General features: G+C 45.7%; 1 protein-coding gene across 2 annotated transcripts; it reads right to left on the bottom strand.

The window, feature by feature from the left end:
- Window positions 1–68195: 68195 nt before the first annotated feature.
- On the bottom strand, window positions 68196–253957 carry PARN (poly(A)-specific ribonuclease). 2 transcript variants are annotated; one of them, XM_073542882.1, is made up of 24 exons: window positions 253803–253957; window positions 233440–233517; window positions 232191–232270; window positions 230198–230265; window positions 229996–230077; window positions 228221–228281; window positions 227964–228141; window positions 225130–225195; window positions 223856–223894; window positions 222723–222765; window positions 211282–211362; window positions 211138–211194; window positions 209649–209726; window positions 208519–208562; window positions 208161–208203; window positions 175053–175128; window positions 173712–173822; window positions 173544–173613; window positions 142022–142077; window positions 128534–128620; window positions 117693–117767; window positions 79836–80022; window positions 71006–71145; window positions 68196–68742 (listed from the first exon to the last, which is right to left on the bottom strand). In XM_073542882.1, the coding sequence occupies exons 1-24, from the start codon at window positions 253819–253821 to the stop codon at window positions 68690–68692; spliced, it is 1872 nt and encodes a 623-aa protein (XP_073398983.1). In that variant the 5' UTR covers window positions 253822–253957; the 3' UTR covers window positions 68196–68689. The 2 variants fall into 2 exon arrangements, with proteins under 2 accessions (XP_073398983.1, XP_073398984.1); XM_073542883.1 differs by having other exon boundaries at window positions 79872–80022.
- Between the last annotated feature and the right edge of the window lie 34401 nt (window positions 253958–288358).

Genomic DNA, 288358 nt, shown 5'->3' with positions numbered 1-288358 from the left:
TACAGAATAACAATAATCACATAAATCAACAGAAATCAAGAGGAGTGAGGGCCCTGCTCGCAAGCTTACAGTCTATGATTAAACAGAGGAGACACAAAAGGTGGATGGTAACAATTGTTTTCATTGTACCGTCTAGCCATCAATGTAATAAATCGGGTGTTCACGTAATGCTGCATGAACCTGTAACTAACCAGTATGTGTAAAAGTGCAGACACAGAGGGCTATTAAATGCATAAAATGTGTGAGAACATGATATAAGGGTCCTGGTTTTAAAAAAAATTTTGTATGAGCAAAACAGGGATCGTTGGGTAAGTATGTTGAAGTGATAGGCCAGTCTAAAGAAATGTGTTTTTAGGGCACGTTTGAAACTGTGGGTATTGGGGACTTGTCCTGGGTAATACATTTCAAAGAATTGGCGCAGCACGCAAGAAGTCTTGAAGACAGGAGCGTGAGTTTCAGATTATTGGGGATGTTAATATTAGGTCATTGGCAGAATGGAGGCCATACGTAAGGTGGTAAACTAGGAAGAGAGCAGAGATGTAGGGTGGTACTGAAGCCTGGAGCACTTCGTGAGTGAGAGTGATGAGTTTATATTGAACTCTGTAGCATATGGGCAACCAGTGCAATAACTGGCACAGGGTAGAGGCATCGGTGTAATGGTTGGTGAAGAATATCATCCTGGCTGCTGCATTCAGGATGAATTAGAGTGGGGAATAGAGTTGAGCGATACCAGCCGATACTTGAAAATATCGGATCGGAATGGATCGGCCGATCTTAAAAAAAAGTATCGGTATCGCCGATTCCGATACCGGGAACCAATGCAAGTCAATGGGGCCAAAATATCGGAATTAAAAAAAACCCTTTCTTTCCTTGTAGGTTAATTCTACATGAAGAAAAACAACTAAGAATAATGTAGAATGTATTGTGGGAGGTGGAGGAGACATTAAAGCCATAGAGGTTTAGCCCAATCAAATGGAATAGCAGGAATTAAACTTTTTTTTTTTAAAGATGTTAGGAGTTACAAAGATATTGACTATGTTAGCCTCATTTATATTTTGCCAGACATGTATGTCTTCTTCTTCTACTTCCTTTTTTTACATTCTTCTTCTTCTTCTTCTACTTCCTTTTTTTACATTCTTCTTCTTCTTCTACTACTTCCTTTTTTTACATTCTTCTTCTTATTCCTTTTTTTACATTCTTCTTCTTCTACTTCCTTATTTTACATTCTTCTTCTTCTTCTTCTTCTTCTTCTTCTTCTTCTTCTTCCTTTTCTTACATTCTTCATATTCTTCTTATTCAACAATTATTATTCTACATATTCAGCTTCTTCATCTTCTTCCTATTCTTCTTCATCATATTCTTGTTTGTGTCAGGCATTCCTGTAGTTGTTATCTAGAAAAGTTAGAAGTTTACACCTTCCGTTCTGCCTGTCACAAAAGATTTACAACAGGATTTGTCCGCGTTCAGTTTGGCCTGCAGAAGCAGGCCTTTTCCAGGGGCACCACGAGGAGGAACGGACTCACCCCCATACACTGCTTAGTCTTCTTCTGCTTATAAATAAGATAATATCATTTGCTCAGAGTATTAGTCTTATGCTTAATGTTCTTCTGCTTTGTTTTTTTTATGCTTCTTTGTCTTCTCTCTCTTGTTGTTCTGCATCTTGGTGGTTGTCTTCCTGTTCTTTGTCCTCTTGAACCAGCTGACGGTACTGGCACCCGGAGGGGCAGCAGAAGGAACAAGAGCCAATGGCACTACCGAGGACCAGCTGACGGTGCTGGAACCCGGTTACTAAGCAGGAGGTACCTGTGCTACAAAGCACTACCAAGGACCAGCAGACGTTGCCGGAACTCGGATACCGAGATGGAGGCACCTAGGCCAAAGGCTCTGACGAGAACCAGCTGACGGTGCTGGAACCCGGAGGGGTAGCATAAGCTGCAAGAGCAAATGGAAATAGCGAGGACCAGCTGACAGTGCTGGCACCCGGAGGGGCAGCAGAAGGAATAAGAGCCAATGGCACAACCGAGGACCAGCTGACGGTGCTGGAACCCGGTTACTAAGCAGGAGGTACCTGTGCTACAAAGCACTACCAAGGACCAGCAGACGTTGCCGGAACTCGGATACCGAGATGGAGGCACCTAGGCCAAAGGCTCTGACGAGAACCAGCTGACGGTGCTGGAACCCGGAGGGGTAGCATAAGCTGCAAGAGCAAATGGAAATAGCGAGGACCAGCTGACAGTGCTGGCACCCGGAGGGGCAGCAGAAGGAATAAGAGCCAATGGCACAACCGAGGACCAGCTGACGGTGCTGGAACCCGGTTACTAAGCAGGAGGTACCTGTGCTACAAAGCACTACCAAGGACCAGCAGACGTTGCCGGAACTCGGATACCGAGATGGAGGCACCTAGGCCAAAGGCTCTGACGAGAACCAGCTGACGGTGCTGGAACCCGGAGGGGTAGCATAAGCTGCAAGAGCAAATGGAAATAGCGAGGACCAGCTGACAGTGCTGGCACCCGGAGGGGCAGCAGAAGGAATAAGAGCCAATGGCACAACCGAGGACCAGCTGACGGTGCTGGAACCCGGTTACTAAGCAGGAGGTACCTGTGCTACAAAGCACTACCAAGGACCAGCAGACGTTGCCGGAACTCGGATACCGAGATGGAGGCACCTAGGCCAAAGGCTCTGACGAGAACCAGCTGACGGTGCTGGAACCCGGAGGGGTAGCATAAGCTGCAAGAGCAAATGGAAATAGCGAGGACCAGCTGACAGTGCTGGCACCCGGAGGGGCAGCAGAAGGAATAAGAGCCAATGGCACAACCGAGGACCAGCTGACGGTGCTGGAACCCGGTTACTAAGCAGGAGGTACCTGTGCTACAAAGCACTACCAAGGACCAGCAGACGTTGCCGGAACTCGGATACCGAGATGGAGGCACCTAGGCCAAAGGCTCTGACGAGAACCAGCTGACGGTGCTGGAACCCGGAGGGGTAGCATAAGCTGCAAGAGCAAATGGAAATAGCGAGGACCAGCTGACAGTGCTGGCACCCGGAGGGGCAGCAGAAGGAATAAGAGCCAATGGCACAACCGAGGACCAGCTGACGGTGCTGGAACCCGGTTACTAAGCAGGAGGTACCTGTGCTACAAAGCACTACCAAGGACCAGCAGACGTTGCCGGAACTCGGATACCGAGATGGAGGCACCTAGGCCAAAGGCTCTGACGAGAACCAGCTGACGGTGCTGGAACCCGGAGGGGTAGCATAAGCTGCAAGAGCAAATGGAAATAGCGAGGACCAGCTGACAGTGCTGGCACCCGGAGGGGCAGCAGAAGGAATAAGAGCCAATGGCACAACCGAGGACCAGCTGACGGTGCTGGAACCCGGTTACTAAGCAGGAGGTACCTGTGCTACAAAGCACTACCAAGGACCAGCAGACGTTGCTGGAACTCGGATACCGAGATGGAGGCACCTAGGCCAAAGGCTCTGATGAGAACCAGCTGACGGTGCTGGAACCCGGAGGGGTATCAGAAGTTACCCCTGAAAAGCAAAGTTGGCATGCCGCAAGCTGGCCGCAGTTACCGAATCACACAGTCCTACAGGGGGTGCTTGTCCTACTGGCACTATGGAACAAACCTTTCTTACCAGAACCCGCAGTCCACATAGGAAGCACCTAAACTGCTGGCACCCTAGCCTCGGCTAACCCAACCGCAACACGACATGGCAACTTGGGGTGGCAAACTGACATTGACACTTCCCGGAAACAGCAGGCAGGGCTGGAACCAAGCTGGGCAGGAGGGAGTACCCGTGCCAAAGTCAGTTATGAGCAGCAACTGGCGATGTTGGAGCCCAGGACAAGCACTTAGCAGGCTGAGGCCTGATGTGCTGTCAATTGGGAGGCAGCAGGACAGATTGCCATCAAAACAGCAGGGGAACAGCTGACGTTACTGAACCCCACAAACACAGGAGCTAGTGTTTTACTCTGTGAAGACGGCACTTCCGAGCAACAACTGGCTGTGTTGAAGCCCAGGGACAAGCACGGAGCAGGCTTAGGCTGCATTGAAGAAATTTTAAGATCGGTTGTAGACTACTAATTTGAACCAAGCTCCACTTAGGCCTGTGGATTCACTGATTTTCGTATTTCTCCTGTCCTCCAACCCCGCCAGTTACAGCTCCGAAGTGGCGTCTGCACAATCCACACTTGTTCCTGTGTTACAGGTGTTCAGTCCGGTCAGTTAATCCCCTGATGTGTGTCCGGCAATGTCGCCTGCTCTGTCCACATTCCGATAATGGGAATGTGGACAGAGCAGGCGACATTGCCGGACACACATCAGGGGATTAACTGATCGGACTGAACACCTGTAACACAGGAACAAGTGTGGATTGTGCAGACGCCACTTCGGAGCTGTAACTGGCAGGGTTGGAGGACAGGGGAAATACGAGAGACAGTGGAGCCACAGGCCTAATTGGAGCACGGTTAAAAATCAGTAGTGGTACGACTGTGTAGGCAGCAGGAGACTTTGCCATCCACACAGCAGGGGATCAGCTGACATTACTGAACCCCACTGAGACACGGGAGCAAGTATCTCTTTCCGTGTGGACGGCACTTCCGAACTACAACTGGCTGTGTTGAAGCCCAGGAAATAGGAGGGTGTAGGCAGAGGCCTACTGAATTTTGAATGAGGTGACAGCAGGAGAGACTGCCATCCACACAGCAGGGGATCAGCTGACGTTACTGAACCCCACTGAGACACGGGAGCAAGTATCTCTTTCCGTGTGGACGGCACTTCCGAACTACAACTGGCTGTGTTGAAGCCCAGGAAATAGGAGGGTGTAGGCAGAGGCCTACTGTATTTTGAATGAGTTTACAGCAGGAGAGACTGCCATCCACACAGCAGGGGATCAGCTGACGTTACTGAACCCCACTGAGACACGGGAGCAAGTGTCTCTTTCCGTGTGGACGGCACTTCCGAACTACAACTGGCTGTGTTGAAGCCCAGGAAATAGGAGGGTGTAGGCAGAGGCCTACTGTATTTTGAATGAGTTTACAGCAGGAGAGACTGCCATCCACACAGCAGGGGATCAGCTGACGTTACTGAACCCCACTGAGACACGGGAGCAAGTGTCTCTTTCCGTGTGGACGGCACTTCCGAACTACAACTGGCTGTGTTGAAGCCCAGGAAATAGGAGGGTGTAGGCAGAGGCCTACTGTATTTTGAATGAGTTTACAGCAGGAGAGACTGCCATCCACACAGCAGGGGATCAGCTGACGTTACTGAACCCCACTGAGACACGGGAGCAAGTATCTCTTTCCGTGTGGACGGCACTTCCGAACTACAACTGGCTGTGTTGAAGCCCAGGAAATAGGAGGGTGTAGGCAGAGGCCTACTGAATTTTGAATGAGGTGACAGCAGGAGAGACTGCCATCCACACAGCAGGGGATCAGCTGACGTTACTGAACCCCACTGAGACACGGGAGCAAGTATCTCTTTCCGTGTGGACGGCACTTCCGAACTACAACTGGCTGTGTTGAAGCCCAGGAAATAGGAGGGTGTAGGCAGAGGCCTACTGTATTTTGAATGAGTTTACAGCAGGAGAGACTGCCATCCACACAGCAGGGGATCAGCTGACGTTACTGAACCCCACTGAGACACGGGAGCAAGTATCTCTTTCCGTGTGGACGGCACTTCCGAACTACAACTGGCTGTGTTGAAGCCCAGGAAATAGGAGGGTGTAGGCAGAGGCCTACTGTATTTTGAATGAGTTTACAGCAGGAGAGACTGCCATCCACACAGCAGGGGATCAGCTGACGTTACTGAACCCCACTGAGACACGGGAGCAAGTATCTCTTTCCGTGTGGACGGCACTTCCGAACTACAACTGGCTGTGTTGAAGCCCAGGAAATAGGAGGGTGTAGGCAGAGGCCTACTGTATTTTGAATGAGTTTACAGCAGGAGAGACTGCCATCCACACAGCAGGGGATCAGCTGACGTTACTGAACCCCACTGAGACACGGGAGCAAGTGTCTCTTTCCGTGTGGACGGCACTTCCGAACTACAACTGGCTGTGTTGAAGCCCAGGAAATAGGAGGGTGTAGGCAGAGGCCTACTGTATTTTGAATGAGTTTACAGCAGGAGAGACTGCCATCCACACAGCAGGGGATCAGCTGACGTTACTGAACCCCACTGAGACACGGGAGCAAGTATCTCTTTCCGTGTGGACGGCACTTCCGAACTACAACTGGCTGTGTTGAAGCCCAGGAAATAGGAGGGTGTAGGCAGAGGCCTACTGTATTTTGAATGAGTTTACAGCAGGAGAGACTGCCATCCACACAGCAGGGGATCAGCTGACGTTACTGAACCCCACTGAGACACGGGAGCAAGTATCTCTTTCCGTGTGGACGGCACTTCCGAACTACAACTGGCTGTGTTGAAGCCCAGGAAATAGGAGGGTGTAGGCAGAGGCCTACTGTATTTTGAATGAGTTTACAGCAGGAGAGACTGCCATCCACACAGCAGGGGATCAGCTGACGTTACTGAACCCCACTGAGACACGGGAGCAAGTGTCTCTTTCCGTGTGGACGGCACTTCCGAACTACAACTGGCTGTGTTGAAGCCCAGGAAATAGGAGGGTGTAGGCAGAGGCCTACTGTATTTTGAATGAGTTTACAGCAGGAGAGACTGCCATCCACACAGCAGGGGATCAGCTGACGTTACTGAACCCCACTGAGACACGGGAGCAAGTATCTCTTTCCGTGTGGACGGCACTTCCGAACTACAACTGGCTGTGTTGAAGCCCAGGAAATAGGAGGGTGTAGGCAGAGGCCTACTGTATTTTGAATGAGTTTACAGCAGGAGAGACTGCCATCCACACAGCAGGGGATCAGCTGACGTTACTGAACCCCACTGAGACACGGGAGCAAGTGTCTCTTTCCGTGTGGACGGCACTTCCGAACTACAACTGGCTGTGTTGAAGCCCAGGAAATAGGAGGGTGTAGGCAGAGGCCTACTGTATTTTGAATGAGTTTACAGCAGGAGAGACTGCCATCCACACAGCAGGGGATCAGCTGACGTTACTGAACCCCACTGAGACACGGGAGCAAGTATCTCTTTCCGTGTGGACGGCACTTCCGAACTACAACTGGCTGTGTTGAAGCCCAGGAAATAGGAGGGTGTAGGCAGAGGCCTACTGTCTTTGTAATGCGGAGACAGCAGGAAAGACTGCCATCTCCACAGCAGGGGAACAGCTGGCAGTGCTGAACCCCACTAACACTTGAACGAATGTGTTTGGCTCTGTGGAGACGACACTTCTGAACACCAACTGACGCTGTTGGAGCCCAGGATTAGGCGAGGAGCAGGCTGGGGCCTACTGGATTTTGGCAGGTGAATGCAGCAGGAGACTTGCCATCTCCACAGCAGGGGAACAGCTGGCAGTGCTGAACCCCACTAACACTTGAACGAATGTGTTTGGTTCTGTGGAGACGACACTTCTGAACACCAACTGACGCTGTTGGAGCCCAGGATTAGGCGAGGAGCAGGCTGGGGCCTACTGGATTTTGGCAGGTGAATGCAGCAGGAGACTTGCCATCTCCACAGCAGGGGAACAGCTGGCAGTGCTGAACCCCACTAACACTTGAACGAATGTGTTTGGCTCTGTGGAGACGACACTTCTGAACACCAACTGACGCTGTTGGAGCCCAGGATTAGGCGAGGAGCAGGCTGGGGCCTACTGGATTTTGGCAGGTGAAGGCAGCAGGAGACTTGCCATCTCCACAGCAGGGGAACAGCTGGCAGTGCTGAACCCCACTAACACTTGAACGAATGTGTTTGGCTCTGTGGAGACGACACTTCTGAACACCAACTGACGCTGTTGGAGCCCAGGATTAGGCGAGGAGCAGGCTGGGGCCTACTGGATTTTGGCAGGTGAAGGCAGCAGGAGACTTGCCATCTCCACAGCAGGGGAACAGCTGGCAGTGCTGAACCCCACTAACACTTGAACGAATGTGTTTGGCTCTGTGGAGACGACACTTCTGAACACCAACTGACGCTGTTGGAGCCCAGGATTAGGCGAGGAGCAGGCTGGGGCCTACTGGATTTTGGCAGTTGAAGGCAGCAGGAGACTTGCCATCTCCACAGCAGGGGAACAGCTGGCAGTGCTGAACCCCACTAACACTTGAACGAATGTGTTTGGCTCTGTGGAGACGACACTTCTGAACACCAACTGACGCTGTTGGTGCCCAGGATTACGCATGCCGCATGCAGAGGCCAATGGGCAGCGGTTTTTATGGAGGTTGTGGACTACTACTGATTCTAACCATGCTCCACTTAGGCCTCTGGCTCCACTGTCTCTACTATTTACCCTGGCCTCCAACCCCGCCAGCTACATCTCTGAAGTGGCGTCAGCACAATCTACACTTGTTCCTGTGTTACTGGTGCTCAGTCCCATCAGTTGATCCCCTGATGTTTGTCCGGCAAGTTCGCCAGCTCTGTCCTCATTCCCACTACTGGTTATGGGAATGTGGACAGAGCAGGAGACCTTGCCGGACACACATCAGGGGATAAACTGATGGGACTGAGCCACAGGAACACAGGAACAAGTGTAGATTGTGCTGACGCCACTTCAGAGATGTAGATGGCGGGGTTGGAGGTCAGGGGAAATAGTAGAGACAGTGGAGCCAGAGACCTAAGTTGGGCACGGTTAAAAATCAGTAGTGGTTTGAATGTTGATGGAGCTGGTGACTCTGCCGTCCACACAGCAGGGGATCAGCTGGCATTACTGAACCCCAGTAACACAGGAGCTAGTGTGTTTCTCTGTGCAGACGACACATCTGAGCGACAACAGGCTGTGTTGAAGCACAGGGATTATAGTTCAGGTGGTAGAAAAATGAACACACCAGCAGACCTGGATACAGTTGCCAACCACTAATTTAGTCTGTAAGAGGAATGGCAAAGTCTTTGGAGATCCAGGCCTTGTTCATTTTCAGAAAAGTCAGCCGGTCAACATTATCGGAAGATAGTCGCGTGCGACGGTCTGTTAGTACACCACCTGCGGCACTAAAGACACGTTCCGATAATACACTGGCAGCAGGGCAAGCCAGCACCTCCAATGCATACTGGCTAAGCTCTGGCCATGTATCCAGCTTAGAGACCCAAAACTTGAAGGGGGAAGAGCCATCTGGGAGTACAGCGACAGGGCAAGACATGTAGTCTGACACCATCTGACGGAAGCGTTGCCTCCTGCTGACTCGAGGCGTCGCTGATGGTGTAGACAATTGTGGTGGACACACAAAACTTTGCCACATTTGGGCCATAGTGGTCTTGCCTTGTGCTGCGGCACTGCCTCTGCTCCCTCTTTGTGCAGAGTTTCCTCCACTGCCTCGACGCACAGAGCTGCTTTGTAAAGCACTTGCAACAATGCTGTCGGGTGGAATGGAAAACATTATGGACTGCACCAGTGACTCTTCGTACTCCCGCATTTTACGCTCCCGGTTCAACGTTGGTATGAGCCTTTGTACGCTGTCCCGGTAGCGAGGATCTAGGAGGGTGTACACCCAATAATCAGCCGAGACGAGAATGTGGGCGATGCGGCGGTCGTTTCTCAGGCACTGCAGCATGAAATCAACCATGTGCTGCAGACTCCCAACTGCCAAAGAACCGCTGTCCCCTGTTTGAGGCGTGACCTCGACCTGCTCTGCATCACCCCACCCTCGCTGTACATACTGAGTAGAGGTTTGTGTACCTCCCTCCTCTGGAGAGATGTCTTCCTCCTCCATCGACTCCTCCTCATCCTCCTCACAAAGTGTCCCCTGCCTAGGCCTTTGTGAGGAAACACGTAGCGCAGACTGTCCAGAAGCAGATGGCATTTGGGACTCCTCATCCTCCACCTCTTCTGAAACCTCATCCCTTAGTGCTTGCAGTGTTTGTTGAAGCAGGCAGATAAGGGGGACAGTCATGCTGACTAGTGCATCATCTGCACTCGCCATCCGCGTGGATTCATCGAAGGCACGCAAAACGAGGCAGATGTCCTTCATAGAGGCCCACTCAATGGTGCTGAAGTGTGAACGGCGCACAGTGCGACTTGTTTGCGCCTGATGCAGCTGGTACTCCATGACTGCTGCCTGCTGCTCACACAACCGCTCCAACATATGTAACGTTGAATTCCACCGGGTGGGTAGGTCACATATGATGCGATGTTCTGGAAGGCCAAATCGTCGCTGCAGAGCAGCGAGGCGCGATCTTGCCGTGCTGGAACGTCGCAAGTGAGCGCACTCTATGCGGACCTTGTGCAACAGTGCATCAAGATCCGGATAGTCCCTCAGAAAGCTCTGCACGACCAAGTTAAGAACATGTGCCAGACATGGGATGTGTGTGAGGTTGCCTAGGCCAAGAGCTGCCACCAGATTTCGGCCATTGTCACACACTACCAAGCCCGGCTGGAGATTCGCTGGCCCAAACCACACATCGCTCTCCAGCTTGATAGCATTCCAGAGCTCCTGCGCTGTGTGGCTTCGATTCCCCAAAGAAATTAATTTGAGTACAGCCTGTTGACGTTTGGCCACGGCTGTGCTCATATCGGTCGTAACAGGCTCCTGCTCTGCTGTTTCTGAGGAACTTGAGTAGGAGGAGGAGTCTATGTGTACAGACTGGAGTCCTGCAATCCGTGGCGTTGGAAGAACACGTACAGCGCCACTCTCCAGATCCGTACCCGGCTCCACAACATTGACCCAGTGGGCAGTGAGGGAAAGGTATCGTCCCTGTCCATGGTTACTGGTCCACGCATTGGTGGTCAGGTGGACCTTGCTACTAACGGCGTTTAGTAGCGCATGTTTTATTTTGCCCTCAACATGTTTCTGCAGGGCAGGGACGGCTCGCCTGCTGAAATAAAAGCGGCTGGGCACGTTGTATTGGGGGACTGCCAATGCCATTAAGTCCCGGAAGGTGTCAGTGTCCACCAGCCTGAATGACAGCATTTCAACTGCCAGAAGTTTGGCAATGCCAGCATTCAGAGACTGTGCTCGGGGATGGTTTGCCGAGTAAGGGCGCCTTTTATCCCATGCCTGTGCTACCGATGGCTGTGATGGATGGGAACGTGCTGTTATGGGTGGAATCTGACAGGGTCTCCGGACAACAGTGGCAGAGGTTCTTCCTTGGCGATCCTGTGAGGAAGCCGAACCAGCAGTGTGTGAGCTGGAGGAAGAGGGCCCAACACGAACTGAAGAGGTGGTAGGTGGTGCTGTACGTTGGCCTACGTCTTGAGGGTGTCTCTGCAACTCCAACTCGTGCTTGGTGCGCACATGTTTCCACATATTTGTGGTATTGAGGTTGCTGACATTTCTCCCTCTTTTGACTCTCTGATGACACAGCTTGCATTTGACAAAGCAAATGTCATCTGCAACTGTGTCAAAAAAGGACCACGCACTGCAACTCTTGTGAGCGCCCGGTTTGCCTTTGGAAGGAGGAATGCTCCTAACGGGTGCCGAAGTGGAGGGTACAGGCAACCAAGTCTTCCCCCTCCCTCTGCCTCCTGTTTTGGCCGGTAGGGGAATCTCTTCCTCCGAGCTGCTCCCACCACCTTCCTGTTGCTCACGCCATGATGGGTCAAGGACCTCATCATCTTCCCTCCCCTCTTCAAACAGCTGCTTCTCCGGGGTTGTCTCGCCAGCACCGTACGCACCAGAAAGTGGCAACTGAGTCTCGTCATCATCTGATGCGTACTGAGGTGTGCTGACCATAGGCACTGGCCCACTCGCCTCTTCAGATTCAGAGGGACAAAGAAGTTGCGCATCACTGCATACTCCCTCTTCTTCACATTCAGGAATGCTGCTTGGCTGGCCCCCTCTTTCCAAGCCAACAGATTCCGAGAACAGAAGTAGAGATTGTGATGGCTCCTGTCCATGTCTCTCTGACTGCCTGGGCACTTTGGCAGGTGGTGAAGAGACAGATGGTTGCTCTTCGGTGCTCTGACCCTGAGAGGATGCGGAAGTAATTGAAGTCGATGCGTTAGCTGCCATCCATCCGACAACGGCTTCAATTTGTTCCTCCCGCAGCAGTGGGGTACGTTGAGGTCCTACAAAGCTGCGCATAAAGGACTGTTGCCTGCTAAAACTGGGGGATGCTGATCCACTGGTGCCCGCAGCAGGCCCAGAATCCCCACGTCCTCTACCTGTAGAATCCCCACGTCCTCTCCCTGCAGAATCCCCACGTCCTCTCCCTGCTGAAACTCCACGCCCACGCCCACGCCCCCGCGCCTTACTCCCTGCCTTCTTCATCTTGCAAGACTGCTTAAGATAGGCAAAAAAGGACAAAGGGGGGCCTTAGTGTGCTTATTCCTGAACAGCTGGTTACAGGTACAAGAAACACTAATTTTATGAAGTGTGTGTGTGTGGACTAGACTTTAATAGGAGCTGATGTGGCCTACACAAGTTCAAAATGTAGTGTTTGGTGAACTTTTTATGTGGTTTCTTTGTTTGAAACAAACTCAAAGTATGAGAACAAAGAATTGAAACTGATAGTATCACCAACTTTTTGGAGCTATTACAATGCAGGCAGGTAACCTACAATGCAAAAGATGAGGCTCCAAAAAAATTGGGTAATACTAATCTGGCTGCGCCGGCAGGGCACAAGCCAGAAAAAAAGGCTCCTCTATCTACTCCTATATAGTGTTTGCAACCAACCAATGTTGATGGATACGGATGGATGCACACTAATAGGAGAAGAAAAAATGAGCTGCACTCAGAGACAAATATGTGTGAGGCAGTGACGCACGTTGAGCGTCCTACAACCAGACGTAGCTGCAGGACACTCTACTCAGCGTGAGCTGCACTCACACACAGTCAGAGACCTCTCAGACAGCCGTCAACAGTGCAGCTAAGTGGGCACTGGCACTGACAGGCTGCAGAAAGGCTCCGCTGTGTACTCCTATATAGTGTTTGCAACCACCGTAGATGGAGACGGATGGATGCACACTAATAGAAGAAAAAATGAGCTGCACTCAAATAAAAATATGTGTGAGGCAGTGACGCACGCTGAGCGTCCTACAGCCAGACGTAGCTGCAGGACACACTACTCAGCGTGAGCTGCACTCACACACAGTCAGAGACCTCTCAGACAGCCGTGAACAGTGCAGCAAAGTGGACACTAGCACTGAAAGGCTGCAGAAAGGCTCCGCTGTCTACTACTAGTGTTTGCAACCAACGTATATGGATACGGATGGAAGCACACTAGATTGAAATTATTTAAAAAATGCAGCTCAAAAAATAAAAGATGTATGAGGCAGCAGTGATCACACTGGGTGGCCTACAGCCTGACGTGGCTGCAGGACCCACTCCACAGCGTGAGCTGCACTCACACAGCCCTTGCAGACAGCTGTGAAAACAGCGCTGCTAGGGAAAAGCAAGCTACAGTGGTGGTTTATGTAGCCTGGATAAAGCACAATATTGTTTTTAGAATCGCTATTTCTAACTGTCCCTCACAGTCTTCTACAGCAGCCTGTCCCTAACTGAATTCACAGCAGAGTGACCAGAAATGGCGGCTGCGGTGGCTTTTATAGTGCATCATGACATCATTTCGGCAGCCAATCACAGCCATGCCAATAGTTAACATGCCTACATGCCTAACAGGATGTGCCCACACTTCGGAGGATTCCCATTGGCTTAATCAAAGCAAGCAGGCTCATAGCATGATGGGAACTTCCTATTCCGATTCCGATCCCGGAATCCGATATGAAAAAAGTATCGGAATTAAGTATCGGAATTCCGATACCGCTAATATCGGCCGATACCCGATACTTGCGGTATCGGAATGCTCAACACTAGTGGGGAATGTTTAGTAAGATGGAGACCGATTAGTAGAGCGTTGCAATAGTACAGACAAGAATGAATAAAAGCAACAGTAACAGTTTTTGCAGTGTCGAAAGTAAGATAAGGTCGGATTCTAAAGATGTTTTTGAGGTATAGATGACCTGAGGGGGTGAGTGATCGGATGTGGTGAGTGAAAAAATGATCTGAATCAAGTATGACCCCAAGACAGCTGGCATGTTGCTTGGGTAGTCATGGTAGAACGACACATGGAAATAGCAATATCAGGCATAAGTAGGTTAGTGGAGGGAGGAAACACAAGGCATTCAGTTTTTGAAAGGTTCGGTTTCAGATAGAGGGAGGCTATGATGTTAGAGACAGCAGTAAGACAATCACTGGTGTTTTGTATTAATGCAAGCGTGATGTCAGGAGTAGAGGTGTATAATTGGGTGTCATCAGCATAGAGATAGTACTGGAAACCAAATCTACTGATTGTTTGCCCAGTAGGGGCCGTATACAAGTAGAAGAGGAGCGGGCCTAGGACTGATCCTTGAAGAACCCAGAACAGTAAGGGGCAAAGGAGAGGAAGAGGAGCCAGCAAAAGATACAGTAAAAGAGTAGTCAGAGTGGTAGGAAGATAATCACGATAGAACGGTGTCCTTGAGGCCGATAGAGTGGAGCATAATGAGGAGGAGCTGGTGATCCACAGTGTCGAATTCTGCAGAGAGATCCAGGAGAATAAGGGCCCCGTCACACACAGTGATGCACCAGTGATCCCGACAACGATATGACCTTGTCAGGATCGCTGGTGTGTCGCTACATGATAGCTGGTGAGCTGCCAAACAGGCAGCTTCACCAGCAATCAACACCAGCGACACGCACGTCGCTTAGTTACCCACTGTGTACCTTAGTTACCAGCGCGCTGGTGCAGGGAGCTGGTAACCAAGGTACACATCGGGTTTCTAAGCGGCGCGTGGCACTTAGAAACCCGATGTGTACCTTGGTTACCAGCTCCCTGCACCAGCGCGCTGGTAACTAAGGTACACATTGGGTTTCTAAGCGCTGCGCGCCACTTAGAAACCCAATGTTTGCCTTAGTTACCAGCTGCAGCTCGCTGCTCACTGGTCTCCCGCCTGTCACACGCAGCGATGCGTACTGGCCAGCGGGAGACCAGCGATCAAAAAAATGTCCTGGACATTCCAGGACGATCAGCAATACCTGGCAGGGGGGCCGGTCACTGAGAAGTGTCACACACAGCGATCTCGCTGTTGCGTCACAAAACTTGTAACTCAGCAGCGATCTAGCTAGCGAGATCGCTATGTGTGACCGGGGCGTTAGCATGGAGTAGTGACCATTAGATTTAGCTGCAAGTAGATCAGTAGAGACTTTAGTGAGGTCAGTTTCAGCACAACGTAAAGAACAGAAACAGGATTGTAGAGGGAAGAAGAAAGTTATCTGAGAGATAGCAGCAAGATGGGTGTGGACCAAGCATTCGAGGAGTTTAGAGATGAAGGGATGATTAGAGACAGGTCTATAGTTTGCAGCATAGTTTTGGTTGAGGGATGGTTTTATAAGTAGCAGATGTATGCCGGCATGTTTAAATGAGGAGGGAAAGATACCGGATGCGAAAGATAGGTTGAATATTTTTGTTAGGTGAGTGCTGACAGCCGGGGAAAGGGACTGGTGCAGATGTGAGGGAATAGGGTCACTGGTGCAAGTAGTAGTGCAAGAAGGTGCAAGAAACCTGATCACTTCATTTTCCATTATTGGTTCAAAGACACAGAGAAAGCTAGATGCAGTGGGGTAGAGTGCATGGTATGTCGTATATGGTCAATTTTTTCTTTGAAATACGGTAACTGGCCAGATCTTCAGCGCTGAGGTTGGTGGTTGGGGCCTGTACTCTTGGATTAATTAGGGAATGAAAAGTGTAAAAGTGTTGTTAAGGAGATAGTGAGGTCATGAGGGAGTTGAAGTATGTTTGTTTGGAGAGGTGAAGGGCAGAGTTGTATGTTTTTTTTTTTTTCTTTTAAACATCTTTTTTATTGGATTTTTGACAAATACAGCATATTGACCAATGTATACAGTGCCATAGGATAAAGGACACCTTATACAATCTAAGCGTACATATAAGATTAGGTCAATCAAAAACAATATTGCTCAAACAACAATAACTTAACCCCATATGTCCACAAATCTACTCGCTCAAAGCGGCTATACTCTGACCAGCCAATTTCTGTATCTATCCTTTCTGATATATTTACTAAATGACACATTTAAGTTTACCCAAATTACCACTTAAATCTTCTAACATGTACCAATCTGAGTTAATAAAAGACACCATTATCTCCTGTATTTCTCCAGTAGACAGAAACGATTCCATGAACACTCTCCACTTTTTGAAAAACTTTTCCGTCATTTTATCTTTCTGTCTTTCTGTCTCTTTTTTTCCAAATACAAGACAGGAAGCAGCCCTGCCCCTATCTCCTTCATCCCTGGAAGTGTTTTGGCAAGCCAATTTTGCAAAATTAAACGTTTTGTTACTAGTGTCACGGTGTGAAACAAATCATGCAATTTTCCATCTCTTGTTTTGCCTGTCGTATAGTGGAACAACCAGTTCAGTGGGTCGATGTCCACCCAAATCCCACACATTTTAAAATACATGTCTTGAGTCTATACCCAGAGTTCTTGTGTTTTAGGGCACGACCATATTCCATGTCTGTTTTAGGTGTGCTACATTTAGGGCAACTCGTTTGCCTGCCAGGTTTTTGTGGAGTTGGCTGTATATTAAATCTGCATATTATTTTGTGCATTATCCTGAATTGGCTGTCCCTCCACTGTTCACTGATGATATGCTTCCTTACCAGTTCCCAACCTTGCAGTATTTTATGATCAAGATCTCCATCTTGTATGTGTTTTTCCCATTTGTGAAAAACTCTGTCTGTTCCTGATGGACGCAGTGTGTCCCTCAGTTCCCCATATATTGAGGAGATTGATACATCCCCGATGTCCCTGGCAACCATGTCGCCCCATACCTCAGAGTTGATCTCCCCCCTCACGTCCTGTAGAATATCTAATACATAGTGCTTTAATTGACTATAGAGCATCAGATGGAATCTGATACTTCTCTAACACCTCTGGTTCCGTCAACCGACAGTCCTGAACGTGTATTAAGTCATCTTATGTCTGTATACCTTTTTGTATCCATGCCGTATATAATTTATTTTCTCTACCTAATTTAAAAGCTGGGAACACCCAGGGATTAAGATGTTTTGATACCTTCCATGACATTTTCAGTTTTTTTCCTTACTGCCTTCCATGTGGCAATAGTGTCCTTACAGATTACCGAGTGTTAAATATCTGGCGGAATATGTGATAATGGTGTGTGAAGCAATGCAGTCAGGTCCCATGGACTACAAAATTCCGATTCTAGCGTATAATCGGTATAACGCCCCGTCTTTTTAACCCAATCAATTACATTTCTCATTAAGCATGAGAGATTATAGCCTCTAATGTTTGGAAATCCTACCCCCCCTCCCTCTTTTGAACGCCTTAAAGTTCTCAAAGCAAGTCTCGCCCTTCTCCCTCTCCATATGAACTTAGACAAGGCCTTATTCAGTCTTAGAACATCCACGTGCCGAATCAGGATTGGAATAGTCTGCAATGGGTACAATAGTCTTGCAAAACTTGTCATTTTGATTAGGTGGCATCGTCCTAGTAGTGAGAGGGGTAAACTCCACCATCTTTCTAGTTCTTTCTCTATTTTATCGATAATTGGTTTATAATTTAGATCATATATCTGTTTCGGCGATTTTCCCAAATTTATTCCCAAGTATTTTATAGATGTTGTCGCTTTCGGGATACCCATTATGCTATTTCCCTGGCTTCATTTCTCAGCATTTCTCATAAACAAAATTTCACATTTACTCTTATTTAACCGGAAGCCTGAGAATTCTCCAAATTTTTCCATCTCTGATAGTAATTTAGGGAGATCTTCTTCTGGGTTTCTCATAAATAAAATTATGTCATCTGCAAATAGTGCAGTTTTAACCATCTGTCCCCCCACTGCCACACCCTTGTATACATTATGATCATTTAGATACCTTGACAAAGGCTCTATTGCCAGGTTAAACAATAGAGGGGACAGAGGGCACCCCTGCCTCGTTCCTTTTTTCAGCTCGAAGGTTTCTGACAGAAATCCCGGCGTCCTTGCTCTTGGGTTATGATATAGAGCCGCAAAAAAATGCCTAAATGGGCCCACCAGATTTATTCTAATACTTGACCCAGCCATGGCCACCTCACGTTATCAAACGCTTTTTCTGCGTCTAGTGTGACCATGGCTGGGTCTTCCCCCCTTTCCAGGCGTTTATTTCTAGTCGCGTCTAGTAACAACATAGCTTTCCTGATATTGGGAGCGGCTGACCTACCCTTTACAAAGCCTGTTTGATGTTTCGAGATTAACCTTGGTAGTATTTTAGCCAGTCTATCGGCCATTATTTTTGATAGAAGTTTGACGTCTTGGTTTATTAATGATATTGGCCTATATCCCGAGGGGTCTTCTAAGCCTTTCCCTCCCTTTGGGAGAAGTTTTATGTAAGCCGTATTCATAACTTCTGACATGGCTTCCCCTTGCAGAATACGGTTAAACAAATCTTTAAGTATGGGAGTTATTTGTCCATTTAATGCTTTAGAGAAGGAACCATTAAACCCATCGGGTCCAGGAGCTTTATTGGACCCCAACCCCTTTATTGCCATACTTATTTCTTCCTCTGTGATGTAACCATGTAAGTCTTGTAACTCCTCGTCCGTAAGTTTTGGGATATTAATTTTGTCAAGCCATGTGCCTCCTGTTGCGTCCTGTCTTCCTTCCTCTCTATACAGGTCAGTATAAAATTTCCCTAGCTCCCGATTTATGTCTTTGGGATCTGTCAGTCATTGTCCTCTCTTATTTCTGATTGCCATTATAGATGTATGTGCATACCTTCCCTTGGCCAAATTGGCCATTATTTTCCCTGCTTTATCGCCATACCTAGTTCTATGTCCAGGTAACTCATATAGTTGTTCCCTTTTTTCTGCCCATTCTTCGAAATCTTTTTTAGCTCGCATCCAATTGTGTTTATCTGTGTCTAAAATAGAGTTTTTATATTTTATATATGTTGTCCTGACTTCGCCGCTTGCCCTTATAAATTGGTCTTTTATTTGCTTCCTTAATCTCTGCGTGTGTGCTATGATGTTTCCCCTTAATACCGCTTTCGCAGTTTCCCAGTATAGTCTAGGGTTGGATTTGTGTCCTTCATTATGGGATGCAAATTCTGTCCACCATTCTCCCATCCTTTTTACAAAATCATAGTCCTTTGTCATAAATCCCGGGAAACGTATAATCTGTCCCTTTCTGGTGTATATCAGCCAAGTCCAGAGTTACAGGACTATGATCTGAGATCACCATGTCTTCAATATTGACGGCTAGCGTTCTAAGCAGTAACTTATCTGAAATAATGTACATGTCTAACCTCGACCATGTCTTATGCGCGTGAGAGTAATGTGTGAATTCCCGGTCCATAGGGTGCGTTGATCTCCACGCATCTCTCAGTTGCCAATTCAATATCATGTCCTTTAAAAACCCTTTTTTCCCTGTGCGTCTTTTCTCCTCCCCTATGCTCAGTCCCGTTAACCTCCCTTTTCTATCCTCATCCTCTCTAAGTACTTCGTTATAGTCTCCCCCTATAATTATGTTATCATCCTTATCCGTAAATAATGTATTCTGTAAAGATGCAAAGAATTTCTTTTGGTTTATGTTTGGGGCGTATATGTTATATAAACTAATAATATCGTTATGTATTTGTAATGTCAAATGTATTACCCTGCCCTCTTGGTCTGTCTATACAGATGTCACTTTATGTGCCAACGATTTATGTATAAGTATTAGGACCCCTGCTTTCCTATCTAGCGCGCTAGAGCCATAAACTCCTCCAACCCAGAGTTTCTTCATCCTAAAAAAATCTCCCTTGGCTAGATGCGTCTCCTGAAGCAAGGCTATATCTACCTTTAGTCGTTTTAAATGACGGAGTATCATCAGTCTTATGTTTGGTGAGCGTAATCCCTTTACATTCCAAGTTATTAACCTAACCATTTTTTAGTATAAGATATTTCCTTCTGCGGGTATAAGTGAGATATAACTTTATCTTATTCGTGTGCGGTATGTCATTAAGTATCTTCTTAGTCATTAATAAATTCATTAGCATATAACAAGTAGAATCATGGACAATCTTTTCCCTCCCTCCCCCTCATTTTCCCCATCCCTCAGCCCTCCCACCCCATGTAGAAACCACGTCTTTGACTTCTCTTTTTTTCCACCACTATCCAGACTGAATTATCTCCCGTCCTCCTTATTTCTCACATCTAACCTTACCCGTCGATGTTATATATAATTTGGCCCTGAGCCCTGAACCTCTTGTGATCCAACTTCAAGTCTTTAGAACTTAAAAGTCCCCCATCTTTCTATATAGCTACAACAGTTCTTAATTCCTAAATTGTTCCAACATTACAAAAACCCCTTTCATCACCTCATCCATGATGTCAGAGGAGCACAAAGTTTGTTCCCCCCCACCCCCCAAGAGAACCCCCACAATATAATTTCAACAGTTGCAGTGCAATATTACCCGGAAAAAGTTCCCAACTCAGAACAAAACCATGTAATTAGTGTTGTCCTTGTCCATCTTCCCAATATACTGATCATCCCCAGCTGTCATTGTTAGGAGTTGGCATAAAGTTCTCCTCTGTGAAGACCTCTCAGTACCTTAGTACCCTTAGAGCAAGAGGACACAAAACCCACCAGCTGAGAAAGAAGAAAGAAAAAAAAAAAACACAAGAAAAAGGGAATCCATGGGGTGTGGTAGTTTATGAAATCTGTAGGGGAAAGAGCGACTCCCCACGAACATCTGAGAGTCCCTCCTCCTAGGTCCCAGACGAGTGAACATATAAGTAGATAATGCATCTTTGTACATCTTTTAGATGTTGCTGATGTGCAGCTACTTTTTCTCAGAGAGTTGCTGATAGTAAACAGTCCTTTCTAAGCTTATATTTATCTAGCTTAGTCTTCATCACCATCTCTAAAGTGACTCTTGTATGGCTTAGCCTTAACTGGACGCCCTTACCAATCACGAGGTGTATTTTATGTCAGACTCTCCATCCTTAATTCATTTTGCATCTTGTCTTATTTGGCTTTTTTGGGTCGACCTTGTCACTGGGGGTCTCTGTTCTTTTGCCATTGAGACTCTCTCATTGTCCCCCTCTGTATGCGCCTCCGATCTTAGTCTATAAGTATGGGATTGAGTCGTCCCCCTCTCCTCCTCTATGTTCCTTTCCTCCACCTCTCTTGATAGGCTGGTATTTGCTGTTGTTTGATGTCCGTAAGAGGGCATCTGTTGTTTTAAACATTCCATGGCTTCTTTAGGATCCACGAACGACCTTATCATACCTTCTCTGGTTCTGAACCGTAAAGTTGCTGGATAATTCAGTTGGAATCTTACATTGCGTTTGAATAGTAGAGTACATATTTCACTGAATGCCCTCCTTCTTTGTGTCACTTCAGCCGAAAAATCTCCAAACAGAAGGACTCTGTGTCCCTGTATTATCAGTGGTCGCCGCCTCCCCTTATAGGCTCTAAGTATTTCTTCTTTATCTTTAAAATTCAGGTATTTTGCCATGGATTGACGCGGTCTTTGTGCTGTCTTGATGTTTTGTCTAACCCTGCTTTTATCTGATTCTGAGGGCTCCCTAGGAGGACCTATTCTATGGGCACGTTCCACTCTGCATTTGTACGACAGACCCAACTCCTTTGGCAGTTCTGTCTCAAATAGATCATTTAACTGTTGTGCATTTATTGACTCTGGGAGACCTATCAGCTTCAAGTTATTTCTGCGGGACCTGTTTTCCAAATCTTCCAGTTTGTCCATAGTGTAGGAGGACTGTTTATTTAAATCATTAACCTGTGCCTCTAGCTGGCAGATTCTGTCCTAAGCCTCTGAGATCCTGTGTTGCGCCTCCTGTAGCTGCCCCTCGTGCTGAGTCACCCTGCACTGAAACTCTTTGGTGATGGCTTGTATCATGTCAGCTACAGCCTTCTTGAGATCTTCAGCCAGGTAAACTGCCATTTCTTTTGCTAGTAACTTGAAATTCATTTGGCCCTGCATATATAGCTGTTTTTCCAGCGTGCCTCCTGAATCTGCTGCACTTTGCTGGCTGTGTTCCCCTTCTGTCACGGGGGCCTCCTTCCCCTTCTCCTGCTCCGTTCCTCTCATCCCCTGGTCTGTCTGGCTCTCCTGTCCCGCTTGTGACTCCGGCGCCATCATTGTACCTCCACCTTGTAGGACGCCTCCACTCTCCTCCTCCTCCCGTTCTCTCCCTGCTCCTCTTATAACATACCGATCCATGCCGTGGCCGCTCTCAGATGACACCGCTGCACTCCCGGTGTCAGTTTTAGCTCAGGGCTCTGTGTATTGGCAGGCTTTTTGCGGCGGTCAGCGGAGCTCCTTCACTCACGTCCGCACATGGTGGCGCCGGAATCGGAAGTCAAGAGTTGTATGTTTTAAGCATAATCTTACAACGGATGAAATCTTCAGCCAGACTGGATTTTCTCCACAGATGTTCGGCGCACCTGAAGCACCTCTGTAGCTAGTTGTTCTATGTGTAGGGGGTGCAGCTTCATCCAGGACACTTTGCAGTGTTTCAGTAATGTTTCAGTGCAGAGTCAGGACATGAAAGGGAGGGAGGAGATTAAGGCCAATTATGACTGCAAATTCTTCATAAGTTTCTGGGTGTTAATGGCAAGTGTATTTCTATAAGTGTGGAAAGTAGGGGTATCCTGAGCGGGATAACAATGTATTTGACAGAATGAAAGAAGGTTGTGGTCAGAGAGAGGGAGAAGTGAGTTGGTAAAATCATGCACTGAGCAGAGCCGGGAGAAGATCAGGTCCAGAGTATATCCGTCTTGATGTGAGGGAGAGTTAGTAAGTTGTGAAAGGCCAAAGGAGGAGGTTACAGATAAAAGGTAAGTAAAATAAAACACGGATGGCAAATTTAACCACTAACCACTTACGAATAGACCCAGAATGCTACATAAATTGAAAACAATCTATACCTAACTCCTAGGCAGATCCAATCTATACCTAACTCCCACTCCACCACTCTGAGCCATGTTCCCCACCAGTCTCCTGACACAAGTAATATCATGTGACCGCTGCACCCAATGAGCGGCCTCTCGACTGCAGCCATCACAATTATGTCCTGGCCAAAGAACAGCATTTATTCTGCACAGATATAATTGTGAAGACTGCAGCGGACCAGAAGTCGAGAGACTAGTGGGGCCATGTTGGAGGAACGCATAGATTAAAAAAACAATGTAAGAAGAACACAGGTGCTATTAATAAGGAGTTGTCATGATGAGTAAATCAATTTCCAGAGTGTTCGTCTAGCAGCCATCAGTGGTCAGCATGATGCACACATGACGTCACACCATGCCGCCTAATCAAAAGAGGAGCCAGGGATGCCGACAGGTAGGAGGCAGTTTACAAGGCTGCCATCTGGCATCCATGGAATAAAGATGTGGCTGTTAAGTCAGGATCCTGTGAATTTATTTATTCATGTTTATCCAATAGCTGAAAACCCCTTTAAAGGGGTTGTCCACGACTTATCCACTTCTTATACTCACCTCCCGTGTTGGTGCCGTTCCAGTGGTGTCAGCACTCATTTTACCGGGGCTCATGTGAGGTTATGTCACACTAGACCTGCGCCCAATCATTGCCAGTGTCACGGTCCCCGTCTTCTGATGTACTGAACATCAACAGGAAGCCAGTGCTATTGCTGCGCTCTGACTTCCTCTTAATGTTCGATTTGCCCGAAGGCTGGGACAGTGACGCCAGATCTGATTGGGCGCAGAGTTCATGTGACGTAACAACCTCCCGTGAACCCTGGGAATGAGAGTGCCGACACAGATGGCATGGGGCTAGCATGGGAAGTGAGTATAAGTGATTTTATTTTAATGGGGCCAAACATGAGGAATGAGAAGGGGTCGTCGAAGCAGTACAAGCCACACATCACTTCAAGCATAAGAGGGCACAGAGACAACATACATTTCGTCTTTAACTCGGCATCGTCGGTTTTATTTAGAAACATTCATTTTATAGTAATGAATCTGTGTGCAGACTTTTCTCATAGTGCATGTATAAATGTGATTGAATGAATATAACCATGGTTACAAAGAAATAATAATGTAACCGAATAAAAGAACCTATTACCTTACCAGTACAAAGCAGTGGGGCCAAGTCTGGACTATTGTGCTATTTCACATTGTCCTCTGTAAGAGCAGGATTTACTCTTGTTTGTTTGAGTCCAGCATGAGATGATTATGTAACTAAAATCATGCCAACGGGTAAAAACAAACCATGAAATACTAGATGCTACATGATGCCAAGTGGCAGTCAACCAGACATCACTGCATTGCTGTATTGATTTTGCTCACTTTTACAAGCTCAGATCTCCAATATATCAGATAAGATAAAAGAAATGCATTGTTCATTTCATACAGCTTTTCATAAGTTGCTTTTGATGTGGAAACAGATTGATCATGGACCCCATAAACACAGAGCATTTTCATTGTCATTACAGTATAAATTTACCTTGACGTGGCTGCATTGATTTTTTCATTTGTAGTTGCATTTTTTTTAGCATAATTTTGGATCTACAAGTGGCATGCAATATTACAGCATCATAAAAGCTTCTCGGTGAAGACATTTTCTCAATATCACCCAAAATAAAAATGCAATGTTTGTCCTCCTGCTCTTCGCCATTGCTATGGTCTCTGTATTTTGGCTGCATCATGACTTCATAAATAGAAGCCCTGTCCTAACCATCTTTGCTCGCGTGGAGGCAATGGGCTTGATGGTTGCAGAGTCTTACATAAGGCAACAATCTTGATAGTTTCATCTGACTCGCAAGTTGACACAGGTTGACTTGAACAGAGGTTAATAATTACAACAATGAGTTGACACTCGCTCCCTACTCTTTAACATGCAAGATACATGTACAGGAGCTGAATCTGCACCATTCCCAGCAGATGTGGCAGAGTTATACAGCCAAGCTCTAATTGCAACTGTTAACCCCTTAAACGCTGATGATAATCTCTGACAGCAGCATTTACTGTGTGTGGCTTTGAGGGCCCACTATTCCAGACACTCATCGCCCCACCTGTGATGTGATTACAAGGTGCCATTGGCATGCCATGGTAATCAGGACATGTTGAAGGCCACCAAGTCTGCCATATTGGTGCACCACTGAAGCCCAGATACAGACTAGGTTTCATATAAGACTTTCATTTTAGCTATATACTGCAATAGAATGTCGCTGCACTAAATAAAACAAGCAATCAGATGATTGTATGTTCAAGTCCCTTAAACTCAGTAAAAATGTAAAAAAAAACCCTAAAATTATGGATTTTATGACGTTTTGATGTCCCAAATGAAAAGAATTGTATACGACTTTTTTCCTGGATTTCCTTTTGAACTAATGAGATCTATATTACTAGTTGGATCCCAAGATCTTTAGTCATCATGACCACAGCCATGCCAATGTACCAGACACCGCGCCACCCCCAGATTTCCTAACCAAACATGACTCAAGTATTTTCTGAACTTCAAATTCCAAAATTCCTCTGATCATTACTAGAGGAAGTGGAACATCGACAGGGTGAAAAGGAAAAAAAATTTAGCAGGGATATATGAAACACATATGGATCCCTACAAGTGGTAGGAAGCTGTAAATTGAAAGTTGTGAAAGCTTCAGTGATTTTAAAGGGACTAATATAGTTGGGTCGTAACATAGTTAATGATAATTTTAGTTTGAATTGTTGACAAGTCCACTTTGCCATCAGGTTGGAAAAAAGGCTCTAAAGGCCATTTCTCATCTGCATAGGTCCGTAGTCTACCCTTAGCAGATCTTAAGCCGACTAGTTCGATAAACCCATAAATGCTTTGCAAGTACAAAGACAGGAGTTTTCTGGAGAACTGTAGAGTACAAATAGGTTTCACTGGAAATGTGGAGATGGATTTCCAATGGGCACCTATTTTTTTCAATCAAGCCAGTCAACTTAACAGTAGCAATTAACCAAGAAAACACTGTAAATGAAGCCCAAAAGCAAAAATGATGTTTTGCCCAAAATATTTAAGTAAAAAAAAATGATCCCCCTAGAATCTAGTTCCCAGCACTTGATTTTTCTGATGACAGGACTCGATCACCATAGTTTGCATTGATTTTGCATAAGTGGAAGAGATGCTCTTACAGATAACAGTTCTCTGCGTTCTTGCATAGATGGTCCCAGACAAATAGCCAAAAGACAAAGTTAAAGGTGAAGTGAAAATAAAAGTAATATCTTTACAGTGAATTTGTCACCAGATTTCTCAAAACAAATTGCATACACCATTTAATAGATTTAATACCTGATGAGGCTGGTCTAATTACTTTGAAAATCCACATCAGAATCCTTGAAAGTTTTTCCTTGTGTTATAAAAAACGAGCGCATTCTAAGTCCTGCTAGAGATGAACTTATAAAATGCTAATTTAAAAAGTAACTAAATTATTTTTTCATTTTACTGCTGGATAGGTAATTTGCAAAAAGATGGTAATAAGAATATTTACTTTATTTTGAAAACCGCTGGCGCAATGGAATGCCGGTTACTCCATATTCGTGAAATGTCACTGCAGGGGGTGACCCAGCTTTGTCCGAAGATGTCAGAAGGGTGAGAATTTTCCTACCACTTCTCATAATGTACCAATCCCCCCTCTCATCCACCCATGCTGTGTCACACTCCTTCTCTCAGCTTAAGAGTTTTATAGGAGCTCTTTTGGGGATGATTATCTAAACTCTTAATTTTCCTGGGCCTCTCTCCCCCCATTGGGAATTCTATTTTACTTCCCTTCTTGTTGCTGTGATCTCCTTAGGACAACTTTCGAGCCAATTTTAGAGTTTTTTTTTCCCCACTGTTTGGGTCCCTCTGGATCCCCCTGGCCCTTTTTGTCAGTTCCCAGACTTGGCTTCCTTTCAGGCATCCCACACCAACATTCCTGCTGTGTTAGCAGGTGGTCTGTGGCTTCACTCAAGGTTATACCCACAACCTGGCTAGCCTTGTCCTCCTTCCATGGGCTTTCAACTTCTGAACTTTCATGGGTATCGTTAGGTACCATTCTGGGCCCAGGCAGCCTCCATCACATTGGTCACCTATTTCATTTGTTCTCACAGTGTGCTCTGTCTTCTTTTTAGCAGTAACAGTGAGAGTGCTGTGCAGACGTCACTCCTGCACTTTACTAGCTGGGCTGCTAGGAGGCAGTTCGCACACTGGGCTCCCCTATACTCAAAGTTGGTGGATCTGTACTTCAGTTATGGTGTATGGATGGGTCTAAGCCATGGGTAAGGAACATTTTACCATCCTTAGGGGGCCGTACAAACCGTGTGCTAACTCCGCCCACAAAGTTCGTCCTGATGCTTTCACTGTGTTCAGTAGTGAACGCTGAGTGCATGGTGCTCATGGAACAAGAAGGAATTAAAGGGCTTGTGGCAGTCAAAACACAGCTGCCGGCCAGAGCACTGCAGGCGCTCCCCAGCAATCTGCATGGGGGTTGAAGAAAATGGCCTGAGGTTCCCCACCCCTGATCTAAGCAGGACAATTCAGTATGTTTTCTGCTGAAAGTTAGCAAAGTGAGGTCATTACCCATACCTTGCAATTTCTGAATAACTGGAAGAGGGACACAACATGTGGCACGTCATGCTGCTGAATTTCAGGCCACACTAGCTCCCCATGCCCCCAGGCCATACAATTTCATTCTTCCTGGCCATATAAAGAAAATGCTAGACAGTGAATGACAACCCTTTTAAGGCTGTGTTCACAATACTGCTAAACCCTTCCATTGACCTCTTCCATTACGGGAGTAGAGCAACTGAAAGCAGCTGGGAACTAATTTATCATTAGATACACACCAGCCGACACTGACCATCCCCATTGACTATAATGAGCTCTGTCAACTTTCTGTCCAGGTGCCCAAGATATTTCCAACCTAAGCTCTTGGTTTTTTCAGTCCATTTTCGGGCCATCTTCTCAGAGCTCCTCTCTAATTTCACACCAAGGCATGTGGCAATTCTGAAGGTCACAATATGACCTGGACCAAGGACATAGAGGAGCAACTTATCAGGGGCTATCAACACTCCTAACCCCTTAAAAGTGATTTTCAACTTTCAAATTTCTGCTCACTATCAGCACGTCTATGTTAAAAAAATATTAAAATCGGTATTATCACTTTCCCCTGTTCTAACACTGGCTCTCCGCCGCGGTTTCTGTTGCTTGTTTACAGGTTGCGAGGGTGATGCCATGATTACAGCTACTGCTGTAGCCATTCATTAGGCTTAGTGGTAATGGCGCAGGCAACACAAGCCCAATGATTGGCTGCAGCTGTCATGTGTGTAGTTGTGACATCACTACTGCAACCTGTAAACAATCACTGGCAGCAACAGAGAGACAGCTCTGGAGTCGGGGAGGGTGAGTCTAACCGGTTTTTACATTTTTTTTAATACGGGCAAGCTGAAAGAGGAAAAAAAACCTTTCAATGTTTGCGTTTTTCCTTCACTGCATTGCAACAGCCATTTCTTTTTCACTGATGTTGCTGTGTGACACTTTGAGACATTGCATTATTTTTTGCACACTTTTGGGGTACAAAGAAATTGCTGTATCTTTACGATCATCTTTAATGTCCTGCAAGTATAGAAAACAATGATTTTTTTTTCTAGTGTATGCTTCAAACTGAATAACCTGTAGAATAAATTCTGAACGTTATTAGTTATTAGACATTTTGCTGTGTATATCTAGAGGTTGTCCAGTACTGGACAGCCCCAGCTTAATAAGTTCAGAGCCTCAATTAAAAGAAAAAGAGTATATACCGTCATGAATTTGGAGCGTCTGACGAGTGTTGTGCGCCTCCAGGAACTGGAATGTGATTTCTGGCATAGAAAATGCTACAGCTCATCATGAATTAGACAAGATGTGTCTACCTTCCTCTGCTGTGCCCCATTTTGCACCAGCACCACCAATTTTGACGGAACAAGGAGGAACTGGCGTAAAGACTCCAAAAGTGGCAAAGTTTAGGCGCAACTCAAATCTTTGATGATACAGACCTTTCCCCTTTGGGTCTCCAGGTATGCTTTCAGAAGACAGTAATGCCCTGAGCTAAAATGTAAAGTATTGTATTTATGTGACTCTCATGACAGCTGATTTTCTTGGTTTGTTTTCTCATTTTGACATTCATAGTTCTGGTCTAGCTATGATGTCAATTACAGGCCTCTCTCATCTTTTTAAGTGGGAGAACTTGCACAATTGGTGGCTGTCTAAATATTTCTTTTCCCCACTGTATATCATATGATTGGGGCGGACGTGCAATCTCTGAGGACACATGCACAAGATTTATGCCCAGGTATTCTGCACCAATAGCATAATTGCATATCGTGTACTACTGCATCGGTACATAATGACAATTTTCCTCTATATACAGCGGGTACGGAAAATATTCAGACCCCTTTACATTTTTCACTCTTTGTTTCATTGCAGTCATTTGGTAAATTCAAAAAAAGTTCATTTTTTTCTCATTAATGTACACTCTGCACCCCATCTTGACTGAAAAAAAAAAAAACAGAAATGTAGAAATTTTTGCAAATTTAGTAAAAAAGAAAAAAACTGAAATATCACATGGTCATAAATATTCAGACCCTTTGCTCAGTATTGAGTAGAAGCACCCTTTTGAGCTAGTGCAGCCATGAGTCTTCTTGGGAATGATGCCACAAGTTTTTCCCACCTGGATTTGGGGATCCTCTGCCATTCTTCAGCCAAGTCTGAGGTCCAGAGCACTCTGGAAGAGGTTTTCATCCAGGATATCTCTGTATTAGGCCACATTCATGTTTCCTTCAATGGCAACCAGTCGTCCTGTCCCTGCAGCTGAAAATCACCCCCATAGCATGAGGCTGCCACCATCATTTTTCACTGTTGGGATTATATTGGGCGGGTGATGAGCAGTTCCTGGTTTTCTCCACACATTCCCCTTAGAATGATCACCAAAAAGTTCTATCTTCATCTCATCAGACCAGAGAATCTTATTTTTCATAGTCTGGGAGTCCTTCACGTGTTTTTTTTAGCAAACTCTATGAGGGCTTTCATATGTCTTGCACTGAGGAGAGGCTTCTGTCGGGCCACTCTACCATAAAGGCCGACTGGTGGAGGGCTGCAGTGATAGTTGACTTTGTGGAACTTTCTCCCATCTCCCTACTGTATCTCTGGAGCTCAGTCACAGTGATCTTGGGGTTCTTCTTTACCTCTCTCACCAAAACTCTTCTCCCACGATTGCTCAATTTGGCTGGATGGCCAAGTCTAGGAAGACTTCTGATGGTTCCAAACTTCTTCCATTTTTAAGGATTATGGAGGCCACTGTGCTCTTAGGAACCTTGAGTACAGCAGAAATTATTTTGTAACCTTGGCCAGATGTGTGGCTTGCCACAATTCTGTCTCTGAGCTCCTTGGCCAGTTCCTTTGAACTCATGATTCTCATTTGGTCTGACATGCAGTGTGAGCTGTGAGGTCTTATATAGACAGGTGTGTGCCTTTACAAATCAAGTCCTATCAGTTTAATTAAACACAGCTGGACTCCAATGAAGGAGTAGAACCATCTCAATTAGGATCACAAAGAAATGGACAGCATGTGACTTAAATATGAGTGTCTGAGAAATGGGTCTGAAAATGTATGACCATGTGATATTTTGTTTTTTCTTCTTTAATAAATTTGCAAAAATTTCTATATTTCGTTTTTTTCAGCCCAGATGGAGTGCAGAGTGTAGATTAATGAGAAAAAAATGTTTTGTTTTTTTTTAAATTTACCAAATGGCTGCAATGAAACAAAGAGTGAAAAATAGTATAATAGTTTCATGGAAAATAACCCCATTTACATATTTTAGACAGTTATATAACTATAAAATACCATCAAAAATGGGTACATGAATGGACATAATAGGACTATCGCAGAGATATATCAAATATATAAAAGGAGAAAAGCGAAAAAAAGTCCAATACGAAGGATTTATACAAAAATACAAAGATAACTTTATTAACATAGATCCAAGGTATAGAAAGCAGTGAAATAAGAGTCAATAATGACCATAAAAAACACATGGGCAAAAATGGGGCACGCACAGGTATATGAACACAGGGATAATAGTGATTACAGCAATAAACAGTACAAAATTTAAGAATCCTACATCATCCCTTAGTAATACAAACAACCAGTCATAATATATATTGAGGCACATAGGTATCATTACCCCACGTGGTGGAACCTGCCACCACACATACTATACACTGAGCATGTAAGCATACAGAAAAAGATTTTTACTACATAATATTACCTCAGACTGGTCGATGGTAACGTTCCTACCTGAGTGTACCCCCCCAACGCACGTTTCGGCCGAATGGCCTTTATCAAGGGGTGAAAAACATAGGAAGTAGTGAGTATTTAAAATATGGAGCCACCAATGAAATTGTGAGAACTACACACCTGACCTGATAAACCAATAGTATGGTATATCAGATCACCCTCCCAGGAAATGACATATGTTACCATGGAAATGGAATGTGACTAGCTCCTTATGTACAAAGGAATGAATCCAACACTCATAATCACTAATGTTTCCTATTACTAAGAATAATACTCAAAGAATACCCCCACACATTATGTAATCAATGGCGCTGCCTAACCGCTCCTATACACCTCAAATAAGACTGCATCCTCAGGCAAAACATTCAAAGGTCCGCCCCTAGGGACCATTCGGCCGAAACGTGCGTTGGGGGGTACACTCAGGTAGGAACGTTACCATCGACCAGTCTGAGGTAATATTATGTAGTAAAAATCTTTTTCTGTATGCTTACATGCTCAGTGTATAGTATGTGTGGTGGCAGGTTCCACCACGTGGGGTAATGATACCTATGTGCCTCAATATATATTATGACTGGTTGTTTGTATTACTAAGGGATGATGTAGGATTCTTAAATTTTGTACTGTTTATTGCTGTAATCACTATTATCCCTGTGTTCATATACCTGTGCATGCCCCATTTTTGCCCATGTGCTTTTTATGGTCATTATTGACTCTTATTTCACTGCTTTCTATACCTTGGATCTATGTTAATAAAGTTATCTTTGTATTTTTGTATAAATCCTTCGTATTGGACTTTTTTTCGCTTTTCTCCTTTTATATAAAAGAGTGAAAAATGTAAAGGGGTTTGAATAATTTCCGTACCCACTGTATATACAGCTCTGGCAAAAATTAAGAGACCACGGCAGTTTTATAAAAATCAGTTTCTCTACATGTCTGACAGCCATTCCATTCCAGTGTCAGTTGAATTCCAACCAGAGTACACCTCATTCTACTTAATGTGCTTCTGGTTAGGTGATCACTTGAACCAAATCTTATTTAACAAAGGAAAGTATAAAGACCCTGCAGTGGTGTGCAAAATCGTCTTGCAATAGGACAAGCTGGATGGCAAAACAAGTGCCAGTAACATCCCAAAAGTAATAGGAATGAAAAAATAACTTTTAATCATGCCAAAGGAGTTGAAAAGAAAAGTCTTGAGTGAGGAAAATAAGGGCTCAATTCTGGCTTTACTAGCAGAGGGATACAGTGAGCGTCATGTTGCCTCCATCCTTAAAATTTCTAAGACAGCAGTTCATTACAACAAGGTCAAGCAGCAGACATTGGGGACAACAAAGCTACAGACCGGCAGAGGGCGAAAACGACTCTCCACTAATCGGAATGACCATAATCTTATTCGAATGTAACTCAGCAAACCGCAGGATGACATCAAGTGACCTTCAAAAGGAATGGTAAATGGCAGCTGGGGTGAAGTGCACAGCAAGAAGAGTTCGTAACAGGCTCCTATAGGCAGGGCTCAAGTCATGTAAAGGTAGCAAAAAGCCTTTCACCAATGAGAAGCAAAGGAGAGCCAGGCTGACGTTTGCCAAAGACCATAAGGATTGGACCATAGAGGACTGGAGTAAGGTAATCTTCTCTGATGAGTCTAATTTTCAGCTTTGCCCAACACCTGGTCGTCTAATGGTTAGACAGAGACCTGGAGAGGCGTACAAGCCACAGTGTCTTGCACCCATTGTGAAATTTGGTGAAGGATCGGTGATGATCTGGGGATGCTTCAGCAAGGCTGGAATTGGGCAGGTTAATCTCTGTGAAGGACGTGTGAATCAAGCTGCATACAAGGTTATCCTGGAAAAAGAGTTGATTCCTTCTGCTCAGGCAATGTTCCCCAAGTATGAGGACTGGTTTTTCCAGCAGGACAATGCACCATGCCACACAAATAGGTTAATCAATGTGTAGATGAAGGACCACCACATCAAATCTCTGTCATGGCCAGCCCAATTTCCAGACCTGAACCCCAATGAAAATCTCTGGAATGTAATCAAGAGGAAGATGGATAGTCACAAGCCATCAAACAAAGAAGAACTGCTTAAATTTTTGTACCAGGATTAGCATAAGGTCACCCAAAACCAGTGTGGAAGACTGATAGAAAGCATGCCAAGACGCATGAAAGCTGTGATTAAAAATCACGGTTATTCCACATAATATTGATTTCTGAACTCTTCCTGAGTTAAAACATTAGTATTGGTCTTTCAAATTATGATGATGAACTTGTTTTCTTAGCATTATTTGAGGTCTGCAAGCACTGCATTCTTTTGTTATTTTGACCATTTCTCATTTTCTGAAAATAAATACAAAATTTAGTGCTTGGAAATTTGAAGACATGTTGTCAGTAGTTTATAGAATAAAAGAGCAATTTACCTTTTACTCAAAAATATACCTATAAAGAGAAAAATCAGACAAACTGAAAATTTTGCAGTTGTCTCTTAATTTTTGCCAGAGCTGTATACTTCAGCCTGAGATTTTTAGATGTCACATTTCTGTGTCTGTATTAGCATGGTTGGTATACTAGTATATAGCCCTGATTTACCTATATCAAATTCACCATGCTCCTGTTGCCTATAAGTTATATTTAGGTTCAAGACCAACAAAAATTTAGTCCACAACTGTCAGGAAAATTATTCGGGATGCAAAGAAAACCCCTCAAAAATAACATCAGCTGAAATAGTCTGTATGTTCTCCCCGTGTTTGCGTGGGTTTCCTCCGGGCACACCGGTTTCCTCCCACACTTCAAAGACATACTGATAGGGAAGTTAGATTGTGAGCCCCATCAGGGACAGTGATGATAATGTGTGCAAACTGTAAAGCACTGTGGAATATGTTAGCGCTATATAAAAATAAAGATTATTATTATTATTATTATTAAATACTGGACTCTCTGAAAACTAGTGGTGTGGCTGTTTTCAAGATGCACAATAAGGAGGCACTTGAGGAAAAATGGGCTGTATGGTCGAGTCGCCAGAAATAAGCCATTGCGCAAATGCCACAAAGTTTCTTGCCTACAATACACAAAACAGCACAGAGACAAACCTCAAAACTTCTGCAACAAGGTAATTTGGAGTGATGAGACCAAAATTGAACTTTTTAGCTACAACCATAAATGTTACATTTGGAGAGAGGTCAAGAAGGCCTGTGATGAAAGGAACACCATTCCTACTGTAAAGCACAGAGGTGGATCGCTGATGTTTTGGGGATGTGTGAGCTACAAAGGCACAGGAAACTTGGTCGAAGTTAAAGGAAAGATGAATGCAGCACGTTATAAGCAAATACTGGAGGCAAATTTGCAATCATCAGGTTGGAAGCTGTGCATGGGAAGTACTTGGACTTTCCAACATGACAACGATCCAAAACACAAGGCCAAGTCGACCTGTCATTGGCTACAGCAGAACAAAGTGAAGGTTCTGGAGTGGCCATCTCAGTCTCCTGACCTCAATATCACTGAGCCACTCTAGGGAGATCTCAAGCGCGCAGTTCATGCTAGACAGCCCTGGAATTTACAGGAACTTTTTTTGATGCTAGAGGGGGCAATACACGGTATTAAGAAATAGGGAATGTGATCTTTTTGATCAGTGTCATTTGGATGTTTTGATTTTAAAAAGAGAAAACACAGTAGTTTGACAATAATTGGCTTTACCCAACCACTAACCATGAGTGGAGAAAAAGTTTTGTTGTTATCATTAATATTCTCTGAAAAAAGGCCAAGAAAGCAAAAAATTCTGCCAAGGTATGTAAACTTTTGACTACAACTCTATATACATAGATACATGAACACACAAAGACACACACATATATACTTGCACACATGCATAAACACACATACATACACACATATGCATATACACATTCATAAACACTTACATAGACACAGACACACATGCACAAACACAAACACATACATACAGACACACACATACATACACCTATGTGTAACACACGCATGAGTAACACATACACATACATACACATGAATAGACAGGCACACAGGGCCAAATCCAGGTTTTTGTGGGTTCAGGGTGAAAGAGTCCTAGTGGGCTCCTTTAACACATACCACAATTCATGAGGACCACTCGGTCCAAGGAAAAAAATCATACATGTGCACGACCCCATAAAATAACATCTATACATCACCCAATTCTTATGGTCATGTGCTTGAGCCCTAAAAATGGTCAAATGACTGATGGGGTCAGAAGAAAATCTTATTTTTTACAGATTGCTTGTTCGGGTAACAATGCCAACCTTGGGCAAGAGTCTTCAACCTTTCCCCTAATCAAATGTTTAATGCAATAATTGCAAAAAATTCAAGAAATTCTAATCTTTGCTATTGAATAGAGTATGAGTTTGTCAGAAGACAAAGGCTTCTTAACATCAAAAAATACGAATGGGTTAATAAGTTGTAAAAAGTTTGCATTTCTCCAGTAAACTTTTAGCATTTACTATAGAATCCTGCCGGTAAATAGCACATCTGTTTTTAAAATCCATCTTAGGTAATGAGTTTACTTTGATTGCTGACAAGGAAATTAAAGTACTTAAAATGCAATTAAATCTGACTTATTTAGGGTCAACTAGAATGAGACTTATTGTGCATTGCTTAAAGTTTGTATCGTAATTATCTGGACAGACAATAGATATGGCAAAACCTGATTCTGACTCATTCATGAATCATATTTACATGTATCCTTCCTCAAGTGGTGTGGTCACTGAACCATAATGTCTATACCTCAAAGTCATTTCTTCCCAAGGTAGAATTGTCTGATAACATCAAAAATGTGTGTCTACTGCACTGCAAACAAGAGTATATCCCTGGCCTGACAAATCTCCTTATTCTGCATCGGTGCTGCAGTCCATGAATGATTATATAACCTCTTGACTCCCTCTGTGTACCCCCTAAAAACCTTTTAACATTCTCCCACGCTGTATGTTAATCCTGTCTCTTGTCGGTCTGGTCCGTTAGGAGTCCATTCTGGGCTCTCTACTGCTTCTCACGGCTGCTGATCGCCATCCTCCTGCATTGATTGACGTGGATGACGCCTTCTGTATCATCCACATACAGTGGGGGGAATAAGTCTTTGATCCCTTGCTGATTTTGTAAGTTTGCCCACTGACACAGTCATGAACAGTCTATAATTTTAAGAGTAGGTTAATTTTAACATTGAGAGATAGATCAAAAGCAGAATCCTGAAAATCACATTGTATAAATGTATTTGCATTTTGCAGTGAGAAATAAGTATTTGATCCCCTACCAACAATTAAGAGTTCTGGCTACTAGAGACCAGTTAAACGCTCCTAATCAACTCCTTGCCTCCATTAAAGACAGCTGTCTTACATAGTAACCTTTATAAAAGACTCCTGTCCACAGACTCTATTATTCATACTCTAACCTCTACAACATGGTCAAGACCAAAGAGTCGGACACCCTCTCTTTGATGTGGGCTCCGGCGGGGAGCCCACATCTTTCCCAGGACACAACAGCTGTTTTGAAGAGCTGACATGTGTCCGGAATAGCAGTGGGTGGAATCGCATTCCACCCACGGCTATTAACCCATTAAATGTTGTTGTCAAACTCTCACAGCGGCTTTGAACATGCGCTTCCGGCCATCTGGCTGGAAACCTGCCCACCCGTGACCCCTGTCATGCGATCGCGGGTCACCGGTGGGTTGGCATGACAACCAGAGGTCTCCTGGAGACGTCTATGGTTGTCAGTGCCAGATTACTGTGAGTGCCGACCGGTGGTTGGTGCTCATAGCAAGTCAGTAAATCTACTACATACAGGTGATCTGATCATCGCTTGTTTGTAGCAGAGCTGATTGGGTTATGGCAGTTTCTAGTCTCCCTTGGAGACTATTGAAGCATGCCAAATGTAAAAAAAAGTTTTTGAAAATGTTTTAAAAAAACAAAATTCAAACACCCCCCCTTTTGCTCATTCAAAATAAAGCAATAAAAAATCAAACATACACATATTTTGCATTGCCGCGTTCAGAATCAGCCAATCTATCAATATATCAAAAGAATTAATCCAATCCGTAAATGGCATAGCGAGAAAAAAATTGAAACGCCAGAATTACGTTTTTTTTGGTCTCTGCAACATTGCAATAAAATGCAATAACGGGCGATCAAAAGATTGTATTTGGACCAAAGTGGTATAATTAAAAACATCAGCTCGGCACGCAAGAAATAAGCCCTCACCCAACCTGAGATCATGAAAAATGGAGACGCTACAGGTATCAAGAATTGGCACAATTTTTATTTTCTTTTTTTAACAAAGTTTGGAATTTTTTTTTCACCACTTAGATAAAAAAAGAACCTAGACATGTTTGGTGTCTATGAGCTCGTATTGACCTGGAGAAAGATAATGGCAGGTCAGTTTTCGCATTCAGTGAACCATGTAAAAAAGCCAAACAAAAAACAAGTGTATGATTGCACTTTTTTTTGCAATTTCACCACGCTTAGAATTTTTTTTCCCATTTTCTAGTACACGACATGGTAAAACCAATGGTGTTGTTCAAAAGTACAACTCGTCCCGCAAAAAACAAGCCCTCACATGGCCATATTTACAACAAAATTAAAAAGTTATGGCTTTAAGAGGAAGGGGAGCAAAAAACGAAAGCGCAAAAACAAAAATAACTCCGGTAATGAAGGGGTTGAAGTGCAGTAAAAGGGTTTTCCAGGCTTCTAGTGATCTATGGTATCTTAGGTAGGTAATCAATATCACATCGGTGGGAGTCCGAAACCGCTCGAGATCAGATGTTGACAACCCGGGCAGGAGCTGGATGTAAACCGTGAATAGGTGAATGGAGCACCACACCACAGCTGTAATCACTGTCTAGGGGCTTTCCTGGAGCAACTGAGCTCCCATGGCCTACACAGTGAATGGAGCTGTGCTGCTTTGCTACATCCACTGTTCACATCCGACTGCCGCTGGAGCTGATTACAGTAGATTGGTGGAAGTGTTGGGTATTGGACCTCCACCAATCTCATGACCTATAAATGGCACTGGACAGACAAAGAGACTTCTTACAGCGTTGTCAGTAAGACCTTTACATCCCGTTATACAGTATATTGTTTTCAGCAGGGAAAAGTAGTGATGCGGTCTCTTTAAATTGAAATATCAGTCCGTCACCGATTACTTGCAAGAAACAAGGCAGCCAATGACGGCTAAAGACATGTGGCAAATCCTCCATGATAGTTAGAACCAATATGTGGCCTCAGATCCCAAGAAATAAGGGTCATGGGCCCCTTTCCATGAATCCCAGTAAAATTATACTTAGGCCAATGTAAAACATTGAGTTTTCACCTTTTTTATGAGTTTTTTTTTCTTGGAAATAGCTGGAATGGATCCCAGAGAGGGGAGAAATATAAAGCTTCCCAGAGGAAAACAATCCTTCTTCCCTGTCTTGGATCTGTTTCAGATATTTCTTTAAAAAAATGAATTGCTAAAGTGTCATGTGTGAACCTATACTCCTATGCTCAATTTTTGCTAACTGCATGTGTACAATGAAAAATCCTTACCATCGCCATGCACTTGAGAGTTCTCCACTCAATGGAGAGGATACTTGATGTCCTTAAAGAGGTTGTCCTCTATTTTTACATTGATGACCTATCCTTAGGTTAGGTAATGTCTGATCGCCCGGGGTCCGACACCCAGGACTCTCCACTGATCAGCTGCTATCAGTGTCAATGGTGGCAGTCACCGGCCAGAAATACTCACCTGTGGAGCTGACCATCTTCTGATTTTGGCCACCGGATGGTACTACCGCCTATTGATTTGAATAGGAGGTGGATGTGCAGTCATCATGAGTAAGACTGCTTAGTGCAGTCGAAACGCATCGACTGGGTCATGTCGACCATTAAAATTTTCTTCTGTATGCACTATAATTTTTTTTTAAAAAGAAAAAGAAAAGGAGAATCCAGTCCTGTTGAGCCAGACTCAAATTTTTTCTATTATCCACTCACCTTAAGGCTAGGGTCACTTGACAGTACAAAACTTTTTGTTCCGATTTTCATCCAGAAAAATGGGATGATTTTTTTTTTTAATTGTCATTTGTGTACATGTGGAGGGAAATGAACTTTACTCCTCACAGCAACCTCCTGCTTTCTGTCATAGAGACTTGGCCAGAGCAGCTTCAGTCACCTCTCAGAACACAGTGAGCAGCCACTGTACCACACCCTGGCACCGACTGACAGCCATCTGTGTACTGATGCACTGCTGAGCCAGCAGGCAGTCAGTGCTGGGGTGTGGCTACAGGCGCTCACTATGAACTGAGCCGTGACTGACGCCACGTCACCAAGTCTCTATGACTCAAATCTGTAGGCTAGCGGGAGGAATAAAGTTCATACCATCCCGGTAGCAGGGCTTTCAGTGCGGCTACCACATAGCTTTAAAACACTGTTAAGCAGCCGATTAACCTCATATCTGCAGGTTAATATCATTTGGGTACAAAATAGGTCCCATTTAAAGTGTTATTCTCAATTTCATTAACGGGCAAATTTACACAGCTCTTGTAAAAACAAGCAACTTTGCAGTATAGTTATAATTAACCCCTTTACGACCTATGACGGGTATATACAGTATGTCATAGGTCTTGTCTGGGAATTTGTTGAGCTGAATCGCATCTTTTCAGGGACGTGATAACTGATTTGAAAAAAATATACTCATAAATACGTATATTTCTGTAAAAACAAAAATAAACAAAAAAGAGTACACATATTTGGTATCACCGAGTCTAGATTGATCTGATCTATAAAACTGTCACACTTCAATGAACAAAGCAAAAAAATAAATAAAAAAAAACACATTAAAAAATGCTTTTTCATCCTATCGCAGATCAAAAAGTAGAATAAAATGAGATCAAAAAGACGAATGTAAGTAAAAATGTTATCGCTGAAAACATCTTGTCCAGAAAAAAAACAAGCTCTACAGTGGAAAAAAAATCTATAACTCTCAGAATACAGCAATGCAAATACAATCCTTTTTTCTATAAAAATAGTTTTTATTGTGTAAAAGTGTCAAAACATAAAAACATTATAAATAAAGTATCACTGTAATCATACTGACCCGAAGAGTAAAGTTGCCTTATCAATTTTACATGTGGAACGGCATAAAAAGAAAAAACTATTCCTGAATTGCTGATTTTTGTTCATTCTGCCTCCCAAAAAACAGAATAGAAAGTGATCAAAAAATGTTATATGATCAAAAATGGTACCAATAAGAACATCAACCTGTCCCACAAAAAAAAAAGCCTTGACATGACTCTGTGGGCAGAAATATGGAAAAATTATAGCTCTCAAAATATGTAGATGCAAAAAGTTGTTTTTGAAAAAAAAGTGTCTTTTAGTGTGTGATAGCAGCCAAACATAAAAAAACTGTATAAATCTGGTATCGCTGTAATCGCACCGACCAGAAGAATAAAGTCGGCTAAACACTTATACGCATACCGCACAAAGAATGGCGTAAAACATAAATAAAACCAATTCTTCACCTGCTGTTGATTTATTCTGTCACCCAAAGATCACATGTATCCTGCGCTCTACACTGAGTGCTTACACTGGGGTTTCCATATAAATCTCTGAAATACGTGATTCAGGCAGAACCCGCTGTGGAAGATTCCCTATAATAAGGGAGATGGAGACACTGTGGACTCTGTTTGACCTGTGATCTGGCGGTGTCTGTCTTTTTAAGCATGCATAAAGGCGCCACAGATTTGTGCACATCTGAAAAGAGACCAGATGGAGTCCAGAGTCACTCTGCTGCCTCATTATAATGAATGGAACCCTCATCTGAATCACATTCATAATCTTTTCGGAGATTTAGATGGAAACCCTAATGTAAATGATAAGCATAGAGCGCAGGATAAATGTAATCCTAAATGCTATGTAAAATGTTCCCAAAAACAGTTTCAACTCAATAAAAAAAAAGCAAGTGGCCCCTCATGGAAATATAGACTTCCACGTTACTGGTAGTACAAAGACTCTAGAAACGTGCTATAGCTCATCACCCCAAAAAAGAAATTGAGATAATTCTATCCTCCCAAATCAAAATGCCCCTGTTCTTTCTAAGACCCACAATGCACCTAAACGACATTTAGCGTCCACATGTTTTGCATTTCTGTAGTGATGAAAGCTTGCTTAATTTACGGGTGCATGTCTCCAAAAACATGAGCGCATAATGTACTGGGCACTACAACATACTGGTCACTACAGCGTACTGGTCACTACAACGGCAGTTTGCAATTTTCAGTCAGCAACATCCACTGCTGCTTGTGGAAAACACCCATAGAGTCAAATCGTCACTACATCTGTAGAAAAATTCTCGAAGGTTTATAATTTCCAAAATGGGGTCACTTGAGGGAGGATTCTTGTCTTCTAACACTTAGCAGCTGTGTATATGGAATCTGCAAGCTAGTTTAGGAAAATCTGTGCTCTGAGAGTTAAATAGTGATCTGTCCCTCCTGAGTCTCTCCATATGGCCAAACAGTACTGTACAGTCACATATGTGGTATTTTCACATTCAGCATAAATTGTGGGACAAATTTTGGTGCCATTTTTACCCACTTCTTGCGTGACGTGACAATTTAAAATCTGGGGTTAAAACTAAATATTGATGGTAAAAATGTAATTAATTTTTCTTTATTGCCCAGTGGGATAAAATTCTGTGACACACTTGGGGTGTCAATACGATCACTGCACCCTTAAATAAATTCATTGAGAGGTGTAGTCTGTAAAATTGCATGACTTATTGGGGGGGGGTTTACAGTTCTGACACTTCAGGGGCTCTTCCAGTGGATCATGGCACCCACAAACCATAACCATCAAATCTGCACTTTAGTATGGTGCTCCTTCAATTCTGAACTTTTCACTGTGTCTGAAAGTGTTTCCCGAGTGTATATAGAGTATTGGCGCACTCGGAAGAAATTGCACAACACACTCTGGGGTCCATTTTTTCCTATTAGCCCTTATAAAAATTTAAAATTTGGTGCTAAAACATTTAAGTTGTAAAAATGTAGTTATTCTTTCTTCACCGCCCCATGGTATAAAATTCTGTGCGGCATATGTGGCGTCAACATGCTTACTGCACTCCTAAATGAATTCATTAAGAGGTATGGCTTCTAAAATGGGGTAACTTATGGAGAGATCTGCTGTTCTGTCACTATAAGGGCTCAGCCAATGTCACATGTCACCATCCAACCATTCCAGCAACATCTAAATTCCAATATGGCGCTTCTTTCCTTCTGAGCTTTGCACTGTGCCTCAAAAGTAGTTTTGGATCACATAGGGGGTATCGGTGAACTCAGGAGAAATTGCACAACAAATTGTATGATCAATTTTCTGATGTTACCCTTGTGAAAATGCTAAATTTGGGGCTAAAGCAATATTTTTGCAGGAAAAAGTAAACTTTATTTTGTCTTCCACATTGCTTTAATTCCTGTGAAGCACCTGAAGGGTTAATAAACTTCTTGAATGTGGTTGTGCTCACCTTGAGAGGTGCAGTTTTTAAAATGGTGTCACTTTTGGGTATTTTCTGTCCTATAGACCCCCAAAGTGACTTCAAATGTGATGTGTGGTTCCCAAAAAAATAGGTTTTGTAAAATTTGTTGGAAAAATGAGAACTAGCCGGTCAACTTTTAACCTTTATTACTTCCCAACAAAAAAAAAATAATGTTTCTAAAAGGATGCTGATGTAAAGTGAATGTGATAAATGTTATTTATAAACTCATTAACTCTTTTTTGTAATATAACAACAATCTGGTTTATGGGTCTAAAAATTAAAAGTTTGAAAATTGCAAAATTTTTGCAAAAAATTTCGATATTTTTACAAATAAACGCAAAACATATCGACCTAAATTTACCACTACAAGATTCTACAATAGTGCACTAACACATATAAGTACATGTTCTGTAATTAAGTGTTCATATTTTCAGAATTGCAGAGTAAATATAAGGGGACGTATTACAGCTCAGGTCTGTTCCCCTGCTACATGAGCATTAGGGGAATGTAGCACAGTCATGTGTCTGTTTTTCGCACATTCACTTGTTTTGTTTATCCACATGTACAGAGACTTTCCTTCAGGAGAACATTCATGAAGTGCTTGGAAAATGCATTAGTTCTGTGATTTCTAAATTGCCTTGTTGACATTAAAGACCTTCTGGGTACGTAATATGAGAGATAGCGGGAGAAAGGGAGAGTAAAAGGGAACGTGAACACAGCAGTGACTATTCCGGCATGTCAACAAGGGATTAAACACTGATCCAGCACTTTCAGCATTTTCATTTAAGTTGAAAGATAACAACGGAGAGACGCACCGAGTATAATAATCGAAACAACTTGTATTTAACAAAACCCCAGATATTGAAACAAAGAAAATATTTAATTTCTAATTTATTATTGAACCCCTTGATGACATACAGCTAGGTCCAGAAATATTCGGACAGTGACACAAGATTTGGCATTTTAGCTGTTTACCAAAATATACTCAAGCTACAGAAATAGGGGCTTATAGTGAAGACTCTCAGCTTTAACGTACAGGTATTCACATCCTAATTGGAGTAAGAGTTTAGGAATTGCAGCGCTTTAATATGTAGCTGTTTCTTTTTAAAGTGACCAAAAGTAATTGGACAATTATCTCAAGAGATCTTTGATGGGCTGCATTGGCTTTTTTCTTGTTAGTGTATCATGGGAGAAAAGTTTTATGTGCAGTGAAACTGCAAAAAAAAAAAAAAAAAAAATTGCTTGTGTCACCATTTTCGGAGACAGTAACGTTTTCATTTTTCCATCAATTTGAAGTGTGAGGGCTTTTTTTAGAATGGGAAGCTGACGTTTTCACTGATGCCATAGTGGGGAAGATCTGACGTTTAGATAGCTTTTTGTTGCATTTTTGCATAGTTGAGGTGATCAAAAAAATGCAATTCCAGTGCGTCAATTTCTTTAGCTCCAAATTTTGGGCAAACCACGACCGTGTCACTGTTGGGCTGAAGGGCATATGGAATGGCGCATCTCTGAGTTGTGTGCTGTAAATGAAGCTGTCAGAGATTGACAATGGTTTTTAACAGGTTAACAGCAGCTGATGGTACACAGCTCCACCCGCTGCTGTTAATTGCAGATGATGGCTGAATAATACAGCCATCAACTGCCGGGAATCATGCAGGCTCATCTCCTGAGCCCGCTGCATACATCTGATCCTGACAATCGTGGTACATATACAGCGATTGTTGTTAATGGGTTAAAATTCTGACTAAGGCTACTTTCTAATTAGCATTTTGACATTCCATTTGTCTATTCCATTTTACAAACCAATAAATAGAATTAATGTAAATACAGATGTTAAATAACTGATATAAGTGGAAGCAGAGAGATCTCAGTGATTATTATGGAGTCTGCCTAGATTCCGCTATGTGTCAGTCATTAGAAGGGAAGAAAAAGTTCTGCACACTGTGCTTTTTCTTCCGTTTAACCAACGGGCATATAACTGAATGAAAGCAGAACCCATAATGATCAATGGGGTCTTCTTCCGCTTGCATTAGTTATGGAATAGATCAGGCTTTGACATTCAAGCTAGGGTCACACCACCGTATTTTCTCTCATCCAAGAGAATCAGGCTAATGATGCTAAACAGTTTGATCAGAGACTGATCATTGTGTGATCAGATTTTCCCACTAAGAAGCAAGTCCTACATATATACAGAGCTCCTGTGTATAATGTCACTGGTGATCACTGTATTACGTGTACCCTGACACTATATACTGTACACTATGTACAGAGCTCCTGTGCATAATGGCACTTATGGTAATATTAGTATTGTGTTTTTTGTTTTTTTTTATTAATGATCAGTATTGTAGTGTTCAGCCACTATGTGGTGGTAATATGTGGTCTGGTCATGGTGTGACAGTATTTGTCCTTTGTATGTGGTATTATTTGGCCACTATGTGGTGGTAATATGTGGTCTGATCATGGTGTGGCGGTATTTGTCTCTTGTATGTGCTATTATTCATTCACTATGTGGTGGTAATATGTGGTCTGGTCATGCTGTAGCGGTATTTGTTCCTTGAATGTGGTATGATTCGGTCGCTATGTGGTGGTAATATGTGGTTTGGTCATGGTGTGACGGTATTTGCCCCCTTGTATATGGTATTATTGCTCATTTTAAAAAACGTATGTGATACATTCCCTTAGAGTACTGGATATTTAAACAAATATTTAGTAGGTTACCTCAGTTACTGGGTCAAGTGAGAAGGAGAAAGTGTGGGAAGAAAAGGGTTTTCTGCTACTAGTGGATTGGGAGACATTGTCAATTTTCTCTTTAAAATAGATATGTGTTATGATTGGGTCACCGAGGAGGAGAGCAAGACCAAGCTAAGCCACAGAAAACCAGAGACGTTAGTAACTAAGCGGATTGCAGACCCCTGATACTATCCACAAAACTAGCAGTAGCTGTGGAGCGTACCTACGATGATCCTAGACGCCTCGACAGCTGGGGAACTAAATAAGCCTAAAGCAAGAAAGGGGAAATCTAAACTGCCCCAGAGCAGACCCCAAAGGAATAGACAGCCCCCAAACATATATTGTCGGTGAGACAAGATGAAAACACAAACGCAGGTAGGAAAATAGACTGAGGAAACAATGGGGCCCACGCTAACTAGACAGGACAGGAAAGACACTGCCTGCAATCACGCAAAAACCCTGCAAAAAAAGTCCAACACGTCTGATACAAAAATACTGAAAAAACAAAAATGGAAAGCGCACATAGGGTGTATTGTCTTGAAGAACCACAATAGCAAGCAAGCCCAATCAGTTAGACTCACCTGCTGAAGTTGTGTGAGTCACAACAAACTGGGAATCACTCATAAAGGTCCGGTCGTCGCTGGTATCCCGCTGGTAATAAATGAAACAAATCCAAAGTGGAAAAAAGAGTCGGGCTGAATAAACCGTGCTGACCAGAAAAAAGCGCACCTTCGGCAGTCCATATAATAAAAAACTTCTTTAATAAGCCTACGCGTTTCGTGGCAAAACCAGCCACTTCATCAGGGCATGATGAAGTGGCTGGTTTTGCCACGAAACGCGTAGGCTTATTAAAGAAGTTTTTTATTATATGGACTGCCGAAGGTGCGCTTTTTTCTGGTCAGCGCGGTTTATTCAGCCCGGCTCTTTTTTCCACTTTGGATTTGTTTCACAAAAATACTGAAGTCACTCGACTTTGCCTACTATATCAGCACTCTGGCATATTCTGAAAGCAGAGCAAGAAGAGGCCAATCTAATAAGGGACAAAAACAAACTGGCACAAGCAGTAACATAAGGATGGAAATTCAGCACAGCCCCAGCCGGAGCTGGCTGACCACACAAAGCCAGATCAAATGTGAACAATAGCAAAAGAACACAGCTGAGCATGCAGGGACTGAGCTGGAAACTAAGACCTCAGGAGGCAGGAAAAAATCACCAGCAGGGATAGAGGGAGTCGGCTGTCTTAAATCCAGTCAGAAACTCCAGATCTCCAGTCATCCTCCTCATTATCAGGTGGCAGGCCTCTGTTAATTAGATCAGCTCCATTACCTCCAGTAACCACCAGAGGGAGCCCAGAAAGAGAACTTGCAACCCCTCTGTCAATATAACCAGCTCCACTACCTTCACTAGTAACCAGAGGTAGGCCAGAAAGTGAATTCACAACAGATATGGGAACTTTTAGTGGGGGAGATCTGCTGACAAATGTGATTGAGGAATGTTAAGCACATCTAGAGCATCGTTAATAAATAAAAGCACCTGAGCAGATAATGTTTTTACTGAGTAAAAATCACTATACAAAGACCAATATTAATATTACCACCATACATTGACGATGTGGTAGATACCAAGTCTGCGGCCCATATAGGACAAAACTGTACAGGTAAACATAGTGACTCACAGGCAACATCTTTTCAGTTCTCCATCTTTTTCATGTGGCCCAGATTGTCGTGATAGCTTCTTCCAGCTACAACACAGACGCATTTGACTTCCCACATTTACAGCGCCATCCAAAGTCAGCATGCTGCTGCGCTACCTCTAATTCTGGGTCTGTTCCTGCCCCTGCTGTGTTATGTGTTACCCTAAATACAGCACCTCAGAAATATTGGTGTCAATTTGTTCCCTTTACAAAATAGTAATGCCCCCTAAGTTCCCCTTTGAAGGCTACAATTCCATAAGGGCACCCTTATCAAGTAATGATGCTATGAGTACCCCCTTATTAAATAATAATGCTGTGAATGACCCCTTATAAAGTAATACTGTCCCAAGAACACCCATATAAAGTTGTAAGTTGAAGACTAACTTTAGAAATAATAATGATTCTTTAACCCCTTCATGACCAGGCCATTTTTTGCAATTCTGACCAGTGTCCCTTTATGAGGAATAACTCAGGAACGCTTCAACGGATCCTAGCAATTCTGAGATTGTTTTCGTGACATATTGGGCTTCATGATAGTGGTAAACTTAGGTCGATAATTTTTGCGTTTATTTGTGAAAAAATCAGAAATTTGGCGAAAATTTCGCAATTTTCAAATTTTGAATTTTTATTCTGTTAAACCAGAGAGTTATGTGACACAAAATAGTTACTAAATAAGATTTCCCACATGTCTACTTTACATCAGCACAATTTTGGAAACAAAATATTTTTTGTTAGGAAGTTATAAGGGTTAAAAGTTGACCAGCGATTTCTCATTTTTACAATAAAATTTACAAAACCATTTTTTTTAGGGACCACCTCACATTTGAAGTCACTTTGCGGGGTCTATATGGCAGAAAATACCCAAAAGTGACACCATTCTAAAAACTGCACCCCTCAAGCTACTCAAAACTACATTCAAGAAGATTATTAACCCTTCAGGTGTTTCACAGGAACTAAAGCAACATGGAAAGAACAAATGGACATTTTAATTTTTCCAACAAAAATTTTCTTTTAGCATGAATTTTTTCTTTTTCACATGGGCAATAGGATAAATGGATCATAAAATTTGTTGGGCAATTTCTCCTGAGTACACCGATACCTCATATGTGGTCATAAACCACTGTTTGGGCGCATGGCAGGGCTCAGAAGGGAAGGAGCACCATTTGACTTTTTGAATGCAAAATATGCTGGAATATTTAGCAGTTGCCATGTCACGTTTGGAGAGCCCCTGTGTGCATAAACATTGGAGCTCCTCCACAAGTGACCCCATTTTGGAAACTAGACCCCCCAAGGAACTTATCTAGATGCATAATGATCACTTTGAACCCCCAGGTACTTCACAAATTGATCTGTAAAAAAAAAAAAGTACTTTTTTTTCACAAAAATTTTCTTTTAGCATCAGTTTTTTCATTTTCACATGGGCAACAGTATAAAATGGATCCTAAAATTTGTTGAACAATTTATCCTGAGTACACGGATACCTCATATGTGGTCATAAACCACTGTTTGAGCGCACGGCAGGGTCTGGAAGGGAAGGAGCACCATTTGACTTTTTGAATGGAAAATTAGCTCCAATCGTTATCGGACACCATGTCGCGTTTGGAGAGCCCCTGTGTACCTAAACATTGGAGCTCCCCCACAAGTGACACCATTTTGGAAACTAGACCCCCTAAGGAACTTATCTAGATGTGTACTGAGCACTTTGAACCCCCAAGTGCTTCACAAAAGTTTATAACACAGAGCAGTGAAAATAAAAAATATTTTTTTTTCCTCAAAAATGATTTTTAGCACACTATTTTTAATTTTCACAAGGCTAACAGGAGAAATTGGACCACAAAAGTTGTTGTCCTGTTTGTCCTGAGTACGCTGGTACCCCATATGTGGGGGGGAAACCACTGTTTGGGCACACGGCAGGGCTCAGAAGGGAAGGAGAGCCATTTGACTTTTTGAAATGCAAATTACTTCTAATCGTTAGCGGACTGTGTGCCTAAACATTGGAGCTCCCCCACAAATGATCCCATTTTGGAAATTAGACCCCCTAAGGAACTTATCTAGATGCATAGTGAGCACTTTGAACCCCCAAGTGCTTCACAAAAGTTTATAACGCAGAGCCGTGAAAATAAAAAATATTTTTTTTTCTCAAAAAATTATTTTTTAGTGCGCAATTTTTTATTTTCACAAGAGTATCAGGATAAATTAGACCCCAAAAGTTGTTGCACAGTTTTTCCTGAGTATGCTGGTACCCCATATGTGGGGGGTAACCACTGTTTGGGCACATGTCGGGGCTTTGAAGGGAAGTAGTGACATTTTGAGATGCTGACTTTGATGGAATGGTCTGCGGGCATCATATTACATTTGCAGAGCCCCTGATGTACCTAAACTGTGGAACCCCCCCACAAGTGACCCCATTTTGGAGACTAGACCCCCAAGGAACTTATCTAGATGTGTGGTGAGCACCTTGAACCCCCAAGCACTTCACAAAAGTTTATAACGCAGAGCCGTGAAAATAAAAAAAAAATTTTTTTCCTCAAAAAAATAAAATGATTTTTAGCCAGCAATTTTTTTTCCACAAGGGTAGCAGGATAAATTGGACCCCAAAAGTTGTTGTCCAGTTTGTCCTGAGTACGCTGGTACCCCATATGTGGGTGGGGACCACTGTTTGGGTACACGTCGGGGCTCAGAAGGGAAGTAGTGACATTATGAAATGCTGACTTTGATGGAATTGTCTGCGGGCATCATGTAACATTTGCAAAGCCCCTGATGTATCCAAACTGTGGAACCCCCCACAAGTGACCCCATTTTGGAAACTAGACCCCCCAAGGAACTCATCTAGATGTGTGGTGAGCACCTTGAACCCCCAAGCGCGTCACAGAAGTTTATAACGCAGAGCCATGAAAATAAAAAGTATTTTTTTTTCCTCAAAAATGATTTTTAGCACACTATTTTTAATTTTCACAAGGCTAACAGGAGAAATTGGACCACAAAAGTTGTTGTCCTGTTTGTCCTGAGTACGCTGGTACCCCATATGTGGGGGAAACCACTGTTTGAGCACACGGCAGGGCTCAGAAGGGAAGGAGCGCCATTTGACTTTTTGAAATGCAAATTACTTCTAATCGTTAGCGGACTGTGTGCCTAAACATTGGAGCTCCCCCACAAATGATCCCATTTTGGAAACTAGACCCCCTAAGGAACTTATCTAGATGCATAGTGAGCACTTTGAACCCCCAAGTGCTTCACAAAAGTTTATAACGCAGAGCCGTGAAAATAAAAAATATTTTCAGCCAGCAATTTTTTATTTTCACAAGGGTAGCAGGATAAATTGGACCCCAAAAGTTATTGTACAGTTTGTCCTGAGTACGCTGGTGCCCCATATATGGGGGGGAACCATTGTTTGGGCACACGTAAGGGCTCGGAATGGAAGTAGTGACGTTTTGAAATGCAGACTTTGATGAAATGGTCTGCGGTCCTCGTTAGGTTTGCAGAGCCCCTGATGTGCCTAAACAATAGAAACCCCCCACAAGTGACCCCATTTTGGAAACTAGACCTCCCAAGTAACTTATCTAGATGCCTAGTGAGCACTTTGAACTTCCAAGTGCTTCACAGAAGTTTATAACGCAGAGACGTGAAAATTGAAAAAAAAAAAATTTCCACAAAAATATTTTTTTAGCCCCCAATTTTTTATTTTCCCAAGGGTACCAGGAGAAATTAGACCCCCAAAGTTGTTGTGCAATTTTTCCTGAGTACGCGGATACCCCATATGTTGGGGTAAACCACTGTTTGGGCACACGTCGGGGCTTGGAAGGGAGGGAGCACCGTTTAACTTTTTGAACGCTAAATTGGCTGGAATCAATGGTTGCACCATGTCGCGTTTGGAGACCCCCTGATGTGCCTAAACAGTGGAAACCCCACAATTCTAGCTTCAACCCTAACCCCAACACACCCCTAACTACAGCCCTAACCCCAACACATCCCTAATCCCAACCCTAACCCCAACACACCCCTAACCATAACCCTAACCACAAGCCTAACCCTAATTCCAACCCTAATTCCAACCCTAACCCTAATTCCAACCCTAACCCTCTTTCCAACCCTAACCCTCTTTCCAACCCTAACCCTCTTTCCAACCCTAACCCTCTTTCCAACCCTAACCCTCTTTCCAACCCTAACCCTAATGGAAAAATAAAAATAATTTCTTTATTTTATTAGTTGATCCTGCCTATGGGGGTGATAAACGGGGGGGTTTATTTACTTTTCATTCTACTTTGATCACTGTGAGAGTTTATCACAGTGATCAAAATAAATGAATGTAAATTGCAGCTGGCGGGCGCACTGTGCATGCGCCCGCCATTTTCCAATATGGCGGCCCCCATGGTCCGGCTGGACCGCGGGACAGCGGGAGCCATAACGGCACTCGGTGAGTACCGGGGGGTGGGAGGGGGGGCGATCGGAAGCCGGGGGGAGTGGAGGGAAGGCGGAGGGGAGATGATGACAGCGGTGGCACATCGCCGCTGTCATTCAGTGGCGGGGGGCAGATCGCCCCCGTTAACAGGTGGGGGGGTTGGATCGCTGTCACCAGCCATTTCCGATGCTACAGCAGCGTCGGACATGGCTGGATTGTAATATTTCATCAATTTTCATTGATGAAATATTACTATCGCTCTGATTGGCTGTTTCACTTTTAACAGCCAATCAGAGCGATCGTAGTCACGTGGGGGCGAAGCCACGCCCCCTTTGGTGAAGAACAAAGCCCCGTGTATCTGCGGGTCGGGGGACCTTTCAGTGACATAGGTCACCCGACCCGCTGGGGGGCTTTAAAGTCATGACGCCACATAGGCGTCACTGGTCAGATTGGCACCAGTTTTCATGACGCCTATGTGGCGTTATTGGTCGTGAAGGGGTTAAAGTCCCCCAAAAAGTAATAATATTTATGAAATGTCCCCTGAGTTCCCCTTAACAACTATGAATACCCCGTATACACCTTAAGTTAGCATCCAAGTGCAAGCAGAGCAATGCAGTGACATCATTGCGCCGCCTTCACTGGCACGCTGCCTCCATTTGTCCTATAGTAGCTTTTGTACCTCAGAGAAAGCTATTGATGGAGACAGGGAGAGCATGGCTCACTGCTCTACCACAGACTTTAATTTTATTAGTTTTCTGTAAGAGTAGCGCTCATCCCAGGATCCCGATGGGCTAAGGTTATCATACCCAAAGCCACCTTGGTAGCACAATGGTTTGGCAGCTATATCAGGATAGGAGAGGGACAAGATCGGGACAATAATCACTGTAAATTCTCCATAAGTTGCTAGGTGTTGATGGCAAGAACAATTCTGCCTGTATGAGAGGGTCGCCTAACCTTAATAGTAGAGAGGAAAGTTAGGGTTAGAAAGTGGAAAAGGAAGCGGAACAATGGCGGAAGGAGACCATATCACGTTAATTTCTGTCTTGATATCTAGCAGAATTAGCAAATTGTGAAGTCCAAGAGTGGAGGTTAGAGACAAAAAAACAAGTGGTAGTTGTGCAGATTGGATTATCAATGGGTTTAAAGACACCCAAAATGAGAATTAGAATATCAAAGAATAGGAAATGGGAAAGCAAAGTTACAAAGTGATCCAGGAACCGTCGATGTTGATCACAACGATGGTATGTTGCTACCGCTTGAAGGAAGAACAAGTGAAAGAGGCACCATACATGATTTAGTGAATCTTGCTTTGAGCAGGGGGTTGGACCAGATGACCCAGGAGGTCCCTTCCAACTCTACGATTCTATGATTGATATTGTTTATATTTCTATGCATTCTGCCCCTTACCATTACCATATACTGTATGCAAATAAATTCCAATTTGGGTTGCCCCAAAAGAAACCCTCACTAAGAAACCCTAAAACTTAACTTTTATTATGAATTAAAACAATGAAACAATGGGGTAATGACATTATCCATAAAACGTACTGCCCCTATACTGCTTGAATGACTATATTATGGTATATGGCGATTGTCTAAATATCATTTAGTGGCAGCTCGGGGTGCCAACACTGTTCTGCAAATAGGACAGTATGAAGTACACGTGTTTCACCGCAAAAGTGGCATCATCAGGGGATGGGACTACAGATAGGATTTAAATAGCATGTAAATATTTAAAGAATATATGAGCAAAAATTACAACAAAAAAAGATTTACAGTTCTGCTTTATGATCGATCACACATGGAATCAACGTCCTGGCCAGTTGCACATTGCTTTAGATCTACAGCTTAGACTTATGAAGGAATTCTTCCCAGGATGCAGAACACGTGATTTGTCACATAACATATTGCTGTTAATATATCAAATAAAACTGTGTTAGCACCAACGAAGCCTTTGAAGATGTGAATTCACCGATGCCCCTACTGGGGACTTAGAGGTTTGAAAATTAAGGAATTAAAAGGTTGTTGAAATTCTACACACATTAAAGAAGAAAAATATTCTTACGGCAGTTCTGCTCCTGGATTTTGCATTACTAAAACACACTTCTCTCCCAGGACATTATCAAATACAATTTCCCCGCAAAAAAAAAAAAATAACTGGCTGAAACATGGGAAAATGCTGAAAAATGTTTTAAGAAATCAGAATGAATTATTGAGAATTTGGATGCAGAACACAGCGCGCTAATACTACAATACTACTATGTAGATGTCTTTTCCAAATGTAAGGTCAACCTATTGTGCTCAACTCCACTGTACATATGTACCCAATAAACAGACCAAGCCCAGGTGCATTAATCACTTCATTCTTTAGGGAGGACTCAACCGGGAAAGTCATAAGAGGATTAGTTAATGTACATAGTGGTGCCAATGATCAATAAAGGAAAAATCCACATTATTAGAGCAGGGCTCAGCTCTTTGAGGACAAAGGGATTATACGCACTGACAGAGGTGCAAAGTCTACGAGGCAGCTAAATGCTCCGACTGCCGGGGTGAAGAATACGAGTAAATATGACATATGTCCTCACTCACTTCTGCTTTTCCAGTAATGATTCCTAATGAGATAGGCACAAGAAGAGGAAATATTTTTCAGATGGCCATTTCCAACTAATCGTCTTGCTGTGAACGGAGGAGGTGACAATGTGGAAAAGGTACGCGGTGATGTGTTGTCACCTAAAGGCTGGCACTTTGATGACTACTACATAACTTTACAGTATTCCCTACATTACAAGCCAAGAGGGTTATCCGGGGCTGTTTAATTTTTTAACTATGGTTCTAAGAGCTTACTGGAACTGGAGGGTAGCTGTGCCTACCTTCTTGTGCAAGGGGCAATCTCTGCCGACACAAAGCAGATATAGACCAATCCTGACAGCGATTCAGCAGCTATCGCTTACGCCACATCGACAGAGCAGTAGCTTCTCTTTCCCTCTGCTCTATTAACGAGACGGTACGGCCTACGTCATGCTGATTGACAGGTGGCTTCCTGCTGTCTACCTGCGAGGAGCCGGCTGTCAGTCAGCGTGACATCAGCAGTCAGGCCTCTTTGATAGAGCAGCCTGGAAAGAGGAAGAGCTACTATGTTAAAGGGTATATCCGGGTCTTTACAAAAAAAATGTATCTAAGCACTAATAGGCAGGTAATTGTAGATTACCTGCCTGTTGTGTCCAGTGTCATTCTTCTCCGACACAGAGAGGTCAGACCGCTTCTGACGGGGATTCAGAAGCCTCTGCCGACGTCATGCGGAGGTTTCTTTTTTGCTCCACTCTTTCCACGGGGTAGGACTTCCAAGGTCATTCTGATTGACAGCTGGATCGCTGCTGCCTATCTGGGGGAGCCGGCTGTCAATTAGAAAGACCTTGGAAGTTCCACCCCATCACGTCAGCAGAGTGAGCTGAATCTTCAGCAGGAGCGGTCTGTGACCGCTCTGTGCCGGGGAAGAACGGTGCTGTGCACAAGCGGCAGGTAAACTGAAATTACCTGCCTGTTAGTGACTAGTTACATTTTTTGTCTTTTTTGCAAAGTCCCAGATATACCCTTTAATGTGGAGCAGCTGACTCGCTGGCAGGAGCGGTCTGAGATAGCGCCAGGTACGGCAGGCAGGTAGTTAGCAACTATCAGCCTGTTAGTTTTTAGCCCCATACTAAAAAATGTAAAATAGTCATGGATAAAGTATTTAATCTACAAGTGCTAACATAGTTGTTAGTATTGTCTTTGTAGGAGCAGTTTTCCCACCGCATGCGAGATACACTACCATACATTGCATATGCTGCTCCATTTTGGCCAGAGCAATAGACATTTATTAATGTAGTGGTTGTGTATAAATATTGCATAATATATTTGGTGATCTTCCAAGTATACTCTTTTGCCAGAAGGGATTTGATATAGATTGAGTCACAAAGTGAAAGGTCTGCATGAACAATGTTCCGATATTTCTCATGTACGTCAGACAAGCATGTTTTAACTCAAACCCTGTCACTTGCTTCAGGAACATGGTGGAAGTTCCTAAAATGGAAGAAAGTGAAAAAAAAATATCTTTACAGTATATTTTGCTAAGTACAGTACACACCTGAAATGCAGAAAGTCTAGATTCACATTTTTCCAGCAAGCAATTGAGCTCTTCTCTTTTTCGGAGAGCAGTACCTCTAGGGGTATGTGTCCTTTGAGTCTTTTTGCCGAGTTTTTGGAGAAGAAACTGAGCGAAAACATAAGTTTTTGAAGAGTTTTGAGATTTGGAAGATGGTTTGAAGAGTTTCCGCTATGCTTCTGCTCAAAAAACACCTTGAAAAACTCTGCATAGGGCAAACTAGAGTACATCGGGAACAGTGAAGAAAAAGAATAGGCAGCACTGAATAACCAATTTCAGAAATATCCAGAGGCCTGTGCCCATAATCCATTCTTACCCTAGACATCAATGTAACGTCTGTAGATAGAGATCTTGTCTAACGATCCAGTTAACATGTGATATAGTTTCATTTTCTAGTAATATCATTAAGTATGCTTTTCCTTGAGGACTAGAAAAGATGACATCTGGCAAGTTAACTTTTTAATGTGTACCAAAAAGCATAGAAACCATAGAGGGAGGATGCTATGGGACCTTTAGAGAAGGTGTCCCACTTTAGAGTGTCTGTTTCCCATTTTAGGGTATGTGCACACCCTGCAGATTTTTCTGCGTGGATTTACTGGTAATCCGCAGGTAAAATGACTTGCGTTTTACCTGCGTTTTGACACCTGTACATTGGAACAGGTGTCAAAACGCAGTGGCATCCGCAAAAAAAAAAATTGACATGCTGCGGATTTGAACCCGCGGAAAAATCTGCAGCATGTGCACTGCGTTTTTGAAAATAGGTAGACTTGAATGGAACTGCAAACGCAGCAGGATCTGCTGCGGATCCGCAGCATGTGCACATACCCTTATGGGGTAGTAATGGACAGCTCCCTTAGCTCAGCCACCTCCTTGTGCCCCATGTTTCCGGTAAAGCTTTCCTCAGGACATTGGGAATTGGAGGAGACTTTTTTAATCTTGTATTTGCTGGCATATTTGACCCACACTCTTCAAATAAGAACTAATGGTTCATGAATTTACTAAAAAAAAGCATTTATTTTGTTTTCGCTACTTTTTGAGTTAAAAAGTTGCGAAGTCTGGAAAAATGCCTAAAATTGAAAACTGACAGGAATGTTACTCGAGGATAAAAATATAAGGAGAAAAAGGGCTTCCAAAAGCTCTGCCGAGGATGTAGGGAGAGTTAGGTTATCTTATTAGTGATGAGCAAACGTGCACAGATAAGGTTATCCGACCATGCTCGGGTGATAACCGAGTGGCTTCAGCGTGTTCGAAAAAAAATAAGTCCCCGTAGCTTCAGGTCTCGCTGCACTCACAAGTGTGACCCTGACCTTAAAGACAAAGGGGGAAGGACAACAAGCAACAAGTCCTCCTGCTGAGGCCTATACCAATTTTGCAGTCACCCACACATCTGTATGTATGCCCCCATCTGTACACGAACCAGTTTGCTAATTTGCACTGGTAATTATTGATATCATTGGTTGAAACCTTATTTTTTAATTAAAAAAAAACAAACAGTTTAATATAACTATCCCTATTTTATAAAATTGCATATACAGTATAATACCCATGTTCTGACAATACAAGAAGAGGACAAGCTGCCATGGGTACAGAATAGCATGAAGGTTTTCCTTCATAGAATGGAGATGCTATACACAGTGCCTTTATTCCAAAAGTTGTGCCATTTCCTAAAACATTGGCAAAATCAGAAAAGTACACAAGTTTACAAAATTAGCTACTCCCTTGGAGACTCTGGATTACCTATAATCAGCAAAAGAACCCAGCAACAAGTGATTCATTTCTCTGCAGCACCCCCACAGGAAACAGTGTGCATTACATAAACCAGATATGTCAGGTCCTCCAACACTTTGGCTCGCAGCAACTCAATATGGTTGGATTATTGCTGTCCTGAGTGAATAATGTGGTGTTTCAAAATTAGTTTGGTACTAGGAATACTTAGTACTGTTTCAATGTAAAGTAGTTGTAACTTTTGATCTCCAAATGATACAAACCGAAAAATAAAAATGTGTTTGGCACTGCCATCACTCTTATTTGGATATGAGGATCCACTGGCAGACAAAGACAGAAAAGGGCCCCTGTGCAAGAACATTATATAGGCCCTTTGCAGCCTCAGAGCTCCTAAAAATGCAAAACTGCACCAGCTTTGGAGGTTGAAATGGCCCGCCTCTTGGGTCCCTGGGCAGCCGCACAGGATGCACCAATGATATGTCCACCCCTCTGTGGATCATCTCTTGAATGGTACTTATAGAGACAGCAGATACCGATAGGCAGATATTTGAAGTGTTCAACAAGAAGAAAGAAAAGGTTCGCACTCACTATGAGCGATAATACTTTCTTCTATATTTCTATAAATCCATAAAAGCAGTAAAGTAGGACAAGGAGAAACGCTTTGCACGCAACAGCCATTTCATGTCACTTCACGCTTCTACAGGCCTAAATGCATACGTTTTATACATCTGTCCAGCGGGCGTTGCTACACCCTGTCCCAGCTCTACCCATTTTGGAGCAGCAGGCCAAAAGTGGTGTGAAAACACCAAAATTCTCCTTTTTTGTTTTTTGCTCAACGTCCCATTTCAAAGTGTTCAAAGAATTCTGGGGCAAAAACTTGGCTGGAACCAAGGCCTCTGTCTGTCCCCTCTATTTATTAGGATGGGTACATATTCTAAACCTGCAAACTCAAGAACAATGGAGTCACTTTTATGGACTTGTGGTGACTTGTTTCTATTATACCGTATTTTTCAGACTATAAGATGCACTTTTTTTCTTCCAAACTTGTGGAGGAAAATGGGGGTTGTCTTATAGTCTGGATGTACTCTGATTAACAGCTCTGGCTGTGGGTTTGAAGGTGGGGGAGCGGCAGTGGGTCACAGGAGGCAGGAACTGGCGGCTGCACCTTACTCCTGTGCCTGCTGCTAAAGAGAGATGACTATTCACTGCATTCCACACCCATGGGAGTGGAAAGCAGTGAATATTCATTTCTTTTTAATAGCAAACACGCTGTTAGTAACAGCTGCCAGCTTCCTGCAGCTGCTGAGCTTTCGCGTGTCCGCGCTACTTAAGGGAATGATTATTCACTGCTCTCCACTCCCATAGGCTTGGAATGCAGTGAATATTCATTTCTCTTTAGCAGCAGGCACAGGAGTAAGGCACAGCCACCAGTTCCTGCCTCCTGTGACCCACTGCCTCTCCCCCACCTTCAAATCCACAGCCAGAGCTGTGAATCAGAGTACATCCAGACTATAAGACTCACTCTCCACGCAGTGTCTCAGCGTGGGGAGCAGCGAGTATTCCGGCAGCTATGCTCGGCTTGTAAGCAGCGCATGACGTCACTGCCATGTGCTGCTTACAAGCATAAAGCAGCTGCTGGCATCAGAACAAGATGCTGCGAGGGAACGCAGGAAGGCAAGTATAATTGTTTATGGGATTTTTCTGGTTTCCTGATGGAGGGGGCTATGCATACCAGGATGGGGGCCATGCATACCAGAACAGGAATGAGGGGTCCAAGCCTACCAGGATAGGGATGTGGGGGCTATGCCTATCCAGATGGTAAAAAGGCTATGCATACAAGAATCGGGATGAGGCCATGTATACCAAGATAGGGATGAGGGGACCAAATATACCAGGATAGAGGATGTTAGTATAAATTGACCATATTTTTTGCTTCAATTTTTTTTTCTAAATTCCTCCCCTAAAACCTAGGTGCGTCTTATTGTCTGAAAGTTTTAAGTTACGTACCGGTAATGGTATTTTTCGGAGGCCCATGACAGCACCACGAGAGCGGGGATCCGCCCTTTAGGAACAGGAAACCTACAGATACAAAAGGGCGGCACCTCTCCCACGCATCAGTTGGATTACAGAGCTTGAGAGGCTACCATGGTTAGTACACAACATATAATATATACAACCTATCTACCCTATTTACCAGAAATATTTTTATACCATCTCCCTCATACCGTAAATTGTGGACTATCTTCTAAAGGAGTGCACCCCTATATGTGAACAAGGGAGGGAACTAAGGGTGCTGTCATGGGCCTCTGAAAAATACCGTTACCGGTACGTAACTTAATACTTTATTCGGACTCCCATGACAGCACCACGAGAGAATTACAGAGATGTAAAATTAATTTAGGGAGGGACTACAGCCTGCAGCACCCTTAGCCCAAAGGTGAGATCTGAGGAGGCACCCATGTCTAACCGATAGTGGTTAAAAAAGGTGGAAGGAGATGACCAGGTGGCCGCCTTACATATCTGATCAATTGACACTCCAGATCTTTCTGCCCAAGATGATGCCATGGCACGAGTGGAATGCGCCCTCAGGTTCTGCGGAGCCGGACCTCCACCTGCTGTGTAGGCAAGAGAGATAGCCTCCCTAATCCACCTTGCTAATGTGCGTTTTGATACTCTACAACCTTTCCTGGGACCTTGGAAGGATAGGAATAATGCATTCTCCTTCTTCCAAGGATCCGTGGCTGCTAAATATTTAAGTAAGCATCTCCTAATATCTAATGCCTGAAGTTTTTGCTCCTTAAGGTTGGTCGGATTAGGGAGGAAGGAAGGCAGAACTATCTCTTGTGTCCTGTGAAATTGTGATGCTACCTTGGGAAGGTATGCTGGATCTGGCCTTAGGATTACACTATCCTGTAAGAACTCTGTGTAAGGGGGCAATCTGGAAAGTGCCTGTATGTCGCTCACTCTACGTGCGGATGTTATCGCTACCAGAAATGCTGCCTTAAGAGATATAATCTTTAATGAGACAGAATCCAAAGGTTCAAACGGACTTTCTGTCATGGCTGTAAGGACTAAGTTTAAGTCCCAAGGCACACATCTGTCTTTGTGTATGGATCTCGATCTAGCCGCCGCTTTGATGAACCTTGCTACCCAATAGTTATTGGCAATATCACATGCAAACAAGGCTCCTAAGGCTGAAACCTGTACTTTTAATGTACTTGTGGAGAGACCCAATTCGAGACCCTTCTGGAGAAACTCCAGAATATGTTTCGTGGGAATTCCGTCTCTGACATCAAACTGAAAGGTGGACAGGAATCGCTTCCAGGTCCTAGCATAGATGTTAGTGGTAGTTAGTTTTCTGCTTTTAAGGAGGGTATCAATTAAATTCTTGTAGAACCCTCTATCCTTTAATAGTGTCCTCTCAAACACCACGCTGTCAAATGGAGTCCCGCTACTTGCGGGTGGCTGACTGGCCCCTGGTAGAGGAGATCCGGAAGGTTTGGCAGTACCCAGGGATCGCATACCGACATGGTCCTCAACCATGCGAACCAGGTTCTCCTGGGCCAAAAGGGGGCAATTAATATGACTCTTGCCCGATCTTCCCTGATCTTCCTTACTACCAGAGGTAGAAGATTTAATGGTGGGAAGGCGTATGCCAGAGAAAAGTTCCATCTTATCAGGAGGGCATCCACTGCCAGTGGATTTTCCCTGGGATTCAGAGAGCAGATTCTTCTTTCCTGTTTTCTCTGGTGGCAAAGAGGTCTACCTCTGGCTGACCCCAACTGCGGACAATCTGGTGGTAAATATCCCTGTTCAAAGCCCATTCTCCTTGCTTTAGAGCCTTCTCGCGCCTGCGCAGTGGCGCCGCTGACCCGGAAGCGCATCCTCCGCCCGCCCTCTGACGTCACCGCGACCGGAAGTCACGCGGGACACCCGGGCGCTCCGGAATGCAGCGCTCCCTGGTCTCAGCACCCCGCAGCCGCACCGGCCCCCGTTACCACCGCACTTGCGCCGCAGGAGCCGGGAGCCCCCGGGGGGGCATACTCACCAGCGGCGGTCTTACCCTGGAGACGGACCTCCTCCGGACGCCACTCCCTGCTGCATCCACCACCGCCGGGCCACCGTGGCGTCTTCCAGGAGTTCCGCACCAGGCCGAGGTAGGAGACCCCCCTCGCTACCTGTATCGGCCGGCCGGCCCTGGGATCCGGTCTTCTGTAGGATTCCATCCCCTCAGGAACAGGAAACCAACTGATGCGTGGGAGAGGTGCCGCCCTTTTGTATCTGTAGGTTTCCTGTTCCTAAAGGGCGGATCCCCTCTCTCGTGGTGCTGTCATGGGAGTCCGAATAAAAATACAGTTCTTTTCCTCTGATTGTTCCACTCCTGTTTTGGCTTACAAATACTGAGCTAAAAAAAACTCAAATATTGACGGTGTGAATGTCACTTTAGTGTGTTGGTTCAATATCTGTTTATATTGGATTAACCGGTAAAGCTCCCTAAGGTTATATGCGCACATTGCGAATTTGCTTGCAGAAATTTCTGCAGCTCTCGGCAGAAAAACGCAGTGGAAATTCAGCATGTTTTTTATGCGGATTTGTATGCCGATTTGTAAGCTAAATAAAGATATATTTAAAAAAAAAAAAAAAAAAAAAAAAAAAAGTGATGCAATTTTCTTGTCCTACCTCCATAGGATAGGACTCCATTGTTTATGTGCTTCAACCAAGATGGGCACTATTCTATATTCTCCGCCCACACACTTTTCCTCCTTCTGACATCATTTCCTTTGAAAATTGTGCAACGTTTTCCATAGAAAACCCACAAACCTTTTTACACCTGCGTTTTTGCTGCAGATTTCAATGACTCAATGGGTGAAAAACGCTGCAGATCCGCAAAAAGAATTAACATGCTGCAGAAAATAAAACAAAGCAAATAAGGAGGGAAACCTCCGGATCATGTGCACAACACTTCAGGATTGTCATTAAAGGGAACCTGTCACCCCCTCCAGGCGATTTTAAGTAAAAGAGCCACCTTGTGCAGCACTAATACTGCATTCTGTCAAGGTGGCTCTTTTGAGAGCCGCAGATAACTACTGCGCATGCCCAAGATTCCCAGCCCCGCAGTGTGAATAAATTATAAGCGACTGCAGGGCGGAATCTCTGGCCGCACGATAGGAAGGCCAGGAAGTCATGAGAGAGGACAGGCAGCGGTCACTGCGCATGCCCCAGAATACATAATAGAGCACAGGTGCCAGAATTTGAAAAGAACAATGAAGAGGCGAAGCAAACAACACAGGAAGACATGAGTGATGGATGTGAGGCGTCTCGGTCAGCTGGGGAAAGATCTGCCCCCCTGTCAAATATCAGGTATGTCTGACCAATTTTAAAGACGATTATTTCTGCGGTGGAAGGTACCCTAAATAAAAGAGCCACCTTGACAGAATGCAGCATTAGTGCTGCACAAGGTGGCTCTTTTACTTAAAAATCGCCTGAAGGGGTGACCGGTTCCCTTTAAGCTTGGAAAAACCGCTGTGGAAACACAACAAAGCCACATCGTGTGCACATAGCCTAAATCTCTCATATATTTGGCTAATGGTGTTGCCTATATAAGCCATGCATACTCCAGTGTTGTTCTATGAGATGAAGAGTTCATATAGTAGCTGCCATTTTTGGACCGTGGCTATAGGACAAGGAAATATGTAACTTTGAAAACAGTGAAACTCTTTGTTCAAGCCATAAAAAAAGTTAATGACAGACTGGCATAGCCATAATTATTTCCCAATTTATCAGGGCAGCCGTAGGAGGGCATGTACATGTCTAATTTTAACATAAAAGCTGATACATCCTGTGCCCTCTGTCTCAATTAAGCATTTTTTTTTGTGGGTCTTGCTTTGAATTCAAGTGTGGTAATTGAAGCAAACCACATGAAAACTAATGTATACCAGCATGAAATAGCATATTCAGTCTGTAAGCCAAGAATTAATGACTTCAGTCAAGATGACTAAGGGAAATGAAGAACCGTCTGACAGGCCTTCATGCTGATAAAAAAGGTTCCTTTATGATGTCATCGGAGCAGATACCACAAAGTTGCATTGCAGTAGAGTTGATAAGGTCAGCACTTCCTGCCTCTTTCATGATGTCATTGACTATAATTAATCACCCAAATCTGAAATAGAAAAAACCCATGCACGTCTCGGGTTTTCTATATGCTTTAAAAATACATTGCTGTTTTGGGAATTAGACAATAAGAGCTTTCTTTGAAAATGATGTGTTTATATATTCATAGCCGGTTGATGTAGAGAATATTGTTCCATGGAGCAACATAGTGAACGCACTGTCCTAGTTAGCAGTACTGGTTTGAATTATAGATCACCACTAGTGTTGAGCAAATGTGCTGGAACAAGGTGTTATCTGACCAAGCTCGGGTGTTAACCGAGTGTATTCGGAGCGTTCGAGTCCCTGCGGCTGCATGTCTCGCGGATGTTTGCCAGCTCCAACACATAGGGATTACCTGTTTGTTAGGCGTTCTCTGCATGTGTTGCGGCTTTCAAAAAGCCATGAGACATGCTGGCGTGGGGACTCGAACATATTAGAGCACGCCAAAGACGCACTGTGAGCACGTTCGCTCATCACTAATTATAACCAGATCTTTGGACACTGGTCACAGAGAAACGTCAACATGAGAAGTCTGTTTTTTTTCCTCACCGAATCATGCCTACTGCATTTTGCAAGAATGGTATGGTCCACAAATTAAATCAGAAAAACAGTTGATTTTCTAAGCATGCCCCCCGGGGCAAGTGACATGATTTGTAATAGCGTCATCTCAGCCAACTCTTCGCTAATCTTATGCATGTGCACGATGTTCTGCTGTCCTGGGGAGACGCAATGAAGTCAAGTGGACCCTCCTTGGCTTCAGCAGCACACTGCGCATGCCCAGGGATGCAGCAATGCAGATTTTGACCAGCAGTCGCTCTTACAAATCAGGTCACGGGCGCTTACATGATGAAGGGGGGGATTAGTCTTGAGAAAACAATGTCCTCCACTGATTTACATAGCAACAAAACAGGGTTTAAAGTAAATTTTTCAGTAGGAGATGGGCTTGTTAGAAAGCAGGAAGACAGCAATATAGACATGGTGGCGGCTTAGAGGGAGATTAGGACCGCTGACAGATTCGGTTTAAATTTTTATTTAGAAAAGATTTCCTTGCATAGAATCAACAAGACACTTACCGCAAGACGCACTCAATGACTGAGGCCCAATAAATGTCAACTTATAGAAACCACTCCAAAGATAAGGGTTCATTATGAGCCACTGTATGTATAATGATGTACAGGTTATTTCGTGAAAAGATTTACAATATATACAAAAAAAATATCATGCTTATATATCAGTTTCTCATTAAAATAAACTAGAAAACCAACTCATTTTTATTGTCGTCTTAAATGTTGGAAAAGGAGTTAAAAAAAAAAAATCCTAGTGAATCACTTTTTATCTGGTACATAATTCACCCATTAGCTTGAAAAGCAGCCAACCCCCTACAACTAATCCGGCATCCAGGAAGGATGATTGTTGCCTTAATAACTGATAGCCTTTTCCAAGTGGTCAAGGGGAATGCTCATGTGCCACCCGAAACCTCAGACTCGTTTCATGTGAGTCAATCAATAATGTCAATGAGTCAAGACAACTAGACATCACGCAATGCTGTCTGGTGGCTTATTACCAAAAGCACTAAAGGAAATTAACATGGATATGCCATGCTATGAAATACAATAAACCTAAAGCTCAATTGGCAGGTTTCATGTTTGTTTAAACAGATGTGTTTTCAGGGAGCATTTGTAGGCTACTTGATTCTGGAATATAAAGAAACTGGGAATGAAGTCTGATGGACCAACACTGTGCATGCAAACACATTTGTTGGTACAGTACCAGCTTTTGGCTAGAGCAAGGTGGGACAATTTCATCAATGCTAAAAAAAAAAAAAAAAAAAAAAAAAAGTTGTTTTTTGTGTTTATTATTGTCAAAGACAAGCTATCCATACCTGAGCCAGCATCTGCTGCTTACATGTCCAGGGCTACATACAAACCTGTGGAGCAATTTAATTTGATGCCCATGCAGAGGATGCGAAATCAGGACAATAAAGAAACAAGACAGAAAAAAAATTAACACCTCTGAAATATGGTGCTGGAGAAAGTCATCAATACCATGGATGGCAAGAAGAATAAAATCAATTTAGGAACAAATCAAGCCAGAAAATGTCACTTGAAGACGGGATCACCAAGCTACGACTTGCCTACTTTGTACACATTGTATGAAGAGAGCAATCACTGGAGAAGGACATCATGGTCGAAAGAATAGAAGGAACACATGCGAAGAGGAAGAACAGCAACCCGATGGCATATTATCAAGAGAACTAGTATTGTGAGGAAAGAGGGAGACACAAGCGCAATATAGGGTCTTATCCCACAAATAAAGTAAGCGGTTTCACAAAAAACTGCTCACCTGGTAGTAGGTATTCAAAGCATGTATAGATAAGGGCTGCTGCAGATCCACAAGTCGGTCACCGACTATCTGAAACAGAGCTCTGCAAAGGAATACGTGGATTTCGTCCGCGCTGCCCAACTGATGACATTTCAGAAGGTTAATTAAGTTTGACAGTGGTTTATTCTACGCGTTTCAAGGTTTTTTGCAACCTCTTCTTCAGGAAATACCAGCGGTAGAATAAACCACTGTCAAACTTTATTAACCTTCTGGAATTTCATCATTTGGGCAGCGCGGACAAAATCCACGTATTCCTTTGCAGAGCTCTATTATCAAGATAACGGCAGAGAAGAACCTGGCGGACCTTATGTAGATTTGCACAAAATCGATATTCCTATAGAGTGTCCGTCCATCAAGTAATTACATTGGGTTGAGACTGAGCTGAAGACAATGATGTGCGAGGAGGGAAGGGGAGAGGGTGGCACCACGTTTAAGACCTCGTTTCTAAGAATAGTTTTACTACCGGATTGGATTGTGTCAATAGAATCTTTTTTTTTCTTCTGAAGAACATGATAATAATGTAGTCTCCTGCCAACAAGCCTCATAAAATCCTTCAATATACAAAAAAGTGTAGGACAATCCAAAAAGTTGGGTATTCACAAGTAGCTAAACTTTCCCTTGCGCTATAGAGAAGTATGTCCTTGAGAGGCAATGTGCACATGGTGATTTTTTTTTTTGTTTGTTGAGTTTTCATAGGAGAAACTTTTTTTTTTTTTTTTTTTTTAAAGGAGTTTTGAAATTTGGAAGAGGATTTAGAAAGTTTTGGCTCAAATTCTAAACTATGTTGTGCACACACAAGATAAAAGCCACAACAATACTTAATAAGGTTTTAAAATTAAACTAGACCAAGCAGTGATAAATATTAATCCTTAACAAAAAATAAACATGATATGCCATAAAAATTCAATAACTGTACAAGATTAAGAAATCAAATTAAATAAATCAAGGAGACGCCAAAATAGTTTCTACAAAGGAATTTTTTAATTTGATATTTCGGAAATAAAACTAGGCACTTTTATTTCCAGGATACAAAAATTTAAATAGTTCTGAAATAAATAGACTATTGCAGATCTATACAGCTGGTTCCATTTGCATGTTTTAATTATATATTTCCCCCCCCCAAAAAAAATGTTTTTTTCTTTATTTTTATTTGTTTTTTTTTTTTTTAACAAAAATTATACAAAGCAAATACTTGTTTGAATTGAATTACCACATCCACATTTTTCCTCAACAGTTTTGTACCTCACATGTTCTCTTAGACAAATTAAGTGTAAACTAAATATATAATATTAAAACACAGAATACGAACAAGAAAAATCACATTCTGTCCAGGAAGAAGTTTTTTCCCAAAATGTAGAGAAAACAATAAGAAAAAAAAAAAAACCTGTGTAGAGGTCATAGATAACATACACCTACATTAATTCCTACAAAAAAAAAATCTGATTATTCTTGTAAAAATGTCAATTTGTCCTTCAGCTGTAGTTCTTCACGATCCGAGACAAACTGGTTGCTTTTGACCCTCTGCGCAACCTGTCTTCGAGGACTCCGCATGTCGCACAATGCTTACAATAAAAATTTGAAAATCTGCTAAGCAGTCCTCCATCTCCAACATTACTAATCAGATTTTTTTTTCTTAAAGTATGTTTAAAAAAAAAAAAAAAAAATCTAACCGTGAGGATTATCACATGGCATAAGTTATGTGTTGTACATATACAATACTTAGGTGATTTTAATAAATACACATTAAAAAGATGGAAAATACAGTCCATGTGCACAACCCTTGTGATATTTGGTGACAAAAACGCTCACTTAAGAATACAGGTACGATAGGGAAAAACCATACATTCACATCACACAAACACATCACAATAAAAACATGTATGAGGAGAGTAATAATGTATAATAGATATTGATGAGCGAAGATGCTGGGATAAGGTGTTATCTGACCGTGCTCCGGTGATAAGCGAGTCTTCGGCATGCTCAAATCATTTGTTCGACTCCCCGCGGCTACATGTCTCACGGATGTCCGACAGGCCCAACACATGTAGGGATTGCCTAACAGGCATTCCCTACATGTGTTGGGCCTGTTGGACATCCGTGAGACATGCTGCCGCGGGGACTCGAACATATTATTCGAGCAAGTCGAAGACTCACTTATCACCAGAGCATAGTCAGGTAACACCTTATCCCAGCACCTTCGCTCATCACTAATAAATATTATTCAATAGAATATCTGAATTACTTGCTATAAAACTTCAGATGAAAGGTCCCTTTGGAGATTGCATAGCAAAGGCCACAGTATACATTACTATTACAAAGTTCCATCAATGAAGAATTAAATCTTGTAAATTTACTTTAAGTTATAAAACTGCCAGCAGAGCTTTTTGCTTTATGAAGATGTTTGATGAAAAGAGTATGCACGACCTTGAAAATAGAAATTTTATGGTCACATTTCATTTTTAGGCCAATAGAGTTGTGCTTTGCAGTTGTTCCAAAAAAAAAAGAAAAAAGAAGGGGGAGGAAGGGCTGTAGTCACTGGATGGTAATTCAGTATGACCGGCATACGCATCCAAATCATGTCCAAGCGAGACGTAAAATATATGGCTTTCAAAGCTGGTATCACAGATGAGTGGCCATTGCGTCTACCAAGCGTGCACCAGCTCAAATTCTTCGCAGGAGACGCGGTTACTGCATTCTGGCAAATTGAGAGAGAGAGAGAGAGAGAGAGAGAGAGAGAGAGAGAGAGAGAGAGAAAAAAAAAGTGTAATTAATTCACAGATTCAATTCATTGTAGTAAACGTGGTTCAAAAGCAAAAAAAAATAAAATAAAATAAAAATACAAAAATAAAAAACATCCCTCCTCCAAAAAAAGGAAAAACAAAAAAAAAAAAACAAAACCCCAGACTACAGGTAGGGAAAACAGCATAAAATATCTCCAACTTAAAACTTTTCCATTCTGCTTTAATTTTACAGGATTATTATAGTAGAAGCAAGTGCCTCCTCTCAAAGTCAATAATGGTGGATGTTCTGTAGTCCCAATGGTCGTCAACAGGGAGATTGAATGCAGCTACAAAGTGATGCCCTATAGTGACTGAAGCAGTAAAAATTTGGCCAATGACAAAACTCAGAAGACTACTTAACCCCTTCACCCCTGGACGATTTTTGTTCTTTTTTCCCCCCCCAAAAGCCATAACTTTTTTATTTCCCATCAATATGGCCGTATGAGGGCTTGTTTTTTTTGCGGGACAAGTTGTACTTTTGAATGGCACCATTCATTCTACCACATAATGTCCTGGAAAACAGGGAAAAAAAAATTCTAAGTTCGGTGAAATTGCAAAGGAAAAAAAAAAGTGCAATTCCACATTTTTTTTTTTTTTAATCTACCATGTTCGCTATATGGTAAAACTGACCCAGACAACAAGATATGGCCTTACCAAAAACCCTGTGATGACAAATGCACATATAGCAGGATGCAGCTGGCCTCCACTAATAGAGGCAAGGGGCAGCTCAGGTGCAAACTACTGATAAAAACCACCACCCCACACCTGAGGCTGTGTGCACACGCTGTGGATTTTGCTGCGGTTCCGCAGCGGTTTTGGCCGCTGCGGACCCGCAGCAGTTTTTGCTGCGGTGTACAGTACCATGATTCCCTATGGGAATCAAAAACCGCAGTGCAGACGGTGCGGAATTTTCCGCGTGGATTATCTGTGGTTTTCAATCCGCAGAAAGAAATGACATGTCAATTCTTTCTGCGGATTCTCCTGCGGTTTGCCATCTCCTCCATTGAGGAGATGAAAAACCGCAGGGCAAAACTGCAGAGCAATCCGCAGGTAAAACCGCAGGTCTTTTGACCTGCGGTTTCACCTGCGGATTTTACAAAATCCGCGCGGATGAATCCGCACATAATCCGCAGCGTGTGCACACAGCCTAACAAGCCATGGTGGGGTTGGCTGCCTAGCAGGAAAAATGCACATAAAACTGACCCAGCAATACGATTCTCCAGGTCATTAAGAGTATGCAGATACCTAATATGTATAGTTATTTTTTAAAAATATATTTTTAAGTGCTGAAAAATATTTGGAAATTTGTACAAATTTTTTTTTTTGCTTTTAATCGACATTTTCTGATGTGGGCAGGTATGAGGGCTTAATTTTTTAAACCCTGAGCATTTTTATTGATACCAATTTGGGGTTCACATGCAATGTTTTTATCACCTCTTAAATTCTGGTCTTTTGAATTTTATTTTCGTTACCAATCAGATTAATTTATTTTAGATTTTGATAGATTTGGTATTGTTGCATTCAGAAATTTACAATGTGTATTTTTTATTTTTAATGGTTTTAATTTTCAATGGTGCAAAAGAGGGTTGATTTGAACATTTTTTCCCCCCTTTTCACTGTATTTATTTAATATTCCCCTTAGGGGTGTTGAAGCTGCGATCTGATCACTTGTGCTATACATCGCAGAAATCATGATGTATGAACGTCAGTTACGGGCTGGCATTTACATGAGGAGCGTAACGACAGGCAGAGATTGACAGTGAAATCTAACAGCTTCACCCGCGTCCGTTAAATGCTCATAATGGTCGATTAAAGCTGTCCTGTGCCAGGAAGGATGCAGGCTCAGAGTGCTTGCTCCACAAAGGCAGAGACATGACATTTGACACAGGCGATTCTCCTAAAATTAGAATATCAAAAAACCATAATCATCAACAGAAAAACACTTGAAATAGATCACTCTGTTTGTAATGACTCTCTATAATATAGGAGTTTCACTTTTTGTATTGAAGAACTGAAATAAGTTAACTTTTTGATGATATTCTAATTTTGTGAGAAGCACTTGTGTAATTCTACGTAAGTCATGAAGAGGTTAAACAAACTCATGATACAGAGTAAAGAAAAAAAAATTAAAATGCAGGGAAATTTCTATGAAAACGTTTTATAGGAACAGTATCTTACCTGCTTGGTCAGTGTCGGCGTTCTGCTTGCTACTATTTGCTGGCTCTGAAGTTGCGGGGCTGGGAGCTTCTTCTAATCGCTGGCCTTGTGAATCTTCCAGATTGAGAGAGGCAGGTTCTTCCACGACAGAATTGATCAATCTGTTCAATTTAAATGTTTAAATCAAGACTGGGAACGTGCGGAGATAAAAACTGAAAAATGGAGAGGCAGACAGAGGGGCAAGAGGAGTGGAACGTTTCACTTTTTCTCTTCCCCTCACCTGCCTCAGCCCATTGTCCAGTAGTGGACCACCGCTTTAAGCATGAACAGATTAATTCTTCTCTAAAACGGTTCTATCATATAACAGATATTTCACACTAAAGTCAAGTTTCTTAAAAAGGTTGTTCCACCATGAATGTTTATAATACAGTTGATTTAAGATTGGGAAAAAACACGGGTATTACATACTTGGTAATGTGTTTTTTCATGAGACATGACGGCACCACGAGAGAGGGGATCCGCCCAATGAGGAAAGGAAACCTTCAAGATAAAAGGGGCGGCTCCTCTCTCCGCATCAGTTGTTTTACAGACCACAAGAGGAACGCCGCAGGTTAGTGTACATATAAATAATACATCCTTTACACTACTAAATTTCTGACACCCAAGGGAGTGTATAATGCTAGTAATGCACCCAACTAATGAGGTGATCAATAAGGGTGCCGTCAGGTCTCATGAAAAAACACATTACCAGGTATGTAATACCCGTGTTTTTCCATTCTACATGACGGCACCACAACAGAGTTACAGAGATTTGTATTCTCTTAGGGAGGGATCACTGCTTGTAACACTCTTCTCCCAAATATGAGATCAGAGGTAGCAAATAGGTCTAACCTATAATGTCTGACAAAGTGAAACAGAGTGGACCAAGTGGCCGCTTTACTGAATTGGTAAATGGGAGCGTCTGCTCTCTCCGTCCAGGAAGTCGTTACGGCCCTCGTGGAGTGGGCTTTTAGGCCTTCTGGAATAGCCCTGCCTGCACTGTTATCTGCTGGCATAATGACCTTTCTCACTCATCTAGCTATAGTTTGTCTAGAGAATTTTAAGGCCCCTCCTTGCCCCTTGGAATGAGACAAATAATGCCCCCTGTTTTCTCCAAGGTCCTGTTACCTCCAAATACTGCAGGCGACATCTCCTCATATCTAGGCCATGAAGCCTCTCCTCCTTCTGGTCATTAGGGTCAGGACAAAAGAGATGGTAAGATTATCTCCCGAGTCCTATGGAATTTTGATATCACCTTGAGAAGGTATGCTGGATCTAATTTTTAACACAACTCTATCATCTATGGCCCGAGTGTAGGGAGGGTCTTGTTGATAATGCGAGTAACTTCTCAACCTACTGGCCGACGCGACCGCCTTTAATAAGGCTGTTTAATGTTAGAATCCCTATCTAATGTGTTTTTAAATGGCTCCAAAGGACTGTCAAAGATGGCAGGACTAAATTTGGATCCCAAGGAGGAGGAGTAGAGGACGGATAGTCAGCTCTAGTACACGCCTGGATAAACCTGGCTACCCAACTATTGTTTGTCAGGTCGCAGCTGAATAAGGCTGCCAGGGCTGAGACGTGTACTTTGAGGGTACTGACAGTTATCCCCAATCCTAAACCTTTCTGCTGAAAATTCCAGTATTGCCACTATCGGGACTTTCCCTTCCAGTATCGGGCCTGAGGTAGATAAGAATTTTCATATAACCTCCTACAAAAAATTTTTTGTAGTCACTGGTTTTCAGCTACTGAGTTAGGTGGATATTAACGCTACTGAGAATCCCTTTTCCTCTAGTAGTGACCTTATAAATTTCAGGCTGTCAACTGCAGCCCAGATCTCTGATGGACCCTGTGTTAGAGGGTCCTAGACCTCTGTCACTGACATTACTCTCAGCCAATAGAACCATGGCCTAATCGGCCAAAAAAAGGGCTATCAAAATCACTCTGGCTCTGTCCTCCCTGATCTTCCTCAGAACCGCTGGTATGAGGCATATTGGAGGGAAGGCATACAGGAGACCTGATGTCCACTCTATCCAGAAGGAGTATACTGACGATGGTCTGTCCGCTGGACTTAGGGAGCAGAATTTCTGAACCTTCCAGTTGACATTTTTGAAGCAGAGAGATCTATACTGGGATTTTCCCGCATGTGTCCTAGCCGTTGAAAAACGGATTCTTTTTGGTACTATTTTCCTTGCCTCAAGTGGTTTCTGCTCAGAGTCTGCCTTCAGGTTGTCTGTACCTCGGATATGCAGGGCCGATAATGAGAGGGACTGGTGTTCTGCCAGAGTCATGGTCCGGCCTCAAGCTGTTTAGCGGAGGCCCTTTGACAAGAGCAGTCACCTTCAGCCTGAAAGGGCCGGTGATTATCTGCCTCAAGGACTGAAAACGGGTGTCTCCCTGGTGGTTTACCTATGCAACCACTGCTTAGTTGTCCTGATAGGACTCTCACGTGGTGTCCATTTTAAGCGTGGTAACAATTCCTCTGGCGCTTTTTCGATTGTTAGAAGTTCTCAATCGTTCGAGGATAGATTCTTTTCCTCCTGGGCCCAGGGATCCTGTAGCCATAATGTGTCTAGGTGGGCTCCCCACCGCCAAGGACTAGTGTCCGTTGTGACCACCTTGGAGGCAGTGTGTGTGTGCCGGGTACTCCCCTCGGAGAGGACCATCTGTAACCACCACCTGAGTGACTGGAGTACAGAGTCCGGAAGGGTGAGCTTTTGCTCTAACCTTCCCTGCAGTTCCCTGTTGTTCTGCAACACACACCTTTACAGTTCCTTTTTATGGAACTGGGCCCATTTCACCGTTGGTATGCAGGAGGTGAGGGACCCCAACACCAACATGGTCCACCACAGAGCTATCTCTGGCTTTTTTATCTCCCTTGTCTTCCTCTGGGAGGTGATGCTCCTGCTCTACTGAGTTCATTGTTAACCTCAAAAATTTCTAGATCATTGCTGGTTCCAGTTAGGATTTTTTTTTTTTTTTTTTTGAGGTCCAGCTGCCATCCTAACATCTATAGTGTTTTCATCACTAATCTGACTTGATCTTGACAGTAAGGGAGATTTCTTCCCCATTATCAAGAAGTTGTCCCGATAGGGTATCATCAGAGCATCTTTCCTTCTGGATGTGCGCTGTGATTTCTGCGATTAGCCTTGTGACAACTTGAGGGCTATCACTACTGCACAGGGCAGGGCCCTGTATTGGAAGTGACAGTACTGAGACCCATCTGGACTGTCACTGAGACGTATATGGCCTTATTGCCGGATCTGGTGATAAGTGTTCATGAGATCTCGGAACTGTTATATAACATTCGAGGAAGGAGGAATTCTAATGCTCCTTATCATCTCCACTGGGATTATCAGATACCTATTGAGGTCTTTTCAGAATTATAATTGACCTCCAGGAACTTATCTGGGCTTCTATCAAAATCTTTTCCAGGACATGTTTGTCTAGGAGTGAAGTTGTTTCCCCTTTCAGACTGTCTTTCTTTGAGAGGATTGCATATGTCTTCTTGGAAGCCAGTGGTGGAATCTTAACTCTAGACCTGATCCCACAATTTGCCGGATCCAGGTGTTAGACTAGAACCTCTCCCAAGCTGGGAGGAAGTGCACCTGAGAATGACTGTCAGGGTTTTTTGGTGTCTTTGGAGGGTTTGCTAAAATAGAAGCCTCTCCCACCTATGGATCTTTTGTCAGAGCTGTTTCTGTCTCGATCCTTATATTGCCATCTCCTGGATCTCCGGCCCTTCCGAAAGGAGCGCCGAAAGAGGTCTGAAGATGGCTGTCTTTTGTGAAAATTTTCTTTTTTGTTGTCGGTTTTCCCTCATACGTCATCTAATGTCTGACCAAAATAGGAAATTTCCTTCACACGGTAAAGGGCAGAGTTACATCTTTGCCTGCGTGTTCCCCGGCCAGCATTTAAGCCACCCTGCACAGCGTCCTACATTAGCTAAAGTTCTTTGTGCTCGCGGGCTGGTCTCCCCTTCCGGTCCCAGCCCAGCCTCAAGCTGCATTGTGGACGCCACCTGACGTATGCAGTCACGCTCAGCCTAGAATGGCCGGTGGCCTAATTTGCTGCATAGCCTTGCTGAATCCTGCTGAAGTTTCAGCTAGGAACACTGCCGCTGCTCTTATGGCTGGTATTGCCTCTAGGATAGTCTCCCTGGGGATTCTTTGCTCGAGCTGATCTTCTAGGTTATTGATCCATATCTTAAGGGATCTAACCACACCAGTGGCGGTGATGGCCAGTCTAAGTGTTTCAGCTGAGGTCTCCCAGGCTGGTTTAAGACAATTATCTGTCTTTCTATCACAGGTTCTTTTGGGGAACCTAAATCCTTTAAGGGGCAGGGAAGACTTTCTGGCGATCTTTGATATCGCTACATCAATTTCGAAGCCTCCTCCCAGGATGAGGATGCCTCTTCATCAAAAGGGTACCTCCTTTACAGGGAACTGATTATGGGACTTCCCCTCTGGTTTTTCCCATTCCCCTTTTAATGAGCCATTGCCAAAAATAGGGAAGACTTACATTTTTCCTCATAGCAAGCTTGTCGAACATAAGTTCTATGGCTTTTGAATCTACCAGCCCCACGGTAGGTCAGACTGCTTTAATAAGCTTGTCCGTACTGTATCCTCTACTAGGAACGTACCTTTCTCATCTGAGCTACCTTCTCAGTAGCGAGATTTAACAGAGCTCTCCTATGGTCTTCCTGAGAGACCAATGAGGGGCTGGTCTATCCCTTGCTTTGCTATCCATTTTTTTTTTACTGCAAAGCCCTTACTGATTGTAGATTTCTGACAATCAGGGATCTCCAGCTCTCAGCAGAGCGGGTGTCTCATCCTATACTGTTCTAACAGTACAGGGCTGACACAACCCCTTATTCCTAAGGGACTTTTCTTTTTTTTACATAAGGAATATTCCTTATTCCTAGCATTTAATTTACCTTTTTTAGGGACCTCCAATGCTCTACCCCGCCAATGTATGTAAGAAGAGGGGAGAGAGGAGACGAGAGAGAAAGAGAACAGACATTATCGTACTGGACTTTCTCGAAGCTCACTCACCACTCAGACGTTTCACAAGACGGGTACCGGATCTGGAGGCTGACTGGTCTGTACACATGACTCCCATCGGGACTGTGGACCCCTCCTTGTTAACACCATGACGATCCTCCCGTACACTGTCCGAGCGACTTCCACTGTAGTTATGGCACGTCTGGCTCCTCTTATCTGAGCGAGACCGCGACTCCTGCACCTCCTGGGCGGTTGTAAGTGCTCTGGCAAAAAAGGCTCTCAATCTTAACAAGTTAGCTGCTGCCGCTTTCAGATGAGAACAGTCACATTCAACCTAGAATGGTTGGTGACCCCTGCCAGCACTTATGACAGCATTACCCCATTTTTTTTTTTTTTTTTTCTCTAACCAACTGATCACCTGGTTGATCCTGCACCTGCCGGTCACCTGCACTCCCTGGGTGTTATCCACATGCACACTACATCCGACTTGTTTGCACCCCCAGTAACCACTACTGGTGTGTGCTGATCTCCTCCCCGTGCATACCCTGGAGCGTGCCAGCCTTTCCCCCGGGTGCACGCTCCCTTTCTACACTAGGGGAGTCTTTCTGGCCAGTTCCTGGTGCGTGTCTGTCCTGCCATTGTCAGGCGCGTCACTTCAGGTGCGCTCCCGGCGTTCTTCTGACGCCCGGCCGCCATGACACCCGGCACCGCCGCCCCCTCCCTACCTGAACCTGCCCGGAGGGGGCGATAACGCTGCACCACCCCTGGCTACCAAGACGCCCAGTCACCTCCACCTCCTCCATACCTGTGCTGGATTTTACCTGGAGGGAGCAATCACACCACTGGCCACCACTGATTATTGCAGGTACTGCTTCTTCTTTATGGCCCAAATGGTGACCGGCATCCTGGGCTCAACAGGGAGGGATTCTGAGAGGGTCCTCCGAGGAGTCTTACCTCTGCCCAGGCACCGATGTGCCTCACGGGCTGCATGGCCACCACACGTCAACAGGGAGAGAGCACAAAAGTGGCCTCCGTGGACTCCTATGGGGTATGTCGGCATCTGGGAGGGTACACCCAATGTGGTCTCCAAGGCATCAAACTTCACCCGGGCAATTGCCTCACGGGCTGTGGCCATGCACTCGCTCGGGGGGGCATAGGAATATATGGCCCCCGAGGCGACTACCAGTACCTGGTGACGGGTGTAGCAGACCGGTGCCTGCCAGTAATCACCCGACCCAGGCATCCTCTTCTTTCTTCTAGAATCTTCAAGAGGTTTTCATCTTGAGGGTTCCCCATCGAGGACAGGAAACCAACTGATGCGGAGAGAGGAGCCGCCCCTTTTATCTTGAAGATTTCCTGTCCTCATCGGGGGGGATCCCCTCTCTCGTGGTGCCGTCATGTAGAATGGAAAAAAATAAATTTTTACTCAACTAGAAGTTTCTTTGACTCAATATCTCAACACGGGTCTGTTAACAAGCGTGAGCAGGCTCGGACACATAACTAGTCTTGAGCGAACTTGATCGGACAAGGCGTTATCCGATCATGCTCAGGTGCTAACTGAGTATGTTCGTGTGTACTCGAATAATAAGTACGAGTCCCTGCGGCTGCATGTCTCGCGGATGTTTGACAGCCGCAACACAGAGATTGCCTGTTTGACAGTTGAAACACATTCAGGGATTACCTAACAAACATCCGCGAGACATGCAGCCGCGGGGACTAGAACATATTTTTCGAGCACGCCGAAGACACTCCGTTAGAACCCGAGCATGCTCAGATAACACCTTATCCATGCACATTTGCTCATCACTAAATATAAATCAGATAATTGGACACTATTCACAGAGAAACATCAAGATGAGAAGTCTGTTCTAGTAAACAGAGGATCCCACACCTGGGTTGTCAAACCGTAAAAATTTTGCACTTTTTTTCCCCGTTTGTACAAAATAAATAAAAGTTGCGTCCCTTTTTTTAAGCTACAGAAACTCAGATTCTTATGAGTATAATTATCCTTTTATAGTTCACCGTGAATGCAGAGAATGTCTTCCTATCAGAATTATGCTCTGTATGCATGTATGACTTAGGATTTTATTGGTTTACTATAGTTCGAGTCCGTAAATAAAAGTTGGCTGTATGATTTTTTTCCAAAAACTGTCCTGATAAAATAAAAAAATAAAGTCGACAACCCTATCCCAGACATCATTAGACGTGGACTGGCAGGATTCATCGGGAAACCTTGTCCTCATCTCTAAACTATACGGGGGGCGGAGAGAAGAGGGAGAATTTTTGAGGTCTCCATAATCCACATGCATGACATGAAACACAATAAGAAGGGAATTAAAATTATCAAGGGATGCATGGGAACAATCCGAAAAAGAAAAACTGGTAAAGCATCTCTCAGCTCTGGTTAATAAAAGGGGGTACTAATAGTGGATATAAAAGAAGAAAAGGTCAGGTGGTGAATTGCAAAATATTTCTTTTTTTTTTTTCCAGATCTACCAATAGACAAGATACTTTCTGTAAGGGAAACCACAACACACTGGCATGGTGTCGCTTTTCACAAACCCCATACTGTAGAAAAAGCTATAAATTGCAGTAATCTTGAGGAATCAATTAGGAGGAGAATTGCTCCAAAAGCTCTATCTAAGGAAAAATGGAGCGCAGCAACACAAGTCACATTTTAGACCATGGACTATTCGGGTAATGCACAGTCCACAGATGAGCCGGGTTTTTAAAGGAGAGACCCTTTTTTATTACCTTAAAATGCACCAGCCTTAAACATGTATTTCTAAAACTAGCCAACCCCTTTAAACAAAACTAAAAACTTTCAGCTATTGTGCAAGTGCAGCACTGATCAGAACAGCATGGAGTCAGATTTAGGACTCAATATTCTCTTTTTCTCTTCGTTATCCACTTAATGCAAATTTATCTTTACAGTTGCACATCTGCCCGCCAGATGTTTTATTTAAAGATATACTGTTCTGTTACATAGGATGAATGTTATTCCCAGTATGGCTTGTAAGTACTTCGAGGGATAGATTAAAAAGGGAGTAAAATGATTTATGGTTTCTCTAAACGTCCAAAACGCTTGGCTTTGTCCTGCTGTATTAATTTTTTTTTTTTTACCTTTTATCGGCTTAATCTGAGCACTATCTTATCTAAAGTTTTGGGAGGTATTTAAAGACGTTGCAAAAAAGAGTAAAAAAAAAAAAAAGTCCAAAATCGTTCGCAATTACATGCAAGTATGGTAGCCGTATGTACAAGTTAAAGAGAACCTCCTACAGGGACGGCAAACTAATTAAATCGGCGGGTGGGGTAGTAAAAAGAAAGATGCGACCTTTTTGGTCACAAATGGGTATTTCGTCACTAAACTTCACATCCTTGTAAATGAGGATGCCGGTGAACATGGAACCATTCCTGGCTAGTGAATGTATCCTCTGCATTTTTTTTTAGCATTACCCCAAGTGTTTATTGATGTATCTTCTGCAGATGTGGTGACACAGAAGACATGTCACAGTATATGCAGACGATCAATGCATTAGTTGGAAGATCATTTAAAAAAAAAAAAGCTAATTTTTGTTTTCTTCCTGTTAAATTGTGAGGGTAAGACCCCTCAAATTTGGAGTAGAACCCTCTTCAGTTTTTCATTCCATGGTGAAAAACGTCACGCGCCCCAACAACTGGTGGGGGAGGGCTGGCCGTAACACATTAGTATGGTTACGTTCTTCAGGTTTTTTTTTTTTGTTTTTTTTTCTTCTTTGTTGGAGTGCTCATATTAAAAATGTGCACAACCTAAGAACTAGAACGTTCACCTGCATGAATGATATCTTGAGTTCTGGGGAACATACGTGAATTGCGTTTTTTGCCTTTTCCTCTCAAAATCCATCCATCCATCGTCTGTTCGTTTCCTTTTCGTTAGGCCTTGTCTGTCTTTTTTCGCAACGTACTCAGCATAGGTTTGGACACAATAGCTTTCTGCAAATCTGCTGATGTTCACTGCTGCAAGGGAAAAGAAAGGGTTATGTTTAAAATTACAAGGGAAGAAAATTCGGGTTATGTGAAGAAACACAAGAAAAAAAAATTCTTAAAAATTAAAATGCTTTGGTCACACAAAAACATACAGAAGATTCGGCCTTGCCGTGAGGGCGAGGAACCATTGCATTTGGAAGACTCCAGTCCCAGTGAACCTTTTTACACTCCGGCATATAAACATGTCAGACACGAGGAAATGGAAGCTACGGTACATACAAAACTTCAAGGCAATTTTCAATGGAGAGTACAAATGAATATTCGACATATTAACAGCTTAAAAAAGATGATCAATGAAAGAAAGATGTACTGCAATATGCATCATACAATTATATCAAGGTGTTGTCCATGCTTGCGGTAAAGGTCTACAAACACTAAATGACTGCTCACTGCAAAATCGTGAATTCATGCGGGGCGCACACCGTCACAATTACCCTGGTGCGCTCGGGCGGTTGTGTGACATGCTGACTAGTCTCATCCAGCTTTCTCAATTCTTCTATTGAGAGAAGCCAAATAAGTCTAGTCGGCAAGTGACAGAGAGTAAGAAAATTGCCAACAGTGGTCAGGTGAACGCCATCTCGCACTCGGAAATCGCAACGGCGCACCCAACACCTGCTGTCACAAGTCGGCAGTCTACAACCACAAAATGACTGAAGACTTTTGTTCAAGGCCTTGACAATCCCTTCACAGAATTAACCTTGGGTAGATCTAGAGATTATTTCTTGGGTTAAAATATCTTAGTCGGTCTATATTCCTGATTTACAGAGAAAGAACAGTTACAAATATGGAACAGAGGACACAAAGCTGAGAAAATGTCACCCTGGCCATAAGCAGTGCATACTGTATAAAGCCGAAATCAATTGTACTTGAAGACATTATTCTTAATGCAAAAGTATATGAAGAGGACCAAAATCTTGATAATGTATAAATTGCATAAGATGAGCCAATAGAATTTTTATGTTACAATCTAAGTTTGTATGCTTTTTGGGATTTTTTTGCGGCCAAAAATGGTTGAGAAGGAAGTACCTCCGAGATGACAATATTAGAATGTCCCCAATATTACCATTTAATTGGCGTCATTGCATTGGATGATTGGAGTTGATGCACACAACTTCATGAGAATATGCTCTTTGCCTTAAGGGTATATGCGTCATACATGCGGCACATTGTCCAATTAAAGGCACTTGCAGATTACATTAACTGTATTGTGGATAATATTTGCCAAAATCTGACCCACAGGCTATACAGAAAATGCACAGCATAAGTTAACTAGCGCTGCAGCATCGATATCAACAAATTAATTTGTACTGCGTTAAATTAACAGTATTTTGCTGCTGTGACTTTTCCCCCTTTTGCAATTTGTACAGAAGGTAACGCCCCATGTTGAGGTCTGTGACCAGCTACGGTACCCCACACACAGTGCTGCTGGCTGACCGCCATCTCTCCCAGACTTCTTCATATATATGAACATTTACTTCGGCCAAATATTCATGCGTTTTCAAAGGGAAGAGTGGCATAACATGTGGTGATCGCCTGAGGAAGAAATGTGTGAACTTCGAAATGTGTCGATAATAAAACCACAATCTATACAGTCTGTATCCTGGATCTTATTACCACCCAACAGCAATGCGGAAAATGTACAAATTTCTCCTGTGTCCACTATACATTAGATTGTTCTCCAATTCCACCTTTAGTCCAATTCAAACGTGTATGGGGGGGGTCTTAAAAGGTATGTCCAAACTTCGCAACTGTATCCAATAATAAAGGCAGTAAAAGTTGACCGGGACTAAACTATTGCCGATTTATCCATGGGATAGGTCATCAATATGAGATCAGTATTGGAGGGTCAGGTGTTACATAGGCCACACGCAAGATTAGTTGACATCTGCTCCAGTAATGGCCTGAACCACCCTGACACACTGTCCCTCGGAACCACCCCCACCTACAGCAACATTACAGTTGGGGTTCAAGAACTGGAAGATACCTCACAGATGGACATCTTGACTAAAATAAATTTTGCATTTCAGAACATATTTAAAAAGTAGAACCTCAAGGCCACAAGCCTCTTCCTGCACCTTAATCTTTAATCTTTTCTGCCATTAGGATAACACTTACGTTTTTTGGCCTAACTGAACAAGGTTTCTTGGCAAAGTCTTCGTCATCTCTCAAAAGAATGTCAAACAAAGCTTTCTTTTAATGAGCAACCATCAATCCACTACATACCTTCCACATTGCTCACTGGTGTAAACAGATTATATATATTTATTTTTTTAAGATTTTTTTATGTCTTTACATAAACCACCAGGGTTACTTTGCAGTTGCGCCAGTAAACATTGGTGTGGAACCTAAGTGAATTTCCAGTATACAGAAGGTGGTGCTTTACAGGTTTTTTGCACACTAGATATACAGGTGGTTAGACTACTGGAAAATTATGCCACAGCATCAACAAGAGTGGACGAAAGGTCTTTATGACCCTCATTTAGTTATCGTTATAGGAAAAAGCAACGCATATTTGCCAAACGGCCTTTCTTTTGATCAAAAATCACAAGAGCCATAACGAGAAAAGGGGCAGTATTTATCCAAACCCCACCAAAAAGGGCTTAAATATCTCATTCCTGGCTGAAACATTGGCAAGTGTGCAAATTGAGAGACAGGACTGAAAACATTTTGGCATAGACTGAAAAGCAATTTAGCCAGAATTCTGATATAAAGTTGCTTTGAAAAGCTACAAACTTTTACCGAGTTTTTACAAAAACTTTGCCTTGAAAATACCAAAAAGTTGCATTTTTATTTTGAAAATTGAATGGGAACAGACACGAAACGCGTAAATAAAAACTACTAAAAGCACAACTACCAGCGTGGAACTACTTTGTCTATACAGAAGTGGTCAGCTCAATTTCTACCTCCTTACCACTCTACAATCTGCAAGTGTGACTGCAGCAACTTACCAGACTGCATGCATGCAACCCAAATTAGAGGAGCACCCACTGTCAGTTCCCTAATTTACTGGCATCCTTCCATACTACCCTATGTGCACTTGTCTCCCTCTCTTTGCAGGTTTTCACAGCTCTGCCAAACTGGGTGGAGCTGGGACAGGGCGCCATAACTGGTCTAATTTATGCCAACCTGAGTCACTAAGGCCAAAAATCTTACAGCAGTCAGGGACTAGCAAAAGATTCCTGGCGTGGCACACGGTGCCACACTTAACTTGACTCACTCTCTTGATCCAGCTTACTGGATCAAGAGAGTGAGTCAAGTTAAGTGTGGCACCGTGTGCCACGCCAGGAATCTTGGTTCGTTTGGACTGGGTTTGGACTGGGTTCATTCTTGACTCTGCTTAATTTAAATGGCACCTCTACAATTGACTCGCTTAAGGAATTAAAGCCCTGATTCACCAGAACTGGCAATTTTCTAGCCAGTCTTCGTAAGGAGTCTTGTAGGACGCTTCTAATTCATTAAGAGTTGCACGCGTCTTAACGCGTGCAACTCTTAATGAATTAGAAGCGTCCTACAAGACTCCTTACGAAGACTGGCTAGAAAATTGTCAGTTCTGGTGAATCAGGGCTTTAATTCCTTAAGCGAGTCAATTGTAGAGGTGCCATTTAAATTAAGCAGAGTCAAGAACGAACCCAGTCATGACCCAACTTGACTATACTCACTTCAAAACAAAAGCTTTAGTGACCACTTTTTCAGAACTCACCTTATTGGTGGTCATCCAGATTTCCTCGAAGCAGGCATGACCATGGAACAATTTGCCAGAAGAGTAGAAAGATCAAAATTGTCTTTATTTTAAAAGGGGCGAAGAAGCTTTAAAAATATATTCATATAGATACGGTATACACAAAAGGTAGAGACTGAACCAATTCTATAATTCTGTTAAAATGATCCTCTTTTAGGATTTCTATAGGAACGGAATGGACTTTGCACACCATTAAGAAAGTTAATCAAAGCACAAAGGCAAAATTGCCAGGATTTCAAGCATATGCCTTATATCTAACTTATTGCAAGACAAAAGAGATCAATGTTATGCGAGAAAGTAGGTGGCTTTCATGCCTTAACCAACACAGAATAATACTTAGACGAAAAAGTTCTTTTTATTGCCTGCCTTCATACAGCAACAATTTACCAACATTCCTTCAAGTCCCAGCAGCTTTGCAGCTTTCAGACTTTAATCTGCAAGCCAAGCTCTGGCTTTAAGCCATCTGGAGAACGGATGAATCAGCAAAATGAATTGGCTGTCAACTAGAGTCCTCTGCAGTTTCCAACCAACAGTCTGGAATAAAAAAACACTCACAGAAAGAAAAAGGGTATTGTCCCTGGACTTTAACATGTCCGCGCACAGAGTACCATCAGCAGCAGGGTTTGAAAAAGAGCATTTAAGCTACAAAAGCACAAGAGGCCCAAACAGTGAACGCTAAACCCATTGTAAAATTTGGCCGGCTACTGAAAATTAAGTAAAGGCCTGGGGAGACACTGACCAGCTAAGTGTGCAGGTATTAAAACACAAAAGTCTATGTGGAAAACTTGCGTGGATGCATGAAGAGGAGCCTTAACTGCAACATTTGCCGTGTGTGGTAGTGAGCGGTAGATGCCACTTTGCAGAACTTCAGAGGAAAGCAAGCCAAATTCACCTTAAAAAGGGGTTGTCCACTCCTTAGGACAACCCCTTTTCAATCATGATGTTCCTCTCCCCCAAATAGATATACTTGGCCTTTGGTGTTGGCGCCTTTCCAGCACTGCCTCTCGCGTGACTGACTGGGTGACATTCACCCAATCACCGGCCTCTTCACACTCCCACCCTTCAGACGTTACTGACATCTGGAGGAAGGCAGAGCGTAGCTGCTCGCTCATTTCCTCTTGACGTCTGGTTTGTCCAAGGTAGGGTAGAGCAAACCAGACGCTGATTAGCCACAGGGATCACATGACATAGCAATGTCACACACGTCCCGGAAGAGACAGTGCCGACACCGCTGTAATAAGAGTATAGCTGTTATTTTACTTTGAGGAAACAGTAATTAAGAACAAGTTGTCCAGGTAGTGAAAAACCTCTCTAAGGCGGACATCTGGGCATGGAAAAAATTATGTATATATACACTTTTTTTTTTTTTAAAGTTTGTGATGTGCCATGTTAACCACCCTGTAACGGTGTTTACCTTTTCCTTCGTAGGGGTTGTAGGACTTTGATATCAGCATCTACTGTAGCTTTGTATAATGCAGCAGAGAAAGGAAACTGAAAGTTAAAGGGGTTGTTTGGTCACAGCATATTTAGGTCAACCTTAGGATAGGTCATCAACACGAGTTGTGGAGGACACCACCCAACACTCAATCCGATCAGATGTTATTTACTATGGTGGCTGCAATCATTAGCTCTGTTCAATGTGTAGCAGTCGGTGACAGGTAATGCAGAACACATCTTATTCTTTCAACAGCTAAATCGGTGGGAGTGCAGCAGATCAGACCCCCACCGATCTCAATCTGCATAGCTCATCAATATGCTGTAACCGTACAAATGCTTTTAATATTGTGCTATTGTAATAGAGTACCATAATTGATATACCTGTATGACCCCTGAAAACGCAGAATTTTGAAATCTCCCACCAATTTCTAGGTATGAATCATGTCACCAATCCTTCCACTTTTCCAAAATCTATAAAAATTAGCTGGAGGTGTGCAAGTAGCATGAGGAAAGCCAGAAATATCAAAGCTTCTGTAGGTGTAAGTTTATGTGAGAGTTTATTAGAACGCTAAACATTCATTACCAAATTAAAACGAGCGAGAAAATGCTCCAATAAAATTTTTATCCCATATATAAAAATTATAACATGACTAGACAATGCACAAATTGCTGAGGAATCGGTTTCTACATTGTCATGGAGTCGGCAGCTTTATATATGGCAGCTACTTTGCAGCACAAGGACACAAAATAAAAAAAAAAAAAAAAAAGGCTGTAGGCGTTAATTATCATGACGCTACAAAGAAATACAACTATTTAATAGAGGAACTCCCGTTGCCGCTTTTGTTAAAAGAAAAAATTCACCTTAGGCCGATTGTGGCTGTTTGGTCCACGGCCAAGAGGTGGCTGGAAGGGAAGAGAGCCAAATTCTTGTCACTCAACCATATTAGTGCTGCATTATCACACCTGTGCACCCTAGAAGGTGACTCATCTGTTCCTATGAGCCAAGGAGTGGCAGCTCCGCTCCCCCTCCCAGTGCCCCCTTATTAACTCATTAGCAAGGAAATGCTATCCCCGCAGACGAGGCTGCACATAGATATGCATTAGGAAGAACTATTAACAATGAAGCTCCACATCATAACTTCCCTTGATGTGTAACAGTCACAAGAACTGAAATAAAAACAAGGAGTCTACAGTTACGGAGACTTTACCTAAAGCTCCATTTAGTAAATTGAAACTGCAATGTTGGCCTTGTGCACACAGTCATGTTATAGCTCAGTGATTCCATCGTATTGGGCCTCCGCTCAGACATTCAAAGGTTCTTTTTCATTCTAATTCTGTAATTCATGGAATACGCCATTAGATCCCACAGGTACCAAGCTTTTCTCTTCTTAATGCATAGCAACCTACAAGGGCTGTCCGGTCCATGTGGACTACGCCGTGTCATGTATATGGATAGGATTTACACAGTATAACCACTCAAGCCATAGTAACAAATAAATAAAAATGGGGCATGAAAGCAAATCAACCCCAGGTTGCACGACCATGCTCTTAGATGAAATCAGGGTTGCTCATATATTTCCCTATAAAATGTTGGAGTCGACTTGCAGGCAAAACCATAGAGCCGTTTTTAAACATTCACTTTTTGCCCAATTTATCGGCTCTTTGATAGTGTAGTGGGTGGCCCGACTCCATTTTTAGAATGTGTAAAACTTTGTTCTGCCAAGCAAAATGACCAAATGATAAAGTGAAGGCTGGTAGTGCAATAAGAGACTGCGCTGCTGTGGTAGAATTCAAGATATCTTTATTGCCAACGCGTTTCCTGAGCCAGTCCCAGACATGCCCTGATTAAGTGAGCAGGGACTGGCTCAGGAAACGCGTTGGCAATAAAGAGATCTTGAATTCTACCACAGCAGCGCAGTCTCTTATTGCACTACCAGCCTTCTCTTTGTACCAAGTCCTTGGACCTCGTGCAGACTGCTGCAGCTGTTTTATGCTATTATAGGCGTTGTGACTCTCACAACCCTATCAGGTGAGCCTAACACTTGCTGTGCACTCATCTACTTTCCATACAGACCTACGCACTGGAAGCACCCTGTCTCCCCCTTTTCTTTTCAAATGATAAAGTGAGACACTCCAGCAAAAATAGAACAACAAAAGAATAGGCATAACTCGGTAGGCAGGAGTCGGTAAGCCAAACCTTCGACTCCTCAATTTCCATGACACTGACTCCACAGCCCTGGATGGGAAGTACCCCCCCCCCTCCCTTAAGCTTGACTTTTTCCATACTTTTTCATTAAATTATTTTTTTCTGAAGTGTATTAATATTTAACACCTTTACTCTGCCAAGCCCATTTTCACTTTCATGACCAGGCCAAATTTTACAATTCTGGCCAGTGCCACTTTATGTGGAAATAGCTCTGGAACGCTTCAATGGATCCCACGACACTTTTGCAAAAACTAGGTTTTTGCATCGTCATATTTAGGTCGCTATAAATTTTCCAAATTTTGGCAGACAGTCATGTGAATGCTTGTTTTTGCGGAGCAAGTTGACATATTGGTACCATTTTCGGGCACGTAACATTTTTTGATTGCCTTCTATTCCGATTTTTGGGAGGCAGAATGAACAAAAAACAGCAATTCAGGAATTGTTTTTTTTTTTATGCCGTTCTATGTGTGGCAAAACTGATAAAGCAGCATCATTCTTCGGGTCATTATTAATTCAGCAATACCAAATTTATATATTTTTTAATGTTTTGGCACTTTTGCACAAACTTTTAGAGAAAAAACTTTTGCATCGCTTTATTCTGAAAGTTATAACTTCTTTTTCCACTGAGTGCCAAGTGTCAGCTGTGAAATCAGATGATCACCCAGCGGAGATCGTGCACGTACAGCTTCTGTGAGCGCAAAATTGTCATGACTTATCCATATGTCCAAGGTCGGTAAGCAGTTACCGACCTGGATGTATGGATACGTCAAAGGTGGTGAAGGGGTTAAAATTCACCAACTAGCATTGAAGAGTTATTCTCCACTGAAATATACTTCGACGGGAACTTGTCACCAGGTTTTTGCTACTTCATCTGACAGCAGCATAATATAGGGGCAGGGACGCTGACTCCAACGATGTGTCACTTATTGGGGATTATTGCTTCATTTTTGATAAAAAAAATAAATAAATAAATCACTGTTCTCTGATGCAAATATACTAATTCTCTGAAAGTAGAGTTGCTTATAACCCCATCCAAGCCACTGATTGGCAGCTTTCTGTGTACACTACATAGGCAAGAAGCTGCCAATCAGTGGTAGAGGCGGGGTTAAACTAAGATCATACATAATATTGGTTTCCTAGTCCTCTAGTGATAAAATCACTTAGGAGATTATAAAAACTTCAAAAAGCAGCTCAGTATGTGAGACAGTGCTGGAATCAGGACCTGTCTCTACATTATACTGCTCTCAAATTAGGGAGCAGATTTTTCTTTTAACTAGAAATGGCAGGTTTCAGTGTTCGTACTGATGCAATAGAAATGCAAGCAAGCCCAACACATCAATTTCACAAAACCTTTCCCAAGAAGGTTATTGGAGCCCTATACAAATAAATTTGTATTCTATCTAGGTACAATGAATGCAACATCTAATGAATCAAGCAAAGTGATCACTAATCTGCACACGGTTACAAGTCAGGTTTCCTAAACTATTTCTAAGAAATATTCTAGACAGCTATTACAGGGTATTCTGTGAAACGAACCAAGTGCTCTTTCACTTCGAGAAAATTGAGATCAAATGTTATATCTGTACTTTTAAGCCAAAATCAAAAGGGCACCAGAGAATTTATACTTCATAATCAGCTATTAGTTTATAATACACCGTCCTGCTTCTGAACCTGGGTTTGGCCAAAAAGGAGCCCACCAGGTCCCCATTAAGTTCCACCATTACCTGTTACGATTCTATTCAAGCATGAAGTGTTTCAAAACTCACATCAGCGTCAAAAAAATGGTTTGGACTTCTCATACTGCAGAGCAGTTTTTACACATCTGACCTATACACTGAGAATTTTACTTGCGCACCCATGAAGCCTAAGTGTTGTGTAGCCAACAGAACCAACCATCCCGCCACTACACGCATGGTAATCCAGCCTCAGGTGCTGGGAATCGCACCCTTTTGGCATGATTGACTCCTCCATGAGTGTCCCCCTGCATTATCTTCAGTCTGTGAGGATCTTAGGCATGTGCTCAATGCAATGGAAGGTGCTATAGCATATTGCCACATCGTGGTCTAGTGCCTTCGATCATCTAACCATCCCCTGGTGTGCTGGCCCCAGCTGCCAAATTATACCCAACCAGCTCCCACAATCCCTCTCTCCTGACCCTGTAGTGTGGCCTATATATGTAGTAGTTGCTAAGGGGAAGCACGCAGTGTGGGGTACAGCACGCAAGCATCCCATAAGCAAAGCATCACAGAAGATAAGCATCCAGCAAAACGGCAGTTATACATGGCAGTTAGTCAGGGCAGGAGTCAGGTAACCCACACTTTGCCTTCCCCTTTAACCATGTGCATTATTTGTATCATCCTGTGTTCCCTTGCCATCCACATTCATCACCCTATCCCCCCTCCATCACGACTCATACACATCAGCCCCTCTATACTTCCTTCTCCCATGTACAGCTCCCACACACTCCTCACCTTCCTGAGAAACCTCAGCACATCTTGCCCAAACACATCGCAGAAAAAAACTACTTACAATTCCAACAACTATTGGCTCTTTATCTTCCTTCTCCTACTGATTTCAGGGGACCATCTCCCCCAACCCTGGTCCACCATCCCCCAACCTCAACCCTTACCCTACCTCATATCGAAACCACAATAATCTGATTAACATTACTTGCACTCCCTCATCTCAATCTTTTAATTGTGCCCTCTGGAATCCACGGTCTGCTTGTAACAAGCTTCCTTTCCTACACAACTACTTTCTGAACAACTCTCTTAATCTGTTGGCCCTCACTGAAACCTGGATTCAGGATTCTGACACTGTCTCTCCTGCTGCCATTTCCTACGGTGGCTTACAATTCTCTCACTCCCAGAGACCCACAAACAGACCTGGTGGTGGAGTTGGCATACTCCTGTCCCCACAATGCACTTTCCAGGTCATCCCCCCAGTCCCATCACTCTTATTCCCTTCTTTTGGAGGTCCACACCATCAGGCTCTTCCGTCCCCTCTCCCTCAGGGTAGCGGTCATATACCGGCCCCCAGGCTCACCCACCCACTTCCTTGACCACTTTTCAGCCTGGCTGCCACACTTCATGTCCTCAGAACTACCAACCCTCATCCTGGGAGACTTCAACATCCCCATTAACAGCCCTAATTCCACATCTGCATCCCAGCTTCTATCACTAAACACCTCTCTAGGCCTCCCACAGCTTTCAACCTCTGAGACACATAAGGACGGTAACACCCTTGATCTGGTCTTCTGCCGGCTCTGTTCAATCTCCCACCTAAACAACTCACCGCTTCCACTCTCTGACCACAACATTCTCTCCTTCACGCTCACAAATCCTCACCCACCCCAGCTCATTCCTACCTACCACACAGTCAGAAATCTACAAGCTATTAACCCTCAGACACTTTCAGATTCCCTACACTCATCTCTGTCCCCAATCTCCTCTCTTTCCCGTCCTAATCTGGCTGTTCATCACTACAATGACACTCTTAGAAGCACCCTTGACCAAGTAGCTCCCCTCACTCTCAGTACCTCCAAACACAGAGTAAAACAGCCCTGGCTCACATCGCAAACTCAACTTCTCCAGCGATGCTCCAGGAGTGCTGAACGCCTATGGAGAAAAACCAGCACACCAGAAGACTTCATACACTTCAAATTTATGTTAAGAACCTATAACGCTGCCCTTCACCTTGCCAAACAGACCTACTTCACCACCCTGATCTCCTCACTAGCCAACCACCCCAAGAAACTTTTTGACACTTTTCACTCCCTCCTCAGGCCAAAAGCACAAGCCCCTATCACAGACATTTGTGCTGATGACCTGGCCTCCCACTTTACAGAAAAAATAGATAATATCCGTCAAGAAATCTGCTCCCAACCACCAAGTGCTGTGACTCCCATCCCTTCCTGCATCTCCCCTGGCTCACTCTCCACATTTGATCCCATCACAGAAGAAGAAGTCTCCAGACTCCTCTCTTCTTCTCGTCCGACTACATGCACTACCGACCCCATTCCCTCACATCTCCTCCAGTCTCTCTCTCCAGTCGTCACAACCCACCTAACTACAATCTTTAATCTCTCCCTCTCCTCGGGCATTTTCCCATCCTCCTTCAAACACGCCATCGTTACTCCATTACTAAAGAAACCTGCTCTTGACCCATCCTGCACAAACAACTACAGACCAGTCTCCAATCTCCCCTTCATCTCTAAACTTTTGGAACGGCTAGTTTACTCCCGCCTTACCTGTTACCTCTCCATTCACTCCCTTCTAGACCCTTCACAGTCCGGCTTCCGCCCCCTACATTCGACTGAAACTGCACTCATCAAAGTGACCAATGACCTTCTGACAGCAAAACGTAACAGTGACCACTCTCTGCTCATTCTTCTTGACCTATCTGCAGCTTTCGATACTGTTGACCACCATCTCCTACTCTCTAGGCTCCAGTCACTAGGCATTAAGGACACTGCACTCTCCTGGTTCTCTTCCTATCTCTCTGACCGCTCCTTCAGTGTTTTGTTCTCTGGCTCCTCGTCATCTCCTCTTCCTCTTGCTGTCGGGGTACCTCAGGGCTCAGTCCTTGGCCCCCTTCTTTTCTCTCTCTACACGGCCCCAATTGGACAGACCATCAGCAGATTTGGCTTTCAGTACCATCTTTATGCTGATGACACACAACTATACACGTCTTCCCCCGACCTTACCCCCGCTGTACTACAGAACGCCAGTGACTGTCTGTCCGCAGTCTCCAATATCATGTCCGCTCTCTATCTGAAACTCAACCTCTCCAAAACTGAACAACTTCTGCTCCCGCAGTCTACTAACCTCCCTAAATCTGACATTTCCCTCTCCGTGGGTGGTACCACAACACCACCCCGGCAGCAGGCGCGCTGTCTGGGTGTTATGTTTGACACCAATCTCTCCTTCACATTCCATATACAGTCCCTTGCCCGCTCTTGCCTCTTACACCTAAAAGAACATCTCTAGAATCTGCCCTTTTCTCACTATGGAAACAACAAAAACCCTCACTGTTGCATTGATCCACTCTCGCCTGGATTACTGCAATGCTCTATTAATTGGCCTCCCCGTCACTCGACTATCCCCTCTCCAGTCCATACTTAATGCAGCGGCCAGGATCGTCCATCTGGGTAATCGGTACTCGGACGCGTCCGCTCTTCGCCAGTCCTTACATTGGCTGCCCATTCATTATAGGATCCAATTCAAAGTACTTGTTCTCACCCACAAAGCTCTCCACAGTGCGGCACCCCCTTACATCTCTTCTCTCATTTCTGTCTATCGGCCTAGCCGATCGCTGCGCTCTGCAAACGACTTTCGACTAACCTCTGCACTAATCCGTACCTCCCACTCCCGACTCCAAGACTTCTCCCGTGCTGCTCCTATCCTCTGGAATGCTCTACCCCAAGAAATCAGGACTATCCACAATTTGCATAGTTTTAGGCGCTCCCTCAAAACACACCTGTTCAGAGCGGCCTATCACATTCACTAATCAAAGTCATTCTCTGTGTAAGTGTGCGTGTGTAGCCCATTCACTATCTCCATCCATCCTTCACTCCCGCAAGATGGCTGGACCTTCATTGTAAATACACCATTGTAAATACACACCTGTACTCTGTATCTCCCTCACCTCATTGTAGATTGTAAGCTCTCACGAGCAGGGTCGTCTTATTTCGTCTTATTTTGCTTTAATTATTGTATTGTTAGCGTTGTTACTTATGACTTGTGTTTTGAAACTGTTAAACTGTAAAGCGCTGCGGAATATGTTGGCGCTATATAAATTATTATTATTATTATTATTAATGCAGCTAAAGTGGGAACGATGAAGAGGACATCAATCACACCAATTGGGCGTGACTACAGCCCCTGAGCGATGGCTAATTAGCCCCTATGTTTGGCAATCTCGGGAGATTTTGAAAATAACCATGCAGAAACTGATGTAATGCAAACAGACATTTGCGGCACTTTTGGGGGCTTTGGACAACTCAACAGGTACTTATTGAATATATGGAAGCAACCTACCGAAGAACGCTGTACTGCGAGACTGTCGAATAAGAAATTGAATCTGAAATTTAAAAATGGGACATGCCAATAATTTACAGTTCGGCATAGTGTATGGCACATGAATATACATACTGAATGTAGTTTGTACAATAGGCACGAGGTCTTCAATAGGTGTATGTATATTTTTGGAGACATTGGTAAATAGAGCAGATGACTGAAAATGGTACAAGTTTGTTCTCCCTTAAAAAAAAAAAAAAAAAAAAAAAAAAAAAGCGTGCCAAATAGCTCTTCTTGGGAGGATCCTCAGATCTGTGCTGTGACTGGTCACCTGCTTTGTACCCTGTTGTTCCCTTCTCCCAACAGGAGTCTAAAAGGCCTACTGAGACAGGCCGACCACACATCTATGTGCATAAAATGACTTGCAGGTTTGTCAGTCTACAAGGTTTTGTGGACTGGCATCGTCTACTATGTGGGACTATATGAAGACTGGTGATCACTTTTGTCCTTCCCATTCACTACAACTACATAGAAAAGGCTATTTTTCAATAGATCTCCTACAGAACCATATGAGGACATATCCTCAGTCTTGCAGCACACAAGCGTACTTTATAGCAGTCGTTTGCTCCCACACCGCTATTTGAAGCATGTATAATCATATGCTGGGTGATGAGCAAAAGGCATTTCAGCCAGTCATTGCAGCTAGTATTGCCTTTACCATGACTCCCATGCCCGAAATAAGTAAACCTGATAATGACCATGGCTGATATAACCTTTACAATAACTGCGATTTCCAATAAGTAATTAAAAAAAAAACAGGAAGAAAAACCCCACAGTCACATGGCATCGGAGCCCACATCTGCATTCCTTGCACTCCCATATACACATTTTTACCCATACATTAAAAACAAACATTTTACAGTTCACGATTAAACAGAGCATTAACAAGAAAAAAAAAAGCAAAGCTTTGAATTAAGAGTTAAAACTGCTGCAACAAAGGCGTCTCCGGCATGTAAAGTGGCTGCACCCTCCAGAAACGGTAATTTACTGCATTGTTTAATGTCAGACACAAGCTTTTTAGTTTTTAGAAGTGTCTTTGGTGCGTCTAAGACAACAGGCATGCATAATCCTACTCTCATGCCCCCTTGTGAACTAAAGCTGATGTAAAAAAAATAAATAAATAAAAACACAGACATTAACACCACCAGCAAATAAAAATGATGTTTTCCTTCTAACGGGTCTGGGGATATAAAAACAGTAATTTGTAATGCAGCCTTCTTTATTTTTTAACTTAAACCATTTTTTTTTTCATTTATTTTGCCCACTGTGCCTCCTGCAATGATTTACAAAGACCTTTGGGTGTCAAATGTATTAATACATTCAGATTTCCCCTAAAACTTAGGCTAGTAACAGAGGTAATTCAGCCACTTGACTGTATGGCAGAGCAGACTGGGTCTCCTGGGATCCAACAGTTCTTGCACTCTATAACCAGGCGATCACATCACTGGGTCCAGAGGAAGAAGCACTATCAGTGATTCCTAGTCTGTAGGCACAACACTTGTTCAGTGCTGTGTACATAGTGATCAGAAAGGCAAACATGATCAACTATATGCACCTTCTCTGTCAGGAGTTGGCTGTGTCTCACAGCTGGCTCCCTTGCCCCACAGCTGCATATTCTCCTGCAAACTGCGTTGATGTTTTAGGACATCATTTCAGAGTCAAGTGTGGACCTCCTGGAAATTGAAACTACGCTCCCACTAGAGTATATTCTCTCATATGGGAGAATTGGGGCCGATTATGTGAATGACACTTGGCTCAAACTCAGAGTTTGAGCCAAATGTCATCTTTGTGTGATCCGATTTTCTTGCATGAGAGAATCGTAGCACAGGTGCCGAGAAGATGCAGGAGGTAAGTACTTCCATCTTCTCCTTTGTCTCTGTGCGCGTACCTCAGACTGCACTAGGATGACATCCGAGTGCAGTCTGATGTTTAAGGCTATGTGCACACGTGGTTGGAAGTGCTGCGGATTTTGAAAAATCCGCAGGTCAAAATACCTGCGGTTTACCTGAGGATTAGCCTGCGGTTTCACACCTCACAATGGTAAAGGTGTAAAACCGCAGTGGAATCCGCACAAAGAATTGACATGCTGCGGATTGTAACCCGCGGAAAAATCCGTAGCATGTGCACTGCATTTTTGGTTTTACCATTGATAACAATGGTACTCTACAACGCAGCAGAAACTGCTGCGGACCCGCAGGACCGGAAACGCTGCGGATCTGCAGCAGAATCCGCACCGTGTGCACATAGCCTTACATGCACCCATACACTTCTATAGGTGCATGTGTTCCAATTTGCGGAGCTGATCTGCATGGCCCCATAGAAAATAATGGGTCAAGTGCTACGCGATAAAACATGGCAAAGCAATCATGCTAGTGTATAACACGGAGGAGTGAACTCAGTCTATGGGCATTCTAGAAGTAATTAAACAGCAAAACTGACAAAAAAAACCGAACATAACAAAATACATAAATCATTGTGAGGGGAAGATGTTCTAAGTGTTAGTATGGCCTCCTACTTAAGAGTGGTGGACTACATAACTCAGCTGAACAGTAACAGCTCATATGCGTCTTTACAGGATATCACTGCAGCAGCATGGCTGACATTGCTAGCATGGGGCAGAATTAGTTCTAGGGTAGAGGTGTCACACTCCTTTTCACCAAGGCTCACATCAGCATTATGGCTGCCTTCAGAGGATGCTTACAATTGTAAGGGTTCATGCAGACGTCCGTGCAACACAGTACGAGCACAGGCTGCAATGTATGGACTCGCCATGGTCTGTAGGACAGCTGTTACTACATAGTAGAGCTGTAAGAAGGCTGTCTCTGGGTAGTAACAGGTGTGTCAGTCATTTTCACAGGAGACGTCCACGCAACATGGTACGAGCAGCACAGACTGCAATGCATGGACAGGCAATGGGGGCCCCCAAGAGCACAGTTCCCCGGGGCAATGGGGCCAAGAGCTCTGTCCCTCAGTAATAGGGCTGCATTCTCGGCCATCACCGTTTGTGCTGGCTGACTGTGTTGTGCCCTCTAGTTAGTGCTGACTGCAGCCGCTAAGATTACAAGATGGCACCCGCCCCGAGCCGGCTCTGCCCCCTCTACTAAGCACTGGCTGCGTCCATGAGGAAAGCGGCTAGTAATTATTAGAGGTGGCGGCGCAGCACAGGGGGCGGGTGCCATCTTCGTTTGAGTTCAGGCAATATTGCTGTGACCAGCTCTCGGCTTTCCCTGTAAGGAAGACAGGTCAGAGTAGTGTTGTAGTGCGTCCTGACCTTGCGGGCCACACAGAATGACACGGCAAGCCCGATTCAGGCCTCAGTCCTTGAGTTTAACATCTCCAAGTCTGCTGGAGCTGTGAGAGGTCAGACTGCGAGCAAGACAAGGAAGGTAGGGCTTTCTAGACTGAGGAAGGGAGACAGCTTGTGGGACAATGAGTCAAGGAGGGACTGGGGGACAGTGAGTAATGGAGTGCTGCCTATTCCAGATCTATACCATGTCCTGATTATCCCAAGACTGTGGTGGAGTGGACACAAACATTATAGGACCGGTCACCGGAAGCGCTTTTAGGAATAGAAGTGACTAGGGCTAGACACGTAAGCCAGAGTCAAGCGCATGCATCCTGGCAGATGTTGTCCTTCGTGGGATTTGAACCTATGGCCCCAGCAGTGCAAGGTTACAGTGCTAATCACTGATTCACCATTCTGACCACTTTAGTTATAGTGAGAAATGACTGAAAAGGGGTACTCCCATCACCAAGATCCTATCCCAATATGTAGTAGGTCTATTAATAATAAATATTAGCAAATACCTCCATTTAGAAATGTAGCATAGTTCTTCTGATTAACTGTGACGCTAAAACCTTGTGCAGAGCATTGCAGTCGCTTAGGTATCCATGCTTAAGACCACTCATAGTGAAGGCTAGTTAGTTGGTGGTCGTAACCATGGATATCTAAGCTACTTCAATACCCTGCACATAAGGTAAGTGACATAGTGAATCAGAAGAACTATACTACATTTCTAATTGGAAGTATTTGCTAATATTATTACACCTACTTCATATTGTGATAGGATCTTGGAGATCCAGTCATCGGGGTGGTGCAGGGAACTGTTAACTCACTGTATAGTGATTGGTGACTAACAGTTATCACTTCCCCTGCACTTTGACTCAATGCCTACTCTGCATCGTACGTGTGCAAAGCAGGCCATCAATCAATGTACAGGGGGAATGATCACTGCATGCACACTGTATAGTGAGCAGCGAAAGACAACTCCTGACACCACCCTGAATACTGGAAGTCGGCAGCTGCAGAGAGAATAAAACTTCACTTTCTCTCTGCAGCTGCACTTCCACTAAACCAGCTCTAAAATGCCATTACCACTGCGTCTGCAGGTAGATAGCACTTTTTTTTTGTTGGTGGCAGGTTCCTTTACACATGAACAGAAATGACTCCAAAATATATATATATTTCCAACCTAAAAATGCCGGATCATGCATATCTGTAATACTCGCATATGATTAAACATTAAAACCACTCAGACGCACCAACGTAATATCTTTTTGAGCTCGGCAGGGCACTCGTTGGGCCAACCTTCATCAGCAAGACAAAATACAAACAGGTTAACAAGCCATAATATTATAGCAGCGACATAAACCCTCCGAGAAGCATTTGCCAGGAAAGGATGGAACATATTTCTTTCATAGGCATCAAACTTCGCTCTGAAACAAAAAGGTCAACGAGCTTAAGTTGCACTTAATGAATTCGCTGCATTCTCGGTGGGAGTCTGCCGCTGCCACAAGCACATTTATTATTTGATTATTGAACCAAAAAGACAAAACTTTGCTATGTGAATAAAGATGTGTTTCGAGGCCTGCCCTCACAAAAGCAGAATATGAATCATGAAGCCATTTTCTACAAATACCTTTTTAAAGAAAGTCTTGCTAGTAGTTGATGAACAGCAGGAGCCATTTGACATATTAAGTAGTCCTGGAATATGTTCCCATCTAAGGCATTTTTAATAACAGCATGCACACCACCTTATATTGTGCACTTACCATAAAAAAAAAAAATAATTTAAACCCCACTGGGCCAATTAGGATTTTTATCTCAAAACACTCAGGTTTGGTATAAGAGTGCTAGTAATGTGACCTTGTGGAAAGATGAATGAACCAGTGGCCAAATACCCTTTTCAGCGATCTTGATAATATATTAGAACTATATACTGATCACGATACAAAGCAATATTACCAGCTGCTCTCTAGGGAAAAATGCACAGAATGTGTTATCCCCCACACCCCATCATCACTGCTTCATGCTCTCTAATTTTGAGTGGTCTAAATGGACCCCAATAAAAAAAAAAATAACACGATTTGCAGGACCTGTGTTATAAAAGATCGTTATATTTACATTTTGATTGGTGGACGGGTTTCAAAGTCTTCAAACTTCTTCCTCGGGACTATGTCCACATTATGCCTCCGAAGAAGTTTGAAAACTTTGAAACGAGTCAATGAATTAAAAATGCACAATTATCCTGATGTATCCTGGATCTTAATTTTGCCCATCAGCAGCGCGGAATATCCAAGTTTATTCCCTTATACACATTTTGACCGGTCAGATGTCATGTGGACCAGGGCTGTGGCGTCTGAGTCCATTTTGGTATTAAATGGACCAACTCAGACTACGAAAATACACTGCTCAAAAAAAATTAAGGGAACACTTAAAACAGAATATAACTCCAAGTAAATCAAACTTCTGTGAAATCAAACTCTCCACCTAGGAAGCAACACTGATTGACAATCAATTTCACATGCTGTTGTGCAAATGGAATAGGCAACAGATGGAAATTATTGGCAATTATCAAGACACACTCAAAGGAGTGGCTCTGCAGGTGGGGACCACAGACCACATCTCAGTACCAATGCTTTCTGGCTGATGTTCTGGTCACTTTTGAATGTTGGTTGTGCTTTCACAGCCCCCATCTGTGGACGTCGGGCACTCAGACCATCCTCATGAAGTCGGTTTCTAACCGTTTGTGTAGACACATGCACATTTGCGGCCTACTGGAGGTCATTTTGCAGGGCTCTGGCAGTGCTCCTTCTGTTACTCCTTGCACAAAGGCTGAGGTAGCGGTCCTGCTCCTGGGTTGTTGCCCTCCTACGACCCCCTCCACATCTCCTGGTGTACTGGCCTGTCTCCTGGTAGCACCTCCAGCCTCTGGACACTATGCTGACAGACACAGCAAACCTTCTTGCCACAGCTCGCATTGATGTGCCATCCTGGATGAGCGGCACTACCTGAGCCACTTGTGTGGGTTGTAGAGTCCGTCTCATGCTACCACCAGTGTGAAAGCACAACCAACATTCAAAAGTGACCAAAACCTCAGCCAGAAAAGCATTGGTACTGAGATGTGGTCCCCACCTGCAGAACCACTCCTTTATTGAGTGTGTCTTGATAATTGCCAATAAATTCTCTCTGTTGTCTATTCCATTTGCACAACAGCATGTGAAATTGATTGTCAATCAGTGTTGCTTCCTAAGTGGACAGTTTGATTTTACAGAATTTGGATTTACTTGGAGTTATATTCTGTTTAAGGTGCTCCCTTTATTTTTTTGAGCAGTGTATATTGGGTACAGTAGTACAATGCAGGATGTGCCGAATATGTTTTCATAGTAATTTGAGAAAGTGAAGAAAGTATTAAGTTACGTACCGGTAACGGTATTTTTCGGAAGCCCATGACAGCACCACGAGAGAGGGGATCCGCCCTTTAGGAACAGGAAACCTACAGATACAAAAAGGGCGGCACCTCTCCCACGCATCAGTTGGTTTACAGAGCTTGAGAGGCTACCATGGTTAGTACACAACATATAATATATACAACCTATCTACCCTATATAGCAGAAACATTTTCTTTTTTTTTTTTTTCTTTTACACCATCTCCCACATACCGTAAATTGTGGACAATCTTCTAAAGGAGTGCACCCCTATATGTGAACAAGGGAGGGAACTAAGGGTGCTGTCATGGGCTTCCGAAAAATACCGTTACCGGTACGTAACAATACTTTATTCGGACTCCCATGACAGCACCACGAGAGAATTACAGAGATGTAAACTAACTTAGGGCGGGACTACAGCCTGCAGCACCCTTAGCCCGAAGGTGAGATCTGAAGAGGCACCCATATCTAATCGATAGTGGTTAAAAAAGGTGGAAGGAGATGACCAGGTGGCCGCCTTACATATCTGATCAATTGACACTCCAGATCTTTCTGCCCAAGACGATGCCATGGCACGAGTGGAATGCGCCCTCAGGTTCTGCGGGGCCGGACCTCCACCTGCTGTGTAGGCAAGAGAGATAGCCTCCCTAATCCACCTCGCTAATGTGCGTTTTGATACTCTACAACCTTTCCTGGGACCTTGGAAGGATAGGAATAATGCATTCTCCTTCTTCCAAGGATCCGTGGCTGCTAAATATTTAAGTAAGCATCTCCTAATATCTAATGCCTGAAGTTTTTGCTCCTTAGGGTTGGTCGGATTAGGGAGGAAGGAAGGCAGAACTATCTCTTGTGTCCTGTGAAATTGTGATGCTACCTTGGGAAGGTATGCTGGATCTGGCCTTAGGATTACTCTATCCTGTAAGAACTCTGTGTAAGGGGGCAATCTGGAAAGTGCCTGTATGTCGCTCACTCTACGTGCGGATGTTATCGCCACCAGAAAAGCTGCCTTAAGAGATATAATCTTTAATGAGGCCGAATCCAGAGGTTCAAATGGTCTTTCTGTCAAGGCCGTAAGGACTAAATTTAAGTCCCAAGGTACACATCTGTCTTTGTGTATGGGTCTCGATCTAGCCGCTGCTTTGATGAACCTTGCTACCCAATAGTTATTGGCACTATCACATGCAAACAAGGCCCCTAAGGCCGAAACTTGTACTTTTAATGTACTTGTGGAGAGACCCAATTCGAGACCCTTCTGGAGAAATTCCAGAATATGTTTTGTGGGAATTCCGTCTCTGGCGTCAAACTGAAAGGTGGACAGGAATCGCTTCCAGGTCCTAGCATAAATGTTAGTGGTAGTCAATTTCCTGCTTTTTAGGAGGGTATCAATTAACTTGTTGGAGAACCCTCTATCCTCTAACAGTGACCTTTCAAAGACCACGCCGTCAAATGGAGTCTCGCTACTTGTGGGTGGCTGACTGGCCCCTGGTAGAGGAGATCTGGAAGGTTCGGCAGCACCCAGGGATCACATACAGACATGGTCCTCAACCACGCGAACCAGGTCCTCCTGGGCCAAAAGGGGGCAATTAATATAACTCTTGCCCGATCTTCCCTGATCTTCCTTACTACCAGAGGTAGAAGATTTAATGGCGGGAAGGCGTATGCCAGAGAAAAGTTCCATCTTATCAGGAGGGCGTCCACTGCCAGTGGATTTTCCCTGGGATTCAGAGAACAGAACGATTTTTCTTTTCTGTTTTCTCTGGTGGCAAAGAGGTCTACCTCTGGCCGACCCCATCTGCAGACAATCTGGTGGTAAATATCCCTGTTCAAAGCCCATTCTCCTTGCTTTAGAGTCTTGCGGCTTAGAAAGTCTGCCTTTACGTTGTCCTTTCCTCTGATGTGGAGCGCCGTCAAAGATAGAAAACTTCCCTCTGCTATTTGAAGGAGACGTTCTGTTGTCCGCATCAGGGCGTCGGAGCGGGTTCCACCTTGGTGGTTGATATATGCTACCGCTACCTGGTTGTCCGAGAGTATCCTCACGTGATGGCCCTGTAGGTACATAATGAGTTTTTTGACTGCCTGCTCTATCTCCAGTAGCTCTCTTTGGTTGGATGAGATCTCCGTATCCGAATCCCACTGTCCCTGTACCACTATGTCCCCCATATGGGCCCCCCAACCGAAGGGACTAGCGTCTGTGGTTATAACACGGGTTATCTGCGTTATCCAGGGCACCCCTGAGGCTAGGTTCTTATCATCGAGCCACCATCTAAGCGATGTGACAGTCGAGGGGCTTAGCAACAGTTGACCTTGTAAGGAGTGTCTTAAGGCCCTGCTATTAAATAGGACATCCTTCTGAAGGGCTCTAGTATGGAATTGTGCCCACCTAACTGCTGGGATGCATGAGGTTAGAGATCCCAACAGGGACATGGCCTGTCTGAGGGTCATAGAAGGATTATCAACCGCCCGAAGAACCTGCTGCTGTATCTTTTGCATTTTATCCAATGGCAACAGACACTGCTGAGTTTCTGAATTTAATAGTAAGCCTAGAAACTTTTGTATTTTTGAGGGCTGGAGTCGGGATTTCTCGTAGTTTAATATCCATCCGAGGTTTCCTAACCTGGACTTAGCTCTTTCTATCTGGGATGTACAATGGCCCACTGATTTTCCCACAATTAAAAAATCATCCAAATATGGAACAATCAGGATGTCCACTTCCCGTAAATGCGCCATCACTTCGGCCACTATTTTTGTAAATACCCGGGGCGCTGCTGACAGACCAAAGGGAAGGGCTCTATATTGATAATGACGGACTGTGCCGTCTATTGAAACCGCCACCCTCAGGAACTGCTGGAAGTCTGCATGGATAGGTACATGATAGTACGCATCTTTCAAATCTATGACTGCCATAAAACACCCTTTAAACAATATTTTTATTGTCGTATTGATGGACTCCATCTTAAAAGTACGGTTTACCAAAAACTTATTAAGGAAACGTAAGTTAATGATCGTTCTAAATGTCTTATCAGGTTTTTGGATCAGGAATAAGGGAGAGTAGAACCCTCTTCCTCTCTCAGCTTCTGGAACCTCTATCAGGACGTTTTTCTGGCATAGGCTCAAGACCTCCGCTTCTAAAGCTGTTTGTTCGAGGGGTGAAGATCTTAACGGAGTAGATTTAAAGGTATCCCGCGGGACCTGGGTAAACTCCAATCTAAGCCTGGTGGATATTACATTGCGCACCCAGTCACTATTTGTAATCTGTGACCATGCCGGAAGAAAGGGTGATAGTCTACCTCCCACGGGAATTGCTAGTCATTGATCTTGTCTCTTTTGATCTCTAGACGAGCGTCCAAACATGTAGCCCGTACCTCTTCTCCTTCTATCTTCCCATCTGGGACGGTCTCTAGTAGGCGAAGAATTGCGCCTTCTCCCCAGACGGAATCTCCTTCTACCAAATGGGCGTCGGTAGGGTGTAGGCCAGAGATTTGGAAATTTTTTCTTGTCGTCCCCAGCCTTCTCAAGCAGTTCGTCCAGGACTGCGCCGAACAAATATTCCCCCTCACACGGAATAGTACAAAGCTTCGCCCTGGTTTGAATGTCTCCCTGCCAGCACTTTAGCCACAGGGCTCTACGAGCCGCATTAGAGAGACCTGCTGCTCTGGCTGCCATTCTTACTGCATCCGCCGAGGCATCTGCAAGGAAGGCTGCTCCCTCTTGGATTGTTGGTAGGGCCCCAAGAATTGTTTGTCTTGACGTACCGTTTTAATTGTGACTCCAACTGGTCCAACCAGACCATCATGGACCTGGCTGTGCATGTTGACGCCACTGCTGGTCTTAAGGAACCAGCTGCCATCTCCCAAGTATTCTTAAGGAAGGTGTCTGCCTTCCTGTCTAGGGGATCTTTAAGGGATCCCATGTCCTCAAAGGGCAGCGAGGATCTTTTCGATGCCTTTGCAATGGCCGCATCTAATTTGGGGGCCTTGTCCCAAGTATTTACTGCCGGATCCTCGAAGGGATATCTGCGTTTGAGGGCTGGTGGTAGCGACCCTCTTTTATCCGTTTTTTTCCACTCTGTGGATTAGATCTTGGATCTTCTGATTTAACGGGAAGACTCTATGCTTCCTCTGCTCCAGCCCCCTGAACATGACATCCTGCATGGATAATTGGGGCTTAGGCTCCTCTACTTCCATTGTCCCTCTGACTGCTTTGACCAGCTTGTCTACCCGGTCAAGAGGCAGACAAAACCGCCCAGAGTCCTCTTCTCCTGAGGAGGACGAGGGAGATGAAGCCTGGGAGTCTCTACTTCTCCATTCTGCCGAGGAATCGGACTCCACCGGGACCCCGCCCTTTATAGTTTCCCGCTGGGACAGTGACTTTAGGGTTTCATTCATTTCTGCCCTAACAATGTCTCTCAAACTCGCTGCTACTGCGGGCGACTCTTCCGCCACTGTCTGCTGAATACAGGGGGGGCACAATCTTTTAGGGCATGAGTCCGGTAATGGGCATGCACAGAGTGCGCATTCCCTGTGTTTAGCCTTACTTGAAGCCTTCTTCCCCTAGAATAAAGCACAGAAGGGGGGGGCCTCGTCACTGAGTGAACTTTCACGAAGATCACTTACCAGTGCCACAATCAAGTACCGGAGGATGAGGGGGGTTCTTCTCAGACGATGCTCCTGTCTGCTTAGAGGAGCTTTTATGGCTGGACTGATCACTTCGTCCCGCACGTTCGCTGCCACGTGACTCTTTCTTTTTCTGCTTGACCTGCCGAAGGTCATCCAGGGGCGGCAGGGATGTTTGTCGCTGCTGCCGTCGTTGCTGCTGTTGCCGCCGCTGCTGCTGCTCGCTCTCCATTACTGCTCGCAATAATGTGGCCAAGGCAAGGCACCCTGCCAGGGTCCTGCCTTTATACCCCTCCTCCAGACAGCAGTATGCGTGCCGCGCCCCTCCCCCCCTAACAGGGCCCCCTTCCCCAGCTGGCGCCGCACCCGGTCGGAGAGCCGACGCTCATCGGCGTCTGCGATGGGCGCCGCCATCTTGTTTTTCTCGCGCATGCGCAGTGGCGCCGCCGACCTGGAAGCACCTCCTCCGGCCGCCCCCTGACGTCACCGCGACCCCGCCTGACCGGAAGTCACGCGGGACGCCCGGGAGCTTCGGAATACTGCGCTCCCCGGTCGCAGCCTCCCCCGCAGCGCGCCGGCCACCGCACTAGCGCCGCCGGATCCGGGGGCCCCCGGGGGGGAATATACTCACCGGCGGCGGCCTTTATTCTGGAGTCGGACATCCTCCGGACGCCGCTCCCTGCTGACTACGCCACCGCCGTGCTACCCATCCTGGGCCACCGTGGCGTCTTCCAGGGATCCGCACCAGGCCGAGGTAGGAGACCCCCCCGCTACCTGTATCGGCTGGCCGGCCTGGGATCCTGGTCTTCTGTAGGATCCCGTCCCTTCAGGAACAGGAAACCAACTGATGCGTGGGAGAGGTGCCGCCCTTTTTGTATCTGTAGGTTTCCTGTTCCTAAAGGGCGGATCCCCTCTCTCGTGGTGCTGTCATGGGAGTCCGAATAAATGTCCTATAAATGTCTGTTCTGTTCCTGATCTAAGGATCTCAGCTTTTAGTTGAGTTGAATCTGTGCTGCACTTTATGTACATGCTCCGTAGTGATCGGGACTGTGGGGTCGGAGTCACGGAGATGAATCTGTGCTGCACTTTATGCACACGCTCAGCAGTGAGGCAGTGCTGTGGAGTCGGAGTCTGGGAAATTGGGAGTCTGAGGTTTGGCTTACCAACTCCACAGCACTGCTGTGGACCTGCAGCAGCTGTAATTCAATGCCTTGACATTGTGGCGTGAACACAACCGTACCAAGTTAGCATAACCTTTATTTACTGCTTACTTTTAAACCGTATAAGACCCCATTTGATTTGTCTTGTTTTTTTGCTCTTCAGCTCCTTCAATACTGCCTGTTTGAAACAGCTGAATGGGTGCCAATTAAAAAGGGCATTAATGTTTAAAGACAGTGAAACCTTTTTGGGTTATTTCTCTTGCCTTAGGCTGGTTTCACATTTGCGTTTTTTAGCGCTGGAAAAAACCGCATACCTGCGCATGAGTTTTTTCCCCTATATTTAACATGGGTGCGCATACCTGCGCGCTGGTAAGCGCATGTATGCGATTTTCATGCGCTGCGTTTTTTTGGGGTGTGCGTTTGGATTTTCCAGACGCAGCATGTTGCATTTTTTGGCCCTGCAAAAAAGCGCATGCGCACATATGCGCACGTTTTGCGCTAAAAATGGCCATTATAGCCTATGGATGCGCATACATGCGCACTGGCATGCTCATGTATGCGTTTTTTTGCACATGCGTTTTTTTATTTTAACCATGGAATTTAGGGGTTTAGGGTTAGGGTTAGGGTCAGGGTCAGGGTTGGGCTTAGGGTTAAGTATGGTTTGGTTAAGGGTCAGGGTTAAGTATGGTTTGGTTAAGGGTTAGGGTCAGGGTTAGGGTTAAGTATGGTTTGGTTAAGGGTTAGGGTCAGGGTCAGGGTTAAGTATGGTTTGGTTAAGGGTTAGGGTCAGGGTTAGGGTTAAGTATGGTTTGGTTAAGGGTTAGGGTCAGGGTTAGGGTCAGGGTTAGGGTTAAGTATGGTTTGGTTAAGGGTTAGGGTCAGGGTCAGGGTTAGGGTTAGTTAGGGTTTAGGGTTTGGGTTAAGTATGGTTTGGTTAAGGGTTAGGGTCAGGGTCAGGGTTAGGGTCAGGGTTAGTAAAGTCATGGTTTGGGTTAGTGTGAGGGGCCAACTAATGTTGGAAAAAAACGCAAACGCGGTAAAAACGCACTAAAAACGCATACAAACGCATAAAAACGCTGCGTTTTTTTCATGCATGCTCATAAAAATGCTTGAAAAAAACGCAGCAGTTGTATGCGTTTTTTCAATGCGTTTTTTTGCGGGAAAAACGCGCTGCAAAAAAAAGCAAGTGTGAAACTAGCCTTACACAGAGGTTAGGCATCATGTGGACAAAACTCTGCTAAACCCACAGTGGAAAAAATGTACAAGTATTAAAGACCTAACCTGGTCTACTTACACCCCACATTTAGGAGATGGGAATCTTCCCGACTCCCTTTTGCCGACATCTATTTCTGTACAGAAGAGCAGAAATCTTGAGTAACAATCAAGATGCCCAAAACATCTAATATGTTTTGAAGGGACCAATAATCATGTCCTAACCATATAATTAAGAGAGGAGGCCAACATAGCAACGTTATGTGATGCACTGGAGTAGATTTCTTATTTTGGGCTCTGGACCTAGTAAATTAAGCCACTCCATGCTTAGCCCCCTAATTCTGACCTAGAGTGACACTTCAAAGGTACCCGACAGGTCTTTCAGGCCTCCCAACTGCTCCACAATGATTTAGAGTCACAATTAAGCAACACACTATTGCCATTCATGCCCCATCTTGTTATTCCGTTTCTGCATTGTTATCTTTGACTAGTCAGATGAGTGGGTTTTGCCTACAACCGTCCAGCTTCAGTTGTTAATCGCGACCCCATAAAGTATGACTGACTCTCTACCCCATACAACTGGTCTTCAGCGATTGCAATCATGTGCATTCACGTGACGTTTGTCCCTCCCTGGACAGGGGCAGTGCAGTTGGTTGAACTTTCCCTGGCTTCACTGTCTCCGCTGCTCCTGTCCAGGGAGGGAAAAAAGTAGCGTGAATGCACACGATTGCAATCGGCAGGGTGGAGTGCATCAATCATAGCGACTGTGAAGCTAGACAAAGATAATATGCATATATGGTATGTTAGTGAGGGCAATAAAAGTTATTTTGAAGGTATAGGAACAACAAGATGGTACATCAAGGGCTTGATTGTATTTCGAATTATGGCTATCATTATGGGGCAGATCAGGAGACGTGGGGGACCCTAGTGGATCAAATTAATACTTATTCCCCGTGGACAGAATCGGTGATAAATGTTCGATACTTGGGCATCCCACTACTGGTACCCCCACAACTGTGAGAATGGGGGTCCCAACATCCCCCATTTGCCCACCGCTCCTTTACTTTTGTAGGTCGTTCAGTCAGCCCAATAGACAGGGATAGAGAGGGGGGTCAAGCGAGTGAACTACAGCTTAATTTACAGTAGACTTTAGGGCTCCATTTCTCTGGATCTATGTGGGTCCCAGCAGTCAGACCCAACTGGATCTTGTGAAGAGGTGATAAATGTATTAAGTTGGAAAACGCCTTTAAGTTTAAACATGCTATAGAAAACCAGAGCTCCTGCAGCTGCTGTAAAGTTAACTCTTCTGACAATTTAAGAGTAAGTGTACCGGGCCGCTCAGGTCCCTGTAGAAAGCATCAGATGTGCAGTAAAGTCTCTCCAGTTTTATATATCCTGGTGCTGACACATGGAACAGTTCAACAATATTCGCTGCCAATAAAAAGGAGGACAGTTGCTGTCCATCTGGTGTCTCTAAATCAGACACATAGCCGGAAGTCAAGTGGCAGAAAATTCAGCTTTCTGTCCAAGATAAATATGACGGAACTGACCGCTTGACACACTTGTGAAAAGATATCAGAGGAAGTGACTGGAAGCATATTGTAAGTTAGCCCTGCAACATTTGTCGTAGAGGTACTGGAGCCAAAAGTGGTGGAGTCAATCTCTCGACCAACGGCCATTTTTGGTTGACCTGCAATTCATTCTTAGGGTGGTGCATGGCATTTGGACTCAAAGTAAAGCAAACAGATCCTCGGAGTCATTTGTCAACCATATTGGCCCTACACAATACCAAAAGGGTTGCATCGCACAGCTCAGTTTTGCTTTGGCACGGCTCCGTTTCGCATTGGGACGTGAGAACAGATGATCAAGGATCACGAGGAGCCATGGCTGCACGGTACCTGAAGGCCATACATGCGTCCCTTTCAGGCACCAGTCAACAGAACATTTTAAAAATTTTGCAAGAACTTAATTTAAGCTCTTGGATTCTAGCTATTCGCTTCTACGCATCAGGTACACAAGTCCTTTCCACTGCATTTCGGAGAAATTCGGAAAATAAAGCAGGGAAGTCCGATCCTCCTGCTCTTCCATCTAAGTGATGTCAGCAGAACACCAGAGTGACTTATGTGAAATTAAAGATACGCCGAGAATGATTTAATTTTTTAATTTTTTTTTTTTTTTAAGGCAAATTTATTTGAACTGACAAAAGAGTGCTTGTCAGCTGTTTTTCTTGGCCACCACAACTACATTACTTAGGCCACGTTCACACATTTCGTAAAAATCTGCGTCATTTGAGCTGCACATTTGCGTGGAGAAAAGCTACTGCAGTTAACCGTTTAAGCAAAGGGGATGTGATTTCACGGAAACTCATGCTCAGTACGTGTTTAAAGACTACTGAACTCGGATTTTTTTTTATTTTTTTCCTTTAGGCTATGTTCACACGTAGCGTTTTTGCGGCTTTTTTTATACAAATCTTAAGCTGTGTTTTACAGCAACCAGCAAAAGCCGAGATTTCAGAACTCTCATGCACTCACATTGTTTCTTTTTCCTGAAAGGAATCGGAAAAATGATGTGCTTTTTGAAAACTACAGCAGGTCACTTTCATCTTCTTTTCCAGTGTTTTTTTCACCCACAGAAAGCAATGAGTGAGAGCAAAACGCAGCAAGAATCGCAGCAAAACCGCAAGTATCAGGTTTTGCTGCAGAAAACTTAGGAAGTTGCATCAGGTATTTTTTTTTAGGGGGGGGGGGGGGGGGGGAGAGACTAAACTTTATCAGCATGCACTAGAGACAAATGTACCTGATAAACACAGAAAAACCTGCTTTTTGTAAGCAGTTTCTTTACTGCAGAGAGAGCAGGTTTTGCCTGCAGGACAAAAAATAAATAAAATAAAAGGCAGCAAAAAAAGTGACATGTGAATGTAGCCTTAAAGATTTCTATGTAGAACCTGCAGAGATGAATGTGAAAAATGCAGTTACATTTTAAAATGCAGAATTCTAAAGATTTTGCACCAAATACATAAAAAAATACAAGATCAAGGCAGCATCAAAAGAAGCATAGCAAAAGTGGGGGCGGATGGAAGAGAATAAAAAAGCAAAAAGGAATAAAGGGGGGGGGGGGGGGCCGCATAAAAAATATAGCAAAAATGCAATAATCAGGGCAGATTGCCGCCGCATATTTTACCGCAGACAACTTCAGGAAAAGCCCGATTTCACGTGTGGGAAACATGAACCATTTTCCTTGATAAGAATTTACCAGGTTTATATTGTGCTAAATTTTGGCTACTACTTTGCACCTCTGCAGTTTCCCAATCAGCAGGTTTAGCTTTTCATCTTGTCAATTGTGGACTCTGCTGTAAGTATAAAGATGTTACAGTCAGCCAGAGATCCTTCTTTATATTTGCCCTTACAGTAGTGCTTGAAGAATTCTTTTTTCCCACCCCCCTTTCAGAAGAAAAATGTGTGCGCGCTGCTGACTAAAGACCTCTTTTCATAACCTCTCCTCATCCTAGAGGCACCTGCGAGGAGGTTTCACTTCAGGCCTGTCACATTCCTTTAAGGACAGCGCCGGCATTTTACTTACAGTGTTGCCTTATACGCCTCACGGATTCAAAGCTAAGCTATATAAAAAGCGCAATACATTACATTCCACAGCCAGATGACCACACATTTTAATACTTCACTGACACACAAAAATAAGTGGGAAATAAAGTAAAAAATAAAAATCCCACTCCAGTTAGCCCCTTTTGGGAAGTAGCTTAAAAATTGGAAAAAAATGTTCTAATCGCTAATTTTAACATACAGCAATTCAATGCTAGCCGTAGCGATGGCGGTATTGTTTTCCCCCCAGGCGGCGATAATAAAAGCGTATAAATCAATTCGTAAAAGCATGATCAAGAAATTTGGTGGAGGTCGATACATTTTAAAGGGTGCCAAAAAATTACAATTAGTGATGAGCGAACGTGCTGGGATAAGGTGTTATCTGAGCATGCTCGGGTGCAAACTGAGTGACTTCGGCATGCTCAAAAAATAAGCTCGAGTCCCCGCGGCTGTTCGACAGCTGCAACCCATGCCTAGGTATATCCTGTTTGTTAAGCCTGTTTCACACTTTAGTTTTTTGACGTCAGACAAAATCCGCCAATTTTCGAAAAAAAACGGATCTGATGGAAAAAAAAAAAAAAAAAAAAAGAGGGGTGGATCTGTTTTTTTTCCCCCCCATAGACTTAGATTAACGGCGGATCATGAATGCCGGTCGTCCGTCCCACCAGTTTTTTGACAGATCGGTCAAAATGATAGCGTCTCCCAGGCGGATGGGACGGACTCTGCAAAGTTTTTTCCGAGCGATGGTCCGCTAATTTATATTGCGGATGCCCATCAGATTCACTGGAGCAGGGCTTTTAACCCGTGAGTAACGTTTCAGAACAGCCGTGCAAAGAAAAAAAAATCTCTCTCCCTCCATCTCTCTCCTTTCCAGACCGCGGTTCCTTTAAATTTCCCCTCCAGCGGATCTGTACACAACACGGATCCTGTAGAATCCGTTTAGCCCGTGACGGAGGCGGATTTGCCTCCCGTCAAAATAACGGAAATGTGAATCAGGCCTTAGGCTGCACGCCCAACCCCAAAAGAAGCTGGCAGCGAAACGTGCGTCAGGGTGAAAGGACGAGTGGCTTCAGCGTGCTCGAGTAATAGTTTTGAGCCCCCGCGCCTCCAGGTTTCGCTTCTGTTCAACAGCAGCAACACATGCAGGGATTGTCTAACAAACAGGCAATCCATGCATGTGTTGCGCCTGTCAGAAAGAAGCGAAACATGGAGGCGCGGGGACGTGAATATATTTTTCGAGCACGCCGAAGTCACTCTGTTAGCATCTGAGCACGCTCAGATAACACCTTACCCGAGCACGTTCACTCATCACCAATTACAGTTCTGAATACGGTTGACATGAAATTTTAATGCATTTTTCTTCGTTACATAACCACATTGGTGGTATAAATAAAAACGGAAAAATTTGAACAGAAAAGGGAAAACAAACAAAAATACAGTAAAATCTTCAAAAAAAAAAAAAAGTTCAAGAAACTACAATTACGCGGTGTATCCATTTTATATACATTCACGAAAGGTAATTTTTTTTTGCATAAAACCAGCTATTCCACTCTCAGTCCAAGGTTACAAATACGTGACAATGGTGTGAAGGCAGGCGAATTCTGGGCAGCTTTCCCGGTATAGACACAATAGCTACAGGTTTCCCGGAAGATCATTCCTATAGATAAGCGGAGACTAATAAATTAGGCTGTGGGTTCACTGCATTAAGACCCAAACAGGATCAGCCAACACCGCGGATTACTGGAAACCCCAGCCCGTTACTATCATGGGAGTTGTGGGGGTACAGGGAAGGGGGGGAAAAAAAAACAAAAACCTTTCAGCGTTCAGTAAGGATGCCTGCAGGGTTTCACACCCGCTGTTGAGCTTGCAAGTACTTTAGCACTGAAAGAAAAAATCTGTTTCTCCTGCGTCGCTTGCACAGGGCCGAGGCTTGTGTTCTTTGGCAAATTGACAAAATTTAGATTTCTAAAGCATGATGCTTCCAATTCATCAAGCCACCCCTTAAAATAAAAAAAAAGCAGACAGCGTTGGCACAGCATTTTCTCACACTTGGTACAGGAGAATACCGTTGGACTTTTCATAAAAAGATGAACACGGGGAATTCAACATGTACAAAGTCTTCCTCTAACCAAAGCACACGGCTGCTACGGGTCCGAGAGTCACCATGTGAGAATCTCACATCATGCGAAAAACAAGAGCAATATCCAGATTTACAGGAAGTCATAGCGGTGATTACTGAATCGTGCAGATGTGATCGCATGTACCGAGTATTAATGGAGGCGGGCCAGGGAAATGATGAAAAGGATTCAGATTAAACTTCTGGTAAACTACTTACATTACACACAAAAAAAAAAAATTATATTATAATATATCTCAAAGCAAAAAAACAAATATACAGTGGCAAAGTAAATTGTATCTATATATCTATATACACATTTATATATACACATATATGTGTGTGTAATATACATACACACATAAATTTATATATACATACACGTTACTATATATACATACAGTATATATATATTATAATGTGTATGTATATATTACCTACATATATGCACACAAATATTTGAATAAATAAATAAAAAAAAACAAGACACATGCACCTCGCTATTATGAAGGGCTACTTAACAGACATTTCTATACTCAGAAGTCAAAGCATGACGAGGGTAACTTCAATGAAGAGGAAAAAAATTTTAAAAAAAATTAAATCCAAAAAAAAAAAAAAAAAAAAAAATGTATTTTGACACGATAACGCTGATGAATAGTAACACGGGGAGAGGTTCATTTTACCTGTGGAAGCACTTCGGTATATTTATTATTTCTAGCTGAATATCGGAGCATGCTCAAAGCCTACCGTGATTAACTGCTCTGCCAAAAATGGCGAGGAGATAATATTAAACCCGGTCTCCCCACTGAGATGTTCACCAGGAGGCCAAGCGACAAGGCCTAGCATGTTCCTGGATGTATACCGCCCCCATGTGGTGGACATGTGTACTGATCGACAAGCTCGCGGCCCAGGTTAGAATCTCTTGTGATCAGACCTGTGGTTCCCAACGTGCGGCTCCTCAGAAATGTCTGAAGCCAGGCATGCTATGGGGATAAGAAATGGTTTCGGGTGAAGGTGGGTTATAGAGCTTCTTTTGCCAACTCCATGCAGAAGGGGAGATGTCCGCACACGGCGTCTCTGCATGGCTGGTGTGTCCCGGGTTTCTGATAACTGGATGGCAATCACAAGAGCTGCAGGCTTACGAGAGAGCTGTGACCATCACATGCTGCAGCCACCAGAGCAATCACATGGGGAGCGGCGTAAATCATTGTACACTGCAGGAGAAACTATACTATGGGGTTTTCATATCGACCACGGGAAATAAAACCGAAATCCAGCTTCACTAGTATTGAAAATAGTCCGTGTGACCATTAATCCTACAGCAGCCATGGTGGTGGCATCCAGCGTGAGGGCAGAGCCGTTATATAGTAATACACCGTCGCACTAGAAATGGCATTTTACCCTTCCGAAAAACTGACACTTGTCTCCAAGTATATGACCATCAGGAGCTGGGCAAAATCCTGCTCTATTTATACATGGCTACATATTACACAGGAGACATGACAGCTGCCTAAACAAATTTAATGCAAATCAAAGGATCTACATTGTAAAAACATAGAATAAATTACATTTACTTTTTATATATTCCCCAAAGAGAAGAATTTTTGTAATTACCACAATTTATTTGCGTCTTTCTCACCAAACACTATGCTGCGATGCTGTTTCAATGTCCAGTTTATACACACCTTTACAAGCTGCTTTCAACTGCTGCCCAAAAAGATCCATGAACTAAAGTCAAAGTCCGAAATTAAGACTTTCACGTTCGTGTTTAAACACTGTATGTGCATCAGTGTTTTCGATCACCGTGTCAGTGTTAAATCCGTGTGTTTCTTTTTACCATCAGGGCTCGCTCACGTGAGTGAAGCCCATTCATGGGCATATGGAGTAAAAAAAAGTAACTGTTTATATGATTTGTAGGGGCTTATATGACATTTGTAAGGGCTATGTATAACTGTTAAGGCCTGTTTCACAGTTCCATTTGTGACCATCAGTCAAGATCCGACGATTTGAAAAAAAAACGGATCCGTTTTTTTCCTCATAGACTTGCATTATCGGCGGATCTTGACGGATGGTCGTCCGTTCGATCCGCTTCTGTACGGATCTGCCAAGATTTTGGCGTCCGCTCAGCAGACCGGACGGAGCATGTAACGTTATTTTGTTCTCCGGATCAGCCATTTACTAAATTAACCCGCATTTCTGTCTGGCTGCTGGATAAAATCTCTCTCCTCCACGACATACCCCTCCACATCGCCGCTGCTGATCTCTCTCCTCCATGACATACTCCTCCACATCGCCGCTGCTGTCCCACGAGATCTCTCTCCTCCACATCGCCGCTGCTGTCCCGCGAGATCTCTCTCTCCTCCACATCGCCGCTGCTGATCTCTCTCCTCCTTGACATACTCCTCCACATCGCCGCTGCTGTCCCACGAGATCTCTCTCCTCCACATCGCCGCTGCTGTCCCGCGAGATCTCTCTCTCCTCCACATCGCCGCTGCTGATCTCTCTCCATGACATACTCCTCCACATCGCCGCTGCTGTCCCACGAGATCTCTCTCCTCCACATCGCCGCTGCTGTCCCACCAGATCTCTCTCCCCTCCACATCGCCGCTGCTGTCCCGCCAGATCTCTCTCTCCTCCACATCGCCGCTGCTGATCTCTATCCTCCATGACATACTCCTCCACATCGCCGCTGCTGTCCCACGAGATCTCTCTCCTCCACATCGCCGCTGCTGTCCCACCAGATCTCTCTCCCCTCCACATCGCCGCTGCTGTCCCGCGAGATCTCTCTCCCCTCCACATCGCCGCTGCTGTCCCGCGAGATCTCTCTCCTCCACGACATACTCCTCCACATCGCCGCTCCTTTACAGCAACTTCTCCACGACAGCGCACCTACTGATGCCGCGACCACCGCTGCTGCTCCCGCTACTTCACCGCTGCTGATCCCGCCGTGCCCACAGCTCCCGCCTCACAGACAGCGCTACATCGCCCGTATTTTTACTTTTTTTTCCCACAGGCGCGGCTCCTTTAATTTTTCAACTTCAGCGGATCCGTACATCCGCCGATCCGATGCCACCCGTTCCTGTCAGTCCGCCTGCGGATCCATTTTCCGCTATTTTGGCGGATTCGGACTGACAGGAAAAACTTAAGTGTGAAACAGGCCTTAAAGGGAATCGGTCAGCTTTTTACTAACCCATCTGAGAACAGCATGATGTAGAGGCAGAGACCCAGATACTAGCGATGTATCACTTACTGAGCCGCTTGCTGAAGTTTTGATACAAATCGCTTTTATCTGCTACAGATCTCCAAGTTCTCTGAATACGGAACGCTGTAGAACTCCGCCCACATCACTGATAGTTTTCTTCCCATGCACAGTGTACGCAGAAAACTGCCAATCAGTGATAGGGGCGGGGTTATACACAGCCCATAAATATGGAGGACTACATGGCAGCAGGTTTACTAGTCCTCTATTGATAATCTCCTGTTGATAAACCAGTGATTTTAATCAAAACTACAACAAGTGATCCAGTAAGTGACATACCACTGGATTCCAGGTCTCTGACCCTATATTATACTGCTCTCAATTAGGTGGCGAAAACCTGGTGACATAGTCCCTTAACTCACAATGATTTTACCATATAATTTACTGGAAAAAGGGAAAAAAAAATTCCAAGTGCAGTGAAATTGAAAAAAAAAAAAAAAAAAAAAAGTGCAATTCCACAATTATTTATTTATTTTTTTTTTTATTACTATGCTCACTAAATACTAAAACTGACCTGCCATTATGATTCTCCAGGTCATTACAAGTACATAGATACCAAACATGTACAGTTTCTTTTTCATTTATTTTTGCACCCGGTAATTAGGTTTTTTTATCGATAGTAATTTGGGGTAGGTACAAAGTTTTGATCGCCTATTACTGCATTTTATTGCAATGTCGCGGCGACCAAAAGAAAAAAGCAGAATTTTGGCGTTTTGGTCTTTCTCATTATGCCTTTTACCGATCGGATAAATTCTATTTATATTTTGATAGATCACGCGTTTCTGAACGCAGCAATACCAAATAAATGCATTTTTTTTTTTTTTTTATTTTGAATGGGGCAAAAGGAATGATTGAAACCTTTATATTTTTTTTTACTTAATTTTCTTTTTTCTTACACCTTTTACTTGCTTTAATAGTCTCCTTAGGAGACTTGAAGCTGCAATACTGTGATCGCTTCAGGCCTGCTATGTGTGGCAGAAATGCTCATAGCAGATCAGCAATGACAGCCACGGGGGTCTCCTGCAGAGCCCCGATTGTCATACTAACTCACTGACACCACGCGATCTTGTGACAGGGGCGCCAATGGCGTTAATGACATGCTTTCAATGCGATCGAGTTAAATGCTGCTGTCCGATTGATAGCGGCATGTAACATGTTTAACAGCCGCGGGTGGATCACGATTCCACCTGCGGCTGTTAGGGACACATGATAGCTGATCATATCAGCTGTCTTGTGCCTGAAAAGATGCAGATTTCACATCCTATGTCATGAGGTGGTTAGTTTAAGTTGTATTTTAGGAGCAACTGACTTCCTATATACCCAAGTGTCAACAATCACATGGTCCCAAATAGGTTTATGTAGCCATGACTTACAATAACACCACATAATCGCTGCAGACATGCAACACCACATAATCGCCCATGACATAGCAAATTTAGCGGGACTGTTCCCGAAAAGTCTTGACCATCCCAGAAAAGTCAGTATGTGCAAAAAGAAACATTATTCCTTAACCTTACCTATCTGCACCTGATCTGTCTGAGTCAGTGTCACGAACGCTGATGTGTCATCAATCCAAGAAACTTGAATTTTACCTACAAAATCAACGGGAAGAATTAGAATCAATGCAAAAAAAAAAAAAAAAAAAAAATGACCTGTTGAACGTCAGATAAGCAACGAAACCCATCGTAGTTTACAATCAAATTCCTGATTCCGTATTTTGGAGGGCCTTTTGGAAATGAAAGAAGTAGTCTTAATGTAGGCCATCATTAACTTCTCCAATTCTCTTTTCACCCGGGCAGGTATACTGTGAGACTCTCTTGATACAGAGGTCCTGATATGTGACCCCTAGGGGCAGGGTGTGTACAGTACACACTATACTGCATATAAATCTACGACAATAGTATTCACTATAAAACAGGAGCACCCAGACACAAACCAATGACGAAAAGACATTACGTCTACCTCCCCCGGCTTCAGGAGAAGCTGCAGAATGGATCCGTAGTAAAATTTTGGAAACAAGGAAAAATTCTGAATCCTGCAGCTCGTATCAGGACACTCCATCTTTTTAGGGATAGTATTAAAGCAATTCAAGCCTATTACATCCCTTTAGGAAAGTCGCAGGCAGAACAAACCACAGGGCAAGGCATTACCAAGCACGAAAGCAATGCTTGCCAGGAGTAAATTGGGCAACTGTAGTCTCAGCTGTCGCATACTTGGAAGTCACACGAGAAAGCAGAAAATCGAGCAATTATAGTCTGCAATACTTTTTTGTTTTATTATTGAGAGTACAAGAAGACTATAGCATTACATAAGAACCTGCTCGGATTGTCTGGCCTTTCATCAGAGTCTTTGGGTGAACCAGACTAAGTCCTTTTATCCCCTACAGCGGTCTCCCTCGGTACGGTCAGAAGGAGATGGATTTCAGATCTGTCTACTCCAGCCCAGGTGGCGAAGTCATAATAACTGACCCAATGAGTAGCTCATTGGTGATTATATGAAGCCATAAAGTCCATTCACATGTTGTGATTGGTCACAGCAAGTAAAAAACACACATACATCATAGTGTGCCTGTCTATACCATGCAACAAAATGACGATAGCAGAAGGTATTTGTGCAAAGCCCCCAGGGCCACGGCAAAGGGCTTAATCCAAAGAAGGAGTATCGACAACATTTCAGAGAAAGGCTCCAATGTGCAAAATCCAAAAGTTGACAAGTGAAAACAAACCTTTTTTCCTCCTGCATACCATGTTCCCACAAACTAGAAGTTCGGACCCAACTCTACCTAGAAGGTCGGGACTTACAGAGGAGCATTAGGTGCTTTTGTGACCCCTTTTTTCTAGTTGATTATTCTTCTATTTGAGGCTGCCCAATCTTTCATGCAATAAGAGGGGTAGACGCAGACCAGTGACAGGTACTCTTTACCAGCCAGCCCCCCTTCATCTCAACAATGCATTAATGACATCTCATTCAGCCAGGGTCAAGTACCCTAAAACAATCATAGGTTGGATCATAGCTCTCAGGCTTCAGACGTCTGAAGTTTTCACAGACACAACATGTCCCCATGATAGTCTATAGTGATTGTTCACTTTTTTTGCAGATCCCAGTCATGGATCAAAATTATCCATAAAAGTCTATGGGTCCATCAAAATCACAGACAGAACATGGGTGGCTTTAGTGTTCAATCCATGTGCTGCCCAGGATTGAGGTTGGGTTCATATACGGGATTGGAGAAGCAGGAAGCTCATCTGCATATTTCCGATGCATTCTGGGAAGAGAAGAGTCGCCTTAAGCTGATCGATCGCTGGGACTCGCCGGGTCTCGCTATTTGAGTTTCCACCCATCATAGCCTGCATCAGCAATATGGAAGAGAAGAAAATCCACATGGTCACCTGCAACACATGCTACATGTTTACGGGGCTTCCGGCCCAAAAACTCAACTTTACCTGTCAGAAGTGCAAACTTGTTGACCTCTTAGAGGAAAAGGTGCAGGGACTGGAAGAAAGAATAGCAACATTGAAGGTAATTAAAGAACATGAGGACTTCTTGGATGAAGCAGAAGCAACCATTCAGGATACGGAAAGTGAGAAAAGCTTCAGAGCACATACAGAGGCTGAAAAGTGGAGCCATGTGACGAAAAGAAGCAATCGGATCAAGTGGTCATCACCACCCACACAGCTTAGCAACCAATATGAAGCCCTCATGCTGGAGAACGAAAATGGCACAGCTCAGGATGATACCGTATCTACAAGAGAAGGCACACTATCAACAAAAGAAGTTACTCTGTCAGCAAAAGCGGAAACAAATGACACTCAGAAACACTCACTAGCAACAAGCAGTGCGTCCGGAAAGAAAAGAAGAGTGGTAGTTATGGGCGACTCACTACTAAGAGGCACGGAGGCAACTATCTGCAGGCCGGACATAGCCGCACGAGAAGTATGCTGCCTCCCAGGAGCAAAAATCAATGATGTGGCCAACAGGATACCAACTATCCTCAAATCCAAGGATGACTACCCTTTCCTACTGATACATGTAGGCACAAACGACACGGCAAGAAATGACCTACCAACTATCTGTGAAGACTTTGAAATTCTGGGGAAGAAAATAAAGGAACGGAACATACAGGTTGTTTTCTCATCAATCCTCCCAGTCGATGGCCATGGCATCAGAAGATGGAGTAGGATACTAGAGGTGAACAACTGGCTACGATGGTGGTGCAGGCAGCAAGGATTTGGATTCTTGGACCATGGCGTGAATTACCTCTACAATGGACTTCTCGCAAGAGATGGGATACACCTCACAAAACCTGGGAAACACACATTCGCCAGAAGACTTGCCACACTCATCAGGAGGGCTTTAAACTAGAAGAAGAGGGGATGGGAGGAAAAACAGCAGACAAGAACATGCAGCAGAAGGACAAACTAATCAAGGATACTAGATGTGGTAAAGAGGACCCAAGACAGGGTACTCAGAAGGAAGCTAAGAAAAATGAAGCAAAACTTCTTTCCTGCATGCTGACCAACGCAAGAAGCCTGACCAATAAGATTGAAGATCTGGAGTTGGTAATGTATGAGGAAAAATAAGACATAGTAGGAATAACTGAGACATGGTTAGACTACAGCTATGACTGGGCGGCTAACTTGCAAGGATATGATTTGTTTAGGAGGGATCGTAAAAAAAGGAAAGGGGGTGGAGTCTGTCTATATATAAAGTCCACTTTAAAGCCCACACTAAGAGAAGATATACAAGAGGGAAATTAAGATGTGGAGTCTCTATGGGTGGAGATACAAGGAGAGAAAAGTAATAAAATCCTCATAGGGGTTTGTTATAAGCCACCAAATATAACAGAAACCACTGAAAATGTATTATTGAAACAAATAGACAAAGCAGCAAATCACAATGAGGTGATTATTATGGGGGACTTCAACTACCCCGACATAGACTGGGAAACTGAAACCTGAGTATCTCAGAAAGGAAACCAATATCTGTCAGTAACCAAGGATAATTATCTGTCACAACTTGTGCAGGGTCCAACTAGAGGGACAGCCCTTCTGGACTTAACTTTAAGCAACAGGCCAGATAGAATAACAGACGTACGAGTCGATGGGCACCTAGGGAACAGTGACCACAATATAATACAATACAATTCCACTTGTCCTTCAGTAAGGTGCCCTGGAAGGGGGTTGCGAAAACGCAGAATTTCAGGAAAGCAAAGTGTGATCAGCTTAGAGAGGACCTTCGTCAAATTGATTGGGACAATGTCCTCAAAAATAGGAGCACAGAAAATAAATGGGAAATATTTAAATCAGTTTTACACACCCACTGCGAGCTAGCCATACCGTACAGAAATAAAAGGGCTAGGAACAGGAGGACACCAATGTGGCTAAATAAGGATATAAAAAGGGCAATAAATAACAAGAACAAGGCATTTAAGAAGCTAAAACAAGACGGCAATGAAGAAGCATTAAAAAGTTATAGAGAAAAAAATAAAATGTGTAAGAAACAAATACATTTAACAAAAGTGGAAACTGAGAGACTCATTGCTAAGGAAAGTAAAACAAACCCCAAACTATTCTTTAATTATATAAACAGTAAAAAGATTCAAATTGATGGTGTCGGCCCTTTAAAGAACAATGAGGGTGAAATCATAGAGAGCGATGTGGGAAAAGCAAATGTTTTAAATACTTTTTTCTCAACAGTGTTCACACAGGAAAAGGATTTGCCAGGGGAAATGCAGAGTGATAATGTAAACTCCCCATTAAGTATTACCTGCCTAGCCCAGGAAGAAGTGCAGAACCGCCTTAGTAAGATTAAAATTGACAAATCACCAGGCCCTGATGGCATTCACCCTCGGGTATTAAGGGAGTTAAGTAATGTGATAGACAGGCCTCTATTCCTTATATTTAACGACTCTATAGAAACAGGGTCTGTTCCTTTTGATTGGCGGCAAGGAAATGTGGTACCAATATTCAAAAAGGGGTGTAAAAGTGAACCTGGAAACTATAGGCCGGTAAGCTTAACATCTGTTGTGGGTAAAATTTTTGAAGGGTTTCTAAGGGATACCATTATGGAATATCTCAAAGTTAATAAATGTTTAACTCCATATCAACATGGATTTATGAAGGATCGCTCCTGTCAAACTAACCTGATCAGCTTCTATGAGGATGTAAGCTCTCAAATGGACCAAGGAGAATCATTGGATGTCATTTATCTCGACTTCTCTAAAGCATTTGACACTGTCCCACATAAAAGATTGTTAAGTAAGATGAGAAAGCTTGGGCTAGGGGAAAATGTGTGTAGATGGGTAGGTAGCTGGCTTAGTGATAGAAAACAAAGAGTGGTTATTAATGGTGCATACTCAGATTGGGCCAGGGTTACTAGTGGGGTACCACAGGGTTCTGTATTGGGCCCCCTACTATTTAATATATTTATTAATGATCTAGTGGATGGCTAAGGCTAGTTTCACATTAGCGCTTTTGAGCGCAGCGACGGCCCGCGCACGGCCGCTGCTAAGCCCCGCCCCCTGCCGCGCCTCCGCCTACCGGTGCATGATGCTGCATACGTCCCCTATCTTTATCACTGGGGGCGCAGGCCGTGCGCAGTATGCGTTTGGCGGCGCATGCGTCCTTTTCACGGTGCGCTGAGCGCAACCAAACTGCAGCAGGTTGCATTTGGCGCTGGTCGGCGCACCGTGAAATGGACGCATGCGCCGCTAAACGCATACTGCGCACGGCCTGTGCCCCCAGTGATAAAGATAGGGGACGCAAGCAGTGTTGTGCGCCGGTAGGCGGAGCTACCGGCGGAGGTGCGGCAGGGGGTGGGGCTTAGCGGCGGCCGTGCGCGGGCCGTCGCTGCGCTCAAAAGCGCTAATGTGAAACTAGCCTTACACAGTAAAAAATCAGTATTTGCATATGATACAAAACTATGTAAGTAGTTAACACAAAGGAGGACAGTTTGCAACTACAGACAGATTTGAGTAAATTGGAGAATTGGGCTGAAAAATGGCAAATGAGGTTTAACACAGATAAGTGTAAGGTTATGCATATTGGAAGGAGAAACAGATGCTATAATTACTTACTAAATGGCAAACTGCTGGGGAAATCAGACATGGAAAAAGACTTAGGCATCTTAGTCAATTAGAAGCTAAATTGGAGTGCCTAGTGTCAGGCAGCTGCCACCAAAGCAAATAGGGTCATGGGATGCATTAGAAGAGGTCTGGGGACACGAGATGAAAACATAATTCTCCCTCTGTACAAATCACTCGTCAGACCACACTTGGAGTATTGTGTGCAATTTTGGATTCCGGTGCTCAAGAAAGACATTACTGAACTTGAAAGGGTTCAAAGGCGGGCTACTAAAATGATAAATGGAGTTGGTTCACTACAATACCCAGAAAGGTTATCAAAATTAGGTCTATTTACTCTAGAAAAGAGAAGACTTAGGGGAGACCTAATATATATGTACAAGTATATCAGAGGGCAATACAGAGATCTCTCCAATGAACTGTTTGTACCAAGGACTGTGACAACAAGGGGGCATTCTCTTCGTTTGGAGGAAAGACAATTTCTGCACCAGCATAGAAGAGGGTTCTTCACGGTAAGAGCAGTGAGGCTCTGGAATTCTTTTCCTGAGGAAGTGGTGATGGCCAACTTACTGAATGAATTTAAGAAAGGAATGGATGCGTTTCTTGTGAGTAACAGTATAGAAGGTTACGAATAACAGATTATAGATAGATGGTTGACCCAGCTTAGGGGAAGGAATTTTTTTTCCCTATGGAGAAAATTGGCTTCTACTCTGTGGGTTTTTGCCTTCCCCAGGATCAACAATGCAGAACAGCTGCACTAAAAATAGGTTGAACTAGATGGACATACCTTCAGCCTTCAAAACTATGTTACTATGTTATGTTACGGTAGTTTTCTTCTACGGTCAATGGTTCCATTGGGGCTTATGTCTAAACCCCACACAAAGCGTGATTTGAGTGTATGTGCAAACAGGGCCATTAACTATACTGATACATAACGGAGCACGCTGTTACTCCATCTGCCTCATCTTCACCCATATACAGTTGTGCTGAAGAGTTTACATACCTCAGCAGAATTTTAGCTTTCTTGGCCTTTTTTCCAGAGAATATGAATGATCACACCAAGACTTTTTGTCCCCTCATGGTTAGTGGTTGGGTGAAGCCATTTATTGTCAAACTACTGTGTTTTCTCTTTTTAAATCATAATGACAACCCAAAACATCCAAATGACCCTGATGAAAAGTTTACAAACCCCATTTCTCAACACCGTGTATTGCCCTCCCTAACATCAATGACAGCTTTAAGTCTTTTGTGGTAGTTGTGGACGAGGTTCTTTATTTTCTCAGATGGTAAAGCTGCCCACTCTTCTTGGCAAAAAGCCTCCACAGTTCCTATAATTTCCTGGGCTGTCTAGCAAGAACTGCGCGCGTGATCTCCCCAGAGTAACTCAATGATATTGAGGTCAGGAGACAGAGGGCTACTCCAGAACCTTCACTTTGTTCTGCTGTAGCCAATGACAGGTCGACTTTTCCTTGTGTTTTGGATCACTGTCATGTTGAAAAATCCAAGTACGTCCCATGAGCAGCTTCCAGGCTGATGATTGCAAATTTGACTCCAGTATTTGCTTTTAACATGCTGCATTCATCCTTCCTTCAACTTTGACCAAGTTTTCTGTGCCTTTGTAGCTCACACATCCCCAAAACATCAGCGATCCACTTCCGTGCTTCACAGTAGGAATGGTGTTCCTTTCATCATAGGCCTTGTTGAGCTCTCTCCAAATGTAATGTTTATGGTTGTGGCTAAAAAGTTCAAAGTTTGGTCTCATCACTCCAAATTACCTTGTTCCCAAAGGCTTGTCTCTGTTCTGTTTTGTGTATTGTAGGCAAGACACTTTGTGGCATTTGTGCAGTAATGGCTTTCTTCTGGCGACTCGACCATGCCTCCCATTTTTCTTCAAGTGCCTCCTTTTTATGCATCTTGAAACAGCCACACCGCTAGTTTTCAGAGTCCAGTAATTCAGCTGATGTTATTTGTGGGTTTTTCTTTGCATCCCGAACCCTTTTCCTGGCATATGTGGACAAAATTTTTGTTGGTCTACCTGACTGTGGTTTTGTTTTTGCAGAGCCCCCGATTTTTCATTTGTTAAAGTTTGAACGCTGCTGACTGGCATTATCAATTCATTGGATATCTTTTTGTATCCCTTTCCTGTTTTATACAGTTCAACTACCTTTCCCCATAGGTCCGTTGACAATTCTTTTGGTTTCCTCATGACTCACAATCCAGAAAAAAAGTCAGTGCCTGGATGAAAGATGCAAGAGTCTGTCTGATTCCCAGAAACTCACTCAGCTTTTATACACGCACACTGATTACAAGCAAACAGGCCACGGGTGAGAATGTTATCTTTAGTAGCCATTCAAACCCATTTGTCTCAACTTCCGTGCATGCTATCAGGCCAAAATCACCAGGGTATGTGAACTTTTGATGAGTTATTTGGATGTTTTGGGTTGTCGTCAAGATTTATAAAGAGAAAACACAGTAGTTTGACAATAAATGACTTCACCCAACCTCACTAACCATGAGTGGAGAAAAAGTTTTGGCGTTATTCATATTCTCTGAAAAAAGGCCAAGAAAGCAAAAAATTCTGCCAGGGTATGTAAACTTTTGAGCACAACTGTACATCTAGTTAAGGAAGGCAGCAAAATGTGAGTGATCTGGATGCCAGCCTCCAATAGGCACATAGAACCAAAAATGAAGGATGACAGAGACCACTGTATAGATCGCCTCCGGCGATGTGTCAGTGGCCGGTGAGCTGCGCACTGCTAGATCATTAGTATTGCACGCATTCTTACTGTGTTTGAAGGCGCTCCAGGAGGTCATTATCCCAAAACTCATCAGTATAAAATTTCAAAATGTCGAGCCTAAGCCTATTTCAATAAAGCTGTACTTATGCAGGCCCCTCGCAGTACAGGCCCCCCTAAACTTTCCTTTACATTGCTGTGGAATACAACAGTAAATTGAGAATGTCAGACCGCTAATGTAATCAGAACAAAATATGTCTAAGACGTAAAAGATTAGGTTGCACAGGTTCAGGCGTGAGCCAACTTTCTTAAAGAAACCCTATATTCCAGATGAGGAGATGAAATAAGCAGTGCAACAGCAAAGTGGAATATGGACTCCAGCTGGGGCCTGACTAATATTTTTTTAATTGCACATTTATATTGCCTTGATTCCTAAAATTGCCAAAAGAAAGGCGCTGAATATCCGCAGACACACTGCCCTAAGATGTTCCCATAAGATAGGACACATTCACTTGGTTCAAGTACACAAATGCATAATTAGAGCGCCATTTGTTACGCCTGTTCTCCGCTTACAATCTGTAAACGGAGCCAGATCATTCACTGCTGTAACATTGCATAGCCTATAGTCAGAGGAGTAGGCAAACTGAACACAAGAATAATTAAAGGGGCACATTTATGGCATAACCGCAGGATAGGGTACAAATACAAGTGCCACCTCCGCGACTGCAAGAAAGGAGCTACATGCTGTGTTTATATAGGTCACATGCACAGAGTCTTCTTATTGCCCACCTATTTGTGACAGCCTCCTTACCAGGGGATGACCACTCGACAATGGTCCAGTAAAGGAAATTTTTTTACCCTTAAGACACAAATGAAACTAAACACAGTTATAAAGGGTATTTAGCCCCTTTAAGAAGCAAGCAGTTAGTGAGAATCTGTCAGCAGGATCAACCCTACTAAGCCGTATATACGGGCATGTAGGTTATAGGAAGCTGAATACCGTATATACTCGAGTATAAGCCGAGGCACCTAATTTTGCCACGAAAAACTGGGTCAACTTATTGACTCGAGTATAAGTAGGAAATGCATTGTCCCTTCATCCCTGTCCTGGAATGCGTCATCCCCCCCATCCCTGTCATGCGTGGCTACCCCCCCATCCCTGTCCTGGCATGTGTGGCTCCCCCTGACCCTGTCATGACATGCATGGCTTCCCCCCGTCCTGGCATGAGTAGTTCTCCCATCTTGGTATACATGCTTCCTATTGCCAAAAAACATCCTACTGCCCCCTCCTGTGCGCCCTGCATCTCGTTGGTTCCGGCGACCTCGCAGCATCTCGTTGGTTCCGGTTTCCAGCAGTTCTTAATGTACCGAGCGATCATGTGGCCCCGCTCATTAAGGTAACGAATATTCCCTCCATGCCTATGGGAGTGAAGGCGCATGTATATTCATTATCTTAATGAGCGGGACCACGTGATCGCTCGGCACAGGAAGAGCTGCTGGAAGCCGGAACCAACGAGATGCAGGGCGCGCAGGAGGGTGAGTAGGATACCTTCTGGAAGCAAGAGGCTGCAGCTGTCACTATGTGCGTAATAAGAGAAATTAACATTTCTCTTAAGCAGCGGCACAGGCTTTAGCCACAGCAGTCGGCTCCTGCCCCTGTGACCTGCTGCTCCAACCGCTCCCCGCCGGCTTTCTGGGACAATTGACTTGTGTATAAGCCGAGGGGAGCTTTTGCAGCACAAAAAATGTGTGCTGAAAAACTCTGCTTATACACGAGTATATACAGTACAAGGAAACCTTCATATTTGTGATCCTGTGTCTTATTTCAGAGAAATCTTTGTTTCACTTATATGCAAATTAGCTGATAAGAATTATGGGCCAGATCTCCCTGAGAATCGCCCCCCAGAGCTTATTTTAAAATAAAATGGGGGCATTACCAGTGTGAGACATGTAGATCAGGAAAGCAGACTGTCAGTCATTACATGTCTCACTCTGGTAACACCCCCATTTATTTAAAATAATCTCTGGAGATAGATTCTCAGGGAGATCTATGTCCGGCCCATAGATCTTTACAGTTTATTTACTTATTCCAGGGAAATACACCTTTTTCTTATACATAACTGGATTGTAGACATAAAAGGCATCAGTTTATTCAACTGTCTATGACCATATAGACTGCTTAGGAGGATTGATCCTACTGACAAATTCCCATTAATGTAGCAATTGTTGCTTTTACTAGCCAGAAAAAAAGCATTTTATGCAAATTAGGGTGCTCAATGCACACTTGTGGTGCCCAAAAACTCAGCGCACCCTAAAACCCTTTGAATTGTCATGCCTCACCGCCTCTCTATATGCTGATTGCAGAAACATTGGTGTGACCACACACATAGAAAGGCAAGATGTCCCAAATTATGTTCTCTGTGTTTGAAGGACTGATCTTCAGTGGAGCTATCTGGATGAGTATATGCCAGCCCTGGCACACAGGCCAGATGACAAGGGAAGGTATAAAACCACATGACTTAAGATTATAAACAGGTCTTACCAAAGGCATTGAACAGCTGATAAAGGTCACTGGATTTCCATTCTTTTGGAAACGTCACGTGGAGGACGTTATCTCGTTTAGGAAGCACTGAAACACAGAACAATTTACGCTCACTTTAACTTTTCGTATTGTTAAAACATATCCAACATAAACATGCAGTTAATGTATACCTATCATTTACCCAAAAATCCAGAGTGAAAGCATTTTTTTTTTACTGCCCATATCCCCAAATACCCCTTCTTAAAAGCTCCATTGAGTGAGTAATTCGAACCCACAGGTGACGCACGGAATTTTTTAAGACGACATTTTTACCACTAAAATGTTAAGTTACCAGCAACTTTATTTTTTGTATTTCAACAAGGGGTATTGGGTGAGCCCAAACATTAGGTTACACATTTTTTTCCCACTTGTGGAAATAACCCCCTCACACATTGGTAAAAACTACAGTGGCAAAGCTTAGGAGGAAGAAGCACTGTTTGGTAGTGCAGATTTTGTGCAGATTTCTTTCCTCAGACTAAGCTTGCGAGCAGGGCCCTCACTCCTCTTGGTATTTGTTATGATCTACTGTATGTGATTATTGTTATGCTGTAATGTCTATTGTCTGTACAAATCCCCTCTGAAATGTAAAGTGCTGCGGAATATGTCGGCGCTATAAAAATAAAATTTATTATTATATTATTATTTTGTGGTTGCCATTTGCAGATCCCTTAAGTTACTAAAACAGAAGGAAAAAAATGCAAACGCAAAGTCCTTTCAGACTGTTTTGGATATTGGAAGAATGATTCCAGAGAAGAAAAAAGGCGAGTGTTAGCCGGAGTCCTGTGTCTGCCAACTGTAAATCATCTTGAGACCATGTGTGGGAGCCTTCCATCCATGGAGCGGACTCACTCACAATTTTGCCTAAGAACGCTGCATGACTAAAGAATGGGATAGAATAATCCTCCAAGAGCAACTTCTCCCAACACTGCTTTCCTCAGCTTGATAGAGATGTGGTGAGGGGACATGTGAAGCTTTATCACCACTGTGGATGTGAAGTGGAGACATGTGAAGCTCCATCACCACTGTGGATGTGGAGACATGTGAAGCTCCATCACCACTGTGGATGTGGTGTGGAGACATGTGAAGCTCCATCACCACTGTGGATGTGGTGTGGAGACATGTGAAGCTCCATCACCACTGTGGATGTGGTGTGGTGACATGTAAAGCTCCGTCACCACTGTGGATGTGCTGTGGAGACATGTGAAGCTCCATCACCACTGTGGATGTGGTGTGGTGACATGTGAAGCTCCGTCACCACTGTGGATGTGCTGTGGAGACATGTGAAGCTCCGTCATCACTGTGGATGTGGTGTGGTGACATGTGAAGCTCTGTCACCACTGTGGATGTGGTGTGGAGACATGTGAAGCTCCGTCACCACTGTGGATGTGGTGTGGAGACATGTGAAACTCTGTCACCACTGTGGATGTGGTGTGGAGACATGTGAAGCTCCGTCACCACTGTGGATGTGGTGTGGAGACATGTGAAGCTCCATCACGACTGTGGATGTGCTGTGGAGACATGTGAAGCTCCGTCACCACTGTGGATGTGGTGTGGAGACATGTGAAGCTCCATCACCACTGTGGATGTGCTGTGGAGACATGTGAAGCTCCGTCACCACTGTGGATGTGGTGTGGTGACATGTGAAACTCTGTCACCACTGTGGATGTGCTGTGGAGACATGTGAAGCTCCGTCACCACTGTGGATGTGCTGTGGAGTCATGTGAAGCTCCGTCACCACTGTGGATGTGCTGTGGAGACATGTGAAGCTCCGTCACCACTGTGGATGTGGTGTGGTGACATGTGAAGCTCTGTCACCACTGTGGATGTGGTGTGGTGACATGTGAAGCTCCATCACCACTGTGGATGTGCTGTGGAGACATGTGAAGCTCTATCACCACTGTGGATGTGCTGTGGAGTGTAGTGATTGTACGGCTTTCCACAGACACTGCTCTGTTATTTCTAGTGATGGGTCGTTCGTGAAAGATCTGGTACAAAAAAAGCCGGCTCCCTGCTGTGAAAGACAGGAGCCAGCACTCCAATGAGACACTAAATTATCTGAATGGCTCTCACTGGGTGTAAAATCCAGATGTTTGGACGGCGTAACTCCACCCACCAGAACAAAACTCCACCCATTCAAATTGGTTAATAGCAGGTGGGCAGAGTTTCTGCCATAGGTGGGCGGGGTTTCGGATGCATTAACGTCAGCTTAAATATGTGTTCATCTATTGTGACATTTACTAGGGATCCATTTAAGATCCAAAAAGAGCCGGACTGCCCATCACTAGCTATTTCCAATACTGCAGTGATGACAGAAGTCACAGCTAGGGCAGATTACTGACAGCCAATGAGTGTGTAGGGGGTGGGGCTGTACATTGTGGTGGGTGGTCGCAGCTCTGGCTGTGAGGTTAGATAATAAAGCATAGGAACCTGTCAAGTTTGGTAGAGCCGCAGGTAAACTGGGTGCAGGGAATTAAGTGAATTTCAGGAGAGAAGAAAGGCAGAAACAAAATAAGTTTATAGGGGTGCTGTATGTCACAATACAGCACAGATTGGCTTAAAAAAAGTGGATTTCGGGTTCAAACAAGCTCTAATCTCTGCTCACCTACTTAACTGACAGCTCCTCCTTGCCCCCTCCCCTGCTGCTGAAAGCACTCACTGCCTAGTACAAGCTGCAGCTGTCAATCAGGTTGTTTAGGCAGAGACTGAACACAACTGACTAAAAATTCTCATTTTAATATCTGGATTAAACTGCCATTCTGACAAATTTTCAAAGTCAGGTCACCAGCCTCATCAGGTCCAAGATCCATTTATTAATTTATGAGGTTTATATACTGCAAAAGCTGGAGACAGATCTGCATGAAAGTGGATGTCCAGTCAGAAGATATTAAATACCCCATATCCTGTAGATAGGTAATCAATAACAGTTCAGTGACTGTCTCGACACCCAGGCCTGCACCCGCACAGAGCCACACTGCCCTTGCCAGGTTTAGAGCATATCGACTGGAAATTTGCAGTACAGGATACATCAGCTGACTGGCTGGGGTAGCGGGGAGGCATCTTCACCTTCCACGCAGATATTGATGACCTAGCCATCAGATAACTTATCGATATCTTTTGACCGGACAACCCCTTAAAGAACATGCAAACCAAGATCACTTCCAACAAATCCCATTTACACTAGTGTCAGACCCTTTATTCAAACCTGCTTTCAAAGAAGACATTGTATTTCTGGCTTCAGTTGTTACATTTATGTCAGAGGAATTACTTAAACTTCTAAAATTATAGCCATGATGATTGTGCATAATGAAGGATGAAGACATGGAATGCATGATGTAATTCCTGGGCCGTAACAAATGCCAAAAAAGAACTTCATGGAAAGTAGTAAGGGCTTGACAAGGAATGGAGGAACTTTTGACCTTTTATAAGAGCAATTTATCAGAACTGAACTTAAGAAATTATTAAACTGATTAAGAACAGAATCACCCAAAAATCAGGGGGATAGTGCCATTATGCACAGGTACGTTGGATTTGTGTAGTCCATCATTAAAGAAACAGTCCCATGAATGTTTTTCCCCTAAATTCTTCACTCTCCAGACCACACTCTGTTCTGTGTGCGAGCCGGATGTCCACTTCTGGCCCACCCAGTGCACAGCGTGACCAGAGAGCCTGTAGAGCGTTGACGTCCGTGAGAAGTGGCAGTGGATCCTGGAGAAGGTGGCGGTAGGCGAGTATATTAATACACTTATACAACTGACAAATATACACAGGTTTAGGGATGGGGATTAATGGGAGTGTTTCTTTAAGAATATTTAAAGGGGGTATTACCATTTTATAAACCTTTAGGCTTGATACCCTACTGAATTACTGTTATGTCAATACCAAAGCAGTTGCTTTTTCCGGAAATCGGTGGAGAGTTGGCCATAAATCTGTGATCTATAGGGGAGGCCTTTGTTCTCCCAACTGGTGAAGAACTAAAGTTGGCCATAGACGTTAGATGGCCATTGGCCAAACGATACTTTGGCCGATTGTTTGGCTGACAATCATCTCAGCTGACTCTCCCAAACACAGGAGCACTAGTTCGGCCGCACTCACCTGTGTTCTCTACGACAAAACATCGGCCAGCGGTTTATCTCCGGGAGAACAATGTGACACGACATTCTGAAATCAGATGAGTTTGAGCGACATAATTCCCAACCATCAGTTGGTCTAGCACCCCCATACACAGGAGATAGTCGGTTGAACCTGTCAATATCGGTATGCTAAACAGACAGTCTAATGTGTATGGGGGCCTTAAGTTTAAGAATTTGATCGGGTCCCTGCTTATTTGGCAAGCTATAGCGCTTATCGAATAAGCTGCAAAGGGAACTCTGATAGATGGAGCGCTCCCGATAATCAGCCGTCTGGCGCCGCAGCTGCATGTGTCGCAGCTGTGTCACAGTCACAACACATGCATGGAGAGCCTGTGTGCTGTGATTGTGATACAGCCTCAACACATGAAGCTGCAGCGCTGTATAGTGGATTATCGGGAGAGCTCCAAGTATCCGGGATCCTGCTGCAGCTTATTCGGTAAGCGCTATATCTTGCCGAATAAGCAGGGACCCTATCAAATTCGCTCAACTTTACTCAAGTACAAACATTCCATTTGCAGAAACATTTGCATGCGTCAGTTGAGGATTTGTCATGGTCTTGCTAAAGGACTTCACCCCATTAACATCCAAGTGTAAAGTCTGGGTGTGAAACTATGGGACATAAATGGGCTCAATTTAACATTTTCACTACCATTAGTTTCTCAACATTTTGACATTATGGTAGCTAGGACAATCATTGCACTTTTGAAGCGTACAAATGAAACCTGTATTCCAAATAATAAATTTATATTCACTGCCAATATTTATTTATTTTTTTTTTACATTGAGAGTTCTCTTTATTTTCATGACTATGAAAATTGTAGATTCACTCTGAAGGCATCAAAACTATGAATTAACACATGTGGGATTATATAATTAACAAAAAAGTGTAACAAATGAAAATATAACTTAAGTTCTAGGTTCTTCAAAGTAGCCACCTTTTGCTTTGATTACTGCTTTGCACACTCTTGGCATTCTCTTGATGAGCTTCAAGAGGTAGTCACAGGAAATGGTCTTCCAACAGTTTTGAAGGAGTTCCCAGAAATGCATGGCTGGGCTCCCCATCCCATCCTTGTATACATGGCTCCGCTCGGCTCCTCAGTCCTCCACGCTGCTCGTCCCTGCATCTCCATTGTCCCGGCAGGGCAGCTCTTCATGTGCTCAGTGGTCACTTGGTACCGCTCATTAAGGTAATGAATATGCGCTCCACACCCATGGAAGTGGAGACGCGTGCATATTTGATACCTTAATGAGCGGTACCACGTGACCACTCAAGCACAGGAAGAGCTGCAGCACCGTCCAGGACAACAGATATGCAGGAACGTTCAGTGAGGGCGCGAGAAGGGCGAGTATGATGTCACAGCCACCGGCTCCTGTCGCTGCTCCGCCGCTCCCCAGCTTTCTGGAAAATGACTTGTGTATAATCCAAGGGGGGGGGGGGCGTTTTCAGCACACAAAAAAAAATTGCTGAAAATCTCGGCTTATACACGAGTATATACGGTAATAGGTCCCTAAAAAAAAAATCTTTGTAAATTTCCTTGAAAAAATAAAAAATTACTGTTACATTTTTAAAACTTTTAAAATGTGAACAAAATAGAGAAAAACATTTTACAAATGGTGGTTATGTAAAGCAGACATGAGGAAAATATTAATTTGTGTGGTATGAATATCTGCATTAAAGGGATAATCACTCAATTTGAAAATTGCTAATTGAAATTTTTGTAAAATTTCTCATTTTTTTTTATAAATAAACGCACAAAATTTCTATACAAATTTACCATTTTCATAAAATACAATACGTCACGAAAAACAATCTCAAAATCAATGAGAAATGTTGATGCGTTCCAGAGTTTTGACCACATAAAATGGTCAGATTTAAAAAGTTTGGCCCAGTCCCTAAGGAGTTAAGGAAGACCTCCCACAATTTTTTTTTAAATAAATTTGTGCATGTGTGTATGTAGAATGTATGTGTTAATATACTCACCCATCACCGCTTTCTCCATGATTCAGCGCAGTTCTGCTCTTCTCAGCGATGTCTGCAACACACGCATGGATTGTTTAACAAACAGCAAATCCCTGCAGGTGTTGCAGCTATTGAACAGCCATGAGACATGCAGCAATAAGTAGAGATGAACGAACACGAACAGTAAAGAAACTCTCGGCGCTAGCGGGGATCTCACTGGGGTGACGGCAGTTCAGTCCAGCAGGGATCGCAGCCTCAGTGACCGGAAGTAACCTCGATGACCTTACCGCCAGTCGATGAGGCTGCGCTGGCAGCAGATCATTCACCAGTGGTTCTCCGCCTGGACAGTCGCATCTTGGCACCGTCCAGGATGAAAACTGTTTTTCCCCCAGACATGGATTACGGAGTGGGACAGATCGACATACAGATGAGGGATATATTTATTTTTAAGTTTTATTACAGGAGAATGAGGGCTTTGCTGCAAATAGGCGTTAGGTGAGTATACCTGTGTTTGTTAGTTTTAAATAATGTAAAAGTGTGTTTTGTTTTAATTCTAATAAAGGACTTTATATGGTAAATAAAGACACAGCCAGAATAACTATAGGAGTAGTAATGGTTGGGTGTCTCAGACGCCCCTCCATTAATTAGCCGTGGGCTTGATATCACCAGACAATACAAAGGTGACATCAACCCCACAAATATGAACTCCACTTCCCATCACTACAGGGCAAGTGGTAAGAGCCAGCAAAGCGTCAGAACTGGCACATCTTATAGATGTGTCTTTTCTAACCTGCTAAGGACTGTTATTTTCAGGCGGGGGGGATATCCATGGCCCCTTACCAGCCTGAGAATACCTGCACCCAGCTGTCTGCTTTAGCAAGTTTGGTTGTCAAAAAAAAGGGGCAACCCCAAACTGTTCTCTAAAATTGTTTAAATAAAAACAAAGCGTGGGGACCCCTCTATTTCTGATAACCGGCCTTGTTGAAGCTTAAAGCTGAGGGTTGCAGTTCCCAGTTGTGAGCTTTGCCTGGCTGGTTATCAAAAATACAGGGGAACCCACGCTGTTTTTTTTTTTTATTATTTATTTACAACGCAGGAGCTGGCTAATGAATACCCCCATCCGCCGCTCCTGCTGTCACTGTTATTAGCGGCTGCTGGTGTTGGATGATGGGAGAAGTAGTCCCAACAGCTGACACCAGTGACATGAGGTAAACGTTATACCTCCGATCACAGCTGAACGTTCACCCTGTCTTTTGACAGTGTGGGAACCGTGGCTCTCTGACCAGCTGGGATGATTTCACCGCCGATCAGAAGCAGTTTGCCACGCTGTCATGCACATGACAGCGTGGCAAACATTGGATGTTCGGGACCCCCATTCAAGTGAATGGGGTCCCGGTTCGGGTCCTGCTCTGGTACCCGAACCCAACGGACTCGAACATTCAGGTGTCCGCCCTCTCTAGCCATAAGGTCTCGAACATATTTTTTGAGCACGCTGAAAAAACTGTTAGCAGCCAAGCATGCTCAGATAACACTTTATCCGAGCACGTTAGTGTTTCATAAGCTAGTTAATTCTTCAAGTGCTTCAAATGGATCTAACACAATGTGGAAAGAACAAAAATGTACTTTTTTTCCATTAAAATGTTTTGCCATAAATTTTCAAAAGGATTAATGGAAGAAATTGAGTATAACTGATGGGTGGATTTCTTTTTAAAGTATCTAAAAACCCTATATGTCATCTTATACTAATATTTAGGCACACGGCAGGGCTCAGAAGGGAGGGAGCACCACTTGTAACTCAAAGTTTGCTAGAGTTGGTTCCTGTCGCCATATTGCATTGGCAGAGTCCTGGATGTATTCGTACAGATGAAAACCCCCCAGATGTCACCCCACTTTGGAAACAGTAACAGTCAAGGTATTTATCAAGTGATGTAGTGACCAGATGTAGTGACCATTTTGACCGTAAAAGTGTGTCTTTAAGAAATTAATGTGCATTAGCAAAAAAGGAAAGTTGCTATTTTTTCCCAATCAGGGATTTTATTTATGCTCTGACTGCAGACTTGTAAATCCTCACAGCACATGAATTTTGCTGGTTGTCTCCAGAGCCAGAAAACCCTCACAGAATGACTGCAGACTTGTAGTTTTAGACCAGACAACCCCTTTAACTTTACTCTGTGGGTCACAACCATTAAAGGGAATCTGTCACCCTTTTTTTGGACTATGAGCGGCCGGCACCGACATCAGGTGCTTATCTACAGCATTCTGTAATGCTCTAGACAAGCCCCCGATGTAACCTGAAAGTTAAGAGAAAAAAAAAAAAAGTTAGATTATACTCACCCTGGCGTCCGGTCCGATGGGTGTCGCGGTCCGGTCCGGCACCTCCCATCTTCATATGATGCCGTCCTCTTCTTCCCTTCCTGTCGTGGCTCCAGTGCAGGAGAGTCCTGCAGTGCGCAGGTGCCGGGAGCAGAATGCTGTAGATAAGCCCCTGATGTCGGTGCCAGCAGCTCATAGTCCAAAAAAAGGGTGACAGATTCCCTTTAAAGAGACAAATTTATATGATATAATTTTACGAACTCATGCGGAGTCACCGCGCATACAAAAGGGGGCAGAGCTTTGGGCGGGTGTCTGCTGCATCCAAAATGCACAGAATACGCCACGTGGAAACACACCCTTATGGTTCAATTCCTTACAGATGCAGAATGTGAAAAGAGGGGGGGGGAGCTCATTTACATTTTATTCTTACACGGTGACAAGAGGAGATCACTCCACTCCTCTCTCCAATCCTGCTGCAGCCCGTCAACTGTCCCGCAGCCCTCCTTTTCTTCACACTGGGTTGTCAGGAAGTGATGGCATTTTAATAGGCGTTATCTCAGCCTGGATTGCAGCTACAGCTCTTTCTCAGTTTCAAAAGGAGTCCAGGATCACAACCGTATTCGAGACCCAGCCCGCGATGTCACGGGTATAAAGTGAGAGTCGGGAAGGACAGTTGTAGATACCTGCAGCTCTCGTTTAACCCATTATATCTAGGGCTGGGTCATCAGGACAACAGCAGTTCTGAAATTTGAGAATCCCAGCTTCAGAATCTCCGCATAAAGGGGTCTAGATCACTGCCGCGGGACACATGGCCATTGGTAGCCAGGATATATGTCACCCTGCAAGGACATAGGATGCATGTCTTTAGCAGGGAAAGGGCTAAAAAAACATCACAAGTCACTACCTGCTGTGGATTTTGATCCCCCACAGTGTGTGGATTTGATATTGGAACATCTCACCCACTTTGTTGCTTCTGTAATACACAGGTACTTGTAGCTCTCCAGATTCCGGAGGTCTTGCCGTGCTCGGAGTTGTAGTCCCCAAACAGCTGGAGAGTCACAGGCTGGAGATTGCTGATATAGTTATGCTAATTCTAAGTCTTTTTCCATCAGAATTCTGGAACATCAGCAAAATGTAAAAAGCAGTCATCACTTAGAGGAAGATCAACCAAGTGATCATTAGTCAAGTGCTGGATGGAGTCAGCCCGGAGGTTTTATATTGTTCAGATACCATCTTTACTCTGCTGGTTGTCTCCTGCAGACTTTTTTTTCTTTTTATGAAGAACACCGAGGTGTGGTTCCCCCACTAGCTGCTGCTTGTCATCACTTGACATTTTGCAGTTGACTGACTTACTAAGTGCACATGGTGTTTGCACCTACTGTCATTGAGTTATTCATGTCCAACAGTGACCACGATCTGGATGGATGACGTGGCAACTGTCTACCAGAGGGCCACAGTATAGTCAAGAAGCCTTCTGTATTTTCTTCTACAACTAAAGTGGACCTGTCACCAGCTCAAAAGCGACCAGATTTTGCTCTTCTTTAATTTCCGGTACACCAGAATAAGACACTTTTTTCTTCTGTAAATCCATTGTACGGTTCCAGAGATATTGCTAGTTTTTATGGTCTTTCCAAGGAGGAGTGGCTGACAATCCTAAGGGCATGTCACTAGGCTGCTCTGTATTAATATTGCTGTGAGCCACAGCACCTTGTAAAGAACATAAAAAGTTGCTCAAACTGAAAAGACCCACATTTATAGAGTCTTGCGGCCGTTTTAAAGGGAACCTGTCAGCAGGATTGTGCACGGTAACCTACAGACAGTGTCAGGTCGATGCCGTTATACTGATTACAATGATACCTTGGTTGATGAAATCTGTCTTGTGGTTGTTTAATCTTTATTTTCAGTTTTGAGTTAATGATATGCTCGTGCCCCGGGGCAGCCTGTGGGGGGTCTTTATGTGGCGCTCTGCTTAGATATTCACCAGTATGTATTCTGACAGGTCACTGATTCCCCACTGACCTGCCCCCTAGTTTACATAATGAATACCTGTACATACTGAAAAATCAAAAAAAAAAGAAAAAAAAAAACCTTCTGCAGGCAGGTGCCAGCCGTGGCACTTGTGCTGCAGCATAATCGCATGTTTAGTATCCTAGTAATAACTGTTCTTGATGCTATACAAATAGAAAAAAAAATCAATTTGAAAATGGTGCCCATCGCGCATGCGCAGTAGCAGCTGTGTGTATAGAGATCTGATAGCTGCTACTGCTCAGGCAGCATCATCTTGCTAGAGAAGAAAAAAAAAAATCTCCACCTCCAAGATGGTGCCGCCGATGCAACAGCAGCTATTTCATCTCTATACACGCAGAGAGCTGCTACGGCGCAGGCACAGCAGGTGCCATTTTCTGAGTGATTTATTTTGCACTTGCTCAATAATATTAAGAACAGTAATTACTAGGACACTAAACATGCAATTATGCTGCAGCGCAGGAGCCATTACGATTGCTGGCCTCCCTCCTGCTTTGTGCGGACGACATGTCCCTAGGTCATCCACACAGTGTCCCCAGCATCGTGCTCTGGCGCAGGCATACTTTTGTGCCCTGACTAGGGATGGGAAAAGTAGTGCAGTGCGCATATGCTGAAAAAGGTCACAGAGCCGCGGTGCCTGCGCACTGCAGTACTTTACTCTAGTCAGGGCACAAAAGTACGCCTGCGCCAGAGCGCGATGCCAGGGAGACTGGGTGGATGACATATGGATGCGTCATCCACACGAAGCAAGAGGGAGGACGGCGATCGTAAGGAGAGAGAAGGCACCAGATCAAGATCAGCAACAACCATTGGACCTGACCGTCCCGCAGGTGAGTATAATAAAAGCAATTTTACTTGTCATGCAGGTTGGGTTGGGGGGGAGAGATATACAGCATTCTAAAATGCTGTATATCAGGCCTGAAAGGTGACAGGACTCCTTTAAATATAAATGTACTGGAACTTTTGGGGGGAGAATTTGGGCTCAGCTAAGTACACACACACAAACACACAGGGAGCACCTACCCTTAGACGTGATTCACGTGCCTGTTCTTAAAAAAAAATGTATATATATATATATATATATATATATATATATATATATATATATATATATATATATATATATATATATATATATATATATATATATATATATATATCTCTCTCTACTATATAAAGCTCAAGTGTGTGTGTCTGTCTGGGATTGGCATCCGCACCATCGCAGCTACAGCCACACGTCTGGACCCCGAGAGTGTCCTAGGCTATGTTGTGAGGCGAAATTTTAACCCCGCGCGTTTCAATTCACCAAAAATTTGCCCCTATCTACATAATGAGGAAAAAGTGTGTGTATCAAGCACCGCCCCTCATTATGATGTCATAATGGTTGACTATGGGATGGAGGATGTGTGATGGGTATATGGGCACTCGACTATGGGATCGAGGATATGTATGATGGGTATATGGGCACGGGACTATGGGATGGAGGATATGTATGATGGGTATATGAGCACGGGACTATGGGATGGAGGATATGTATGATGGGTATATGGGCATGGGACTAAGGGATGGAGGATGTGTGATGGGTATATGGGCACTCGACTATGGGATGGAGGATATGTATGATGGGTATATGGGCACTCGACTATGGGATGGAGGATATGTATGATGGGTATATGGGCACGGGCCTATGGGATGGTGGATATGTATGATGGGTATATGGGCATGGGACTATGGGATGGAGGATATGTATGATGGCTATATGGGCACGGGCCTATGGGATGGTGGATATGTATGATGGGTATATGGGCATGGGACTATGGGATGGAGGATATGTATGATGGCTATATGGGCATGGGACTATGGGATGGAGGATGTGTGATGGGTATATGGGCACTGGACTATGGGATGGAGGATATGTATGACGGGTATATGGGCACGGGACTATGGGATGGCGAATATGTATGATGTGTATAAGGGCATGGGACTATGGGATGGAGGATGTTTGATGGGTATATGGGCACGGGCCTATGGGATGGAGGATAATTATAATTTGTTATAACTAACCACAGTTAGTTACTATGCCCAGGCAGTGCCGGGCTCTTCAGCTAGTATATATATATATATATATATATATATATATATATATATATATATATATATATATTTTTTACACACACACACATATATACACACACACATACAAATCTGTGTGGCTCATCTCAAGTTCTTTTTGGAGGATCAATGAGCGGGTCTGTAAATTCCACTGACAGTCATTTAAAACACGGATGTGAGAATATGACCTTAAGTTTATCACTGGCGTTTTAGGTTATTTCAGCACCGAATAGGTATCAGTAATGTAAGTTCTCTGTGTTCAGTAAAATACTTATCGGCTGCTATCTTCTGCTGTTCCCAGTGCCTCTCTGGTCCTCTTTTGCACCTTGTGATCAGCTGTGTGACTAGCTGGATCACTCCAATGTTTGCTGTTTGGAGAGGAAGTTACTTCTCCATGTGAGTCTATGACACTCAGTACAAGGCACTCAGACTTTTGAGAGCGATTGCGACAGCTCTGACTTCCAACCAGTCACAGCCTCAGCCACAAGAAGAAGGACCGTAATAGCGGTGGCACCAGTAGATGGCGGCAACCGGTATTTTGCTACACACAGGAACATACAACACCAACACCTACCCGGTGTGGAAATAAAGCAAAAAATTCACCAAAATGGTCCTTTAAAGCAAGCTTGTGGGTGTCAAAACCTGAAAAATATGTTCAGATAAGCAAATGGTGATTAGCTGAAAAATCTAATCAGTAAAATGTCACAATACACAGACTACTCTAATATTTAGTAAGGCAGCAGTTACTGATCTTCCCCATCTGTTTATGCAAGTTTAGATGACAATTGGCCAAATATATTACAACTGGCAGCTGTTCCTGAACTGTACATCTGATTAACAATGCATCGCTAATAATTATTGTGTACATAGAACACAAGTGGCTGAAGATGTCCTCATAAAATTACTTACAGTCTGGACCGTCCAGATTGAGGTATGGAATGTCCGTAATTCTCATCAAAAACAGCCTGGAAGAGTGACATCGGAAAAAAAAATTAAAATGGTTTCCAAAAGTCAAAACATCGACTATCAGTGGTATAAATGAATACTGTTAGAGATGCTGTCGGAGGAGAAAATTACAATTTTAGAAATTAAACAAGTTAAAATTGCAAAATGACTCCTGGGAGTGCCAATACCCAAATAGACCCATGATGCGAGTGCCTAAAGGGACATGCATCTACTTAGAGGAGAAGTGCTATGGTCCCTCTTGATTGATAAATAGGGATTTTTGTGTACTCACCGTAAAATCCTTTTCTCCGAGCCAATCATTGGGGGACACAGGACCATGGGTGTTATGCTGCTGCCACTAGGAGGACAATAAGTGAAACCACAGAAAAGTTAACTCCTCCTCTGCAGTATAGACCCGCCCACCGGCTGAGGTTGAACCAGTTCGGTAACAAAGCAGTAGGAGTTTCAAAGACAACAGTAACAATAAATTACGTCTGAACTAATAACGAAACAATAAGCCAATAGGCTATCAGGGTGGGTGCTGTGTCCCCCAATGACTGGCTCGGAGAAAAGGATTTTACGGTGAGTAGACAAAAATCCCTATTTCTCCTACGCCTCATTGGGGGACACAGGACCATGGGACGTCCTAAAGCAGTCCCTGGGTGGGGAGCAACACAACTGCTACAATAAACCCATTTACCACTGGCCTATAGATGTGGTACTGCTGGTTGCAGAATGCGTTTGCCAAGAGCTGCATCTGCTGAGGCCTGAAAGTGTATGTGATAGAGTTTAGTAAAAGTATGCAAGCTGGACCCAGTCGCAGCTTTGCAGGCCTATTCTGCTGACGCCGATGTCGAACGGCTCAAAAGGCATCCACTGACAGAGTAGACTACACCTTAATCCCTACTGGGACAGGTGTGCCCTTGACACAGTAGGGGTCCTGAATAGCTGAGCAAATCCACTCGGCTAGTGTGGCGTCTGAAGTGGCTAGAGCAGTCCTATGTCCCTTTGGAAGCCCAAACAGAACATCTGACTTGCACAAGGAGGATGTCCGCGAGATGTACTGTCTAAGAGCCCTAACCACATCCAGAGTGTGTGCAGCTCTCTCAATACGATGGACTGGTGACGGACAGAGTCAAGTCAAAAACGATGTCCTCATGAAGATGAAAAGAAAACAACTTTTGGCAGAAAAGATGGCAACGTCCTCAAAATGGCCTTGTCTTGATGAAAGAAAACCAGGAACGGAGATCGGCTGGATAGAGCCGCCAACTCAGAGACTCGTCTGATTGACGTAATTGCCACTAGGAGAAAACCACCAAGGAAGAAAGGTTAGTGGCACATCCTGCAGTGGTTCGAAAGGGGGTTCCTGTAGAACTCCGAGGACCAAGTTAAGATCCCATGAGTCCAACAGTATGTTATAGGGAGGTGCCGCGCGGGAAACTACCTGAATTAACGTCTTCACCTGGAACCTGGTGGAAAAACTTGCGTTGGAATAGAACTGACAAGGCTGAAAACTGTCCTTTGAGCAAACTAAGTGTGAGACCCGACTAATTCAGATTGCAGGAATTTCAAGATCATCTTTGGACCCTGCTACATGGGTGAAGGTTCTCCAGGTGTGATGAGAAATGCGCATGGATACAGGTTGCCTAGCACTAAACATGGTGGAGGTTACTGAATGAGAGAATCCAGTTTGGGCTAAAAACCAGGATTCAACGGCCCCGCTATCAAAGACAGGGCCCCGGAGTTCTGGTGGTAACCCTACAAAAATAGATCCATGCGATCTAGTAGACGCCAGGGGACATCGGCGACCAGCTGAACTAGCTCCACATGCGATGCCCGACGCGGTCATTCCAGTATGACTAGGAACACTGGTACCCCTCTCAGTTCCAAAAGTTCTTGATGGTCTTTGGGAGCAAAGGAAGAGGGGGAAATATGTACGGGAGCCGAAACCTATGCCACGGCAGAACCAGAGCGTCTGTTCCAATGGCGCATGGATCTTGCGATCAGGCAATGCACTGGGGAACCTTGTTATCTAGGCTTGAAGCCATGATATTCCCAACCGAAGTCCCCCCACTATGACAAATCTGCTGAAGAACTTCCGGATGAAGAGAGCCTTCTCCCGAGGCGAGGCTCTGTGAAAACTCAGTAGGGCCAACCCGGTGGCCCGTATCTGCAAACTGTTGATGGAGAGACGCGACACTCGAATGGACCAACGCCGCTGTGCCGTGTGATGGTGAAAAAACTGCACCCCAGCCAAGGAGGCTGGCGTCTGTGGTCCACTAATCAACGCACTGGGAGAAAGGACTTTCCTTGGTGCAAAGAGGACTTCAGCGTCCACCACCTGAGGGTCGGCCTGACCTGCAGGGACAGACGGAACCGACGGGCGAGAATGGGTTCCTATCCCAAGGCAACAGCAGCGCATGTTGCAAACAGCGGAGATGACACTGTGCGAACGGAACCGCTTCCATCGGCGCTACCATTTTCCCGCGAATCCCCATGAAGGACTCTATGGAGAGAGGAATCGGACGGGAAGGAATCCATGTCCCTGACTCAAGGTCAAGGCCTTTTCTGGAGGGAGAAAGTCGTAGTTACTCACCGGTTAACGGTATTTTTCGGAGTCCATGACAGCACCACCTGAGAGAGGGGATCCGCCCTTTAGGAACAGGAAACGTACAGATACAAAAAGGCGGCAACTCTCCCACGCATCAGTTGGATTACAGAGCACAAGAGGACCACAATGGTTAATAGAATAATTTATATACAATACTTTACAAGACTATTTAAATTACCCGTGTACATATAAGGGGAAGAAGTGCACACCCAAATTTTAAACTAAAGGGAGGGAATATACGGGTGCTGTCATGGACTCCGAAAAATACCGTTAACCGGTGAGTAACTACGACTTTATTCGGTCGTCCATGACAGCACCACCTGAGAGAATTACAGAGTGTAATAACTATTTAGGGAGGGACTACAGCCTGCAGCACCCTTATACCAAAAGAGAGGTCTGTGGAAGCACCCAAGTCTAGCCTATAATGACTATAAAAGGTGCTCGGAGAAGACCAAGTAGCCGCCTTACATATCTGGTCGATGGAGACTCCTGATCTCTCGGCCCACGAGGTCGCCATGGCTCTGGTGGAATGCACCCTCAGCTTCCCGGGTGGCGACCTGCCTTTTGAGGTGTATGCTATTGAAATCGCCTCTCTAATCCACCTAGCTAGTGTGCTTTTTGACACTCTACAACCTTTCCTAGGGCCTTGATGGGAGACAAACAGGGCATTATCTATTCTCCAGGGATCGGTAACTGCCAGATATTCTATGAGGCATCTCCTAACATCTAGGGTGTGTAGTTTCTCTTCCTTCTCATTAGCTGGATTAGGGAGGAAGGATGGAAGGACTATTTCCTGTGTCCTGTGAAAGCTAGAAACTACCTTAGGTAAGTACGCCGGATCAGGTCTGAGTATTACCCTATCGTCCTTCAACTGTATATAAGGAGGACGCCTAGATAATGCCTGGATGTCACTTAAGGCCCCGTCACACTAAGCGACTTACCAGCGATCCCGACACCGATATCAAGGTGTCAGGATCGCTAGTAAGTCGCTATGTGATCGCTGGTGAGCTGTCACACAGACAGCTTCACCAGCGATCAGCACAGCGATGCCGAGTGCCCGGCATCGCTGGCCATCCCTGTAAAAAATAGAATCAAAATAAAAAATATAGTTATTCTCACCTTCCGACGTCCCGTTCAGCCATCCTGCCTCTCTCCACACTCCGGTCCCAGTAATCCTTTGAGAGAATGACCGCGAGATGTCACGGTCTCGAGGGATAACAAAGTCTCGCGGTCATTCGTGCAAAGGATCACTGGGAACGGAGCGTGGAAAGAGGCAGGATGGATGAACGTGACGTCGGAAGGTGAGAATAACTTATTTTTTTTATTATTTTTTACACCTGATCGCTGGTCTCCCGCCTGTCACACACAGCGATGCGTGCTGGCCAGCGGGAGACCAGCGACCAAAGAAATGTCCAGAGGTTTCTTCCAGCGATGAGCGATACCGGCAGGGGGGCCGCTCGCTGATCGCTGTCACACACAGCGATCTCGCTGGTGAGATCGCTGTTATGTCACAAAAGTTGTGACTCAGCAGCGATCTCGCTACCGAGATCGCTTAGTGTGATGGGGCCTTTACTCTACGAGCTGAGGTTAGAACTACCAGGAAGGCTACTTTAAGGGACAGGTTTTTTATGGAAGCTGATGAAATGGGTTCGACTGGAGCCTCTGTCATAGCCGTGAGGACTAGGTTTAAGTCCCACGGCATGAACCTATCTTTCACTATTGGCCTGGATCTACCTGCTGCCTTAATGAATCTACTGATCCAGTAATTACCCGCGATGTTGCAGCTAAAGAGGGCCCCCAAGGCTGATACCTGTACTTTAAGGGTACTAGTGGAAAGCCCCATATCCAGACATTTCTGAAGAAACTCTAAGATCTGGTTTATAGGTGCTGAACCCCCAGCGACTATTCCGGAGTTCTGAAGGAATTTCTTCCAAATCCGGACATAGATTTTGGTAGTGATGATTTTCCTACTTTTAAAGTAGAGTGTTAATCAGGTCTGGGGAGAAGCCTTTTTCTCTTAGCAATGTCCGTTCAAACTCCACGCCGTCAGATGTAGGCCAGCCACCTGAGGATGGAAGACTGGGCCCTGGGATAGGAGATTCGGGATGTCCGGAAGGACCCAAGGCTCGGACACCGACATGGTCCTGAGGCATGAGAACCATGCCCTCCTGGGCCAAAATGGAGCGATAACTATAACCCTTGCTCTGTCTCTCCTGATTTTCCTCATCACCAGGGGTAGTAGTGATAGGGGAGGGAAGGCGTATGCTAGCCTGAAGTCCCACTTTATCAGAAAGGCATCTACCGCCAGTGGGTTCTCTCTGGGATTTAGGGAGCAGAACTGTCTTAATTTTCTGTTTTCCATGGTAGCGAAGAGATCTCTCTCTGGTTGTCCCCATTTTTGTACAATCAGGTCGAACATGGAAGTTTTTAGGGACCATTCTCCATGCCTTAGCAGATTGCGGCTTAAGAAATCTGCTGTGATATTTTCTTTCCCTTTTATATGTAGAGCTGTTAAAGATAGAACATGCTGCTCTGCTAGCTGGAACAACCGTTCTGCCACATTCATCAGGGGTTTGGAACGAGTCCCGCCTTGGTGGTTGATATAAGCCACGGTGACCTGATTGTCGGAGAGCACTCGCGCATGATGGCCTTGTAGATACACAAGTAGTCTCTTAGCTGCCTGTTCTACTGCTGTCAACTCTTTCAGGTTAGATGACATCGCTATCTGATGATGCTCCCATAGGCCCTGGACCAGAATCTCACCCATATGAGCCCCCCAACCGGAAGGGCTAGCATCTGTGGTCATTATGCGGTATATGTCATACTCCCAGGGAACCCCTCTGGATAAATTATCCTTGTCTAGCCACCACTCTAGGGACTCCCTTGTGTTCCGGGACAAGGTTAGCTGGCCCTCTAAGTAACCCCCAAGGATTCTTTGATGTACTAAAACCTCGCCCTGTAGTGTTCTTGAATGGAACTGGGCCCACTGGACTGCCGGGATACAGGAAGAAAGAACCCAGAAGGGACATGGCTCTCCTGAGGGACATGGTAGGGTTATTGGAAGTGTTCAGGACCTGATAGTGTAGGCAAACAAGCATCTCCGGAGGCAGACGGCATTCCTGTTTCTCAGAATCTAGGATCAAGCCAAGAATTATTGGACTCTCACCGGTTGTAACCGAGATTTTTTAATGTTAAGCAGCCAACCTAACCGCTCTAAGGCAGACATTGCCCTTTGTAGCTGTTCCATACAATGTTTCACCGTTTTCCCTACAATCAGGAAGTCATCTAAGTAGGGAACTACTAGAATGTCTGATTCACGTAGATGGGCCATAACTACCGCTACCACTTTAGTAAATACTCGGGGAGCGACTGCCACCCCAAAGGGGAGGGCCACATATTGGAAATGTTGAACTGACCCATCTAACTGAACCGCCACTCTGAGGAAACGCTGATGAGCTGCATGAATGGGTATATGGTAGTAGGCATCTTTTAAAACTAACACTACCATAAAGCAATTTTTAAACAGCAATTTTATTGATGAATTAATTGTCTCCATTTTGAACGGGCGTATGACCAGGAATTCGTTGAGGGACTTAAGATTTATTATAGTCCTAAAGGAGCTGTCTGGCTTGCGGACTAGGAACAGAGGGGAGTAGAAACCTTTCCCCCTTTCTCCTTCTGGAACCATAGTTAGGACCTTCTTGCAGCAAAGATCATGAACCTCGGCCTCCAGGGCAGCTTGTTCTGATGTGGAAGTCCTGTGCGGGGTGACCTTAAATCGATCTTGGGGAACCCGGGTGAATTCTAGTCGTAGACCCGCAGCTATCACCCCCAGTATCCAGCTACTACTAGAAATCATAGACCAGGCTGGGTAGAAGGCAGCTAGTCTCCCCCCTACCAGAGCAGCTAGTCATTGGGGCGGCTTTTTATTGTCACGGGCTGGACCTTCCTGGCGCCCCCCACCTCCAAACATGAAACCTGTACCTCTCCTCTTGTCATCCCCATCTGCCCTGGTCCCTGGACGGCCTTCTACGGAAATATCCTTTCCTAGTAAAGAAGGGTTCGGCAGACTGGGGAACTTCTTTTTATCATCCCCGGCTTTCTCTAAAAGTTCATCCAAAACGGGGCCAAACAGATATTCCCCCTCACACGGAATGGAGCAGAGTCGTGACCTGGCCTGGATATCTCCTGGCCAGCATTTTAACCAGAGAGCCCTTCGTGCTGCGTTAGATAAACCCGCGGTCCTCCTATCTATCAGGCTCTGGACTTTGTCATTTAATGGAAAGGCCCTGCGCTTTCTGGGATCTAGACCCCCGAACATCACGTCCTGTGCCGAAAGTTCTGGTTTTGCATCTGCTACCCCCATGGTGGACCTTATTGCTTTAACCAGCCTATCCATTTGATAAAAGGGGAAGCAGAATCGGCTTGAGTCTTCCTCTGAAGAAGACGAAGTGGAGGCCGGGGAAACTGAGGAGTCATCGATCCTAGGGGCGGCCGAGGACTCCGAACCTGAGAGACTAAATTCTCTTCCCTTAGAAGAATCCCTTTTAGATAGGGCCTTCATCTCCGACCCGATTATCTCCCTCAGGCTTGTGGTGAAGTCCGGCGTTTCTTCCGCTACCTGTATGGACGGGGGAGAGTGTAAGGGCCTGTCAATCTACCCCAGGGCCCCCGTCCCTTTCCAACCCCTACCGTTTGTCGAACGCATGGCTGACACAACTTTTTAGGGTGGCCGTCTGGCAAGGGGCAACTACAGAGGGCACATTCCCTGTAGCTTTCCTCCCCTGCGAAAAAAAACATAAGGGAACACTGCATCAGGGTACATTCATGGAGATCTCTTACCCATGCAGATGAGGCAGGTACCGGATCACGGAGGGAGGCAGGAGGATCCTTTATTCTGGAGGAACTTCTGTGGCTCTGTTCGCTCGGGCGTTTCTGTTTCTTCTGCTGGCCACTCGCATGAGGCTTTACTGTGGCCTGTTTCTGTGGGTGCTCCTGCACCTCGTCCTGCTGCTCTATGGGGGCTTCTGTCGTATCCATTGCTGGGCCTTCAGAAGCACCCCAGCAGCGTCACCTCCTGCCTTTTAAGGCCTCCCAGTGTCCGGGTCAGCAGGGTTCTGGCGCGGCACCTCTCACCCGGGACCCCCCCCGGATATACCGGCCACCCCCCTCCCGGCCCGGATCGCCGTGCACACGCGGCGCACACTGGAAAGCCGGCCGGCCCCCGACTTCCGGTTTCGGCGTTCCGGCCCCGCCCCTTACGCCGCTCCTCTGAGACCGCGGGAGCGCGCGGAATGTATGCCTGCAGCCCCACGCGCGCCAACCTGCGCCCGCCGCCCGGACAGGAGAGGGAGACCGGACCCCGGAGGGAACGCACCAGGAGGGGCCCGGGGCATACATACCTCCTGGTGCCGGCACTCTGGAGGCGGCTGTCCACCAGACCCTGTGCTCCACCTGCTCCGACCACTGCCGTGGCGACCTACTCGGCCCCACCGTGGCGCTTCCAGGGACCCGAGCATGACCGAGGTAGGAGATCCCCCCGCTACCTGGGTCGGTCAGCCGGCCTGGGAATCCCTCGCCGACTCCATGACGGACGATCTGAAGGAAGTCCCGTCCTCTAGGAACAGGAAGCCAACTGATGCGTGGGAGAGGTGCCGCCTTTTTTTATCTGTAGGTTTCCTGTTCCTAAAGGGCGGATCCCCTCTCTCAGGTGGTGCTGTCATGGACGACCGAATAATGGCCAATTTGCGGGAAGTGTCCCAGACCATTTCCAAGAAGGAAATCTGCTGAGCCGGTACTGGAAAAGACTGCTCAAGTTTATGTTTCCCAGCCCAGTCGAGAAGGCATATCCAACGTGATACTTACGGATTCCTCGCAGGCTGGAAGGGACAGGCCTTTGCTCAATAGGTCGTCCAGATACGAAAGTATCACCACTACCCGAGCGTGAAGAATGGCTATGACAGCCGCCTTGACCCTGGGGAAGACTCTGGTGGTGATGGCGAGGCCGAAGGACAAAGCAACTGAAAATGTTCCCTCGCGAACTGCAAAACGTTGGAAGCTGTTGATGAAGAGGAGAGATTGGGATGTGAAGATAAGCATCCTTGATGCTGATGGACACCAGAAATCTCTCCTTTTTCCACGGAGGCGGCGAAGAGATTCCATTCTGAAGCACCATACCTAGACAAAAACTAGTCTAACAGCATTAGCGCCGTACCTAGACAAAACGTGTTTAACAGCATTAGGTCCAGTATGGACCGCTGTCGGGGAAGAGGAAAACGACTCTAGTTTGTATCTGGAGCTGTCTCACCCACTCGTCGTGAACGACGGAGAGTCAGGCATGACGGATGAAAGTAAATGTCCACCTAATTTGTCGGTGTCCGCCGGAAGCCACAACGAGTCATTGTGTAGAGGATTCAAGGGATCTGTCTCCCTTAGTTCCAGATGCCCTTGGTCCAGATTTCCAGGTGCGGTAAGGACTATGTGAGACCTGGGAACCTCTGTTTCAACACGGGGACCATCCTGATTCAGAGAAGGTTGTAGAGGACCGACTGGAATTGTTGATTCCGAAACGGCTACGCGGCCCTTGTTGAGGAAAGGATTTACTGTTCCCTCCATAGTGTAAGATATGAGCTGGCCCAGTTTCTCTCCAAATAAGGGACCAGACTAATAAGGCAGAGAGGTTAATCTCTTGGAAGCGGAATCTGCTCGCCAAACTCGGAGCCATACGGCCCTTCTGAAGGAGACTGCATCTGCCTGTGCAGCTCAATAGGCCGCCTCTAAGAAGCGTTAACTACAAAGTCTCAGGTATAAGCTGACTAGTGAGGCTGACTGCCTCCGGGGGAAAATAGCTATCCTGAATGGTTGCGATTATCACCTCTGCCTAAGCGGCCATAGCCTTAGCCACCCAAGTCGCAGCGAAAGATGGAAAGAGCGCCGCTCCAGAGGCCTCAAGGTTGAGCAAGCAAGGCAGGCAATTTGACAGTCAGTGGAGTTTCTGACTGAGGCACCGTCAGATAAGGATAGCAGTGTTTTGGATGCAAGACACGATACAGGGGATCACCGAAGGGGATTGTAGCCAATTCTACATAAGATCCGTAGCAAAAGGGTATTTCGACTCTATAGGCTTTTGACCCGTGTATAGTTTATCTGGCCGATCCTTGTGTTTCTGGACAATGTCCTTAAAATCAGGATGATTGGCAAATATTTTGTGAACACGTTTAGTCTTCTTAAAGGATACTAGGTGTTCCGGAGGAGATATATTTTCCTTGTCAACCCTCAGGGTCTTGTTGACCGAATCAATAAGGGAATCAAGTGTCTCTTGATAAGTTGCGGAAAACGGGACTAAACACGCATCAGACTCGTATTCTGAGTCATGTGCGCTGCGAACCTTAGGAGAGGGGGAGCGAGAAATGGAACTCGCAGACGCTGAAGCATGAGCATGATAAGGGGGCGCGTTATGGGTCCTTTCTCTAGAGACCTGAGCCCCCTTTGATGGAGTATGACTCCTGCTGGTGGACTGTTCCAGACCGTCGTCAGAGTCCTCCGCCTGACTCAAAGAAGGCCCCCGGAGAAAGTGTATTGCTTTGGCCAAGGAAGTCACAGACGGTGACAGGGAAGCAGCCCACTCAGGACTAAACCCAGTGTGGTCGGTAGCAGCAGACGGGTGGCCTCTGGGTACATCGTGGGTCACAGTCCGCGCATAATGGAATACTGCGAGCACGGGGCAAGGCAGTATTGCAAGTAGCGCATGAGGTGAAAAACATTATGTTTTTTGTTAAGCCTTTTTGGACTCCTTAGATTGAGACATAGTGCTCTTAAGGGTTAAAGGCAGAGTATGTGCTGCAGGTGCATTAGAGAAGGGGTTAAAAACTCTCCTTCCAAGGCTCAAAACAGCTCAACCACTCCTGTGTGCAGTACCGATTAGTCCTGTGTCCCCAGGGGACAGGCTCTTCGTGTCCCTTCAGCATTATAACAGTGCTTCTGGCACTCGGCGCTGTGCTCCCCCCGCAGGTGACAGATAATCAGGCTGCATAAGAAAAAAACATCATGGCCCCCGAGATTAGGAGGGCACTTCTCGTTTAGGATGAGAAGCGCCAGGAGTGTGGGCGGTGGCCTTGCGGTGGGCGGCGTCATGCAAATTGGGGCCTAGTCCAACTGAAAAGCTGGGAGCTAAATTTTGGCAGCCTGCCGGCGATGTGGCAGGGGGGGGTCCACGACACAAAACGACAGCCACTGCACCGGCCCAGCGCTCCCACCCCCAGGGACCAGGACTCGCTGCCTCTGTTGTGGATGGCTCAGCAGAAGGAAGCACTGTCAGCCCACCATACTAGCAGAAGACGATGCAGCAGAGCCGAGATTACTCTTAAAAGGTATATGTCTCAATGCATCCTCCCCATCGATAGGGGGATTGAGAGGACCCTTCTGTCCATCCGTTGTGCCTGGCGCAGTGTAGCTGTAGGGCGATGATGCAGCAGAGCCGAGATTGTGCTGCTCTTAAAAGTATCTGCCTCAATCAATTCTCACTATAGATAGGGGGATGGAGAGGACCTTTCTGTCCATCCGTTGAGCTGTAGGTTTTGGGCCCAGGAGAAGGAACATGAAGGAGTCGCTCCTTGTGCTTGCCCTTTTGTAGTTGTGGGGCGATCGGGACCGTTCCCAAATGAGGCCGTTCTCCAAACGTCGCAGGAGAGGGTACGGGGAGGTATACGCCGCGTTCTCGCCTGTTGATGGTTCGGGGGACAGCGGCCCCTTGAAAAGATCCGTTGCCCCATTCACTCCGTTAATTAAAAAATTAAAATTTACAGAAAAAAACAAAAAAAAAAAAAATGAAAATGAAAACGTTGGGGTCTGAAACCAGACCCAAGTGCCTCCCACAGACACTAAGCAAGAACTGGTTCAACCTCAGCCGGTGGGCGGGTGTATTCTGCAGTGGAGGAGTTAACGTTTCTGTGTTTTCACTTCCTGCCCTCCTAGTGGCAAGCAAAACACCCATGGTCCTGTGTCCCCCAATGAGGCGTAGGAGAAATAACCAATATAACATGCTTAGATGGCGAGCAAAAAAACAAAACATGTCATGAACGCATCTCAACGAAAAAAAAGCACAAATCACTTGCTGTCTCCTAATCTATACTTTGCACTGCAGCTCTGCTTTTCAGATTGCTTACAGTGTATAAGCAAAGCCAATGGGTCAAGCACTGCCCAAATAAAGTCCCACAAGCTCAGCAGTAAATCAGAGCATGGAAAGTTGATTTATATTCCAGAAATGACACAATGGCAAAACCACAGGCAAATACGATAAATCATAATCTGAAGTTGGGGTATGGTAATTCCCGCTCATACATTTATTAGGTGACAAAATGAGTGTGTTGAAAAAAAAAAAAATACACAATATAAAGTCAGACGTATAAATAAATAAAAAAAAAAAATAAAAAAAAAAAATATGATATATGATCTGAATTTTCAAGAATATAAATTCCAGAATTTGTGCTATTCTGCCTCAAAGCCCACACAAATCCATAATATCTACATAGAATACTTGCAGTGACGACCGCTCCAGCTGGCAATGGTAGGGAATCTTGACAATGTGCATTTTACACACTGTCAGGACTCAGCAGTGTGCAATCAAATAAGGTGCCTGCAAAAACAGCTAACAAACCCAAGCACAAGCCCACTGCATATAAACATATACTGTGCAGCATTCCAATATGGTGGAGGATGCTCAGGTAGCCCACCCAGGCGGTGATCACTCAGGTGTATACCTTATGAATATCTATGCTCAGCAGTTTCCACCAACGTAATGTGAATTTAATAGTGATGAGTGAACGTGCTGGGATAAGGTGTTATCTGAGCATGCTCGGGTGCTATCCAAGTGATTTCATTGAGCTCAAATGCTTATATTATGTGCTGGTTATGTGCTGGGTTTAGTTATAGCACCATCTAGTGGTGGCTGAATTTATAGCTGTGTCTGAAATAGCATTTTCAGCTGTGTCTTTAACAGAAGCAATGCATTGTGGGTTTGAAGCAATGAATGTGGGAATGAAGCAGTGTATTCTGGGATGAAGATGCTATTTTATTCTGCGTATTTCATAAAAATACATGTGTTTATCTGTCCTCCTGTTAAGTGTGGGATCATCTGCCCAATACTTACCCATGTCGTTTGTATTCTTTATAGTTTTACCGCATGTTCTATACTCTTCACCAATAAACAAGTTAAACTACAGAGAACAGTCTGCTTATTTTGGAAGATAGAAGGTGGTTTATGCTGTATGCCTGATTGCACACCGTGTCAGCGTGTATGAAGGCAGGACAGTAAAACAGATGCTAGACGCCTGCGATAGTGAATTCAGGCTATAAGGGACCGCTATCACCCAGACTGCTCCACATACGGGTACTACTACAGTTGCAGGGGACAACAATCCAGGGCCCAGTAAAACAGATGCTAGACGCCAGCGAAAGTGAATACGACTTAAGGAGCCGCTTGTACCCACACCGCACTGACTGTGGATACTGCAGAGGCCGCCATACAGACACGAGTACCGAGAGGGCAGCCCGCCAACAAGTGCTACGTCTAGCCCACCACGCAAAGACTCAGTTTCCTGCCAGTATATTCAGCAGTACGCAGCTGAGCTCACAATGTCTCGACACAGCACATCCTCACTCAAAACGAGGTCACGAGCAAGTTCTGGCAGGTCGTCAATAGCAGAGCTCGCTGCTGTCACTCGTGCTGAGGCCGAGTACGTCCGTCAACATTCCGGCGTAGATGACAGCCCTGACACATCATATCGATCAGCCTATGCAGATTACTAGCAATCCAAAACCAAACCTCACTACCATAGGTGAGGAGACGTCCAGCACAGAGATGTCGACCACAGCTACCATTCCACTGAGAAGAAGGTACAGCTCCCATCTCGCCTTAAAGAGACACCTTCACCGAGAAGGTACTGCACAGACTATCCGGAGTCAGAAGCGTCTTACAGGTATGGCGATACACCACACACTAGACATGACTAACACACCGGCTCGTACCAGCACTGACAGAGCCACCATGGACTTTGCAATGTTCTTTGCCCGCCGAGAACTGGTTACAAAAGGACTTGTAAAGTTTACTGACAAACCCGAGAACTATAGGTCATGGCGTGCCTCGTTCTGGAACGTCATTCATCGTCTGGACCTTTCTTGTAGTGAGGAGTTAGATCTCCTAGTAAAGTGGCTCGGAAGTGAGTCGGTCGAACATGCCAAAAGACAGACATCAATGTAAAGCGTCCCCGCACAGGTCTACGTAAAGTGTGGGAAAGACTTGATGAATGCTATGGGACAGTAGAAGTCATAGAGAATGCTTTATATAAATACTTGATGATTTTCCTAAGATAGGACCTCAAGGTTATCTAAAGCTTAGAGATTTGAGTGATTTATTGATGGGAGTTACAGATTGCCCAGGAGGAAGGAGATTTGCCCGGATTGGCATTCTTAGACACCGCTAAGGCTGAGTTCACACGTTGCATTTTTTTCGCGTTTCCGCGGCGGTTTTAACCGCGCGATTTTGCCGCGAAAACGCGAAAAATAAGCATCCCATGCATTCCTATGGGATTCCGCAATGCTGTGCTAATGCTGCGGTTTTTACCGCGGCGGAATCGCTTTGCGGTAAAAACCGCAGCATGCTCATTAATTTGCGGAATCGTGGCGATCCCGCACCCATAGGAATGCATTGTTCCGCTTCCTTCCCGCATGTGGCTGTGCACACCGTGCGGAAAGTAAGCAGAACAATTGCGGATGGTACCCACGGTCCGGAGGGGAGGAGACTGTCCTCCGGGCTTTGGGTACCATATCCCTGTAAAAAATAGAATTTAAAATAAAAAATATTGTTATTCTCACCCTCCGGCGTCCCGCGCAGCCTTCCCGCTTCTCTTCACGCTCCGGTCCCAGTAGTCCTTTGCGAAAATGCTCGCGATGACGTCCGTCCTCGCGGGATCGCGAAGTCTCGTGGTCATTCGCGCGACGTCATCGCGAATGACCGCGAGACGTCGCGATCCCGCGAGAACTGACGTCATCGCGTGCATTTTCGCAAAGGATTACTGGGAACGGATGCGCGGGACGTCGGAAGGTAAGAATAACACTATTTTTTATTTTTTTTAACATTCTATATTTTACTACTGATGCTGCATAGGCGGCCTCAGTAGTAAAAAGTTGGTCACACTTGTCAAACACTATGTTTGACGAGTGTGAGCAACCTGTCAATCAGTTCTCCAAGCGATGCTACAGATCGCTTGGAAAACGCTAGCGTTTTGCAAGCTAATTACGCTTGCAAAATGCTAGTTTTTCCGCGGGAAAATCGCGGGAATTTAAAATGCGATTTTCCCGCGGACTGGAATTCCGGAATTCTCGCAGTAATTTCCGCGAGAGTTCCGGTACGTGTGCACTTAATGGTTAAGGGTGTCAATCCGATAGTACAGAAACTTCATTAAAACCTACAAGAAAACGGTAATTAGATGGATGCAAACAGTCTTTACACCAACATTCTTCATACAAGTTACATCACAGTTGTATGGAAAGTATTATCGGGAGGGATCTAACAGTGCTGTCAGGATGGATTCCTGGAAACAATTACCGGTAGGTCTAATTACCGGTTTCCAGGTCACCACCTGACAGCACACTGGAGTAGTACCAAAGTATATTGGTCCTAGGGTGGGACTACTGCATGGAGTACCTTTCTCCCAAAAGTAAGCTGTGTGGATGCCATGTCTAGTTTATAGTGCTTGGAGAAAGTACGTACTAAGACTGGTCCAAGACGCTGCCCTGCAGATCTGTTCTGCCGAGGCTCCCCCCCTGTCTGCCCATGAAGCGGCCATGGCCCTGGTTGAGTGGGCTCTAAGGTTCCCCGGGGGAATCTGACCCTGTGATCTGTGTGCTATGCTAATAGTGGATCTAATCCACCTTGCTATTGTTGATTTTGACGCCTTCTTCCCTTTGTTGGGGCCTCTGTATTGGACGAAGAGGTTGCTATCCTGCCTCCAGGGTCTGGTTGCATCCAGGTACCTGAGTACAGTTTTCCTTACGTCCAAATTATGGTAGGTTCTTTCCCTGCTATTCTTGGGAGACTGGAAAAAGGAAGGGAGTACTACTTCCTGGTTCATGTTAGAGTTTTAGATAACTTTGGGCAGGAAAGCCGGGTCGAGTCTTAGGACTAAATGGTCACTAAACACCTGTAAATAGGGGTCTTGGGTTGATAAGGCCTGCAGTTCTCCTAGCCTTTTGGGTAAGGTGACTGCCACTAGAAAGGCTGTTTTGAGAGAGAGATTACCGATATTTATCTCTGCCCCTAGCTGATATGGTTGTTTGCATAGCGTATTGAGGACTAGGTTAAGGTCCCAGGGTGGTATGCTCTTCCTAATTAGGGGTTTTAGCCTTTTCACCGCTCTCAAGAACCGTGCTACCCATGGGTGTGATGATAGAGCTGTGTCATAGAACATGCTCAAGGCTGCTATCTGCACTCTCAGAGTGCTGGGCCTAAGGCCCTTTCTGAACCCTTCCTGCAAGAAATCAAGTATCTTCGGGATGTTGGGCTGGTCAGTTCCGACTGTCACCTCTCCACAAAAGCTGCAGAACTTTTGCCAGATCTTGTTATATATCGCCGCGGTCACGGGTTTCCTGCTGGCTTGGGGTTCTGTGGGGTCTATCATTATGGGCTCTGCAGTGACCTCTTCTGCTGTTGATCCGTTCCTACGGACGCCTGCCCACTTCCTTGGTGGGCCTATGCCACTGCGGTTTGTGGTACCGGGCGGTCGCTGACAGCGGGCTTTGCGGCGACGCGACCGGAAGCGACGCGTCCCCGGCTGATGACGCGACCGGAAGTGACGCGTCCCCGCTAATGATGCGCCCCCCCAGCCTGCGACGCGTGCCCTGCTCCTGCCGGAAGTAGCGCGCCCGTTCTGTGATGCGCGGCCTGGCCTGCGCGTCTGGATGGGGAGACTGCTGCGGTGCCCTCGGCCTTCTTCCCCTCTGTGTCGCGCGCCTGCTGTATGCCTCTGACTCCGGGCACGGCGACGAGTTCTCCGGGGCAGGCGGGTGCGGCAGCTGTCGGTGAGCCACTTGTGGGCTCAGTCGGCTCCCAGAGGCGGTCTGGCGGTGGTGGCGTCCAGAGTCGAGAGCCCCCGTCAGGAGGAAGCGACTCTGCATCCGGGAGCAGCGCTACACCGGAATAGCTGAGGGACCCTCTGTCGGGTGTCAGCTGCAGATCTCTCCAGGTAGGAAGGGAAAAGGCTGGGGCCCCCGATCCTGACCATCTGCATGGAACGGTCGGATATTCCTCTCGTCGTTCCTATCCGCAGTGGGACAGGAAAAACACTGAGGGATGGTAGGGGGAGGATCCTTTTGAACTCTCGTGGTTTCCTGTCCCACTGCGGATGAGAAGGATGTCCTCCAGTGTGCTGTCAGGTGGTGACCTGGAAAAGTGGATTACATGTGGTTCACAGTATAAACAAAAGTCATAGTTACTCACCGGTTAACGGTATTTTTCGGAGTCCATGACAGCACCACCTGAGAGAGGGGATCCGCCCTTTAGGAACAGGAAACCTACAGATACAAAAAAGCGGCACCTCTCCCACGCATCAGTTGGATTACAGAGCACAAGAGGACCACAATGGTTAATAGCATAATTTATCTACAATACTTTACACAACTATTTAAATTACCCGTGTACCTATAAGGAGAAGAAGTGCACACCCAAATTTTAAACTAAAGGGAGGGAATATACGGGTGCTGTCATGGACTCCGAAAAATACCGTTAACCGGTGGGTAACTACGACTTTATTCGGTCGTCCATGACAGCACCACCTGAGAGAATTACAGAGAGTAATAACTATTTAGGGAGGGACTACAGCCTGCAGTACCCTTAAACCAAAAGAGGTCTGTGGAAGCACCCAAGTCTAGCCTATAATGACTATAAAAGGTGCTCGGAGAGGACCAAGTAGCCGCCTTACATATCTTGTCGATGGAGACTTCTGATCTCCCGGCCCACGAGGTCGCCATGGCTCTGGTGGAATGCGCCCTCAGCTTCCTGGGTGGCGACCTGCCTTTTGAGGTGTATGCTATTGAAATTGCCTCTCTAATCCACCTAGCTAGTGTGCTTTTTGACACTCTACAACCTTTCCTAGGGCCTTGATGGGAGACAAACAGGGCATTATCTATTCTCCAGGGATCGGTAACTGCCAGATATTCTATGAGGCATCTCCTAACATCTAGGGTGTGTAGTTTCTCTTCCTTCTCATTAGCTGGATTAGGGAGGAAGAATGGAAGGACTATTTCCTGTGTCCTGTGAAAGCTAGAAACTACCTTAGGTAAGTACGCCGGATCAGGTCTGAGTATTACCCTATCGTCCTTCAACTGTATATAAGGAGGACGCCTAGATAATGCCTGGATGTCGCTTACTCTACGAGCTGAGGTTAGAGCTACCAGGAAGGCTACTTTAAGGGACAGGTTTTTTATGGAAGCTGATGAAATAGGTTCAAATGGAGCCTCTGTCATAGCCGTGAGGACTAGGTTTAAGTCCCACGGCATGAACCTATCTTTCACTATTGGCCTGGATCTACCTGCTGCTTTAATGAATCTACTGATCCAGTAATTACCCGCGATGTTGCAGCTAAAGAGGGCCCCCAAGGCTGATACCTGTACTTTAAGGGTACTAGTGGAAAGCCCCATATCCAGACATTTCTGAAGAAACTCTAAGATCTGGTTTATAGGTGCTGAACCCCCAGCGACTATTCCGGAGTTCTGAAGGAATCTCTTCCAAATCCTGACAGATTTTGGTAGTGATGATTTTTCTACTTTTAAAGTAGAGTGTTAATCAGGTCTGGGGAGAAGCCTTTTTCTCTTAGCAATGTCCGTTCAAACTCCACGCCGTCAGATGTAGGCCAGCCACCTGAGGATGGAAGACTGGGCCCTGGGATAGGAGATCCGGGAAGTCCGGAAGGACCCAAGGCTCGGACACCGACATGGTCCTGAGGCATGAGAACCATGCCCTCCTGGGCCAAAATGGAGCGATAACTATAACCCTTGCTCTGTCTCTCCTGATTTTCCTCATCACCAGAGGGTAGTAGAGATAGGGGAGGGAAGGCATAGGCTAGCCTGAAGTCCCACTTTATCAGAAAGGCATCTACCGCCAGGGGGTTCTCTCTGGGATTTAGGGAGCAGAACTGCCTTAATTTTCTGTTTTCCATGGTAGCGAAGAGATCTCTCTCTGGTTGTCCCCATTTTGTACAATCAGGTCGAACATGGAAGTTTTTAGGGACCATTCTCCTTGTCTTAGTAGATTGCGGCTTAAGAAATCTGCTGTGATATTTTCTTTCCCTTTTATATGTAGCGCTGTTAAAGATAGAAAATGCTGCTCTGCTAGCTGGAACAACCGTTCTGCCACATTCATCAGGGGTTTGGAACGAGTCCCGCCTTGGTGGTTGATATAAGCCACGGTGACCTGATTTTAGGAGAACACTCGCACATGATGGCCCTGTGGAAACACAAGTAGTCTCTTAGCTGCCTGTTCTACTGCTGTCAACTCTCTCAGGTCTATCTGATGATCCCATAGGCCCTGGACCAGAATCTCACCCATATGAGCCCCCCAACCGGAAGGGCTAGCATCTGTGGTTATTATGCAGTATATGTCATACTCCCAGGGAACCCCTCTGGATAAATTATCCTTGTCTAGCCACCACTCTAGGGACTCCCTTGTGTTCCGGGACAAGGTTAGCTGGCCCTCTAAGTAACCCCCAAGGATTCTTTGATGTACTAAAACTTTGCCCTGTAGTGTTCTTGAATGGAACTGGGCCAACTGGACAGCCGGGATACAGGAAGAAAGAACCCAGAAGGGACATGGCTCTCCTGAGGGACATGGTAGGGTTATTGGAAGCGTTCAGGACCTGATAGTGTAGGCAAACAAGCATCTCCGGAGGCAGATGGCATTCCTGTTTCTCAGAATCTAGGATCAAGCCCAAGAATTGTTGGACTCTCACCGGTTGTAACCGAGATTTTTTAATGTTAAGCAGCCAACCTAACCGCTCTAAGGCAGACATTGCCCTTTGTAGCTGTTCCATACAATGTTTCACCGTTTTCCCTACAATCAGGAAGTCATCTAAGTAGGGAACTACTAGAATGTCTGATTCACGTAGATGGGCCATAACCTCCGCTACCACTTTAGTAAATACTCGGGGAGCGACTGCCACCCCAAAGGGGAGGGCCGCATATTGGAAATGCTGAACTGACCCATCTAAATGAACCGCCACTCTGAGGAAGCGCTGATGAGCTGCATGAATGGGTATATGGTAGTAAGCATCTTTTGAATCTAACACTACCATAAAGCAATTTTTAAACAGCATTTTTATTGATGAATTAATTGTCTCCATTTTGAACGGGCGTATGACCAGGAATTCGTTGAGGGACTTAAGATTTATTATAGTCTTAAAGGAGCTGTCTGGCTTGCGGACCAGGAACAGAGGGGAGTAGAAACCTTTCCCCCTTTCTCCTTCTGGAACCATAGTTAGGACCTTCTTGCAGCAAAGATCATGAACCTCGGCCTCCAGGGCAGCTTGTTCTGATGTGGAAGTCCTGTGCGGGGTGACCTTAAATCGATCTTGGGGGACCCGGGTGAATTTTAGTCGTAGACCCGCAGCTCTCATCCCCAGTATCCAGCTACTACTAGAAATCATAGACCAGGCTGGGTAGAAGGCAGCTAGTCTCCCCCCTACCCAAGCAGCTAGTCATTGGGGCGGCTTTTTAGTGTCACGGGCTGGACCTTCCTGGCACCCCCCCACCTCCGAACATGAAACCTGTACCTCTCCTTCTCTTGTCATCCCATCTGCCCTCGTCCCTGGACGGCCTTCTACGGAAAGATCCTTTCCTAGTAAAGGGACGTCTATAAGAAGGGTTCGGCAGACTGGGGAACTTCTTTCTATCATCCCCGGCTTTCTCTAAAAGTTCATCCAAAAACGGGGCCAAACAGATATTCCCCCTCACATGGAATGGAGCAGAGTCTTGACCTGGCCTGGATATCTCCTGGCCAGCATTTTAACCAGAGAGCCCTTCGTGCTGCGTTAGATAAACCCGAGGTCCTAGCCGCCATTCTCGCAGAGTCTGCTGAGGCATCAGCCAAAAAAGCAGCAGCACTTTGGATGATTGGTAGAGTTTTTCGAATGGATGCTCTTGAGGCTCAGTCCTTCAGTTGGGAATCCAGTTGATCTAGCCAGACCATCATGGATCTGGCCGTACATGTGGCAGCTATCGCTGGTCTTAAAGCGCCTGCTGACATCTCCCATGTTCCCTTTAGAAAGGAATCCGCTTTTTTATCCAGCGGGTCTTTTAAGGAGGCCATGTCATCGAATGGTATGGAGGATTTTTTGGAGGCTTTGGCTACTGCCGCGTCCAGGTTAGGGGCCTTATCCCATCTGTTTACCACTGGGTCATCAAACGGGTACCTCCGCTTGAAGGCAGGTGGCAAGGAGTCCCTTTTTTCAGGTCTTTTCCATTCCCTATCTATCAGGCTCTGGACTTTGTCATTTAATGGAAAGGCCCTGCGCTTTCTGGGATCTAGACCCCCGAACATCACGTCCTGTGCCGAAAGTTCTGGTTTTGCGTCTGCTACCCCCATGGTGGACCTTATTGCTTTAACCAGCCTATCCATTTGATCTAAGGGGAAGCAGAATCGGCTTGAGTCTTCTTCTGAAGAAGACGAAGTGGAGGCCGGGGAATCTGAGGAGTCATCGATCCTAGGGGCGGCAGAGGACTCCGAACCTGAGAGACTAAATTCTCTTCCTTTAGAAGAATCCCTTTTAGATAGGGCCTTCATCTCCGACCTGATAATTTCCCTCAGGCTTGTGGTGAAGTCCGGCGTTTCTTCCGCTACCTGTATGGACGGAGAGTGTAAGGGCCTGCCAATCTACCCCTGGGCCCCCGTCCCTATCCAACACCTACCGTTTGTCGCACGCATGGCTGACAACTTTTTAGGGTGGCCGTCTGGCAAGGGGCAACTACAGAGGGTACATTCCCTGTGCTTCTGTTTTCCCGTAGCTTTCCTCCCCTGCGAAAAAAAACATAAGGGAACACTGCATTAGGGTACATTCACAGAGATCTCTTACCCATGCAGATGAGGCAGGTACCGGATCACGGAGGGAGGCAGGAGGGTCCTTTATCCTGGAGGAACTTCTGTGGCTCTGTTCGCTCGGACGTTTGTTTCTTCTGCTGGCCACTCGCATGAGACTTCACCGTGGCCTGTTTCTGTGGGCGCTCCTGCACCTCGTCCTGCTGCTCTATGGGGGCTTCTGTCGTCTCCATTGCTGGGCCTTCAGAAGCACCCCAGCAGCGTCACCTCCTGTCTTTTAAGGCCTCCCAGTGTCCGGGTCAGCAGGGTTCTGGCGCGGCACCTCCCACCCGGGAACCCCCCCCCCCCCGCGCCTGTACCGGCCACCTCCTCCCCACCCCGGTCACCGCGCGCCACCCCGGATCGCCGTGCACACGCAGCGCGCACTGGAAATCCGGCCGGCACCCGACTTCCGGTTTCGGCGTTGCCGGCCCCGCCCCTTCCGCCGCTCATCTGAGCCCTCGGGAGCGCGCGGAAGGAGCCGGCACCGAGGGCTCAGAGGCACCGGGGGCGCCCCCGACTCCGGTATGCCCGCAGCCCTGCGCGCGCCGACCTGCGACCGCTGACCGGGCGCAACCGCCGCCCGGATAGGAGAGGGGGACCGGACCCCGGGGGAAACGCACCAGGAGGGGCCCGGGGCATACATACCTCCTGGTGCTGGCACTATGGAGGCGGCTGTCCACTGGACCCTGTGCTCCACCTGCTCCGACCACTGCCGTGGCGACCTACCCGGCCCCACCGTGGCGCTTCCAGGGACCCGAGCATGACCGAGGTAAGAGAGCCCCCCGCTACCTGGGTCGGTCAGCCGGCCTGGGAATCCCTCGATGACTCCATGACGGACGATCTGAAGGAAGTCCTGTCCTCTAGGAACAGGAAACCAACTGATGCGTGGGAGAGGTGCCGCCTTTTTGTATCTGTAGGTTTCCTGTTCCTAAAGGGCGGATCCCCTCTCTCAGGTGGTGCTGTCATGGACGACCGAATAATAATGTATCATTCCTTCCTTTCACTGTATTTGTTGATTTTGTCACCAAACAATCTAGGATTACAAATGACCCTAGTTTTGACTCTCTGTCATGTTCCACTGCCCCTAGTGTCAAACCCAGTAAGACACCCGTGGCAGTCCACAAAACTAAAGCGGGAGTCACACATAGCAGCAATCTCGCTAGCGAGATTACTGAGTCACAACTTTTGTGACAACAGCGATCTCACCAGCGAGATCGCTGAGTGTGACAGTGATCAGCCCCCCTGCCGGTATCGCTGATGGCTGCAAGAAACCTCTGGACCGGTCTCCCGCTGGCCAGCACGCAACGCTGCATGTGACAGGCGGGAGATCAGCGATCAGCTGTAAAAAATAAAATATTGTTATTCTCACCTTCCGACGTCCCGCGCAGCCATCCTGCCTCTCTCCACGCTCCCGGTCCCAGTGATCCTTTGCACGAATGACTGCGAGACGTCGCGCTGCTGCGAGACCGTGACATTCTCGGTCATTCTCGCAAAGGATTACTGGGACCGGAGCGTGGAGAGAGGCAGGATGGCTGCGCGGAACGTCGGAAGGTGAGAACAACAATATTTTTTTATTTTAATTTTACTTTTTTACAGGGATATGGCATCAGCGCTAACGAACACAGCGATGCCGGGCGCTCGGCATCTTTGTGCTGATCGCTGGTGAAGCTGTCTGTTTGCCAGCTCACCAGCGATCACATAGCGACTTACCAGCGATCCTGACACGTTGATATCGTTTTCGGGATTGCTGGTAAGTCGCTATGTGTGACTCCAGCTTAACATGGTTTCCACAGGCCCTCCTCACAAGGTGAATAAACCCCCTCCAGACGAGAGCAAGCCTCAGGATGTCAGTAAACATTGTCCTCTACACAAGAAACCTCATCCTCTACTAAAATGCATAGCCTTCAGGGAGAAGTCTTTGGAGGATCGCAAAGGTTTCCTCAAGGAGAGTAACATCTGCTTCAAATGTTGTGCCAAACTCTCACTTCGCCAGGTACTGTGAAGCTAGCATGAAATGTGCAGAATGCAGCAGCACGGATCACAATACAGCCATGCACCCTAGATCAACTCCACGAGTGTTGTCGCAAGCAGAGGAGCACAATGAGAAGCAGAAAGACACAGACGAAGACACCCGAGGTCAGCTCTAAATGTATGGAGATCTGTAAGGGACTCACAGGAGGAAGGTCATGTTCAAAAATCTGCCTTGTCCGAGTCTATCCTGCAGGCCGCAAGGACAAAGCCTTAAAGATATATGCAATCCTGGATGACCAAAGTAACACGTCCATCTTCTTTGACAACTTCAGCATTGTAGGCCCTGGTTCTCTCTACACCCGAGGACATGTTCAGGTACCGTTGAGACGGCGGGGAGAAAAGCACCCGGATACAATGTGGAGTCCATAGATGGCCAAACCTGCCTATTGTTAACGACCATCCTGGAGTGCAACCAGATTCCTGACAACAGGTCAGAAATACCTTCACGGGAGGTGACGACACATCACCCCCATCTAAAGCGTATAGCCCACCTGATACCTGAGACGGATCCAGGAACCCCAATAACTCTACTTCTTGGAAGAGATATACTACAAGCCCACAAGGCTCCAGGAAAACGCCGTATGCACAGAGGCTCGACCTTGGATGGGTCATCATAGGAGATGTCTGCCTAGGAGGAGCACACAAGCCGGCCTTAGTCGACAGTATGTTTACCAATACTCTTGAAAATGGATGTCCGTCTCTCCTCCAGTCGTGTAAGAGTAGCTTCCTGGTAAAAGAGTTGCCATGCAATGCTCCTCTACCTTGTCCGTTAGCTGATCCTTCCTGTGAAGACCACACATGTGATGGCGACCAAGATCACATAGGGTGCACAGTTTTCCACAGAACAAGAGAAGACAACAAGGTAGCAATGTCCATAGAGGACAGACTGTTTTTGGACATCATGGATCGAGAGATGGTAAGAGATTAGTCAAAGAGTTGGATGGCCCCTCTACCATTTAAACCCCCAGAGGTAACGCTTACCCAACAACAGAGAACCTGTCTACGGTCGATTTGACTCCCTCAAACGCAAATTTCAGAAGGCACCTGAAATGAAAGAGGACTTCTTTGCCTTCATGGAGAAAATACCTCAGAATGGCCATGCAAAAATTGCACCTGTACTTCAAGATTCTGAGGAATGTTGGTATCTACCAATTTTCAGCATGTATCATCCTAAGAAACCTGGTCAGATAAGAGTTGTATTTGACTCAAGCGCCAGATATGAAGGTGTCTCACTAATTGATGTATTTTTGTCTTGCCCAGACCTCAACAGACATCTAGGAATACTTATTCGCTTCTGCAAAGATGCAGTGGCATTCATGGCTGACATACAACAGATGTTTCATTGCTTCCTAGCCAAAAAAGAACATAGAAACTATTTGAGGTTTTTCTGGTACCACGATAATAACCCCTACAAAAACATTTTAGAGTATCGGATGAAAGTACACATCTTCGGGAATGGCCCTTCTCCTGCTGTAGCCATCTATGGTCTTAGACATTCAGCCAGAGAGGGTGAAGCAAAGTACGGGTCGGATGTTAGATCGTTTGTGGAGAAGGATTTCTACGTTGATGACTGCTTAAAATCCACACCCACAGATGAAATTGGCAGTCAGTCTCCTAAAATAGGACACAGGAAATGCTTGCTTTGCCCAATTTGAGGCTGCACAAAATTGCTTCCAACAGCCAAAAAATGATGGCAGCTTTTCCCTCTCAAGATTACTCAACTGATCTAAAAGACTTGGATTTAGACACAGACTCTCTTCCCGTGCAACGGAGCCTTTGCTTGCTGTGGGATTTGAAGAGAGATCCATTTACCTTTCGGATCAACTAAGAAAAACCTTTCACACGTAGAGGGCGCCCTGTCCGTGATAAACAGCCTGTACGCTCCTCTAGGATTTGTAACCCCTGTAACTATCCAAGGTAAAATGATGTTGAGAGACTTCACCCAAGAGATGTCTGAGTGGGATGATCCGCTTCCCATGGAGATGAGAGATCTGTGGGTAAGATGGAATAAATCTTTAGAAGCCTTGTCAGATCTTTACGTGGCACGACCATACGCTTCCATGCCATTAAAAGAAGTCAAGATGCAAAGGCTCTGCATCTTCTGCGATGCCTCAACCAAAGCGATTACAGCAGTAGCGCATCTGAAAACTACTGACATCAAGGAACAATGCCATGTAAGGCTTGTTATGAGCCGAGCAAACTAGCTCCAGTCCAGGAGCACACAATACCCAGACTGGAACTCTGTGCAGCTGTGCTAGCAGTAGAGTTAGCTGAACTTATCTCAACAGAAATTGACCTGGAAATCAAGGATGTGGAGTTCTACTCAGACAGCAAGGTAGTGCTTGGGTACATTTGTAACAAAACTCAACGCTTTTATGTTTACGTCAGCAATCGGATGCTAAGGATCAGTAGATCCACCTGCCCTAAGCAGTGGCGCTCTGTGTCCACACACCACAAACTTGCGGACCACGCAACTAGATCTGTTGAATCTGGACACCTTAAGGACACGACCTGGTTTACGGGCCCTGCATTCTTATACCGTTCTACGCCTTACAGTGACGAATCAGACACCTTTGAACTGGTAGATCCAGATGCAGATGAAGAAATCCGCCCTCAGGTATCCGTTCTAAGTACAATGACTTCAGACAATCATCTCAAATCCCACCATTTCAGCAGGTTTTCAACCGGGAACTCGCTTGTTCGTGCCCTTGCTTGTTTAATTTATGTGGCTCAGTCTTACAAGTCAACATCACCCACCAGTCTTGTAAAGGTTGGCACCACTGCAAACACACCTTTACCGCTCCAAACCTGGAAAATTAAGTGGCATTAGTTAATGCCAAGCGAGGAGTGTTCTGCCCTCTGATAGGGCAAATATGCTTATATTATGTGCTAGTTATGTGCTGGGTTTAGTTATAGCACCATCTATTGGTGGCTGAATTTATAGCTGTGTCTGAAATAGCATTTACAGCTGTGTCTTTAACAGAAACAATGCACGTGGGATTGAAGCAATGCATGTGGGAATGAAGCAGTGTATTCTGGGATGAAGAAGATGCCATTTTATTCTGTGTATTTCATAAGGACACACGTGTTTATCTGTCCTCCTGTTAACTCCCCTACTTGAGTTCATTATCTGGGTAAAGCATATCTGGTAAGATTACCATCTTTCTTGCAACGCAGTTTTGTTTAAAGATGTTATTAACTGTATGGCAGCCAGAGCTCAGCAGATGTAATTAGACACCTGTGTTTCTATGTAATGTTTGCATCACACTGTAATACTTCCTGTAATTGTGTTAGCTGTGTGATCATCTGCCCAATACTTACCCACGTCGTTTGTATTCTTTATAGTTTTACCGCATGTTCTATACCGTTCACCAATAAACAAGTTAGACTACAGAGAACAGTCTGCTTATTTTGGAAGCTAGAAGGTGGTTTATGCTGTATGCTGGATTGCACATCGTGTCAGCGTGTATGAAGGCAGAACACGTGTTGCAACTGTCTAACAGCCACGAGACAGGCAGGCGCGGGGACTCGAACTTATCATTCGAGCACACCGAAGGCACTCTGTTAGCACCAGAGCATGACCACATAACACCTTATCCCAGCACGTTCGCTCATCACTAGAACTTAACCCAGCTTCACTCGGAGCAGACTGATGCGATTGGAAAAGGCTGTATGTGTGACAGCGGATTTAGAGACACATAAGAGAAAGGTAAAGAGTCACCTGAACCATAGCGAATGCTTTAATCCTTAAGAACATTTACACTGTGGTTTTTAAAAAAAAAATAAAACCCGTTTTTCAGAACAACATTTGCACAGTTTCCTACTCAAAATAAATCAATACTTTGGTATTTAACCAAAAATTTGTTACAAATGTGCAGGTTTGTTATCTCTTCCTGGCCAGTGTTATTTCAAGTGGACAGAATCAAAGTCACGCTGTCTTTATGGGCCGGCCATCTATCTAATAAACACCGATAGGATCCAAAAGCAACACGTCGCACACACTAACCCTTTGTATGGCGCTTGTGTGGATCTCCTATACCGAGACTGCACTAATTTACGAGGAAGCAGTTAAACCAACTTCTCTGCAGCCAAAGACATGCTATGAACGCGAAAACATTTATTTCGCGCATAACTCAAATTGTGGCCTCCATAATCATTTCAGCACTCAGTGGCCCAGCAGGAGGGAAAATTTATCACCATACAAACGCATCTCTCAGCTTCTGCGAGCTTCCCTCCGCCTCGCCAACAGCTAAGAAACGTGCAGCTAAGGGACTTACAACAGCCGAAAATCATACATCCAAAGGCACCTCCTGGTCAGATCAGCCTCTAAATCTGCACACAGCTCCACAGGAACCAAGGTCTATGCATTCAGGGCTTTTATATGCTTCTTAAATGACTGCGATAAATTAACCCCTGCAACTGCAGACATCACCTAAAGTGACCTGTACTAAAATAAAAAAAAAAAAATTCTCACTAATGTAGAGACAATCACAGCTCAGGGAATATGAAGCTCCTTATATTCTACTGATAATAGTCTTTTAAACTATTTTTTTATGGAGTATTGTCTAGTAATGAGCAAGTATACTCGTTACTTGGATTTTCCCGAGCATGCTCGGATGATCTCCGAGTATTTGGATGTGCTCGGAGATGGTTTCTGTCGCAGTAGCTGCATGATTTGCGGCTGCTAGACAGCCTGAATACATGTGGGGGTTGCCTGTTTGTTAAGAAATCCCCACATCAGAATAGGTGTTTGGAAAGGCAAACAACATGGTCACCATTACAGGTTCTAGTTGGGTTCATCACTTAAAAGGAGGTTCCAATAGACAGACATTCCCACAAAATCTGAAGGTGGGATCTGACCGCTTTTATCTTGTAGAATGAAGCAGCAGCGCACACGCTCGAACACCTCTCCATTCATTCCTGTTGGGAGTGCCAGAGAAGGAACATAGCACTCCGGTAGGCCCATAGAGAATGAAACTGGTGGCCCTCTAAGGCTATTTGCCCACGTTGCAGTTTTTCTGCGTTTCCAACGTGTTTTTGCCACAGCGGAAAGGCTTAAAAAGCGCTAATAAAACACATTCCCATGCAATTTTATGGGATTCCGCAGTTGCTGTGCCAATGTTGCGGCACATTGCGGCACATTGCGGTAAAATCCGCAGCATGTTCATTTTTGCTGCAGAATCGTGGCGATTCTGCTGCTATAAGGATTGCATTGAAACGCTCACTTTACGCATGTGGCTATGCCCACCATGCGTGAAGTGAGCACTTCATGTGCGGATGGTACCCAGGGTCTGGAGGAGAGGAGAATCTCCTCCATGCCCTGGGTACCATATTCCTGTCAGCATCTTCCGTTCCCAGGGATGCATTGCGCGAATGACCTCTGATGATAGCGGTCTTGGGTGATGCTACGTCATCAGAGGTCACTGCCGCAAGGCATCCTTGGGAACGGTAGTTGCCGGCAGCGTCGCTGAGAGGCGGGAGGACTCCGGGGGCCGACAGAGGGCAAGTATATCCCTATTTTTTTTTTAAATTATTTTTAACATTCTTTTACTATTGATGCTGCATAGGCAGCATCAATAGTAAAAAGTTGGTCACATTTGTCAAGCACTGTGCTTGACAAGTGTGACCAACCTGTTAATTACTTGTCCAAGCGATGCTTCAAATCGCTTGGAAAAGCGCAAGCATTCTGCAAGCCAAAAACACTTGCAAAACGCTTGTGTTTTGCGGGAAACGCATGCGAATTCCGCATGCGTTTTATCCACGGCAGGGAGTTGAGGAAATCATAGAATCATAGAATCGTAGGGTTGGAAGGGACCTCCTGGGCCATCTGGTCCAACCCCCTGCTCAAAGCAGGATTCGCTAAATCATCCCAGTCAGATGTCTGTCCAGCCTCTGTTTGAAGACTTCCATTGAAGGAGAACTCACCACTTCTCGTGGCAGCCTGTTCCACTCATTGATCACTCTGTCAAAAAGTTTTTTCTAATATCTAACTGTGTCTCCTCCCATTCAGTTTCATCCCATTGCTTCTAGTCTTTCCTTGTGCAAATGAGAATAAAGTTGATCCTTCTACAATGTGACAGCCCTTTAGATATTTGTAGACAGCTATTAAGTCTCCTCTCAGTCTTCTCTTTTGCAAACTAAACATTCCCAAATCCTGCAACCTTTCCTCATAAGACAGGGTTTGCAGACCGGTCACCACTCTTGTCGCTCTTTTCTGAACTTTCTCCAGTTTGTTGATGTCTTTTTTAAAATGTGGTGCCCAAAACTGGACACAATATTCCAGATGAGGTCTGACCAGAGAGGAGTAGAGGGAAATAATGACTTCACGTGATCTAGACTGTATGCTTCTGTTAATACATCCTAGAATTGCATTTGCCTTTTTTGCTGCTGCATCACACTGTTGACTCATATTCAGTCTGTGATCTATTAGTATACCCAAGTCTTTTTCACATGTGCTGTCACTTAGCCCTATTCCTCCCATTCTGTATATGCTTTTTTCATTTTTATTGCCCAGATGTAGTACTTTGCATTTCTCCCTGTTAAAAACCATTCTGTTAGTTGCTGCCCACTTCTCCAGTTTATTTATATCTTTTTGAATCCTCTCTCTCTCTTCTCTAGTATTAGCTATCCCTCCTAGCTTTGTGTCATCAGCAAATTTAATCAGTTTACCCTCAATTCCTTCATCTAAATCGTTGATAAAGATGTTGAACAATACAGGGCCCAGGACAGAGCCCTGTGGTACCCCACTTGAGACATTCTTCCAACTGGATGTGCAGCCATTTACGACCACTCTTTGGGTCCGATCAATAAGCCAGTTATGAATCCACCTAACAGTTGCCTTGTCCATTCCATACTTAGTCATCTTTTCAATAAGGATTGTATGAGAGACTTTGTCAAATGCTTTGCTGAAGTCAAGATATACTATATCTACAGCATTTCCTTGATCCACCCAATCAGTGATTCCGTCATAGAAGGAAATTAAGTTAGTCTGACATGACTTATTAGTTACAAACCCATGCTGACTCTGTTTATCACTTCATTCTTATCCAGGTACTGACATTTCCGCAGCATTTCTGCAACGTGAGCACTAACACTTAATTCTAGCAGGGTGTCCTGTTGTGGTGATAAGTAGGGGTTCCAGAAACACTGGAATGCTCCTTTAAGATTCCAAACCATCTTATATACCTGTCATTCAACAGTGATTTGTCCCAACTACCCCACCACATACATGTGCATTCCAGCAGCTGCTTCTTTACTGCAGAAATAAAAGGATTGGGCAGAACTGTTAGGGAACAGTTGTCAGGACCCCATACACATTAAATAGGCGGAAGAGTCTGTCAATATCGTCAGGTTCACACAAATTTACCCTAAAGTGTATAGAAAGATGAAGCTCCAATTCTGTTCATTTGTGATCTTCAATGTTGTGACTTTCCCTGCTCCAGATAATGAAGAAATGCCAATAACTTATAATAAGAGAACAAATCAAGAAGTTGTAGATGCACAAGTGAAATAACAAGGTTCTACAGTTTTAATCCTATGACCCATTCATTTGGAGGGCATTTGAACAGATTAGATACAGAGATTTCCCCTGTAACTAGGGCTGGTAGATTAGCTCCAGCCTCTTGGATGCAAAACAGAACATACTGAGTCTCCTAGGACCAAGCATCTGCCGCTCCAACCCTACTTCTCAGCGATCACTGGGACCGAGGCAAATGACTTACTTGTTAAAGAATGGGCTGATCACATCAGACTGAACTGTGACATGAGTTTGTGGTGGAGTCAAAAATGAACCTAATGGCAGAAGAAAAAAAAAACCCCACAGGTTAAAGATCTAATCTAGCACCAAGTGCAAGCAAAGTTTCGGGGCCAATAAATTTCAGCACAATTACCTAAATAGTCTGCCATGGAAATGAAGCACAGTCCTGTGATATAAGCATCATATCCAGCTTCATGAAGTTGTCCTATGTTGGTATCGTAACTTGGAAAATCTTCAGCACTCTCTGAATGAGGGAGAACAGCATTATTAAATTTGGCAGATTAGAATTAGTCCGTTAAATCGATGTTCTTTAGTTTTTGAAGTGTACTTGAAAGTACTTTACATAAATCTCATAAAATTACAGTATAGGTATGTATATTAAATGCCATGAAACCCTGTGAAATTTTTATAATTTCATTCTAAAGGCTAATTTTTTCCCCTAAAATTGCCACCAATTTGCTGCTGTTGAGCATGTGCTACTCCTTCCTCTAAGCTAGTTGTCCAGCTGCTTGTGACATAGATATGACTGCAAACTACTCCTGGCTTGCTCTACTTTTCACTCCCTTTGCTCACCATTAGAGATGCCAGAAGGCAGTGGAGGAGGATAGAAGAGTATGGAGAGGAGCAAGAATTTAGGTAAAAGCAGATTACACATGCTGTAGGACGAGAGAGGACACACAACGATCTGCAGAGTGTGGGTATTTTACACAAAGGAGAACTCTTAAGTCAGACTCTGGGGAGGAAAGAGGAGGAAAATCACATACTCCTCAGCATGTTAACGAAAGGGAGAGAAGGTAAACTGCAGTAGGAGAAATCATTCAATAAATAAATTTGCACTAAAGAGGACAGTTAGTAAAATCATCGGCACTTTAGATGCACACAGACCCTACATCCAGCCTGTATTACTGGTAGCGACATTCCCGCAAGAGAAAAATGCAAAACTTGGATCCTGCTGCCAAAAAAATGCATATCAAAAGGGGTTGGAGAATAAATAAAAGAAATGACGACTGCAGCCCGCAACTTTATTAAACCTAACTATTTTATGGAACGTTAAATACATTTAACAAAAAAAAACCCTGATTTTAACTATTCCTAATTTTCTGATGAGAAAGTGCCTGTATCACAAAGTTGGATTCCCACTTTATAATATTGATTTCCTGAAAAATGTTTGACACATTTTTGTATTAAAAGTGACAAATTATATCCGTAAGCTTCAAATGTGTTTTATATGCAGGCAATCATCCTATTACAAGTAAACTGCCAAAAAAAAAAAAATTTAAGCAGCAGCTTATTGCTAAAATAGTTGTGAACATTCTTCCTTTTGAGAAAATGGCATTACTAGCCTATAAATATCCTTAATAGTTTTCTAAAACCTTCCTGAGCGCGGTTATTAAAAACGCTGTTTATTTTACAGAAGCTAGTTACAGATTTTAAGAGATGGTTAACAGAAGCCAACTGGTCCTTGAATCCTTACCAACTTTAGGAGGTTTGAAAGGAGCCATTTGTAATCTCTTTTCCAGTTCGGCAAGGACAGTGTGTGAAATAATTGCCTAGGAGCAGAGAGTGGAGACAGAAGAATTAGTGCCAGACGTCCACAGGGGGTCGCATCAAAACTGGGATTAACAATGCTGCCACCATGTGGGGAGAAAGGAAAGATTCAAATCAGGAGAAAGGTGTTAAATTAATGTTCTATCATAACAGCCAAAAGTTAGAATAAAAAATTACTGGATGTACAAAACATGACAAAAATGTAATATACTGAATGCAATAGGTGATTTGGTCTTGCCTTCTACGTGAAAAAAGACTTTGCACTACCACACTTTCATAGAACGAAATACCCAAGTCCTATAAAGACATTCCAGTCAAAGAGGGATTTTTGGTACTCACCATAAAATCTTTCTTGGAGCCTCCATTGGGGGGGAGACACAGGTAACCATGGGGTGTATGCTGTTGTTGCTAGTAGTCCGACACTAGGCAAAAAAGGAAAATAGCTCCTCCTCAGCAGTATACACCCACTGACCGGCACAAAGCCCTTCAGTTAGTGTTAAAGCAGTAGGAGAATCAATCAAAACGCAATCTTATCTACCAACCCAACAACAAAGGCACATAGGCCCAAAGCATTACCAACAGTTAGGGCTGTGTCCCCCAAAGAAGGCTCCAAGAAAGATTCTACAGTGAGTACCAAAAAATCCCTCTTTCTTTATCGCTTCATTGGGGGGACACAGGTAACCATGGGATGTCTCAAAGCAGTCCCAAGGGTGGGAACAGAGAATGCAAAGAAAAACAGACTTCGGTTGGCCGATGCGAAACCGCCGCCTGCAGCACCTTCCTTCCCAGGCCTGCATAAGACAAGGCACAAGTATGAACCCTGTCAAACCTCGCAAAGGTGTGCAAAGATAACCAGGTTGCGGCCTTACAAATCTGTAAAGCCGAGGCCTGGTGACGAACTGCCCAGCAAGCCCCCACCGTGGAGTGAGCCTTCACCCCCGGAGGCAGTTTGTCCTGAACGCGGTATGCCTCCAATATTGTCGAACTAATCCAATGGACAAAAGTGGACTTAGAGGCTGGGAGCACCTTAGGACAACCCTCAGAGATGACTGACAAGGTATCAGAGTGGCGAAAGGAGGCAGTCCTAGACAGGTAGACTCGGATAGCTCTTACCAGATCCAACTTGTGGAGGGACTTCTCCAGAGGATAGACCGGAGAGGGGCATAGAGAAGAAAGGACAATGTCTCCATTAATGTGAAATCAAGAGACCACCTTAGGAAGGAAAGAACAGGCCTGAGAACTAAATTTTCTTGATGTAGAATCAGGAATGGAGAATGGCAGGATAATGCCGCTAGCTCAGAGACTCTCCTGATGGATGTAATGGCAACTAAGAAGGCAACTTTCCAATACAGGAGAGAAAACAGAATGTCCTGAATGGGCTCAAAAGGAGCACTCTGGAGTGCACCAAGGACAAGGTTTAAATCCCATGGATCTATCGGGGAACAATAAGGAGGTGCCAGGTGGGCAACTCCTTGAAGAAAAGTCTTTACCTGGGAAGGAGACGCCATATTTTATTGGAAAAAAATTGACCGAGCAGAATCTTGCCCCTTAAGGGTACTGAGTGATAGACCCAAGTCAAGACCTGCTTGTAGAAAACCAAGGATGGAAGGAAGGGAAAAGGACATTGGAACCAAATTGTCGCCCTCACACCACCGGAAGAAGGCCTTCCAGTATCTGTGGTACATACGCGAGGATGCTGGTTCTCTCACCCTAATCATGGTCTGAATGACCTGATGCGAAAAAACAGCCTCCCTCAGAACCCGCGGCCAACGGCCATGCCGTTAAACTCAGACTCAGACTGTGAACTCTGGTGGAAGAGGGGGCATTGCGAAAGAAGATCTGGACAGTCTGGAAGCCTCCAGGGAGCGCCCATGAGCATGTTCACCAGCTCCGCGTACCATGCCTGTCTTGGCCAGTATGGAGCTAACAGGACTACGGGAATCCCTTCTGCCTTATCTTTTTCATGACTCTCGGATTCAAGGGGAGAGGTGGAAAGAGATAAGGCAGTTGGAATTGGGACCACGGCATTACTAGAGCATTGCAACCAATATTTAGCAGATCCCAGGACCTGGCTGTGAACAAAGGAACCTTGTGGTTCATCTAAGATGCCATCAGGTCGGCGTCCGGTGTGCCCCATTTCTGGCATATCTGGTTAAAAATGGTGGGGCTGAGAGACCACTCGCCCGATGAAAGACCCTGACGGCTCAAAAAAAAAAAAAAAAAAAAAAAAAAAAAAAAAAAAATCGGCTGCCCAATTTTCCACCCCCAGTATGTGCACTGCTGATATGGCAGGTACGTGACGCTCCACCCAGAGCAAAATCCTTGCTACCTCTACCATAACCTGTTTGCTGTGAGTCTCGCCCTGATGGACTATGTAGGCCACAGCGGTGGCATTGTCCGACTGTATGCAGACCGGCTGGCCTGCGAAGAGGAGTTGCCAGAGGCAAAGAGCAAAGAAAACTGCCCTGATCTCCAGGAGATTCATGGGGAGAGTAGCTTCTTGGGCGTCCAAGCGACCCTGCGCTGTGTGATGTAGATAGACAGCTCCCCAACCAATCAGCATCGGGGGTGATAACCTGCCACCGGAGAGGAAGGAAGGACTTCCCTCGTAGGACTGATGGTGATGAGGATCACATCAGGAGCCCTCGGGTAGGAGAGGGTCACTGAAATCCGGGATCCTCCCTCCTACACTGTCTCCACACGTGCAGAAGACAGCATCAACCCCTTACAAGAAGGGGGAGGCCACTGCTGGTGACCACCATCTTCCTCTCCAGCCCTCTCCGAGGAGAGGGTTGGGGTGGGGAAAAGGCAAAGTACCGGTCACCAGGAATCACCCTGAAACACGAGTAAAGGTGGGAGATGTGAGTGACACCACACTGCTCTCTCAGTTGCATAAATATGGGAAAACAGGGTGAGAAATTACACCGTTACCCTAAGAAGTAGAACCTGAAACCATAAGGGAAAAGGTTTCCAAACACAAACAGGGAACCCGAAAAGGAAAAAGCGGATCTTGTAGCAGATCCTGGTCCACCTCCTATAGACACTAAGATTAACCTAAAGGGCTTTGTGCCTGTTGGTGGGGGTGAACTGCTGAGGAGGAGCAGCAATTTTCCTTTTTTTTACCTAGTGTCAGTCTCCTAGCGACAGCAGCATACACCCCATGGTTACCTGTGTCCCCCAATGAAGCGATACATAAAAGACCTTTGTTCTCAAACTATTTGTTGGCGTAGGGGGCATGTTTAAGGCCTCGTTCACAAGTCCGTATTTAAACACAGATATGGGAAAAAAAATTATACTGGATCATCAGTGTTTTGGATTAATGTGTATGGCCCACCCTCACCAATCAAGAGCATCAGTATTTTCCCGGATGGATAAATTGTGAAGCTATTGCTATACTTTGCCATGTTAAATACAGACAGCACAATGGTGCTACACTGATGCTATCCGTGTGCTGAAAGGGTTTCTCACAGACCCATAGACTTGTATTGACCCTTGTAATCCATGCTGCTGGAATAAAGAAAAACACAGAACTATCTGAGTTTTGCACAGACACTTCTTGACAAAACACAAACATGAAACAAGTACCATAGACTATAATGGAAAAAAAAATAGATATAATATTGACACGCACCACAGGCGTCTCAATGAGGCCTAAGAGTATGTTCTAATAGTACAAATGTGCTGCAGAGATTCCATCTGGATCATAGGACCAGCAGAGCAGTTGAGATGCGGTAAAGTCATCCATCTGTGGTGTAGAAAATGTGTGTTGAATGCAGATTTTGAATCCGAAAAAGTCAATTTGTGTTGCAGATGTCCATGGCAGATTCTTTTTGTCTCTTTCAACATTATGTACAGTGTGCACAGTGTGAATGTACTCCAGGACAGAGATACACATAGTTTAGTCTCACTCAAAGCTTTGTGTGATTTGCGACCATAAACCCATCAGGTGTGGATATTTGGTAAACTTATCGCGGTGGTGCTATGCGGTTTTACGTGACCACTTTAACCACCATTAAATGTGTTGTCCCTATTCATAAAAAGTGTGCAATTGGAAGAAAGGGCAAAAAAAAAAAAAAAAAAAAAACAAAGACAAGAAAAAAAACAAAACGCACTTTCCTCACCATCCTCAGGTCTACCGCTGCTCCCGGGATCAGGTAGTGTCTGTAGTGCTGCCATCACTACAATAGCATGGCCACAAATCCGTCAGCTCAAAGATTGAGAGGGGCGTTCCATCTACACAAGCAGTGTGCTCTTGACGTGACGTCACCGCTGTGGCCAATATCAGAGTCCACATTAGCAGAGACTCTGCAGTACACTCGGTAACGTTGTGTAAGGTTTTTCTTTGTTTTTTTGTAGCAAACTGCATTTAAAGGCGTTCTCCTTTCTGAAAATACTTATCCCTGGGGCAATGTCACAAGATATCTCTATAATCGTGATGTGACACGTCTAAGGCTATATTCACATCACATTTTTTGCCACGCATCAGTGGCTTCAACGGGGCTTCCGTTTGAAGCCGTGAAGAACTGCATTTGAGCATATCGGATGATGATACCATTAAGTTTAATAAAGCAGACATGGTCACTTTGTGCTCTGTCTGACCTCCTTTTGGCCGGGTCTTCCTTTTTGAGGCTGACATGATGGTGCTGTTGACCATGCTACCCGTGCCCACCTAAAAAGGTCAGTCATGGTTCAAACGTATGTCGTAAAGAGCACAAAGTGACCACGTCTGCTTTATTAAGCTTAAGGGTGTATGCCCATCTCAAAGATCCTATCCCAATATGTAGTAGGTGTATTAGTAAATACCTCCAATTAGAAATGTAGCATAGTTCTTCTGATTCGCTATGCCGCTTAAACCATGTGCAGGGCATTACAGTAGCTTAGCTATTCATGGTTAAGACCAATCCCATAGTGAATGCTAGTTAGTTAGCGGTCGTAACAATGGATATCTAAGCTACTTCAATACCATGGCACATGACGTAAGTGATACAGCAAAGGGTGGGCTCTAGTCCGCCTTGATCAGTGGCTCATCCCACTGATCTCCCGTTCTCCTTTTACCATGGGCAAAATACTACTCGGAAAACAACGGATGAAGGCAAAATAGTGTGGCAATGCTATAATATACCACAAACAGACAACACCACATACAACAGTCCCAGTAACATACCCAAGATGCTGCAAAATTCCGCTGACTCGCCGGAATTAAAGCATCTGCGACTTCCATGGTTGACTACCCCACCTGTGGCACACAGAGAGCGGAGGTAAAAACAACCTTAGGAAGCTGATATCCCATTGAGGTATGATGCCAGGTGACCGGTGGGTCCCAATTCTGGATTTTCCAAACATATCTATGGGGCTCAGGTGACTGGTTGGCCCAAATCCGGTCTTCCTAAAAAGTATCCTTGGTTTTAGTGATGGTCAATGGAGCAGATCGGTATTCGTTGGGCTGGGGCCGTGGTCCCTTATGCTGGCATCCTGTAGAATGTCAAATCTGTGTCCCCCCTGATGCTCTGGCAGCTATCCTGTACAGTGTTCATGGTTCTCTCGTTACAGAGGCATATATCCCCCTTATATAGTTCACAACTGTTGTCCTTCAAGCAATCGAGAGGTAAAAAGGAAGGTGTGAGGAGATTAAATACTCAAACAATGCAAGTTAATCAATATGCATAATTTTTCCTTCTCTGTTTTGCAAGTCAACAAGCTACAGGGTCCCACACAATGATCAATCAACATATTAGAGATGTGCGGACCCCTGGATGTTCGGGTCCGGCCGAACAGTTACAAAAAGTTAGGGTTTGGGTACCAGAACAGTATCCGGACCCGAACCCCATTCACTTGAATGGGAGGCCCGAACATCCAGTGTTTGCCACGCTGTCATGTGCATGACAGCACGGCAAACACTGCTTTGCTTCTGATGAGTAGCTAAATCATCCCCGATCATAGCTGCAGTTCCTACGCTGTCAAAATACAGTATGAGCGCTCAGCTGTGATTGGAGGTATAAAGCTCACCTCCGGTCACTGGCATCAGCTGATGGGACAACGGGCTGAACTGCCATGACATCGGTGACATCCCCAGTAGCACCGTGAGAGCTAGCGAGGTTCTCACCAAGGTCACGGCAGTTCAGCCAGGCCGGGAAAGGAGCCTCATTCATTGGAGGTAACGTCGATGACATCACCAGTCTCTGAGGCTGCGCTCGCAGCAGTTCAGCCACCAGTGTTTCTCAGCCTGGACGGTCGCATCTTGGAACCGTCCATGTTGAAAACTATTTGTGCCCCCAGACATGGATTACGGCGTGGGACAGGACAGACAGGTATGGTATTTTGCCTTTTTATTTTAGTTTTATTATTACAGGAGAACGAGGGCTTCGGTGGAATTAGGGGTTAACTGTGTTTTGCTTTATTTCTAATAAAGGACTGTATTCTGGCTGTGTCTTTATTTACCATACAACTGAAGGATTAGTAATTGATGTGTCTTACAGACGCCTGCCTCTCCATTACTAAGCCGTGGACTTTATGTCACCTGTCAATACAAAGGTGACATCAACCCCACAAATATGAACCCCACTTGCCACCGCTACAGGGCAAGTGGGAAAAGCCAGACAAAGCGCCAGAATGGGCACCTCTAATAGATGTGCCTTTTCTGGGCAGTTGCGGGCTGCTATTTTTAGGCTGGGTGGGCCAATATCCATGGCCCCTTACGAGCCTGAGAATATCAGTCCCCAGCTGTCTGGTTGTCAAAAAATGGAGGGGACCTCACGCCGTTTTATTATTTATTTAAAGTGCTGGAGCAGCTGATTAATACACCCATCTGCTGCTCCTGCTCTCACTGTTATTAGCGGCAGCAAGTGTCACCAGGTGAGCTTTATACCTCCGATCACAGCTGAGTGCTCTCGCTGTCTGACAGTGTGGGAAACTGCGGCTCTCTGACAGGCGGGAATGAACTTGTCGGCCAAACCCGAACAGTAACATGGACTTCCTGGAGAAGTCCGTGTTCAGTGTCCGTGCCCGAACAGTAGGTGTTCAGTACGGGTGCCGATCTTTACTGTTCGGGTTTGCCTATCTCTACGTATTATCAAATTTCGATTGTTCAATGACTCTCGGTGCCTGTCTTGCAAATATAGCAGAAAATAAGCTGTAGGATCGGATATAAAAGAGGCAAACATCAGACACTCAAAAATCAACATTTAAGACTCAAAGATACAGTCTATGCCTCCTGGCTTACTGAAAAAAGATGTCTAAATAATTAAGATTAAATGCTGTGTCGTCAAAGAGGTATTTGCTAATATTACTACACCTACTACATATTAGAATCGGAGCTTGGAGATGGGAATAACACTTTAATGACTCCAATGGCAAATCCAAAAAGAATCTGGAAGGAGGCAATGATGGAAACTTTACTGAATAGGTGAGGTGTCTTTACTAGGTTCTGATCCATCGAACTGGCATATGTCCAAAAGAACATGAAGAAAATTGTTGTCTGGCCATTTCCGCTAATGAACTCAGCTAGAAAACTTTATAGGATATTCACAGAAAAAAAAAATAATAATTCTCACTTCTCACTGGGGGGGGGGGGGGGGGGGGCAGAGAATGTGGGAAGTATTAAAGCAGACCTTGGGGAGGGATAATCTAACCATAACAATAAAGCATGCAGAACTTGCAACCAGAAGCTTTCAAGACCGTAAAGGTATACACCCTGAAGACGATAGAAGGGAAGAAATGACCTGGGAGCAGGCTTATACCAAGGTGCAGTTGATAGAATCTTAATAGGCGTTCCAAATACATATAAGAGGTACCAGGGGTTATAACTGGACATCTTGATCAGTTGCATAATTGTAGTTTTGGATGGAAACTGGCTGGTGAAGTAGAGCTGGATGTCTCAATGCAAGACGTTGTTGGACAGATATGAGGACCTCCAAGTTTCCAGCTGGAAAGAATTTCAACTGTCGAATGGAGAAGGAAAAATGGATGCCTTCAAATGAAAGGGAAAAATAAAGGAAAGGAATATTGGGACAGCATATCTTAATAATAATGGAAAAGCAGGAATGAATGGCCAAAAAGCACTAGTCACCAAGAAAGAACCAGTGATCTTCCAGAGGGCACAGGGGGGAAACAGGATCAAACAGAGGACGAAAAGAGACACCCGCAAAAACTCCTTGTGGTTGGCCAGTAAAGGAGTTGCAGAGAGGATCAGCAAGCAAACAAAGAGGCCACATAGCAGATTAAGAAGATGAAAATTGATTAGGAAAAATAGTAAATGTGGAGCCCTCCCACAAAAAAAAAAAAAAAAAAACATGTTCTTCAGATGAAAAAAAAAAATCAAACAAAAACTGAGCAATTGACAAAGAAATCTAGTGAGCTTAAATGATAGAAAACAGAGGCAATCCCAATGAATGATGAAAACTCAAACCAGCCAAACTTGCATAACCAGACCACCATGAGTGAGTTTTGTGGTTGGAAACTGGATAACACATTCTAGGTTTGGAAATTCCCACTTTGGAGAATGGTGATTGATTACTCTCTATGAAGGGAACCCTCCATTGGGTCCTGACTTTTTCTGCTATGGTAGTGTGTTAGCCAGATGTGCAGAGAGGTGGAAAAAACAAGCAAGGTAAGAGACAGAATACAACTATTACAAGCCGAAAATGAAATCCGCACAGAGCAGTGTCCATTTTGACGGTTCAAGTAGACGTCAGATATAAAAAAAAAAAATAAAAAAATCAGTATATGACGTCCAACCCTAAGAGACCCAAGGAGTGAAAATAATTCGCTCTTCATGCCAAGAGTGTGGCTGCAAGAATGTTTTCAGGTATTGAACTGGTGTTCCCTTATTGACAAAGTTTGGAAAATCTCCAAGTGGAAGACGCAAATAAATGTTAGGCCATGAATTTGGACTAAAAACAAAAAGTATAATTACGTACAAAATAGTACACAATAATCAAAAAAGACATTGCTGTATGGGTGGACAGCCAACAACTTTAGTGACCAGTGCCAGGAGGCTGCCACCAAGGCAAATAAAATCATGGGTTTTGCAGCTATACAAGTTACTAGTGCTTAGAATATTGTGCGCCATTTCGGTCTCTGGTGTATAAGGAGGACATAGCTGAACTAGTGGGTGCAGAGCACAGCAACCAAGGTTAACAAAGGAATGGGTGGACTGCAATCCCGAGACAGGTTATCAGACTTGAAGGCTGGAAAATAGGGATTTTTGTGTACTCACCGTAAAATCCTTTTCTCCGAGCCATTCATTGGGGGACACAGACAGTGGGTGTTATGCTGCTGCCACTAGGAGGACACTAAGCAAACCAGAAAAAGTTAACTCCTCCCCTGCAGTATACACCCTGTCGCTGGATGAGATCTCCAGTTCAGTGAAAAAAGCAGTAGGAGCTTAAACAGTCAACAATAACGAACTATGTCAAAACCTAAGAATGCTACAAATGAGCCAGTAGGCTAAACAGAGCGGGTGCTGTGTCCCCCAATGAATGGCTCGGAGAAAAGGATTTTACTGTGAGTACACAAAAATCCCTATTTCTCCTACGTCTCATTGGGGGGCACAGACAGTGGGACGTCCTAAAGCAGTACCTGGGTGGGGAGCATACATCTGCTAATACTCCATGTACCTCTGAGTTAAGACTGAGGTACTGCCGATTGCAGGATGCGTCTGCCGAGAGCTGCATCTGCAGAGGCCTGAGAATGAATTTGGTAATGTTTTGAAGAGGTATGCAGACTGGACCAAGTCGCAGCCTTGCAGACCTGTTCTGCCGAGGCCTGGTGCCGAATGGCCCAAGAAGCGCCCACTGACCGGGTAGAGTGCGCCTTAATCCCGCCTGGGACAGGCGCATTCCTGACACGGTAGGATTCCTGAATAGCTGATCGAATCCACCTGGCTAGCGTTGCTTAGGACGCGGCTAGGCCCTTCCTATGCCCCTCAGGAAGTATGAACAGGGCATCTGACTTGCGGAAGGGCGCCGTCCGCGAGATGTACCGTCTCAGCGCCCTAACCACATCCAGGGTGTGGAGGGCCTTCTCAACGCGATGGAGTGGCGCCGGACAAAAGGAAGGCAAAACAATTTCCTCGTTGAGATGGAAAGCGGAAACGACCTTGGGCAGAAAGGACGGGGACGCCCTGAGAACTACCTTGTCCTGATGAAAAATTCAGGAACGGAGAACGGCAGGACAGAGCTGCCAATTCCGAAACTCGTCTGATTGACGTAATTGCTACTAGAAAGACCACTTTCCAAGACAGGATGGTCAATGACACGTCCTGCAGCGGTTCAAAAGGATCTTGTAAGGCCCAGAGAACCAGGTTAAAGGTCCCATAAGGTGTCGTCACATGGGAGACTCCTTGAGTAAACGTCTTGACCTGAGGTTTGGTGAAAAATCTTTGTTGGAAAAGCACTGACAAGGCCGAAATTTGGCCCTTGAGCGAGCTAAGCGCGAGGCCTGATTTTAATCTGGATTGAAGAAACTCCAATATGCCCGGAAAGGAGAACACCAGAGGGGAACGACCATGATCCTTGCATGAAAAGAAGATTTTCCAGGTGCGGTGATAGATACGTCTGGATACAGGCTTCCTAGCACTAATCATGGTGGAAATTACGTCGAGAGAGAATCCAGCCTGTGCTACAATCCAGGATTCAACGGCCGTGCAGTCAAAGACAGGGGCCCGGAGTTCTGGTGGTAAATCGGGCCCTGAGAAAGCAGATCCGAGCGATCTGGAAGTCGCCAGGGGACTTCGGCGACTAGCTGTATTAGTTCTGCATACCATGTTCGGCGTGGCCAATCTAGGATCACTGGTACCCCCTCCGCTCTGATCTTCTTGATGACCCCTCGGAAGCAAGGGAAGAGGGGGGAAAACAAAAATGTACGGGAGCTGGAACCGGTGCCATGGCAGAACTAGGGCGTCCGCTCCGATGGCGCATGGATCGCGCGATCGGGCAATGAACAGAGACACCTTGTTTAGCCTGGAGGCCATGAGGGCCACATCCAGAGTCCCCCAACGAAGACATATCTGGTGAAAGACTTCCGGATGAAGAGACCACTGTCCTGAGACTATGCCCTGGCGACTGAGAAAATCTGCCGCCCAATTTTTTACGCCGGGGATGTGAATTGCTGAGATGGGTGAATGGTTGGTCTCGGCCCAATGGAGGATGTGACTCACTTCGTGCATGGCCATCCTGCTCCAGGTACCTCCCTGGCGGTTGATATACGCTACAGCCGTGGCGTTGTCTGATTGGATCCTGATGGGGTGACCTGCGAGGAGATGGTGGAAACTCCGTAGAGAAAATCTGATCGCTCGTATCTCCAAAATGTTGATGGGGAGACGCGATTCTCAGGTTGACCAACGACCCTGTGTCGTGTGGTAACGAAAGACCGCACCCCAGCCAAGAAGACTCGTGTCGGTGGTTACTACCAACCATCTTACTGGGAGAAAAGACCTCCCTTGATTCAGGGAGGACCTCAGTGTCCACCACCTGAGGGCTTGCCTGACCCGCATTGACAGAAGGATCCGACGGTCCAGGGAGAACGGGTTCTTGTCCCAAGCTGACAGCAACGTGTGTTGTAAGGGACGGAGATTGAACTGTGCAAACGGAACTGCTTCCATGGCAGCCACCATTTTCCTGAGAACTCTCATGCTGAAACGAATGGAGTGAGAAGCTGGACGGGAAAGAGTCCGCACTGCCTGTTGTAAGGCTTGCGTCTTTCCTGGAGGGAGAAATGACCAACCCGTGGGAAGTGTCCAAGATTATTCCTAAAAAGGAAATTTGCTGAGTCGGTTTCGGGGAAGACTTTGCAAAGTTTATCTTCCACCCCAGACGTGAAAGTTTATTTACTGTTATCTCCACAGATTCTTCGCAGCCTGAAAGGGACGGACCCTTGATGAGCAGGTCGTCCAGATACGATAACACTACTACTCCCCGAGAGTGGAGAATGGCCATGACAGCCACCATGACCTTGGTAAAGACCCTGGGGACAGTGGCAAGTCCAAAGGGCAAGGCCACGAACTGGAAGTGTTCCTCATGAATTGCAAAACGCAGGAACTGTTGGTGAGACGGGCAGATCGGAATGTGACGGTAAGCATCCTTGATGTCGATGGATGCTACGAACTCTCATTTTTCAATGGAAGAGACCACTGACCATTCGGAATCGCCGAACTGTGACAAACTGATTTAACAGTTTGAGATCCAGAATGGGTCGCATCATGCCGTCTTTCTTTGGAACCACAAAAAGGTTTGAATAAAATCCTCTGAACCTATCATGATGAGGGACCGGAATGAAGACTCCGTCCCTTAAGAGGGCCTGAACAGCCCGAAGGAAGGCTCGTCTTTCCCTTGGGCGGAGAGAAGAGGAAAACTATCTTGGATCCAGAGGACACTAGCTCCCAGACCCACTTTTCAAGGACGACCACAAGCCAGGTGTGGCTGAAGGAAAGTAGGCGGCCGCCAACTTTGTCAGCGTCCGCCGGACACCGCAACAAGTCATTGGGTAGATCTATGAGACCTGGCTCCCTTGGAACCAGAATCCCTAGGTCTGGGTTTCCAAGGGCGGTTAGGTCTGTACGAGACCTGGGAGCCTCTACCTCCGCACGCAGACGGACCTGATCCGGGAGAGAAGGTAGAGGATGACCAACCGGAGTTGTTGCGAAAGGAACGAAAGCGCGTCGGCTGCTGGTTGTGAAACGGCCGAGCAGCTTTTTGTCGAGGGAGGAATTTACTTTTCCCCCCGGTAGCATCAGAAATGAGCTGATCTAGGATCTCTCCAAAAAGAAGACCCACTTGAAACGGGAGAGAAGTCTAGGATCTTTTAGATGCGGCATCCGCCCGCCAGTCACGGAGCCATAGGGCTCTTCTAATGGAGATCGCGTTAGCGGCAGTTTGAGCAGCGCAATTGGCGGCATCAAAAGAGGCGTCCACTACAAAGTCCACTGCGTGAATTATCTGCCTGGCGACCGTGGTTGCTTCCGGAGGAAGATTGGTGCCCTGGAAGGAAGTAATGGGAGGAGACACAGATTAGATATTAGAAAAAACTTTTTGACAGTTAGAGTGATCAATGAGTGGAACAGGCTGCCACGAGAAGTGGTGAGTTCTCCTTCAATGAAAGTCTTCAAACAGAGGCTGGACAGACATCTGACTGGGATGATTTAGCGAATCCTGCTTTGAGCAGGGGGTTGGACCAGATGGCCCAGGAGGTCCCTTCCAACTCTACGATTCTATGATTCTATGATTCTAATGAAGACCTCTGCCCAAGCGGCCATTGCTTTCGTGACCCAAATTGCCGCGAAAGATGGAAAAAACGCTGCTCCTGAAGCTTCAAAAAACTGAACGGGCAAGGTAGTCAACCTGACAATCGGAGGGGTTTCTGATCGAGGAACCCTCAGACATGGACAGAAGCGTTTTTGAAGCCAGATGCGATACAGGTGGGTCCACTGGAGGGGACTGTAACCAATCTTTCATTAGGTCTGGATCAAAAGGGTATTTAGCCTGAGTAGACTTTTGCCCTGTGAACGGCTTATGCGGATGATCCCTATGTTGCTGGACAATTTCCTTAAAGTCCGGATGGCTGGTAAAAAACCTGCGCACACGCTTGGTTTTCTTAAGTGAAATAGGATGTGCTGGAGCGGGAACATTATCCTCATCCAACTTCAGAATCCTGTTAAACTGATTCTATAAGAGAATCAAGCGACTCTTGATCAGTTGGGGGCTTCTGAGTGGCAGACGTGTCAGAATCAAATTCAGAGTTTTGCTCGCTGAGAACTCCAGGAGAGGGAGAGCGAGAGACAGGAGTCGCAGATGCAGAGGCGCGAACGGGGCTAGGGGAAGCGTCATGGGTCCGCTTTCTAGAGCCCCGACCATCCCTTGAACGAGTACGGCCCCTGCTGGACGGTTCCCGTTCGACGCCAGAGCCTTCCTCGGGGGATAAGAATGCCTTCTGGCTTAAAGAGCCCTCCCGGAGGGAGAATATAACCTGGGTCAGAGACTCCACCGACCGTGACAGGGACGCAGCCCACTCAGGGGTACTAAACGCAGGAGAACCGTCAGCAGCGGCGGCGAGGGGCGATTGAGCGCAGGCCGGGTCGCAGTCAGTGCATAACGGATTAGTCTGTGCACTAGGTAAGGCAGACTTGCAAGAGGTACACACGGTAAAAAACAGTGTGCTTTTTAGCAGCCCGTTTCGCTTCCTTAGATTGAGACATAGCGCTCCTGAAAGGGTTAATGGCAGAGTCTGCTGCAGCTGCAGGGAACGTGCCAGGAAGGGGTTAAGCTTTAATCTGAGGCGAGATGCAGCTTACCCGGTCCTATGCTGTGTCCCCCAGGAGGAATGGCGGTGGCCCTGCGGTGTCACCCGGTATCCGGCAGAATGCTCCCTCACAGCTCGTATCCAGAGCAGGCTGAGGTAAAAGGATATGGCCCCCGAGACTAGGACTGCACGTCGCGTCAGGATGAGAGGCGCCAAGGAAAGGGGGCGGCGCTATTCAAATTGCGGCCTAGTAGGCCGGAAAAGCCGGGGGCTAAATTTTTGAGCCTACCCGAGGTAGGCGAGCCGGGGTGGCGCTATTTAAATTGCGGCCTAGCAGGCCAGAAAGCCGGGGACTAAATTTTTCGGGCTACCCGCGGTAGTGCCGAGGAGGGGGGGGGCGATGCACCGCTGCTGACGCTACATCAGCGCTTCTCCCGGGGGACAGGACCCGACCCCATACCTCTGCTCCAGTGCTCAGCGCTGTCCGGCCATCCATGCAGGCTCTCATCCTCCAGGGCTGATGTAGCAGAGCTGGAGTTCTTAAAAGGGGCTATGCTCAATCGATCCTCCCTATGATAGGGGGATGGAGAGCTATGGGGCGGATTCAAGTAAGCGCTGTCCAGTCTTCTCCGTTACGTGTGCCTGCCCTCATATTCGTGGCTTACCGGACTCCGGATGGAAGCATCATCGCCAATGTTAGAGGAATCAGCCCCAAACGTCGCAGGAAAGTGTACGTGAAGGGTTAGTCCACGTGCTTGCCTGTTGTTGGTTCGGGGAGAGCGGGCCATAGAAAGGAACCATCGCCCCCTTCACACCATTAAAAAATAAAAATTTACAGAAAAATTCAAAAATAAAAACGGTCGTGTCTGAAACCAGACCCAAGTGCCTCCTACAGACACTAAGCATGAACTGGAGATCTCATCCAGCGACAGGGTGTATACTGCAGGAGAGGAGTTAACTTTTTCTGGTTTGCTTAGTGTCCTCTTAGTGGCAGCAGCATAACATCTACTGTCTGTGTCCCCCAATGAGGCGTAGGAGAAAACAAAGATCTCTGTACTGTCCCTTACTATATTTGTATATTGTAATGAGACTACCCCAAGTCTAAGGATCTTTTTACACCTAGGCCTGAAACAGTGACAAGGGGGCATACTCTACATCTACAGGAAATAAGGGTTAATCTTAATCACAGTCACAGATTCTTCACTGCAACAGCAGTGAGAGCCTGCAACCCTCTGCCACAGGATGTTGTAATTGTCGATTCACTGAACAAGTTCAAGAAGCACTCGTTCGTCCATCTTGAAAAGTATATCATCACAGGTTATGAGTACCAGATTCTGCGATGGGACTTTCATCCAAGGAACTAGTCTGATAGAAGTATGTGGAATCGAGAAATAATTTTTCCCCTAATATGGGGCAATTAGTATGTCTCATGGAGCGTCGCTGCTTCCTCTGGATCTACAGTGCCTACAAGTAGTATTCAACCCCCTGCAGATTTAGCAGGTTTACACATTCGAAATTAACTTGGCATTGTGACATTTGGACTGTAGATCAGCCTGGAAGTGTGAAATGCACTGCAGCAAAAAAGAATGTTATTTCTTTGTTTAATTTTTTTTCAAATTGTGAAAAGTTTATTCAGAGGGTCATTTATTATTCAACCCCTCAAACCACCAGAATTCTGTTTGGTTCCCCTAAAGTATTAAGAAGTATTTCAGGCACAAAGAACAATGAGCTTCACATGTTTGGATTAATTATCTCTTTTTCCAGCCTTTTCTGACTATTTAAGACCCTCCCCAAACTTGTGAACAGCACTCATACATGGTCAACATGGGAAAGACAAAGGAGCATTCCAAGGCCATCAGAGACAAGATCGTGGAGGGTCACAAGGCTGGCAAGGGGTACAAAACCCTTTCCAAGGAGTTGGGCCTACCTGTCTCCACTGTTGGGAGCATCATCTGGAAGTGGAAGGCTTATGGAACTACTGGTAGCCTTCCACGGCCTGGACAGCCTTTGAAAGTTTCCTCCCGTGCCGAGGCCAGGCTTGTCCGAAGAGTCAAGGCTAACCCAAGGACAACAAGGAAGGAGCTCCAGGAAGATCTCATGGCAGTGGGGACATTGGTTTCAGTCAATACCATAAGTAACGTACTCCACCGCAATGGTCTCCGTTCCAGACGAGCACGTAAGGTACCTTTACTTTCAAAGCGTCATGTCAAGGCTCGTCTACAGTTTGCGCATGATCACTTGGAGGACTCTGAGACAGACTGGTTCAAGGTTCTCTGGTATGATGAGACCAAGATCGAGATCTTTGGTGCCAACCACACACGTGACGTTTGGAGACTGGATGGCACTGCATACGACCCCAAGAATACCATCCCTACAGTCAAGCATGGTGGTGGCAGCATCATGCTGTGGGGCTGTTTCTCAGCCAAGGGGCCTGTCCATCTGGTCCGCATCCATGGGAAGATGGATAGCACGGCCTACCTGGAGATTTTGGCTAAGAACCTCCGCTCCTCCATCAAGAATCTTAAGATGGGTTGTCATTTCATCTTCCAACAAGACAACGACCCAAAGAACACAGCCAAGAAAACCAAGGCCTGGTGCAAGAGGGAAAAAAATCAAGGTGTTGCAGTGGCCTAGTCAGTCTCCTGACCTTAACCCAATTGAAAACTTGTGGAAGGAGCTCAAGATTAAAGTCCACATGAGACACCCAAAGAACCTAGTTAACTTGGGAGAAGATCTGCATGGAGGAGTGGGCCAAGATAACTCCAGAGACCTGTGCCGGCCTAATCAGGTCTTATAAAAGACGATTATTAGCTGTAATTGCAAACAAGGGTTATTCCACAAAATATTAAACCTAGGGGTTGAATAATAATTGACCCACACTTTTATGTTTAAAATGTATTAAAATTTAACTGAGCCACAATTTTTTGTTTTTTAAGATTTATGCATCTGTTAATAAATCCTGCTCTTGTTTGAAGTTTGAAGGCTCTAACTTATTTGCATCTTATCAAACCTGCTAAATCTGCAGGGGGTTGAATACTACTTCTAGGCACTGTACATGTTAGCACGCTCCATTCACCGGAAATGATGCAGGTATTCCCGGAAGTGACACAGCTGCAGGTATGACACGCGGCCGTTTCAAGATAAGACAGCGCAACGCTTGTTACCACCGCATAGTGGTCTTGAGGTAATGACCATCGGTGACATGGTGCCGTGATGGTGAGAGGACTTAACACTGGGTGAATAAGATGCCCTGAAGAATATTTTTATAGAGGAAACACGTTGGGAGCAGCGCACCTTCTCCTGATGATGGCTCTTCACACGGTCCAAATTTGACCATGTCATGCCCAGGGTATGTCAGACCCAGTTGTGACTCTTGAGCCACATTTTGGGTGAGTGCTCCAATTGCTTATTTAGGTGTATATAATTGAGAAGGACTATGTACCCTCACCCCGACAGGAGCATCGTCAATACACTGATTGACCTACATTAAGTATTTTGAGTGTGTGCGTCACCATATAGTACAGCCAGGAAAAATCCTTCCTATAGGTTGATCAGTGTAAGGGACGTGGCACTTATGTTTTGATGTGTGTTTGTGCTATAGGTCCGGCTCAACTAATTTTATATACCGCACATGTTTAATATTTTATTTGAATATAGAGTAAAAGTTAAAGTTTTAGGCTTCCACACATTGCCGCAATATACAGTGCGTTGCGAAAGTATTCGGCTCCCTTGAACTTTTCAACCTTTTTCCACATATGCTTCAAACAAAGATACCAAATGTAAATTTTTGGTGAAGAATTAACAAGAGGGACACAATTGTGATGTTGAACGAAATTTATTGGTTATTTTAAATTTTTGTCGAAATTCAAAAACTAAAAAGTGGGGTGTGCAATATTATTCGGCCCCTTTACTTTCAGTGCAGCAATCTCACTCCAGAAGTTCATTGTGGAGCTCTGAATGATCCAATGTTGTCCTAAATGACTAATGATGATAAATATAAACCACCTCTGTGTAATCAAGTCTCCGTATAAATGCACCTGCTCTGTGATAGTCTCAGGGTTCTGTTTAATGCACAGAGCATCATGAAGACCAAGGAACACAACAGGCAGGTCTGTGATACTGTTGTGGAGAAGTTTAAAGCTGGATTTGGATACAAAATGACTTCCAAAAATTTAAACATCCCTAAGAGCACTGTGCGAGCAATCATGTTGAAATGGAAGGAGTATCATACCACTGCAAATCTACCAAGACCAGGCCGTCCCTCTAAACTTTCATGTCAAACAAGGAGAAGACTGATCAGAGATGCAGCCAAGAAGCCCATGATCACTCTGCATCAACTGCAGAGATCTACAGCTGAGGTGGGACAGTCTGTCCATAGGACAACAATCAGTCGTACACTGCACAAATCTGGCCTTTATGGAAGAGTGGCAAGAAGAAAGCCATTTCTCAAAGATATCCATAAAAAGTGTCGTTTAAAGTTTGCAACAAGCCACCTGGGAGACACACCAAACATGTGGAAGAAGGTGCTCTAGTCAGATGAAACCAAAATCGAACTTTTTGGCAACAATGCCAAACGATATATTTGGCATAAAGGCAACACAGCTCATCACCCTGAACACACTATCCCCACTGTCAAATATGGTGGTGGCAGCATCAAGGTTTGGGCCTGCTTTTCTTCAGCAGGGACAAGAAGATGGTTAAAATTGATGGGAAGATGGATGGAGCCAAATACAGGACGAATCTTGAAGAAAACCTGTTGGAGTCTGCAAAAGACCTGAGATTGGGACGGAGATTTGTCTTCCAACAAGACAAGCATCCCAAACAAGGCAAAATCTACAATGAAATGGTTCACAAATAAACGTATCCAGGTGTTAAAATGGCCAAGTCAAAGTCCAGACCTGAATCCTATCGAGAATCTGTGGAAAGAGCTGAAAACTGCTGTTCACAAACGATCTCCATCAAACTTCACTGAGCTCGAGCTGTTTGCCAAGGAAGAATGGGCAAGAATTTAAGTCTCTCGATGTATAAAACTGATAGAGACATACCCCAAGGGAACTGAAGCTGTAATCACAGCAAAAGGTGGCGCAAAAAAGTATTAAGTTAAAGGGGCCGAATAATATTGCACGCCCCAATTTTCAGTTTTTTAATTTCCAAAAAAATTTAAAATAACCAATAAATTTCTTTCAACTTCACAATTGTGTTCCACTTGTTGATTCTTCACCAAAAATTTACATTTGGTATCTCTATGTTTGAAGCATGATATGTGGGAAAAGGTTGAAAAGTTCCAGGGAGCCGAATACTTTCGCAAGGCACTGTACCTACATTCAGTGGTTTCAATACATGACCCATTGTTAATGTTGCCTTTGTTTTTTTGAGAAGTGTACATTTTACACAGAAAGCTGCCAATCTGGAGTGGCCGGGGTCAGAGCTCAGCATTCGGAGCACTGCTAGTTCTGGAGGGAAAACTGGTTCCATCAACTCCAGGTGGGTATAACCCATAGTAAACAATGGGATCCATTCTAAATAAGTTGCCATTTGGCGTTTTAGTAAAATGCATTATAAAAAAAAAAAATACAACAAAGGTCTGCAAGTCTGCTATATTTGCACTGGACGAGCATCATGGGGTCAATCATGGAATATGGGGCCATGAAACATGCAGAATAAATGTCAAAGAGCGGCGTGCCTATGTAGCTGAGAAAGGAGGACGCAAGACGCAGGAGCCCCCGATCATCCTGCTTGTATCCTGTACCTGACGCCTTGTTACTGTGACATACCGGGTGGCATTTGGTGCCTCTGAATACCGGGACCCCCCTGGACCCCCGTGAGAGGACGCAGAACGGCTCTGGCGAGCTGGCGGCTGGGAAAGCCGGGACGGGCGGCGGGGCCTGCACGAGGCGGCGGCCATCTTAGACGCGCGCTCTATCACTGAGAGCTGCAGCATTACAGGGCGGTGATCTACATCCTGAGGAACTGAGGGGATGCGCGGTGAGTGCCCTGGAAAAATTGGGCCCTGCGTTTCCCCTTCTTATTGATAGACTCACTTGCCTGGTGGCGATATTATTGTGGGGACTCCTGCTCCCCCCACCGCTGCTGTCTCTGCGGATATTTGCCCCCCTCTCGGTCACAGGAAGCTTTACTAATATAACTCCAGATATCGCCCTCACTGATTTATATGATCCTCTCTGCATAGAAGCTGCTCCCTGGTCATAAGCATTAATCTTTGCCATGCTGTGCTTACAATTGGAAGGGAAGAAAGCCCGGAGTACGCACCTCCAGTTATCCTGGTGCGCTGCACTGCCATTGATCAGGAGTCGATTTAAAGGATCGTCAGCAGCAGAAAAACTAAAAGAATTTGCCAGGCCCGACCCCTCTGAAAATGCACGGTCTTCCAGAAATAACCCTCCACAAGTTCAGCATAAAAATAGTCTCTCTGGGGGTGAGGAGGAGAATGAGCAGGAAGAACTGACCCTCAAACAAGCGTCCGAACAGCTAATGCAGGCCATCTCCCTAACCAGGATATCCCTGACTGGGAAAATAGAGGACGTTTATACTGAAGTGGGGAGACTTCGTGAAGATATGCAGGCCATGAGGGGACGCATTACGGAAGTGGAGACAAGAGTGTACCAGGTAGAGAACACCATTACACCTATGGAAGCTAAGTTAACAATGGTGGCGGGCTCTGAACGCTTGGAGGCAGAAGGCAGACGATTTGGAGAACAGAATGTGTCAGAATAATATCCGCGTTATTGGTCTGCCGAAACGTTCAGAGGGTCAGCATCCTGAGCAGTTTCTGGAGGGCTGGCTCAAGACCTCTCTGAGGGATGAATTCTCCTCAGTGTTCGCTGTTGAAAGGGCTCATAGGGTGCCTACAAAACCCCTTCCTCCGGGAGCCCCACCTAGACCTTTCCTGGCATGTCTCCTTAACTGTAAAGACAGAGATACCATTCTGCGACTTGCACGCAAAAAAGTCCCATCAAGTTTGATAATGCTGTGATCTCAATCTTCCTAGATTTTTCCATGGAACTACAGAAGCAACGGGCACAATTCATCGAAATCCAGAAACGGCTCAGGGAGAGGAACATTATGTATTCAATGATTTATCCGGCCCGGCTCGTCTACAGGCGCTCCTCCATGTTTTTCACGGATGCAGCGGAGGTGACTGAATGGCTGCAGTCCCATAAGGGATCCCCTGCAAAGGAATCCTAATATGCTTCCTGTCAACTTGAATCCCTCAACTAAAGGCCTAATTGGGACTTCCTCAGCGAGTTTCCAGTCACCAACAATACCGGACACTGTGTTCAGCGAAGGTATCCCCTTGTCTGTTTTTTGATAGGGGCATGGGACTTTTTTCAAAAGTTTTAATTTTAGTCGTTATTTAGGTAAAAGTCGCAGCCAACGGCAGTCCTTTTATCTACGTGATGTCTCTAAATTTTACTTGGGCACCAATATGCATCATACTCAGATAAGCAAAAATGGGTTCTGAATTAATATTCATGACCTGGAATGTGAGAGGTATTAAAACTCCCCGGAAGAAAAATTAAGGTGTTCTCGCAGATTAGGCAATATCGCCCTCACATTGTGGCTTTGGTTGAGACACACCTGACCAGAGCCAGCTCGGTGTGTGCAAAAACCGTGGATATAATGGTTTATTCATGCATTTCATACCAGCTACTCAAGGGGGGTCTCATTACTAATACATAAGGACGTTAGGTGGCAGGCTCGGAGGGATCCTGAGGGGCGTTTCGTGTTTGTGCATGCACTCTAACTCTAGGAAGTATGTTATTTTATGTATTTATAATCCTCCTCCGGCTAATGTGTCAATTCTCCATAAGGCGTTGAGTTTTGCCCTGATCTATCCGGATGCAGACGTCATCTGCATGGGAGACTTTAATCTGGTCATGAATAACAGTCTTGATAAATTGAGGTTGGGCTATGGGATACAGGGAGGGCCCCCCCTCGTCGGCTGTGTCCCAACTGTCACAGTTCATGGAGGGTAGCGGATGGTTAGGTCTATGGAGAATACACCACCCAGAGACAAGGGAGTATACCTGTCAATCATCCACTAAACGCTCCTTGTCACGCATTGATTATATTTTTGGATCCAGTGGTCTGGCAGTATGGGTGGATAGTATCGAACATGGCAGTAGGGGGATTTCAGATCACAGTCCGATCATTCTTAAGCTTAAATACGGATCGCTAAATAACAGGATAGTATGGAAATTGAGCCCTTTTTGGCTGAAGCTGGTGGAATCGCCAGATAGAACAATTGATCAGTTGCACTGTTTTGTCTCATCCCACCCTGAACCCCGGAATATTAATGTATTTTGGGATGCTCTTAAGGCATATCTGAGGGGCTGCTTATCCTCTACGATCTCTTACATCAAGCGGGTGACATCGAGGGAGGATGTTGAGATGGAGCGGCATCTGAAAGATGCGGGACCGCTTACATATCTGACCAAATTAGTGGCAAATAGAGTGGGGTGGTTGACAGCTCAAAGGTTATATACTCAACATATAGACACTAAATCCAAACGCAAATTATTTTTTGCCCGTCAATCCTATTTTGAGCTGGGGAATGAGGCAAGTAAATTTTTGGCTTATTTTGTACGTCAACATAATACAATATTACAGATTCGCAAATCAGACAACACTTTGGTATCCTCAACTGAAGAAATACTGAACTGTTTCCATGATTATTATAGATTTTACAACTCTAAAAATGACGCTGATAGCCAGGGGGGGTTTAGACTACCTGTCAGATATAGCATTTCTCACATTAAGTCCTTCCCAACGGGCCTTCATGGACGATAAATTTACCTTGGAGGAGCTAGAGATTGCCATAAAGGATATGGCCTCTGGGAAGGCCCCTGGGCCGGATGGGTTTCCCCATCTAATTGTACAGGAAATACCAGGAGACATTAGCGCCACTTTTATTAATGGTGTTTCGGGGGATTTGGGAGGGGGGACCAATGCCAGAATCCTTTTATGGGCTAATATAAAAGTGCTTAAAAAGGAGGGAAAGGACCCTTTAGATTGTGGATCTTATCGCCCCATATCACTAGTGAATGTGGATTATAAGATCTTTACAAAAATTTTGGCCACCAGGTTGAACTCAATCATACTGGAAGTTATACACCCTGACCAAACCGGCTTTATGCCTGGTAAGAGTACTTCCATCAATATTAGACGAGTCCAGTCAGTGGTCCAATATAGTTCTCTGGGGCCAGACAATAAGTGGGCATTTGCATCGTTGGATGCGGCCAAGGCTTTTGACTCCCTTGAATGGCCCTTCCTCCATGCATGTTTACGGAAATATGGATTTAGTGACAGGTTTCTAAAATGGATTATATATGAAGCGCCAAGCCCATGTGATTGTGAACAATTCCATATCTGAGTCCTTTTCACTACATAGGGGTACCCGTCAAAGGGTGTCCCCTTTCCCCGGCCCTTTTTGCTCTTGCAATCGAGGCATTGGCAATTCGCATAAGATCCTCCCCTAATATCGTGGGAATAGAAATAGCGGATCGAATAGACACCATAGGCTTGTATGCTGACGACATGGTGATATGTATGGATATAGCAGAGGAAACACTAACAAGAGTGATATCCACTATAAATAAATTCAGTAAATATTCCAGCTTGTATATAAATTGGGAGAAATCTGCTCTGATAATTCTCTCCCATGCCCCGATGCCACGACTTGAGACTCTTTCCTCATTGCCCATTGTATCCAGTTTTAAATATCTAGGTGTTCATATTTCTCAGAGCAGCACGCTTGATTTGCAGCTTAACATACACCCGTTACTAGAGATGTTTAAAGCTAAATTCACAATTTGGAGTAAACTTCTGCTGTCTGTAGCCGGACGCATTAATTAAAATGATATTACTCCCTAAGCTCAACTATTCTCTTCAACACAGTGCTGTGGCGGTGCCTAGGTCCTTTTTTGCGAATTTGAACTCCCAGGTTACGTCTTCTACATGGGGGAAAACCAGACCCAAATTCAAGCTATCTACTCTGCAAAGACCTAAGGGGGGGGCCAGCGTTACCAGACTTTTTTCTGTATTACCTGGCTGGACAGGCCAGAGCTATAAGTAAGTCGATGCCCGGTGATTATCTCCCTAACTCTGAGAACCACTTGCTTCGTGCCGCACGTGCCAATTGCCCGCTGGGCTTTCTGAAATTGGAAAAAATGTCCCCCGTTTGTTATCCCTACTTCGTCTGGCGAGATCAGTGTGGAGACAGATTAAAAGGGTGATTGGATTCGGAGACAATATAGCAGAAATGCCCTTATGGAATAATGGTTATTTTCCGGAATTGCTTGAACACCCATCCGCCGAATTCTGGACTCATCACAATGTTTCCACGATAGGTGATTTGTATAACCATGGAAACCTGTTGTCTTTTGAACAATTACAGGCTAAATGCGATGTCCCGAGATCCCAATTTTTCCGTTATTTACAATTAAGGTCAGCCTTTCAGTCACATATGACGTGTGTGGGTATAGACAACAGTATTTCATCACTTCCCTTGATAGGCATCCTTAACCCCTTCATGACCCAGCCTATTTTGACCTTAATGACCTGGCCATTTTTTGCAATTCTGACCAGTGTCCCTTTATGAGGTAATAACTCTGGAACGCTTCAACGCATCCTAGCGATTCTGAGACTGTTTTTTCGTGACATATTGGGCTTCATGTTAGGGGTAAATTTAGGTCGATAATTTTTGCGTTTATTTGTGAAAAAAATCAGAAATTTGGCGAAAATTTTGAACATTTCGCAATTTTCAAATTTTGAATTTTTATTGTTAAACTAGAGAGTTATGTGACACAAAATAGTTACTAAATAACATTTCCCACATGTCTACTTTAAATCAGCACAATTTTGGAAGCAAAATATTTTTTTGTTAGGAAGTTATAAGGGTTAAAAGTTGACCAGTGATTTCTCATTTTTACAACAAAATTTACAAAACCATTTTTTTTAGGGACCACCTCACATTTGAAGTCACTTTGAGGGGTCTATATGGCAGAAAATACCCAAAAGTGACACTATTCTAAAAACTGAACCCCTCAAGCTACTCAAAACCACATTCAAGAAGATTATTAACCCTTCAGGTGTTTCACAGCAGCTAAAGCAATGTGGAAGGAAAAAATGGACATTTTAATTTTTCCCAACACAAATTTTCTTTCAGCATCAATTTTTTCATTTTCACATGGGCAACAGGATAAAAAGGATCCTAAAATTTGTTGGGCAATTTCCCCTGAGTACACCGATACCTCATATGTGGTCATAAACCACTGTTTGGGCGCACGGCAGGGCTCAGAAGGGAAGGAGCGCCATTTAACTTTTGAATGGAAAAGATGCTGGAATATTTAGCGCTTGCCATGTCGCGTTTGGAGACTCGCTGTGTGCCTAAACACTGGAGCTCCCCCACAAGTGACCCCATTTTGGAAACTAGACCCCCCAAGGAACTTATCTAGATGCATAGTGATCACTTTGAACCCTCAGGTGCTTCTCAAGTACTTTTTTTTTTTTTTTTTCACAAAAATTATCTTTTAGCCTCAGTTTTTTAATTTTCACATGGGCAACGGGATAAAATGGATCCTAAAATTTGTTGGGCAATTTCTCCTGAGTACACAGATACCTCATATGTGGTCATAAACCACTGTTTGGGTGCATGGCAGGGCCCGGAAGGGAAGGAGCGCCATTTGACTTTTTGAATGGAAAATTAGCTCCAATCGTTATCGGACACCATGTCGCGTTTGGAGAGCCCCTGTGTGCCTAAACATTGGAGCTCCCCCACAAGTGACACCATTTTGGAAACTAGACCCCTTAAGGAACTTATCTAGATGTGTAGTGAGCACTTTGACCCCCAAAGTGCTTCACAAAAGTTTATAACAGAGCAGTGAAAATAAAAAATCATTTTTTCCTCAAAAATGATTTTTTAGCACGCTATTTTTTTATTTTCACAAGGGTAACAGGAGAAATTGGACCACAAAAGTTGTTGTCCAGTTTGTCCTGAGTATGCTGGTACCCCATATGTGGGGGGGGGGGGGGCACTGTTCGGGTGCACGGCAGGGCGCAGAAGGGAATGAACGCCATTTGACTTTTTGAAATGAAAATTAGCTCCAATCGTTAGCGGACACCATGTCGTGTTTGGAGAGCCCCTGTGTGCCTAAACTTTGGAGCTCCCCCACAAAAGACCCCATTTTGGAAACTAGACCCCCTAAGGAACTTATCTAGATGCATAGTGAGCACTTTGAACCCCCAGGTGATTCACAGAAGTTTATAATGCAGAGCAGTGAAAATAAAAAATCTTTTTTTCCTAAAAAAAAAATTTTTTAGTTGCCAATTTTTTATTTTCACAAGGGTACTAGGATAAATTGGACCCCAAAAGTTGTTGTCCAGTTTGTCCCGAGTACGCTGGTACCCCATATGTGGGGGGAACCACTGTTTGGGCACACGTTGGGGCTCAGCAGGGAAGTAGTGACATTTTGAAATGCTGACTTTGATGGAATGGTCTGCGGGAGTCATGTTACATTTGCTGAGCCCCTGTGTGCCTAAACAGTAGAAACCCCCCACAAGTGACCCCATTTTGGAAACTAGACCCCCCCAAAGAACTTGTCTAGATGTGTGGTGAGCACCTTGAACCCCCAAGTGCTTCACAGAAGTTTATAACGCAGAGCCGTGAAAATAAAAAATCATTTTTTTCCCCTCAAAAAAATGATTTTTAGCCCGCAATTTTTTATTTTCACAATGGTAACAAGAGAAATTGGACACCAAAAGTTGTTGTCCAGTTTGTCCTGAGTACGTTGGTACCCAATATGTGAGGAGGGACCATTGTTTGGGCACACATCAGGGCTCGGAATGGAAGTAGTGACGTTTTGAAATGCAGACTTTGATGGAATAGTCTGCGGTCATTACGTTTGCAGAGCCCCTGATGTGCCTAAACAGTGGAAACCCCCCACAAGTGACCCCATTTTGGAAACTAGACCTTCCAAGGAACTTATATAGATGTGTTGTGAGCACTTTCAACCCCCAAGTGCTTCACAGAAGTTTATAATGCAGAGACGTGAAAATGAAAAAAACATTTTTTTTCCACAAAAATAATTTTTTAGCCCCCAATTTTTTTATTTTCCCAAGGGTAACAGGAGAAATTAGTCCCCAAAAGTTGTTGTGCAAATTTTCCTGAGTACGCTGATACCCCATATGTAGGGGTAAACCACTGTTTGGGCACACGTCGGGGCTTGGAAGGGAGGGAGCACCGTTTGACTTTTTGAACGCAAAATTGGCTGGAATCAATGGTTGCACCATATTGCGTTTGGAGACCCTCTGATGTGCCTAAACAGTGGAAACCCCTCAATTCTAACTCCAACCCTAACCCCAATTCCAACCCTAACCCCAATTCCAACCCTAACCCTCTTTCCAACCCAAACGGAAAAATAAAAATTAAAATATTTTCTTTATTTTATTAGTTATGCCTACCTATGGGGGTGATAATCGGGGGGGGGGTTCATTTACTTTTTATTTCATTTTGATCACTGTGAGAGTGATCAAAATGAAATAATGGAATCCGCAGCCGGCAGATTTAGGCGGGCGCACTGCGCATACGCCCGCCATTTTCCAAGATGGCGGCGCCCATGAACCGGACCCGCCGGACACCGGGAGCGACGGGGGGACTTAGAAGGTGCCGGGGGTGGTGAGAGTGGGTGAGGGGGTTATCAGAAGCTGGCGGGGAGCGGAGGGAATGGGAGGGGGGGCAGATGATGACAGCGGCGGCAGATCGCCACTGTCATTCAGTGGTGGGAGGGTGGGGGGGGGGGGTCGATTCGGTGTCTCCAGCCATGTCCGATGCTACTGCAGCATCGGCCATGGCTGGATTGTAATATTTCATCAATTTTCATTGATGAAATATTACTATCGCTCTGATTGGCTGTTAAAAGTGAAACAGCCAATCAGAGCGATCGTAGCAACGTGGGGGCGAAGCGACGCCCCCTGTGGTGAATTACAAAGCCAGGTGACCTTTCATTGACCCCGGTCACCCGACCCGCAGGGGGGCTTTGAATTCATGACACAGGGTATGCGTCATAGGTCGGATTGGCACCGACTTTCATGACGCATACGCTGTCACAGGTCGGGAAGGGGTTAAATCGCAGGGTCCCCAGGGTCTCGTCTCCTCTCTGTACTCATACATGTTGTCAGTAGGGGCAGAATCTGCTTAAATTCAGTTAGAGGGAAATGGGAAAGGCTCATCCCTGATACACAGGGGGAGGAATGGGAGGAAATTCTGGAGTCTCCAATTAGGGTGTCTCCATGCATTAACCCCTTAAGCCCCAAGGGTGGTTTGCACGTTAATGACCAGGCCAATTTTTACAATTCTGACCACTGTCCCTTTATGAGGTAATAACTCTGAAACGCTTCCATGGATACCGGTGATTCTGACATTTGTTTTCTCATGACATATTGTACTTCATGTTAGTGGCAAAATTTCAATCAAATAACTTACGTTTGTGAAAAAAACGGAAAGTTGGCGAAAATTTTGAAAATTTCGCAATTTTCCAACTTTGAATTTTTATGCCCTTAAATCACAGAGATATAGCACACAAAAAACTGAATAAGTAACATTTCCCACATGTTTACTTTACATCAGCACAATTTTGAAACCAAAATTTTTTTTTGTTAGGAAGTTATAAGGGTTAAAAGTTGACCAGCGATTTCTCATTTTTGCAACACCATTTTATTTTTACGGACCACATCACATTTGAAGCCACTTTGAGGGGTCTATATGATAGAAAATACCCAAAAGTGACACCATTCTAAAAACTGCACCCCTTAAGGTGCTCAAAACTACATTCAAGAAGTTTATTAACCCTTTAGGTGCGTCACAGGAATATTTTGAATATTTAAAAAAAAAAAAAAAAATGAACATTTAACTTTTTTTCACTAAAAAAAATACTTCAGGTTCAATTTTTTTTAATTTACCAAGGGTAACAGGAGAAATTGGACTGCAAAAGTTATTGTGCAATTTGTCCTGAGTACGCCGATACCTGATATGTGGGGGGGAACCACTGTTTCGGCGCATGGCAGACCTCAGCAGGGAAAGAGCGCCATTTGACTTTTTCAATGCAAAATTGGCTGCAATTCAGATCGGACGCCATGTCGTGTTTGGAGAGCCCCTGATGTACCTAAACAGTGGAAACCCCCCCCAAGTGACCCCATTTTGGAAACTAGACCCCCCAAGGAACTTATCTAGATATGTGGTGAGAACTTTGAACCCACAAGGGCTTCACAGAAGTTTATAACATACAGCCGTACAATTAAAAAAATCATTTTTTCCACAAAAATCATCTTTTCACCCTCAATTCTTATTTTTCCAAGGGTAAACAGGACCCTAAAAGATATTGTGCAATTTGTCCTGAGTGCGCTGATACCCCACATGTGGGGGTAAACCACTATTTGGGCGCATGGCAGAGCTCGGAAGGGAAGCAGCGCCATTTGACGTTTTTGGCTGGAATTGAGATCGGACACCATGTCGCATTTGGAAAGCCCCTGATGTACCAAAACAGTAGAAACCCCCAGAAATGACACCATTTTGGAAACTAGACCCCCTAAGGAACTTATCTAGATGTGTGGTGAGAACTTTGAACCCCCAAGGGCTTTACAGAAGTTTATAACGACCGGGCGTGAAAATAAAAATATCGTATTTTTTCCACAAACATGATCAATTAGTCTCCAATTTTTTAATTTTCCCAAGGGTAACAAGAGAAATGGGACCCCAAAAGTAGTTGTCCAATTTGTCCTGAGTACGCTGATACCTCATATGTGGGAGAAAACTACTGTATGGGCAAACGTCGGGGCTCGGAAGGGAAGTAGTGACGTTTTGGAATGCAGACTTTGATGGATTGGTCTGCGGGTGTCATGTGCGTTTGGAGAGCCCCTGATGTACCTAAACTATTGAAACTCCCCACAAGTGACCCCATTTTGGAAACTAGACCCCCCACGGAACTTATCTAGATGTGTGGTGAGCACTTTGAACCCCCAAGTGCTTCACAGAAGTTTATAACGCCTGGGTGTGAAAATAAAAAAATCTTTTTTTCCACAAAAATGATATTTTTGCCCCCAATTTTTTATTTTCCTAAGGGTAATAGGAGAAATTGGACCCCAAAAGTTGTTTTGCAATTTGTCCTGAGTATGCTGATACCCTATATGTGGGGGTAAAACACTGTTTGGGCGCATGGCAGAGCTTGGAAGGGAAGGAGCACCATTTGACTTTTTCAACGCAGAATTGGCTGGAATTGAGATCAGACGCCATGTTGCGTTTGGAGAGCACCTGATGTGCCCAAACAGTGGAAACCCCCCAATTATAACTTCAACCCTAACCCCAACACACCCCTAACCCTAATCTGAGCCCTAACCCTAGCCCTAACAGGAAAATGGAAATAAATACTTTTTTTAAATTTTATTATTTTTCCCTAACTAAGGGGGTGAAAACGGGGGGTTTGATTTACTATTTATGGCGGTTTTTATGTTTGGCGGCTGTCGCACGCTAAAAGACGCTTTTTATTGTAAAAATAGTTTTTGCATCATCACATATTGAGAGCTATAATTTTTCCGTATTTTGACCCACCGAGTCATGTGAGGTCTTATTCTTTGCGGGACGAGTTGACGTTTTTATCGGTACCATTTTTGGGCACGTGACATTTTTTGATCGCTTTTTATTCCGATTTTTGGGACGCAGAATGAACAAAAACCAGCGTTTCAGGAATTTATTTTGGGGGGGTGCGTTTACACCATTCCGCGTGCGGTAAAATTGATAAAGCGCTTTTATTCTTCGCGTCGGTACGTTTACAGCGATACCTTATTTAGGTCGTTTTGTGTTTTGTCGGTTTTTTGCAATGAAAACAATTTTATATAAAAAATTATTTTTGCATCGCTTTATTCTGCGAGCTATAACTTTATTTTTTTGCGGATGATGCTGTATGGCGGCTGTTTTTTTTGCAGGACAAGATGACGTTTTCAGCGGTACCATGGATATTTATATGCGTCTTTTTGATCGCGCGTTATTGCACTTTTTGTTCGGTGGTATGATAATAAATCATTCTTTTTTGCTTCGTTTTTTATTTTTATTTTTTAAAGGGTTCGCTACGGACGCGGCGATACCAAATGTGTACTTTTATTGTTTGTTTTTTCTATTTTCAAAAAATGAATTTATTGGGGAATATTTTTTTTACTAATTTAGCGATTTTTTTAAAATTATTTTTACACTTTTTTTTATTTTTTTTTTTTTACTTTATTACATAGTCCCAGGTGGGACATCACTGTCCTGTGACAGATCGCTGATCTGTCACATCACAGATCACTGTGACAGATCAGCAGTCACAGGCAGTTCTGCAGACTTCCTCATGCCTGCGCTTTGCAGGCAGTGAGGAAGTCAGCTCCCTACAGGCCCCCGTCGCCATCTTGGATCCGGGGGCCTGTAGGGAAAGAGTCCCCCGCAGCAGCGCTGCACATTGCGCTGCCGTGGGGGGCTCAGGGAAGCACGGAGGGAGCCCCCTCCCTGCCGAAGCTTCCCTTTAACTCCCGGTACACCGCGATTGTGTTTGATAGCGGTGTACAATGGGTTAACGTGTCGGGGGCAGTCCGTGACCGCCCCTGACACATTGTGCCGGGTGTCAGCTGTGATAATCAGCTGACACCCGGCCGCGATCAGCGGCGCTCACCACGTGGGCGCCGCTGATCGCATTAGACGTACTATCCCGTCCTTGGGAATTAAGTCCCAGGGCACATGGACGGGATAGTACGTCTAATGGCAAAAAGGGGTTAATAACAGAATGATACAGCTATATATTATACATCAATCATATTTGACTCCGACCCGACTCTTTAAGATGGGCCGATTCCAGTCATTGGAATGTTTAAGATGTCATTCATTAGATGCAGACTTTATTCACATGATCTGGCAGTGTCTTATTATTGCACAATATTGGAAGGAGGTGACATCATCATCATCATCTTCCCTGGTACAAGTTCCTGTTCCCCTTCAGCCGCTGGTTTGTTTGTTCGGGGTATGAGATGACGAGACATGTGGTCACTATATTGGGATATTTTTACGTGAGACGCTATTTATGGCACAAAAGGTACTGGCACTGGGGTGGATGGGAAGCTCGTGTCCCTCCCTTAGGATCTGGATTGATTTGGTGAACTCGATCATTCCATATGAGCGCACCTTGTACCAAAACAGAGGATGCCTGGGTAAATGAGAAAATCTGGGAGAGGTGGAACTCCTCATCTTACCCTGTAGAGTGGAAGCGTCGCATGATAGTTGATTGTATGGAACCAGGCTGTGAACTAGTAGTTTTGTAGTTATGGTTTAGAAGTTAGATAGGTCTTATAACTTAAGCAATAATACGAAGACAACTGTAATTTAATTGACATTATGTTTATTTTGTATGTATACTGGTATGCACATTATGCCTCGCATTTAATGCTATGTGGAATATATGTATTTTATACAGTGTTTATCAGCATTTGCAAATGTGTATGTTGTATACCCTGTCTATGGTTCAATAAACGAAGCTAAAAAAAGAATATCAAAAGTCTATTCATTGTAGGGAAGTGCTGCATACCAATGTCTATACATAAAGCTCTCTCCATAGACCAGGCACACATGAGCTACGTACACAGCCCAATGCATGCGATATATCCATAAAGGGAAAATATGTGCATAGAAAGTGTAATTTAACAGCTACACCATAGAACTGGTACCCACTATACGTTATTGTAAACATATTCAAAGGACTTGTACCTTAAAGGGCTGTGTAGACGCCATAAGCTTTGTGTCCAGCACTCTGGAAAACATGAAAAATTGTTTTTATTAAAATGAAAAAGAAAAAAAAAAAAAAAACACCTTAGTTTAACGTAAGTATGAGCTTGGAAATAAAAGCTAGTTTGTCATAATGAACACACCAACTTTACACCTATGGAGTACGGGTTATAGAGCCGGAGGATCGGAGTATACTAATACTTCGGCTTTAATAACTAAATATATCGCTGCCAATATCTAGTGTATTGCTAATGCAACTGTCTCCCAGATACACGTTTTAATTAATTCTAATAGTGAAATTCAAAGACACTGTCTAAAGTAAGGACAGAGGAAAACTTACCTTGGAAAAACACAGTTTGTCAATCTTTTAAACTCTTCCAAGTCCTAAAAAAAAAAAAAAAAAAAAAAAATGTTTTTTTAGACCAACATTTCCAAAGGGCTTCTCTGCGAGTACACCAGACAGGTGTCAGGAGAACTGAGCAGTCTTGTTTCCCTGGGGATCACCGAGACAGACACACTGCTTATTCAACTATGACATCGATATTTGACAGTCAGGGGTCCGACCAATAGCATTCATGTAGCTGAACGCCACATTATTTTCCTGGTTTACATGCAATCAGCAGCTCATTCACATAGTGAGCTGAGTCTGCTGCCTATACAGACACTGTCAACAATGGTGGGAATGCCACACTCACAGGAATAATGCATCTGCTCCATGCGACTGCTCAAGAAGGCAGCTGTCAAAATGCAGCTTAATTTCTTATTAATCTGCGACTACGTGCACGTAGTGTTCACTACTGAACGCTGCAGTGCAAGCAATGAAAGATTACTTGTCAGAGCAAGGAAGTGCTTGGCACGCGGCGTTGTCATGAGATGCCCCCCTGGCCCCACAGAAGACAGCGCAATCCCCTGTGATGCCCCAGGCCTGCTGGGATGCATATTCCCTATCCACAAATCTCCTGCGATGTATATACAGCAGCCTCGGTGTCTCCTGTGTGATGTATATACAGCAGCCTCAGTGTCTCCTGTGTGATATGTATACTGAAGATATCCCACTGCTTGAGTTCTATAAATGTAAAAGTGAACAGTGATGGATTTCCTACTCAGATCTGCACTGTAAAAAACAAAAAATTAGTTACTGCTGCGAGTTCTTTACATCCTTATCACAAAGTCTCCAACGTTACAGACCGATGCAAATCTGGAAAAGCAGTTTTGCGGATCATCCATACCACCCAAAATTACAGCTGCATCCATTAATTTAGGGGACAGTTTATTAAATGTTTAACCAAATACAGTAGGGTAATTTTCAAGTTTATAATTTTGTACGCCCCCACCTCTCCTCCCCCGAAGGATGGTATAAATTTGAAAATGGCCCTTGTCAGGAAAAAAAAAAAAAAAAAAAAAAAAAAAAAGGTTCCCCCCACCACTGACTTACACACAAGGAAATAGTCAACCAAAAGAACCACTTACAACAGGCAATTGACAATAGAACTGATTTATGGTGTGCATGACGTCCAACATCATGTTGTGTCCAACCACGAGTTTACCCTGCAAGAAAATGAGATCTGAAAATTACTATTAAACTTAACATTTGTCTGTGCCACTAAGAAACTGTCAGAATATAAAAGGATAGGCTGCATGTATACAGCAGAATGTTTAAATTAGAAATATATCAAGCACATTTTTCCTGTCTTCACAAAATCTCCCCATGGTAATGTAATGGTGACCATACACTAAGTAAATGTCGACTGAATCAGTTGATGTCGGCGGGAGGCGCCCTGAGCCCAAGGGTGCATGTATATAGGGGTGGGGAGACGTCAGGAGGAAAAGCTGTGAGCCGAACCAGCATTTGGTATATGGCTAAGGTGTTTCACCATATTTATGCAATGCTAAATAAAGCAGACACAAATGGTCCTGCTTGATCATGTGCACATAGAGCATTGTACGGCCTCAGTACAAAGTCTGAGCCTGCACCTCAATCTGTGTACAGACTCAGATCAGTGGGGTCTCAAGACCCGGGACTCCCATAGCTCTGCTGCAAATGTTAAAAAGGCACTGGATATTAAATAAATGTGGGGGGAAAAAACCCTCATCAGCAAGACCTGATGAAGTGGATGCCATGAAATCCGCTCTCTAATCATGTACTGAAATATAGCACTATTGGCGGTCTTATGCCGGCTGCTTGAGCAAGAGCTCATTATCAATAGAATATAGTAACTTCAGCAAGTGAGTACATAAATTCACGCAAAGTAGATAAACATAGATTTGAGATTACACACAAGTCAAAAGAGAGCCTGGAAATAAATATAGGGTTACATGAAAATAAAAAGGGGGGATATGACATAAGACTTAGAAGTTTCATATGTCGGGAAGAAGCGAAAAGAGTTAAATCAGATTGTTGCGTTACCCTTATTTAAAAGAATAAAATTGCCAATGTTTTTATTTTCTTATTACAATCTTTATTTAAAAAAAAAAAAAAAAGCCACTGGGGATATTTTTGACTGTCTTTTCAGCAGTTTCTTTACCATCAGAGGCAGGATTACCATGACAGGTAACAGCTGATAACACAGGATCCAATAATAGGTGATGTCACAGCTGACCTGCTCTCCCTTCACAATGACCTCTGCTCATTAGATGCTTTAGTGCAAAAGAATGGGACAGAGTCTGCTCATTGCAGCTTATATAAATATGGATTTCCTAAAACAATGGCGTAAAGAAGAAAACAAAAAAAAAAAAGCCCCAGTGATCACCTCCATGTTTAAAAAAAAAAAAAAAAAATTGCCAAAGAATAAATTGAACCTAAAAAACATTTTGAAAAGTAAAACAATTTCTAGTGACATGCTCCTCTTCAGTTGTATTTTTCTGTGAACAGATGTCGCCTGCCCAGCGGAAAACTCAATAGAAGTGACCCGAGTGTCGCTAGTGTTCATTCTAATTATTGTGCGCATTTTGTACTTACAGAGGATGAGATTGCTTGAATAACTCTAGAAAACCCAACAGCATCATTAAGATCTTCCTGCAGAAAAAAAAGGCAAATACACAGCACTGGTATCATGAAGGGAAGCTTATCGTTATCCAAATGTATGGGACATTTCAGCTGTACCTGTTCTTTGGCCTTTTTCTGTAGCTCTTTTGTCTTTCTCTCTTCTTCATCTACTTTGGTGATAACCATGCACCTTTCACTCTAGAAAACAGAAGGTATATGCATCTTACAATATGTAAACTCAACTTAAAAAATATATAAAAATAAGGTAGAAACAATACTACAACCAAAAGAGACAACATCAATGCAACACCTCCATCACGGGTGTTTTTTTTTTTTTTTTTTTAAACGGCTAAGGCTAGTTTCATACTAGCGCTTTGGAGCGCAGCAACGGCCTGCGCACGGCCGCCACTAAGCCCCACCCCGCCGGTAGCTCCGCCTACCGGCGCATGACGCTACATGCGTCCTGCATCTTTATCACGGGGGGGGGGGGGGGCGCATGCGCCTTTTTGACGGTGCGCCGAGCGCAACCAAACTGCAGCAGGTTGCGTTTGGCGCAGGTCGGCAGCAGCGTCATGCGCCGGCAGGCGGAGCTACCGGCGGAGGCGTGGCAGGGGTGGGGCTTAGCGGCGGCAGTGCGCAGGCCGTCGCTGCGCTCCAAAGCGCTAGTGTGAAACTAGCCTTAGACATTAATACTTTAATGGGTTGTCTGCCACTTTAAAACCATCAATTGGACCGGGAAGGTTAAAAACCCCACGATACCTACATGACTGTTGCCGCTCCTTCTCCGTACTCGATATGCCCCCCCACCAGTCTCCCTAGTTCTCTGCATCCGGCTTGGATAAAATGTGAAAAGTTGAAGCTCATCAGTTAAGGCTAATTGGCTGCAGCGCTCACCCACAGCCCTTGTTGGATGTTGATCCCAAGAGACTGGCAGGATACTCAACATTTACAAAGAAATTCCACCAATTCAGGATACAAGTATTGAGTTTTCATGTTTTTGTTTTACCTCCTTGAGCTCATTAAGAGGTTGACCAGCATTGGAAAACCACATTAAAAGGGAATCTGTCACCCTTTTTTTTTTTGGCTATCAGCTGCCGGCACCGACATCAGGGGCTTATCTACAGCATTCTGTAAAGTTGTAGATAAGCCCCCGATGTAACCTGAAAGAGAAGAAAAAGGAGTTAGATTATACTCACCGGAGGGGGCAGTCCGGTCCGATGGGTGTTGCAGGTCCGGATCCGGCGCCTCCCATCTTCTTGCGATGCCGTCCAACTGCTTTCTTCACAGGCTCTCCGGCATCGCGCTCCTGCGCAGGCGTACTTATCTGCCATGTTGAGGGCAGAACAAATTCCTGCAGTGCGCAGGCGCTGCACCTCTCTGACCTTTCCCAGCGCCTGCGCACTGCAGTATTTTACTCTGCCCTCAACAGAGCAGATAAAGTACACCTGCGCAGGAGCTGCGGCAGAAGTAAGGAGGAGGGTGGCATTACAGAATGCTGTAGATAAGCCCCTGATGTCAATGCAGACAAAAAATAAATAAATAAAAAAAAGTGACAGATTCCCTTTAAGGGTATGTTTCCACATTGGTGTTTGGTCCAGAAAAGAAACGTTGCAAAAATGCAGAGTGGTGCCAGGAAAAATACGGCATTTTAGCATGCTTTTTGCAGCATTTACTTGTGCTTTTCGGCAAGTCATTTTAATGGCTGAAAAGAATTGATATGATGCATCTTGACAAAATTGCAGCAGGGCTCAAAATCCGTGTGAAAAAAAAAAAAAAAAAAAAAATATGCAGCGAGAGCATGAGATTTCAGAAATCTTATGGATTATAATGGTACTGTAAAATGCTGCGTAAAATAAGCAGCAAAAACGCCACTTGTGAACATAACCCAAGATGCTTTCACCTATCAAATAACTTTAGCTGAAGAGTCTTTATAGTGAGAAAGCAGTAGGAGAAGCAATAGAACATAAAGTAAACCAGCAATTCAACTAGAACTATATTACAAAGTACAGAAGTTGAACGCATGGGAGGGTGCTGTGTCCCCCAATGAAGGCTCCGAGAAACAGATTTTACGGTAAGCAACTAAAAATCTTGTTTTCTCTATCGCTTCATTGGGGGACACAGGAACCATGGGACGTCCCAAAGCAGTCCCAGGGGTGGGAAACAAACTTCCATCAGGTCAGCGGACTCACCACCGCCGCCTGCAAGATCCTTCTTCCTAGGCTGGCATCCGTCGAAGCGTAAGTGTGGACCTTGTAAAATTGGGCGATAAGAGGAGATGTTAGCCACCAATTGAGGGAAAGCTTGACCTGAAATGAGTCGAATTGGAAGATCCAGTGAGGAGACAGAATTGTTCCACTGCGACAGAATGGCCCGCTGAAGCGGTCTTGAGTGGAATTGGGAGAAGGGAATCGCCTCCGACGTTGCAGCCATCCTCCCTAGAACTCTCATGGCTGATCGGAGGGAAATGAGTTGGGGGCCCTGAAGCAAACGAACATCCCGCCAAAGAGTTACTCTCTTGTCGTCGGGAAGGAAGACCTTTGCCTGACGAGTGTCGAAAAGTATGCATAGAAACACAAGGCGCTGTGTTGGAACTAGGCAGGACTTTTTTGTGTTGATGATGCACCCGAATCGAGCAAGAGTGTCGCATACAATGGTCAGACTTTCGAGAGCCTGGGGCAAGGATGGAGCTTTGATGAGGATGTCGTCGAGGTACAGGAAGAGCACGAGACCTCTGATCCTCAAAATGGCCATCAACGCTGCCATGATTTTTGTAAAAACCCTGGGGGGCAGTGGCGAGCCCGAACGGCAGGGCGACAAACTGAAAGTGATCCCGATGTATCGCGAAACGCAGGAATTTTTGATGACCCTGGAAGATTGGGACATGTAGATAGGCGTCTTGAATGTCTATGGAGCACAGGAATTCTTGTGCCTCCATGGAAGCGATTACTGAACGAAGGGACTCCATCCTGAAATGTCACAGACAGACCCTTTTGTTCAGCAGTTTTAAGTCCAGAACGGGCCGAACCGTGCCTCCTTTTTTCGGCACTACAAACAGGTTTGAATAGAAACCTGTGAATCGCTCTTTTTCTGGTACTGGAACAATCACTGCCGACTTGAGAAGAGAGTCGATGGCTGTAAAGAAACCCGGAACCAAGGCGGGGTCTTTGGGGGGGGTTGGGATTCGAAGAATCGATCCCGAGGACAAGAAACAAATTCTATTTTGTATCCTGAAGATACAACTTCCCTGACCCAAGCGTCTTTCACCGAGGCAAGCCATACGTCCCTGAAGACAAGAAGACGGCCGCCCACCTGGGAGTATGCTCCGGTGTTCTGATTCCAGTCATGCGGAGGAAGATCTTCCAAGTCTAGGACTGGTAGATCTACCCTGGGAAGAATGAGATCGCCAGGAAGGAGTGGGCCTAAAGGAGACTCTTTTCCTATCTTGGCGCGGTTGAGGCCTCTGCTGGTGGGAAGATGTATCTGCTGTCATGAAGCGACGAAAAGGCCGAAAGGGTCGAAACTGACGTTTCGGAGGAGGTCGACAAGGTTTTGACTGGAGAAGGGAGCTTGTAACCCCAGTGGCATCCTTAATGATCTGGTCGAGCCTATCGCCGAAAAGACTCGATCCCTGAAACGGTAAAATGGTGAGGGACTTTGACGATAAGTCCTATCGCCAAGCCTTAAGCCAAACTGTGCGCCTAATAGCCACCAAGTTGCTTGATGCCTGAGCTGCGCAGGATGCGGCATCCAGGGAGGCCGAGACCAAATATTAGCCTGCATGCGAAATTTGGTCAGCGAGATCCGCCAGCTGCTCTGGCTGGTCTCCAGCCAAAATGCCTTGGCGGAGGTCCTTAGCCCATTTCGCTATGGCCTTAGAAGCCCAAGTAGAAGCAAAGGCCGGGCTTAGAACAGAAGACGCCACTTCGAAGGCTGACTAAGGAAAAGATTCTATGACTGTCTTAGTGTCTGCTAGATGCTCCCCCAGAAATCAGAAGGACCGTGCTGTTAGATAGTCTTGAAACCGGAGGGTCCACGGTCGGTGAAGCTGACCAGTCTGCAATGAGTTCCGGCGAGAAAGGATATAACACCCCAAGGCGTTTTCCTCTTTGAAAACATCTGGTCGAATTTTCTCTCTCTCTGGAAAGAATTTTCTGGAACTCCGAATGATGAGCGAAGACCTTGGAAGGTGGTTTCGACCGTCTGAAAGAAACCTTCTGGTTCGCGGGTTCCTCCAGAGAATCTTTGATATTGAAGGACTGGTTAATCGCTGCAGTGAGGCTCTGAACTATATCCCTCATATCAGCGATTTGGTCCGAGTCCAGCTCCAAAACATCCTCAGAGGGTCCATCCGAGAAAGTCTCACCTGGCTCAGGGGAGGAAGATCTTGATAAGCGAGGCTGTTTGGACGGACTATGGGGCAATGCGGAACGGAAAGAGGAACCGGACCGGTGCTCCCGTCTGGCTCTTTTGCGGCCAATATTAACAGGCTCGACCGGAGCATCCTGCGACCTGCTGGGTCCTGCAGAAGTCTGTAGTGGCAACTTATCCAGTACGGACACCAAGGTATGGGACACCTTGGTGAGATCCAACACAGATTGAGACAGAGAGGAAGCCCACCCTGGGATAGGGGCCTCAACCTCACTCGGGACAACCGGGGGCTCCTGAGCGGTGGGTTCAGTGGGATTGCTGCAGTCCTGACAGAGGGGAGAGGACTGACCTGATGGAAACTTGCGTTTGCAAGAAGAACGTGCAAAATGACTGACTACCACAGAAGAAGCAGAGAGAATTGGTTTAGAATTAGACATTATGAGCTAACCCACTAACAGTGCCAGACAGTTAGGGGACGGAGAGCTGAGGAGGGTGTCAGTCTGCAGCACAGAGCTACTCACGGAACCTGTGTACACAGCACGCTGAAGCAGAGACAAGCAGCTCACAGGCTGAGGAAAAACTGAGGTAAAAAACACGCTCCTGAATGCTGTGGGCGGGAATCCGCTCACCAGAGAGGAGGGCGGAGCTAACCACTCTGTTAGGAGCATAAGAAAACTCCACTCCCTCCTATACTGGGAGGAGTGGGCGGGCCCCTGCGACACCTCTAACCCTCAGAAGCGGTGGGCGGCGCCAGACAGGCGGGACTGTTCCTCAGAAGAAAAAGCCGGCCTGAAAATGGGGGCGTTGCGTCGCCTCAGAACTAGGCCGGAACTGAAGCCGGGGCCTGGATTAGAAACGGCGGCCAACGGAAAGCGCGGGGCGGGGGTCTAAAGAGAACCGCAGTTTCGCGGCGCTGGGAACGCTAAATACAGGTAATGCCGCTTAAGGAAGCTTGCCCGTCCTGTTATGAATGGGTCACCGAGGAGAAAAAAAACAAAACAAGCCAAGTCACAGAAAACCAGAGAGGTTGGTAACTATGCAGATTGCAGATCCATGATCCTAACCACACAACTAGCAGCAGCCGTGGAGCGTACCTATGATGATCCTAGACGCTTCGTCACAGCCGGAGAACTACATAAGCCTGAAGCAAGAAAATAGGAAAACTAACTGCCCCAGAGGAGACCCCAAAGGAAAGACAGCCCCCACAGATGTATTGACGGTGAAACAAGATGAAAGCACAAACAGGCAGGAAAATAGGCTGCGCAAACGATGGGGCCCAAACTAACTAGAAAGGATAGGAAAGGAAAGACACTGTCTGCAATCTGCAAAAAACCCTACAAATATAATGTCCAACACTTCTGATAGCAAAATTAACCTTGAAGTCACTAGACTTCTCCCACTATATCAGCACTCTGAAATATTCTGAGACAGAGCAAAAAGAGGCCAATCTAATAAGGGACAAAAAGCAAATTAACAAATACAGGTAAATAAGAGTGGAAATTCAGCACAGCCCCAGCCAGGGCTGGCTGACCACACAAAAAACTGAATAGACCAACAAAATCAAGTATGAACATTAGCAGAAAAACGTAGCTTTAAATGACTGGAACAGAGCTGAAAACCAAGACCTGACAAGCCAGAAGGAATCACCAGCACCAGAATAGGGAGTCGGAAGTCTTAAATCCAGTCTGAGATTCCTGAGGTCCAATCGTCACCCTCATCAGGTGGCAGATCTCTACTGATTAAAACAACCAAACTACCTCCTGTTACCACCAGTGGGAGCCTGGCAGGAGAACTCACAACTGGTGGACCAGAAAACGAACTCACAACAGTACCCCCCCCCCCCCTTGAGGAGGGGTGACCGAGCCCTCATCCATGCCGATCAGGATGGGCCCGGTGAAAAGCACGAACCTATCTATTGGCATGAATATCAGAGGCAGAGACCCAAGAATTATCCTCCTGGCCATAACCCTTCTATTTGACCAAATACTGGAGTCTCCATCTAACCAAACGAGAATCCAATATTTTCTCTACCTCATATTCCACATTGCCTTCAACCAACACAGGGTCAGGAGGTGCTGCCATAGGCACCACTGGCTCAACAAACCTCTTCAACGGAGATTTGTGAAATACGTTATGGATCTTGAACGTAACTGGAAGAGCCAATCGAAAAGAAACAGGATTAAGAATCTCCAAAATCTTATAAGGACCAATAAATCTTAGCTTAAATTTTGGAGATGCAACCTTCATAGGAATATTCTTAGACAACCAAACCATATCACCCACTTTAAACCAGGGACCAATGGTCCTATGCCGGTTGGAAAAAAAAAAAAAAAAAAAAAAAAAAAAAAATCGCTGGGCCTTTTCCTGAGAGAGTGACAACTTATCCACCACTTGGTCCCATATCTGCTGCATTCTCTCAACCACAGTGTCTACACCTGGGCAGGACGAAGATTCCACTTGCCCTGAAGAGAATCGAGGATCAAACCCAAAATTACAGAAAAAGGGTGACATCAGAGTGGCAGAACTAGCTCTATTGTTCAGTGCGAATTCGGCCAAGGGCAAAAATGAGACCCAATCTTCCTGATCAGCAGATATAAAACATCGCAAATAAGACTCCAAGGTCTGGTTTGTTCTCTCAGTCTGTCCATTGGTCAGGGGATGAAACGTGGAGGAGAAGGATAACTGAATTCCCAGATTGGAACAAAAGGCTTTCCAGAATCTGGAAACAAACTGGACTCCTCTGTCGGACACAATGTTCTCAGGAATCCCATGTAACCGAACCACCTGTTGTAAAAACAAGGGTACCAACTCAGCAGAAGATGGCAACTTTTGGAGTGGTACAAGATGGACCATCTTCGAAAATCTATCACAAATCACCCAGATAACAGTCATTCTCTGAGAGACAGGAAGATCAGAAATAAAATCCATTGAGATATGGGTCCATGGCCTCTTGGGCACCGGCAAGGGCATCAGCAATCCACTAGAATGAGAACAGGGTTTAGCCAGAGAACAAGTCCCACAGGACTGTACAAAATTCCTGACGTCACGAGATAAGGCGGGCCACCAACAAGACCGACTCACCAAATCTCTGGTACCAAAAATACCTGGATGACCAGCCAATGCGGAGCAATGAATTTCAGACATCACTCTCTTTCTCCACTGGTCAGGAACATACAATTTTCCCATAGGGCAACGCTCAGGTTTATCCTGAAATTCCTCCAGGGTGCGTCTCAAATCAGGTGAAATGGCAGAAAGAACTACCCCTTCACCTAGGATGGTAGTAGGCTCGGTCACACTAAGGGAATCGGCAAAGAAACTCCTAGAAAGGGCGCCTGCCTTAACATTTTTAGTGCACGGAAGAGAAGAGACCACAAAATTAAAAAGCGTGAAAAACAAGGCCCATCTAGCCTGTCTAGGATTCAAGCATTTGGCCGACTCCAGATAAATCAAATTCTTGTGATCGGTGAGGACCACAACTTGATGTCTAGCTCCCTCCAACCAATGTCTCCACTCCTCAAATGCCCATTTCATGGCCAACAATTCCCAATTCCCCACGTCATAGTTGCGTTCAGATGGGGATAACTTTCGAGAAAAGAAGGCACAGGGATTCATCTTAGAAGTCACAGGGTCTTTTTGGGACAAAACAGCTCCTGCACCAATTTCAGAAGCATCTACCTCCACCTGAAATGGAAGTGAGACATCAGGTTGCCATAAAACTGGAGCTGAAGTAAATCTCTGCTTAAGCTCCTGAAATGCTGAGACAGCCTCAGGAGACCAATTCAGCACATCAGCACCCTTCTTGGTCAGATCAGTCAGTGGTTTGACAATACCAGAAAAATTACCTAAAAATTTACGATAGAAATTCGCAAAACCCAAAAACTTCTGGAGGGCCTTCAAAGAAATAGGCTGAACCAAATCATAAATGGCCTGTACCTTGTCCAGGTCCATTTAAATAGTCGATGGAGACAAGATAAATCCCAAAAATGAAATCCTCTGTACATCAAAGAGGTATTTCGATCCCTTAACAAACAGGGAATTCTCCCTCAAAATCCAGAACACAGTCCGGACGTGTTCCACATGAGAATCATAATCACTAGAAAAGATCAAAATGTCATCCAGATAGATGATCAAAAACTTATCCACAAGGTCACGGAAAATATCATTCCTAAAGGACTGGAAGACAAAAGGGGCATTAGTGGGCCCAAAAGGCATCACCAGGTACTCAAAATGTCCCTCCGGAGTATTAAACGCCATCTTCCATTCATCCCCGTGCTTGATGCGAATAAGACTATACGCCCCCCTGAGGTCAAGCTTAGTAAACCAGCAGGCACTCTTAACTCTGGAGAATAAATCAGACATCAGAGGTAACGGGTACTGATATTTAACAGTCATCTTGTTAAGGGAACGATAATCAATACACAGTCTTAATGATCCATCTTTCTTGGCCACCAAAAAAAAAAAAAAAACACACACACACAACAGCACCTAAAGGTTGACGAGGATGGTCTAATATGACCCTTCTCTGACGACTCCTTAATATAGGATCGCATAGCATCATGCTCAGGTACTGATAAGTTGAAAAGCCGACCCTTGGGAAATTTACACCCAGGCATCAACTCAATTGCACAGTCATAACTCCTATGAGGAGGCAAAGACGCAGACTTGCTCTCACTAAATACATCAGAAAAATCGGCTAGATAATCAGGAATATCATGAGACTGAGGAGAGGTGGAGAAAACAGGAGCGTCCCTAAGAACACACTGACAACCCCAACTCACCACAGACCCAGATTTCCAATCCAAAACTGGATTAGGAGTTTGCAACCAAGGAAAAGCCAGAACAATAGTATCATGCAAATTATGCAGCACCAAAAATGTACAATTTTCTTGGTGGTCTGGGGCAACTCGCATTGTCACCTGGGTCCAAATCTGAGGTTTATTCTCCGCTAAAGGAGTAGCATCAATACCCCTCAAAGGAATAGGCATCCGCAGAGGCGTCATGGAAAAACCACAATGTTTAGCAAAGTCCAAATCCATCAGATTCAACGCTGCTCCTGAATCCACAAAAGCCTTCGTGGAAAACGTGGATAAGGAGCAGATCAGTGTAATTGCCAAAAGAAACTTAGGTTGTACACTGCCCACAGCAAATGTGTGTGCAAAACGTTTCTCTCGTTTAGGGCAGACAAATGGTATGAGAGACGTCTCCACAGAAAAAAAACACAGCTTATTACGCCTTCTAAACTCCTCACGTTGCGCCCTAGACAAAACCCCATCACATTGCATAGGTTCAGACGTTTGTTCAAAAGGTGACAGCGACTCCCGTGTAGTTTTACGTTCACGTAACTGCCGATCAACTTGAATGGCTAATGACATAGAATCATCCAGAGCAGAGGGAACAGGAAATCCCACCATAACATCTTTTACGGTATCTGATAAAACCTTCCAAAAGAGAGCTGCCAATGCACTATCATTCCATGTAGTAAGGACCACCCACTTTCGGAATTTTACAGTATAACTCTGCAGAATCCTGACCCTGGTTTAATGCCAACAGGGTTCTCTCAGCTTGATCAACAGCATTAGGTTCTTCATACAACAACCCCAAGGCTTGAAAAAAATGCATCCACACGATCAGACAATTGCTTAATCTCCATTAGGAAAACAAAAAAAATCCTCCTACGGCCCCAGAGGAAAAAAATATTAAAAAAAAAATAAATTCTGACACTTTTTTTTTTTTTTTTTTAAGAACTTTTTCCTGCTTTTGAGTACCCTAGAATCTGCGGTATGGCTGGTGATTCTGTTATGAATGGGTCACCGAGGAGAAAAAAACAAAACAAGCTAAGTCACAGAAAACCAGAGAGGTTGGTAACTATGCAGATTCCTGATCCTAACCACACAACTAGCAGCAGCCGTGGAGCATACCTACGATGATCCTAGACGCTTCGTCACAGCCGGAGAACTACGTAAGCCTGAAGCAAGAAAAGGGGAAAACTGCCCCAGAGCAGACCCCAAAGGAAAGACAGCCCCCACACATGTATTGACGGTGAAACAAGATGAAAGCACAAACACAGGCAGGAAAATAGGCTGAGCAAACGATGGGGCCCAAACTAACTAGAAAGGATAGGAAAGGAAAGACACTGTCTGCAATCTGCAAAAAACCCTACAAATATAATGTCCAACACTTCTGATAGCAAAATTAACCCTGAAGTCACTAGACTTCTCCCACTATATCAGCACTCTGAAATATTCTGAGACAGAGCAAAAAGAGGCCAATCTAATAAGGGACAAAAAGCAAATTAGCAAATACAGGTAAATAAGAGTGGAAATTCAGCACAGCCCCAGCCAGGGCTGGCTGACCACACAAAAAACTGAATAATAGACCAACAAAATCAAGTGTGAACATTAGCAGAAAAACTTAGCTTTAGATGACTGGAACAGAGCTGAAAACCAAGACCTGACAAGCCAGAAGGAATCACTAGCACCAGAATAGGGAGTCGGCTGTCTTAAATCCAGTCGGAGATTCCTGAGGTCCAATTGTCATCCTCATTATCAGGAGGCAGATCTCTACTGATTAAATCAGCCTCGCTACCTCCTGTTACCACCAGAGGGAGCCTGGCAGGAGAACTCACAACACCGTTCCCCACCGCCCAGGTGGATTACTATCATGGGAAGGAGAGAGGGGTTCAGCCTGCTGATAGCTCCTGCAGTCCTGACTTACCCCATTTCCAGTTGCAGACCGTGTCTCCATCCACCGACAGGCTCTGGTCGGCGAGTGGGTGAGAGACAGAAGGCGAACACGCATACGTGTTCCTGGCCGGTAGACATATGAGGATACGGGGTGGCAGTACAAGTCGTACTCAGTCTCTTTGTGGGAATACAGATGTGACTATTCACTCTGTATCCCTCCGGAACCTGTGAAGAAACTACGCACACAGAGGTAGGTAAGGGTCTAATGAAAGACCCGTGTCCACCTCCTACTGACACTAAGCTAAACTGAGGAATTGAGCGCCAGTCGGTGGGGTGTGTACGGCAGAGGAGGAGCTAACTTTCTTACTTGCATAGTGTCAGTCTCCTAGTGGCAGCAGCATACACCCATGGTTTCCTGTGTCCCCCAATGAAGTGATAGAGAAAATTCAACTATAGCTTCCACATCACTATTCATAAAGTCCTGACAAGCAAATACCTCTCACTTACATTAGGAGACTGGACAGTTTCTATATGGGTGCCTCGTGGAAACCTAAAAAGAGAAGAACACAAGTTTTCACAGAAATAATCAGACACAGAAGAGAAAACATACAAATAATACCGTACAAAAACGATGCCAATGCACTGACAAGACTGAGTCATGGTCAAAAGTGTTGGAACCCTTGAAATTCTTCCAAAATATGAAGTATTTCTCCCAGAAAATTATTGCAATTACACATTTTGTTATACACATGTTTATTTCCTTTGTGTTTTGGAACAACACACACAAAAAAGGGCAAATTGGACATAATCTCATACTAAACCCCAAAAATGGTCCAGAGAAGATAGTTGGCACGCTCAAGTTAATATTTGGTTGCACACACTTTGGAATAAATAACTACAATCACTTCCTATACTACCATCTAGCTTCTTACACCTCTAAACTGGAATTTTTGACCACTCTTCTTTTGCAAACTGCTACGGGTCTCTCTTGCTTGAAGGCGCCTTCTCCCAACAGTAATTTTATGCTCCCTCCATGGGGTGGCCACTTCAGAACTCTCCAATGCTTTGTTTCCAACCATCTCTGGGAGCTTCTAGAAATATGTTTGGGGTCATTGTCCTGCAGGAAGACCCATGAGCAAGGATGCAAACCCAGCTTTCTGACACTGGGCACTACTGTGCGACCAAAAATCCTTTGGTAATCTTTAGATTTAATGTAGCCTTGCACACAGTCAAGGCACACAGTTCCAGAGGCAGCAAAACCACCTCAAAACGTCTTTAAACCTCCACGATATTTGACTGTAGATACAGTATTCTTTTCTTTGTAGATCTTTGTTTTCCGTAAACAGTAGAATGATGAGCTTTACCAAAAGGTTCTTAGTGTAATTTGTCAGGATATTAAAAGTATAGTTTGTTGATAGCACTTTTCCCCCAGTAAAGTGCAAAGCTCTGCCAACAATAGTGAAACTGTATGAGTTACACGAGTTAAAATCGATACACAGAACAAAATCGATTTGGCAACTCACTGACTGGTGTACAAGTATCTACCACTTTTAAAGCCTATTTTCTTCAATTGTTTCAGAAACTGACTAATCATATGTGAGAACAGATGTATGCAATAAACATATGGTACAACTACTTACTTCCAGTTCATTGTCTGGTAGATAAGTTTCCTCTGATACCTAAAAGAATCAAAAAAGGTTTTATTTTCTGAACTATAAAGAGGCAATAAGACTTTATGATACAAGGAATAGGCAAAAAGATGAAAGTATTAAACTGTATAAAAATCTGTAAAAGGTCCCAAATGTCCTATTATCTAAAGTTTCCACACAAGTCAACACTACATATTATAATCTAGAAAAAGATTATTCAAATTCCATTATTTAAAAGGAATTGTCAGGGGTTTTCATTGATGTCCAATTATTAGGATAGGTCATCAATGTCTGATCGGTAGTGGTGCGACACCCGGCACCCCAACGATCAGAAGCTCCCGGTGTCTGTGGCAGCCAGAACTGCGTAGTGGCTGATGCCGGGTACTGCATATCTGCCCCCTAGTCGAATAAATAGAGGGGTAGGTACACAGTACCCAGCAGTGGCCATTCTGTTGAAGGAGCTGTGCAGCTCCGTAACTGAGCACTTCCGGCTGCCACCGACACCAGAAACAGCTGACTGGTGGGGGTGCCGGGAGTTGCACCCCCACCAACCAGATATGGATGGCCTACCCTAAAGGATAGGTTATCATTGTTTTAATGTCACTGACAACCCATTTAACTAGAATTATAGCTTGTATTCTAGTCCAGAGTTACATTTAGGCTGGGATCCCAATAACAATAGGCTGAGGTGGTCAATAACAATAGAGAAGCCATATGCAATTAATTTCTAATAATTCCTTGGAAACCTGCTGCCACTTCCATGAAGTGACTGCTTGTTCGCCGCAAGTTGGATCTTTGCGTCCACTTCTACGTGGCCCCACAGCCTCATGCGTCCTCTGAAAACAGATTACAAACTTGTTGACAGATAATAGAGCGCTTAACTGACCTACAATACAAGGAGAGCGCTCTTTACATCAAATTACTGCTTAGTGGCATTCCCAAGAACGCTAGTCAACAGAGCAAGCACATTGCAGACATTGAATGAGAAAGGGGCGATTTCAGTTGTGAAGCCAGCAAGCTGAGAACCCAGCAAGCTGAGAACCCAGCTAAGGCCTCAAAAATCTGTCTGTAAGTAAAGATCAGTAATAAATAACGTGTTTAGCAAAGGTGCACAACTGATTTATTCTATGGATTATAGCTACATATACTCATATAATATTCTAACATCCATTATTTTTTGTGACCCTCCACCTCCAGCAGGACCCTATGGAACAATAAATATAAAAACAGTAGGAAAAAGGGTCAATAAAATGGAAAACACAAACCCAGTACATGGTTCTAATTGTAGAACTTTCTTCTCTTCATCTTTTAAAAATCCATCAACAGATTCTCTGGAAAAAATAAAGTCATGGTTCACACGTGCGCAGATTCACTAATAACCGTACAAGTAAACAGGCGGTAACAATGCATGGAATCTGTGGCTGATCGGCTTTACCTCAAAACATTGGAAAGTGAAGTATGCGCAACTCCCCAAGATAAAACGTATGTGGCATAAATTAGTTTTCTACACTGCCACCTGCATATAGCCATGTAATAGAATATTAGCAAATAATCAGCATCAGTGATCAGGATGTTCCTTTGGTCGAAATTGGAAACTCAACATTGAAATAGTGCGATGTCTTGCAAAACTCAAGTAGCCAAAATAACAAGCCTTGTGAGATTTTAAGGCTGAAAACGTATCTGTCGCCCTTTGGGCTTCCATCCTTCACCCACGTTTCCTAGCAGTTAGTGTAAGTGTGGAGCTACGTGACAATGTTGCGGTGGCAGTATGGCGATGTTACTTTGCTCCCGACTGCATCGGGATGTTTAAGTTTCAGCAACCTTAATACAGAAGGTGCAAAAAGTCCAGCACCTTTGGATTTATTGTAACTTCCTGGCTGCAACAAGGCTACGATACATTTACTTTCATTGAGTTGCAATTAGTGATGAGCAATAAACAGACAATCCCTGCATGTGTTGTGGCTGTCGAACAGCCGTGAGACATGCAGCCGTGGGGACTCAGTATTCGAGCACGCCGAAGACACTACTGCCACAAGCATGCTCAGACAACACCTTATCCCAGCACGTCCACTCATTACTAGTTACAGTGTATCACTGGAAAATATATGTAAATGGATATTTACGAGAAGTTAGAATACACTTTAAGTGAAAATATGTCAAAGAAAATTCATCCAAAACAATACATTATACAAAACAAAAAGTGACGCGTTTCGAACGCTATTCATAAGTCTTTGCCAAAGCTTTTAACCCCTTATTGCCACTGGATGCACTAGTACATCCAATGGCAGTACCACCGCTTTGATGAGGACTCCGGTGGTGAGCCCGCATCAAAGCTGGGACATGTCAGCTGTTTTGAACAGCTGACATGTGCCTGCAATAGGCGCAGGTGGAATCGCGATCCACCCGCGACTATTAACAATTAAATCCTGCTGTGAAACGCTGACAGCGGGATTTAACCGGCGCTTCCGGCTGCCGGGCATGCGCACATCACTGAACCAGTCACATGATCGGGGGTCAGCGATGCGTTGGCTCAACAACCAGAGGTCTCCTGGAGACCTCTATGGTTGTTGATGCCTCTATGGTTGTTGATGCTGCATTGCTATGAGCGCCACCCGGTGGTTAGCGTTCATAGCAATGCAGCTATATATAGGCTATCTGCTCATCGCCTATATGTAGCAGAGCCGATCAAGTTGTGGATGCTTCTAGCCTCCCATGGAGGCTATTGAAGCATGCCAAAATTAGAAGAAAAAAAAAAAAAAGGTTTTTAAAAACATGAAAAAAATATAAAAGTTTAAATCGCCCCCCTTTATATAAAGTCACACACACATTTGGTATCGCCTCATTCAGAATCGCCCGATCAATGGAGAAGAAAAAAAAAAAAAAAAAAAAGATTAACCTGATCGCTAAACAGAGTAGCGGGGGAAAAAAAAAAATCAAAACGCCAGAATTACTTTTTATGGTTGCCATGACATTGTATTAAAATGCAGTAACAGGTGATCAAAAGACTGTATCTGCACAGAAATGATATCCTTAAAAACGTCAGACCGGCACGCAAAAAATAAGCCCTCACCCAATCCCAGATCATTAAAGATAGAGACGCTACGGGTATCGGAAAACAGTACAATTTTTTTTTTTTTTTTTTTTTTTTTTTAAGCAAACTTTGGATTTTTTTCCACCACTTATATAAAAGAGAAGCTAGACATGTTTGGTGTTTATGAACTTGTAATGACCACGAGAATCATAATGGCAGGTCAATTTTAGCATTTAGTGAACTTAGCAAAAAAGCCAAAACAAACAAGTGTGGGATTGCACTTTCTTTTGCAATTTCACCGCACTTGGAATTTTTTTCCCGTTTTCGAGTACACGACATGCTAAAACCAATGAGGTCATTCAAAAGTACAACTTGACCTGCAAAAAATAAGCCCTCACATGGCCATATTGATGAAAAAATAAAATAAATAAAAAAGTTATGGCTCTGGGAAGAAGGGGAGCGAAAAACAAAAATGCAAAACCGAAAAAAGCTAGGGTCATTAAAGGGTTTAATTCCAAGTAACTGGTGAGCTGGCATCAGTTTTCTACAGATTTGCAATGTATCATTGCCATAACTTATGTCTTGGCCCTGCTCTGCAGCCAATGTATAGGAGCCCCTGCCTTTCAGAGAAACGTGCATGACTTTAGTATGTTGCCAAAGCTATATTTTTCCACCTTAAAAGGCAGAATGACAGCACAGAATGAGTGTTCAAACTAAATACAGGCGCTCGCTGCACCAAAACAGTTAAGTGCACCATCCCACCTACTTGTTTTCCCATTTGTCTCCAAACCCATCTATTTTGATCGGCCGCACTGGCTTACAGAAGGGTTTTCACAGGAGTACTGTGATGACAAGTATGGAGGTTTTCAGCAGACCTCCGGCTGTCACAGCAACCCTTCAGCGCCAGGTCACGCCAATAGGCGGCATTCATTAAATGCCACTATCAGAGATTGACAGCGGCATTTAACAGCAGCTACATAGTTGAGAGAATAGGAAATAACTACAGTAAATTATCACTATGACATAGGATTACCAAACAAAAATATAGCAACTGTATTGGACACTTACATAATGTCATCGATAAAATCTTTCTGATCATCAGGAATTACCGGAATGACAGGAGCTCTGGCCGCATCCGGTGAGATATACATGTAACACGTCGTGCTGGCACCATTTGTGTGGTAACGCTTATCTTCCTGCTGATCTCGGAGCTGTCTTTCCTCCTCTTGGTTCAAGTATGGAATACCTAAGTAGGAAAAACCATCATGTATAGTCGATGCATTTATATAAAAAAAAAAAAAAAAAAGTTATAAATGAAAACTCACCGTCACGAAAGACTTTGTTAAAATCAAAACCCTGATTAGCTAGAAAGTCTATGCTCGAGCTCTGGAAGAAAAAAAAAATATATATATATATATATATAAGGAAGGGGGTGGGGGAAGATATGCAGCCCCCCAGCACTACCTAAGAAAAGCCCATTCCTTGGCCAAAAGGTTGTGTCTGGTATAGTAGTTCAGTCCCACTTAAAGGGATGTTCTATCTTCAGGAGTGCATCAACCCAGGCCCCCCAGGCTTTCGGCATTGCTGTGGGTGGTGCTCGCTTGACAATTGACAGTTCAGAGTATGGTCACACACTGGTACAAACGTAACACACTCCCATGCTGTATATATAGGCAGAGTGGGAGAAGCGCGGGGACACTAAGGCTGGTCAGGGACAGTCGGCTTCATTAGCCGTGAGCAAGCAGTAAAGTACATCCCAATAGTGTTGTACACTGCTTACATAGGTAGCCAGTAGTGATGAGCGAGTATACTTGTTGCTTGGGATTTTTCGAGCCTGCTCGGGTGCCCTCCGAGTATTTGGATGTGCTCGGAAATGTAGGTTTCTGCCTCGGTAGCAGCATGATTTGTGACGGCTAGACAGGCTGAATACATGTGTGGAATGCCTGTTTGTTAGGGAATTCCCACATGTATTCGGGCAGGCCAGTAGCCACAAAAACAATCTCCGAGCATGCCAAAATATTCGGGAAACGAGTATACTCGTTAATCACTAGTAGCCAGCAATACAAGACCGGTGGCTCGTAAACTAGTCAATGACCTAGAAAAACTCTCTAGTGCTATGGCAAGCAACTTTATTAGCTATGTATAGAGACGGCTGCTCTCAGTATACACCTGTGCACACCCGTTTTCAGCTTGGAAGGGACGGTTTTGTAGACAATGAGCTGTACACTATAGCAGGGTTCCCCAAATCCAGTCCTCAAGGCCCACCAACAGATCATGTTTTCAGGATTTCCTTTGTATTGCACAGGTGAAGCAATTATCACCTGAGCAATACTAAGGAAATCCTGAAAACATGATCTGTTGGTGGGCCTTGAGGACTGGAGTTGGGGATCCCTGCACTATAGGGTCAAAAATCCCTCTCTTCATGAGACCAGAGAGGTAAATGGAAGCTGCTTGTTTTTATATTTTTTTTTTCCCCCAAGCAATTTGCAGGTTTACCCATTTTTAGAACTTCAAACAACCACATTAACAGAGATTCAAGATGATGTCTAAACTTAGCCAGTGCCAATAGCTGACAATTGTGAATTAGTTCAAACATTTCCAGAGGTATAGCCGGAAAGAGTTCCAAAAAAGATGGTCCAGAATTGATATTGTGTGCACTGGAAGTATTTAGCGTGCATACATACTCTTAAGGGCATCAACCATATTTTCAGTCCTACAGTGATCCAGCAAAAAATTGGGGACCAATGTTATTCTCTGGGGCCATGCACATGTCCAGTTTTTTCTCAGACCAAGTCTGTCCAAGGCGGGGAGAAGAATTGCTGCATGCACGATTTGCTTCCATAAATCGAATTGTACTCAGCCATGCAAGTCAATGAGTCTGTGGCATCAGATGTAAACAAGTAGGTTATATAAAATACACACATGAACAAAGAGTATTTTTGAGAAACAGTTCAGCCTTTTTTTTTTTTTTTTTTTTTTTTACCAAACTGGATTAAGTCTAATCAATTCTCATCAGGGGAAAAAAAAAAAAATATCAACAACCAAGACAAATATGTTTAGGAGTAACCCTCTAAAATGATTTCTTATACATAAAACATACCTGACAAACAAACTTCTTGTCTGGCGAATTTCTGCTGAATGGCCTTGGGAAAATATAAAAATTAAAGGATTTCATGATGTATCTGTTGGATGGCAAAAAAAATAAATAAAAAAAAAGTCAGCACAAATAAAAAGCACCTTCGTAAAAAATAGAAAATAAAAAGAAAACAAAAGCAATTAAATCAAAGCAAAATGCAACATACTTGGCTTTCTTGCTGTCATATGTAAACGTGCACAGACCGAACTGAAACAGTAGAAATTCCATAGAATGCTGAAGAATTGGAAAAATTTGATAAAAAGTTACAAAAAAAAGTTAGATGAAAACACTAAGGCAAGAGCACACACAGATTTAGTACACAGCACTTAATATGCCATCTTACTAGATTACTGAACATGCAGGGCTACACTGACACATGGTGCAAGGCCTCATGCATATGGCCAAGTTATAGCACTTGTGTATACAACCTTAGTGGGAAGGCCATAGGCATGTATGGGGTCCTAATGTACCACAGGCATATAGGAGATTTTTTTTTCTTAAAATTCCAAGCTAAATATTCAACCACAAGAGGTTTTCCACTGCACATCTCTCACGAGTAGCACCTAATCAAGTTCTTTATGGCTGGAGACTAATACTCCATGTTTATAAGGCCTTAAGGCCCCATCACACACAGATCTCACTAGCGAGATCGCTGATTTTGTGACGCCACAGCGATCTCGCCAGCGAGATCGCTGTGTGTGACGGGGATCAGCGACCGCCCCCCCCCCCCCCCCCGCCGGGTATCGCTGATCATGCAGCATCGTCCTGGGCCATTTTTTCCATCGTTGCTCTCCTGCTGGCCAGCGCGCATCGCTGCATGTGGCAGCGGGAGCCAACGATCAGCGAGGCTCCCAGCGCTCTAAGCAGGCACTGGTATCTAAGGTAAATATCGGGTTACTAAGCGGCGCGCGTCACTTAGTTACCCGATGTGTACCTTAGAAACCTGTGTGCTGGCAGCTCCCGGCGCGAGCACGCAGGTTTCTAAAGGTACACATCGGGTAACTAAGTGATGCACGCCGCTTAGTAACCCGATATTTACCTTAGATACCAGCATCCTCGCTGGTGCTGATCACTGATGAAGCTGCCTGTTTGGCAGCTCACCAGCGGTCATGTAGCATTGCGCCAGCGATCCTGACAAGGTCGTATCGTTGTCAGGATCGCTGGTGCATCTTTATGTGTGACGGGGCCTTTATGCCTACTTCAGGGATCGAGGAAAACCATGCCAGATACAGGACTACTCTCTGACGGTCTTTGAGCTTAGGGGGACGTCTAAGCTAATCACAAGAAGCATGAAATATATACAGGATCCCTGGTCACAAATAGATATGCTTTACAGCTATACGCAAATGCAAATAGATATTTCAGTGTATCAAGCCAAACTGGGCATGGAAGCCAGAGTCAGCTTTTGCGCAGACCCTTTTGCCCCCTAAATATTCGATAGATGACACAGGATCCATGTCAGTAGCCCCATAAAAGCAGGGAAAGAATAGGGAGGTGGTCATACATGTGTGCAGGGAGCTCCATTGTATGCGGCAGGAGTTACAGAAACCTTGGAGGGGGCAAGCACCTACAGTAGAGGTGGATGGAGTGCCATCCATAGGCGCAAGACCAGCTCCTCACTTTCTGCCGGGATACAGCAGCCACCTCCCAGGATGGCATGGGGAGCTCCTCTTCTCGACAACTGTGCAGGACTCATTAGTCAGACATTTATGACATATGACAGAGATATACATAAATGTCCGTCAGGGAACAACCCTTCAGGGCCTTATATTCATACATCAGTATTTGTGAGCCAAAACCAGGAACGGCTGCAAAACAGAACAGGAGTGAACCTGTCGGAGAACCGTCAGATGGCCGAATAAGTCGGACGAGGATTGCAATGCAATGCTCAGGCTGGCTACTAGATCTGCCGAGCAAAGAGTGGTCAGCCAGTCCGAGCATTGCATTGCGATCCTGGCCCAACTTATACGGCCGTCTGACTCTTCCCTTATAGTTCCTCTTTATTTCACTCCTGGTCTTGGCTTACAGGTAGTAACACAAAATACTGCTGTGTGAATAAGGCCCAAATATTGCAATAATTACCTTCAAAAATGAGTTAAGTCGGAATAATGTAGCTGTGTAGAAATCGTAAGCATTAAGGTGTTTCATGTTATACTGACCTCCTTTAGCTTCTGGTATCTTTCTTCTGCTGTGTCTAAACTATTTGTTAATGCAGTAAAAGACGGCCCATCACTGATCCCTAACACGCAGGACGAGAAAAAGAAGCAGCATGTTATACAAGCCAAGAAATAGCACATTCAGAGTAAGTAGGAAAGCTTTGGATTTTCATCTTACATCCCAATACTGACCTGATAATTCTTTATCTGATCTGGATTACTTACTGGTGAATGGGCAGTACACATTAGTGCGTGCAAATTAGCTGTATAAGGTGTCTAGTACACAGGGAGGTTGTGGAAATTCTCCAAAATTTGCATGTTAATGGCTTATTAAACCTGCTCGGCGCTCACACTTAGAGTCCCTCTGCTGGGAGGAAATTCGCCGGTAGCGTTCAGACACAGCTCTGCGCACAGAGACTGGTGGCTGTAACCGTGTCCCGGCACTGACTGACAGCCGGCTCTAATACTAAGCTGCTGTCAGTCAGTGCCGGGGGCTCGATTACAGCTGTCGCTCACTACACACAGAGCGGTGACTGAACCAGCGCCACCCCTACGAGTGAAGCCAGAACGCTACCGGGAAGAATAAAGTTAATTTCTTCAGGTTCAGAATGGTATTTTCCTACAGATTAACCACCTATCAGAAGGTCAATAGCTTTTTTTCACGTGACCGGCTCTCTTTAAAGTCACATCTGATTATGTGGGATGTGTCCATTCCAATACAAAAATTGTAGATTTTTCATTGTTCATCCCCCACCGAACAAACCCAAGAAATTCACTATACACCTGATCACAGTGAAGTGAACACATATTCCATGTAATCTGCACATATATCTGTTCATTCCATGTCTAGGAAGCCAAGAAACCAACGATACCTCTATATTTTTATAGCAATATGCAACTGTCTATTCTTATTATCTTTAGTATTTCCCATTAAAGGGCTCCGTGATCCCTTCAGCTGTTAACAAGATAATGTCCCTCAAAACAGAGAACGAGTGATTGGGAAGCGGACATCCAGTAAAAGGCGTTGGTCCACTTTGGGATCAAAAATTCGAGATATAAAATATTTATCGGTTTGGTTCTTTTCAAAAATGTGAACAAAAGCGAAGGAGAATACATCACACTATTTCCGAACCTCTGCAACCATGACCATAATACCACTGATTGATTTTCAGGCTGCTAGAAATGAAATGTCCCCTAGGTTGCTCCCCTTGGTACATACAAACCCATCAGCCGCATGTACAGAAGGACGTACCCGAAAACTCTCCATCGATAGCCAAGAAGTCTGCCTCTGCGATAGCCTTGCAAACTGTGGGTAACTGGTCCTTAAAATCTGGAAAATAAAAGTAAATTTAAAAAATAAGATTGTTTATTTATTAAATGCCCTCTTTATTAACCATATTACTATATGCAGACCGATGGTGTCAGATAGCTGTCTTATGTCCACAAGTCACAGAAGAATATACCGCCAAGAGGCAGACTGCACAGGTAATATAGGGCTGGGATAAAATGGACTTAAGTTCACACTGGGCGTTTTTTGATGCGTTTTTTATGGTAATTTTCAGCTGTGTTTTACAGTGCAAGAAAAGCCTATGAGATTTCTGAAATCTTATGCACACACATTGTTTTTTGTCATCAGTATTTTGTGCTTGGCATGGTTTTCTTAGACATTGAGCATGTCACTTTCAGGGTATGTGCACACGTTGCGGATTAGCCTGCGGAATTTTTCTGCAGATAATCCGCATCTCTTGGCAGAAAACGTAGGGTAAAATGCTAGCGGCTTTGATTTGTGAACACTTTCTACCTTGTGGGTCGAGAGGGTCAAGAGGGTCGAGATTTTTATGTTCCAGAACGGAAACCGCAGCTGGGGATCCGCAAAAAGAATTGACATGCTGCGGAAAATGAACCGCTGCGATTCCGCGCGGAATTTTCCGCAACACGTGCACAGCGTTTTTTGCATTTCCCATTCATTAACATTGTGCCCACTCTGCTCTGCGGATTTGAGGCAATTTCGCGAGTCCAAAAACGCTGCAGAAACGCATCAAAATCCGCAACGTGTGCACGTACCCTCAACGTTTTTCACCCATTGACTTGAATGAGTGATGGGGAAAAAACAAAAAAAACAAAAAACAACACATTGCAAAAACGCAAGTATCACGATTTGCAGCTTTTTTTCTTCCGAAGCCCCATTCTTTGGAACAGGACTTTTTTCAATACTAAACTTTATCAGCATGTACAAGAGACATGTCTAGCATGTCAAAACCGCATTAAAAAAATGCTAAAAAAACCGCCTAGTGTGAACTTACCCTAAAACAAAGCGTGAATGGGACTATATTCACATTACAGTCTTATTGCGGCTTTTTGGCACAACTTTCCAAAACCAGGAAAATAAAAGAGCCAGTTCTATAATAGTGACAATAGGCTTCCTACTAATCGCATAGCACCTGAACATCTAGCACATTACCTCCCCAGTAACAAATCTATTTTTCCCCCAATATTTCTTCGTCCCTGTCCACCTTCCTGGCATCCTGACAACCACCAGACTTTCTAGAGCAGCAAGTTCTACGGTACATAGAAATCCACTGGCAATATTACCTACAAAGAAAATATAAGACGCCTATCTTGCCACATAAATTAGAAAATCGCTCAGACGCCGATGCCCTAGATGTGATATTGTAGACCCTCACCTGACGTGTAATGGGGGTGCCCACATTTGGGAGCCTAGTGGAAGGGCATGATTGCCATTATAAATGGAGCTTGGATACGGAGCTTCGGGCAGACTCCAGGTTTTGCATCTTGGGTCCCCAGGTTGAGTATTTGGTGCGTTTTTGACGCTGCGGATTTTCTGGAGCATTTCTGCACTTATGTAGATCACATGAATTTTTAGCAGAAATGCACCAAAAACATGTTGTGTTTTTTTATTTTTGCCTGCGGATTTTTCAAGTGCAATGCAATTGTATGGAGAAAATCTGCACATAAAACTCTGCATACTCGCAAGAGAAATGGACATTTGCGGGGGGGGGGGGGGGGGGGGGGGAGATGATTTCAAAAACGCACTTTACAGTGTAAAATAATCATCTTTATGTTTATATAGCGCTAACATATTCTGCAGCGCTTTACAGTTTGCACACATTATCATCGCACAATCTAAATTCCCTATCAGTATGTCTTTGGAATGTGGGAGGAAACCGGATAACCCGGAGGAAACCCAGACAAACTCCTTGCAGATGTTGTCCTTGGTGGGATTCGAACCCAGGACTCCAGTGCTGCAAGGCTGTAGTGCTAGCCACTGAGCCACCGTGCAAAATACCATGGGCATGAGTTTTGTATAAAACTAATCCACTTTGATGGAGCTGCGTTTTTTTGGGCAGTATGAAGCGTCAAAAGCTCATCGTGGAAAAGGAACATAACATGACTTAATGGGATTCGACCTCATTCAGACAGGGATTTCTTGTAATTCGTTCCAAGCCTGGAAACTCATCGTCTCTTATCATATTACCCCCATGGCAACAAATTTCAAAAAGTGGCAGCTTTTCGCAAAATAGGTTTATTTTTTGCGGCCCTTTTTCAGGCAGGTTGAGAAACACATTGTGCGCCGATACCCTAAGGCTATGTTCACACGTTGCGTTTTTTTTCCGCTTTTATGAAAAACTTCAGCTGCGTTTTACAGTACCGGCAGAGTCTATGAGATTTCAGAAATCTGATGTGCACAGCTTGTTTTTTTATCCTTAGCATTTTGTGCAATACCTTGGTTTTTGCAAAACGCAGCACCCATTGACTTGAATGGGTGTTGGGGAGAAAAAAAAAAAAAAAAAAAACGCAGGTATTAACCCCTTCATGACAAAGCCTATTTTGACCTTAATGACCTGGCCATTTTTTGCAATTCTGACCAGTGTCCCTTTATGAGAACTCTGGAACACTTCAACGCATCCTAGCTATTCTGAGATTGTTTTTTCGTGACATATTGGGTTTCATGTTAGTGTTAAATTTAGGTCGATAATTTTTGCGTTTATTTGTGGGGGGAATAAAAAAACAGAAATTTGCGAAAATTTAGAAAATTTCGCAATTTTCAAATTTTGAATTTTTATTCTGTTAAACCAGAGTTATATGACACAAAATAGTTACTAAATAACATTTCCCACATGTCTACTTTACATCAGCACAATTTTGGAAACCAAATTTTTTTTGTTAGCAAGTTATAAGGGTTAAAAGTTGACCAGCGATTTCTCATTTTTACAACAAAATTTACAAAACCATTTTTTTTTTTTTTTTAGGGACCATCTCACATTTGAAGTCACTTTGAGGGGTCTATATGACAGAAAATACCCAAAAGTGACACCATTCTAAAAACTGCACCCCTCAAGCTACTCAAAACTACATTCAAGAAGATTATTAACCCTTCAGGTGCTTTACAGGAACTAAAGCAACGTGGAAGGAAAAAAAATGGACATTTTAATTTTTCCAACAAAAATTTTCTTTTAGCATCAATTTTTTCATTTTCACATGGGCAACAGGATAAAATGGATCCTAAAATTTGTTGTGCAATCTCTTCTGAGTACATGGATCCCTCATATGTGGTCATAAACCACTGTTTGGGTGCACGGCAGGGCTCAGAAGGGAAGGAGCGCCATTTGACTTTTTGAATGGAAAATATGCTGGAATATTTAGCGGTTGCCATGTCGCATTTGGAGAGTCCCTGTGTGCCTAAACATTGGAGCTCCCCCACAAATGACCCCACTTTGGAAACTAGACCCCCCCAAGGAACTTATCTAGATGCATAGTGATGACTTTGAACCCCCAGGTGCTTCACAAATTGATCCATGAAAAAAAAAAAAAAAAAAAAAAAAAAAATTTTCACACAAATTTTCTTTTAGCCTCAGTTGTTTCATTTTCACATGTGTAACAGGATAAAATGGATCCTAAAATTGGTTGGGCAATTTCTCCCGAGTACACCGATACCTCATATGTGGTCATAAACCACTGTTTGGGCGCACGGCAGGGTCCAGAAGGGAAGGAGCGCTATTTGCCTTTTTGAATGGAAAATTAGCTCCAATCGTTATCGGACACCATGTCGCGTTTGGAGACCCCTGTGTGCCTAAACAGTGGAAAAAAACCCACAAGTGACCCCATTTAGAAATCTAGACCCCTTATGGAACTTATCTAGATGTGTGGTGAGCACTTTGAACCCCCGAGTGCTTCACAAAAGTTTATAACGCAGAGCAGTGGAATTAAAAAAAAAATTTCCCCCTCAAAAAAATTTTTTAGTGCGCTATTTTTTATTTTCACATGGCTAACAGGAGAAATTAGACAACAAAAGTTGTTGTCCAGTTTGTCCTGAGTACGCTGGTACCCCATATGTGGGGTGGAACCACTGTTTGGGTGCACGGCAGGGCTCAGAAGGGAAGGAGCGCCATTTGACTTTTTGAAGTGAAAATTACCTCTAATCGTTAGCGGACACCATGTCGTGTTTGGAGAGCCCCTGTGTGCCTAAACATTGGAGCTCCCCCACAAATGACCCCATTTTGGAAACTAGACCCCCTAAGTAACTTATCTAGATGCATAGTGAGCACTTTAAACCCCCAAGTGCTTCACAAAAGTTTATAACGCAGAGCCGTGAAAATAAAAAATCATTTTTTTTCCCCTCAAAAAACGGTAATATAGACCTACCGGTAATTGTGTTTCCAGGAATCCATTCTGACAGCACACTGGAAAACGTCCTTCTTATCCACAGTGGCACAGGAAACCACGAGAGCTTAAAAGGACCCTCCCCCACCACCCTTCAGGTGATTTCTCAAAGTAACATCTGGATGGATGCAAAAAATAAAGTTTTATTTAAACCAACATTCTTCATACACGTTACATCACAGTCAAAGAAAGTGTCACAGGGAGGGAACTAAGTGCTGTCAGGATGGATTCCTGGAAACACAATTACCGGTAGGTCTAATTACCGTTTTCCAGGTCACCACCTGACAGCACACTGGAGTAGTACCAAAGGATATTGGTCCTAGGGTGGGACTACTGCATGGAGTACTTTTCTCCCAAGTGCTAACTGTGTGGAGGCCACGTCTAGTTTATAATGCTTAGAGAAGGTACTGAGACTGGCCCAAGATACTGCCTTGCAGATCTGTTCTGCCGAGGCTCCTCCCCTCTCCGCCCATGGCCCTAATTCTCCCCGGGGGGGGGGGGGGACGGGACTCTGACCCTGTGCTCTATAGACTATGCTAATGATGGGTCTAATCCACCTTGCTATTGTGGATTTTGATGCCTTTTCCCCCCCCCCTTTATTCGGACCTCTGTATTGGACAAAGATTATTATCTTGCCTCCAAGGCCTGGTTGCGTCCAGGTACCCGAGTATGGTTTCCCTGACATCCAGGTTATGGTAAGCCCCTTCCTTCTTATTCTTGGGGAACCGACAAAATGAAGGGAGCACTACCTCCTGGTTCATGTTTGATTCTGAGATAACCTTGGGGAGAAAGGCCGGGTCAAGTCTTAGGACTAACCGGTCGTCAAATACCTGTAAGTAAGGATCTTGGATAGATAGGGCCTGAAGTCCCCCTAGTGTTTTGGCTGACGTAATTGCTACTAGAAAAGCCGTTTTGAGTGAGAGGTTACCGATTTCTATCTCTGCCCCTAGCTGGTTTGGGTGTTTACATAGTGCATTCAGGACTAGGTTAAGGTCCCAAGGAGGGACAGTCTTTCTTATTAAGAGTTTAAGCCTCTGCACAGCCCTCGAGAAACGGGCTATCCAAGGGTGCGATGATAGGGTTGTATCGTAGAACACACTTAAGGCCGCAATCTGTACTCTCAGAGTGCTGGGTCTAAGGCCCTTTTTGAACCCTGCCTGTAAGAAGTCAAGTATCTTTGGGATGTCAGGTTGGTCAGTCTCGACTGTCGCCTCTCCACAAAAGCTGCAGAATTTTTTCCAGATTTTGTTATATATAGCCGCGGTCACTGGTTTTCTACTTGCTTGTAGGGTAGATATAACTTCGTCCAATAGACCCCTTGCTCTTAGGACCTGCCGCTCAGGATCCAGGCTGATAACTGGAGCGCTTCTGGCCTTTGGTGCAAGACCGGACCTTGGTGGAGATCTTCCCTTCTTGGCAGGAGAATGGGTTCCTCCTGCGATATCTTCCCGAGCAGGGGAAACCAACTTCTTCTTGACCAGAAGGGCACCACTAGAATGACTCTGTCCCTGTCTTCGCAAATTTTCCTGAGAGTTCGTGGAATGAGAGTGAGAGGCGGGAAGGCATATAACAGGCCTCTGCTGCAGGACTGTGACAGAGCATCTATTCCTGCCAGGTTTCCCAGAGGGCTCAGAGTAGAAGGCTTTGACCTTTGCTTTCTGTTAGTCCGCAAATAGGTCTATCTCCGGTTGTCCCCACCGGACGCATTGACTGTTGAACACTTCGTCGTTGAGTTCCCATTCCACTGCGGTTATTCTTCTGTGAGGAAGTCCGCGACCTGGTTTCTGGTACCCTCCAGATGTACTGCTGAGATTGAGAGGACCTCTCTGCCCATCTGAAGATTTGTTCTGCTAGGCGTTGTAGCACTGGATGTCTTGGTCCGCCTTGGTGACGGAGAAAGGCTACTGTCGTGGTGTTATCTGACAATACCTTGACGTGTCTGTTCCTTACCAGGGACCGGGTGGCGAGTAGTACCTTCCATACTGAATGCAGTTCTCTTAAGTTGGAGGACTCGTTGCTGTCCTCCGGACTCCATTGTCCCTGGTAGTGTCTTCCTTTGACGTGTCCGCCCCAACCTTGTTGACTCATGTCCGTTGTCACTACGATTTCCGGGGACTGGATCAACGAGACACCGGCTTGTAAATTTCTCGGAAAGGCCCACCACAGCAGAGACCTTCTGACTCGGGGAGATAAATGAATTTTCTGGTCTAGTGAGTTATGCCTCCTGTCCCAGGACGCTAGGACTGCCCGTTGTAAATCTCGGAGTGGCATTGGCTCCACCTGATGCAGGGAATGCATGAGGTCATCAGCCCCAGGATCCTCATCTCGTCACTGATTGATACCCGGTTCTTTGAGAACTGACGAATCTTCTTCGGCATGCTGGCTTGCTTTTCCTCTGGTAGATAAGACATTCTTTCTGAGTCGAGCATGACCACCAAAAATTTTATTCTGGGCTTGGGTCTCAGATCTGATTTTGGCCAATTTATAATCCACCCCAGTTTCTGCAGTGTGGAGATTGAAGACTGACAGTCAACTCTGAGCTGGGCTACTGAATCTGCTACGATTAAGAAGTCGTCTAGGTAAGGGACCACCGTGATGTTTCGACCTCTTAGGTAGGCCACTACCTCCACCATTAATTTTGTGCTGACGCTAGACTAAAGGGGAGGCAGCGAAACTGATAATGGTATATCCTAACATCCCTTTCGACCGCAAATCTGAGATATTTTTGTTGTTCTGGGTAGATGGGGATGTAGTAATACGCTCTTTAAATCTAGAATGCACATTACCACTGCTTTACCCAGAAGAGGAATCGTGGATCTTATCGATTCCATCTTGATCCGCTTGTATGTTACCCACTTGTTTAGGGGTTTGAGGTTTATTATCGTTCTGGACTCCCCGGATTTTTTTTTTTTTTTTTTAAATCGAGAAGAGGCTCGAGTAGTGTCCTCCCCCCTCTTCTCAGGCGGGTACTGGAACGATTGCAGATATCTCCAGGAGGTCCTGGATATCCAACCACATAGGGGAATCTGAACAGAGTCAAGAGCTGGTCACTAGAAATCTGTTCAGGGGGAGGGAGTCGAATTCTATCCTGTACACCTGAGAAATGACCTGTAGTACCCAGGGGGTGGTGGTAACCTCCTGCCAGTCCCTCCAGAACTTGAGCAATCGCCCCCCCCTACTCTGGTGGCGTAATTTTCATCGGGAGCTTGACCCTGGGCCGGAGAAGATGGTATCCCTATTCCTACTTCTGCCCTCACCCCCCTTGGGGTAGCTCCATCGACCCGATTTCCCCTTCCCTCTGTAGTCCGTTCTCTGGTTGTACAAAAGGGCTGATACCTTTTCCGTTTCTCTTCAGGGAACCCCTTCTCATCTGAAGCCTTTTCTAAAATATCATTGAGCACGGGCCCAAAGACTCTTCCCCCCCCCCGAAAAGGGGAATGAGCACAGCTTATTCTTTGACTGTATGTCACCCGACCAACTCTTAAGCCAGATAGCCCTTCTGGCTGCGTTGGACAGGGACTGACTTCTGGCCGTGAATCTGACGGACTCTACCGAGGAGTCAGCTAAAAACCCTGTAGCTAACTTTAGTAAGGGGAGGTATTTTAGGATGGTTTCGCTCGGCGTTCTGACAGGTGCTCCTCCAGAACATCTATCCATAGATGCATGGAGCACGCTACTTATGTCGCAGCTATATTAGTTCTTATGACCGCTGCTGAACTCTCCCAGGCCCTTTTTAAGAGCCTGTCTGCCTTCAGATCCAAGGGCTCCTTTAAGTTTGAGGAGTCCTCGAAAGGAATCGCCGTCTTTTTTGATACTTTCGCTACTGGGATGTCTATCTTGGGGGGATCTCCTCCCAGACCTTGACCTCCTCTGGGTCAAACGGCAGGCGAAGTCTGAAGTCTCTGGGGATAGTCAGTCTTTTCTCTGCTTCCTCCCATATATGGGAGTTTACTGGGAAGACCATTGAGGTCTGGGAGCGCAACCCACCAAACATCTCATCCTGTACTGAGAGAGTTGCCGGGGGTTCCTCGATCTGCATAGTCTGCCGTACTGCACCCAATAGCTCGTCCTTGTCCCCGGACTAAAATAAATAATTCCTTACGCTTTCTGGGTGCTCTATGATCCGGACAGGATCTCCTCAGAAGAGGTGTCCGACTCCCTCTGCCTCTTTCTGGATACCTGGGGGTTCACCTGTGGGGTCTGGGGAACGACCAGGCCTCACACCGAAGCCTGCACCTCTTCCCTTATAATCGTTCTCATGAGTGTAGCTTGTTCTTCTCCCACTATGCGTCTTGTACATGCATCACAGGGGGCTTTCTGCCACGTGTCCTTTAGCTTCTTAGAGCAAATTGGACACTTATCTTTCTTTCTGGGCTCCTTTCTTTCTGAGGTGGAGGTTCCCCCTAGAACATATAAAATACATGTTCTGTGGGGATCTGCCTTTCTGGGGCCCTGCAGTGACCTTCTTTGAGGTTACTCATGCGACCCTGGCTCTCCGGCCCCGTCTAAGTCTTTGCCTGGTCTTCCATCTCTGGATAGGAAGGACCGCTGTGGCTGTTCCTGCTGACCGGGCTGTCTGCATCACGTTGTCCGATCCGCTCCACTGGAGAAACGCCGCTCTCCGTCCTGATGCGATCCTATACAGGCTGCGGCCCGTGACGCCGGACGGCCGCAACCCGGAAGCCGCCCTGTGATGACGCGACCGGAAGTGACGCACCCCGCCTATGATGACGCGACCAGAAGTGACGCGGCAGCGCTCCTCTTCTCTGCCTGGAGCGATATGCCACGTCCAACTGCGGGGGGATGCCCTGCGGTGATCCAATTCCGGGGCCCACTTGTGGAGCCAACGTACGCCATAGAGGTGGCCCGGGCTCAGGGACATCGGCAGTAGCGACCGGGGTCGAGAGCCCCCGACAGGAGGAAGCGACCCCATCTCCCAAGAGCAGCACTACACTGGATGTGCTGAGGGACCCACTGTCTGGTGTCAGCCATTCCTATCCACAGTGGGACAGGAAAAACACTGAAGGGTGGTAGAGGAGGGTCCTTTTAAGCTCTCGTGGTTTCCTGTCCCACTGTGGATAAGAAGGACGTCCTCCAGTGTGCCGTCAGGTGGTGACCTGTAAAAAATTATTTTTAGCCAGCAATTATTTTTTCACAAAGGTAACAGGATAAATTGGACCACGAGATTTGTTGTCCAGTTTGTCCTGAGTACGCTGGTACCCCATATGTGGGGGGGGGGGGGGGGGGAACCACTGTTTGGGCATACGTCGGGGCTTGAAAGGGAAGTAGCGACATTATGAAATGCTGACTTTGATGGAATGGTCTGGGGGCGTCATGTTACATTTGCAACGCCCCTGACGTACCTAAACTGTGGAAACCCCCCACAAGTGACCCCATTTTGGAAACTAGACCCCCCCCCCCCCCCCCCCCCAAGGAACTTATCTAGATGTGTGGTGAGCACCTTGAACCCCCAAGTGCTTCACAGAAGTTTATAATGCAAAGCTGTGAAAATAAAAAAATCATTTTTTTCCCCTCAAAAAAATGATATTTTAGCTCGCTAATTTTTATTTTCACAAGGCAAACAGGAGAAATTTGACCCCAAAAGTTGTTGTCCAGTTTGTCCTGAGTACGCTGGTACCCCATATATGGGGGGGGGGGGGGGAACCATTGTTTGGGCACACCTAAGGGCTCGGAATGGAAGTAGTGACGTTTTGAAATGCAGACTTTGATGGAAAGGTCTGCAGTCGTCGTTATGTTTGCAGAGCCCCTGATGTGCCTAAACAGTAGAAACCCCCAACAAGTGATGCCATTTTGGAAACAAGACCTTCCAAGGAACTTATATAGATTACTGGTGAGCACTTTGAACCCCCAAGTGCTTCACAGAAGTTTATAACGCAGAGACGTGAAAATAAAAAAACTTTTTCCACAAAAATAATTTTTTAGCCCCCAATTTTTTATTGTCCCAAGGGTAACAGGAGAAGTTAGACCCCCAAAGTTGTTATTCAATTTTTCCTGAGTATGCTGATACCCCATATGTTGGGGTAAACCACTGTTTGGGCACATGTCGGGGCTTGGAAGGGAGGGAGCACCATTTGACTTTTTGAACGCAAAATTGGCTGGAACCAATGGTTGCACCATGTCGCATTTGGAGACCCCCTGATGTTCCTAAACAGTGGAAACCTCTCAATTCTAACTCCAACACACCCCTAACCCTAATCCCAACCCTAACCCCAATACACACCTAACCCTAATCCCAACCATAACCCTAGCCTCAATTCCAACTCTAACCCCAATTCCAACCCTAACGGAAAAATAAAAATAATTTCTTTATTTTATTATTTGTTCCTGCCTATGGGGGTGATAAACGGGGTGTTTATTTACTTTTCATTCTATATTGATCACTGTGAGAGTTTATCACTGTGATCAAAATGAATGAATGGAATCTGCAGCCGGCGGGCGCACTGCGCATGCGCCCGCCATTTTCCAAGATGCCGGCGCCCATGGAACAGGACGGCGGGACATCGGAGGTACTGGGGGGCTGAGGGGAGCGGAGAGAAGGGGGAGGGAAGCAATGACGGCGGCACATTGCCGCCGTCAGTCGGTATCAGGGCCCGATCTGCCCCGTGAGTCGTGTGGGGAGTGGGGGGGGGGGGGGTCGGATCACGGTCTCCAGCCATGTCCGATGCTACTGCAGCATCAGCCATGGCTGGATTGTAATATTTCATCAATTTTCATAGTAATATTTCATCAATCGCTCTGATTGGCAGTTTCACTTTTAACAGCCAATCACAGCGATCGTAGCCACGTGGGGACGAAGCCACGCCCCCTGTGGTGAAGTACAAAGCCCCCAGTATCTGACTTTAAAACCCCCCTGCGGGTCGGGTGACCGGGGTCACTGAAAGGTCACCCGACCCGCAGGGGGGTTTTAAAGTCATGACGCCACATAGGGGTCACTGGTCGGATTGGCACCGACTTTCATGACGCCTATGTGGCGTCATTGGTTGTGAAGGGGTTAATGTATGCTGCGTTTTTGGAGCCAAGACCTGATGAAGTAGAATCAGATTCTGTATGCACTAAACGTTATCAGCATGCGCAAGAGACTCGCGTCTCTGCAAGAGTAGTTGACATGTTGTGATCTGGAAGGACGCGCCGCATGTCCGTCTCCGCGGGTAAGCCCCAGGCATCTCTGGATGCATAGTGGGTGTAAGATTTCTCAAAATCTCATCCACTATGCTGTAATATCTGGACGCTGCGCAAGTGCGCATAGTCCAACCCGCAGCATTTACTAACCGTCTGCACATACCCTTAGAGGATTGCATGGAGAACATTATATAAGGTTCAGCAACAGGGACGTTTATCAATCTTCCACGTAAGGTTGCATTCAAAAAACGTTTTTTTTGTTTCATGGTCCGTGTACTTGAAGAGTACAGTGTGGGTAAGGGTCCCGTTTCACTTAGCGACGCACCAGCGATCCCGACAATGATACGACCTGGTAAGGATCACTGCTGCGTCGCTAAATGGTCGCTAGTAAGCTGCCAAACAGGCAGATCTCACCAGCGACGCAGCAACCATCCAGCGATCCTCGGTGATCGTTGGTACCTTGTCACCCAGCAGCTTTTCTGAACGATTCCAGCCTGCGTTCCTGAGTTCTGCGTCGCCAACGAGGTCGCTCGTCGGGTCTAAAACAACGAAGCGCGCTGGCCAGCGGGACGCCGAGGATGAAAAAAAGGCCCAGGACATTCAAGCATGATCAGTGATATCGAGCGGGGGCTGTCGCCACTGCGTGTCACATGTAGCGAGATCGCTGGCGAGGTCGCTGTTACGTCACAAAATCGTTGACGCTTCAGCGATCTCGCTATTTGAGACGGGGGCTTAAGACTCCATGGCATGTTATCAGCGATCGGACCAGAAATAACGGTGTGTACATAGATTGGATACACGGACATGAGACTGTAGGCTCAGGGACATCATTGTCTTCCGGATAGGGTGTATAACTTCAAATGGTGTCCTTTGTCCTCCATGGGACCAGAAAGCCACAAGGATGAAGAACAGTGGAGAATTAGGTTACTCAATGTAGGAGAGGTTGTTGGGGCATCTACATCATGTTATGGCGGACAAATGCTCCTCCATGATATGTCGGGAGCTTTTCCCAGAATACATCAGAGGCATGACACAATCAGTAGCTTGCCTAACATCTTGGAGGCCCTATACATCTAGTGGACACCAATGAAGGGCCATCATGGCACCCACTGAGCAAGTTTACCTTTCCTTGCCAATTTAGGAGCCTTTGGTCAGCACACGCAAAACCTGGCATATATAGGATTGCTGAGGAAGAATGGGAAGCACGAACCAGATGAACAAGGCCTAAAGTCATCCTCACTATACAAGACTGCCATGCCATAGTACCAGTGGTGAGCACCGCCACCGCTCGCCAACTCCTGCTCCACCATAAGTCCCACTAAGATCTGTTAGGTTGGGGAAATCAGGCCATGTTGGGAGTTTTAGTGTCAGAACTGCTGGAGGGCCACAGCTTGCCAACCACAGACCTAAGCACAAGGCTGAGATGTCACATGGGGGCAACAACGGGCATATGGCTAATAACATCCCCCCCAAAACAGGCCGCAACTTAAAAAGCACAGGAATCTCATATACTTCACAGGGACTTGCTGAAAAACTGGTAAATCATGTTCCTCCGAAGGCAAACCATCCATATTAATAAGGCCTGCCCGCGGCACTGATTGCCGCAGCACCGCGAGGGGGCATAGCCGCGCACGAGCCGCCCGGTATCACGAGGGGGAGAGAAGACACATAAGCCAGCATATACACACAAATTATGAGGCGCTCAAATTACACTATGGTGGGGGGTGTCACACACATTATGGGGGGAGCACACACACATTGGTGGGCGCACACTGACCACACACACACTGACTACACAAATATTATGGGGCGCACACTGACTACACACACATTATGGGGAAGCATACCACACTAAAACATTGACCATAAGTCCATATATAAAAATATATTTTTATTAAGTATAAAATAAAACAAAGTTTTCCACAATAGTAGCAACACATCAATGTACACATATATTTATATCCTCATTACATAAAATAGGAGGGTGTAACTATCCAGACGGATGGGACATAGTAATAGACATCTTGCTGGAAAAATAAATATCGTGCAAAAAATAATAACAATGTGTATCACTGCAAAAATTATATGAGCGTTTTATAATTATGCAAAAAATATGTGAAAAAATTTCTTTATTATAACCAAAAATTATATTTTAAAACCGTTCACATGTATGTGCAAATATACCAATATTATACTAATAAAAAGTGAGTTATAGTGCCAATATGTATATAAAATAAAGAGACCAGCAGGTGTCTCAGTACTGATTGTGTGATGAACAATCAGCACCTATAATACCCATCCCCATCCATATAAAAGATGTAGAAATACGGCGTGTCCTAACACAGGACAATCATCAGAACCCGCAGCCTAAAATTCCAAATACCGTCTATATAACTGATAATAACTTACAGGTATAAAATTTCCTGATCGCCTAGGGATAGTCACCCTTCCCCAACGCGCGTTTCAGCCTCTTGCCTTCGTCTTTTATATGGATGGGTATTATAGGTGCTGATTGTTCATCACACAATGCTGGTCTTTTTATTTTATATACATATTGGCACTATAACTCACTTTTTATTAGTATAATATTGGTATATTTGCACATACATGTGAACGGTTTTAAAATATCTTTTTTGGTTATAATAAAGAAATTTTTTCACATGTTTTTTGCATAATAATTATAAAACACATTTTTGCAGTGATACACATTGTTATTTTTTGCACAATATTTATTTTTCCAGCAAGATGTCTATTACTATGTCCCATCCGTCTGGATAGTTACACCCTCCTATTTTATGTAATGAGGATATAAATATATGTGTACATTGATGTGTTGCTACTATTGTGGAAAACTTAGTTTTATTTTAAACTTAATAAAAATATATTTTTATATATGGACTTACGGTCAATGTTTTAGTGTGGTATGCTTTGCTCAGTTTTCTTGACTGTCCTAAATAATATTATAGTCTTTTGGGGATTGTGGATACACATATGCCATTTGGTCTTAGAGATTTCTCTATTTGATTGCTGTGGTTCCCCCAATTGCTCCTTTTGTGTGTTTTTACACATTATGGGGGGCACACTGACTACACACACACACACATCACACTTCAGTGTGTTGTGTCAGTCAAAATCTGCCAAAAAGGCTAAGGCTAGTTTCACACTTGCTTTTTTTTGCAGCGCGTTTTTCCCGCAAAAAAACGCATTGAAAAACCGCATACAAACGCATACAGATGCTCCGTTTTTTTCAAGCATTTTTATGAGCATGCATGAAAAAAAACGCAGCGTTTTTATGCGTTTGTATGCGTTTTTAGTGCGTTTTTACCGCATTTGCGGTTTTTTCCAACATTAGGTGGCCCCTCACACTAACCCAAACCATGACTTTACTAACCCTAACCCTGACCCTAACCCTTAACCAAACCATACCCTGATCCTAACCCTGACCCTAACCCTTAACCAAACCATACCCTGATCCTAACCCTAACCCTGACCCTAACCCCCCTTAACTAACCCTAACTCTAACCCAAACCCCTAAATTCCATTGTCTAAACTAATGGTAAAAAAAAAAAAACATGCATGTGCAAAAAAACGCATACATAAGCATGCCAATGCGCACATATGCTCACCATAGACTTATAATGGGTGTCTTGCTGTAAAAAAACGCATTGCGCGCGCATGCGTTTTTTTGAGGCAAGTCGGACGCTCAAAAAATGCAACAGGTTGCATTTTGTGCGCCCGAGCGCATACCGCAAAAAAAAACGCATGCGCGGTAAAACGCGTACAAACGCATGTGTATGCGCACATAAGCGCATCCCATGCAAAGTATAGGGAAAAAAAACGCATGCGCTACTTAGCGCTAAAATACCCCGAAAAAAAACGCAAATGTGAAACCAGCCTAACTGATGTGAACGGATGCCACCGGATCCGTTTTTTTTTGATGGATCCGCTGAAAGAAGAATGAGAGACTCAGACAATTTTGTGTGTTCGCCAGAAAGGATTTTCAGGGTTAAATTGCCGGCTGACTTCATTCCTCCGGGCATGCGCACTGTAAAATGCGGATCCTGCAACAAAAAAAAAAAAAAAAAAACACAAGTTGCAGGGTCCGTCCAGGCTTGTCGGCGGACGCAAAAAATTTGGCGGATCCGCAAAAAAACAGAACCAACGGATGGCCATCCGTCAAGATCCTCCGGTAATGCAACTCAATGGGGAAAAAAAATGGCGGATCCGTTTTTTTTTTTGCAAAAACGGCGGATTTTGACTAATGGTCAAAAACGGAAGTGTGAAACAGGCCTTATGGGGGCGCACACTGACCACACACACACATTATGGGGGGGCGCACACTGACCACACACACACACACACATATTATGGGGGGGCGCACACTGACCTCACACACATTATAGGGGGGCGCACACTGACCACACACATTATGGGGTGGCGCACACTGACCACACACACACACACACATACACATTATGGGGGGGCGCACACTGACCACACACACATTATGGGGGGGCGCACACTGACCACACACACACACATTATGGGGGGCGCACACTGACCACACACACACACATTATGGGGGGGGCGCACACTGACCACACACACACATTATGGGGGGGCACACTGACCACACACACACACACACATTATGGGGGGGCACACTGACCACACACACACACATTATGGGGGGGCACATTATGGGGGGGCACACTGACCACACACACATTATGGGGGGCACACTGACCACACACATTATGGGGGGGCACACTGACCACACACACATTATGGGGGGGCACACTGACCACACACATTATGGGGGGGGAACACTGACCACACACATTATGGGGGGGGAACACTGACCACACACATTATGGGGGGCACACTGACCACACACACACACACACACACACACATTATGGGGGGCACACTGACCACACACACATTATGGGGGGCACACTGACCACACACACACACACACACACACACACACACACATTATGGGGGGCACACTGTCCACACACACACACACACACACATTATGGGGGGCACACTGTCCACACACACACACACACATTATGGGGGGCACACTGACCACACACATTATGGGGGGCACACTGACCACACACACATTATGGGGGGCACACTGACCACACACACACACATTATGGGAGGCACACTGACCACACACACACACACACATTATGGGGGGCACACTGACCACACACACACACATTATGGGGGGCACACTGACCACACACACACACACACACATTATGGGGGGCACACTGACCACACACACACACATTATGGGGGGCACACTGACCACACACACACACACACACACATTATGGGGGGCACACTGACCACACACACACACACACACATTATGGTGGGCACACTGTCCACACACACACACACACACACACATTATGGTGGGCACACTGTCCACACACACACACATTATGGTGGGCACACTGTCCACACACATTATGGTGGGCACACTGTCCACACACATTATGGTGGGCACACTGTCCACACACATTATGGGGGGCACACTGACCACACACACACACACACACATTATGGGAGGCACACTGACCACACACACACACACATTATGGGGGGCACACTGACCACACACACACATTATGGGGGGCACACTGACCACACACACACATTATGGGGGGCACACTGACCACACACACACACATTATGGGGGGCACACTGACCACACACACACATTATGGGGGGCACACTGTCCACACACACACACACACACACACATTATGGTGGGCACACTGTCCACACACATTATGTGGGGCACACTGACCACACACACACACACACACACACACATTATGGGGGGCACACTGACCACACACACACACACACACACATTATGGGGGGCACACTGACCACACACACACACACACATTATGGGGGGCACACTGACCACACACACATTATGGGGGGCACACTGACCACACACACATTATGGGGGGCACACTGACCACACACACATTATGGGGGGCACACTGACCACACACACACACACACACACACACACACACACACACATTATGGGGGGCACACTGACCACACACACACACACACATTATGGGGGGCGCACACTGACCACACACACACACACATTATGGGGGGCGCACACTGACCACACACACACACACATTATGGGGGGCGCACACTGACCACACACACACACACATTATGGGGGGCGCACACTGACCACACACACACACACACACACACACACACACACACATTATGGGGGGCGCACACTGACCACACACACACACACACACACATTATGGGGGGCGCACACTGACCACACACACACACACATTATGGGGGGCGCACACTGACCACACACACACACACACACACATTATGGGGGGCGCACACTGACCACACACACACACACACACACATTATGGGGGGCGCACACTGACCACACACACACACACACACATTATGGGGGGCGCACACTGACCACACACACACACACACACACATTATGGGGGGCGCACACTGACCACACACACACACATTATGGGGGGCGCACACTGACCACACACACATTATGGGGGGCGCACACTGACCACACACACATTATGGGGGGCGCACACTGACCACACACACACACATTATGGGGGGCGCACACTGACCACACACACACACACACACATTATGGGGGGCGCACACTGACCACACACACACACACACATTATGGGGGGCGCACACTGACACCACACACACACACACACATTATGGGGGGCGCACACTGACCACACACACACACACACACACATTATGGGGGGCGCACACTGACCACACACACACACACACACATTATGGGGGGCGCACACTGACCACACACACACACACACACATTATGGGGGGCGCACACTGACCACACACACACACATTATGGGGGGCGCACACTGACCACACACACACACATTATGGGGGGCGCACACTGACCACACACACACACATTATGGGGGGCGCACACTGACCACACACACACACATTATGGGGGGCGCACACTGACCACACACACACACATTATGGGGGGCGCACACTGACCACACACACACACACATTATGGGGGGCGCACACTGACCACACACACACACACACACACATTATGGGGGGCGCACACTGACCACACACACACACACACACATTATGGGGGGCGCACACTGACCACACACACACACACATTATGGGGGGCGCACACTGACCACACACACACACACATTATGGGGGGCGCACACTGACCACACACACACACACACACATTATGGGGGGCGCACACTGACCACACACACACACACACACATTATGGGGGGCGCACACTGACCCCACACACACACATTATGGGGGGCGCACACTGACCACACACACACACACATTATGGGGGGCGCACACTGACCACACACACACACACACATTATGGGGGGCGCACACTGACCACACACACATTATGGGGGGCGCACACTGACCACACACACATTATGGGGGGCGCACACTGACCACACACACATTATGGGGGGCGCACACTGACCACACACACATTATGGGGGGCGCACACTGACCACACACACACACACACACACATTATGGGGGGCGCACACTGACACCACACACACACACACACACACACATTATGGGGGGCGCACACTGACCACACACACACACACACACACACACACACACACATTATGGGGGGCGCACACTGACCACACACACACACACACACACACACACACACATTATGGGGGGCGCACACTGACCACACACACATTATGGGGGGCGCACACTGACCACACACACACACACATTATGGGGGGCGCACACTGACCACACACACACACACACACACATTATGGGGGGCGCACACTGACCACACACACACACATTATGGGGGGCGCACACTGACCACACACACACACACATTATGGGGGGCGCACACTGACCACACACACACACACACACACATTATGGGGGGCGCACACTGACCACACACACACACACACACACATTATGGGGGGCGCACACTGACCACACACACATTATGGGGGGCACACTGACCACACACATTATGGGGGGGGCACACTGACTACACACATTATGGGGGGGGCACACTGACTACACACATTATGGGGGGGGGGCACACTGACTACACACATTATGGGGGGGCGCACACACTACACACATTATGGGGGGGGGCACACACTACACACATTATGGGGGGGGGCACACTGACTACACACATTATGGGGGGCACACACTGACTACACACACATTATGGGGGGCACACACTGACTACACACACATTATGGGGGGGCACACTGACTACACACACACATTATGGGGCGCACACTGACTACACACACATATTATGGGGGGGGCACACTGACTACACACATTATGGGGGGGGCACACTGACTACACACATTATGGGGGGGGCACACTCACTACACACATTATGGGGGGGCACACTCACTACACACATTATGGGGGGCACACACTGACTACACACACATTATGGGGGGCACACACTGACTACACACACATATTATGGGGGGGGCACACTGACTACACACATTATGGGGCGCACACTGACTACACACATTATGGGGCGCACACTGACTACACACACATATTATGGGGGCCACACACTGAGCACACACCGCAGCCGCACGTTACACACAGACACATGACAGCTCCTCCACCCTGGCTGCTCCCGGTGTCAGGGTCACTCACTGCGCCAGGTGATTTCCATGCTTGGGAACCGTACAGCTCAGACTCCCCGTGTCGCCTAGGAGGCCATGTAACTCCGCCCCCTGGGTAACACTTCCGGATCTCACGGAGCCCTGTCCTATGCCGTCCAGTTCTAGTCCGGTCCCGCCTAACTTGAGGGCGTGGTTAGAATGGCGGCCAATCAGAGAGGGGAAACCTAATCTCGCGGTCTATTAGGCGCCAGTGTCCGCGGCGTGAAGTCCGTGAGTGCGGCGGGCGCTCCGGTGCATGCAGCATACATACCGTACACACAGCAGCCAGTACGAGGCTGGAGTTGTTTTTTTGTTCATCAGTTTCTTATTCTGCAATTTTTTATTTTCTGTTTTTATAGGTTTAACAACAAAAAATAATCTCTATAATAACATATATTGCAGCGGGGCGCCCTGACGTGAAGACACTTAACAGCTACAAAAACTATAAGACAAGTGGGCACCGAAGGGCGTTAATGAAAGGGTTAATTGACTTTGGGCCACTGATGTCACTGACTCTGCAAACATAGAACAGGGGCCCTACAGCAAACCCAGGCTATTTGCCCACTTTGATGCCCAGAACCCATTCGGGCCCGGCTGCAGGAACCTGGGTTTGATGTGCGGCTGCCTGTTCTGTATGTCTGCGGTGTGATATCAGTGGCCCAAAGTCATTTAACCCTTTCATTAGTGCCCACTTTGATGCCCATTTTTTGTGCCAGTTTTATAGTTTTTGAGCTGTTTTTAAGTGTATTCACATCAGGGCATTGTGATGCTTATTTTTTGTTAAACCTATAAAAAAACAGAAAAGAAAAAATTGCCGAATAATAAACCAACTTCAGTCTCACGTGGAGCAGCCACATACAGAGATAAAGTGGAGCTGCTCCTCTCTAGACTGCGCACCACTGAGCTCACCGGCGCCTGCGCTCTACACTGCTCAGTGCTGAGGTGACCGAGTGCCTGTAGTGAGGAGCTCACCGGCGCCTGCACCCTACACTGCTCAATGCTGAGGTGACCGAGTGCCTGTAGTGAGGAGCTCACCGGCGCCTGCGCTCTACACTGCTCAGTGCTGAGGTGACCGAGTGCCTGTAGTGAGGAGCTCACCGGCGCCTGCACCCTACACTGCTCAATGCTGAGGTGACCGAGTGCCTGTAGTGAGGAGCTCACCGGCGCCTGCGCTCTACACTGCTCAGTGCTGAGGTGACCGAGTGCCTGTAGTGAGGAGCTCACCGGCGCCTGCACTCTACACTGCTCAGTGCTGAGGTGACCGAGTGCCTGTAGTGAGGAGCTCACCGGTGCCTGCACTCTACACTGCTCAGTGCTGAGGTGACCGAGTGCCTGTAGTGAGGAGCTCACCGGCGCCTGCACCCTACACTGCTCAATGCTGAGGTGACCGAGTGCCTGTAGTGAGGAGCTCACCGGCGCCTGCGCTCTACACTGCTCAGTGCTGAGGTGACCGAGTGCCTGTAGTGAGGAGCTCACCGGCGCCTGCACCCTACACTGCTCAATGCTGAGGTGACCGAGTGCCTGTAGTGAGGAGCTCACCGGCGCCTGCGCTCTACACTGCTCAGTGCTGAGGTGACCGAGTGCCTGTAGTGAGGAGCTCACCGACGCCTGCACTCTACACTGCTCAGTGCTGAGGTGACCGAGTGCCTGTAGTGAGGAGCTCACCGGTGCCTGCACTCTACACTGCTCAGTGCTGAGGTGACCGAGTGCCTGTAGTGAGGAGCTCACCGGCGCCTGCGCTCTACACTGCTCAGTGCTGAGGTGACCGAGTGCCTGTAGTGAGGAGCTCACCGGTGCCTGCACTCTACACTGCTCAGTGCTGAGGTGACCGAGTGCCTGTAGTGAGGAGCTCACCTGTGCCTGCGCTCTACACTGCTCAGTGCTGAGGTGACTGAGTGCCTGTAGTGAGGAGCTCACCGGCGCCTGCACTCTACACTGCTCAGTGCTGAGGTGACTGAGTGCCTGTAGTGAGGAGCTCACCGGTGCCTGCACTCTACACTGCTCAGTGCTGAGGTGACCGAGTGCCTGTAGTGAGGAGCTCACCGGTGCCTGCACTCTACACTGCTCAGTGCTGAGGTGACCGAGTGCCTGTAGTGAGGAGCTCACCGGTGCCTGCACTCTACACTGCTCAGTGCTGAGGTGACTGAGTGCCTGTAGTGAGGAGCTCACCGGCGCCTGCACTCTACACTGCTCAGGGCTGAGGTGACCGAGTGCCTGTAGTGAGGAGCTCACCGGTGCCTGCACTCTACACTGCTCAGTGCTGAGGTGACCGAGTGCCTGTAGTGAGGAGCTCACCGGTGCCTGCACTCTACACTGCTCAGTGCTGAGGTGACTGAGTGCCTGTAGTGAGGAGCTCACCGGTGCCTGCACTCTACACTGCTCAGGGCTGAGGTGACCGAGTGCCTGTAGTGAGGAGCTCACCGGCGCCTGCGCTCTACACAGCTCAGCGCTGAGGTGACCGAGTGCCTGTAGTGAGGAGCTCACCTGTGCCTGCGCTCTACACTGCTCAGTGCTGAGGTGACCGAGTGCCTGTAGTGAGGAGCTCACCTGTGCCTGCGCTCTACACTGCTCAGTGCTGAGGTGACCGAGTGCCTGTAGTGAGGAGCTCACCGGTGCCTGCACTCTACACTGCTCAGTGCTGAGGTGACCGAGTGCCTGTAGTGAGGAGCTCACTGGCTCCTGCACTCTACACTGCTCAGTGCTGAGGTGACCGAGTGCCTGTAGTGAGGAGCTCACCAGTGCCTGCACTCTACACTGCTCAGTGCTGAGGTGACCGAGTGCCTGTAGTGAGGAGCTCACCGGCGCCTGCACTCTACACTGCTCAGTGCTGAGGTGACTGCCTGTAGTGAGGAGCTCACCGGCGCCTGCACTCTACACTGCTCAGTGCTGAGGTGACTGAGTGCCTGTAGTGAGGAGCTCACCGGCGCCTGCACTCTACACTGCTCAGCGCTGAGTGCCTGTAGTGAGGAGTTCACCTGTGCCTGCGCTCTACACTGCTCAGTGCTGAGGTGACTGAGTGCCTGTAGTGAGGAGCTCACCGGCGCCTGCACTATACACTGCTCAGTGCTGAGGTGACAGTGCCTGAAGTGAGGAGCTCACCTGCGCCTGCACTCTAGAGACTGCTCTGCGCTGAGGTGACTGAGTGCCTGTAGTGAGGAGCTCACCGGCGCCTGCACTCTACACTACACTGAGGTGACCGAGTGCCTGTAGTGAGGAGCTCACCTGTGCCTGCGCTCTACACTGCTCAGTGCTGAGGTGACTGAGTGCCTGTATTGAGGAGCTCACCGGCGCCTGCACTCTACACTGCTCAGTGCTGAGGTGACCGAGTGCTGTAGTGAGGAGCTCACCGGCGCCTGCACTATACACTGCTCAGTGCTGAGGTGACTGAGTTCATGTAGTGAGGAGCTCACCGGCGCCTGCGCTCTACACTGCTCAGTGCTGAGGTGACTGATTGCCTGTAGTGAGGAACTCACCGGCACCTGCACTCTAGAGACTGCTCTGCGCTGAGGTGACCGAGTGCCTGTAGTGAGGAGCTCACGGCGCCTGTGCTCTACACTGCTCAGCGCTGAGGTGACTTAGTGCCTGTAGTGAGCAACTCACCGGTGCCTTCACTCTACACTGCTCAGTGCTGAGGTGACTGAGTGCCTGTAGTGTGGAGCTCACCGACGCCTGCACTCTAGAGACTGCTCAGCACTGAGGTGAGCGTGTGCCTGTAGTGAGGAGTTCACATGTGCCTGCACTCTACACCGCTCAGTGCTGAGGTGACCGTGTGCCTGAAGTGAGGAGCTCACCGGTGCCTGCACTCTACACTGCTCAGCGCTGAGGTGACGGAGTGCCTGTAGTAAGCAGCTCACTTGCGCCTGCACTCTACACTGCTCAGTGCTGAGGTGACTGAGTGCCTGTAGTGAGGGGCTCACCGGTGCCTGCACTCTACCCTGCTCAGTGCTGAGGTGACCGTGTGCCTGTATTGAGGAGCTCACCGGCGCCTGCACTCTAGACTGCTTAGTGCTGAGGTGACTGAGTGCCTGTAGTGAGGACCTCACCGACGCCTGCACTCTAGAGACTGCTCAGCGCTGAGGTGACCATGTGCCTGTAGTGAGGAGCTCAGCTGTGGCTGCACTCTAGACTTGTTAGTGCTGAGGTGACCGTGTTCCTGTAGTGAGGAGTTCACCTGTACCTGCGCTCTACACTGCTCAGTGCTGAGGTGACTGAGTGCCTGTAGTGAGGAGCTCACCGGCGCCTGCACTATACACTGCTCAGTGCTGAGGTGACAGTGCCTGAAGTGAGGAGCTCACCTGCGCCTGCACTCTAGAGACTGCTCTGCGCTGAGGTGACTGAGTGCCTGTAGTGAGGAGCTCACCGGCGCCTGCACTCTACACTGCACTGAGGTGACCGAGTGCCTGTAGTGAGGAGCTCACCGGTGCCTGCACTCTACACTGCTCAGTGCTGAGGTGACCGAGTGCCTGTAGTGAGGAGCTCACCGGCGCCTGCGCTCTACACTGCTCAGTGCTGAGGTGACCGAGTGCCTGTAGTGAGGAGCTCACCGGTGCCTGCACTCTTCACTGCTCAGTGCTGAGGTGACTGAGTGCCTGTAGTGAGGAGCTCACCGGCGCCTGCACTCTAGACTGCTCAGTGCTGAGGTGACTGAGTGCCTGTAGTGAGGAGCTCACCGGCGCCTGCACTCTACACTGCTCAGTGCTGAGGTGACCGAGTGCCTGTAGTGAGGAGCTCACCGGCGCCTGCGCTCTACACTGCTCAGTGCTGAGGTGACCGAGTGCCTGTAGTGAGGAGCTCACCGGTGCCTGCACTCTACACTGCTCAGCGCTGAGGTGACTGCCTGTAGTGAGGAGCTCACCGGTGCCTGCACTCTAGACTGCTCAGTGCTGAGGTGACCGAGTGCCTGTAGTGAGGAGCTCACCGGCGCCTGCGCTCTACACTGCTCAGTGCTGAGGTGACCGAGTGCCTGTAGTGAGGAGCTCACTGGCGCCTGCACTCTACACTGCTCAGTGCTGAGGTGACCGAGTGCCTGTAGTGAGGAGCTCACCGACGCCTGCACTCTACACTGCTCAGTGCTGAGGTGACTGCCTGTAGTGAGGAGCTCACCGGTGCCTACACTCTACACTGCTCAGTGCTGAGGTGACCGAGTGCCTGTAGTGAGGAGCTCACCGGCGCCTGCACTCTACACTGCTCAGTGCTGAGGTGACTGAGTGCCTGTAGTGAGGAGCTCACCGACGCCTGCACTCTACACTGCTCAGTGCTGAGGTGACCGAGTGCCTGTAGTGAGGAGCTCACCGGTGCCTGCACTCTACACTGCTCAGTGCTGAGGTGACCGAGTGCCTGTAGTGAGGAGCTCACCGGCGCCTGCACTCTACACTGCTCAGTGCTGAGGTGACCGAGTGCCTGTAGTGAGGAGCTCACCGGCGCCTGCACTCTACACTGCTCAGTGCTGAGGTGACCGAGTGCCTGTAGTGAGGAGCTCACCGGCGCCTGCACTCTACACTGCTCAGTGCTGAGGTGACCGAGTGCCTGTAGTGAGGAGCTCACCGGTGCCTGCACTCTACACTGCTCAGTGCTGAGGTGACCGAGTGCCTGTAGTGAGGAGCTCACCGGTGCCTGCACTCTACACTGCTCAGTGCTGAGGTGACCGAGTGCCTGTAGTGAGGAGCTCACCGGTGCCTGCACTCTACACTGCTCAGTGCTGAGGTGACCGAGTGCCTGTAGTGAGGAGCTCACCTGTGCCTGCGCTCTACACTGCTCAGTGCTGAGGTGACTGAGTGCCTGTAGTGAGGAGCTCACCGGCGCCTGCACTCTACACTGCTCAGTGCTGAGGTGACTGAGTGCCTGTAGTGAGGAGCTCACCGGTGCCTGCACTCTACACTGCTCAGTGCTGAGGTGACCGAGTGCCTGTAGTGAGGAGCTCACCGGTGCCTGCACTCTACACTGCTCAGTGCTGAGGTGACCGAGTGCCTGTAGTGAGGAGCTCACCGGTGCCTGCACTCTACACTGCTCAGTGCTGAGGTGACTGAGTGCCTGTAGTGAGGAGCTCACCGGCGCCTGCACTCTACACTGCTCAGGGCTGAGGTGACCGAGTGCCTGTAGTGAGGAGCTCACCGGCGCCTGCGCTCTACACAGCTCAGCGCTGAGGTGACCGAGTGCCTGTAGTGAGGAGCTCACCTGTGCCTGCGCTCTACACTGCTCAGTGCTGAGGTGACCGAGTGCCTGTAGTGAGGAGCTCACCTGTGCCTGCGCTCTACACTGCTCAGTGCTGAGGTGACCGAGTGCCTGTAGTGAGGAGCTCACCGGTGCCTGCACTCTACACTGCTCAGTGCTGAGGTGACCGAGTGCCTGTAGTGAGGAGCTCACTGGCTCCTGCACTCTACACTGCTCAGTGCTGAGGTGACCGAGTGCCTGTAGTGAGGAGCTCACCAGTGCCTGCACTCTACACTGCTCAGTGCTGAGGTGACCGAGTGCCTGTAGTGAGGAGCTCACCGGCGCCTGCACTCTACACTGCTCAGTGCTGAGGTGACTGCCTGTAGTGAGGAGCTCACCGGCGCCTGCACTCTACACTGCTCAGTGCTGAGGTGACTGAGTGCCTGTAGTGAGGAGCTCACCGGCGCCTGCACTCTACACTGCTCAGCGCTGAGTGCCTGTAGTGAGGAGTTCACCTGTGCCTGCGCTCTACACTGCTCAGTGCTGAGGTGACTGAGTGCCTGTAGTGAGGAGCTCACCGGCGCCTGCACTATACACTGCTCAGTGCTGAGGTGACAGTGCCTGAAGTGAGGAGCTCACCTGCGCCTGCACTCTAGAGACTGCTCTGCGCTGAGGTGACTGAGTGCCTGTAGTGAGGAGCTCACCGGCGCCTGCACTCTACACTGCACTGAGGTGACCGAGTGCCTGTAGTGAGGAGCTCACCTGTGCCTGCGCTCTACACTGCTCAGTGCTGAGGTGACTGAGTGCCTGTATTGAGGAGCTCACCGGCGCCTGCACTCTACACTGCTCAGTGCTGAGGTGACCGAGTGCTGTAGTGAGGAGCTCACCGGCGCCTGCACTATACACTGCTCAGTGCTGAGGTGACTGAGTTCCTGTAGTGAGGAGCTCACCGGCGCCTGCGCTCTACACTGCTCAGTGCTGAGGTGACTGATTGCCTGTAGTGAGGAACTCACCGGCACCTGCACTCTAGAGACTGCTCTGCGCTGAGGTGACCGAGTGCCTGTAGTGAGGAGCTCACGGCGCCTGTGCTCTACACTGCTCAGCGCTGAGGTGACTTAGTGCCTGTAGTGAGCAACTCACCGGTGCCTTCACTCTACACTGCTCAGTGCTGAGGTGACTGAGTGCCTGTAGTGTGGAGCTCACCGACGCCTGCACTCTAGAGACTGCTCAGCACTGAGGTGAGCGTGTGCCTGTAGTGAGGAGTTCACATGTGCCTGCACTCTACACCGCTCAGTGCTGAGGTGACCGTGTGCCTGAAGTGAGGAGCTCACCGGTGCCTGCACTCTACACTGCTCAGCGCTGAGGTGACGGAGTGCCTGTAGTAAGCAGCTCACTTGCGCCTGCACTCTACACTGCTCAGTGCTGAGGTGACTGAGTGCCTGTAGTGAGGGGCTCACCGGTGCCTGCACTCTACCCTGCTCAGTGCTGAGGTGACCGTGTGCCTGTATTGAGGAGCTCACCGGCGCCTGCACTCTAGACTGCTTAGTGCTGAGGTGACTGAGTGCCTGTAGTGAGGACCTCACCGACGCCTGCACTCTAGAGACTGCTCAGCGCTGAGGTGACCATGTGCCTGTAGTGAGGAGCTCAGCTGTGGCTGCACTCTAGACTTGTTAGTGCTGAGGTGACCGTGTTCCTGTAGTGAGGAGATGACCGGTGTCTGCACTCTACACTTCTCAGTGCAGAGGTGACCGAGTGCCTGTGGTGAGGAGATCACCAGTGCCTGCACTCTACACTGCTCAGTGCTGAGGTGACTGAGTGCCTGTAGTGAGGAGCTCACCGGCGCCTGCACTCTACACTGCTCATTGCTGAGGTGACTGAGTGCCTGAAGTGAGGAGCTCACCGGCGCCTGCACTCTACACTGCTCAGTGCTGAGGTGACTGAGTGCCTGTAGTGTGGAGCTCACCGACGCTTGCACTCTAGAGACTGCTCAGCACTGAGGTGACCGTGTGCCTGTAGTGAGGAGTTCACATGTGCCTGCACTCTAGACTGCTTAGTGCTGAGGTGACTGAGTGCCTGTAGTGAGCAACTTACCGGTGCCTTCACTCTACACTACTCAGTGTTGAGGTGACCGTGTGCCTGTAGTGAAGAGCTCACCGGTGCCTGCACTCTACATTGCTCAGTGCAGAGGTGACCGAGTGCCTGTAGTGAGGAGCTCACCTGCGCCTGTACACTACACTGCTCAGCGCTGAGGTGACGGTGTGACTGTAGTGAGCAGCTCACTGGCGCCTGCACACTAGTCAGCTCAGTGCTGAGGTGACTGAATGCCTGTAGTGAGCAGCTCACCGGTGCCTGCACTCTACACTGCTCAGCGCTGAGGTGACCGTGTGCCTGTAGTGAGCAGCTCACCGGCGCCTGCACTCTAGACTGCTCAGTGCTGAGGTGACTGAGTGCCTGAAGTGAGGAGCTCACCGGCGCCTGCACTCTAGAGACTGCTCTGCGCTGAGGTGACTGAGTGCCTGTAGTGAGGAGCTCACCGGCGCCTGCACTCTACACTGCACTGAGGTGACCGAGTGCCTGTAGTGAGGAGCTCACCTGTGCCTGCGCTCTACACTGCTCAGTGCTGAGGTGACTGAGTGCCTGTAGTGTGGAGCTCACCGACACCTGCACTCTAGAGACTGCTCAGCACTGAGGTGACCGTGTGCCTGTAGTGAGAACTTCACATGTGCCTGCACTCTAGACTGCTTAGTGCTGAGGTGACTGAGTGCCTGTAGTGAGCAACTCACCGGTGCCTTCACTCTACACTACTCAGTGCTGAGGTGACCGTGTGCCTGTAGTGAAGAGCTCACCGGTGCCTGCACTCTACACTGCTCAGTGCAGAGGTGACCGAGTGCCTGTATTGAGGAGCTCACCTGCGCCTGTCCACTACCCTGCTCAGCGCTGAGGTGACGGTGTGCCTGTAGTGAGCAGCTCACTGGCGCCTGCACTCTAGTCAGCTCAGTGCTGAGGTGACTGAATGCCTGTAGTGAGCAGCTCACCGGTGCCTGCACTCTACACTGCTCAGCGCTGAGGTGACCGTGTGCCTGTAGTGAGCAGCTCACCAGCGCCTGCACTCTAGACTGCTCAGTGCTGAGGTGACTGAGTGCCTGAAGTGAGGAGCTCACCGGCGCCTGCACTCTAGAGACTGCTCTGCGCTGAGGTGACTGAGTGCCTGTAGTGAGGAGCTCACCGGCACCGGCACTCTACACTGCACTGAGGTGACCGAGTGCCTGTAGTGAGGAGCTCACCTGTGCCTGCGCTCTACACTGCTCAGTGCTGAGGTGACTGAGTGCCTGTAGTGAGGAGCTCACCGGCGCCTGCACTCTACACTGCTCAGCGCTGAGGTGACCGAGTGCTGTAGTGAGGAGCTCATCGGCGCCTGCGCTCTACACTGCTCAGTGCTGAGGTGACTGATTGCCTGTAGTGAGGAGCTCACCGGCGCCCTCACTCTAGAGACTGCTCTGCGCTGAGGTGACCGAGTGCCTGTAGTGAGGAGCTCACGGCGCCTGCGCTCTACACTGCTCAGTGCTGAGGTGACTGAGTGCCTGAAGTGAGGAGCTCACCTGTGCCTGCACTCTACACTGCTCAGCACTGAGGTGACCGTGTGCCTGTAGTGAGCAACTCACCGGTGCCTTCACTCTACACTGCTCAGTGCTGAGGTGACTGAGTGCCTGTAGTGTGGAGCTCACCGACGCCTGCACTCTAGAGACTGTTCAGCACTGAGGTGACCGTGTGCCTGTAGTGAGGAGTTCACATGTGTCTGCACTCTACACTGCTCAGTGCTGAGGTGACCGTGTGCCTGAAGTGAGGAGCTCACCGGCGCCTGCACTCTACATTGCTCAGCGCTGAGGTGACGGAGTGCCTGTAGTAAGCAGCTCACTTGCGCCTGCACTCTACACTGCTCATTGCTGAGGTGACTGAGTGCCTGTAGTGAGGGGCTCACCGGTGCCTGCACTCTACACTGCTCAGTGCTGAGGTGACCGTGTGCCTGTAGTGAGGAGCTCACCGGCGCCTGCACTCTAGACTGCTTAGTGCTGAGGTGACTGAGTGCCTGTAGTGAGGACCTCACCAACGCCTGCACTCTAGAGACTGCTCAGCGCTGAGGTGACCATGTTCCTGTAGTGAGGAGCTCAGCTGTGGCTGCACTCTAGACTTCTTAGTGCTGAGGTGACCGTGTGCCTGTAGTGAGGAGCTGACCGGTGTCTGCACTCTACACTTCTCAGTGCTGAGGTGACTGAGTGCCTGTAGTGAGGAGCTCACCGGCGTCTGCACTCTACACTGCTCAGTGCTGAGGTGACTGAGTGCCTGAAGTGAGGAGCTCACCTGTGCCTGCACTCTACACTGCTCAGTGCTGAGGTGACTGAGTGCCTGTAGTGTGGAGCTCACCGACGCCTGCACTCTAGAGACTGCTCAGCACTGAGGTGACCGTGTGCCTGTAGTGAGGAGTTCACATGTGCCTGCACTCTAGACTGCTTAGTGCTGAGGTGACTGAGTGCCTGTAGTGACCAACTCACCGGTGCCTTCACTCTACACTACTCAGTGCTGAGGTGACCGTGTGCCTGTAGTGAAGAGCTCACTGGTGCCTGCACTCTACACTGCTCAGTGCAGAGGTGACCGAGTGCCTGTAGTGAGGAGCTCACCTGCGCCTGTACACTACACTGCTCAGCGCTGAGGTGACGGTGTGCCTGTAGTGAGCAGCTCACTGGCGCCTGCACTCTAGTCAGCTCAGTGCTGAGGTGACTGAATGCCTGTAGTGAGCAGCTCACCGGCGCATGCACTCTAGACTGCTCAGTGCTGAGGTGACCGTGTGCATGTAGTGAGGAGCTCACCGGTGCCTGCACTCTACACTGCTCAGTGCTGAAGTGACCGAGTGGCTGTAGTGAGGAGCTCACCTGCGCCTGCACTCTACACTGCTCAGCGCTAAGGTGATGGTGTGCCTGTAGTAAGCAGCTCACCGGCGCCTGCACTCTAGACTGCTCAGTGCTGAGGTGACCGTGTGCCTGTAGTGAGGAGCTCACCAGTGCCTGCACTCTACACTGCTCAGTGCTGAGGTGACCAAGTGCCTGTAGTGAGGAGCTCACCGGTGCCTGCACTCTACACTGCTCAGTGCTGAGGTGACTGAGTGCCTGTACTGAGGAGCTCACCGGTGCCTGCACTCTACACTGCTCAGTGGTGAGGTGGCCATGTGCTTGTAGTGAGGAGCTCACCAGTGCCTGCACTCTACACTGCTCAATGCTGAGGTGACCATGTGCCTGTAGTGAGGAGCTCACCGACGCCTGCACTCTAGAGACTGCTCAGCGCTGAAGTAGCCGTGTGCCTACTGTGACATCGGCGGCTATGCCCGCCGATGCCCCTCCTGCAGCAGCGCGCGCCGCAGCGTTCCCTTACCTGCGCGCCCCCGTCCGGGCGGGCGCCCGTCGCCCATTCGCCCTCACGGCGGCTCCTGGCACCCGCCCCCTGTCTCGCGCACGCCCCCTCCCGCTCCCTCTCACCAGCGGTGGGCGGCGCTGAGGGGATGGACTGGGGGACGCACTTCCGGGGGTTGGTGTATTTCAGGCGTCCTCGCTGTTAGGAGGACGCCTGATGATTGTGTAGTATTCTGCACCCTCTGGCCTCTACAGTTCTCCTGTAGCTCTGCCTTCCTCTGCCTTGTCCTCCCTGCCGTCCTCGGTCTCGTCTCCCTCGCCCTCCCCAGTCTGTCCAGGCGCTGCTTCCTTCCTATCCTCTGTGCCCTTCCCTCTGTCTCCGGTCTGCCCTGGTCCGTCCTCTTGCCATTCCCCGTATTGTGTCTTCCTCTGTGCTACCGGTCCCTGCTCGTATCTCAGCCCTCTGCCTCCCCAGCCCCTTTTGTCCGTGGAGCCGTCCCTCTTGGTTCCGGCTGTCGCGCCTCCGTCCTCTGTGGTCCTGCCCCAAACGATCCCTGTATAGGGGTCGGTCTTCACCTGGCGTGCTCGGCCCAGGGGTTCCGGATCCGCGATCCAGAGGGTCCACTCTCTGACGTAGTTTCTCCTAAAACATTACAGTATCATCAGGCCATGGACCCCGCCGGTGCCGCGGCTGCCACTCAAAAGGAACTGCTTTTCTTAAGAGAGAATCAGACCCGTATCATGTCATTCATGAAGTCCATGGACACCCGGCTCTCCGCCCTGCAAACCGCTGACCCAGCGCATGCACCTCTCTTAGTCAGCCTCCAGCAGGAGCTCGCACAGCAGCGCAATGCGCAATCTCACATTTTGGGGTATATGGCGTCCGTGGATGATCGGCTGCTTTCTTTGCAGTCCTCTGCGGCCGCTTCTACCCAAGCCCGGGACGCTGTCTCTTTCCCTCCTCCCCGTCTTGGTAAGCCGCCTAGGTACTGTGGGGACCCAAAGTTGTGTAGGAGATTTTTTAACCAGTGCAGACTGCAATTTGATCTTCTGCCCCAACAATACCCCACAGACCGTGCTAAGGTGGCCTTTATAATCTCCCATCTAGAGGGGGAGGCGTTGGCTTGGGTGAATCCGTTGTGGGAGAGGGATGACCCGGTGGTGACTAACATCCAGAATTTTTTGGAAACATTCCGTAAGGTTTTTGATGAACCCGGACGCCTTGCTTCCTCTACAGAGGCCCTTTTTAACCTCTGCCAGGGGTCCCTTACGGTAGGGCAATACGCCATCCGTTTCCGGACCTTGTCCTCGGAGCTGGGGTGGAATAATGAAGCCCTGGTTGGTGCCTTTTGGAGAGGCCTTTCTAGTAAAATCAAGGACGAGTTGGCCGGGCGTGACCTTCCAACCACCCTGGAAGATCTCATCTCTCTGACTACTCGTATTGACCTGCGTTTTCAGGAACGCGCTAGAGAGTCAGCCAGGGAGAAGAGGCCCTTTAGATTATACCAAGCTCCCATTCCGCGCGCCGTTGCTCTCCCTAGTAACACTGCTCCCGAGCTTATGCAGGTGGATCGCATCAAGCTGTCCGAACAACGGCGTAAGGAGAGGATGACTAAGGGACTCTGTCTATATTGTGGAGGGGCCAATCACTTCGTTCGCACTTGTCCTGAGAGACCGGGAAACGCATCCGCCTAGGCCAGGTAGGAGAGGGCCCCCTAGGTGATCAGACCCCCTCTCTCCCACTTACTCTTTCAGCTCTGCTTATTACAGGTCGGGGGCGTGGCTCCGTAGAGGCGTATGTGGACTCGGGCGCAGCAGGCAACTTCATCCGCCAGGAGGAGGTTGACAAACTCCAGATTCCCGTGGTCGTCTTAAGTAACCCCCGAGCAATCACCTCCGTCGATGGCAAACCTCTACCTGGGCTCATCACCACGGTTACCACTGAAGTAAAACTACAAATTGGCGCACTTCATTCCGAGAAGATTGCCTTTTATGTCCTGCCTCAATTATCCCACGCCATTCTCTTGGGACTACCTTGGCTTAGGCGGCATGAGCCAGTTGTCGACTGGCGCTCCGGGGAGATCTTGCGCTGGGGGCACACCTGCCATGCAAGCTGTTTACGTACCCTGGTTCATTCCCATTCTCAGCCTAGGCCACGGATCTCCCGGGCCTTCCTGTTCCATACCACGCCTACGCTGATGTTTTCTGCAAGAGGGAGGCGGACTCCCTGCCCCCGCACCGGTCCTATGACTGCCCCATCGACCTGATTCCTGGAGCGGTTCCTCCCAGAGGTAGAACATACCCTCTTTCTCCTGCCGAGACCTCTGCCATGACGGAATATATTCATGAAAATCTGTCCAAGGGGTTTATCCGGAAGTCCTCCTCTCCTGCGGGCGCAGGTTTCTTCTTCGTCCGGAAGAAAGACGGATCACTGCGGCCTTGCATTGATTACCGGGGCCTAAACAATATCACCGTTAAAAATCGTTACCCCCTTCCGTTGATTCCGGAGCTCTTTGACCGGCTGAGAGGAGCTTGGATCTTCACGAAGTTAGATCTGCGGGGAGCCTACAATTTGGTCCGGATCCGTGCTGGGGATGAGTGGAAAACGGCCTTCAATACCCGTGACGGGCATTATGAATACCTAGTCATGCCATTCGGCCTTTGCAATGCCCCCGCTGTGTTTCAAGAATTTATCAACGAGGTGTTCCGGGATCTACTCTATTCCTGTGTGGTCATCTATCTAGACGACATTCTCGTTTTCTCGCCCGATCTGTCCTCCCATCGCAAAAGCGTACGCTTGGTCTTGCACCGCCTTCGAGAGAACCAACTCTACGCCAAGATTGAGAAATGCCTTTTTGAGCAGCCGTCACTGCCCTTCTTGGGATATGTCGTCACCGATTCCGGTCTAAAGATGGATCCCGAAAAACTCAGTGCGGTACTCAAGTGGCCCCGTCCAGTGGGGATTAAGGCCATCCAGCGGTTTCTTGGGTTCGCAAATTATTACCGTCAGTTCGTGCCTCATTTTTCTACGGTTACCAAACCCATCACGGCCTTTACCCGTAAGGGAACGAAGCCCAACAGCTGGTCCCCCGAAGCTGAAAACGCCTTCCAGGCTCTGAAACGTTCTTTTGCGTCAGCACCCATTTTGCATCGGCCTGTGACCAGCAGGCCCTTCGTCCTGGAAGTGGATGCCTCCTCCACTGGAGCGGGGGCGGTCCTGTCCCAGCAGGCTTCATCCGGACGGCTGGTCCCTTGCGGCTTCTTTTCTAAAGCCTTTTCACCTGCGGAGTGCAACTACTCCATTGGAGACCGAGAATTACTGGCCATTAAGATGGCCTTGGCTGAATGGCGGTATTTACTCGAGGGGGCTGTACATCCCTTCACCATCCTCACGGACCACAAGAACCTGGCTTACCTGCAGTCTGCCCAAAGACTCAATGCCCGGCAAGCCAGGTGGGCCCTGTATTTCTCCCGCTTTGACTTTCAACTTCACTTTCGACCTGGTAATAGGAACATCAAGGCCGATGCCCTTTCCAGGTCGTTACAGTCATCGGAGAGGGATGAAGTCCCATCCTATATTATCAAGCCTACTAAGATGATCACCGTGGCCCCTGTGAATTTTGCCATTCCTCCACCTGGTAAGACTTTCGTCCCTCAAAGCAGACGTACAGAGGTGTTGGGCTGGGGGCATTCCTCCAAAATTGCTGGTCACATTGGGACTAAAAAGACTCTCTTGCTGCTGTCCCGGTATTACTGGTGGCCCACGCTTCGCCAGGATCTGATGGACTATGTTGCCTCGTGCACAATCTGTGCCCAGAACAAGGTGGCTAGGACTTTGCCCGCCGGTCTTCTTCACCCGTTGCCAGTTCCTGAGGTCCCCTGGCAGCAGATCGCCATGGATTTTGTGACTGATTTACCCCGCTCAGCTGGATGTACCACCATCTTAGTCGTAGCTGTGACGGACTCAGCTCCTGCTGAGCCCATTTTTTGAGTGGACCCTCTGGGTCGTGGCACCCACCCACCGAGGGCGAGCTGACCTTGTGAGATTCCACCCCCTATACAGGGAGTGTCAGGGGCAAGACCAAGGGGGTGAGCCACCACGACTGCTGGACCAGACGGCCGGCTCAGGGGACACTAGACGAGTGTCTGACGACAAGGACGAGCAGGAAGCAAGACGAGACTAGACGTAGGTGCAAGGTATCTTCATTAGAATAACACAGGATCACATACAGAGTAAACAAGCAAAACGTGCGAGGTGCGCGCGTGGGCACGCCAAGGTCCATAACATGGTACGTGCCAGATGGCACGCCTAGGCACAGGTAATGGCATGATGGCATCGGACTCCGGACTGCTGGCAAACCGACAGGGTCCAGGGATCAGGCTGCGGACGTCAGCTCCGGACATCAGGCCGTAGTCATCTGGTTCCGGACCTCTGGCAACGGTCGGCAGGTTCCGGGCATCCGGCAGGCAAACCAGGGTTCAGGCAAGGAGGCACGACAGATATCCAAGCAGGGTGCGTGTTTAGGGAACACGCCAAGGTCCAAGGCTAGGTGCGTGTGTAGGGGACACGCCAGGGTCCGCAAACGAGACAGGGTGCGTATGTAGCCACGCCAAAGCATAGAATAAGACAGTGCGTGTAGAGACACGCCAAGGTACAAGGTATAAGACAGAGTGCGTGTAGAGACACGCCAAGGTTCAAGGTACAAGACAGAGTGCGTGTAGAGACACGCCAAGGTACAAGGCAGAGTGCGTGTAGAGACACGCCAAGGTACAAGTCAGAGTGCGTGTAGAGACACGCCAAGGCACAAGACAGAGTGCGTGTAGAGACACGCCAAGGCACAAGACAGGGTGCGTGTAGAGACACGCCAGGGTTCAGAGCAGGGTGCGTGCTAGGAGCCACGCCAGGGCACAAGGAAGGGCTGCATGCTAGGAGCCACGCAGGGGGCACGCCACACTGGCCAGTACACACGGCTGTACACAAACACGTGGCACTTACCACGGCACAGGAGACGGCCAAGGGGAACCCACGCCGGGGTTCAATGCAAGGACAAGGCAGGGAACAAGGCAAGGAATACAGGCAGAAACAGAGCCAGGTCAGAGAGAGGACAGAGTCTAGCAGCGGAGCGTAGGCAGAAGCCCAGAGCCGGGCCAAGGGAAGACCTTGGGACTAGACAAAGAAACGAGCACTAAGGAGAGGAGAAATGGTGCGTGTGCCAGGGAGCACTACAGAGCACCATAGGAGAGAGCGAGGCAGAGCAAGCAAAGACTGAGACCATAGGGAGGAACACAAAGCAAGGAATAGCAAGGCAGAGAACACAGGGAGGACTACAAGTCAAAGCATAGCAAAAGCAAGACATGGCAAAACAGGCGAGGCAGAGAACAAAGGAAGGACTACAAGTCAAAGCATAGCTAAGGCGAGACATAGCAAAACAGACTAAGACAAAGAACAGCAGAAGGACTACAAGGCAAAGACAAACATGGCACGAGAGACAACACAAGACATGGCACAAGACAAGAGGCGGAATACGAGCACGGAGCGTGTGCAGAGACGCACTACAGAGCAAAGTGCAAGGGCACAGAATAGAGGGAGCAACCCCACAGACCCAGAGCCTTGCAGGGAAGCAACACAATAATCAGGCCCTGAGCATAGGAAGAGGCGGCCTGATATAGGGCATAGCACCTCCTCCTCCAGGTCAGGACCAGGGGAGAACTTCCGGGATTCTAGACATGACGAGATGATAGCAGAACCAGACAGTGCAGGATCTTAGGAAACGTCACATGATCAGGGTTTCAGACATGACGAGATGATCACCGAACCAACCAGTGCAGGATCCTAGGAAGAACACATGATCCGGGATTCTAGACATGACGAGATGATTGCAGAACCAGACAGTGCAAGATCTTAAGAAACATCACATGATCAAGGACTCCAGACATGACGAGAAGATCACAGAAGGCAGAGCAGAAACGCAGGGATCCTGCAGCTCAGACATGAGGTGAGTCTGCACACAGCTCTAGCGAACATGCAGGACAGCAGACAAAACATGCGCATGCACATCGCTCCAGGAGTTCTTGAGACAAACAGACATGGCAGACATGGCGGACGTGACAGTACCCCCCTCTTTAAGCCCCCTCTCACCGGGGCTGGAAAGAAGAAAAAAAAAAAATTTTCTTCGGCAGAAACCAGAGTTTAGTACAAAACCACTCCAACAATGTTGATCCGACATCTGAAACGGACACCTGCATTGGTCAAGAAGACACAGGAGCCGCTAACGAGACATGAAGATCCAGTGGGGAGGACTGCGGTTAGACAAGCAAGTCTTCTTACTCTGGCTGCCATCATTTCCAAATGAGTCCAGAGGTCAAGGGCCAGGTCTGATTTACATCAGAAGAGTGGCCGGGGTACCGCCATATTCAGGAGAGTCCAGGAGACAGAGCAGATCAGATTCTATAACAGACGGGTCATCAGACGGGTAGCCGAGGTACCAGCGGAGTCCATGGCCTGATTAACTGTGACGGACTCAGCTCCTGCTGAGCCCATTTTTTGAGTGGACCCTCTGGGTCGTGGCACCCACCCACCGAGGGCGAGCTGACCTTGTGAGATTCCACCCCCTATACAGGGAGTGTCAGGGGCAAGACCAAGGGGGTGAGCCACCACGACTGCTGGACCAGACGGCCGGCTCAGGGGACACTAGACGAGTGTCTGACGACAAGGACGAGCAGGAAGCAAGACGAGACTAGACGTAGGTGCAAGGTATCTTCATTAGAATAACACAGGATCACATACAGAGTAAACAAGCAAAACGTGCGAGGTGCGCGCGTGGGCACGCCAAGGTCCATAACATGGTACGTGCCAGATGGCACGCCTAGGCACAGGTAATGGCATGATGGCATCGGACTCCGGACTGCTGGCAAACCGACAGGGTCCAGGGATCAGGCTGCGGACGTCAGCTCCGGACATCAGGCCGTAGTCATCTGGTTCCGGACCTCTGGCAACGGTCGGCAGGTTCCGGGCATCCGGCAGGCAAACCAGGGTTCAGGCAAGGAGGCACGACAGATATCCAAGCAGGGTGCGTGTTTAGGGAACACGCCAAGGTCCAAGGCTAGGTGCGTGTGTAGGGGACACGCCAGGGTCCGCAAACGAGACAGGGTGCGTATGTAGCCACGCCAAAGCATAGAATAAGACAGTGCGTGTAGAGACACGCCAAGGTACAAGGTATAAGACAGAGTGCGTGTAGAGACACGCCAAGGTTCAAGGTACAAGACAGAGTGCGTGTAGAGACACGCCAAGGTACAAGGCAGAGTGCGTGTAGAGACACGCCAAGGTACAAGTCAGAGTGCGTGTAGAGACACGCCAAGGCACAAGACAGAGTGCGTGTAGAGACACGCCAAGGCACAAGACAGGGTGCGTGTAGAGACACGCCAGGGTTCAGAGCAGGGTGCGTGCTAGGAGCCACGCCAGGGCACAAGGAAGGGCTGCATGCTAGGAGCCACGCAGGGGGCACGCCACACTGGCCAGTACACACGGCTGTACACAAACACGTGGCACTTACCACGGCACAGGAGACGGCCAAGGGGAACCCACGCCGGGGTTCAATGCAAGGACAAGGCAGGGAACAAGGCAAGGAATACAGGCAGAAACAGAGCCAGGTCAGAGAGAGGACAGAGTCTAGCAGCGGAGCGTAGGCAGAAGCCCAGAGCCGGGCCAAGGGAAGACCTTGGGACTAGACAAAGAAACGAGCACTAAGGAGAGGAGAAATGGTGCGTGTGCCAGGGAGCACTACAGAGCACCATAGGAGAGAGCGAGGCAGAGCAAGCAAAGACTGAGACCATAGGGAGGAACACAAAGCAAGGAATAGCAAGGCAGAGAACACAGGGAGGACTACAAGTCAAAGCATAGCAAAAGCAAGACATGGCAAAACAGGCGAGGCAGAGAACAAAGGAAGGACTACAAGTCAAAGCATAGCTAAGGCGAGACATAGCAAAACAGACTAAGACAAAGAACAGCAGAAGGACTACAAGGCAAAGACAAACATGGCACGAGAGACAACACAAGACATGGCACAAGACAAGAGGCGGAATACGAGCACGGAGCGTGTGCAGAGACGCACTACAGAGCAAAGTGCAAGGGCACAGAATAGAGGGAGCAACCCCACAGACCCAGAGCCTTGCAGGGAAGCAACACAATAATCAGGCCCTGAGCATAGGAAGAGGCGGCCTGATATAGGGCATAGCACCTCCTCCTCCAGGTCAGGACCAGGGGAGAACTTCCGGGATTCTAGACATGACGAGATGATAGCAGAACCAGACAGTGCAGGATCTTAGGAAACGTCACATGATCAGGGTTTCAGACATGACGAGATGATCACCGAACCAACCAGTGCAGGATCCTAGGAAGAACACATGATCCGGGATTCTAGACATGACGAGATGATTGCAGAACCAGACAGTGCAAGATCTTAAGAAACATCACATGATCAAGGACTCCAGACATGACGAGAAGATCACAGAAGGCAGAGCAGAAACGCAGGGATCCTGCAGCTCAGACATGAGGTGAGTCTGCACACAGCTCTAGCGAACATGCAGGACAGCAGACAAAACATGCGCATGCACATCGCTCCAGGAGTTCTTGAGACAAACAGACATGGCAGACATGGCGGACGTGACAGTAGCAGATCGTTTTTCCAAGATGGCCCACTTCATTCCCTTACCGGGACTGCCGTCCGCCCCAAAGTTGGCCGAGATCTTCATCCACCAGGTCTTCAGGCTGCATGGTCTTCCTCAGCGGATTGTGTCGGATCGGGGGGTCCAGTTCACCTCCCGCTTCTGGAGGGCTCTCTGCCGGCTTATGGGTACATCTCTCGACTTCTCCTCTGCATACCATCCTCAGACCAACGGGCAAGTGGAGCGAATTAATCAGGTGTTAACCACCTTTCTACGTCACTTCTCCAACGCCCATCAGGACAATTGGGTCGCGCTCTTACCTTGGGCTGAATTCTCGCACAATAACCATCCCAGCGAATCTACCACCAAGTCACCATTTTTTGTGGTAACCGGTCAAAACCCAGGTATTCCGTTACCTTTCTCCACGTCTACAGGAGTACCCGCAGCCGATTCTCTCGCTAAGGAATTCTCGCAGATTTGGAGAGAGACCAGGGACGCGCTCAAGGGTGCCAACAACCGAATCAAGAAACATGCAGACAAAAGACGGAAGGACGTGCCTCCGTACCATCCAGGTGACAAAGTCTGGCTTTCAACTCGACATATCCGTCTGAGAGTTCCCTCTTATAAGCTGAGTCCTCGGTACATTGGGCCGTTTGAAGTGATTGGACGCATTAATGAAGTGGCTTACAAACTGAGGTTGCCTGCTTCGCTCCGGGTTCCCAACGCTTTCCATGTCTCGCTCTTGAAACCCGTAGTCCTGAATCGGTTCCAACCAGTTTCCATCGTCCCTCCTTCACCTGTTATCTCGGACAACGTCTTCGAGGTCAAGGACATCTTGGCTATGAAAAAAGTCAGGGGTAAGACCCTTTTTCTTATCGATTGGGTGGGTTTTGGTCCCGAGGAAAGGTCCTGGGAGCCTCGGGAAAATGTCAACGCTCCCCGGATTCTGAAAAAGTTTTTGGCCAATCTCAGTAGGGGAGGACGTAAGGAGAGGGGTATTGTGACATCGGCGGCTATGCCCGCCGATGCCCCTCCTGCAGCAGCGCGCGCCGCAGCGTTCCCTTACCTGCGCGCCCCCGTCCGGGCACGCGCCCGTCGCCCATTCGCCCTCACGGCGGCTCCTGGCACCCGCCCCCTGTCTCGCGCACGCCCCCTCCCGCTCCCTCTCACCAGCGGTGGGCGGCGCTGAGGGGCTGGACTGGGGGACGCACTTCCGGGGGTTGGTGTATTTCAGGCGTCCTCGCTGTTAGGAGGACGCCTGATGATTGTGTAGTATTCTGCACCCTCTGGCCTCTACAGTTCTCCTGTAGCTCTGCCTTCCTCTGCCTTGTCCTCCCTGCCGTCCTCGGTCTCGTCTCCCTCGCCCTCCCCAGTCTGTCCAGGCGCTGCTTCCTTCCTATCCTCTGTGCCCTTCCCTCTGTCTCCGGTCTGCCCTGGTCCGTCCTCTTGCCATTCCCCGTATTGTGTCTTCCTCTGTGCTACCGGTCCCTGCTCGTATCTCAGCCCTCTGCCTCCCCAGCCCCTTTTGTCCGTGGAGCCGTCCCTCTTGGTTCCGGCTGTCGCGCCTCCGTCCTCTGTGGTCCTGCCCCAAACGATCCCTGTATAGGGGTCGGTCTTCACCTGGCGTGCTCGGCCCAGGGGCTCCGGATCCGCGATCCAGAGGGTCCACTCTCTGACGTAGTTTCTCCTAAAACATTACACCTGTAGTGAGGAGCTCACCTGTGCCTGCACTCTAGACTGCTTAGTGCTGAGGTGACTGAGTGCCTGTAGTGAGGAGCTCACCGACGCCTGCACTCTAGAGACTGCTCAGCGCTGAGGTGACCATGTGCCTGTAGTGAGGAGCTCACCGGCGCCTGCACTCTAGACTGCTTAGTGCTGAGGTGACCATCTGCCTGTAGTGAGCAGCTCACCAGTGCCTGCACTCTACACTGCTCAGTGCTGAGGTGACTGAGTGCCTGTGGTGAGGAGCTCACACTACCAAAAATTTCCCAACACGTCTGATAGGAAAAACGGCCCTGAAGTCACTAGACTTCAAAATCCCTATATCAGCACTCCGATATATTCTGAAGACAGAGCAAAAGAGATTTCACCGATCAGGGACAAAAATGGAAATTCAGCAGAGCCCCAGTCGGGGCTGGCAGAACACAATACTAAGCAAATCAGACAAAATCTCATGGAACAATAACAGAGCAAAACTTAGCTTTAGAAGACAGGAACTGAACTGGAGGCCAGAGCTCAGAGCAGAGAGATCACCAGCAACCCTACAGGGCGTCGGCTGCCTTATATCCACTCAGAGATTCCGGATGTCCAATCGCAATCCACCTGTTCAGGTGACAGGTTTCTCCCATCCAAATCAGTTTCACCACCTCCTTTCACCAGCAGAGGGAGTTCATTTGACATCAAAGGTGAACGAAAAAATGAGCTCACAACACCCTCCACAGACTAATTACCCACTCCTTCCTCTTGGCCCTCAGAGAGCACTCCTCCCCTGAATTCCGGTTCAGAGCTCCCCCTGCTGGCCTGGAGTGGAACTGTGTTGCATGCATAGATTGACTGTGAGAGAGACCCGTCATTGCCTCCAAGCCTGGCATTACCCTCCCTGGAGGAAGGCAAAGCCACTGTGGCGGCCATACTCCTGGGGGCGCCACATTTCCCCCCTAGTGCAAGTCAGCACTCCTGGGCTGAACAAAACATGAAAACATATAAACAGTTAAACAATAATAATTGTACAAGATTTAAAAATGAAAGAGTTACAAAAACCAAGTGCTTCAAAAATGCTTCTATGATGACAAGTCCAAGCATCAATGTCCATTGTCCATTCCTGGGCAAATAGTGAACTATTTACAAGGAAAGTTTTTAACCACACGCAGTCCTGTGGTCCAATGTCCATAAACAAGGGAAAAAACTGGAAAATTTAATGGAAAGTCTTACAGGTTACCTGTAGGTACAAAAGCTTAAACAGTTACATATATACAGACAGGTTAACAGTTACAATACTCAACTTTATTTTATATTGGACAGTTATATGCGGAATCTAACTGGTAGTATGCCTTGGGTGATACGAGCAGATCTGCGTAACACTGGTGTTGAAATGGCCCTTACTGAGTGTCTGGTTCTAACTACCGGTGTAGTATGTGAACTGGGTGGTACATGTCTACGTGTTCTTAGAGTCACCATGGGCATGTCAGATTCACTACTGGCAGGGCGAGGGTTCTCTGTCTCCACTGCTGGTGTAGCATCTGCTGCCTGATTTTCCTGATCTTCAGGGTTTTCTGGAATCACGTCTTTCTGTACTACCAATTGGGGAAATGTCAACACTGGCACCACTATAGCATCGTTTTCTTTAGTTCAATTCGCAGGGAATTCTCCAAGTATTGTGCTGACCTTCTCTTCTTCCTCTATGGGTTGGATGTTATCTGGTTCTTCCACTCTTTCCTTCAACAGGTCAGGCTGAGGTTTCTCCTCCATCTTTGCTAATAAGGCATACCTTGGTATTATCAAAGTTTGAGGGCAGAATGGTATAAGGTTCAGCTTCCCATTGATCATCCAATTTGTGCAATCTTCTTTTCCTTTTCAAGACTTGCTCTCCCGGTGTAGAAAAATATATATATATATATCTTCTTGCACGGTTGAGAATCAAAAGTAAAAGCAATGTTGAATTGAGGATAAAATAAATCTTGTTTTTAATTGTTCATTTCAAAAAGTGATTACAAAAAATGAAGAAAAGTAAGTTCATGACATGCAATAATTATTTGAAGAGAAAACGAGCATTGTTCTTACATATAGTCTTGAGCAGCTGTGTTGTCCGGGTGTTCGAGAGTCTCAAGGGATATGAGATCTACTGAACAAGAGTTAGGCCGGCTTTATATACTATTCTGACCTATAAACTACAACCACATATGGTGGCTTGCCTCTATGTTCATAACTTCTTCCATATTAAGTGAACCCTAGTAATTTTAACAATATGCATAGTTATTTATGCATTACCTTAGTCTGAGATATTTAAGCCTAAAGTCTGAGATCTTTAGAACCATTCATTATCTCTAAATAGTCACATTTTGACAGCTTTGACAAGTGACCTATAGACATTTGACAAGAGAGACAGCTGTATGAACCAAGGAACTCAGAATAACTCAGTCACTTCTCTAAAGTAAGCAGAGCCTGTTAACTATTCTGTATGAGAGAATTAATCTATATTATAGAAATACTGATATTTTACAGTCCCCCCTGATTATGATTTGAGACATATCATAATCAATCCTAACTCATTCTCTCACCATTCGTATCACATTCATTCTTTATTCTGAAAACCTTGTATCACCATCTGCCCTGAATGTCATCTGAATTTTCAAACCTATTGTAAAAACAAAAATTAGATCAGAGAGTTATATTTTTTCGTTTTAACATCTCTCTTAAAATATCATCTTCCTTTTTCATTTCTATCTTTATATTCTTATAAATTCTCCTAATTTTACACATAATAATTATTTGATATATTATACACAGCAAAACTATGATAAATAAAATAACAATCGGATTAGACAATACATTTCCTGCTGCCATTTTCGCTGAAGACTGTGACCAACTAGTTACAGATTTTCCTAAATTTCTCCACCAAGATGAGCCTGACATACTCGTCCATTCATGTTCAATATCATTTAGATTACCTTGTTCATGTCTAAATACAATTTCAGCTTCTTTTAATTGTTTTGTCAGCAGATTTAATAAACCCTTGTCTTTCTTTATTTCATTTGTCCACAAATCCCAAGGGAATTTATTGACTTGTGACAAATTGAACTGGATCGGAAGGATTTTCAGACGTCTTGAGCTTATTGACGTAATATTAATACTTCCTTCCTTCTTTGTGAGAGTTTTAACATTTCCCTCAATACAATATAAACCCATTGTCAGATTTTCGACATGTACAAAAGATGAGAAGAATGCAGAAACTGCTTCTTTTCCTGACATGACTTGGAAACAAGTTTTGTTAGCGCTTACTGGTGTCACCAAGTCATGTATCGTGTGGACATTCTCAACTCTGGCATGACAAGAAGTATGATTATGGAAACATGAATGATAAATGACTTTATCCTGTCCAGGTAGACACATTACCTTGGAAACAAAATTTAAGCATGACGAAATGTCTAATTGTTCAATGTTTGTACCATCAAAAGCAAAATCTGTGTAGTGTAATTGATAATATAGCAATTGTGTAGGGCTGACAGGAATTCCCAGAACACCTATAGGAACCAGGGTTTCTTCTCTTCCTGACACTGGAATCAATGATGTTCCTACACAAATGTTCTGTTCACATCCTAACCACTTATTTACCCACAAATCTGTATGGTTTAACGCAAAGTTATATTCTATGGGCAAATTTCTTATTAGCCCTAAAGGGGTAATTCCACTTTGTAAGGCTTGTGCAATCATTTTCAGATTGGTGGAATATTCAATCTGAATTTCTAGACATGTTTTGGCCACTTGAGATTCCTGTTCACTTTCCATTAAAGCTAAAGTAGCATCTTGAAGATGTGATACAGAAGATCCCAATACAGTAGCAGTGTTCAAAACCATCTTTTCAAGGACTTGATTCAAGCTTTTCTGAATCTTTACCCCTTTTCCTCCAATATACCCAATATTTTCCAGATCTGATTTAAGTGTATGAATGTCCATAGTGTTAATTAAACTTCCTACTGTTCCTAATCCCCCCAAAATACCTTCTAACACTCCCCTCTTACTTCTAACCTGTGTTGAAGTTCTTTTCCCAAACCATTGTTCTATTCCCATCTCCATGTTAGTGAGATGTGGTTGACACTGGGGATATCTAGAAGAGATTTTCCAGTTAGACATGTTAAAGGTCCATACCATGGTCAGAAACACTCCATCTCGTAACAGAGGTTTAGTTTGGAACTGATTGATCTGAAAAGGAGTAGATGGTTGAAATCTTGTCTGTGTGCATACATTATCTTCTGCTGACCATATATTTACCTTTACATCTCTACATTGTTTGTAGTTATATTTCGTTAAAATGCAACATTGGTAAAGTCCAGAATCCTTAGGAGATGGATTATCTACAGAAAAAATAAAATCCTTATTTAACCATCTCACGTTACCGGATTGACCTCTGTGTAGAACATTTGTTGGACCATTTGAAAAACTTCCCAAAAATGATTTATCTTTGGTCCATATTAACAAAGATTCTGAAGGTAGCTCTAACCTCGTGCTGCATTTTAGTAATAAAGGAGACATATTTTCTTGACTATATACTGCTTGTGGTGTAACCCTTACTTCTGGAGCTATAGTATTTGAAACTGTAAAAACTACAGATACCTGTACTTGTACTGGTTCTCTGGTTATCTGAAAATTCCATGTTTTTACCCAATCCTCGTCTCCTTCTGTAATAGAAAGAAATGCAGGATCTAAAACTTTCCCAAATAGTTGTGTCCTTAACCAAGCATCTGTTTTGGATGTTTCAACTTTCCCTTTTGCGATCATATCATTTGTAATATCTCCTGACCACACAGCTCTCTCTTCACCTCTTATCTCTATATTCCAGAATAACACATCTGTAGGACTACATTCCCATGTGCCTGTCTTATTATTGTGTATATAATCTCCTTGTAACTGTGTGAACTTCGTCTTAGGTCCTGTGGCTGCATGTAATATTATGTCAGTGTCATGTATGAAGTGTAGCTCAATACAGCATTTTGCACCAAAACCCATGCAAATGTTTCCAGTAATATCTACTGAATCGTCCGGTATGTCCTCATCTACTAAGCTTTGTAGATTCGTTCCTCTTGGTTTCCTTGGATGTAAAGTTCCTTTGAAAAGTTCCTTCACTTCACTAGTATTTGTTCCATGGTGTGAAATATCTTCAGCGTAGATCACAGTTGAAACAGTACAAAACAGCAGAAATGTGATTCCCATCAGATAGTAGCTTTTCCTGGGAAATGTCTTTTTCTCCTGAAGGATTGGTGTTGAATCCCTTCCGTCAAAGACGTGGAGTTTCATATTCCAGTTCTTATTGGAATCCATTTCTTCCTAAAAGAAATGCAGTATCATTATTTTGCAATATACAGTTTGCATTGATCAACATGTACCCACAATTTTTGTTGTCTGCGGGTATTTTTAACCACCTTAGATGCTCGTTGCACAAGTATCATCACTTGTCCCATGGTTTCGATAATTTCAAAGGGACCTTCCCAATTACTTTCCCAAGGTCCATTCTTCCTGAAAGTTTTAATCATCACTAGAGCCCCTTTCTTGAATTTGGATACATATGGTGGCTCCATTCTCTGCATTCTTGATGCAGCATGTGGAAGAATCGTTTTCAAATTTTCCTGCAACAATTGCAACCATTTGGACCTTGCAACAGCATCTTTTTGTGGTGTAGACAAAAATGGTTCATGAGGAAAAATCAATGGCATTTTTCTTCCTGTCATCAGTTCAAAAGGAGTAAACTGAGATGTGGCAGAGGTTGTTCCTCTTACACTCAACAGTACAAAAGGTACTGCATCAACCCAAGTATTGCCTTTGTCCAATAACATCTTGGCAATTCTGGATTTTATTGTTCTATTCATCCTTTCCACAATACCAGCAGACTGGTAGGGTACATGATGGTAGGGTACATGAAACTGCTGTCGTACCCCTAGAATAGCACAAACGGCTTGCATGATTTTTCCTGTAAAGTGACTTCCTCGATCAGAGGTGATCATTCTTGGGATCCCCCAAGTACAAAAGACATGATTAACTAATGCTCTAGCTGTAGACAAAGCATCATCTTTCCTGACAGGTAAAATTTCAACCCACTTATAAAAAACATCTACCACAACCAATGCATACCTGAGACCATTTTTACCTGATGGTAACGGTCCAATGTAGTCGATTTGTAACGTAGACCATGGACCATCTGCAGGTGCGATTCGGAGTAGTGGCGGTTTCTGTCCTTTTGGTCTTGGATTAATTTGGGCACAAATGAGACATGATTGAACAACACTTTGCACTGTCTCTTCCATCTTTTCCCAGTAAAATTTCTCTCTGAGAATGCCTAACAATTTTTGTTGGCCCAAATGACCCAAACTTTCATGATTGTATTTTGTGAACTCAACCTGTAGATGTCTTGGGACAACAGGACGCAACTCCCCGTTTAAGTCATGACACAAAACCCCGTTTTCACAAACAAAGGGAGGTTTTGGATCAACCCGGGAAGCAACAAGAGATGAGTCTTTTTCTTGTTCTTCCGCAAAAGAAGGGATATGCGTGTCTGTTCTTTGAACTGCTGAAACCTCGAGAGGTTCAGGTTCAAACACCTCTTCTCCTGTCAGGGCTGCCTCTTTGGCTAGCATATCTGCGGTTGCATTTCCAACAGATAATTCATCATCAGATTTTTTATGGGCCGGAACCTTGACAATAGCAAAACCATTAGGGTTTTTTGATGCTATCCTGAAAATTGTCTTCAGTGTGTCACTGTGAACAAGAGTCTTATTAGATGAATCTACATAGCCTCTTTTTTCCCAAACTGACAAGTAATCTGTCAGTGATCTTACAACATAAGAGCTATCACTGTAGATTGTAATGGGACACTGATCATCTGCTTCATTCAGCTGTAGTACCATTTTTACTGCTTCTAGCTCTGCTCTTTGAGCTGAAAAATGACTCGGTAATTTGTGCTTCACAACCTGTCCTCTGTTGGGATAAAAAATGGCATATCCTGAATAATAGTGCCCATCTGAATAGAATCTGGAACCATCTACAAAAATTGGTTCGTCTGTTACCTCTGCTTTCCGTCTGAAAAGTGATGGACTTGGATCCTGAAAAGACTGTAAACAATCATGAGTTTGTCCTTCATATTGCATCAGCTGAGGAAGAACATATTTGGCCTTGTAATCTACCTCAATTTGTTTGGGAGACAATGACAATAACCAATGAGCAAATCTCTGATGTGACACACCTGGGATATTATTCTCAAAGAGAAGTTTTAGTGTAGAATGAGGAGTTTGCAAAATGATTTTGTTGAACCCGACAATATGTTCGGTTGCTTTGACTGCAAAGTACACACCTACCAAGTGTCTTGCACAGGTCTCAAAACCTTTTTCAACAGGTGAGAGAAGTTTTGAAAAATAGCCCAAAATTCTCTACTCTTCTCCCTGTAATTGCAGCAATACAGCAGAAACAGATGTTCCTGATGTATGCACTTGCAAAGCAAATGGAGCCGAAGGATCTACTGTGGACAAAGCAGGTGCATTTTGTAAATTCATTTTCAATTGTTCAAATGAGGTTTGCTGTTCATCACCCCAAGGACCAAAGTAATCACTGTTTTAACCTTTCAAAAGATCATATAAAGATCTGGCCTTATCTGCAAAATTCTCAATGAAATCCCTTGAATAATTCATAAGACCTAAAAAATGTCTCAATGCCTTGTGTGATGTCGGAATTGGTAGGGAAGCAATTGCCTCAATTCTTTCCTGCAGTGGCTGCCTTTTTCCTGGACTCAACAGCACCCCTAAAAATCTGACCTCAGTCTGCATTAATTTGACCTTTTTGGTGTTCAATTTCAGCCCTGCATCATGCAGCAACTCAAACAATTCTGTCAGAAGAGAAACATGTGTCTCTTTATCCTCTGTAGACAATAAAATATCATCCACATATTGCAGAATGCAATCAGGCCTCGAAAATCTGGATAATACCTTTGCCAATGCCTGATGAAAAACACTAGGTGACAAATGTGCTCCTTGAGGTAACCTGCAAAACAGATATTGCTCGTCCAAGAAAGTAAATGCAAACTTATACTGACAACTCTTTTCAAGAGGTATACTGAAAAAACCATTACTGATGTCCAGTACAGAGAAGTATTTGGCCTTTGCATTTAACCTTGCCATCATGTCATGAGTATCTGCCACAATTGGCGCGACATTGGGTGTATGCTTATTGAACATCCGTAAATCCAATATCATTCGATAAGAACCATCAGATTTCAAAACACACCACAAAGGATTGTTACTTACAGAATTAGCCTTTCGGATAACACCTTGATCTAACAATTCCTGTATGATCTTTGACATAGAGTCAATTGATTCTGGAGGCAATTTATACTGACGCTGTGGCGGGGGATCACGCCCCTCCACATTCACGATAACGTCCTTCATTGTTCCAACCTCATTCCTGAACTGAGCCCAAAGAGAAGGAAAAAGCTGTACAATTTCTGTCAATACCTTGTCATCATTAGTGTCAGGCCACAAATGGTCAGATGACACCACATCATTCAAGCAAATACTTCCAACATGGCTATAATCATTAGGATCAATGACTACCGGTTTACAACCATTGGAATCTTTCCAGATCACTTGATTTCCTAGGTCAACTACCCATCCGAATTTCTGCATAAAATCTGTGCCAAGTATATTTTCAGAATCACGACAATACCAGATGTCAATTTCTGTTTTGAAAGAACTAGGTATTTCCAAAATCACATTGGGAACTAAGGTCGCTTTAGTTCCACCTTTTCCACTGAAACCGACAATTGTACAAACTGGTGAATCTGGGTTTAGCTTCAAATCAAGGTTTGTAACACTTAACTGAGCTCCTGTGTCAATAAGAAATACAACATTCTGGCCTGCTAAACTTACTTTGATAAATGGTCTTCCACAGTCATCCAATGTAACTCGAGTCACAAATTCCAATGGATGTGGTACAGGAATAGTCTGTGATTGTCAGAAAGATGAAGGAGATGGGAGAAGACCTGTGTCCTTTTTAAAAGACCTTGGAATTCTATCCCTTGACTCTGTTTCCTTCACTGTCATTTCTCTGATCTGTCTGATTAATGGTGCATATGGTGACTGTGTTTGTCTGTTGGCAGTCTGAGCAGGTGCAGATGATTGTAATGCAGGTGCGGAAGGTGTGGTGTATGATTTTGGCATGAGTCCGTTTTCCCTTCCAAGCTTACCTGTTCCTTGTGTACCCATCTCTGATTCTGCTCTCAAAAATTTCCTGCACTGCCACTTCAAGTGTCCAGGTATACCACAAAAATAACAATGGATATTGTTCCTTTGTGTATTATTTTTACCTCTATGCTCAATGTGATCCCTGCTCTTGGAGAATACTGTGGCTCTAGGTTTCAGTTGACTGTCTTCCTTCTCATGAACTACAGCTATTTTAGCCTTGACCTGATTTTGTTTCATGGATCTCCTTATTCTGTCAATAAAAACTGTTGCTTCTTGCAATGATGGCTGAGTGTTAGCCAATTGCACTGAGGCAGGATCTAAGTACTTGAACTTCTTTACAAAAAATTTGATCATGGATGCTGGCTCTTCGTGAGGCCCGAGATCCATTACCATCCTATAGGCCTGTTCAAACTTTACCAAAAAAGAGAATGGGTCTTCAGAAATATTTGTTTGTAAACTCCCTAAAATATCAACTGTAGGCATGTCTTCTCCAGTTGTAAACAATACTAATTGTCTAAGTCTGTCTTCTTTTGTACTATGTGCCATTTCATTCTCATCATTTAATCTGGGTGTGGTCTGTAATCTTTTTCCCATATGTGAAGGTAACCAAACTTTGAATATTTTATTCTTTTGCTCATCATTCAGATTGTATTTCTCTGTGTTTGATTCAAAAGTGTCCGCATTATAAAAGGCATCCATCTTATCATTGTAATTTGGAATGTCTTTTACAATTTTCATTAACTGATCATGTATTTTCAGATTAATGCGTGCTGCTCTGTCATGTAATTTTTTCCGTTGTAATTCTACTGCCTCTAATTCCTCTACTGAAGCATCTGGATCCTGCATGTTTGGTACAAATGATGACGCAGCAGCACTCTCCTCCTGTTTACCTGTTGATCTTGTGTTAGCAGAAACCCTTTTTATATCTTGTCGTAATTTAGACAATAACTCTGTCCTGGTATCTATTTGATCTTCCAATTGTTCTATATGCTCTGACAAAATCAAACAATTTGGACAATCAAAGTAATCCCCGTCAGACTCTTGTGTGTCACCTGGTGTGTCAGTGTGATTAATGTCTTGTGTGACAATGCATGTTTTATAGGTGTTAGGTTCAGTTTTCTCAAAGACTAGGCTATTATACACATGAACTAGCTGCATAACATTCTGAAGTTTCCTTTGTAATTTTCTTACTGAGAAAAACCTTTTGTCAATTTTAACATTTTGTGCCTCACATTGATTATACAAACTAGACCATAATTGGGCATCCGTATGATTATGAACAAACTTGAAATCTATGTTACTTTTCTTAGCATAATCATGTATAAAATCCATTATATTTTTTCTCACCTATTGAGAGTCTTTCCCGTCAATGGATGGTCCTCTGTGTCCTTATGCAATCCTCAGATCTCCGTCTGGATGAGACGCATGCAGCTCTTTACGATCCTCACCCGTCGTCTCCAGGTTCAGTGTGATCCTTGTGCCGTGAAATAGTGGAATTCCTGAGGAGGCTTGTACAACAGGTGGTTTTTTAGCAGAGTTCGTGCTCCCCCCTTGCACAATCGAGGAAGGAATGCCAACCAAAATCAGCACAAAAGATCAAGCTGGCTCAGGCTCGCCAAAATGTAGAAAAATATATATATATATATCTTCTTGCACGGTTGAGAATCAAAAGTAAAAGCAATGTTGAATTGAGGATAAAATAAATCTTGTTTTTAATTGTTCATTTCAAAAAGTGATTACAAAAAATGAAGAAAAGTAAGTTCATGACATGCAATAATTATTTGAAGAGAAAACGAGCATTGTTCTTACATATAGTCTTGAGCAGCTGTGTTGTCCGGGTGTTCGAGAGTCTCAAGGGATATGAGATCTCCTGAACAAGAGTTAGGCCGGCTTTATATACTATTCTGACCTATAAACTACAACCACATATGGTGGCTTGCCTCTATGTTCATAACTTCTTCCATATTAAGTGAACCCTAGTAATTTTAACAATATGCATACAGTTATTTATGCATTACCTTAGTCTGAGATATTTAAGCCTAAAGTCTGAGATCTTTAGAACCATTCATTATCTCTAAATAGTCACATTTTGACAGCTTTGACAAGTGACCTATAGACATTTGACAAGAGAGACAGCTGTATGAACCAAGGAACTCAGAATAACTCAGTCACTTCTCTAAAGTAAGCAGAGCCTGTTAACTATTCTGTATGAGAGAATTAATCTATATTATAGAAATACTGATATTTTACACCCGGTGACAAAGGAACGGCAGGTGCATTTTGATTGTAAAGCTTCTCCTGCTTTTGTCTTGCCTGAGCTAGACTCTTTTACACGCATTCTTGAACTCTTCTGTACTGTTGTTGTCTTTCTGTATCCCAGTCAGCATCTGGTGACATTACTTCAGGCGTAAGGACTCCCATGTCCAAATCAATAGGCAGTTTACCAGGTCTTGCTCTCATTAAGTAGGCTGGGGTACAGTTGGTGGAATTCACTGGAATATGGTTGTAGAGGTCCACCAGATCTGGCAACTTCTCTGGCCACAGATTTTTCTCCTCCAAGGGCAAAGTCTTCAGTAGGTCAATCACTACCTGGTTCATCTTCTCACACATGCCATTGGTCTGTGGGTGGTACGGTGTTGTCCGGATCTTCTTACAACCATACAAGTTACAGAATTCCTGGAACACTTCTGCCTCGAAAGCTGGGCCTTGATCCGTAAGCACTCTTTCAGGATATCCATGTGGTCTACAGAAGTTCTGTTGGAATGCTCTGGCTGCTGTCCTGGCTGTTTGATCTTTGACAGGCACAACTACCAGGAATCTTGAGTAGTGGTCCACGATGGTAAGAGCATAGATGTAGCCTGACCGGCTTGGAACCAGCTTCACATGGTCCAGGGCTACCAACTCAAGTGGCTGTTTGGTGATGATTGGCTGCAGAGGAGCTCTCTGGCTGTTTCGAACCTTTCTGCGCAGGTTACATTGTCCACACTCCCGGCACCACCTCTCCATGGCTTTCCTCATACCAGCCCAGTAGAACCTCTCCCGGAGCAAGGCTTCCAACTTCTTCCATCCAAAGTGTCCAGCTCCATTGTGGTATGCTTCCAGGACCATTGATGCCTCTTTCTTTGGGACTATCACCTGCCAGACCAGCTCATGAGTGCGGGCATTGATCCTCCTCCGACACAGCTTTCCTTCATAGATGAACAGCCGGCCTCTCTCCTTCCACAACTGCTGGGTTTCTTCAGGAGCATCCGACTCTGGGCGTGAGTCAGCTTGTGACAGTAGCTCCTTCACCAGGCGGACTGCAGGGTCACTATCTTGCGTTTCTGCCCAGTCATGATGGGGCAATGGATTCAGGATGACCTCCTTCAAGCCAGACCGTCGGTTTCTCACTC

The sequence above is a fragment of the Dendrobates tinctorius genome, unplaced genomic scaffold, assembly GCF_039654945.1.
Source record: "Dendrobates tinctorius isolate UK_male_01 unplaced genomic scaffold, ASM3965494v1 ptg000129l, whole genome shotgun sequence".
Taxonomy (NCBI): Eukaryota; Metazoa; Chordata; class Amphibia; order Anura; family Dendrobatidae; genus Dendrobates; species Dendrobates tinctorius.
Note: the sequence above shows the minus strand (reverse complement) of the source record. Positions and strands in the feature narration are given on the sequence as shown.

Coding starts and splice junctions, on each gene's coding strand:
- PARN (XM_073542882.1), bottom strand. Junction 223,895..225,129: donor CAATTAGAACCATGTACTGG/GTTTGTGTTTTC, acceptor TGATTCTTTTAG/GTATCAGAGGAAACTTATCT. Junction 211,363..222,722: donor AAACTGTCCAGTCTCCTAAT/GTAAGTGAGAGG, acceptor TCTGTTTTCTAG/AGTGAAAGGTGCATGGTTAT.